Source organism: Agelaius phoeniceus, chromosome Z, assembly GCF_051311805.1.
Source record: "Agelaius phoeniceus isolate bAgePho1 chromosome Z, bAgePho1.hap1, whole genome shotgun sequence".
NCBI lineage: Eukaryota > Metazoa > Chordata > Aves > Passeriformes > Icteridae > Agelaius > Agelaius phoeniceus.
The window spans coordinates 19372500-19660857 of NC_135303.1; the positions used below are offsets into that span (position 1 = coordinate 19372500).

At 37.0% G+C, this 288358-nt stretch overlaps 4 protein-coding genes and 2 long non-coding RNA genes across 46 annotated transcripts; 3 read left to right on the top strand and 3 right to left on the bottom strand.

Annotated features, from left to right (window-relative positions):
* Window positions 1-8067: 8067 nt before the first annotated feature.
* Window positions 8068-19814, bottom strand: MACIR (macrophage immunometabolism regulator). Of its 10 annotated transcripts, none has more exons than XM_054653419.2 (5): window positions 19655-19813; window positions 15342-15434; window positions 14605-14717; window positions 12792-12906; window positions 8068-10424 (listed from the first exon to the last, which is right to left on the bottom strand). In XM_054653419.2, exons 4-5 carry the CDS (start codon window positions 12792-12794, stop codon window positions 9780-9782), a joined length of 648 nt encoding a protein of 215 aa, XP_054509394.1. In that variant the 5' UTR covers window positions 12795-12906; window positions 14605-14717; window positions 15342-15434; window positions 19655-19813; the 3' UTR covers window positions 8068-9779. The 10 variants fall into 10 exon arrangements, with proteins under 10 accessions (XP_054509394.1, XP_077027274.1, XP_054509403.1 ...); XM_077171159.1 differs by having other exon boundaries at window positions 12792-14126; XM_054653428.2 differs by lacking the exon at window positions 12792-12906.
* Window positions 19815-26926: 7112 nt separating this feature from the next.
* PPIP5K2 (diphosphoinositol pentakisphosphate kinase 2) lies at window positions 26927-76926 on the bottom strand. Of its 23 annotated transcripts, none has more exons than XM_077172099.1 (32): window positions 76795-76926; window positions 64583-64948; window positions 62846-63041; window positions 62416-62506; window positions 61374-61459; window positions 59909-60063; window positions 59449-59550; window positions 57484-57645; window positions 56226-56347; window positions 54746-54847; window positions 54104-54190; window positions 53047-53122; window positions 52852-52961; window positions 51709-51794; window positions 50960-51085; window positions 50724-50845; window positions 49110-49292; window positions 47078-47219; window positions 46301-46524; window positions 44632-44759; window positions 44332-44446; window positions 42964-43071; window positions 42765-42881; window positions 42024-42197; window positions 39463-39636; window positions 38542-38565; window positions 38176-38245; window positions 35997-36116; window positions 35069-35131; window positions 31138-31269; window positions 29478-29606; window positions 26927-28862 (listed from the first exon to the last, which is right to left on the bottom strand). In XM_077172099.1, the coding sequence occupies exons 2-32, from the start codon at window positions 64724-64726 to the stop codon at window positions 28759-28761; spliced, it is 3774 nt and encodes a 1257-aa protein (XP_077028214.1). In that variant the 5' UTR covers window positions 64727-64948; window positions 76795-76926; the 3' UTR covers window positions 26927-28758. The 23 variants fall into 23 exon arrangements, 22 of the variants coding, with proteins under 22 accessions (XP_077028214.1, XP_077028215.1, XP_077028212.1 ...); XM_077172100.1 differs by having other exon boundaries at window positions 64583-64943; window positions 76795-76917; XM_077172097.1 differs by lacking the exon at window positions 76795-76926 and adding an exon at window positions 76620-76757 and having other exon boundaries at window positions 64583-64943.
* On the top strand, window positions 76565-87345 carry GIN1 (gypsy retrotransposon integrase 1). 4 transcript variants are annotated; one of them, XM_077172118.1, is made up of 9 exons: window positions 76673-76808; window positions 78864-78908; window positions 80272-80417; window positions 81324-81517; window positions 82594-82899; window positions 83558-83746; window positions 83842-84009; window positions 84451-84739; window positions 86525-87345. In XM_077172118.1, the coding sequence occupies exons 3-9, from the start codon at window positions 80279-80281 to the stop codon at window positions 86821-86823; spliced, it is 1584 nt and encodes a 527-aa protein (XP_077028233.1). In that variant the 5' UTR covers window positions 76673-76808; window positions 78864-78908; window positions 80272-80278; the 3' UTR covers window positions 86824-87345. The 4 variants fall into 4 exon arrangements, with proteins under 4 accessions (XP_077028231.1, XP_077028233.1, XP_077028234.1 ...); XM_077172119.1 differs by lacking the exon at window positions 76673-76808 and adding an exon at window positions 76987-77188; XM_077172116.1 differs by lacking the exons at window positions 78864-78908; window positions 80272-80417 and having other exon boundaries at window positions 76565-76808.
* Window positions 87346-94748: 7403 nt separating this feature from the next.
* On the bottom strand, window positions 94749-204898 carry PAM (peptidylglycine alpha-amidating monooxygenase). Of its 7 annotated transcripts, none has more exons than XM_054653433.2 (27): window positions 204754-204898; window positions 156898-157410; window positions 155648-155768; window positions 153334-153391; window positions 145813-145900; window positions 139242-139327; window positions 137476-137559; window positions 131357-131405; window positions 130856-130923; window positions 129169-129249; window positions 128988-129064; window positions 128603-128706; window positions 125616-125803; window positions 124897-124962; window positions 124588-124659; window positions 117943-118248; window positions 113056-113185; window positions 107963-108079; window positions 107386-107458; window positions 105847-106054; window positions 104998-105198; window positions 102211-102329; window positions 101132-101231; window positions 99719-99772; window positions 97197-97403; window positions 96088-96144; window positions 94749-95558 (listed from the first exon to the last, which is right to left on the bottom strand). In XM_054653433.2, the coding sequence occupies exons 2-27, from the start codon at window positions 156987-156989 to the stop codon at window positions 95377-95379; spliced, it is 2988 nt and encodes a 995-aa protein (XP_054509408.1). In that variant the 5' UTR covers window positions 156990-157410; window positions 204754-204898; the 3' UTR covers window positions 94749-95376. The 7 variants fall into 7 exon arrangements, with proteins under 7 accessions (XP_054509408.1, XP_054509406.1, XP_077028228.1 ...); XM_054653431.2 differs by having other exon boundaries at window positions 97191-97403; XM_077172113.1 differs by lacking the exon at window positions 204754-204898 and adding an exon at window positions 195425-195440 and having other exon boundaries at window positions 97191-97403.
* Window positions 204899-204927: 29 nt separating this feature from the next.
* LOC143692241 (uncharacterized) lies at window positions 204928-220906 on the top strand. Its single transcript, XR_013180147.1, has 2 exons — window positions 204928-205002; window positions 219840-220906. It is a non-coding gene; the product is annotated as an uncharacterized LOC143692241 (long non-coding RNA).
* A 28363-nt stretch (window positions 220907-249269) lies between these two features.
* LOC143692240 (uncharacterized) lies at window positions 249270-268708 on the top strand. The gene is made up of 3 exons (XR_013180146.1): window positions 249270-249364; window positions 253973-254052; window positions 262393-268708. It is a non-coding gene; the product is annotated as an uncharacterized LOC143692240 (long non-coding RNA).
* Window positions 268709-288358: the final 19650 nt, after the last annotated feature.

Sequence of the window (288358 nt, forward strand, 5' to 3'; positions counted from 1 at the left end):
TTGTTCCTCACGTTCAGACATCACTTTGATCTCTTAATTCTGTGTTGGCTCGTTGTTTTTGGGGTCTTTTGGTAAATTTGGTGGGGTGGCTTTCCCGTGGCATGCTGGCTCCAAGGTCATTTGCATGCCCTCCGATGTCATACCCCCTCCTTCATGTCCCCTCCTTTCACTGTCTGAGGGGGGTCATCCACCAAGCAGCAGCCAAGGTGGTACTGACAAAAGGAGGTAGTTAACGAAAATGACCGGTGATTACAATAACAAACAGTTAGAACTCCACCCTGGCACCAACTGGTCCAACCTGTTCACTCTGCAACCTTTAAAAAAAAATTTGCAGCTTTTTATACTTATAGCAGATATAATCGTCACATGCTGCTACACCTTTTAATATTGCAGACTGCACTATCACGTAGCAAATTCTTGGCTACGTCCTGCTTTTCTAGAGAGACACAAGCAAAGTAACTCAAAGAAAAGGTTTTAAGTGAACCAGACCATGTGTAGCCCTGTTCGTCTATGGCTGCAGCTTGGGACTTGAAAAAGATTGGAAGCTTTTAATGCCGACCAATCTTTGTTCTGGGAAGCCTAAACTCTCCGCACTGCTGTCTAGAGAAGCTCTGGCAACTGTGAATTTTAGATTTTTCTATTATAAAAAATAACTAATATTTTAAATAAAAACAGAGTTTTCAATTGGAAATTAAAATAATTTCAAAATGTCTGTTGTAATATGCCTAGTGACAGTGAAGTGAAATAAGAAGGCATAAGGGCCTAATGGCTAAAGGTGCAGTTCAGTTAAACATGCAGTTCCAACCAGAAATTATGGATCTCATGTGGATATACTGAATGTTATATTAAGATCAAGCTGAACACTATAATGTGACACTCCCAGTATTATAGAACAATATAATAAGACACTCCCAGTCTAAACTTTTTCAGCTTTAGGCAAGGACGGAAGGCAGATAGGAAGGAAGGAAGGACAGAAGGAAGGAAAACAATATAGAAATTCAATCTCCAGTAAAAGAGTTTCACCAATCCAAGGTTCAGGCCAATAGGAAATGTATTTCAATCCACAAACATCTCTTAAAATGTAATCAAGAACATTACAAACCATTATGAATTATGGACCAATTTTCAACAGGGGTGGGTGTTGGAATAAAGATGCTTCATGCATTGTGTGTAATAATAATTAAACTGCTCTCTCAAGAATATTTCCTGCATCTTCATCCATTACCAGAGTTCAAGGCAGTAACTGCTGAAGCCTTAGGATGCTGCAAATAATTCAAGCTGTTAAGTCTGACCCAAGACAAAAGATATAGTGTAATTAGTTTAATTTGTCATGTTCCATCATAATCTCCAAAGAATATTACACTTGACATTACTAATATGATAGCAATTTATGAGAAAAATTATTTTTTAAGTTTAAAAAAAATTAAATTTATAAAAAAGACATCCATTCAGGTAACAAGTCTCAGTACGTGAGAACTGCCAAACTATAGCTCCTCTAAGCTACTGATTACTTATAGGCATCTTATAACAAGTCCATTTTTAGTTTTAAGAAACACTTATGAAAAAACGGGGCTTCCTTTTATGATCCACCACACAAAGGAAGAATGTTTCTGTTCTGCATTTTGTCCTGAGAGTACCCACTAAAACCCAACCAGCTTCCAAAACTTTCTTCCCTTTGCAAGATCCACTTCTGCCTCCTGTTGACTGGCCATCTCTCCTCCAACCCTGTGGTAACTTTCATGTTATAATAATCTCAGCTGCACACCCTTATCAAAGGCTTTCTGAGCACTCACTAGACAGTTTTACCTGTACCCTTTCTGACTCACTCAGGGAACACATATCAAGTTTAGTCCACTTGGATTTCCCTTCAGAGAGAAGCTATGCTATCCCACCACCTCACACTTCTCATGTATGCTCAGGTTCCTTGGGTGATGCCATAGCCCAGGTAGTTTATTTGCTCTGCATTTCCATGGGGTTCAACAGTTGTATCTGTATCCTTTAAATCAAGCTGGCTTCTCTTGACTCTGTTTCCTCTGTTAGCAAGAAGATGCTGGATGACTTAGTCAAGAGAGTCAGGATACGGAGCACAGCACAGACTTATCCTACAAGGGTGGTGGCTGCAGATGGGTATTTCTGCGCTGTCCATATGTGCTTTATCAGCTGTTAGTCCATCTGTAGAATTCTTTAATACATTCCTAACCAAAAGGTAAAAAGGGACACTGCATGCCAACCAAGCCTGACATCACCTCAGTTTTATTGGGCCTGATGTACCCCTGATGTACCCTTGCTCCAAGCACAGTAATTCCTGTGTGGTTGGGATACATTTTTTCAGAAACTTTGCCCCGTCTGAAAATATGACAGGTCCCTAAATAATCTGGTTTTGACACCAACTGATTAATTCAATGTTTAAGGAAAAAAAAAGAAAAAAAAAATCAATCCAATATCCTTGGCCTGAGATTTCATGCAGTTTTTCTGGTACAAATAATTTGTTGCGTGCATGAGACTTTGCCCAATATTTTCAGCAACAAAAATGAAACAAGGAATTTGCCAAGTCTGTCAGTCTCATTACTCAAGCACATCTTTGACGTTTCTTCCTCCTGTCATCTCCTCACTTGTTCCCTAAATGACTTCCTGCTTTTGATGTATTTAGAGAACTTTTCATTACCATCTTTTGTTTCTATAGAAAAGTGAATTTTCCAACCATCTTATAGTTCTGTTTCCAGCTAAGCAGTCCATCATACTGTCTGCCTTGTCCTGTGTATTTAAGCATGCTTTTAAATTATTGACATCAGCCTTTCTTAACATCAATGCTGTAATAACTACCCAAAATGTTCTAATGAGTCAGATATGGTTTAATAAAATGCTTTGCTTGGAGGTTTCTTGCTTTTTGGACTGCTTCATTTCTAATTAAATGCCTCATTTCATAATTAAAATGTGTAGGAATTCTGCAAATAAATTCTATGAGTTACCTGACTTCTTCATTCCTATAACAATTATAAATCTAACTATAATGTAAATGTTACTACAGAGGTATACCAGTAATTTGTCCATAGTAAGTGTTCAGCTAGAACAAAGCACAGAAAAGCTTCTTCCAAAAATTCTTTGAGACAGCAGCTGTCTGCTAAATAAATAAAAAAAAAATCTCCCTATATATAACACAGGTTGTAATAAAGATCTTTTTATTCAGCTATAGTGTGTAGTTAGTTAATGCTGATCAAAGAATTAAAAATGGCAGCCTTTTCCAACTTCAGAATTAGGTTTGCATTTTGATAGTGGGCATTTAAACCTTCAACCACTTTATAGCATCCTGATGATGTCATCTAATCTGGATGATTAAAGACAAATTTAGTCTTCCAGTCAGAGAAAATATTCAGTCTAAAAGGGAGCCTTAGTGAGAATGATTACTTCCTGTGTAGAAATTGCCACACCAACCCTCCCTCTGCAAAAAATTTAAACTTCTGCCAATTTACCAGTCAGGATTACTACCTTTTCCCACCACATGAGGATTAAATAAACTTCTGGATCAAAGGTACAAGAAAACCTTTCATGTGTGACTAAAATACTGCCTATTACCTACTGTTATGAGTTTGTTCTTTTAAGTTCTCTTTAAAGGATACCTTGAATGATTCCAATTACTGAATGAAGCCATAGTCATGTCTCCTCTGATTGACACATATACTTTCCCTTTTTTTTTCTTTCGGCAATATTTATATGAATTAGTATTAAGCATTAGGTGCTGTAATAAGGTTTCTGCCTTCTTCCTTCAGCTCAGTGTCAAATAAATACAAAAAATACTGCCCCTGAAATTATTTGTTGTGACATAAGCAAGTCTCAACTGTCTCAATATTTCCCAAGTCTCAATATTTTTCAAACTGACAAAACAAGATTCTTTCCTTGGAAAATTGGCCACCTGAGGCAATCTTTTCATTCCAAAAAGGTCTTACCTTCTGGCTGAAGTTCTAAATTAATCAACAAGAACCCCACAGGAAATAGGAATGCAGGCAGCTGATTGGAGGTTTTACAGCAAAAAAGTGTCACAGCCTAATTTTTCTGAAGTCCAGATCCTCTAATGTTAAAACCAGTGGCAATCTTCCAATTAACTGGAAGCCTAAATCATGTAAGTAGGGAAAATGCCAACATTCATATGCATTTAGAAATATACTTCATTTTGAGGCCAGACAGAAAAGTTACCAATTACTGCAGTAGCAATTTCAATACTGATGAAAATCTTGGATGACTATGCAGTAAATAATTTAAAGCATGTATTATATGACAAGACTATGTAAGAGTAAAAAAGATTTTTTTTCCCACACATTTCTTAGAACCTAGATCTAAGGAGACAGAAGTTATTTCAAATGCATCACTGGCCTACTGAAAATGGAAGGCAAATAAAAATATTCAAAGACAGCTACACCTCAAATCCAGTGTTCAATTCTAGGCCTCCCACAAGAAGAAAGACATTGAGGTGTTGAGTGAGTCCAGAGAAGTGAATGGAGTTGATGAGGAGCAGTTCAGGGGCTGGAGGGGCTCAGCCTGGAGAAAAGGAGGCTTAGGTAGAACCTTGTTGCTCTCTACAATGACCAGAGAGGAGGGTGCAGCCAGGGTGGGGCAGCTCTTGTCCTAAAAAACAAGCAACAGGACAATAGGAAATAGTCTCAAGTTGCACCAGGGGAGGTTTAGTTTGGATATTAGGGGAAATTCCTTCCTGTTAAGGGTTTTCAAGCACTGGAACAGGCTGCCCAGGGCTATGGTGGCATTAATGATTCCTGGAGCTATTTAAAGACCTGTAGATGTGGCACTCAGGGACATGGTTTAGTGTGGATTTGGCAGTGGGTTAATGGTTGGACACACAATGATCTTGGACCTAAATGACTCTGTGTTTCTAGAACTGGGTACTCCAGCCTTCTAAAAGCCTCTCTGAAATATTACTACATCCATGAAGCACTTAGTCATCTCTGAAACATGGCTGTGTCTCAAAATTGGATTAATTGGAGCAAAATTGGATACAGATTGGAGCAGTCTTTAGAGATCATTGTATCCCACCTCTGCACCTGGGGGTGGTGAGTAATTCTTTTTTTTTCTCTAGGTTTGCAGTTCTACTTTAGAAGTTATTAAACTGATAGGATGGCCATTATTTACATGAAGGTTTATCTCCCATTTTTACTGAGACTCCCATCAGTATTTCTTGCTTCAATATTTTTTGCCAACTATCTCTTTCACAAGATTAATTCTGAAAAAAATATCAGCTAAATATTGAAAGTCTCATAAAAATAAAAATATTAAATTCTATAGAAAGCATTGCTATAGATGGGTAGGTAAAAATCTTGCATAGTCAGTCACTTGGAGTTGTAGCTATTCTGGGTATCCTCCAATTTTCATAAAAATTGGAAGATGTTCACCACAATTAACATTAAAAACTTAAAACCACTGAGATAAGGCAGAAACAAATTAATTTGCATTTAATACATTCTTTTTTTCTCCTCTCATCCACTTAGCTTAAAATGTTAGCATTCCACCACTCGATATTCCAGTGCACAATAACATTCTCTCTCCCCTTCTGCTTTTATCCACTTGCAGACTACAGTTCACACCATGAAGCTCTATCCTGCAACATTCCTAGCCTGAAATAAGACTTCTAAAGGCATCCCAGTATCTCATGCTTTTTTTGAACATTTTTTGACTTCCTGAAAAATCAGCTAATGTGAAACACTACAGCAAATTGTGGCTTGCTCCATTTTCTCATAGGGTTCAGGCTGTCAGTGTTCTTCTCAATGTTCTTGCATGTTTTAGCCCTTCTGCCTCATCACAGAAAGAACAGCCCATGAGGAGCTTCAGAAGGGGAGAGTCTAACAAAATGTCAAAACTGAATGCAACAGTAATCCTACCAGAAATCATAGTCGGTACTTACACCATAATATATAACAAAGCTTGAAAGATGCTTAATTTTTTTATACTGAAATTAATAATAAAGGAACTTAACAGACAAAAGTTCTGCTTTTTCAGAGAGCTTCTCAAACTACAAAACTGCACCATCTACTTATTCACGCTGTGTAGGGCTGTTCAGTATCATAAAATACCACTTGAATTCAGGCCATGCTCAATTGGAATAAAGACTATTATTTTATTCTTTCAGCACTCCCATCTGAATTTCATCTAACCTTATGAGCATGAAAGTGTTACACACACAGCCTCAAGCTCCTGCTTCCTACCTTCACTGCAGCCTCGACTGATCACAGCATATTGCTAAGACATCTCATCAGCCTCCTTAGCTGAGCAGAAACACATTCCATTGCTACCTAGAGAGATTTGAGGCCAGCACACCATCTTCTTCCACGTCTTTGCTTTTTCTGACACTGGAACTACACTCCTGCTGTTCTTGTAGCACTGCTCCTCTGAGGTTTTTATTTCTCCAGCCTTTCCCTGATATATTATGGCGAATTCTTTCTGTCCTTCCACTCTCCACAGAACTTAAAGCACTGCGCAAGGCTCTCCTCCTCCTCTTAAAGAGAAACTCCCCCTCTTTTTACTCCAGGCCAATTTCTTGGTAAGTGATACCAAGCATATTCAGGGTGAAACAACTTGTCTCCTAAAAATGGATGCAATGTGGTTAGTTAATTTCCTTACCTTCTCTTTTGTTTTCAACACAAGACAACTGATTCTGGGCTTTTCCCCCAAAAGTGATAGTCTTCTTTCCCCACTTCTTCTAACACACTCTCTGTAGGTTTACATCAATGTCACTCTCTACCGCCAAACTCCCTAAGAGTAAGTTAAGAATGATGTGAGACAAAGTGCGTATTGAAATATTAGGGTAATGTTCCCTTGCTCCTTTCAAATATTAGGGCAACGTTCCCTTGCTCCACATTCCTTTTCAATGTGGAAAGGAAGCATTACACATTCTGTAGACCTGAAGGTAGTTTGATCTTTCCTGAGTGCTTTTGTGATGGAAGAGAAGAAAAAATTACCCAGGCAAAATCACTGGGAAAAAACCCATATAATCTGTCAGAAGGTTTTTGAAGACTTGGAAAGTTGGCATTATCTTCTGGCTAAAACAATGTATTGTGAGACACAGGAAAAAAAAAATCAGTAAATCAAACATTATAGTGTTCTTCTAAGGATCTGTGTATCTGGCACATTTGTGCCACTCTTACAGTGTTCAGTGTAATGACCCATTATGGAAACTGATGTTCCAATTAAGAGATTACCGCAAACCATTCATGCAAAAAGTCATCCTCAGATTCATCAATAAACCACACTTGCCAGCTCCAACAACATACAAAGGTATGTGCATTTTACTGTTGGTTGCCAAGCTTGACTGTCTTTAAAGCTATTAGCATTGTAATAAATCTATATTTTTCAGTTTTAATCAACATTTTTCCTACAACAGTTTAACAACTTATTTATACTTCTCTACTCTACTGTAGCTCCACTATAAAATTATTCTTACTCAAAGTATTTTTTCTAGTGTTTGCTGACTATATTCTCACTAAGGATGATCTTTTCCAACTGTGTCCCTTTAGCATGTAATGCTTTGAAAGTGAAAATAACTAGCTTCAACCAGACCACACTACAGAACTTTTAAAAATTGATTATGTTGGAAAATTTGTTTCTGATTCCTTGTACCATTAAAACTTAGAAAAAACAAATTATCTATTATCAATTCCTTGCTTAGTCTGTATTACATGAAGTGTAAATAGTATTTCGCATTTTATGAGGGCTGCAAGTGTACGTGAGTTAAGCGAATACCATGACCCTGTCTGAGCACACTGACAAACAAATCACCAAAGATAAAATACCAACACATTTGTTATGTCTGAACTCAGCTATATAGCCATCAACCATTCTCTTTGTGTAGCCATACAATTATAGCACTGGACAATATCAGAAAGATGCATATAAGGTAAATGTGTGGCCCTTTTCCCAAAACAAAGGAACAGAGCTAAGCATCTATTTCACAGAAATCTAGGACCATGACTTTCAAGTTGTTTTTAAATGTTCCCTAGTCTACAGTTGTATTTTTTTTAATGTCCTCTTTTTCTCCTACACAGCAAATGAATTCACAACAACAGCTGTTTATAATACCCTTTTTATTTTTCAGCCAGAAATACAAATTAATTTCATATTTCAATAAACAGTAGTGTTTATTCCTTAAATAAACCCACTATCTCTTTGGCATTTGACCGTATTCTGTTTTTCAAACTGAAGACTAATAGAAGACTTTACTTTCAAGATCAATGTTAAGTACATTAAATTTACACCAGTGCAGTTAACTTTGAAAAATACACATTGGTGGTTTTTTGTATTTTCTAAAAAAACTAAAAAAATAACCAAACTACAAAATGCTCAATAGTGGGCTACCTTCATTTAAACTGTAGACTGACTCTGCATAAGAACACTTCATTTCCCAGAGCACATGCACTAACTAGTGCTTTCTAGTAATTCTGAGTGATAAACAAACAAAAAAAATCTTGACTCTATCAGAAACAACTGATCAAATAATTTATGCTTCAAAGCAATATGAAATTATTTTTAACTTCTGCAGAGGTCATCAGGAAAAAATCAAGTTATCTGCTCCTTCAGTATAAGACTGCATCTAAAAAAAATACAGTATGAAAACTTTCATTTTTAAACTAAAGTAAAACAAAAACTAATTAAACAAAAGGTTTTAAACACATCTAGGAATACAGCTGTCAAAACTGCATTTGATGTCATATTTGGATAAAAAATTTATTAACAAAAGTAACCAGTGCATTATTCTGCTGTAAAATTCAAGATCATCTCTTTAACACTGACAAGAAATATTTCACTTTCACTCTTGTCAAGAAATAATCTGCCCTCCAGAGCTCGTGTTCAGTGCTTCAAGTAGACAAAATTTCCAAAACTATGCTGAAGTTGATACCTTCTGCTACTACAGATGAAAAGAAAATCACAAATTAAAATCAAAACCATTACCAACATACCAGTACAGACATTCCATTTTCTGTCTCTAGACAATGTTAAAACAAAATCTAACAAAAAACCCCAAAAACCAAACAAACAAAAAAATCACTTTGCTTCTTGAAAGATTTGCTTTAAATAACTTAAAGATTTATTGTGAACATGTTTTATAGAATAAAAAGGACAAAGCAATTACTTCAATGCAGAAACTAAAAAACCAGTTTTGATAGGATTTAAGTAGCAAACATTTCTTTTACGAATAAATCTCACCCACATCACTAGTACAAGCGCAGTCTCAAAATGTATGAATTGGATTGTTTAAAGAGCAAGTGGTTCATCCAGTCAAGCTCACTTTCTTCTCCATGCTGTAAGAAAACCACAAACATTTTACTCCAGAAACAAAAAGTAAACCAAAAAAACCTCCTTGGGTACTAATCCACGAGCAGTTTCTAATATCATGCCAAAATTAGCAACAACCAAGCAGACACCACATATTTTTCATATTGAAAAAGTGAGTGTTGAATTACTGTAAACACTAGATGTAGCAGTACAGAAAAAAAATTCCAAAAATCAAAAGCTTTTTTTTTTGTTAAAATGTGTCCAAAGAAATATCCACTAGTTGCAGTCAAATCTGCATCAGAAGCTGCTGAATCAGGAAAGATTTCACTCTCCAAGTATTTGCAGAACACTTCATTGCCAAGACTGTATTCAAATAAATTACTTCCTGGTAACACTGAGCTGATAAAACCACCTACAATGTGGACAGTCATGTACACACTTCAACAGTGGATTTCTGCGGCAAGAGACATAAGATCAGAAACCATTTCTAAATTTGAGATGATAGCTCATGTGCTATTCCTTGCAAACATACGATCCCCTCTAAGAGTAAGGTGTTGGAGCTGGTATTGTAGCACTTCTGTGTCAGCAGGTTCCTTAATGCTCATTTTGTCTAAATTGAGGTAGTCTAGGGATTTTGAATGAGCCCTTTTACCTTTCAAAAGGCAGAGAGGCAGGGGACCATGAAGTGCTTTGTAAGGTTCATATGGTAAAGCTTTATTGTATTTATCCCCGGAGCTGGGCATCCGTCTCCTCCTCCTTCCATTTACTGATGGGATCTCATAGGGCTGGTAGTACTTACTTCTAGTTTTGTACAAACGTGAGGAACGTGAAAGTCCCGAATCAAGATGTTTGGAGCCCAAGTTACGACCAGATTCTCCTTTATTCTCTTCACTTCCAATATACTTATGGGCTAATTTTAGCAGTTCCTTTCCAGTTGTGAAGCCAACCAGGTAGTTAGAATCCATGTGAAGGATCTGATATCCTGCAACTGTCCGCCTCAATGGTGAGCAGGGGGTGCTGGAACAGCGTGGCTTTTCTGCTTCCATCCTGGCTGCAGAACTCAACTCTGCAAGAGGCACAGAGAGGGTGGAGAGGGCAGTTCTGGACTCTCCAGTCACATCAACTTCCATTTTAAACACAAAGCTTTGCTCCTAAAAATAAAACAGAGCGATCAGAAAATGCAATACAAGGGGATAAGAGAGGACCACAGGAAAAGAATTTTTATCACCCAGAAGTCATAACCAGTAAATCCCTATTCAGCCTGGTCTTAGCTCTGCATGGTGTCACATAACAGACCTATCACTGACATCTGTCTTTCAAAATTATCTTGGTTGGGTTTTTTCAATAAAAGATACCATAAAGATACTGCTAATTCTAAATAGCTAAAAATATATTAATACTATCATACATAAAAATGGAGCATCTTTCTGGATCATTTTTTCAGCCTTTTGGTGCATTTGATTCTTTGTAGTCCCTCACCTCTTGGAGCATCTACATCCATTAGCAGATCCACGCACCTTCCCCAGTCTTTACTTTGTAATTTGTCTAGTGACAATATTATTAAACAAAGCTTTCAAAAAACACGCCTAAAAAGTATGAGCTCATTCAGTTATGACCATGGATCATACCTGATCTGAGTGTACCTGATCTGATGCTTTCATCTTCCACATGTGCAGACAGCTTGCTCTAAATTCACAGAATGGCATCCTAGCCATTCCACACCTGTCTGATTAGGTCATCAGCAGTCTTCACATACTCCCCAGGAAAACTGACCTATCATCTTATTCACAATTAATCAAACACACACTCTTTTATTCTAATAGGATTCTAATGTATTTCTAACTAAGTATACTGTGTTTAATGAATATAGCATTAGATTCTTATAAGCATCTTAAGAATAAAAAATATTTATTTGTTTTTTTCCTATTTCTCTTGGAAACATTTTACCCTTCCCTCACTACTATTCCAAATACATTATTTGGTGCCTTTACAAACAAAAGCACTCACTGCAAGTTATTATCACCTCTAACATGAAAAGATACGGTCACCATCACAGCAAGTATACACCAGCAGATGCTGGAACACCAGAAAGCCTCCTTTTCATTTCTATTGTCAGCATCATCTGAACCATTTCACTCACACAGCTACTTCACAAAACAGGTCACATTTGTGACCTGCTTTCTTCATTTCCTGCAAATCCATGCTTTCTTCATTGTCAGACTCACCTTTGCTCTAAAGGTCAGCTACTGTAGTCAATATACTTCACCAAAAAAAATCAACATAACTATGTCATGTTTAAAGGCAACAAAGGAAGGAAAGTTAGCATCCAAGTGTTAAGCTGAACGAATACTAAAATTCATTATATGTGATCATAAACTACATCCAAAAGCTCAATAATATTTCACAAATAAGCCTGACTTTAAACACTTCCAGGAGTTTGCAAACTTTTGAAGCTACTACTTGATGCCATTTTCAGGCTTGGAACGTCACAGGCCAAGTAGCAACGACGCAAGAAAAAAGGAAATACTTTATTCCATCTTCTGTAATTAAGACACCCCCCAAAATCCCATTAATTTGTTTTAAATTAGAGAGGGAGCTGTGCACAATTATCACTTGGGCAAAAGAAAATACTAGCCTTATGCAAAATATAAGATAACCTTGTATCTGTGAAGGGACTGGGAAGGAGTAGTTCAAATAATGTTCTGTCAGAGAGTGGAAATCTGTTTCAAGACCTCTTGGGTGCTTGGAATATGTGGTAAGGGGTGGGTGAGGCCTTGCTCTGGTGAGGTGGTGCCCTGCCCCAGCCCCTCAGTGTCTGTCACAAATGGCACAATGGAGGCAGCCCCCCAGTATTGCCTAACACAGCCCCCTAAATGGCTGAGCAACTGAAAGACCCACCTGGTAGGAAGGGTTTTTAAGAAGACTAATCACAACGCAAGCATGTTGCTCTTTAACTCTACCTTCATCTTGGAGCTTTACACCACTGGAACCCTGAAGGCAGTAGTTATGTCTGTTTTTCTACATCTTTCCCCCTTTTGCCTTCTAACTTTCTTCTCACAGAAGATAATGCCAAATGGGTTTAAACATTTTCTATGTTCAGTGGGCTATGTCTGTACTGTGGTGTTTGATGTTGTACTAAATCTTTTGACAAAGATAATCATCCTCGATAATTCACTAGTAAACTTTGTGATTTTTTACCTCTTGAAGACATCTGGTTGGTATTTCTCCTTTGCACCTATCCAGACCAAAAGAATCTTGGTTTTACCCTGGATTTAAGTGACTGGGATCTGACGTTCCTATCTCTCCTTCCCTGCATAGTCTCCAGTTAACCTGCTGGTCCCTATGCTAATAAATTAGGAGTAAACAAAATGCCCACAGTTCTGCTAAAGAGGATTTTATTTGCCATTAACAGACTTATATTATGGAGAGACTATTTTAATGTTCCTTTAGTCTTAAATGGTCTCTTTTCATTCTCAGTTGTGGTATACTGAGAATTCTTCATTACCAGTTTTGCATACCATAACTTTTGCAGATATACTTCATCCAATGAGCTGTTAAGCATTCTGGGGTTGGACTAGATGGTCTGGGATTGGACTAAATGGTCTCCAGAAATCCCTTCCACCCCTAACAATTCTGTGAATCAATCAAAACAAGTAAAACAGTCAAATAAAGAATTAAAATAATGAAGCAAACCAGACACCAAACTGCAGAAAGTCCACACAACTAAATAATGCTTCCCGTGACATTTAATTGAATTCAATATATATTTATGCAGTTAATTACCAGTTTTAGAATAGGAGAAGCAGTTGTTTCCTACTTTAACACCATATCCAGCAGTGAAACAGTAAATTTGATGAGGCTTCAGCTGCTGAGACAAAGATATTAATGACAATTTCTGAAGTTGAAATTATGTACTACCAGGAACCACAATTACTGGAGGCACAGCACATAGAAATTCTGCATTACAGTTTTCAGCTATCCTGTGATTTTAGGCAAGAAACCCAAGTATCTGTTCTTGCTCTTAATTCCCAAGTTTTACCCTGCAGTTTGGAAATCTCTCCTGGAACCTTTCAGAAAGACTCAATTTGTTCTGTTAAAAGAAACTGAAATGATGCTAGAAAATGTATAAATAAAATGGACATACTGCAAGGCTGAAAATGAATCATATTACCTAGTCACATATAAACAGCAAAACCAACAAAACAAAAAAATAAACAAACATGCCCAGAAAAAACAAATCACTTGTCACAGCAGTATGTGCCCTACAGAAGAGGAAGGAGGAAGATTATCTTCATGCACTTTTGGTGTTTAAAATCTGAAAGTAACACAAAGGCTGCTCTTCTCAGAACCCAACTTTTAAAGTTAATTTATTTTGTTTGAAATATGGGCATGTGCTCTGGCAACCAAGAGCAATCAACTTGGAAAAGTAACTATGCAGAAGGGAAGGAGTCAGCAGTTCACTGCACAATAATTACCCTCACTGTAAACCAGTACAAAGGAAAATCAGAGCAGAAAGTCCTCAAGACAGCAAGGTCCAGCCTAAGTACTTAAGGTTCTGAAACTGCAGAACTCCCATTCTGTGCTGCAGTGTGAAGAACAGTATCAAAATCAATAAATCTGTCAAACATTTGAAAGCAACAGCAGCATCAGAAACTGGTGCCACAAACATAAAAAACTAAAGGGACTGAGCTAGAGACTGCTAGCCAGTGACAGGAATGACTGGCCAGCTCCATAAGCAAAGGACCAAAACTCAGCATGTAGGTGTTCAGCTCTTCTTTCCCAAGACTTTTAAGCCAGTTATTCAAGCTGCCATATGGCTTCAAAGTGATTTGTATCCTTATCTGGGAAAAAAGCTAAAAAAAAACCACAAAGACATTATTTAGAAAACTCCTATTAAAAAAATAGAAAATAATTTGAGCTTCACAGTGAGGGTCTGTACCATCACCTATAAACAGATAGTTAAAATTTTGACAATATTTTTAGGACATTTCTATGGTTATAAAGCATTTGATAACTTCTGTTATGTTCACTGCTGTTTACAAGTACAAGCTCATCAGTAATAACACTGGAAAAAACAGTACTTCAGTTTAAAAAGATTACTTCTTCAGATCACTGCTGGCTTGTCTTCTTGCCCCTCAAACAGAATGATGACAGAGTGATGCCAATTCAAGACAATTTATAATTGAAGATTATTATTTAATCTAAGCAAGGAGACTAAGAACAAGATGGCATATCCTTTGCTGCTGGTCCACATATTAAAAACATATGCAAAGTATATGAAAGTAGTAAGCATTAATTCTTACCAACAGAATTAATTTGACAAATACCTACCAGAATGGCCTTCAGAATAAAATTCAATGAGATTTTACAAGATTTTATCAATTCTCTGTATATTTAAAGCAAGCTCTGCATATGAAGCAACCAGACCCAATCCAGAAAATTGTCTAAAACACAGAGCAGAGAAATAATTAAGATAAATACTAGATAAACTATTAAAAATCCCTGTATGACCTCAAAGAATACATTAATATTCTTGAGATATTTCTTTCAGTGTAAAACCATCAAAATTCCCACATTTTGCAAATATATTTTCCAGTTACTGAATCTTCCACAAAGTTGTCAGATATTATTCATATCCTTTTCATAACATGGGACAAATGAAAAACATATATGCATGACACACTAGGGCCTGATATCACAATATACGCACTGTAAATCATTTATTGTTGAAATGACTTCTTGCCATGTGCTTCACTGCACTCAAAATCTTGTGTTAAGTTTTTTTTTCTCTGATAAAGTGTTATTTCTCCTGTTACATGCATTACTTACTGTCTTTCTGAGGAAAGAAATGTGACTTATACAATACAAACTTTAATTATTCAGTATTTGAAAACAAAAAGAAAGATGAAGAGCATTTTTCCTTGGTAACATTTATGCTTTGTAGAAAGTCCACATTATTTTAGAACTACTGTAAGTTACTCCTAACAAAGTATCTGGTTCTCTGTAATTTCGCATTTCTATTGTTACTTATCTCCTCAGCTAGAATCTGAAGTGATTTTACAACATACCTTTTTCTTTTCCTTTTAGATAAGCATTAAATTTCTGTCCATTCAGTAAATGTTTTCTTCTTCAGAACTGATTCTTCCTCCAAGATGCCAAGCCTGTAGGCAATACTTTTTAGTTAAGAATCACTAAGATATGTCACATTGATAAAATTATAGTAATTGCAACAAGAAAAAGCAGAATGGAGATGGCAGTGTTGATATCTGTAGAAGAGTCAAACATACCGAATAGAGATATCAAGCCAGTTTTGACACTTTCCCTTCTCTGTGCTGCCATTAATTGACATATAAAATGCACTTAAAAGACAAAATGTTTATCTGTTAGACATCAGGAGTAAGTGAAATAGCCCAGCACGTGTGAAGCCAGGACACCTTTAATTATTTCAACTGTCTCTTTGTGAAGAGTGAAAGATAAGGTCTACATCATTTCCTTTGCAGTCTGAAGGGAAAAAAAATGTTTGCTGTTCCTTACAAGAAATTCTCCATACTCCTCTAAGCTAAAGAGAATGGGGGCAATATGAAAAAATTGTTACACCATATAAGAAAACATTCAGATGGAGTAACAAACAACTAAGCATAGCACAGATTTACTTCCACAAAATTAAATGCAAAAAACCAAAATTATGCATAAAACATACACTATAATCCTACAGACCTTAAGAAAACATGAATTGATATTACTGAGTTAATAAAGCCAGTGCAGTAATTTCAGAATGTAATGTAAAACAACAGCCTACAAAACAACTAGTAAAACTAGTAAAGTGTGTGTGTATTGGGAGGGTGGGGGGGGGGGGTGGGGGGTTGTTCTTGTCAACAGGTAAAAAATTAAGCCATTCAGCTACCCAATATACCAGGCAATAATTTCCAAAGTCTTCTTTCTGAAAAGATGATTACATCAATTTCTACTAATATGCCCCTACTCCAAGTAGCAGGAACCAGCTTTTTAAAGTCTTGTTATTAACAGGTTTAAAAAGAAAACTATTATGATCCAGAAAACTACCTTGTAAAATTGAAGACTGTCAAAAGTGCACTACCGAGAAACTACAGCTAGCAACACAACTGACTACCTCAGACCAGATCCCAGATGAGCATGACAGAGCACACAATCTACAAAGAAAAGAGACACATAGAACGTAAAGAGTCTGACCAGACTAATGAATTTTGTATGAGCAGACTTAGCAAGCAGGGGAAGTGAAATAAAATGGTGGGAAAGAAGGCCATTTAACATCTCTCTGCCAAGCAACACTACACAAAAGTGTTTAACAGACCATAACTTCTCTAAAATATTTACAGCCTTCCACATGGACAATGAGACTCCCTTGTTGGATTCAATCACAGACAAATGCTTCCCCTTCACTTGGTCAGTAAAATGATGCTCCTGGCCAGCATAAAGGTGGTTGTTTACTATGCTGACTCATCAAAAAATGAAACCATGAGATACATGCAAAGTAGCTGATGCATATTGTAACGCATATAATTTTTATTCTTCATTGGATTAGTATGTAAAATAATGTTTCCCTTATAATTTCATTTTTAGTTCTCTGTATTTTTGATCTTCCATCTTTTCATCAAATAAAATCTAAGTTTAATTTTTGTAGTTCTTACTTAGCCCACTTGGGAAGACACCAAACAACCTGAGTTGTCAACCAAAAACTAAACCACCTTTTAAAAATAAGAGACAGAAACAAACAAACAAAAGGAGAGTGCTTGAAGTATTCTAGTTTTCACTAAATAAATACTGATTTCTTTTCTTTAAGAACCAAAGAGACTATGGGTCTCCAATGTTTCTGTGTTAGAAAAGAAATTCAGGGTTGGGTAGTATTCTGTACTTACAAGTTAGTGCAGCTCTGTTGACATTATTTTGAAATGATCAGCCTAAATCATACAATATTCAGCTTTTGACTAGGAATTCAAGGAAAGAAACTTTAAAAATAGACCTAATCATAAATATTATGAAAAATACATTCAACCAATGCAATTTAGTTTTTTCAGTTTTTTTAATGGAAGCACTTTAAGTCACTTGTTCTCTGTCTTACCTTGCTACAATCTGCAGCAGATATTTAGATATTTGGTAGAAAGGTTTTGATGCCTTGAGAGGCTACCTAGAAACAGAGGCTAGACAGTGTTAAAGGAATAAAGTAGGTATTTATTAAAAAGGCCTTCAAAGGATATACCTTGGGCAGTACAAGGGGCCCAACTCTGGTACACCCAAAATGAGCAACTGGTGACGACGTCTCACACTTTTATACGTTTTGTTCAATTTACATATTGGGGTTAATTGTCCAATTACAGCTTCAGGTAATAAACGACGATCCTCTCAGTTTGCTCTCCTCAATTTGCTGTTGTTAATATTTTTTGGGCCTGAAGCTGCAATGGTGTCCTTGGTTCTCAGTTTGGAAAAGGACTATTTTGTCTAACTAAACTGTGAAGAGAATTTGCTAATACTTTATATGAAGGTCAGAGTTATATACTAATGCAGTACAGAATCTGGATAATATGAAACTCAAACCTTAAGGCATCAGTTTCACGTTCACTTATACAATCCTCATTGATAAAGGTCACTTTCTCAAGCTCACTAGAGTAATGTACATAAAGGCTTTAAAGTTCTGTTTTTTGCCTGCTTCTCAAATGCTCCTTCCCTTACTTAAATGCTGCTTTAAAATGAGAGTAATGGAAGCATAGAGTAACAATTAATAAAAGCCCAACAGTACATCCAGTCACAGTAAATTTCTATTAAACTTAGAACTAGTGTGGACAGAAATCTTCCTCCTGGAACACTCATTTCTGACTCATCTGACTTTGCAATATCATACCTCATTTGCATATGATTATATATTGCTGGTGGCCAAGCCAGCAGCATAAGGCTGATCAAAAACAAGAATGTACAGAAAGCTACACTATAATGTCAGTATTCTTACGCAAGAGCTTAATTTCAGTGATTGCACTGCCACTGCCTCATTTCCCTCTGCTTCAAAGCCACTGTGAGAACCATGCTCCTCTATCTTCATTATCAACAAATGCTCTTCCTCAAGGGAGAAAAGAGACAACTGAAGCAAGCACACCCCATTAGCCGGAATATGGTTCAAAATATACCAACAGCAGGAGGGTGGTGGGAGAAGCAGCTTTCTGCATGCAGCTATACAAGCAAACATGTATAACATCCTGGCCCACTTTAGAAAATACAGTAACAGAGACATGTTTATAAGAAGCATTTGTTAGTGTTCATAATTTCTTTTTTTCTTTGTAATAAAGAATACATTTATGCTAGGCAAAATATATATAAACCAGCATATAAGTAATACATACCGAGACTTAAGATCTGAGATTGTTTTCCTACATTCTGCATACCACTCAAAACAGCACTGGAGATGTTCAAAGACACTTTTCCAGTAAATGTGCAGAGACAGAACTGGAAAAACATGCCTGCTAATGAACCAAAGCACCTTAGCAAGTTTAGTGCTCTGAAGTAACACTTTAATACACCTTTGAGTGCACAAGTGCAGTCTGTGAGCTTCCGAGGCCATACAGTAAATATTAAGACAAAACTCTTGTCTACTCTTTTGCCTCACTTCTGCCCCATTTGCTTCACTAAGCAAAATTTTTTACAAAGTAGTACAAAAGTTACCCACAGAAAACTGTGCCCTAGTGCACATTGTCATTGTCAGATTCAATAGTAAGATCATATTCACGTTTATCATTTGTTTGAGTATGGAGCTGCCAGTGTGCTTTAAACTGAAACTGAGGAGACGGTTATGCATACTAAATGCATACTTACACTAATACTAGATATAGCTGAAAAAGAGTAAGTTCTGGGCTTTTCCACCACTTACACTGTCACCCATCGAGTGACACGGAGAGAGCTCAGGAGCAGCCTCAGCGCAGCCTGCAGGCCCCGCATGGCAACTCCCCGGTTTCCCTATACACATGGGAATTACCACCAAGCATCCTGCTCTCCTAGGGCGCCGGGCTGCCTTGCTCCCCGCTAGCGGCTCAGCCCCGCCGCAGTCGGGGCCGCAGGGCGGGCTCCGGGGCCTGCAAGAGCGCAGTGCCGCTGCTCTCACCACGCGACCTGGCGCTGCCCGGGCACGGCTCACCCGGCCCCTAGTCCGCGTGCCACACTGCCGCCGGGAGCGGGCAAAGGAGCCGGCGCCCTCGGGAGGCGCGATCCGCACGCCTCCCTAGGCCTCCCCGCTGGCGGCACCACCGCCCACCCAAGAAGACTCCCGGCCTACGGCCCCCCCCTGGGCCCACCCAGCTCCAGGAACCGAGGGCAGGGCCAGAGGCCGTGGAGCCTGGCTTCAGATCCCGGTCGCTCTTACCTGCGGCCCAGCGCGGCAGGGTCCGCGCGGCAGCAGCTGCTAGGGGCGGCGCGCGGGCCGCTCCGGTTCCCCGGGCCCGCCCGGCGCCGGGCTGAGGGCGGAGCGTGGCGGTGGCTCCGTGCGGTACATCCAGGCCATTCCGAGCTCCGCCTCCCTCCCCGGCGTGAGCCTCGGTGTTTTTCAGCTGTCCTCAGGGTGGTTTAATAAGCGTTAGTCCCCCATACCATTCTTGCGTTGTATATACCTGTAAGAATGGATCAAGGAACCATCTCTTGGTGACTTTCTCATCACAAGCATACCTCCCACTTCTGTAGTATTTCCAAACAGCCTACAAAGTTTGAACGCCGACTAGATAACAAACCTTTAGTAACGGGTTTTGCCAACAACCAATTAGATAATTTCCCTATAGCATTTTGCTGCACAGGCAAATATGCTATTACTGCAGCAAACCTTGCAAACAATTGCTTAACTTGGCTTTTGCAAGTGAAATAAAAGTGAAGGGGAAGAAAAAGTTTGATGTCATAGTCCTGGTTTTCCCCTTTAATAATAGTTACGAGCTCTACCACACAGCTCTTAAACCCCTAGGGGTGGACTTAAACTAGATTTTGTTTCTGAAAATGAGTGTTTAAAGACTCAAACACACAGCTGAAGTTTGTTAGTCTGTTTGGGAAGGCATGGATGACCCCCATACCAAGGCCACATTCTGTTCTCCCTCTAGTCCCAATAATCCTGCCAAGAAAGTTGCAGGGACTCTGGTCTTGAATTGCACTGAAGAGTGTTGGCATTCCATATGCACCCAGACTAACCACTATGCACCCAAATGCTCCTGGAATTTGTGTTTCTTGGAATTCTCAGCTAGAATAAACAACAGAGAAATAAACCCCAATGTTTTTATAAGGAATTTTAATTACAGGCTCTGTAAGTCCTTAAGAGTCACAGAGTTTGCAAGATCACAAAAGTGCTCTAAAAACGAAAATTGTAAATTTAGCACACAACATGGGGAGTGTATCTGGTCAATCAGCAGTCTAAGAAAAGGAACCTGGAGTGTAGTTCAGGGTGTTATGATGCTCCATGTTGCTCACAGTACACAAACTACTTTGGTTCATGTTGACACCTGCAATACTGGCCTGAGCGGGAATCTTCCTATAATGTCCCAAGGTATAAATGTGGCTGTAAGATCTTGTGAGTTAGTATATGACAACTTTCTTCCAACAAACTTCCTCCCAACAACTTCCTTCTCACTGTCAACTGAGTTTTCAGTCAGACTTTGAAATGGAGTTCCAAGGAGAAGAGGGCAGGCAGCAGTAGGATATTTTAGTATTTAATTAGCTGTAAAATTTATTAACATTTATCACATTGACAGAATTAACATGGTGCAAAACTTTTAAATTCCTAGGCACCAAAAGAAAAAAAGATCTTGAAGACTTAAACGTAGTATTCAAATTCAAAACCAAATATTTGAAAATGAACCTACATTTTTCTAAATCCCCATAATTTTCAAAATTTTGCATTTTCAATGCAATCATGCTGTTAAGATTTTCTTAAGTTAAACTACTATATTTGATTGCTTTTTTGCAATGTTTAACAAGGCATCCAAGATTTTACATGAAAAATGAAGATACTTTAGAAAACTTGGGCTTTGTTTTCCCATGTAAGATCTAATTAACACTATGTAGTCCTATTGCAACACAGAGAGAAAGAGACCATTACAAGCCATTTTCTCTGCATCATCATGGCCAGAACATGAAATACCAACATCTTAGACTGTCTGTGCTCATCAGTAGCTTCCCACATCAATGACTGTCAATTAGAAGGACAATGCAAGACAATTTGTAAGTAAACACAGTATTAAAGGTAAAATACATGGAAAACAGCTAAATTTCTATTTCCTCTTCAAGCTCTTCCTGATTTATTATGCCATGAGTCCTTTTATCAAAAGGCTTATTTTTCTTGCTATTCCTGTATTCCATGTTTGTACATTGGAAACTGCTATGGTGTTTTGAGCATTAGTGAAGTTATTAAATTCAACAGCTGAAAGCTGAGCAATTTATAGAATATTTACTCATTGTGTTTCTTTGGCTCTCTGTACATGGATTTAATCACCAAGCCTGATGAGACAAACATTTTTACTAAATACTCACTTTCCTTTTGCTTTTGAAGGATTGTAGCCACTATTTTGAAAACACAATTTCTGCTGGAAATCCAGAACTACATACAGGATAAAAAACAAGGCACTAATTTGAGAGGGGACAGAGAAGAGAAAAGCACCTCTGAGGAGGATATGGCTGATGTGGCAGAAAAGCGTTATATTAGGGGCGTGGTGGGGGGTGGGTTGCACAGTATATTAAAAGACATAGAAATAAATATTACATGTTGTCATATAACTTGCAACTTTTCCATCCAAATAAAAAAGTTTAGTAATTTCCTAAAAGATTACTTGGCTAAGTTAAAAACTTTGCAGACCAATGAATACAGTGAAAATCAACTTAAAACCTAAAGAAAAATTTTAAAGCACATCATTTATTAAAATACCATCTTAATTTTTATATAACAGTGAAAAAATTAATTTAAAAAAGTTTAATAAGTGTAAAAAGCATCCCTTGATTTACTTATTGGGCCAAATTTAGTTTTTTGCCTAATAAGGCTGATTTCAGCTGGAATAACAGCTATTTAAGCAAGGTGAATTTTGTCCGATGGACACAAACACAGGAAAGAATATGAAAATGTGGTGGGTTTAGAACCTTGTGCATTTCGCAGATCTTCAGTTAGTACCAGCTGTGATTCAGAGCATCTCAAACTATAAACAGAACTATTCAACATGAAAAGACACACTCGGTCCTACACCTTGAGATCTAAAAGTTATTGGGAAAGGGAAGTGAAATTTTGGACCAGTCTTTAGAAAAATTTGCACTTAGTGTGTACATGTATAGGGAGAGGCAACAGAAAATACTTGCCAATGTTGCTGTAGGCTGTTTAAGTTTATCAAAATCAAACTGTGCATTGTTAAAGAGCAAGAGAAGTGACTATAAGTGGACCTGGTTGCTCACAGAGTTGGTGCAGTCTCTATCCTTCAAGGCTCTCAAGTGCAAGCTGGATTAAGTGACATTGTTTGGTCCCACTGATGACCCTGATTTGAGCAACACAGTGGACCACAGCCTTCCTGAAGCCATTTCCATTCTGAGTTACTGTGTGTTCCTATGATTCTTGTTTAACCTTATTGCTTTTGGATTGAATGCATAGCCTATGTTGAGTTTAAAATGTCTGGCAATTAATAACAGAAAGAATAGAATAGAATAGAATAGAATAGAATAGAATAGAATAGAATAGAATAGAGTAGAATAGAATAGAACAGAACAGTTGGGACCTACAGTGATCATTTGGTTTAACTGCCTGACCACTGCAGGGCTGACCAAATTTAAAGCCCATTATGAAGGACTGGGGAATCCTCTGACTGCTTCCCCTCAGGGAAATCCCCAAAGCCTTGCCTTGGAAGACTGTATCATAGAGTTTTCCCTATCTAGGCTGATAGAGAAGACTTAATCCATGATGCTCTGCAGCACTACTGCCAATCTACATTAGATTGCCTCCCTCATTGCCCAGTTGACACTGCACCCCAATTTTGCACCCCAAAATTATTCATCTCTCATTCCCCCTACAGATTCTTGCCCTTTGCCCTGCCCTTTCCCCGCCCCTGTGCCCTCAGGTCATTGGTCACTGACCCCATTCTTAAGTCGTGCAGACCACATAGTTTTGTTTTTTGTCTGTGGTTCCTTTGGCATAGTGGATGTAACAAACCCTCGCTGGAATATATCATACAAAGACCCTTCCTGTTCCTCTGCTGAGCTATCTGTGGTGTGTGTGTGTGTGCATGGGCTTGAAATGGCTGTTCTTGTGGCCTTACTCTGAGCAGCTTCTGAAAGAGACATTTCAAAGAAGGCTGCAGCATTTCTACCACCCTGCCACACTGCAACAAAGGACATTATCCAGATGCCTATTTTTGAGGCACCAAAAAGGCTCAGTGTATTAACCACCTCTCTAGAAAGCCTGTGCCAGGGTTTTACCATCCTCTCAGAAAGAAAATGCTTCCTAATGTCTTGTCAGAGCCTCCCCTGATGCAGCTTTGAACCATTCCCACACACCCTGTTGCTGAATTGCAAGGAGAAGAGCTCAGCACCTACTTCCTCGCTTCCCCTCCTCTGGCAGCTGAACACAGCAGTGATGTTGCCCCTCAGCCTCCTTCTCTCCAAACCCCACCACTCCTTGCAGGACAGGCCTTCCAACCCTTCTACCTGCTTGGGTGTCTTCTTCTGGATGTATTCAGGTGCCTTAGCATTGTTCTTCATTTTTGTGACCTAAAACAGCACATAGTTTTAGTCCATGTTTACTTACTCATAACTATGTGAGAAATGCATGTATTTTATTATTGGTTTTTCACAAATATTAAAATGGATATTATATGTGTTGTCTTAGAAAGTAATGCTGTATTAATTCTCTTAAGTAGTGTGTTAAATATAGTTTTAGGTTATAAAAAGTGTTGAAATAGAAACCATGCTATGTAGGATACTTTTTTTAAAGAAAGGACTTGCAGCAAGATGGCAGTCACAGGATGCCTGAATCTTTCAGAGCAAAAGAATTTATGGCCCTCTTATCAGAAGAAACGAAATTCTTCCCGCCTCAAAGGTGCTGTTCGGAATCAGAGGAAGAAGTTGATGATGACCAGACAGAATCCTGTATTTGAATGGAATTAATGCATCATGTATGAAGTGTATGAATATGCAACAGGCTATTGTTTGTAAGGGTTAATCCTTTGTTAACGGGTGTCCTTTTTCAGCCTCGTGCTGCCCAGAAAAAGGTAGCCAGATGTCCGTAACTCTTTGTCACTATTGTCTCATATTGTTCTAATTCAAATTGTCCAAATTATTACTACTCTAATTGTACTAGTATTTTTATAACAATTTTATTACTATTAAACTTTTAAAAATTTAAAAACAAGTGATTGGCGTTTTTCACAACTAATATCGAAGCTAGAAAAGACAGGAACTTCCAGGTTTTTTTTTCATTCTATTCTGTTTCAAATCCAATGTCACTTTAGTCTTTTGAATTCTCTTGGTTGGATTTTCTAATTTATTTTCATTTCTGCTTTTCAGTATTTGTAACTCTATATGTTCCGTGTGAGTGCCCTTTAAAAACGTCTACAGACGTAGTTTAAATTCATAGAGTTCAAAATGCTTTCCAGAGTAGCCTTTTAAAATAATTTATGGAAGTTTTACATATAAAAGTGTAAGTCTAAGTATATTCCCAGCCTTCATCCAAAAGAAAAATAAAAAAGCTATCTAGAGTCTGAAAACAAATAAGACAGTAAGTCTGAATGGACTTATACTCAGATTTTAAAAGATTCACAAATTTTCAGTACTTATATTAGTAAACAAATAACAATTTTATTAAATAAAGGAACATTTATTCATCTTCTGGAGAGATGAAATAGGAGATCTGGTAAGACAGGTGCACTCAGACCAAACAAGCTTTGTTGGAAGCAAAGATACTGCCATTATATTAGAAGTATTCTGGATCTGTTGCAAAATGTATGTCACCCAATTATCTTGTTTTCTCTTGTCAGTGACTTACCTCTTTGACTGAACAGGATGGAGATCTGTGAATTCAAATTTTCAGAACTTGCGATTAGAAGTCCATTTCTATATACTATATTCATCCATTGTGTGGTACAGCGACAATTATTCAGTCAAGTCTGGTTTTATTTTTTTTAAAGCAAGTCCACTTTAGAACTGGTTTTATATCAATGCAGAATTTAAGCTTCCTTTGTAAAGTCTTTTCTACACTAGCTTCTACCTTTTATGCTGCGGATGTTCTCTGTATTTAGTGCATTCTCCTCCTCCTAGGCCCACATTTGATGCCATTCACACACACATTCTCTTTTTTATAGATAAAATATTTGCCCTATTTGTTATTCAACATCTGTTTTTCACAGTAATACACTCTGGACTGCTTTGGTGTTAATCAGTTTCTGTATTTCAGAGCACAAGACAGTTGTTTTTAAGGCTAAGTGAGGGAATAAAAAATTAGCATTTAAAAATACTCAATGAAATCTGTCCTCACAAAAGAAAGTACAATGAAAACCATTATTTAGAAAGAAAAATAAAAGAAGTCTGAACTACTACTAGAAAGTACACTTCTTTTCTTATACTGCTTCTTGCAGAATTGACTTTCTGGAAAAGTTTTTGCTATTTTTTCTTCAAGTTACATATGGAACTGTCAAAAATACATTTGCTGTAAATTGATTAGGAAAAAATGCAAGAAAAATAAAGGAGCATTATGCTTCTCTCTGTGTTAGATGACAGAAAGTAGTCTTAAATTCCTACATTCTGCCACTTATCTATTACATTGAACTGGCTTTTAAAAATCTTTGTTACATGTCTTCTGCCATTATCCTTTGAACTGTTTTTGATGCTGTTGTTCCAGGTATGATCATTATTTTTGAAATATGATAATATGTATAATTATTTCTTGTATGCATACTTCCCTAGGCTTGTTTATATGGATTTCTCCAAAACTGAACTTTGGAAGCACATCTGCTTTCCCTTAACAGCCTCTGTGTACTTGGATAATTACATAACTGAAATTTATTGATTATAATAAAGAAACATAAAACAGGATTTAAATTAATTTTAGGAGTTTTCACACATATTTTTGTGGTTTGGTCTGTTTTGCAATGATGCTTCATTTTTGAAGAAATGCTAAGCTAAATAATTACTTAAACTACATTGCAGGGTGATAATATTTTAGGAGTCACAGTCATATTTTGACCACTGATCTTCTGTAAACATATTTTTTGACCTCTCCAAATCTGGTTGGAATAGGATGTATAGTTCAAAAAAGTTTAATGTGAGAGAGAGTGATATTGCATAAAAAAAGGGAATTAAAAATAGGTTCAAACCTGTACAGTCCACATTGTGTCCTATTGTCAGTCTCAACAGCAAGTAGAAGAGCACTCACAGTGGTCCTGTATTTGATATTATCATTCTGGAGAATGACAAAGCACTGCAGAATGTGTGACTGCTGCTTACCTTTTTGAGGAGTGATTTCAGTATAAAATGATACCAGCATTTCTTTTATGCCACATCCTTACCACCAAGAGTAATTCTGGCTTATTTGTAAATTATTGGCGTATATGTAGATTGTTTTCCACTGAGATGACTTTGTCAGCTACTCACTATACTTCACGGTGCTTTTAAAAGGAAATACAATAGAGAGAAGTTGCCAGTGACCTTGATTTTATTTAGAAGCACATAAAAAAAGTTATGCCACAGCTTTGGTTGACTGGAATGATACATATACTTAAATTTTTAGGTTTTCCTTTTAAATGGTAAACAAGGGTACATTCAGTTGTATGCAAGACCAACATTGTAAATAACAAAATTACACTATGGAAAATGAAATGTTTGAAGTATATAGCTGTGAAATCCTTAATATTTTTGGTATTGAATCAGCATTATTAGAAATCATCTGCTGAAGCCATTTCATATATGGTAAACACTGAAAAAAGACCCTGTGATGAAGTGAATGTAAATAGTAACTAGTGAATGTAACTAGTGCAGCTTGCACTGGCTCTGGAGACAAGTAAGAGCCCTACTTAAACATTTTACTCATAAGCTGTCTTCTGCAGCTTAAACATGAAAGGAATTACCTAACTTGTAGTTATGAAGTCCATTCTTACTACTCAGCCACTTGAACTTAAAGAAGTGGTCTATACTTTCATACATGTGGGGTACTGATAACCCAGTAATTTTTCATGCCTCAGAAAAAAACTACAAAAATTGTTTAGATTGGATAATTATTCTAAATAACACCATAACTCCATGTTCCACCAATTTAGAAATTGCTTCTTACATCTCATAAAATGTTTGTTTTTTTTCTTATTTTTGTTTTGTGGGTTTTTTCTGGTTTTTTTTTTTTTTTTTTTGTTTGGTTTTTGGTGTTTTTTGTTTGTTTGGTTGGTTTTTTTGTTTGTTTGTTGGTGGTTTTTTGCTTTGTTTGTTTGTTTTTTTTGTTTGTGGGGGTTTTTTTGAGAGTTGCTGTCAACCAGTACCTTAGAAGGAGGGAGGTATGAAAATTCCCAGGCCATGACGAATCCTGAGTATTTTGCAACAGTATGCACTGAGTTCTGGTAGTCCACAGTCTCTCTCTGTGCTGAAAGGATGACAATAAATCATAGGAGGAATATTTACAATTTTCAGAATAAACCTAGTAGCAGACCAGCTGTAACATTTCTCATTCTACAAAACCTGCTTTTCAGTATCACCTTTTTCTAGAAACACATGGCAAGGAAAATAAAACTGTCTTTTTTTAGTAAGCAAAAGAAGATTTTGATAAAAGATAGTTTATAGATATAAAAGACAGTTTTATGTCTGGATGATATACAGATATCTGTATACAAGCATGTGTACTAAACAATAAACAAGAAGGTAGATTTGAATGTTACAGGTCTGATGTAAAAGGAAAAAGAAAAAGAGTAGTCAAAAGTGCTGATACGCAAACTCACTCCATCATGCCTAATTATTGCAGCATATATAATATAATATAATTAAAATGCAGAAAATATCTGCTTATCTCCAAACCAGGGAAAAGACATCTCTTTGGAAATGTAGTTAAATTAAAAAAAAAAAAAGCCAAGATGCGTGTTCTGTTTCAGCACACAGAAGAAATTCACAGGGAGATTATAAACTCCTGAAAATAGAAGTTTATAATGACAACAGACAATGCTTTCATTACAGTGACAACAACAAAGCCACTGTACTATATACCATCTTGTTTTTGTACATGTTTACAGTAGATACTTGAAGACACAGAAAAGGTTCATGTGCAGCTTTTCCATTAAAAGCCGTGACATTCATCAAACTGATAAGTATGTTTAGAAAATGAGAAAAGATGCTTGATGTAAATACTGTGCACATTAGTTAACCATGTATAAAGATTTTTAAGTGCACTATGAATTGGAGATGCAAACATGAATGGCTTTTGACAGCTCCATAACTTGCTTGAATGCACACTAAAGAACCGTTTAAGAAGTTGTTTCCAGTTTTGTCTGATCATTTCTTCTCAGAAGGAGTTTCACCACAAAGTTCTGCATCTACTGAGGCCTCTTCAAGAGATGGTTTAATATTAGATACATTAACAGGACATCCAAGGGTAGCTGTACAGATAGAGAGAAAAGATGTATTAGATTTTACACTTAATATCCATGCTAAAAAGCAGAAAGGCAAGAAAAATGCATGTTATCTAGCACAGAAACAAATAAGCTACACTATCTAATGAAATCAGAAATCCAAGTGAAATTTGGTCTCTAAACAGCACAACCATCCAAGGGCAGACAGTGTAGTGGGCCAACAGTTCAGACTGAACATACTAATGATTGAATGCATCATCATGTTATCGGCAGCTTTAGTCAGAACAGAGTCACAGAGCTCTACATTAGGTGTTCAGAAAACATCTTAGAAATTTAGCCATTTAAATAAATAAATTTGTTTTACTTGGAGATAGCTGTCATACTTCAAAACCAAAGCTCATGAACTTCAGGCCATAGAAAATGAAACAATTCAGAGGATAAGAGAAAGTAACTATTAACACAGTTTTACTGTTAAAGTTATTTGTGCAATGCTACTGAGTTCTCACTGACTGACAAAATAATTCTACTAATGTAGGGAATGTTAAGAAAATCTGTCCTATGAAATTGTGTAATATGTAAGGAAGAATTATACTGCTGGAAATAATCAAGTTAGTCACTCTGCCTTTGACAGAATTTACTTACATAAGGTTAGTTTCTCCACCACTAGCCTTTCAGGCAAAGTTTCAAGTGGAGTTGGTTGAATTTTTGCAGGGGTAAATGTATTTAAAGAAATTTTCCTTCCTGAAAGGGGCATCATGTAAGTTGGAGTAGCTGAAATGATGGGGGGAAAAAGAAATCATTAATAATAAAAATATTCTGACCTAAACCAGATGTCAAAAACTGTAGCCACAGGACTGTGTATCCATCCAGCAAAATAGATACCACATTTATACAACCAGCTACCAATTTTTTATTCAAGTATCAAACCCTTACAATATGAAAGACAAATCTTAAAATCTCTTTTTTACAACAGAAAGCAACACAATAAGTTCATGCTGTTAAGGCAGAATTTCAGTAATAGGTGCCTTGCCAGAAGAAGGCAAAAAGCCTTCATGCTATTTCTCATAAGTTAGGAAGGTTGCACCTGAATAGGTTTAAGTCCAATATGTCTATAAAAAGTGCACACAATGCTTTAATCTCTAGACAACCTCCAAACAGTACAGGAAAGCAGGAGAACTAAACATCTATGACTTTAATTGTCTCAGGTCTATTTTCCAATCACTCCTTGGTAGAAAGGTGACAACCATATGCTAGAAGTATGACACATTTTGTTTTTCAATATTTCTTCATATTGAAGACACACAAAATTTCTAACCAGTATAAAAAGACATTTTAAGTAGCTGAGAATTTTCATATACTTACAAACCTCTCTGAGCTCTTTTTCAGTTACATCAATTTTCTTAAAATTGCTTATACTCCTTCTCAAATATAGGAGGCCTACCCTATCAAATAAGCTGCTGATTAAAATCTAAACTGTATAAAATAATGGGGGAAAATTGAAAAATCCTGTAGTAGAAAAAAGGGTTAAGTCCAAACAGGTAGAATACTGTTGTATCAGTACTTTGATAAGAAACAATACAAGTTTCTTTTTAATCAAAGCGTAAGTCTTTAGACACTTCCTTAGGAAGAATGATTTTCAATCACCTGACACATCCTATTATGTGGTAAATCTGACCTAACTTAAACTATTTCCAAAGACACAGCACTAGAATCACAATGGGAAATCATTTCCCAGACACATGCACGTGGATAGAATTCAGCTGTATTTCCTTTCAAGATCACCTAAACTTTAAACACGCAGCACAAACTGCTAAAAAGCTAAGTAACTGTAAAGCACTCTACAGGTGAAACCCCAAGTAATACTGAAAGAAACAGGAAATAATGAAGTTTTAAGTGTTAATGCAACACTATTCTGCTGAGGTTACTGATAGTGCAACATTACAGTATAAAGCTGGGAATGCTGCATGCTCCCTGAAAAGCATTACCTGTAATCCAGCTGACTGTGGACAGTACAGAGAAGTCAATATAATAATAAAGGAAATAAACTAACTATGATTTCATTAAATCCTTAATTTACTACCTCAGCCAACAGAGATGCTACTTCAATGAATTATATATGTCCATACCCACAAAAGGATACTGCAAAATGTAAAATTATGGTTTATGTACATTTTCATTTTCTTCAAAAGCAGTATCCTTTTTTTTTTTAACAAATTTACTTGCTAGCTGCAAACACTGCAAAGATTAACTAAACAACAGTTAAGAATTTAAAATTAACATAATTACAAATTATAACCAGTACATGTCTCCTGTAGATTTTCCCTTGATGGTGCAGCAACAGAAGCAAGAAATTCATCCACCTGCTTCAGAGACAAGGAATTGTGTAGAGTTTCCAAAGGACAAATAGAAGGCACCATCGAATACAGTTCAAAACCTAAAATAAAAAAATAATAAAAAAAGAGATTTCCAAACATAAGACAGGATTTAACGTACTGCATTAATGCATGATAAAAAATGCTTAGTTTACATGAGCACGTGCAAGCATAAGCTTCTTGAAATCTTGGAAATTAAATATTGCAGGAGTTGGAACAAGATGAGCCAGTTTCCAGCTAAAGATACAATACATGGGATACAAGTCCCGTGTACACATGAAGTACCCATGTACACATAAATTATTCCAACATGAGAACTGTGCCCTACTCCCAAATCAGTTCATGAAAGATAATCTCCCTTTAAGACAAATTTAGCAGATCACTAAAAAAAAAAAAAAAGGCAGGAAAAGATAGTTATTTATCCTAATCATTCTAGTACCTGGCACAAGACTAAATAGGTAATTCATTCATGCAAGAAAGAAGGATAGCTATTTTGTTAGCAGACAAGAGCTAAAAATGCTGTATCTTCCAAGAAATAAATTTGCAGAACTCATGTTCTGTCATCTTCAGTATTCTGTGAAAATAAACTGTTGCCTTTAATATCAAAGGAAAACCACTGTTAGCATTTTTATATCTTGAGGTTACACACTTTCCCTTTCTGAGACAGATGTACACCTACCTTTATGCATTTAAAAGCAGTATTGAAACACTAGAAGTTTCATATATTGGAACAGGTAAGTAAAGCAACCCAAAAATCTAAAAATTTATTGGACTTTGCTTTTCTATGTTAGTCTTGATCATACACTAACCATGCATATCCATATTACTAACAGACTAAAAAGTGTTTAAACACTTTGGCTAAAAAAAATTTGCAGTCCTCTAAAGTGATTCAAGTTTGGTAACTCAATAAACAGCGTTTCATCCAGTTGAATTTCAGAAGAGGAAAACATGTCCATTAGTGTTTTCAACATACAGCTGTGTAACATTACAACTTTGCAATTCAATACTGTAAATTTCTTCGAAGACAATTAAATGAAGAAGCAATAGTGAATGAAATAATGTTTAGAATTTCAGTTCAAGGTACATTTATTAGAGATAACATGACTGGGGAACTGTTCTTTCCCATAAAATAATAAGCAACAATGTTCCTGTGATATCCAGTGTTGTCCATTCACTCTCCATCAGTACTATGCATGAAGAAGAAAGATTTCAACCCCCAAATGTCTATACTTATATTTAGACCCACCTTGGCCATATTCAAATTTTGGGGGCCATTGCTACAGATATTCAACCAACTGAGGTAGACTTATGTCAGCTTCACTTAAATTATAAACAAAATATTCCATTTCATGAAAATAGGAGTTTTGTGTACAAAAGAAACACCACCATACAATTAATTTCAATTCTCTTATAAAGTCATTAGCTAGCCTTCAGTGTAAGCACTAAGATGCTTACCATACATATTAATATCCTAAATAGCTATATGCATGCATGTAAAGCGCAAACCCTTTCGTTGCCTTACAGTAAAATGTAAGATTTCTCTTTTCCCTGACAGAAAAGTTCCTATCACTTGAATGAAAATTATTTCTTTCTAATTTTGCAATTAATGAAGTGCGACAATGTCAGGTTAACTTTTTAATAACTATTATTGTTATACTGCATGTTATAGAGAACCAGAGAGGAATTCCAAAATGCACTTTAAAAGAAAAAAGAAATAAAATTTTCTTGTTTTAGAAATTTCCCCTCCAAATTTTTTGTTAAGTTTTGACAATTCTGCTGTCACCTAGTCATATCCCAGAATGTCACTGTAGTATCTTTATTTCTAAGGGATATGGCTTAAAACATAATCAGGAATTCTACGTGTCGTGTTTTATTTGAATGTTTTCTGACAAATATTATCTGATGGTATAAGAAAAAAGTTTTAAATTTCATGATGAAAAAGCCCAACAGTATCCCTTTAAGAAGGCAATTTCCTGTACACTAACAGCCTTTGATTTTTGCCTGTATTTATTCTTAAAACATCAAAAGGCAAGCCAATGAAAGGGTTAACGCAGCATCTCAAAAAGCCATCCCTGCTGTCTTAAGATTCAAAAACTGTAGAGACATACCACTGGAGCCTAGAAATTCCACAGAGGAAATGGACCAGCACCTAAAGAGGTGTCGGTGTTCTGCAGAGGCCCAGAAAATAAGGTATAGCACTTTCAGAAGATACTTGTTTCACCATGTTCCTTGAACTAAAGATGGGGTGGGGGGAGTGGGGGTAGTCTGAAATGAGTTAAGAGGGTGTGATAACAACATAAAAGTAAGAAAAAAACAAAGTGAAAGGGACAAGGATAATTAAAATGATAGTCCAAAGGACAGACGAAACAACATCAATAGGGCGTTATGTTAGTAGAGAACCCCTGGAAACTGCAATATACTTAGGGTTCATAGGAGCTCATACTGCATGCATTAATCTTGTCAAAGATGTGTAGCAAAACTGCTGCATTACATGAATCAGAACAGTAAGTGTGATCGATAAAAGCTATTTAGATCCTTTTTTTTTAAAGAATAGAATCACAAAAAGTGACTTAATGGAACAAAAGGTAATTCTATTATTAGCCACAGATTCTGAAATGCAGTTCTTACTCTCTGATCTTGTATGTTTTGGGAGTATTGTTTGGTTTGAGTTCTAACATAAAAAATGGACTTCTGACTTTTCTATTTGAGATAAAACATTAGATTTGTCATTTTAGATCAAACACAGTCTTAAAAGGAAATTTAGCCTTACTACAGTTTTCCTTTATAAAGCACTGCAGTGCAAAAAAGCCACTATAGATTTAAAATGAATGTAATAAAATACAAGTCTGCTTCTAAGCAAGGCTAAACAAAAACTCAAGTCTTTTTTTTTTTTAACTTTTTTCCTAAGCAAATATATTTTGAATCTAACATGAAAATACTGATGATTTCCACTGCAATTTCAATATCACTATCACTGAACTTAGCCAGCAGTCATGCACATTTTAAAACTGCAGTGAAGAAATTTGGAAAAGCTACATTCAGGTCCAGTTGGTCCTGAATATATCTGGGGCCTATTCAGTCATGTAGAAAGGGAGGCGCAAAATATTTTGCTGAGGAAGAAAAAGACATACCTCTGTCCTGTGTGTTAAACGAGAAATTTTGCAAACTGAAGACAGTTAACTCTCACTCTTGAAGCTCAAGAGGTCAATGCTGCTCAAGAAGTCACAGCTCTCTTGCTGTGATTTTTAGTGCAATATTTAAGTAATTTGCACATCTGATGAACAGAGAAGTACGATAAGGTAAAATAAATTTTTGTCCCATAAAAAATATAGCAATTTAGCAGGAACAGAACCAAAGCTTCTGCTTTAGTTTTTGTAATTTAGCATCACTTCAAGAAGATAGTCATAAACTCCAGCTGTCAATTCAGTGACTTATTTTAGAATGGGCAGGCTCAGAGAATCAGCTCAGCAGGAGAAAGACAAAGAAGAAACAGCAGCTATCAAGAAGTGTATGTTTAATAAGATCAGATTTCATTGTCTGTATCTTGTACCATACAGTCTGATCACACAAGAACTTCAGGAGAATAATTTATTAGAGAGATCATGATTAACAGTAGTACCTAATTTTTTTTTGCAGATTTTTCTAAGTAATGAATTTTGATGTTGTATTTATACTAATGAATGGTAAAGAAAGTATTTAGGATATCTAATGATTACAAATATATTTGGAATTGTGCTTGAAGTTAGGAACAACAGACGGCTGGATGATACTGTACACCCCGTATTTGAAATAAAAATAAAAGGGATGAAGCAAGAAACCTTTTGTTTTTGATTTTGTTTTTAAAATAAAAGCAAAACGTACCATTGGTTGGGTGTCGAGCAAATGAGATAGAAAACCTTTTAACAGCAGAACCGCGTGTGGTGTCTGAGAAAGAGAAAAACAGGTACCTGAAATTTGTAACAGCTACCAAAAGTGAGAGATTTTAAAATAGAAAAGGAAGAAGAAAGGAAAATAGAAAAGATGAGACGGTATTAGAAGTGAGTGGCATGCAGAAGGGACCCAAGAAAAGGGCTAAAATCTAAGTAGATGTTAAAAAGAAGAAAATTTGGATTGTTGGTAACTACCAGATGTGTAATGATGTATATGAAAACAGGCAGAATGAGCTCGTGATTCTGGCATACAAGGTTATGCAGGTTAGAGTTGAATACTGAGAAGTGAAGTGGGGGGGAAAACAGCATGAATACTGTTTCACCTCAGAGTTATGAAGGTGTGCTTTGGTATCTTTACATTGTGAAATCTAGTGAGTGAGTTTCTTCTCTATGCCAGATTATCCAAAACTGAGAATCTCCTGCTCCTTTGTAATCCAAACCCCACGAAAAAAAAGTCAGGAATCCTAAAATTTTCACCATCAGTATTTAACTTATTAGTTTATAATTTCATTCCTTGTATATGCTCCAAATAATTTAAATTCAAGATCAATTAGCAGTGATAAAAAACAGAGTTTAAAATGATTAAAGAATTTAAAAACAAAACTTTCAGTTTACTTAAAAAATGCACTTCCTGGAATCTCCTGGCGCACATTACAAGTCTATGATCTGGTGTTCAATTCAAGACAAACAAGAATTAACTATGCTATTAAGTTAAACATAAGCAAGCTATGGGCAATAAAGAAGCAATAGAAACTCATAAAATTAATACTAAGGCCAAAGATTCTAGGATTCCATTAAAATCTTTAGAAGTTCAATGTGGCACATGGGTAGTGCGTGCATGTGCTAGAGTGTGCACATACCATCTATGAAGCCAGAAGAAGTCAGCTTTTTACGATGCGTACGAGCATAATCCTGTAGGTTAGGTGCACTTGAAGAACCCCCGAGCACTGAGGTGCTAAACAGGCCCGCACAGTGAGACCCTGATGGGAGTTAGAGAAAATACATACAACAACCAGGTGTTCGTCCATTCACATTGGGGATGCATGCAGCATGCAAGCACATGGCTCTTACCACACAAAAGGCAGCTTTTGGCAGTGCCTTGGACAGGTTCACAATATGCTTGTAATGTCAGAGTGGGACTTGTAGGCTGAAACTATCATAATTTATAGTGCTTCTACTCATGAAACAGCACACTCTGATATATGAGCAAAGAGAGGACTGGCTTTAACAAAATGAGTTCTTGTCCTGTTTTCACTTTTGGTAAAAAAAAGTTACCAGTTAGCATCAATGTAAACATAAACAAAACAACAAAACAAAATGAAGATGATGATGATAATGATTGATGATGATGATGATGTGAAAGTTGTGTATTTGAATACCTGTATTCCTGAAACAAATATAAACTGGAAAAATGCTGCTCATTGCTTTCATCCAAATCAACCTTTGAGATGACAGGCTGCTATGAAGTACTCATGCAGTTCCACAGACTTAGTATGTGGAAATAATTCTAACCTCAACAAAATCCTAAATTGGAAATACTCTATTCATATTTCAGCTACCATTATTAACAATGCTAAAAACTGAAAAAACCTGAAAATTTCATCAAGTTTAACTTGACTTTCTTTCCCGAGAAGACTTTTGCACAGCTCCATGCAAGTGACAGTACTTCGTTACAATCATGCATTCCTGCCACTAGAATGGGAATTTAAACAAATCACTGACAGCCACAGATAAAAATATAAAAATAACTTTTGTAATCATCAACCATTAATGAAACTTACATACAACAATGAACAAAATGGGAAAAAAAGTTGCAAGTTTTTTCCTTTATATTTTACTACTAGTTGAAAGGAGAAACATTTTTTCACTCAGAACTTATCTTTTACATTTTAGATAAGTAATGACAGGTTTTTTTTTTTTTGTTCCTTTCATTACTTTTAACAGTCCAATGAGGGGAAACATTACTAGCACATGTGACCAATCAGCCAAAATACACTGGTGCCTGGTCTGTGGCAAAAGCCTTTCACAACAAATATAATACCTTAATCTACATGGAAATCCATCAACTTCCACAAGCCATATTGTGTCACACAAAAGAATATTCATTTAACTTAAACAAGCACATAATAAAATCCAGGACTTCAATAAACAAAAGCACCTGATTGTATGCATTTTGCTATGGGAAAAATATAATGGGAAGAAAAGTACCACAGAAAGATTAGACATACAAAAACCCCATATCTTTGCAAATAAAGGAAAAGCTACTTCTAAGTTTATGCATCTAGGTGATGCAGTTATTTATACTTATTATTTCCCATGAAAAGACACAGAAAAAAAAGCAATATTGATTTACAGCAGTGCATGATTTCATTTTTTTGGCATGTGGATCATGTGTACACCTATTTTAATAAAGCAATAGAAAAGCACCACTTGAATTAAGAGAATTTTAAAGAAGCCTTTGAATTATAGCATGATTCATACCAATGCTGAAAAGAAGAAATTAATTTTAGGAGAGGAGTATGTGCAAAACCCCTGATATTATCAAGAAACTTTATGTTTGTTCCCTATGACCCTCCCCTCAGAAAAGTATCTCCCTCCCCTCAGAAAAGTATCTTCACTTTCATCAATTGCCAACAATAGGAAACAGAAATTTTAAAGGAAAGTGTTTTAATGGTTTCCAGAGCAGGACGTTTTAATCTATAATATTCTTGCAAAATCCAAAAGCTCAATCAGAAACTACATTATCTTAAAATTCTGCTTTATGTTAAAAACAATCCTGTGTAACTGTTGTGAGCAGTACAAAATCAGTAGTATGAAGGGTGTCAAACAATTTGTTCTTTTCAGTTACAACTTATTTTAAAATTTCATTGCAAAAAATATTGTCCAGTCTGTAGGCCGACACTCAGCATATGTTATTAATAACAAGTACTATTGGGTCCTGTTAACAAAAAAGCTATTCAAAGAATATACAACTATAGAGAACAGCAGGCAGATGAAAAGCTGATAACATCAAACAAAGTTTCAACTGTAGGCACATACCTAAACCACTCTGCTTTTGTTCCAGAATAGTTCTTGGTGTTCGTAAGTTAGTATTGCTTTCTGATAGGACCTGGATGTAAGAAAAAGAAAAATAAGGGAAAGTAGAACAGCAGCATGAAACATCCATTTAACTTGATACAGCAGCCTGTTTCAGACAGACAGGTGTTAATAAGCTGTATGATAAGTGTTAGTAAAAATATGTAAAGGAAACATGAGAGATCATGCAATATCCCCTTCTGAAGGGAGTCCATTTCACATATGAGTTCCTTGCAATGAAGTGGTGCAAAGCAAGCATTCAGAATGAGAAAGGACACAGACCAAGACTAATATGAGAACAAACATTTGTGACATTTTATTTCATTTTACCAAATGCACTTTCCTAAACTGCGCCTGTATTGAAAAAAGGAGGGGAGGGAAGGAAAGACAGACAAGCTATTGAGGACACCATACGATCACTGACCATGCACAGGCTCAATCAGTATAATCTTCAGATGCTCACAGCCTTTGCTGATATAAACTTTTCCAGTGTATATAATTTCAGAATTTTCTACAATAAATCATGAAAATTTTCAAACTAATAGAATATGGTTACAGAACACCATCCATTGTCCTACATGTAAACAATATCTTGACATTCTGAATATCTTTAGATCTTCACTGGTACTTCCAGAACATTTACTGTTTCTTTTTTTCCCTGATTTTCCCTCACCCCCCATTACAATGAGCAATCTTCAAAATATTGTATGAGTCAATGGATGATGTACTGTGTTGGGAGTTTCAGATACCTTCAGATATAGATGGCAAGAATTATTAGTGCTAGAGATTTTTCCCCGCAATAGTTAATACCAGGCCACTGAAAATATGATATATGCAAAACAAGTCTTGAATAGCAACATGAAGTACCAAATAAATTATTTTAAATTGAATCGGTTGCAATTATTATATTTTTTTAATTTACCTACCACCAAATTAAGCAATGCTGGTTTTAAAGTCTTAAAGGACAACTAAACCAAAGCATAATTCTCTTTCATTAGGAAGTACACTAAGTCTTTTTTACTGTGGTAACATTTGCAATTCCTATAAAGAAACCAAATGTTTATGAAAGCGTGTAACACATTCAGTGGAAAAACATGCACTTGGTCTTTTCCCCCCAAACATTCTTGGCACGTAATTTTAAAAAGTGTAAGGTATTGCTTGAAACATAATCCGTAACAAGGGATTAGATGTCCTTAAAGACAGTTGTTGCTTGGAATGCATAAAATGTTTAATGAAGTAAAGTTTAAAAACCTGTTGCCATGAGCCAAAAATACTGGATGTGAAAGCCAGTGATTTAGGGGAGACAGGGGAAGAAGTGATTTGTTCCCCTGATCTGCGTCTTCGACGCCCAGTACCCACACCACTGGTGTAATGCAGCCAGGTACCAATACACTCTGGGCTAGACACACTCAGGGGGCTCTCTTCCTGGAAGTGAGAAAGGGGGCAAAAAACAGCAAAGCATGCAAAGTTAGATTCAACAGAGCCAAATGAACAGAAAAGAAAAAAAACCCAATCTGCTTGCACCCTTTTACATACTACCTTTAAAACTACCAAACAGCGAAGAGCAAAGAGTAATAATCCTATATTAGAAAGTTATCAGTTTCACTCTTGTATCTTCGTAACTATACCCTTTACTACAACACTTCAATCAAATTTCTAGTAGACTAATATTAGATATGAGAGAAAACATTTGTTATCAATAATTGATTCATAATTTTAAGAATTTTTCATATGTTGGAAGCAGAACTTCTGTTACCCTTGACATACTGTTTAATAATTTTTCCCCTCCTAAGTACATTAAACTTTCCTATTTATTACTTAATAGTTTCCATTTCTAGTCTAGAAGCTTATCTGAATGCTTAAATTTAAATTTAAGAATTTCTTTTGAGACTTTACAGCTGACTTACTGATAGTAGCACCAAATTGACTGGTAGTAGTTTTCCAAACTTAAAAATGTCTTAAAAGTTATCTGATGCTGGACACCTTATCAGGACTTCAAGGGAGTGTCAGGCTAAGCACCCCCCCCTCCCCCCCATATCTACATCATTACGTCTCATTAGCAATAACATTCTTTGTAATACAGTTTGCTTCCCAATGTCAATGAGTTTTACATTCCTGTTTTACCACTATAACTCATCTTTTTTTCTTTTCATGACTCAGTCACAGTTGCATTCCTTCTGTAAATATTGCTGACTATAACCCAGATTAAAATTTACATATAATCTCACACCTGACAGTGTCCTTTCAAATTAACGGACATAGGTGAAAACAGAATTGCCTTACAGGAGGAAAAAAAAAGGGGGGAGAGGGGGCAGGGGAAAAGAAAAAAAAGGAAAAAAAAAAGAAAAAAGTTCAAGGCAGTTGCAGTTTAAGTTGCAGTGACTTTTTAAAATAGCTCCAAAATACTGTTTAGTTTAAATATTCCAAATACTAGTTTTGCAGATTTCAGTAGGCCAGATGGAACTTTCTATATTACTTATAAGAAGTATAAGGTCTACACTGTATGTTTTCTCTAAATTGGCTATTTCCTTCCAGGAAATAAGCAAGCTCTGAATGCTGAAACACATCCCATTTTAACATATATTATCTGCACAGTCAAAATTTGGCAGTTTGTGCTTCTGATATCTTGCGAAAGTTAACTTCCATATAGTTTATGAAAATGGTTGAAAGTCTGAAGCTATAGACTTTTAAGCTATAAGTGCATAAGTGAACTCATAGCTAGGAGGGGAGTTTGCATGATCATTGCAAAAAACAGCTTTTAAAAATCAAAAATATTGATGTTGTGAGCATTTGTTTATGAAAAAACTTGGAAATAGAAAATGTAAGACATTAACATTTATTATGTCTGTTAATTTATGGAAGCCACGTGAAGTTATACAGATATCCTTAGAGAAGGGAATCATGCAACTTTTTCTCTCCATACTGTCAATAACCAAGTGATTTCCAAATCTGTAATACTTTTACTGCATACAGACAATTCATTCCCACGACAAACATGAAAGAAAAAGCTTTTGGTATGAATCTTCATTTCTGATGGTTTTAAGCAACTGAAAATGAGGCAATAAGATGCTGTTAGTCTGCTTCTAGCATTAATATCACAGAAGTGCTTCTATGTACCATCTGAATTTCCACTCAACCATCCCAATGGTATCAGTGATACAGCTGTGCATACCCCCCACCTCTGTGACATTAAGCCATATCTGTGAAGCACACCTAGATGTCATGGCTTACAGCACAGCAAACTATATTGTTCAAGATGTTACCTACAGAATTCATGAACAAATGCCAGCCACTTAAAAAGAAAGCTTCCACTTTATCCTTCTTACCTTCAAAAGCTTGACAAGTGGAGTCACTTTCACTCCACATGACAGCAAATACAGCAGAAGAGGTCTCATGTTCTGCACCTCCCCATCCACCCTAATACCTCTGCTGCCTTTCAGCACAATCACCCTGAAAGTTTGCTCAATTCCCAGTAGTAGCTCTCTTGTAAGGATGAATAGAAAAGCAACGTTTGTTAGTTTGTAGATGTAGGTTTAGACTGAAAGACTCTTCATTTCAAATATCAACTTTTCTAAAATAGCTTAAAAAAAAAAAGGAAGTAAGTCTTATCACAATAATAATTAAAAAAAAGCATCCCTTCAGAGGAATTATTGCCATGGAGGATTTCCCACTGAGTAAGGGCAAACCTTCTATGAGATGTATCATGCTGGTTCTGTATAATCAAAAGCAGAATGACATTTGGTTTTGTTTTTTTAAAAAGCAAACAAAAGTTATTATCTTTGACAGAAATTATCTGGAACACAAACACTTACTTCAACAGAACCAATCTTCCTGGATCTTGGAAGGGGTGACTTTCTGTGTATGTGAATTGGGTCTGATACCATTGGCTTGAACATCACTACTGATCGATCCGTTTCATCTCGTTTAGGAGCATGTACTTCCTCATCACTATCATTTCTATGAGATGTTTTCTTTGAGCCTTCATTCTACAGAAAATACATAATTCATTCTTAATTTTTCTGCACACCTTCAAACATGTAGACAGAAGTGGCTCTTAAATAAATGTGTCACATAAAGGTAAAACAGGCTGATTTTAAAAATACAAGATGTAAATCACATATTTTGCTTTGCTCACATTCCTTTCTTGAAAAGCAGTTATAACTTCACTTCCCTGACCATGTATCTTGGAAAATATCAATCCTTCCTCAACAATATGTATTCATAAACATGCCAAACTACTTTCTTAAATATATCTTCCAGTTCCCAGAATATTATTCATGTGACACTCTGATGTTGATATCACTTAGAGTATTTTGTATTTATAGTAAAAATTCTGGCAAAACTTTATAACATTCAAATTGTCTGTGTCCTTCACCTCAGTGCCCATTCAAAATAGAAAATATTGGGACTACTTATCTTTTACTGTATATTTTTCTACCAAAAGAAAAACCCACACTTGTATTTTTTACATAACAGTTTTAAAGTGTTTATTTTAGGTATGTCCATATCCAAAAAAATCTAAGTTTTGCTTTGTAGAAAAGCATAATTATTACCTCTCTGGAGGCAGGTCTGTATCCATATCCAGATGGTAAATTTTTATCTTCCTCACAGCCTTTTGCTCCTGGACTGAAATGCAGCTCTACATGAAAACGTTCTTCCGAAGAAAGTTCCTGAAGTAAAATAATAGGCTTATACTTTAATAAATAGCTCAGCACTACTACTTTCTGAAGATATTTATCCATTTTTAAATACCTTGTTTGGATCCTCATAGAGCATGATAACAATCTGTGTCATGTAATTGAGTTCATTGACCACATTTAAGTAATCCATAGCTCGTTTCCATTGTTCATCTTTTGATTCCTTATTGAGAAAAAAAAATCAAGAAGTAAAACTCAGCTATTTTCTTTAAAAATGATTTTTTTTAAAAGTGATGATTTCACTTTTCCCCCATTTACACAGATTTTCATAGCAGAAGTGCAAAGCTCATCATAGTTAAGGAAAATGCAGAGGTACAACGAAAAAAACTAATTATGAACCTCCATGAGTGACTTAAAATTGCTGATCAAATGACTGAAAAGTGAAGAGCAAACTTTTCATGCTATTTCAGTGTGTTTTTCATGCTTTTTCGCCAATTATGATATGTAGACAGAGGCACTGTTTTCAATTCTTCTGATGAGAACTGCTAATATTGCAATAAATTCATTTCAGCTAATATATTGTGAAAAATGTTTTTAGATATTACACAAACAGAGATATCAGCCAAACAGAGTAAACGAAGCTTTCTAGTATATAGAAGAGGTGCAACCGTCACATCACAAACTACTTAGATGAACAGTCACCTTTCTCATGCTGTAGCAAAGAAACCATTTAGTAACCCCACCTTAAGAGTTCATCCGACTTAAAATTGGAGTGCACCTGTTGTAGCATGTCACAGAGATTTATAAATGCTTTTGCCATCACTGAGTTTAGTCATCTATTACCAGAAGCAAGTATGTCAATATGACAATTTGAAAAGCAGTGTATAAGTCAAAAGATATCTTACAAGCAGATGTGGTGCTGTATGTATCTACTCCAAGAGCTTAGTTTAAGTAATTTCTGAATCTGGAAACCTTGTCTTTTTCAGTGTGAAAGACTATCAGATGGAGATAATGCACCACCTTTGTAGTACTCTATAACAGTACAGGAAAGTAAGAAAATTCACTGTACACGAGAAACTTTGTACTCTATGAGCAGTCTTGAAATTAGGTAGGGATGTTTTGACAATACGTCAATGGACAAAACCAGTAAGCGAGTGCAAAAGTAAATTCAAGAGAACCCTTAATCATAACTTGAGAATAAAAGTTGAAAGAATTATTGGTGACAACAGACGACAAAAAAGAAGTATCTGGCCTTTCCACATCTATTTGTGATTCTAACACCTACAGCCAACGGAACACAGCATTACTTTGATGGAAATTAACATGCTAATTAATGTGCAATTTGCAGTATGTTTCTGCATAAGTAATAGAAAATAAAGTGTTTAAAAACATGATAAATTTCAAAGACACTTAACGTTTCAAAACAATCAGAGGAAGATTCAGGTTCCTCTCAAAATATCAGGGCTTCAACAGAGAAACTTACATCACATAAGGCACCATAACGAAGGGTGGATAACAGAGAGTGGACGTGACTCTCACTGGTGAAATACAGCCGGGTACGAACATGGCGTTCTGGGGACATAACACCCCTGGAGTAGCTTAAAAAGAAGAAAATGTTATTAGACTATGATAAGATGTGCCTTTATTTTTAAAATAGCTGTTAAAAAAAATATATATTTTCTAATTTCTGTGAGCTAAGAAGATTCTTCAAATTTGAAACCTACAGAATAGCTCTAATTTTTATGGTAATTAATGTAACCATGTAAAGAAGTAACTGGCTTACAGAGGGTGAAGCTTATTTACAGTGTCATCATCTTGAGTTCTCTGAAGGTCAGAACGAATTTTCCTGACTAGAGGAGTGCAGTAACCTTTGGCAATCTCCAATTTCTCAGCTTTAGAAATACCATATTCCTGTGTAAAAACAAACTGACTTTTAAAATTCAGTTAAAGATTAATATGACTTCTAATTCAAAGCTTCTATATTAAAGCAAATTAGTCATCTATTAGTTTGCTCTGGCTACAAACCATTTTTTAAACATTTTTACTACTTATGATTAGTGATGTAGCTTCAACTAACAAGCACTTTGCCTTTTTGCTGTTTGACTTGATATAGACAAAAAGTTTTCCTTCATTAGTTAAATCAAAGAAGTGGATTTACCTTCTGGTATGATAAAGCTCTTCTTCTTAACCATAATATCTATGGAAGCATTCTGCCTTCTTGTCACCATCTCCATCTCCTATCCTGTCCCCAAAATGTTGTGTTTTGTAATTTCTTTTTTTTTTCCTTTCTTTTTAACAGTCACTAAAGAGATATATTTCATATGTCTACCTTAGTTTGGAGTAAGCCACCCCAGAGACTTCCATTCATGTCAAATAATCACAGAAATGATATTTATGTACAACTGAGAAATTACTGGTGATATTAAATGTTGTTATATCATCAATATTTAAAAGTATGTTCATCCAGGAGCTTCATACTCTGTGCTGCCCATGGTATGAAAGTTAGAATGGATCTTCTTGTTACACTAGAGAGTAACACAAGCACTGTTCCTTTGCATTATGTAGGCTATAAAGTTTTCTTTGTTTTTCTTCCTTCAGTATGTGTCCTCATTTTTACCTGCTCTTCTCTAATTTTCTATTCAAAATTTCAGCTTAATAGACCACACACAACAATGCATTCTAAGCATCACTACTATTTTTGTCTTTCATGTCAAGGAGTTTGAGAGATGGGGGAGGAAGAACTTCCTTCAAATGCTGCATACAATATGGGTAAGCACCTCTGTTACAACACTGTTCTGTAACTGCAGGGACACTTGGGGAAAGCTTTAGTCTGTTCTGTCCTGTTATCACAAATCAATTTCATGACCTGCCACCTCCAAGATTTTAGAGCTAAACAAAGTTTAACAGCTTACAGAGCATGTAAGTTTAACATGTCTATTTCTGGCCTGAAAGTCTACGAAATTTAATGTGTACATTCACATCATGGACTCTTACAATTATGAAAAAGCAGAAAGATCTTTTTAAATTAAAATTGTTTGAAATTAGTTAAATTGCATAGATTAGGATTAACATCGCCATTTGGAAAGAGCCCAAAAATGAAATGAAATTAAAAGCAATTTAAGAAAACATAGTTATTCACAAAGGCAACTGTTAAATCTATGATGAATGGTGAAGATGAACCCTTTTAATTTAATACACTGCTGTAAGGAAGGAGGCATGTTCACACCCTAAATTTCTAGAAAAATTCACCCTGAACACAGATTAATTATGAATCAAAATTTTCCAAAAAATCCCAGTCAGCTTGCTGCTGAAAAATACAAGATAATGTTAAAGGCTTCTATTATTGCAAAATGTGGGAGTTTCAAAAGAAAATACGAAGTAGACATTTTCACGAAAATTTGAAAAAGCATTTATTCTACACTTTCTTCTAATTAATAACTGAAAATGCTTACCTGAGGAATCACAATGTCAGCTAAAGCCTTTGAAAGTCTATATAATTCCATTGTGTTTTCTAATTTTAAGGATCCATTGTGTTGTACATCATATTTTATACAGTCATAAATATCAGGAATTTTGCTAATATCATATCTTCCATTTTTTGTTTTGAAGTCTTTTTCCAGCTTGGCCCACCTGCGCAGCATCAGTTCTAGAGTTTCACTGTGGTACAGCTGAATATCTGGATAGACGTATATCTTTTATAAGTAATTAAGGCCATCCAAGTAACAAAAGGACATTTTAATTACATAGTAGTAACAACTGAATTACAGAGGGATCAAAATTAAGTTACTATTAAGAAGAAAGGACAGCAGGGCATAAAATCAATTTTAGTGCTGAAAGCATCACAATTACATAGCTCCACTATGATAGTAAAACGCATTGCTGCAGAAATGCACCACTGGCCCTTAAATATAAGATGTACCTATATAAATTAGCTTTAGTACCATCAATTTTTCCTATTACTTTTGTGGAATGTTGAGTTTCAAATAACTAAAATTTCTGCAAACATTGGAATTTCTGAACACCAAAGAGCCCTTACCTGCAATACAACCACATGTTCCTCATGCTTTTTATTTCACAACTAAGCATATGAAATCAGACAGTGAAAAAACTTAATCATTGGTTGACTGATGTTCTGCTAAAAGCAAGTTTAGTGTAGAAATTACATTACAATTCTCCTTCATGTATGTTAACTAGAGAAACTAAATACAAGCACAAAAATGTTTCAGTACCTGCAGACTTTGGGTCTTCCATTCTCTGCCTGATCTGAGAAGTCAAACTCTGTATTAAATAATAGACCTTGTCACATGTCTTTACAGGATTTTTAATAACCTGCATTGATTTTATCAGTGAGATGCTTCCAGATGGAGTGAGCTGCAATTTGAGATAAACACAAAATTAAATGAACAGACTAGATTTGATGGTGAGATAAGATGAAACATGTCAAAGATAGCAAATACTGGAGAAAAAGAACTCAAGCAATGAGTTCATAGCAACTCAATGTTGCTATGAACATTTTTAATAATTTATCAACTATCTATTATCTTTGAGGCATTAAGAAGATTCACCAAAACATGGTACCATTTACTAGAGATTCAAAGGTAATAAGAAATTCATAGAGCAACTAATTCTATGCAGTAAATGTGAGTAACTGCAAGAATTTGTAAAACCATTTCTTTTATTCCACGACAGGAAAATTGGGAAGATGTTTAAAACTTCGTATATACTTAGCAAGCTTCCATATCTTCCTTTCAAGTAACTTCTGTATTCAAAAGCTTACAAAAGTAAATTCTGTAAGAAATGTTGTCATTAAGCTACATGCCTCAAAAAATATTTTTTTGCTCTATAGGAACCAGATTCACAATACTAACTGGTAACTTAAAAAGTTTGGCTGTTCCTGTCATAGGTTTTTGTTTCTACAGGACTGCAGGACCCAAACACAAAAAGAAAGCCTTTAAATGCACATATAGCAACAACATATGAGATATTCTTCAGAACTGAATGAATTATAGAAATGGTAAAAGCTACAAACTATCACCAATGAGGTGTCACTAAAACAATACAATCAATGTACATGTGAGGCTTAGCCTCATTTATTCAGAAAAGTCTGAAGAATTCAAAGTGACCAATGGTATGAAACAGTAATTTATACACAAAACACACACTTATCTGAACTTTCCTCAATTTCCTGAAATGGATAGAGTAATTTGGATGTGGAAAACTTCTGCTCTCTACCTAACACTAAGCAGTTCCTATCTCCCTATTATGAAGCAAATAAAAAAATTGATTACTTATACGTAATAGGGAGGAAGGCACAGGAATAAACCCCATACAACTTTCCCAAATCACAAGTAAATTAAAAAACTTCCCCCAAGTGAATGAACCCCCCCCAAGTTTTTATTGCCTTAAAATCCCAAAAGTTAGTAACTCAGTGACCGAAAAGGCACTCTATTAGTTCTAGCCAATTTTAAACCTTTTATCTATATAACAGACACCAATAAATCCTTGCATTTTCCAATTATTGTTGAATCCACTGCTAGGAGTGGTTTGCATGATACTTCATGTATTTAAATGAATCCACAGGGTATATACATGCAGGGTATATTATTCTTAATTAATTTGCTCTCAATAATTTTTCAAAAATAGCAGTTTAAACTTAAACCTCATTTGAGGACTTGTATTTAGTTGTTATATGAGACAGAGTATAGACATGAGCAATTGAAAGATAAAGAAGTTCTTTACTATAACAAACAATACATTTAAAACCAGAAACAATGACATGGTCTGTACTAAGTCAACATAAACTATATTACTACGTGCTAATTTAGCATGTTAATGAGATATTTCATTTCACTGAAAGTATTCTACTGGTTTTCAGTATCTTAATATTCTAAGTAAAAAAAAAGACCTTGCCATGGATCAATGATTGAAACAACTGCAGCAGTGTTACACCACACGCTGTCAAAGTAAAGATTAGAAAAAACACAAACAATATAATGTCATTCCTTCAATAATTAAAATATTTTAATGGAAAAGTGAAAAAGGTTTACAAGCGAGATCCCTGTTCACTTCTACTTCAAAGTTTGTAGCTATTCTGATTACCAAAATTGCAGGATGAAATATCTACAGCCACCTTTGCACTTCAAACTATTTGCAAGCATGCAAAAAATTTTGCAAAACAGATACATAAAATCACTGCCTAGTACTTTTGCACAGGAATTTTCATAGTTATTTTACTTAATGGGAAACTAATAATACACTAACCTTATCATAGTCATCAGCAGTAAATTCTCTGTCTCTCTGGAGAATTTCATGGAGCCTTGCTTTAACACGATGTTGACAGCTGCTTAAAGAATCACTGTCACTGTCCAACAGACCATTCATATTAGCACTTTTTACCATCTGGACAAGAATAGGAGTCAGCTCTCCTTCTAAGGCCAGTAATCCCTGAAACAAACAATACCATTATTCAGGCAAATAGATGAAGATGAAAAAATAAATATCTTTAAAAGAATGCCCAAAACAAATTTAAATTCAAGATGGTCTCACCTGGCTATAGGTTAGATAAACAAGGGCACAATGCCTATACTTACAGAGAAATGGGTCCCTATATACTGCTAGTCTGCATGATTGATACAGATGGTGCAACAGTGATGGTGACATGCCACAGACAATGTTCCCCAACACCAGCTGTTCAGGTCTTGGATTGTAGGGAGTGCCCTCTCCCTGACACTGGAAACAAGAGCTACCTGACTAGTGGGTGACATCCTTTGCTCAAGGACTTGTGTTACCAGAGAGGAGCTACGGGAAGGGTTTGCAAACCAAATAGCATCTGGCAGGATAAACAGCAGATAGGTAGGGTCTTACAGAGACGCTACAGAGGCAAATCCCCAAGCCATGTGAGTCACAGGACAATCAAAGGCCTTGAACAAGAGGGGAATGGAGAATTCCAAAATGAAGAAGGCTGGAAACTTTTGTGACTTTTCTGGCAATGGAAGGGCTCTGGAATAAAGAAGGGAAGTGGTGTGGTGTCTCTTCAAGCCTGCTGACCAAGGGAAAGCAGGTCAGATGGTTGAAATATTTCTGTACAAACACATGCAGCATAGAAATAAATAGAAGACAAGCTCTACAAGTCTTCAGACTTCCTTTTAAGTTAATTCACATTAGAGAGATACTGTAGAATAGGTGACATGAATGGACTTTTGCTGTAACTCTAGGACCTTTTGGAAGCTTTTAGATATCACAGTATCATGGTAGGCCTCTATTACAGATCCCCCAATTTAAAAGGGGAAATGGATGAAACCTTCTTAACACAAGTGGAGAAAGCCACCTAATTGCAGGCCTTTTTTCCAAGAATACTCTCAGCACTGGTACCTCTATGGCAATATTGCAGGGGACAAGCAAGCAAGATTTCTAGAAAACGCCTAGGACAATTCTTTCACAGAGGTCACTGATGAGCTATTAAGCACAGGCATTGCCCTGGACCTGATACTCACAAGTGTCAGGAAAGTAAAGGTAGATGCTAGTCTTGGTAATTGAAATCTGATGTTATAACAGATCCATGGAGAAATAAAGAAGACAAATACTTGCATTAGAGCCCAGGATTTCAAGTGAGCAGACAGTTCACTTGTGAGAGCAGCTTGTTCACAGAATCTTATGGAGAAGAGGACAAAAGTGCCTCAGACAGGGCTTTTTAATTAAAAACTGTCTTCATCTGCTCAAAGAACTTCAAATGTTTGGCACATTATTTGACACTTTTTCACACTATTTGAAAATACCTTTTTCTAATAAACTGTAAATCTCTCCCAGACTTCAAAAGAAAACACAAACCTGAGAATATCAGAATTTTAGAAAATGAAATACCACTTCACATTGTACCTTTGCAAAAGCTGCTGCAGTCATCTGAACTCGTCCCTCATCAGAAGCATAGATTTTGAGATCATGTCGGTAAGTGCTATGTAATCTAAGTAATCCACATCCAGGAAATCCAGCATAATCTCCTACCAAATAAACATTTTGCTCAAACTCTCATCTTGCACTTGATTATCTTCAAAAGTGATTTACGTCACTCAATTGATTTTTTTTGAAAATTATGATGATAATTTTCTTTTTACCTTGTCCGCCTGGATACATACACCTGAAAGCTCTTCCAAGCTCCTCTGCTTGAACCCTGCCTGCAGGGGTCAACTCTCCTCCCCATTTTAGAACCAGAAGCAGGGATGGCTCATTTCTTCTATTATCTAATTTTACACAGGAAGAAAAGCTTAGTATTTAAGTATATTGTTAATTTTTTTTTCCTAATTAACAAAAAGTTTTTGGTTTAAGAGAAGCGTCATCAAAGGACCTCTTCAACATTATGAATCTTTAGTAGTATTCTAACATTAAGGACATATTGACCTGGTGAACTAAATGGGCACTTCAAATAGAGAAAACTGAAATAATAAAACTATAAAGAGAATATATGTGAAAAATATTTATCATGAATCTGAAGCAAAAAGTAAATCAAGACAGAAAAATTAAAACAAATTGGATGCTAAACACCCTACAATTTGTAAATGCTTTAAAGATAGTAATTGTTGAGTGAGATTTTCTTATACTGGCTCAAAAACCATTTTGGTGAATCACTGAAGTTTCTTTTCATGTTATTCTTCTGCTGCACAAGAGCAGGGTTAGAAGAGAAGTTTACTACAGAGTTTTAGGTGCACAATTCAGCAGATTAAAATACTGTGAATATCTGCTAACTATACATTCTTTCAAAACACAATATTCCCTCTTTTTCACATCAAGACATGTTATACCAGTAGTCCATGACTATTTATATACACATAATATTAAGTGGTTAGGTACAAAAGTAATACAATACCTTCCTCTTCACTGGAAGTCTTAGGGCAGCCATGAGGAAGATATGTTAACTGAACTTTGCGATTTATGCCTGAAAAATGCCCATACCTTAAGCAGGAACAGGGAAAAATGAGAAGGGAAGAGGAAGAGAAACATTTTAATTATCTTCCTCCAAAACTGCTAAAATCCTATAAGAGGATATAATAATTCTCTGTTGGTCAATGATTTGTGCATTTGACCAACATTTATTGAAGCAGTCCTTAGAATAAACATTAATTCAACAAGCCCAGGATTAGCAGAAGTAACAACTATGCTATAATGAAACATCTTAAAATACCATTTAATTCTACCTTTTAAAACTGGAACCCCCCTCCCCCCCCCCCAGCCAACAACAAGCAGTATTGGACATGGCACAAGTAATTTATCTATTCAGATCCAAATCTACAGTGGCTATCAGTATCTAGAAACTGGTCTCACAGTGTAGATGGCTACTGGTTTTATAGTCCCATTAAGTTCTCAAGCAAAATTCTGTATTTAAAACAATTATTATAAATTTCAATAATTATTGTCTGTTCCCTGATATTTTTTAAATTAAAAATTCCTATTACCATTTCACAGTCTAATATGCCAGATCTTTAATAAACCTTGAAGCCTTTTGTTTCTGTTGTTTTCTTTATTTTGTTGGGGTTTTAAAGGTTTTTTGTTGTTGTTGTTACTAAGTATTTCAGACTTAGTATACAAAGACTTATTTATCTTCAATCCTCAGAGTTTGCTGTAAATAGACAAGTAAGCATGGTGACAGTTCTTACTGGCTTTATCAGATGTCATTATGACATACTACAAGACGCAGACCCTGCTTACAAGTATTTTCAGTTTAAAAACAGGCAAGACAAAATCAACATCAACAAAAATAACCTTGTCTTTTTGAATGTACACTGAGACGCTAGATACAGCAATAAGGTAAATAAAGTCAAGAAGAAAAAAGCCAGAGTGATGAAAAAACATGTTTGAAAAACATGACATCCCTTCTCTTCAAAAACATTGTGCTTGAATTATTATATTATTATGTGTTTGATAGCACTGCAATCCACACAGTAACTGGTGGAACAAGTCAAAACAGCAGATATAACTTCATTGCTATGAAGCCTGAAAATTAGATACTTACATTTCTAACACAGTCTTTAGCTGTTCAAGTTTTGCTTTACTTTCTTCAATTTCAGAATCATTGTTTTGCCCAAGTTCTACTAGGAGCTGCCTTGCTATATCAAGTACTTCCTAAAGGAAGGAAACTTAAGATTTAATTAAATAAATAGATTTCTACTTACAAAATATTACAGTAAAAAAAAATAAAGAAACTTGCCTGCAACTGTTTTGGTTTTTTCAGTTTCAGTTTTCCAGATTTATATCCATCACATTTTTCAAAGAGATCAAAAAATCTTTAAGATAAAGAAAAATAACTTAAAAATTCCATTAATAAAATAAATTACTACTACTTGAACAAGAGACTCTTGAAGTGATCTAAAATTAGTACCTTTACAGTATTTGAAAATTAGGTTAAAACCTGTAGTACAGAGGTCTAACCAAGTTTTATTTAAATCCCATCTTCCCAGAAAGTTTTCAATGTATTAGGGAAACAAGAGCACCAGAAGTGACTTAGTCAAAAGCTGACTCACTGACTTGCTAAGTATTAAAAAAAAAAAAAAAAAAAAGATTATATTCTATATATTTGAATGATATATTATTTGAATATGTAGCTATATCAATTCCAATCTTCAAGAATGATCCTGAACAGAAGCAGGGACCAAAACCAGCAAATGAGCAGTCCTACTCTTCTTCAGCATGCTCTGAATGCAAGAATCTAGTCCCAAAAGAAATAATTCCTTTTTACTGAAACTCCACCTAGTTCCAGGTCAATTATGTAAGTTGTCTTATGAATGCCACATAAAGATGGTATCTACCAGAAATTTAGAGTCATTAAACTTTGCCAAAAATGACTAGAAAAAGTAATATCACATTGCATACCAGAATAGTTATGATAAAAAGCAGAAGGCAGAAACCATAGTCTAATGCAGAACCAGAAATATTCTCTGCTGCATTATTTTTAATAAAATAATGCAGCAGAGAATATTTAATGAAGACATTTATAGACACAAATGCATTTTCCATAAAATCAAACAGGACACAAGGCACAGCATGTGTTGAAGGAAATCTGCACAAGTAAGTTGACAGCCCTGTCAGAAAGAGAGGTGCATACTTGCAATTATTTGTAGTATCTAAAACTGTTAGATTTAGAGGATAACAAAAACAAAAAACAACTTGCAATTGTGCAATTCCTGGTCAATTCACTGCTTCCTTAGCCCCAAAATCCTATACTCTAAAATATGGGAAATAACTTTTTTAACCAAGATTCTCTTTACCTCTGATGTTTTACTTCCATTTTCATTTTTTGCTTTGGTGTTCGATCCCCATGGCGTATTACAGCTATAACACATCTAAGCTCCATCCTGAAATTTCAAGGGTTGTATTTCACAAGTCTGTACACAAGGGTCTTTTATTTAATATTAAACCAACTACAATCAAGACAATTGAAAAAGTTGTAGTCATTTGACATTAACTACAGAAGTGATGGAAATATATGCAAAAAATATAAGGTTAACTGAAAATGATGTCAGGTATAAAATATAAAAACTGATTTTAAGACTTTAGTAACTATAGAATATCTATTTGAAGTAGTTTTTAAAACAAAAATTTTGAGGATCATTAAATGAGAGAGCATGTTTATTAGAAGCACATATTAAGTTGGTGCTGGAACAATGATTAGCAGTGGAAGCTATGTATAAAAGACACTAAACTATAAAATCTGCTGTTCTGTACTCAGCTTGACTAAGGGTGAGAAACTCTGACTGCTGATATAGCAATTGTGATTCCTTCCTTGTTTTCAGCACACAAAACAAGCATTCACAGACCAACGTGGGCACACCTTGCAAAGAGAAAAAAAGATTCACACAAAAGTTACATAGGGAGTTTGCACAATTTAGGTGTAGCTACTATTTTCTTACATTGTTCCAGAGGTGGTTGGCACAATAGGAATGTCTTCAGCTTCCAAAGGAATTGACCATGGTATTTGAAATTGGGGAGCAAGTTCTCTCATTATGATATTTCTAAAATAGGAAGTTAAAAATAATAAAAAAAAACCAAGTAAGTTTAAAGCACAGCTTATACAACGCATACAAACTCCAAACAGATTATATATATGCATTTTTATTCATGTAGTTTTAGAATACTAGCAGCCATGAATGTATAACTGTACATATTTTTCTTTTAATTGCATAACAAACACCACTTAATTTTGAGCTATTACAACTGCTACAGGAGCATTAGACTACTGGCCCTGTATTTGTAACAAACTTCAGCTTTTGAGCTCCAGTTCCTAAAAGAGTTCCTCGGATAGGAATTACTCTTGTCTATTTATATATGCAGACAATTGGCTTTGCTGCCTAACTAAAAGTGCCTAATAATCACCAAACCATTCTCATCAAAGAGTTAACTGCTATTTTCTACCAGTAGTTTCTGTGACAAAACTGGAAAAATAGGTACAGTCTCTCATTGTAACTATAAAATGACAATGCAGTCTCCACCTCAAGAAGGATGGTACATATAATGTTCTGTTTCATAAATGTTTCATCAAGCTACACTGAACTTCAGACTAATAGCTACGTAAGAAGCAGTAACACAGACAGGAAAAAAAAGTCTTAAAGTAGAATAAGCCAAAATGTAATTGCTAAAAACCTTGAAAAAATTTGCAAATTCCTTAACATAACAAAATTCCAGACCATTAGATCATGCAAAATTCATGCCATCTCTCATCAGTGCAATCTTACTATAAAGCCAGTCACAATGTGCTTAGCCTACTTTGAAGACAACATTTCCTTGGCATAGAGTTCCATATCCAATTCTATATGATCCCTCATTATACTTTTTTTTGCCTTCAGTGGGAGAGACAAGATGGTATGATAGAAGATGCCATGATTCTATTTTAGTCTGGTTTTACAAGTATGAAATCCACAAACATACAAGTACACACCAGCTTCAGATTAAGGACAATGTACAGCAATTTGGACACATTAAATACCAGCAGTCACAACCATCCAGCAGCACTTCACTACTTGAAAAGATCTCAGCTACCTTTAAGAACTTAATCTTGATTTCAAAATACTTATTCAGTTAGTTGTAAGCACTTTTAAAAACTCAGGTGTTTGGAATAATTTTAGGAATAAGGAATTTAGTTAGTATTTTTTTATTGACTTAGGATTCTCTTTAAGGATTTTTTAATTGTTTAAGTTAGTGACTTTTAATGTGATATTTAATTTTAAATAAATAATTCATAATTAATAGTAATGAGAAATAATATTAATAGTAATAAGAAATAACTCATAGTAATAAGTAAACAAAAATAATAAGAAATTTGACAGTACGTAAACTACAATAATATGCAAGGAGGTTAATAAGCAAATCTGAAACAAATCAGGAAACTCTTACCCCAGTATTTTAGCACAATCATCATAGTATTTCATGGAGTTTTTCACAAAACTGAAGCCATTCACATCACAGACATAGGACTGTCCATTAGCACGTAGCAAATCAAAACCACAAACTGTTTGCTGTTTTAAAGAATAAAAGTTCAAGTGATTTAGGATTGCTTATTCTACACAAATTTTATATTTTAACCAGGTATTCATCTGAAAACATGACCAAAACGTGTCGTCACACTTTACACTTACTACCTTATGTGAGTTCCATGTTAGGTTCACCCACATCATGCAAACATCTTCCTGTTTTTAACTTTTTATCTCCAACTTGATTTTATCCTTCCTGCATATTCCTAGTAGTATTAGTATTGAAGGTCAAGTATACAGGAGCACAAACTTCAAGACTCACAGCAACCATGGGCCCACAAGTCCCCCTTTCTGACAGTGGTTTCCCACTACATATGGTTTTTAAGGATGGCAGGCAAGAAATTACAAAAAAAAATTGAAAAACCATTTTTGTTAAAATTTCACAAGATAGTTTTGACATTAACAACATTAACATACGATTGACATCATTAGTAGAGAATACTAGAAGCTATTTCAACAGATTACTTTTTAAGATCTCAAAGCCCACTTCGCTGATAGAGGTCCACACCCTACAGAATGCCATCACAGGCACATTCAGCTAAAGGAGACAGACTGAAAGCCTTCTTATAAAACAGGTGAAAGGAGGCTAAGACACTAAATGATGTTTTGAATGAAAGAATCCTTGTAACTATACAGCAATCTTAAAGTGATATAAAAATCAAAACTATCAAATTAATACCAATTTATTCAAGTAAGCTTGCTTACTTAACCATGGAAGTACCAAATTAACAATGAATCTGTACCCGATGAAAATACTATGCAACAGAAGTTACAAAAACTTTATTGGAAGTGTGTTTTGCTAACTTAGAAACTAGTATCAAAACATGTGAAAATATTATACACAAACACTGTGGGCTAGCAAAACACAATAGCAACATGTAAATTCAGGGAACTAATGCAACACGAGCAACTTATCCAGAACTTTTCAATACATTCATTAAAGGAAAAATCCTTCTTGATTAAAAAAAAGATGTCATATAGAAGTTTAACTTTCCACCTTCCTAGGAGTTCTGCACTAATTACCACTGCTGGCTCATGCCCTAAACCCCTACAGAAGTTTCATGTAACAAGCAATTAATTAACACTAAATGTTTGATCAGATAGGAAAGCAATCAGCTTACTTTAAAGGCAAGGCATACTTTCCAAGCAATTAACTTCTCTCTTGCATTCAGGATGACTGGGTATCTCACTTCTTTTCCTTCGCTATCTCGTTCTACTTTGCCATCCAGAGCTGGAGACTTCCGGGCCTCAGCATGAGCATAGTCTGGACCTACTGTGTACACCTGTATTGAAAAACAGGAGCTCTTGATCCAGTGTATTGAAATGATGTTGCATAAATTTGCAAAATGTATGCAAATAACTCAAACGTGACAACAACATCAAAAGATACTAGCTGCTTCCATCATTGAAAAGGTCACACTAAAGTATCTTCCTCAGTGGCATTCTCTGCCTTCAGAGAGCACACATCATTTACTGACAGCCTGGGATAAAACAAGAAAAAGAGTAATTATAAAAACTCAATTAATAAAAATTAATTTCTCAGTTATGTTGGTACAAAGATGTAAATGGTTTCTTCTCCAAAACATCTGCAGAACCTGGAGAACAGGTTAATTTGAAAATTATTTCAGTTTACTTTCAGTAATCTGGCCGCAGGATTAAGTTATTATCTTAATTTAAAAAGTATATTTACATTTTAGATAGGACGAAACAAAGCAAGGATCTGCCCAGCTTTAAGATGACAGTCTTAAGATGACAATCTTAAAAGCTGGGCAGATCCTTGCTTTGTTCCATCCTGTCTAAAATGTAAACATACTTTTTAAATTAAGAGAATAACTCCAGCCAAGAGCTTGACAGAAAAATTGTGTTATCTTTCTACTGCAGTTTTGATGCTCACTGAAGGGTTTGGGGCATATGTTGGAAGAGATTTGTCAGCAGCTCTCAAAAATAGGCTACAGTTTTTTTAATTAAAAAACAAACTCCAAGCATTGATTAAAAAAGTATTCAGCTAAAGCAGATGAGTGCCAATACTGCTAATTCAGTGAATTCAGGCAAGAGGGTAAGTTAAGTGAAACTGCCTAATATAATATTGATAGTCTTGTTAAAAAATCCATTACTTATTTGGAGTATTAAAAGAGCACTGCTGCTTGATGACTACACTTCAACTAGCCAAAATAGTCCCTAATCCTCAAGCCATTTGCATCATTTCTTGTTGCAAGAATCTTTGTGGAAAGTTTGTAAAGCTCTTACACAAACATCTGTAAACACATATAAACTTCTGCGCAAAGTGTTGCACAGAATAACCTTCAGAAGAGTACACCAGGGCATTTTTCTGAGAACATGGAAAGAGTATTCCCCTCATGCACCACCAAGTGATACCAAGAAGCTGACTGCAGTTAATAAAAGGACTTTTTGGATTAGACCTCCCACTCTCTACACTTGCAATTTTTTGTTTAAATATGGAGATCTCTTATGTATATTGTAAAACATTGGTTTCACATATTTTGAAATGGGCTTAAAATAGCCAAAATTAACACAAAGGGAAAGGAAGTAATCTTCACAGATGGCTGGTTTAACACCTACTTTGTTATTGCTCGGTTTTAGCATTCTCTCATGGTACCTAATACCTCTGTTAAGAACCTAAATGAAAGAGTGAAAATTATTATAGATAAGATCCACAAAGGTTATTTTCTTTGACTCCATAAAATTTTAGCATGTAACTTTTGCTTATTAATTAGCATTCTAAGATCTACTTCAGTCAGATTTCTTTGTAACCTTAAAACTTCAGATAAATTATCTAGGCAGAACCTGTTAGCATGGGAAAGAAGATGCTGCTCTGGCACTAATACAACACGAAAAAAGAAAGACAATATATCGGGTAGCAAGCCTCCAGCACTTGATTCTAACAATGCAAACATAGCTACTCTACATTACAAGTACCATGTTTAGCTAGAATCAGAATTGCGTTTTTTACTTATGAACTGTAGTAAAACTCAATTAAAATTAATCTTTGACCAAGATTTAAAACTGACAAGCTCTTTGAGCACTTGATTGTTCCTAATATAAATAAGAATGCACCGTTGTCATACCTTCACATCAGTTCCATCTGTAGGCATGAATTCCTCATAAATATAGGAGCCTGTTTTCCTCACACTGCTTTCAGGAGAATAAACACTGCTTCTGCTGCCAATCTGAAAGGTGTATTTTTCCATTAAAAAACTCAAAGAATACTGCTTGAGAAACTTTGAAACCACCTAAAATAACACGCTTGTACTAAGAAAACACTTTATGTACCAAATGAAGCAAACTTTTGACCATTGCCAAAAGATTTTTATAAGAGTCTAGAAGTACATTATTAATGGTGTGTGCTAAAAATCTGCAGTAGCTAACCATCTACTGCAAGAAACATATGTCTTCATTCAATCTATATGTTCTCCTGAAATTTCTCTGATCCGCCACCATTCCTAAGCAAGTAGGACATGACAGAATTACTCTGCAATCCTATTAGACACTTAAAACTTTTCAATAGCTTTAGTACCATAATTTCACCTTTCGAAAGAGCCTCTGGCTTCCACCCCCAGCAGATGTTGGATAATAAATGTAAACATTGTGGTCCTCAGCACTAACTGGCTTTTCTACAAAGGGCTTCTGGAAAATTTCTCCATTCACTTCCACATGATCTTCTCCTTCAATCAAGTTGCATTCTGAAGAACAGTGCAAAGAATAGAGCTGTAACAGTATACTAATGGCATACAATTATTAAGAGATCTACATTAATTTGCAGTTTGAAAAAATAATATTCTATTATATCTTTGTTTCTCTGATTTTTACTGACTGCACAATGACTGATGATCACATGCAGTATATTTTTGCTGTACCATGTCTATATTATGTTATTTAAATACTATGTTCTGGAATTACTGTTGATTTCCTCAGTGTCAGATAGGAACTTGTCTCCTGCAGGTGCATAAGGTGCATAAGATGGTATATTTGAAGTGTTTTGAAGAGAGGGAAGTGCTATTTGTCTTCTTTTTTCCAGTGCCCTTTCCTGAAATATCAGGGAGCTGGCAGGTGAATTATATACACAGCGTGGTGTCAGATGCCACAGCCATCTTCCATAGAGTTAGAACTGTCTCACACTGTGTGATAAATGCACCCTGAACATAAAATTAGGTCCTCTGGTATCAGCAATCAGGAATCTGGTATTCAATATTGGTTCACTGCAAGCAGCAGCTTTAATTTCCCTTTTGAAGCATAAATGCATCCTTTTTTCCATAGATCACATGGAAAAATAACATTTAAATGCAAAATTCTCTTGACCTGTCATTGCAATCTCTTACTGTTGCTTAAAGTTTTCATTTTAGTAGAAAATGTTCAGGTTTTTTTGCAGGTACACAAAAAATAGATTCCAATTTATATTCATAGTACAGCATCTGCAGATATATGTAGAACAGATTTCAAATACATGGCTGCTTATACTCAGAAGGGGAAGAATTCAATAGACTGACTTGTTTCTGTCAATATTACTTTCCAAAGGAAAATTAATAATAATTGTGGTTAATATAATATCCTGAATGCTGCTCTGTTCAGGGACATATTAGAAGCTCAGTTTGAGTAAGGAGGCCCTATATTCTAGTTATTCTATGATGTCTGTAAGATGTATGGTGTCAGAATCATACTTCTCAGTTGCATATTTGTAACGCCTTTGGCTGGGGTGGAGTTAATTTTCTTGACAGCAGTTGGTATGGTGCTATGTCTTGAACTTGTGACAAAAATCTTGATGTTTTTGTTAATGCTGAGCAGTGCTGACACAGCCTCAACCTCTTTTTTTTTTTTTTTCACATACTGCACCCCACAGCCAGTAAGGTCAGTCCACAACAACACTTTAAATGCTGGTGTGGAAATCAAACCACAAAAATGAATTGTCTAGGCAGTAGAGATTTAGCTTTCCACTATGTCCATACTGTTCTTCAGTGGAAACAGTGAGATGCTAATTTTTCTCTGTTCTTTTTACCTTGAGGATTGTTTGGATCACGGTTCAGGACTGCATAGCGAGGAAGTAAAATTCCTTCAGCTTTAAGAATACCATAGACTTCTCTTCTAAAGAAAAGAACATGAAGAAATGAGCCAGCAAATCCTGCAAATATTTGCATTTTACAATCAAGGAGGAGAAAAAAAAACCCACTTTTTTTTTTTTTTCAAATCACACAGGGTAAGGTTACATATATAATACTCTATTTACCAATATAATGCTTTAAAGGTCACTGATACAGCTGTACCTTTGCAGTGATCTCTTCAACATCAATAAAAATGCACTTTGCAATGCCATTCCTTTTCTATCTGGCAGTGCAACAGACATTTGCACAAAACAATTTTCTTGTTAAAGGAAATTTTCAACTGTTCAACTTTATACAGAACAGTAACTGAAGGCATCCAAAATAGCATGTCTGCTCACTGTTCAGAAGGTTTCAGTGTTCATGTATTTTGCTTACTATCTTTTTATTAATGTTTGCTAGGCATGACCTTAGCTCCAAAAGAAAATTTGTTTTCAATAACCACATGACCTTTGAGTACCACCAACTTCTATTAAGTATCATCTTTACAGAAAAAAAAAATACTGTAAATCACATGAATTCTACAATTATCTGAGCTTGTACAGCTGCTATATATATCTATCCCTATATGTATTTTAAGAGTTTAAACTTTTTTTATTTGCTAAGCTTTAGAAAATTGTACCAGCAAATTTCTAACTTGGTAAATCTTCAGATACATCAATGTAAAAACAGCAAAAGAAAGAAACACACCTGAAGACACATTCCAGGAAACTATGCATACGTTAATAAAGTGTAACATTCGCTGTAATTTTATTTAAACTACTATACAATCATGGAATCATGGGATGGTTTGAATTAGAAGAGGTGTTAAAAATCACCTGATTCCAAACCCTCCACCATGGGCAGGGACAATACATTGGAACTGTTGCTATGCAATAACGACAAATTGTTATAGTCTCTGACAAAAATGACTTGCTTTAAAAGGTGATTAGTATTATTTACCTGTCTTGTATGTGATACTGCATATTCAAGTCATTGATTATGAACGGATTCCTGAGTTTTGCATAAGCTACTGCTTTGTCCAGTGGAAACCCTAAAATGTTTATTAAGAAAACAAATTAAAATTACAAGACACAGTAATTTAGTTTACTAGTAAAGAGTTTGAGCCTTTGCATTACATCACTGTTTCCACTGGCTTCAAATATATTTACCAGTGGGACAGCTATTCTTATATTGTGTCAGACAAGCAATGTAAACAGTATCATTTAATAAACTCAGACTTTAGAAGTCAGTTGTATTATAGTAAAGAAGAAAAAATAATCACTTCCTAGGAAATCCAATAAAACTGCCAGACAAAAAACCTAAAAGGACTTTCAAAGAGCTTAAATAATTTAGATGGCACAAGTATTTATGGTATTATTACAAGATTTACCTTTAGAGTGAAAAGAAATGAGACAGTCGCATAAAGGCCAATTTTCTACTGGCTCATTCAAAATAACATCCTCTTCAAATATCACCACAGTTATATACTTAAACATGGAGAGGCGTTCAAGAATTTCTTTCATTGGTTTGGACTTTGATTTCTTAGCCATTGAACAAATCCCAACTGCAATTTGTCTTTCTGGTGGCTGGAAAGGAGGCAGGGGCAAGGGAAAAGTAATTTTTATGGGTTCTAAATTTTAGAAACACAACAGGGTTTTAGTAGCACAATACTAGAGCAGGTATTTTCTCTTAAAATTCATATGCTATCATTAATTTAGTTTTTAATCAGGTAAATTGCTAGCAAATAACAAAATGCAGCGTAACAGCATATCACAGTAAATCCTAAAAAAATGCCTCAAGAGTGAAACTGTTTAACAGCTCTATATTCCTTTTTTTGAGTATTGTTACCAGGAACAAACATGATCAAAGGCTAAGTCAAGAGTGTCGGATCTGAACAAAATCATATTTATGGCTTACTCTGAAATTAACTAGTAATTGATTTTTCAATTTTGTCATTTTTTAATGTCTAATTAACAGTCACAAAGCCTCTCATTACCTAATACTACAAGTGAATTATGAAAAGGAATATTAGAAAACAAGAAACTACTTTTCTAGATTTCTGAACTATTTAGTGTGTAAACAGTTTCACTTTTTTTGCATACTCTATAGTTACTTTCACATTAAACTTTCAATAATTTTTTTCTGTCAGTGATATTTCTAAGGGCAACCTACAGCCAACCTATTCTGCTCTATAAAGGAAACAAACAAAAAAACCCACAGAGCAATCCTTTAAATCAACTTACTGCTTTTTGTAAAACTAGCCAGCTACCTTTCCTTGCAAAAATAGGCTCACTGAATTGAGATACCTGAGCTGCTAATTTTGCATTGCTACTCTGCATTTCCAAGTTACTTTTAATAATGGGAAGTGCTTTAGCAATGCTGTCTTGCATTTAAACCTTTTAGACAAATTCACAATTAGTGAAAATGTCATCTATTCCATAAAATGCAATGTTGCAAAAGGAACAAACAACAAAGAGTTAAAAAATGACATGATGACTAATGCGTAATACCATTAAGAGTTTGTCTTAAGCAAGCTAAAAATCGGTGAGCACAGTGCTCAAAATACAATTCAGAACACTTTATAGATAAAATAAACTAAGTATAATTAAGATGAACTTAGCATGCACTTTCAATATATCAAGACAAGGAAAGAAAAACAAAAACAAAACAAAACTTAACTCTGAAGCAGTTGACAGCACACAGAAAAATTCCCAATAATTCTTTTGCTTCCAGCTATCCAAATAAGTACAACAGAGGCTTATGCCACCATGAAGTTCATTCCCAGAATCCAAATCAAGTTTCCAAATGATGCACATCAACCTCAGTTGCCCTGAAATTCTCTAAAATTAAGCACATCTACTACACAGTTCAAGGTATACATAATTTTCTGATATTCTTCTTTTCCAAACATTATGGACATATCATTATCTGAATATGAACAATTTCTCAATTTAGAACACCATTTTAGTACTAGATTTATGTGAGCTAATGCCATTTTTGAAAAATAATTAAATATTGAAAAATATTTTGAAAAAAAATTTTAGAAACCATTTTTGAAAAAAAATTGGAAATCAAAAATAATGCTTGAGAACAAAGAATAGTGAACAAGTGCTCCGACAGTACTTACAGAGTCATACTCTTCCTCCTCTTCTTCCCCATGGTCATAGAAGTGTTCATAATCTGTAGATCTGGCTGAATCCAATAATCCTTCTCCATCTTCTCCACCCACAAAGAATCTGGGAGGATCATTCTCTGTTGCATTAACAGACATGGTTACAAGACCTATAGAAAAATCTATGTAAAAATTGCAGGCACTCTGGCAGCTGAGATCCTGGGCATGTTTCCTACTGACACGGGGACACCAAAGTCCCCTGCTCTTTGATGTTGCTTGTGCACTGTTGCCACTGTGATTGCGTTGTTTACCAGGCACTGTTTAACTTGTTATCATCTGCTCATTACTGATCAGAGTTGCTGCTCCAAGAAACCTACTGTGCTAGATAAAAAAAAAAAAAAGAAAAAAAAGAAAAAAAAAAAAGACACTTGATAAAGGGATCTAAAACAAAATCTTTTTACTTAGAAAAAATGTTTGGACAATTATGTACCTCTGAGAAAAGCATCAGAAATAAAACAGGTGCACCACACAGTCTACACTTTTAGATGTATGTTTAGAGCATGGGAAACAGTTTCAAAATTACTCTCAAACTACTGATGCATAAATTTTAGAAACAGAAAATATAACTCACAGAAGTAAAAGCTATGCAAATGCATTTTTTTTTCCTAACTTCAGAAGGCTTAAATGGAGAGTATTTTTACACCAAATGTACAACAAAAATATTCTCCAATATTTACAATATTTAACTCACTATCCATGGCATTGGCTGTTTATTCCACAGAAATTTCTGATCAAATGACAATTGCAAACAGACTACTGTCTGTTTGTTACTGTCTCTGCTAGTGAAAAACATAAAGCCACCATTAGGGCTATTAAAAAAACCCTAGTCTTAAAACTCAAGTGAATCTTTTCTATGAAAACAGAATGTGACAGCTTACAACAAAATGTTGCCTTATTTTCACTGAGAAAAAATAAAAATTACAGAGATGGACGCTACCACTGCCTTCTGACAAAAGGACTTCTAACCACTAATGTAGCAGTGAAGTGAACACATATTATACCCTTTTAACCTGTCATGTGAAAATAAAATATTGGCAAAATAACTTGTATACAGAAACAAACCCACAGATTAGGCATCTGTTATTTTAACAAGGTAACTGATGCTGTGAGATGTATATGGCTTTATAAGATTATAAATAACGTATCACTACTACTTACAAAATTAATAAGCAGTTACTTTACAAGCAGTTTAGAAGTTCATCTGATCCAAAGGGTTGGGTTGTTCACTTGTATGTCATTACGCAAGTGCCATTCAACAGTGATGGCTCAGCAGAACTGAATTTGTTTTTAAATATCAGTGAAAATTACTTTGGCTGTCCTATGAACTAAGTGAAGCAATAGTAAATTCCCACTAGTGGTCAACCATGAAGGGGGATGGCAAGAAAAGCAAAAGTTGCCCAGAAAGAATCTGTCCTAATTCAGAGGCTAGGTGTGGGTAAACAATGCTGTCTCTGTTTTGGATAATCAGTTTCAGGAGAAAATGCCCTGGAATGAGCACTTCCTCTAAAGAGAAAAGGCCCTTCAATAACTTCTTTTTCTTCTGCCAATGAGAGAAATTGATACCAGCAAGTGAAAGTGAAAAAACCTCAAAAGATCTGCTTATTAATAACAACAACAACAAACCAAAATAAAAAACAAACAAACAAACAAAAATGCATTGGGGTGCCCTAAGGCATAGAAAAGGATTGAATAAATGCTAGATATGAATTCCCAGAAACCTACCCTCCACACACCCAGACACCCACCAAACAGCTTAGCAAAAAAAGCTCAAAAAAATGCCCAGGGAAAAAAATACAGAGGCTGATGGCATGCCCCAGAGTAAAATGGCAGTTGGTCCCTTTTGTCTCTGGAAAGGAGAAGAGGAGATCACACAGCAGCCCAGAACAGAGCAGATGGGAAAGCTGCTGAATTTCTGGCATGGGTCTCCTCCTTGCAGCGGCCAAAGTTGGTGGATTTTAATGTCCTTTCTCATTTTGGTTCAGTCCCCCAAGCTTTTGGGTTCAGGGTGGTCCTGCTGGCTCCCCAGACAGGCCAAAAGGAAAAATAAGACAAGCCAAAAAGAGTCCAAGGAAACAAAAAACCAAAAAGCCGCTGAGAGGATTCATGGTACAGCCTCCAGGCTATGGGAAGGGAAGTTCCAGGAAGGGAAGGGAAGTTCTGGGAAGTTCCGGGAAGGGAAGGACCTTCTTGCTTCAAGTTAGCAAAAAAACCTGAAAACCTAATCCAACAAAAGAACAATCAGAAAAGCAACATCCCTGTCCACACTGTCCAGAACACACTGGACAGAGAGACTGAACTGAGCCCATGCCCAGTGTTTCCAGGCTCTGGTCCTGCCCACTGCCTCATCTTAAAGATAGTGCAGACATTTCTGGGCATAAAGCAGATGATCAGGGAATAAAGTATTATTGTAAAATCACCCCAAGAGAATTACAAAAACTTCAGACCCAGAAGTTGAAACTGAGCATAAGAAACCTGGGCTCACAGAAGAGGATTAAAAGATTTATTTCTTAAATGCATTTGCTATGTATCTGTTATTCATCAATTCTGCTAACAAAAAAATTTCTTCCCCTTAGAATGTGGAACTGTAGCTGTTTGCCTTTCAAGCAATAAGAACAAGAAGAATTTCAAACCCCTAATTCATCTGACTGTCACAAGAGTTAGAAATTGGGTGTTCAGGTAAATTAATCCTGTTTATGAGATGGTGAAGAAAGAGAGATTTCCAAATCCTAATTCTGGCAAGCTTCAGAAAGGTAGAGGTAAATGCCAACATGTACTGGCAACTAACACAGAATTTTATAAAGGTATTTGTCACAGACATATTTTCTGAAAAATCCCTTCCTTAGGATTTTTTCTCCTGAGAAGCTGAGAGGCCTCAGGAACAAAATGTAAACAATGATTATCTGCTGCTGTGGAATGCAACAGGTGGATCTGTGATTGGTCTCATGTGGTTGTTGCTAATTAATAGCCAATCACAGTCAGCTGGCTCGGACAGAGAGTCCGAGCCACGAGCCTTTGTTATCATTCTTTCTTTTTCTATTCTTAGCTAGCCTTCTGATGAAATCCTTTCTTCTATTCTTTTAGTGTAGTTTTAATATAATATATATAATAATAAATCAGCCTTCTGAAACACGGAGTCAACATTCTCATCTCTTCCCTCATCCTAAGACCCCTGCAAACTTCATCGCAGGTATTAAACCAAAAAAGACACCCCCAAAAAAACACTGATGAAGCCAAAAAATGAAGTTCCTCTTGTATCACCTTCCATCCTACTACCCAAAATCTGTAGATTGGTTATCAGTTTCTTAACAGCTTTCTAAAACATAGGAAAAAGACGAAAGAACAATGACTTGAAACAAATAAGTTGAAAGTCTTAAGATTTTTACACCTTCTTTCCCCTACCTATTCCTATAGTACACTTTGTGAGAGCAGCAGAAGTTAAGAAGTTCGCATACAATTGGTGACTGGTTATTTCACGGGACTATCTGACACTAACCAAGTCTTTCTAGCCCAAAAGGATTACTTTTCAAAGCAAGTAAAACCGACACAAATAGACTGAAGGGAGAGCAACATATTTGTCTACAAAGATACCACCTGACACATTTCCCCAACAGTCCTATCTCAAAACTCATTGTTCTGTTACCTTCCTCATTCAAGAATCTGGAGACTGTCGGTTTTATGGCTGGAAAGTACATTGTAGTAGGGCTTCATGTGCAGAAAACAGACTTTGAACAGCCACTTAGTTCGCTTGGAATTAACAGATTATTTTCTCCAAGATTAACATTGTTCACCCATTTGAAGGCAAATGAATAACTAGATTGCCACTCCATGCTACTGTCACTAGGCCCCAGAGTTTTCATGCTGTTTGTAAAAGTAACACTGAAGGCTACGGATCAGAAAAGGATACTAACATTTTTCAGGCTTATAAACTATTGCATGAACTCACTGAATTGCATATAAACTGGCATTCTGACTGCTGATAGTTGCCAGTTTAGCTCCCTGACAGCAGATGCTGTAAGCTACTGTCATTACCATAAATTTGTGTCAGGATATATTTAATAAATTATCTATTTTTTAAAATTAATGCTTTCAGAGATGGGAATTAAAATTCTTTCCCCTCATATCCTACAATAAAAATTGGACAAGCAAAGAGAACTACTAAGTGACTGCAACTACAGTGAACAACTTATACAAGTCTCCCAAACACCATCTACAGTTATGTGACATCAAAAATGCAGTAAGATTACGCTTGAATGGTTCTCTAGCTGTATGCCAAAAGAAATAATAAATGGCAAAGCAAGAAGATGGAGCTCTCTTCCTGCTTCAGAAATACTATTAGTGCTGACCAAAGAAGCTTCAAGTACATGGTGCCCTATGCAGAATTCCATCTTGCTGCCCCTTGAGCATGTAAGAGTCTCCCCAGCACCATTTTTCTGTATTAAGTGAGCAGCAGCAGAAATATAAGGGGGAGATTTACTTTATGTTAGATTTTCATTAGCCTCATTAGACAGTGAATATTATGTACTTATCTTAGCCATTAACAACTGCACTGTAAGCAAGACAAAACCCAAAGATTTGTGTTGGAACATACACTGATCTATTTCCAAAGAGATAGCATCAATACATCCAGGCAACCATCTCCCACTGTGCTATGATATCTCCAGGTAAAATTAACTACACTGTGTTCTGTTTAAACCTCACCTGTTACACAAGGTTTCTCTTTCACAGCTTATAGATTAAAAAAAGTTCTTTTTTTTGCGAAATGTACTGGTGTTCTTAAAAAGACTTTCAACCAAATGTGTGGCCTGTCTGCAACATGATGTGTCTTGGCCAAAAGCACAAAAAAAACCAAAAAAAAAAAAAATCTCAAAAAGGGATAAAATTCAGAGATAAATAAAATCAGAGATTTTGATAGTCTGTGCCCTACATTCCAAGTTCTGTGTTTACTCCAGTGGTGCTCTACAAATTTTTCTTCTAATGGAACATCTCTCAATTTCCATAAGAATATTATTGTTGAAGGAATTCCACAGAATATTCTGAAGGAATAAGCCAAAACCTAGTCCTCACTGGGTTAAAAGATACATCCACAATTTTCCTGACCCCATTCCACATGTTTCAGGAGCTCAGGAATTGAGGCCTGATGTTTCTCATATTTACTTAGACCATAATAAATATTACTATTGCAATAACTTGCAGCAACAAATCAGCTCAATGCAGCAGCAGTGGTCTGAGCAGTCATGAAAAAGGGGCTCAAAGTTTTAACACTCACATTTTGAATACTAATAAGAACATATAAAAATCCTGTACAAACAGAAGCATTTCACCAGATTGTCTTCTGTGTCTCTGCAGCCATCAGAAGAGCAAACATACACTTTCTATACTTCACACTAATTGAACAGTACTATAGTAAAAGTGCTTCTTATCTGTTATCTCAAGAAAAAAAGACAACACATCATGCAATAGCTACAAAATATCTTTAAATTACCAACCACTTGGGAAGATAACTTTTTAAAATGCCATTATATCAAAACAGTTTACATTGTGGAATTTACAAACAAGTAACAAAGAATCATAAGTAGTGCTCATCTGTTACATGACTCTGCACATATATATTCATAATAACAACAAAACAGACCACTGCCCTGTCTTCTACTGCCATACTGCTCCTTTTTGTCCTGGTTTGGGGCAAATTTGGCAGAAAACCTCCAAAGGGGTTCCTGTAGAAAGCAAACTCAAGTGGCCCTTCGCTGAACTGGTTCAGGAAAAGATTTCTTTGGAGAAAAGTAGAAAAAAATGTTTATTTAACAGGCAAAGCATTCACCAGCACAAAAAAAGAGATAACAATATTAAACAATAAAACCTCTCACCGCTCTGAAGAGATGACAAACTCAGAAAGTTCCCTTGGTGGGCTGTAGCTCAGCTCACTCAGTTTCTTATCAGCCCCTCCAGTGCTGGAAATGCCACAGACCAGGCCCATCCTGTTGGCCACAGGTGGGAGTTCCTGGTGCTCTTCTGGGTTTTCAGTCCAGAGCAGGTTTAAACAGGTCCAAGAAAAGAAAAACCACAGTCCAGGGAACTTCCCCCTAAGCTTCTTTTAGCTAGCTAAAAACTAAAAAGCAAAAGAGAGCTCTGTCCCGCTGTCTGTCCGTCCACAGACAACAACAGCCCAGGAGCAGGAATGTGGAGGAGTGAGTGCAGTGTCTGAAAACAAACTGCACACTTCTACTCTCCCCCACTTCGCTCTTAGAACCAATCTTAAAGGTGCAAAACTTATTTCTGGGCTAAACAGACAAATGGGGATCCAAGCATCATAAAGTCATCCCAGGACACTTTTAAATAAATTTCACTTTTTTCATGCTGTAGGCATATTCCAACTGCATCCCTTTTCAGCTTCCAGCAATTTAAATACATCATTAAAACACAAATAATGTTAACAGCAATTTTTCAGATAGTCTCAAGTTGACAAAAGGTTTTCAATATCTTCCTACTAGAACCACTATAGCTAATATTTTCATTAACAGTACATTTAACAGTGAAAATGTTTGCCTGACTCCTGCCAAGGCATTTTACGATTTATGGTGCAAGAAACCACCGCAGACAAACAGTTTGTTGGGTTGCTGGTGATGCAAGAAAGAAAGCATGAGGAAGAAAAAAGGTGAAAGCAGAGGACAGACAGGAAGAAGACAGGACCAGTGGAGTCTGACAGCTGAAAGCACTGAGCACTGCAAACCCAAGAGCTCTCCATGCATGTGTGATACCTTTCTACAGATGATTCAAAAAAAGCCGATAATACTTCAAACTTAAATGTGAGACTTTAGAGCTACTAACAAGAACCCATACTCAACAACACCATTTTTCAGGTCTAACAAACAACCAGGAAGAGAGAAGAGACAGGAGAGTCAAAAAGCAGAAAAAGAGGGAAAGGATGCCAAACACAGAAGCTGCTGAAGACAATGCTGGCAGTAAATATAAATATAAGGTTTATTGCTGTACCTTACAGAGCAAGAGATACATATTCTCTCCAATTTAAAACTGGACAGAATTCAAACACAAAATTTCTCCTGTGTTATGTAATCAATAATAAAAAAATTAATATTTACATACAGATGTTGCTCTGTTCCCCACACGCATCCTCTGTTCCCCACACGCATCCTCTGAGGTGCTGAGCAGGAGCTGTCAGCACATTACTGAGATGGACTAAATTTGAAAAAGACTTATTGAGCAGCTCTATCCCAGTATCTCTTAAACACAAAGAATGTTATAGTTACTGCCTGATAATTTTTACACAAGAATAAAACCACAAACCTAAACAACCTAAACAAATCAACAACCAAACCCCAACAAAGAAAAAAACCACAAAGAAACAAATCAAACAATAAATGATCAAACAATAATCACGAAAATTCAAGGGGATATAAGGGTTTTAAATGAGTACTGGAATTTATAAGGTCCAAGTATAGTATATGAAGCTGAGAAAAACCTCTGTCTCCCTTCAGCAAATACTAACTTCAATAGCCTTATGAAGTTTATCATCATCTTCAGTAACTCAGCTCTGCATCTCAGTAACATTAGGCAAGAAACTCCATTGATGTGCAAAATAACAGACAAGAAACAAGCTAAAAAGAGGTAACAAAGAAGAGTATTATAAAGACTACATCACACCATCGCACAGCTTTACAAAAACTAAGTCACCTGCTCCAATCTTGAATCAAACAAACATTGAGCTCTAGATTTCACAATATGTTAACATATTCCCTAATCATGACAAGAATCTTGAGAAAAGATGAAAAGTAGCCTTCATGTGTTGCTTTTAGCCAGATGCTGATACTGCCTACAAGCCAAGCACAGCTCTCAGACTGTCACATGAAAAGATCTATGCAATGACAAGATAAAAAGATAGATCTATGCAAATGATGACTGTAAACATGTTAAATTCTTTCTGTCTGTGGGAGCACTGCAGATATTTTTTACAATGTTCCAGAAGCATTATTACCATATAGCAGTTTATGCATTACTCCACCAGAAAAACTACAGCAGTTCCCGTACCAAAAGAGACTACCCACCTTCCAGTTTCACTATACTGAAACCTGAAAAAACCTTCTCAAGAATAAAAGGAGTCTTCCTTGCCAGGTAAGTGCCTGCATTGGGATTTCCTGGTAAGGTTCTGGTGGTGAGTGGGCTGCAGGGGTGAAAGACACCAGAAGCTGTCCCCATGACAGACAGAGCCAGTTCCAGTCAGCTCCAAGATGGACCTGCTGCTGCCCAAAGCTGAGCCCCTTGGCCATGCTGGTGATGCCTCTGCTACAAGGTATTTAGGAAAACACTGCACAACAGCTGAGAGGGGTGACAATAACTGAGAGAAACAACTCTGCAGACCCCAAAGTCATTCAGAAAGGACATGTAGGAAGTACTCCAGGCACTTAGAGATTTCCCGACAGCCCACTGTAAAGCAGGCTGTGCCCCTGTAGGCCCACAGAGGTCCACAGTGAAGCAGAGATCCACCTGCAGCCCATAGGGAACCCCACACTGGAGGTAGTGGATACACCCTGAAAGAAGATGTAGCCCACAGAGAGTCTATGCACCTTGCAGGAGCTGTAGCCCATGGAGCAGATACATGGGCAGGAATGCTATTCCAGGATGGAGCCCTCTTTTACTTTGGAGATCATATTAAGTGCTCAAGTGGTTCTTTATGGATGAATAAATTAATATATTAGAAAATATATGTAAAAAATGCATCATTGTACATTAAAGAATCAGAGAATGGTTTTGGTTCAAAGGGTTCCAAACCCCTACCATGGGCAGGGAACATTCCACTAGACCAAATTGCTCCAAGCTTGATCCAACCTGGCCTTGAAGATATCCAGGGATGGGGCATCCACTTCTCTGGATAACCTGTGCCAGTACCTCACCATTCCCTCAGCAAAGAATTTCTAAATATTTTACCTACATCTCTCATTCCTCATCCTGAAAGTCATTTCCCCTGGTCCTATCACTATAGACCTTTGTAAATAGTCCCTCTCCAGCTTTCTTGTAGTCAGTCTCCTTTTACTTCCTGGAAGGCGCTCATAGAAGGCCACTAAATTTGTCAAATTTGCCTTAGTGAAGTCACATTGGCTGTCATCCATCACCTTCTTATCTTCCAAGTGCACCAGAGGATCTGCTCCATGATTCTGCTTAGTAAGCACCTGGTGGCCAATGAATGTGTCTTCTGGGGGAAAAAAACTATGCACTGTTACTCATACTCCATCTTCAGCAGTAATGTATACATGTAGATGTTTTTACCCACACACTTTTCAGCTTGGTGGTTAGGACACACTTCTGATTAACAGAAAACAGGGAGCTGAAACCTCTGATACAGGAGAGAACAGAGACAGTATTTGTCCTGTTTCATTAAACTGTTCTAACCACTAGGCTATTATAATCCTTTCACTTTCTCTCTTCACCACTAAGTGGGATTTTGTGTTTTGTGCCATTGGTTTTGGTTTTTTTCTTCTTTTTTTTAAGGTGGCCTCCGGATTGCTTTTTACAGGAGACAGGATCAGTATTGCTGATTCAGTAATCCAAGCAGAGGACAGGTCCTTAGTCTGCCAAATCTTACCAATGAAACCCTTCCAAGCACCCACTCTCAAGCATCAGGAATCTAGAAATACCCACCTTACTGACATTTCCTACTGGAACTCTGCTCAGGAGTACCTAACATTTCTCAAAACTCAGTATAGATAGGCTAGCTAATAGGCTTCAGTTGGCTAAGTCTTTTTCTGGGGATCATTATTATTTTCCAAGAGTATTTGTACCAAAAAATACTTGTACCAAAAGTAATATTCAGTCTGATCCTCTGTATTACAGTATCTTAGCAATAGAAAACCGAGAAGAGCCATGTAAGCCCGGAGTCTGTTAAGAGGCCAGCTTTGCAGCAAGGAAATACATGCCTTCTAGGTTGTTCAAAAATAAGATTTCCAATCTTAAAGCACAACTGTTCCAGTTTCCAAACTACTTGGCTGATTTCCCCATGTCTACCTTTTCTTCCAGCAATTATATAGTTAGTTAGGCAAAGTATTTTCAGTAATTTTGAATTACCAAACCTAAAGTGAAATAACTTTTCAATGGGTCTTTTCCTGACCAAGTTCTTTGCTTGCAGAACTTATTTTTCCCTAGCAGTTCACCAGCAGAAGAGCAACTTTTCAGCACAAGTAAAACTGAGTTTTATCTTCAAATATTGCAGTATCACAGGCATATTTCAACTCTCTGGTTGAAACTCCAAAATAAACAATGACTATCCCTTAACAGAAGTGTTAAAACAGCCTTAGAAGTCTAGAAAAACCCATGTAGTAAATATCTCTTATCTTCCACACAGGAAGGTAGTGTTATTTTAAACTGGCAAACTACACAAACTGGTATCTGGCATGTGTTTTAAGCGTCTCATGCATAGCCACAGAACAGATAATCTTCACATTCATTAAACTCCAAGTTCCTTTCTAAATCCTTTCTATGATACTCTGTCAAACATATCACATAAAGCCATTTATATTTGAGACAAGTTTGAATATTTCAGGAAGGCTGGCTTCCAAAATTTTTAAAATCCTACTCACAGACGTCAAAACAGCTTCTCCAGATTCTCACAAAGAACTTTAATTCAGCTTTGTAGAGATGACAGGTAAAATCTGTACCCAAGTTCATTTGCCTCAGCCTTTGGAGGCCTCGATCTGTTTTAATCATAACTGCCAGAAGCAGTGAAACTTTTTTCCATAGAGAGAATTAGACAACCAAGCCAGTAAGTATAAAAATTGTAATTTTCACATATTGAACCACAATAGACAAGAAATAGGCTAAAAAAGGTAACAAAGGCCACCATATACCATAAAAAAGTGTTTCATATCAAGAATAGTTTTGTTACTGATTGAATCAAACCTTGTTCACCAAGACAAAGATGGATTCCACAAGAATTTTGATACTCCAAGGAAAAAAACAGCCTAGGCTTGCTACTTTGAGTACAAAGAAGATTCAGAAGGGATGCAGAAAAGTTGGAAAGATACAGACTAAACAGATCAGACGGAAACACCACTTAAAAAGATCAATACAACAATCCAAAAACACTGTAACAAACAGCTGTAAAGGTACACCAGTACCTTCTCACACAGAAGTTTGTGTGAGAAAGAAAACTACTCATTTCCTTGTGGTTATGATACAGATATCCCCCAATCTTCCCGTTCGTGACTGACTACAGGGAAACAATCGCAGTGCCAACCCCCCAGCATTTTCAAAGCTTACCAATACTCTATAAAGTTCCCACGTTCTGGAAAACACCACGAAAACAAAGATAAATGTAACACAGGACATACAGTCTTTACATCTCTCTCATCTCTGCTCTTGATATGTAATCTATTCTCACCTTCGGGGCTCCTGCTGGTCCTTCCCCCCCCCCCCCCCCCCATTTTGATTACAGATAGCCATCTCCCTTGCTACAACTTATTTTATACTAAATTTATCACCAGTTTTTGGATGTTAACAGAGTGCTCCAAACGCAGAGCTCCAAGAGGTGGTCTCTCACTTCCCTCCCCATCCCCGTTTAGGCACACACCACCTTTCACCCCGTTGTCATCTGTACCAAAACGCTTCACCTGATAATGACAGCACCGCACACTGCAACCCCACAGACCCGGCGCGCGGCACCACCGCGCTGACGAAACCCCGTCCGAGAGCAGAACGACCCAGAGACAAAGCGCTGAGCGCACACATGGGCCGTGCCCGCCGCAGCAGCCTTGGGCGTGCCCGAGGAACAGGCGGAGGAGCCCGCGGGGCTCTGCCCACCGCACGCTCCGGTGCGGGGCCGCCGCCCGCCGCACCGCCTGCGCTGCCCGCCCACTGCGACACCGCTTCTCAGGGGAACTCCCGCTCGCCTCAGCCACTGCGCTGCCTACCTGCGTCCCGGTCGGGCCAGGAATGGGAAGAAAGAAAAGGCGGGAAAGGCAGGAAACGAAGGGAACAGCCGCCTCACCTGTCCGCGGCGGCCCCGCGGTTCCCCCAGGAGGCGGCACCGCCGCTGCCCCGCCCCCTCCTCTCCCTCCCGCCACTTCCGGGGGCGCCACAAAAGTCTCGGGGCGCCGCTGGGGCTGTGGCTGTGGTTGGTCTGGCCAGGAAACTGTGGCCCCCGCAACGGGCCTTGCCGGTACCTCTGCCGGAGCAGGTGCGTGCCCGCGGCAAGGCGGATGTTCACGGGTGTGCCCGCCGGGCGGAGAGGGCGACGGGGGGCGGTGGCGGGAAGCAAAGAGTTCGCGTTGGCGTCGCTCCGTGCATGCGCGGGGTGCGAGGCCCAGGGGATGATCACTCGCTACCGCCGCTCCCGGCATGCCCTGCGCGGGCGCGATGCACACTAGGATGTGTAGTGCTGTGGGCAGGAGGGATGCAGAGGGATGCAGAGGCGCCTTCCCGAGAGGAATCTGTGGAATTCTAGATGGCGGCTGACGCTACCGCGGGCGGCAAGACACGACTTCGCGTGCCTACCCACTTATCCTCATAGGCGCCCTTCCCAGCCCTCTGTCGCACCTTGCAAAACCAGGGAGGAATGTAAGCGAGTCTGTCAGTCTGGTTTACACATTTTTTGAAGCACCTGGGTTAGAAAAGCGGTGTTTTGAAGCTGTGTACTGGTGACAGACTTTAGGGGAACAGGAGGGGGACTTCTTACATGAACATATACTGATACAACTAGCGAGGATGCATTTAAAGAAAGAGAACAAGTTTAGAGCAGATATTAGGAAAAAAATCTTTACTGAGAGGATGGTGAGGCACTAGAACTGGTTGCCCAGAAAAGCTATGCCTGTCCCATTCCTGGAAGTGTTCAAACCCAAGTGGGTTCGGGGCTCTGAGGGATCTCATCTAGTGTAAGGTGTCCCTGAACCTGGCAACAGTTTGGAAGTTGATCTTTAAAGTCCATCTCAACCCAAATCATTCTGTGACTGTGATTCAGTGCTCCACAGGCAATTCCTGTTTCTTATAAGAACAGCAGTCAGAAGTAGGGGAATTGGTCAACATCTGGACTACAAGAGTAGTTTTGCAGTTAGGATTGTGTTTGTCTGTAGGAGAAAATGGGCATTAAAGCATGAAATAGCTTAGTTTTAGCAGGTGTGACTATTTTGGCTAAGCCGCTAAAGCTAAAAGACCACTGGTTATATGGAAGTTTCATTCTCTTTGCTAAAATACTTTCTAGTGTATACTTTTTGAGCTTCTAAGGTACTAAAAATGGATAGCTGATTTTATGTCTTTGATTTTTAGACTACCAGATGCATTATGAGTATTGAAATTTAGCATATTAATTATATGAATAAACAAGAAAACCAGAAGATTTTATAAATTGTTCTTTTCAGGGCTGTTTTATTTGGCATTTTTTTAGGAGCAGCCAAACAAAGTAAATTAGGTAGTGGGGGAAAAGTTTAGCAGGGGCACAAGAAATTAAATATTCAGGAAGGAAGCTCATATTAGGCAGCAGTCCAGCAGACTTAAGTGCTTAACAGTTTGCTGGATCAGGATCCTACTAAATTAATGTATGTGAGTGCTACATAGCACATTCTTCTTTGGCTTACCTAAGTCATTGGCTTACCTAAGCTCTTCAAAATGCTTATAAGAAAAACTGCCATTGCAGAAATGTGGATAGCATGTCTGCTTAGCAGAAGTGTATGCTGTGGTCCTGGTTAGAAGTATGTTGTTCCTGTGCAACTTCATTTTATTAAAATGGGCAATTTTGGGATCCATGGAGAATATTTGCTACTTCAGGCAAGTTTCAAAAGTATTTGAAAAGTAAAGATTGTGCTCTAAGATCTTTTCTTCCCATGTGTGAAAGTCTGTGTCAAGCCAAAAGAATCCATCATCCCTGTGGTTGAGTAACAGGTCATACTGGGCTAGTTTTGACTTCAGGGAACTTAAGTGCAGGACTGGCCTTGAGGAAGCCCCTGAGTAAAACTTGAATGTGTCCCCCTGGCAGGTAGGATATTTTAATTGCCCTTCACCAATATTCTTTTACTGTCAGAAATACTAGTTAATTGACTTCTTTTAAACAACAGAAACATGAATTTACTTCATGGCAGCCTCACCTCATTTGCTGCTGTTAGTTATCCAATTTACCGGTTTGGTGGGTTGGTTTAGCATGTGTTGTCAGATACAAATTTACAGGAAACTGCAGTGTCGGAACAGTCCTGTGTTCTGGCTCCTCTCCTTCCCTGTTCTTAAACACCGTCTTTTTTCACAGGTGAGACCGTGGTGTTGGGAAGTACATCTGTGTTAGTTCTGTCAGGTATGAAAATTTTACTTCAAAGCACTAATGCTGTATGACAAGAGACTTGGCTTGTTTTGATAAACCAGCTCTTGCTTGTATAAAATGAAGTGTTCAGTGAGGCAAAAGCCTTGTCACATTTTGAATGGGAAGTTCCTGTCATGCGTTTCCCATTGCTAACAGCAGTGCTTAGCTCGGGGTGCAGGTTCCAAAAATGACATATAGCATTTTCTTTTCTGGGAGGAAAGGATGAAATGAAAGGTATAATCACTCTTAAGAGGTCTTTACCTCCTTTCCACCACCAGCATAGTAAAGGTAGGTCAGAATCTGTAAATTGAAAAATAGACATCTTGTCCTGCACATTTTGTTTTCAAATACATCACCACATAATGAGATGGTGTTCATTCCAGAGTGACAGGATACTGTCACTTCCCCATAATTATAAGCGACTTATCACATATGGCAGACAAACTAATTACTCTTTTTAGCAGGCTACATAATGTCACAGTCTGGCATTGGAACAGTGGTAGGATAAGAAATGAATTTACTTAATGCTGTGGATAACCAGTATTCACTATGAAATTATGACATGGCTGACCTCAAGTTTGGTCCTGCTCCTGTAGACATTGATGAAAGACAGATTAAACTGCTGCCTTGTCTATGCTGCTGGAAAAGATTTGGGGAAAAAAGCAAACCACAAATGATGTAGAGGCTGCATCAATTATCCTATCTGTGAATATTTCAATTTTCATCATTACATACTTATTTTGATGTTATTCTTGCTAAACCCAAACAGGTTCTGTATCAGTGGCCCAGCTTGCTAATGACATTATTGCTTATTAATGTTATCAGGGAAGTCAGCTTGTGTCAAGGCACAAATTGTTACCTCACATGCAGAGTCTGGTTTGAAATTTCAAAATCTAATTGTCTGATTAATTAGTAAAAAAATAAATTTCCATTCATTTTTCTCTGGGAAGTTGTTTTTTTTCCTATTTGACTATGTACATTTTTCTCAGCTAAGATGAATCTTTGGACTGTCTCAAGCACAACCAAATTTGAGACGTATCCAAGAATGAGAAGAACAGTTTCTTTCTCTCTGATACCATTTCCTTTGCCTGTCCAATGAATGTAGTAGAAGCCTCCATTGTGTAGAAATTTTAAAATATAGTTTGACAAAATCAGCTCTGCTTAGAACAAAATTAGTGTTTCAAGCAGTGCTCCTTGTTGCTAAAGTTAACAGTGGATGTGTATAGTGGATGGTGTAATCTCTTCTTAGAGGCTACATAACCAGGATATGTAGCTCTGACCTACAAAGAAGTAAGTAAAAGCTTGACAATGTCCTTCTCTGACAATTTATCTAATAAATTCTGTCCATTTTGTTCAGATTGGCAATGGTTCGTAGTGGAAAAAGTGGTGGACTTCACTTGAAGCAGATTGCATACTACAAGCGAACAGGGGAATATCATCCCACAACATTATCAAGTGAAAGAAGTGGAATCAGGAGAGCTGCCAAAAAATTTGTTTTCAATGGTAAAACTTTTCTCTCAAATTATGCTAAAAATAGACATTAAGGTGAAGATTTGCTAATATTAAAAAAAAAGTGAGATCTTGCTTTGTGTGATTTTTGTGTGATTCTGTGATTTTAATAAGCATTCTTTATGAGACAAATGCTCTGCAAATCCCTGGTTAATATGTAACAGGATGTTTGTAGAAATGGAAGCTCAATCTGCTTTAGTCCATTCCAGGACAGGTTTATTTATCTATATAAAAGCCAAACCTCATGTTTTATCTTTTTTATACTGTAGAAATATGTAGTCACTGCAATCCATAATGGAAAGGATTACAGAAGAGGAAATAGATCTGCAGCTAGAGACAAGGAATGCTCCATCCAGTGTGGGGGATGACTGGCAGAAGTACAAGGACAATTTTGCCATCAGTCACCTGAGAGCCTGCAGGCCCTTCCCGACTTTATTTCAGCCCTGGGAGATACATGAGCCTCTATGAGCAATTGTAGTCTGCTGTACTGTCTCAATCCCATCAAAACTGCTAGTGTTGTGTAGAGAGAAGGCAGGGAGGAGTTAAATCTTTGACTATCAATGCCAGGTTGCTGGCAGGCACTCAACAGCTTCACAAACAACAGTTTCAACACTCCTACCTCCCCTTTCCAGCCCCAGTGTTAGTTTGTGTTTCAGTCAGATTTCATGTGGGAATGCTGTTTGCATTCTGACTTGCACTTGTAACTCCTTGTGTCCAGATAATAAACATGGCTGAACTAATGGGTGTTTGGAGGACATAATTGAAATGTTTATAAACAAAAAGCTATGTTTACAAAAGTGAACTTATTGTAATAAATGCTATTCTGAGTCATGCTCAGTAGTTTAGTAAACCAAACAGAAGACAAAGCACTTGCTTATAATTTGCTGGTACTTCTTTCAGAAAACAAGTTGTTCTATGTTGGAAAAGACAGAAAACAAATGCGCCTGGTAATTGTTTCAGATGAAGAGAAGAAAAAAGTCCTCGAGAAATGCCACAAAAATGCTGCTGGCACTCATCATGGTATATCAAGAACACTGACTTTAGTGGAGTCTAATTACTACTGGACCTCTGTAACAAATGATGTCAAGCAGTGGGTATGGCTTCATAGCTACAGGATACTTTCAGTAGTCTGTTACAAATATTTGGTAATCCTATGAACTTGGGTACAGCAAGTGCCCAGCCTGTTTCACAAGAAGGAAATGTAAGCTTGCAATCACACTGCAGCTGGTCATCTTGGCAATGCATGGTGTTTCTTTTTGCTCTTTTACTACTGGCTTGCGCACTACTATGGTGTGGTGGGGAGCCATAATCTCTTTTGGCAGGCAGGGCACATCCAGTCCCTGAGAGAGATTTCTTGTGCAAGGACTCTCATGTATTTTTGTTAGGATGAAATGGCCATCACAAGGATGTGTGACCAGGGTAGCTACTAGCAGATAAGAATGTGAAAATGGTGTCTCTGCTTTGCAATAAGTTGTGTTCAGGAAATAGTTAAATGTGTCAAAGCTTGGGAAAGTTTCTTCTCCTCCACCCAAAGATACAGGCACAAGAACCCCTAGCACAATTTGACTGTTCAGGAAACTATGTAAATAGTTTAAGGCCAAATTACTGTTGCTATCGGCTTGCTGCAACACGTGAATACTTTGAGTTCATGTGTAACTGTTACATGACATGAAAATAAGTCTTTCCTTTCAATTTAGATTGGACAAGGGTTCTCTTTCCCATAGATTAAGTTGTTGTGCATGGGAGATAATGTATACTTCCAGTGTTTTTCAGTCACAGCATACATAGATGAGCCAAAATGGGAATGATTGGGACTTCCTTTCACTCCCAGTTGCTTCCTACTGCCTTTACTATTTACAGATAATAATGGATTTTAAAATTTGTAGTGTGGACTTGAAAGAGCACAGTGCTTTCAGAATGGAGAGAATTCAGCTATGAGTTCTTTTACATGTCCCTTTCCTGGACTTCAGTATTGTTTGGTTTTATTTTGGTTTTTTGCTGTTTCTGAAAAATCTAAGGGTAAAAAATTGTAAGAAAAGTGATAAATTTGTTTTGCATTGCCTACTCTGACCTGATTTACAGAGATATAGTGGAGATCTATGATTCTGATGGTTGTCATCACCTCAACATCACTTTTCATTGATAATACCTTCCCTGATGTCTTCTCTAGGTGCATGCTTGCCAGCATTGCCAGGTGGCAAAGAACATAGCCACCAGAGTACCCAAAATACACCCTATCAAAGCAGAGGACCCATGGACAGCAGTCACTATAGAACTAACGGGACCTTTCAGTGTTACCAACAGAAGTAACAAATACATCACAATTATGACAGATTTGTTTACAAGATGGACTGTTATCTTACCACTGCATGACACTTCAGCAGCTGAAATTGCTAAGGCAATCATAAAGGTGTTTTTCTTATATGGGCCACCTCAAAAGATGCCTATTGATCAGGGGAAGGAGCTTGTTTATCAGGTAATTATTTACATGGCTAGTTAATCAGTTTTTTGTTGTTGTTTTTTTCCCCTCAAGAAAAATACATTTTCCCTTATATTAGATTTGAATTTTAGAATTTTTTTCAGAAAGACTTTAGTATAAAAATGTCAAACCAATTATTTGCAATTGTAATGCTATGCAATGTTTCCTAGGACTTTATTCTTTGTAAAAAGACCACAGTAAAATTATCTTCTGGCAGTCATAGTGCAGGTTTTGTCACTTATTTGAATTGGCATAAATTTGTACACTATATTCTGATGTATGTCTTTCATCCATTTTGCCCAGGATAGCAATAGCTAAGGGTATTTTTGAAGTTGGCTTATAGTGATTATGAAGGATTTACCACACTTTGTTCCTCTAAGAGATGAAGTCATCAGATTGTGACATGGAGGTAATGACAGTTCAAGTTAAGTGGCAAAAATGTGGTTAGGAACCATCAATCACTGGCTCCTAAGCCCTACTTAATGCTTTAGCTCTCATTCACAGTCCTGGTGTGTTCTGTGCCAATATGTATGCAAGATTTTTCCCTGTCACCATCATATCAACCAAAAAGGTGGAAATCTGAGGGTTATTTTTACTTGAAATGGGATACAAAACAGGAGAAATGTTCACTAATTGTGTTCTTCTTATTTTGAAGATAAATGAAGAACTGTTTGCACTGTTTGGAATGAAGCAAATTGTATTGTCTTATCCTCAGACACATGATGTAAATGAAAAAATTTCCAAGACAATCAAAACTTTCCTTAACAAGTATTGCATAGACCATCCAAATGATTGGGATGAACATTTATCTGCTATTGCCTATGCTTTCAATTTGACAAATTTGGTATGTGAAGATTCTTCTTCTTTTGACTGAAGTCCTCCAAAATGTCAGCAAAGTTGTATGCTAAATTTCCTTGCTTTTGGTTCCCATACAAATAGGAGCCAGATCAAAACACTCCATATTTCCAAATGTTCAACCGCAATCCACGTGTTGTTGAGCCCATGAATATGTGTGTGGAAGGAGAATACAGTAGTTTTGCCAAAATATTTGAAGCAGCTAAAAAATTCAGTCAAGCACTGGAAGAAGACAAAACCTCAGGTTGCCAGGTAAATGTTATATATTTGAATTTTACTAGTAAGAATATTGAAGATAAAGATGAAAAGTTCTGAGGTATAAAGTATAACTAACCTTTTAAAATAATGTGGGGGGTTGAGTGGTGGTTTTTAGTTTGTTTTCCTTCCCCTGTGATCCTTTAATTTCGGTGTAACACGTATGTATTTGGAGGGAGTAACCTTAAAAGAGACCTGTTGTCAGAAGTTTACTATGTCTGACTTGGAGGGTGGAATAGAGAAGTAGAAAACTGTTGCCTATGGAGTAGTGATTTATGAAGATAAAAGCAATTTCTTCATCACTTGTCAGTCCCACATAATTACAAACTACACACATCTAAAACCACTCAATGTCATACTTAAGTGCTGTTAACCAATGCTACAAAATTGCATTATTACTTTTAGAAAAAAAAGTAACTCACATTTATTTTTCTGTAGGCAGATAAAAAAACTCCAGATGAACAAAAAATCAGAACCAAAATCACAGTCAAAAGGAAGTCAAAACAATTAAATACTCTTCAACTTAAAGTTGGTCATGAAGTCCTCAGGCAAAGAAAAAACTGGTGGAAAGATGGTCGTTTCCAGTCAGAATGGATTGGTCCTTGTATCATAGATTACATCACAGAAAATGGCTGTGCAATATTAAGAGATTCTACAGGATCCAGGCTGAAAAGACCCATCAAGATGTCTCACCTCAAGCCATATGTAAGAGGGTCCAGTGAAAAAGGTGTATATAATAAATTTTAAGTTTGTATTTTTATATATGTAAAAAGGGTTGAGTTTTTTGTTTTGTGTTTTTTAACTGCTCTCTTGTGGTGTTAGGTTATTAGAATGAAAAAGTATCATTCAGTAACCAGTGAGAGTTATATTTGCAGACACAGTTGTGTAATAGGTAAGTAAGCTAGTGAGTGTGTGTGACGTCAAACTACGCAGAGCATGGAACAGAGCTCATGAATAATGTTCAAAGTCTTATTAAAAATAGCCTCTATTAAAGTTGCTTCTACTCATTGGCTTGGATCTATTTGTGCTGGCTGACAAAAGTATAAGGATATGCTAGACGTAGAAGCAGGCTGACCTGTTTTCAAGGAGCATTTTCTTACTCTATTTTGGTGTAGGCAGGAGTCACATTAATTTTGCTTATGCAATGGAAACTTTTTTTTACAACATTGGAGTGTCTTCTAAAGCCTTAAAATAGAAAGACTACATCAGGGAACTGATTTTGGAATAGTTTATTTTAAATTGTCCTATTAAAGAAGTCAGCATTCCTCTTACAAGAGTAAATAGAATTGTCATGCTCTGTGGTAGGATGGCTAGAAATTTCCAAAGATTTCGATAATCAACTTCTGCTCTTGGTCTTAAATTTTCAGCGTGCTGCTTTGCAAATCAAACAGTGGCAGCTGTTTCTTTTCTGCTCATGCTGTCTTTGAGTCACCAGAGGCATTTTCAAAAAAATTAAATACTTGGTATACAGAAGTCTGTCACAGACTTCTGTCACAGAACAAGCTGCTTTGTACTTCAGAGTTCTTGAAGAGCAAAATAATTCCAACACTATTGGCACATGTGGTCAAACTTTGGTTCTAGTAAATAGATAAACTACATTGAGATGGTAATTTCTTCCATCACCTCTTAAAGCTGAGAGATTCGCAGTGCTGAAACTAATTCTGGAATTTCATGTAACAAGCTGAAATATTTTTGTCAGTCATGAGTTATAGATTTAGTAACTAAGATACAGATTTCATCTCATGTCACGAGGTCTCTACTTTTTTTGAATGATCACTCTGTGCCTTCTGGTTCCTCATTAAATTGCTGATGCATGAGGAGGAAGTCACATGCATATCAATCATATAGATAATGAACAGCTATTACAATAATTTTTTGGTAAATTGTGTCACTGTATGAAAAGCTGAAAGTAGTGGTCTTTGTAGTATTAGAGCCTAATATGTTTACTGCTGAGTACTGCAGAAGCAGTGTGTAAACGTAGAATTCCTTTTTTCAGGAAGTGACTATATTGTTCTTGGCTGGGATAGATTTTAGGGTTTTTTGCTTTGTTTTTTTTTTTTTTTTTACTTACCTACTTTATTTACTTTTTAAACTTTTTATGGTTTAAGGAAGCCTGTTGTGTGTTGAACTAAGATTTTCCAGTGAGAGCATGAAGAAACCACATTTATCCATGTGCATGCACAAAATGAAAGAATCTACATGTCCATTTATTCAAGTTAGTAGTTGTATTAAAGCATTAGTTCAGTAGGTGACTAAGATAGACATCAAGCTAATCATTGACTTAGCTAAGAAAAGCTCTAAATGTGGATCATCCCAGGGATTATTTTGTGGATGTAATGAGATGCCAAACATTTGATCCTCAGTGAAATTGGGAAATTCACATAATCAGTTTACTGTCACTCAAACATTCTTGTCCTCTTTTGGAAATTGTTCTGAAAAGTAAGTTAGCACCTCACTAACATTTCAGGTATGGCTTCAGAGATCTGAACTAATGGCTACTTTCCTTTTACAGGCAACCATTACATTCTACAAGGTGCAGTAGTTTTTGACCATGACTATATTGGCTTATCTGAAAGATCTAATAATTCAAGCCAAGCAGACTCTTTTGCTGAAAAAGAAATAAATGCCTTCAAAAGAGATATCGTGTCTGCTGTACAGATTCCACCTGCAGCCTGCAAAGACCAAGAATCAGCAGATGGTAAACTTGAGTCTGAGCTGAGAGAAGATCATTGCATTGAAGCAAACATTACAAAGCCAGAGCAGTGGCCATCACCTTGTTGGACACTTCAGACAAAGACAGAGGATACTTAAGCATAGTCTTCTATCACATTTCATTGCTGAGCAGTTTGGAACTACTGTGGCAAACTGAAAAAAAAAATTAATAGCTCCAACCTCCTTAGCCCAGTCCACTTTACTCCTTTATGAATCTCAGAGTGCTTTAGGTATCTAATTTGTCTGGGTGTTAAGGAAAAGCACTAGTAAAAGCACATATTCTGATCATGCATTTCAATTCCAGATTTTGTTGGTAGAATGGCAATATGGCCATGCCTTACTGTTATCCTCTCAGAACACAATGCATCATTTCACTGTAACGACCTTTTCCATTTAATCCTTGGATGACTTATTCCTAATGTCCACTGTGAGATGAATTAAAACCTAAGCAAGTTGGTGTAAATTTTTCCTCCACTACAGAGAAGCTCATGTCTTCCTTTTCCTGTTATATCACAGTTTTCTATTCATTTTGAGAAGCTGCAGCATCTGACTTGTACAACTTTTAATTTCTAATCTAATCCATTTAAGATCTCCCAAAACAATAAAACTGCCAAAATCAAATACATGTAGTGTTCTATGCATGAAACAATGAGGGCTTCAGCTGTTCCCTGCTCATCAAAAGTCTACTAGTGTAGGCAGTTTTAATATTTCAGGCATGTGAAAAACCCTTAAGAGCATTTAATATTAATATATGGTTTTTCCACAAACATTTGGTTTCTCCATTACAGTTACGTCTTCACTGAGCCTGTGCATGTTGGGAGATTTTCCATGGACAGTGGGCTATGAAACATGAAGCAGTGGTATTAACTTATTCTCTGATTTCCTTGAGTAAGTTGTTGCTGATCTGGACTTCCTGCTGAGATGACTGTTTCTCAAAGTCAGCAGCACAGCAATTTTTTCACATGGAAAACTGATGAGTGGAAGTCAATTTTTGGTGTTGTTTTGGTTTTGATGTTTTTTTTTGGGGGGGTTGTTTGTTTTGTTTTGGTTTTTTTTGGTAGGGAATTGACATGAAGAAAATTAGCAGAAAACTGAATGAAAAATTCAACAACTTATGGATGATGCTGTGGAAGATTTAACTTATCTTGCTCTCTGAATTTTTATGATCCCTCTCATTTCTGCTACGGAATGTCATTTGACTTAACACAAGTGGAGGAAAGTACTATTTATTAGGAGTTTTCAGTTAATTTTTGGGGAATTCGATGTGGTCATCAAGGCTGAGTAGGTACCTACCTCCTACAGAAACTTAAATGTACACTACAGTATGTCTTTAATATGGGCAGCATCTATGTGAGAAAAGAGGTCAGCACCATGTCAGAATCCTATCTTAAACTTCAAATGAAAAATAATTAATACTCTAACTATTTTGTGTCTTCTGAAAATGCAGTCCTACAGATAGTTTTTCTCCACCAAGACTTCAGAAAGAGTTTTTTTGAGTACATTGTGTGTATGCACACATGGAATAAATATTTATTTTTATATATCATCCTTTTGAAGAAAATATTACTGTCAGGGATAAAACTGGAGAGTAAGGCATTGTTTGTAAGATTCATTTCTGCTTTAGTAGCTGCAAAAGAGAACCAGCCTCACTTTTTTTTTTTTCTTAGTCCAAGTGATCAGTTGCTGAACTGTGTGTAGTACAGCAGAGCTGTTTTCTGCAGTAGCCCTGGGCTAACCCAAGTGCTGTAGAATTGTTAGAGCTACACTGAAAAGAAAGAAAATGCTGCAGTGAGAGAGTAATGGGGAAAACACAGAAACAATTAACATACTGTGTACACTCAACATATTGCTGATTGCTCAGCCTTCTTGGTAATTTTGATCTACTGTATTAAGAAGCAGGCATTAGTGACTTACCAGTGCACTGAAATGTGGCCTCCTGTGGATGGGGGAGGTTCATTGAAATAAAATACGGGGTTTTCAAACTATTGACATGAAAAACATCACTGGAAAATGGAAAAGAAACAGTTTGGCCAAAACTGACAAAAGGAAGCAAGATTTAGCAGTGTCTTCAAGAAATGGGTACTATACTCTTCTGCACCTATTAGAAGACTTGCCGGCTTGCTGTCTATATCTTGGTAACAAAACTTTGTAGAAATTTTGAATGAAAAGCAGCACACCAAAAGCTTTAGTTTGAAGGAGAAGGCTCTTCCAGATAAAAGTAACCAGACAGTAAACTGAATCCTAAAGCATTTGATTCTGGAGCAGCTAATCCTGAGAGATGCATTCACTGGTCAGTTCTTGCAGCTTGTGTGTAGATGAAGGGATCTGCAGCAAACTTGCTGCACTGGTAAAACAAGCAGGGGTGCCAGTGAACAATAACTGTTGTAGGAAATACAGCATGTCCCCACTGCCAGGCAGTGCTGCCCTGTTAAAGATTACTAGTGCTGTAATGAGCAGATCACTTGGATACAAGTTTCTATAATTCTGTATTACCACATACTAATTGTTACTCACAAAGGTGAGCCCTTTTTTGGGTGCTTGAGAAGCATTTCAAAACTCATCCACAGAACTGGAGCATTCAGAGATGCAACTGGTGGCAAGAAGTGGTGCCTTGAATATGTAAAGTGATATCTGAGTAAGTGGGTAAAAAGGGAATCAATCAGATTTCATGAATTCAGTACCTAAAATTAGTTAATTATTCTTGGCAATTGATGCCTTTAATTTCCTTATGCCTCACTTCCCCCTTCTGTACAGAATGAGTAACACCATATCAGATTCCTGACAAACTGCAAAAAATACTCATTACTCTTCACAAAGCTGGCAGACATAGTGATAAAAGCCCACAGAAAAGCCCTTAAGCAAATGAATCCTGTTTAGTGCAGCGTTTCAGTGATATGCAGTAAATAATACTTGTGCTTCCCCACCAGATTGATTCTGAGTCTTTAACTAGTCAGAAACATCATCCACTCTCCCATAGAATAAAGACCAAGAAGAAGGAAAGCAGAGCGCATAGTTAGGCTGCATACCGCAAACAATTTGTTTAGAGTCTTAGCTTTCGTGTGTTTGCCTCCAGCGGGAGACGTTCCGGATTTCTGTTGGAGCTCCGGTCGCATGGTGGCAGCCTGGATCCGCGGGAGCCGCAGGCCACGGGGTGCGCCGGGCTCGCAGGAAATGCTGCCCGCCCTGCTCTTCCGAGGACTTCTTTCCGAAACGACGTTCGCAGCAGAATTTTCGGTAATTTTCACATCGAATTGTCGATAATCACGGGAGCATGAATACATTTCTGAGAGCAACATGATCCGCACTGAGTGAAGGCTGCGTGACTGACCTGTAATGTGAACCAGAGTACAAAAATACTCTACTTGTGTTTTAGGTGGTTTTATACCACAGCTACCAACTGTGGTAAACTTTCAGTACAGCTTTACAGCTTCCAAGCACCTTTCAGTACTCATTACACCTTGTTTGCTGTGGGCAGGATCTCCCAGGCAAGTGCCTGGAATAACGCTATGCCTCCACTTCGTTATGTGCGGCACAGCGTGTGTGACCCGAGAGCAGACCTGAGGAAACATGCCAGAATTGTGGAATTCAGTCCTTTTTACTGAAAGTAATTTTCTCTTGAGCAGCTGTTTTAGGATGTGTCATGGTTGAAGGAACAATAACAGAGGGGACAGGGTACTCAGAGTACTGAGTGGCCAGGGCAGGGTTCTGCCCTGAAACCCTAAATAACATGTAGCACCAACTTTAGCCACTTTGGTAGTTGCCTAATCTCCATTCTGAAAAAAATTCTTCAATTCTAATTAAAAAAGAGTAGAAAATATAGGTTTCTCATATGTCTCAGAAGAATGACTATAGTCTTTAATTAATAATTTCCCTAGTTTGCTGAACTGTTACCACTGACTATTTTCTAGGGAAAAAATTCCTGCATCTTTAAACCAGTACTTTGGCACAGTGCCCTACAAGAATACTGCCCATACATCATCTGTATATTTTCTAAAAGCTATACAGTGAAATCAGACAGTGCTTCACTCACAGGATGTCATGCTTCACATTCAACCTATTAATAAGAAATATGAGTGGAATGGAGATGACGAAACAGTAAAATAAAGTGCCTTCATGACCTGTAGTATTTAGAAAAAAATATAGTGCAGCTTCCAGACTGACTACCACACAGTATCTCTCCAAAACATGTGTCTAACAATGCCAGCTGAATATTCTTTTAGGTTTTTTAGCCACCATGTCCAGAAACAGCAAGAAGTTTGCAGGTTTTGCTTGGATAAGCAGCTATCACTATAGCTGCTTAAATTCTCTACACTGTCAGCTCCCCTCTTTTCTTCTGCCAGTAATGCTTAGCTATACAGACAAATCTATTTTTTCCCCCATTACTGGAGAAGAGCCTAAAGAGCAGTTACAGTGTAAATTTTACTATCAAGTTTTGATAATTCACATAAAAATATTTTCACATTTAAGAATTAAAAAATCCCAACAGGTAAAGGCAAATCAGGGTGCTAAAACTGTGGTGTACTAGCATCTGTTTTACACAGAAAATACAGTGGCTTAATTTCAGCTCTTATTTTTAATTTACTTGAATATTTGATTCTGTTTTTGCATTTTTTTTACTGGACAATACAGGAATCCACACAAACTGGAAAGTATACAATGACATAGTCTTTAAAATTTTTAAAGGATGTCCTCATGAGAAATTAAGTAATTAAACTTGCTCTTGAATTGCTCAGCAGTGATAGTCCCCACAACTTTTACTGCTAATACATATGAAGTCTTTCAAACAAGTTTTCACATATGCATTGAATGGCAACCTAAAAATCACCAAGCCCCCTCTCTGTAGCATGACACTTGCTTATTCCTAATCCATTGTAGCGTGACAGCTATTACTGACCTAAAAATTCTAATAAAACTTAAATTTAGTTTTGGCAAGGAAGAAGCTTTTGCAATTCACCACAATGATCTATAAATCCTCATTAACTCTACAGTGCACTGCTTGATTAGAAATCAACTTAATCAAGATGCTTCCCAAGGAATCAATTTATACCTAATGATACTTGGTGGCAAGGATAGCTGTTTAATTGGGATTGTAATTTCAGTTCACTGGGACACCTTCAGGTGACGTGGGTGGCACCCTGTGTGTTACAAGTAAGTGCATCCTCCTCATGGCACCTTGCAGTTGCCTCAGTCTGCCCTCACTTACCTCAGGTTCACAAAAAGGTACCAAAAATTACCTGACGCCACTTGCCAGTGGATCACAACCACCTTCCCATAACTCTGTAAGACTTCCCATAACTCTGTCAGACTATTTAAAACAGGGAGATGCTTAATACAGTACAGAAAGGTGCTGAGCTACTTGGTCAGCCTAATTTTAACGAAAATATTTAGCTCCTACAATAGCCAAGATTCTTCCTTCTTAAAAAGGCTTAAGAAAAGATTAATAAACAATGTATGGAAGGTAGCACCACATCTTTTTAAATCTTAAAATGTGCAATTACATGGTGTTCATTAAAGCATAGTCTTATCTGGAGCAACTACTGAAAACTAATTTAAACATGCTCTCTAAAGTTCAGACTGAATAACCAGAATTCAACATTTAATACAATAAATAATATTAGCACACAGAACCTCTTAGGATGGAGGATGGACTGCTGGCTTACTAAAATAGGAACTGATTCAGAAAGCTTGTAGCTTCTTTTTTACATTAATTTTTCTATTGCAGTATGGAATCTCTGGTACATTGTTTTCAAAAGATGCAGCTTTAATAAGAGACTAAGAACATTCAGTGCCTTCAAGCAGGTTCAGATGTTCCAATTCTGCATTGCACCTGACCAAAATTAGGAGCATGTAACCTGAGGTGCTGAAATTTGATTGGTGCTGGAAAGTAGCTGGTGGCCTGTCCGTGCAGTTATTAAAAATGACAGAATGGCTGGGGTTGAAAGTGACCTTAACCACCTAATCCAACCCCTTTGCTATGGGCATGGACACTTCCTGCTGGACCAGGATCCTGTGAGCCCCATCTAACCTGGCATTGAACACTTCCAGGGATGAGGCATCTACAGCTTCTCTGGGCAATTTGTGCCAATGCCTCACCATGCTCAGAATAAAGAATTTCTTTCTAATATCCAATCTAAATCTCCATCTTTCAGTTTAAAACCACTGCCCCCTTGTCCTATCACTATAGTCCTTGGTAAAACAGTTCTTTCTTATAAACCCACTTTAAACACTCAAAGGCCAAAATGAGATCTACGGGGAGCCTTCTCTTGTCCAGACCGAAAAACTCCAAGAGAGGTACTTCAGCCTTCTGACTATGCTTGTGGCCCTCTCTCAACCCAACTCCAACAGGTCCTCATCCTCCTTATTTTGGGGATCCCAGGGCTGGATGCAGCACTGCAGGTGGGGTCTCACCAGATCAGAGTAGAATCTCCTCCCTCATGCTGCTTCTCTTTAGGCAGCCCAGGATTATTGTGGAGACCAATGTCTGAATTCCAGAGAGCTGAGATTATGATTAAAGCTCAAATCATCTATTTTAGCCTGTACTTGCAATTAACTCTTTGGCTGATTCCTCCTCAACAAAGCATTATCGAGAATTGGAGATACAGCTCAAATAAAGGAAAGGACAAAGAGGGAAGCTGCATATTACTTCCACTGAGCTCTGCTAATGGAAGCAGAGAACACCCAACATCACTTGGACATAAAGTGAGCTAACCAAATGTTAGAAAAATATACCCTTATTGACTGCTTTGGAGAAAATCTGTGATCTTTTACAACTGATAGCTTATATGCCACCTATGACAGCAGTATCACCACAGCTTTCTTAACAGCTGTCACTGGAAACTTCCTATAAACTAGTGACTGAGCATTTTTGCAGACAGCTTCTGATGATTCTTCCCAACTGATTTATTTTTATTCATATATATGAGGATCAAGGCCACTGCCAAAAATACTGCCTTGCTTTCAAAGGTGGGAAGGAAACACGCTGTTTTCTTTGTAACATTAGGAAAACAAAAATTTGCAGGAGAGGAAGCAACTTAAGAGTATGCACTAAATACATTTCACATGAAACTGTGCCTGTACTCCAGCATTTCAGATGGCTATCCTGGAGATTTTGCTGTATGTGAGAAAAGAAACCAGCTTATAATGCATTTTAAGTTTGGGGGTTTTAGTTTTTGTTTTTTTGGGTTTTTTTCCCCAGAAAAAGGGGATTTATAAAATCTTCCTGGGAGAAGAAACCTTACCTTTTTCTCCACTATCATTACTGTTATTCCCCCACAGACCTTGCAAAACCACCACAAGGAACTTAAAGCCTATTTTCCAATCTCAATGCCAGCAGTAGCCTATTACAACACCTGCAATGATGATGATGAAAATTGTTCCATAAGACCCTGTGGCAATTACAGCTGTGTACACTGCTCATAATAGCAGTTTTAAAAGAACATTAATTATGCTCTGATCCTCAAACTGGACTGATTAGTCATAATGATGTTACACAATGATTCACACTCTAGATGACTCATACAGAGAGGGTAATTATCCAGCAGGATTTCTGTGAGTCTGCTGTTAAATGAGAGAGCTCATTACAGGACTGAGGGTTCCTGTTGAATGAATGAAAAAGAAAATGTGGAGGAAAAAAGAAAATCAGTGCTTCTAATGAGGTAGTATTAGATGCCTACCCTGACTAATTTGCATATTTAATTTGAGACACAGGCCTCCTCTTAGCTGTGACCATGTGTTTTATTAAGGAAATACCTTGGAGCTTTATTATATAAGTAAAATCCCTCTTTAGATGTTTAAGTTTGACTTTGTACATGAGATGAAGATTATTAGTCTTAAAAAAAAACAACAAACAAACAACCCTGTGACATAACAAAATATTTTCCAGCTTCCATATAAAATAGCATTTTTTTATCAGCTGGTGGAACACATTAAATTTTTTACTGTGTTAAGTGCCCCCCTGTAACTTTTACAAAAGTTGTATACAAAAAAGTGCAAGCAAAAAATCCAAAGTACACTCTGACAGCCAATGCTCTGCGAATACTTTATTACACAAATTACATTCAGCTTCTGAAAATAGTGTTCTAACAGTGATACCATCTAAAAATAAGACATTCCCGAAACACATCAAGTTAGGAAGAAGAAAAAAATTAAATAGAGACTTTTTTCTTTCCTTCAATGCAATATCATGTTACTGATTTAAAAAAATAGAAGACTTAGCAGCTTCATTTTCTTGTGGCACTGTATATTCTCTCTAATGCAACAGGTTAAGGACATTGAAGAGGAAAGGCACAAAACAGAAATTGGCAACTCAATAATTATGGAAAAAATATTCTGATGAAGCAGATAGTAAGACTTATTTACAAGATCCCCATATTTGATGATAAAATACTACTGCTTTAAATCAGTCCTGCAATTAAAAGACTTTGCTTTATTAAGATGTTCACATAAAAACCAACGGCACCGATATGGAATTTCCATATACTTCTTCACTTAAAAACATAAGTAAAACCAAACAAAAATTAAAGGAACTAGTGTACAGCCCCACACAGACTAGAACAGTTTACAATTAAATATACAAGATCTTAAACGTGCTTAAGGGAAAAGAAATCTGACATTCTGGGTTGAACCATATCATGGAGAACTCAAAGGTTAGTTTCAAGATGATGAAGGTGTTGGTGGCAGGGGAGACGCTGAACACTCTTCCTCGGAATCAGTGCCATCTTCTTCATCTTTTTCTTGGTCACTTCCTTCAGTACTCAGCCGGTCAAACCCTTTTCGGCTGTAGCCTTTGTGACTTGCAAAGAAGTTCCCAAGGTTAATTCCACCACCACCTTTCCCTATGGAAAGGAAAGGATTTTCATAAGGTTTGCTTTAACTGTAAGGGGAGAATAAAAATCTATCTACTAATTAATCAGTACAGTGGTGATTCTTTTAAGTGTCCTTCCAGAAACTGTTTTTAAATGTTCAGCATAGGAGCCACAAAAGCTAGGTGTATATAATAGGAAAGAAGAAGGAAATTAATCTTACAAGTAGAAGTTCCAGACAATGCTTTTTTAGCATCCATTTTTTCATTAATTCTACACAGATTATTGGCATTCCTACCCATTTGCCCTTAGTTTCAAAGTGCTTCATTTCATTCACCAGATCTACAATAACTCATTATAGCTCCTGCTCTCACTGGTAGTGACTCATCCTCTTTAGTGAGCAGATAATGACAAAGTTGTCGTAAAATAAATTTTCAAAAACCCCTGATCATTGACCCCAATCCTTCCTTTAAGAAAGTTCCATCAAATCTGTTAGTCAACATGAATATAGAAAAAAAGCCTCCAGTTACTGCATTTGAAAATATAATCAGTGACTACTTACCTCTAAGTCTGCCTAAAATTCTGCCGGAACTAGAATCAAGTTTGCGTTCCCCATCAGCTGAAAAATAAATTTCAAAAATAAGCTAAACCCTGAGTGCTCTGTGGTCAAATAAGTATCTGTATTTTCTGATAAATATCACAGACATTCAACAAACTAATCAGCAGCTCTAAGAAGCCATTTATGCCAGTACTGCAATAGACTAGAGTGTTAGCATATTTGATATGCTATCTAGCATATTTGGTATGCTAACACATTTGAATACAAAAGTCAGGAAGCTGTAGGCTGAAATCTTCAAATACAATACATCCAATTCAGTCCTGCAGCCATATTAGACTGCTGAATGGCCTACTCTGTCAGAGTAGGTCCTGACCAGTGGCAGAATTATGTTGTGTAGTCCATGTACATTTTCTTCTCTGGATGAAGGTATCTTGATAAAACAATTTTGTGATATAAAATAACAAGTCTAGTGATCAAATGCCTATCGCAGTCTGCCAATTTATGAAAAATAATGTTATTATACAATACAAATTTAGAATTGTTTACATAACTTCTAAGTACCAATTAAAGCTTTCAGAACTATGGATTAAGGTGCACCATGGAAGCATGTCTGACTCACAGAATTGACTACGTGGGAGAGAGCAATAATACAAAATCTCTTGTAATGGTATCTGCTTTCATTTTGCCTGTATCTCTGTAATACCCATATGGAGTCTTTTGTTTTAGCAGCTTAAAGATCCCCTACTTAAAAAATCAAACTAAAAAATCAACCTTCTTTCTTTGCTTGCAGTATTAAATTTTCTGAATTCTAGACAATACAACATGAATTTATTCTAGTAATTTCCGAGATACCAGTTTTTGCCTTGACACCAAATAAAATTTTTGATACATGTTCTGAAGAGGTGCTAGCTTGAGGGTAGTTTAAAGGCTCAGGGGGCTGCAGGTGCTGTGTCCCTGCCAAGCTGTAAGTTTGCGTGCAGCACCACTGCAACTGTTCCAGAGGGCAAAGGCACAGAGAGCTGCTTTCTTCATACCCTCACCCCCCTGTTTTCAGTGATATTTGGAACTGGAATAATAAGAGCCTGTTTTCTAGGGCAGTTACTCACAGTTACCTCCATAGACAGTTGGCTTCTTCCACCGAATAAATACTAAAATTACCAGCAGGATAACAACAGGGATAATAAGAAGAGTTGTAATAAGAACAAAGGAAACTCCAGTGCTGCTGGCCTGTTGGACCAAGTGTTGCTTATCCATATTCTTTAGAGGGTCTCTTGATTCTGGCTTGTTTTTCAATCTGGCTTCAGCAATTGTTTCTGATTCTTTAAAAAGAAAACAATTTCCATATGTAATCCATATACATCAAGCTGTTGCTTGAACAGCTGTGGCAGAACATGGTGTTTCAGGAAACAACAAGCTAGGATACCTTAAGTGCTTTGTAACAAGAAAACAAAGGCAAACTCTTACGGGGACATTTTTGGCTTTTGCTGATGTTATCCCAAATAAAAGGAAGAGCAAGTCTGAATGATACCACTCATTAGCAAAGATTCCCTCCCCTTTTCTCAAATAAGGAAACGAGATGTGTCAAACAATTTTGTCCTAAAAAGTATCAACTATTTAAAATATAGGAAATTACCCCAATGGTAATTACATCACATGGTTCTTTTTGTAAATAACCATGTGGTGTAACATCAATTAAACATCTCCTTTTGACAAAAACATTTCCACAAAAAATACAGAAAGCCAGTATACATCACATTGTCATAAACACAAAGAAAAAGTTTAAAGATCTTTATAACAAAACTGTGGCAAAGGGTTAAATTTTCAGAACTGTTACATTCCATGAAGGAATTTTGGTTCTACAAATCTGGAGAGCTTTTGAAAACTGCATTCAGTCTTGCTGAGTAATTTGTTAACTCTATACCCACAAGGAGAAAAACTATTTCAGAAAAACCTTTATGATGCTGCAAATGCTTTGTGATAACTTTTAGTAAGTAAAACTGTCTAGCTATGTACTTTGAATTCAGGCTGAACAGCATGTCTTTACAAGTAGCTGCATCACAAATACTTTCAACCAGCACTGTTTTGACTCTGTATCAAAATTAAAATGATGTTCTACTCTGACGAAGTAGCAAAAGGTTCAGTTGATAAATGATAAATATTATGATATAAAGATAAATAATATGATAACAATGATAAATAATATCATTGTTATCACAAGCACAAAGATAACAATGACACAATGAAAACATCCTGTCTATTAAGTAGTTACTGCTAAGGAAGATTTTCCTCCCCCGTCTTTCCCACCACCTCTGGGCAAAGTTACAGTTCTCTATATATTTTCCCCCATGTCACAGTAGTACAAGCACTAGTAACAGTCACCAGGAGCATGAGAATGCAAGCTACTCCTCTCCATTTATTAAGCATTATGACACTAAGTCCATTGGCTCTTTTCTCCCAGGGGGGCTGAAAGATGTTAATTTCAGCCTACCTACTCTAAACAGTTTTAGACATTGTTACTTAAAACCTTTTTCTTACCCTGGTGTTACTATTGCATTTTTTTCTCTATGACATTAGAAGTGTCAGCTAAAGAAAGCCAAAAGGCATTTACAATTTACATATCCCTAGATATACAGCATGCTGTAATGTCAACACTTCCCTTTTGAGTGCTTCAGGCAGGCTGGTGTACCAATGAAGATAAAGTAAAATGATAACAGTGATGGCAATAAGCATTTCATTGTTTCATTAGCCTTCCTTATTCTACTTTATTCTATATGCTTTCAATTGGCAGTTGGGATTTTTTTGACTTTTCTCTGTCTGCGTCTATATGGCTAAAGAAAACTACATAAGCTCTGAATTTAAGCAAAAAAAAACCAGTTAAGAACATTTGAACATTTTTAATACCTTTATAAATAGTACCATAATGTGGTACTGGTTTTCTGAAAGGGAAATGAGCTACATAATGGAATACAAATGGTTAAAATTACTTTTCATCTACCTTAATTGGTATTTTACTCCTTTGAATCTCCTCTGTGTACTGTCTCCTTAAATTGTTCCTACATGCTTTCATTTTCTTTTTCCTTTTTTTTTTCATTTTCATGCAGATTAAATAAACAAAAAATCTAGTAAATCTATAGGAGGAAATGTAAATAGAAAAAAATAGTATTTCTTCTCATATGGTGTGACTGACAAGGCTGTGTACTAAAAGACTACACAGGAATATAAACCAACTGTCATTTCAAATAACCCTTTTTTGGTGGTGGACGGATGTAGAGTGGGGGAGGGTGCTGGGGAGTAACTGTTGCTGTTGTATTTTAGAGCTATTTCTGCATCTAAGGGAGCTGCCACAGATACCAATCTGGAACATACGAGATGGTAGAATGGAATTAACCTACTAGTGAATTTTTTATTCTGTGACAGTGAAGCACTTGTCATCACTGGAAATGAAATGTTTAGATTGGCTGTGAAATAGCATCTACCAGGTAACAGTGTTACAAGCTTCCTTCTAGTGCTTCCAATAGGAATGCACAAAAAACAGGTCAAACTAGTCAGCATTTTGTCTCTTCAGCTTGGTAGAAGCAGCCCTAGTCTACGTGAACATACTGATCCCTTCATTTTCATTATGAATCAGACTAACCTTTTGTCTCCTGTACCTCAATACCAGCCTTTTTAACTGACCGATGTTCCATTTCTGTAAAACAAAATCATTCTTCAGGACAACTGATATTTCAGAAAGGCACTCAGTGACATCTTCCTGCTAGCTTTCTCAAATGTACAGTACAATCCTACAGTAAACATTCCCATCAACATCTGAATTTCACCACGGAGAGTCAATATAAACTATTCAGTAGCTCACAAAGCCAGAGGAAAAAAAGGAAGAGCTCAGTTCATGTAAGTTGCTTGCAATAATCACCTTTTATATGAAACAGAAAGATTTTATATGTGTGCCTAAAGGTTCATAGATTCCTGCAAAAATAAAACTGTTTATTTTTTTATTATCAAAATCATAGTGAATTAAAGGCTGGTTGAATCAGGGTTTCTTAGCTACTGCTCTTTTATACTTCAGCAAAAACTAAAAAGAAAATTTTATACAAGGACATCCCTCATCTAACCTGTATAAATTCCATTACTTTTTTATTCTCATATTTCTTTGAATAACAGATGAGAATTGTTTATGTTCAGTTCATTAGATGCAGATAAAAACATATCCAATCAGAATTACAATTTATGTGGTCCAGCCTCCTGTTATTAAGAGCAGCTGATACTAAATGCTCCAAAGGAAAATCCATTAATTATAAACAAGACAAATAAGGAATAACTAGCTTAGTCATTTATAGCAGCGGACTCTTACTGGATGACTAACATCCTGAAGCCTAAGACATCATGTCTGTCATACATTTTTTTATCCCATATAAAGGAGCAGTGAATTATATTTTTATTCCTGTAAAACATGTAACCTCTCTCTGAATCCTACTAAATTGAAGTCTGACTAAGCAGGTTTCTCTCCCTGAACTGAAGCTGCTTGCCTCGGGGCTTACTAGATTAGAACAGGCAAGCGTTTCCTCTGTATGAAAATAGGACTTCAAATTATACTAGATTAATTTTCTAGTGATGAAAGCTCCCAATAAAATGAATATAATTTTTAAGTTGACCAAAGTTTTTATTTTATACCTTGGGAGTTTTCTGCATGATAACCTCACAGGAAGCAGTTGAGTTCTCAGCAAATGATACACTAAAATTACTAAAATACTAGAGTAACACTTTTGTTTAAGCAAGTACTAACAATGGATATGTAAGGCAAATGCATGTTGATTCCTTCTGTGATAAACTCATGTGCCAGGACTCTTCTTTGATAGAGCACACAACAATGCTGAAGAACAGTCTTCTAATGAAAACTGAGCAGCAGCACACAACTGCTGCAGGTGAAGCTTGTAGTGCACTTAAAACCTTCATTATGCCACTAGGCTCTTGGCCAAGGGCACCAGATATGTGATACTGACCTGAAAGTACAAAATATGAAATTAGGACATTAAGAACAAAAAGAACATACTTTCTACAGATGCAAACTTCCACACTGCTTTGGCATGAACATCTCCAACAAATACTGTTCTGTCTTCTGAAGCAACAATATCATGTGGCATCTCAAAGCTCTGTGAAGATAAGCAGTAACATATTACCCCTAAGTGTCTACGCTTTCATAAGGCCTCCTTAACACCTAACTTGAGCCTGGTCATATTCAATCCTGCTTTAGACTGGAAAATGTAGCAGGTGCTGGTGTGAAACCCAAATGTGTGAAAGGAAAGGAATTCCATTTCTCTTAACTTGCCTTCTCCAGGGGTAATGGCATAGAGATTACTGCATATATTAATGCTAAAAAAAGTTATATTAATATTATTTCTATTCATATTATTACATTCCACTTTACCCACTGAAATACGTATTTTCAAAAATAATCTTGGTTTGAAACCCACACATTTAATTTTTGTTAAAGTTCATATGCAAAACAGCTATTTGCTATACTCAGAAAAAATAACTCTCAATATAATTTAAAGTTGGACTGCAAATAAAGAGTGTATGTGTACCAAGAAGTGGGAATATTAACATTCATTCTTTAATCTAAGACAATATATAGAGACTGTTAAAAACTCCACAATTTTAATGTACAATACTGCAAGAAGAACATTTGGCCTTAACTTATCACTAGTATTCTATAAAGAGGGATATAACCATACAGTTATTATATACCATATTATTTCTGCTTAGGAATAAGGTCTATTTTTTGTCAAATTACTAGCATCTAAATATATAAATCTTTCAATTCCTTCATTATTCTCTTAAATGAACTTTTAAGAACTGTAATGGCAGTAGTAAAGTAGGCTTATCCTGCCTGAAGGTATTATCTGTAGGAATCATCTAGAAGTTAGTATAATTTCCAAATGCGTACCACATGTAGAAGCTAATACCCAAAATTCTAGTTTTTTTATTTACTATTATAAATAATTCCTTTTGAATACCTTACATTATAATAAAAAATTTTCCAACTTCTTACGAAGTTGGAAAAGTAGAATGCTAGCAATGTTCTCATATATATATGATTATACGTAACAGGTACTTTGTGCAGTACTCTACCTTTCTAAGTGGAATGAAAGTTTCAATTATTTCTCCAGTAGAGAAGTTCATCACAAATCCTTTCACTGGTTCTGCCTCTCCAGGATAGGGCATTCCATTAACTGCAAAGAGGAGACCACCTGCAACAACATTAGACTTGCCTTAAGAACCCACACATAGCAAACTGCAGTGAAGATTGAACTGTAATAGTTTAGATAAAAAAAGGCTGTCTGAGAAACAGAAAGACAGAAAGATAACTCAACAAGAAGCTAAACTACAAGAGGAAAGTTAAGTGAGGTATAACTCACTGAAACTTTGTCATTTAAGATATTCATACTTAGTTCAAATAAGAAGAACCAGCAAGATTTTACATATAGTTTAAATGTAAAAGGAATGTGAAGGTGTTAAAAAATAACCTCAAGAATGCTGTGCTATGGTGGTTGACCTGACAGCAGAAAGTTCTTTCAATGCATCAAAAGCAGAAAGTCAGCTGCGGAGTAAGTGGGACCACAAAAGGAAAAGATGTGAAGGGGGACTCAGGGATTAGAGGCCTATGGCAAAGAAATGGGTTTTGTCAGTTTTTTCTGTTTAATATGCTGGGAAGTTTCTAACACTCAATTTTTTTTCTTGGTAAAGAGATCAGAGGAGACAACTCAACAGGAAGCACAAGGTATAAGACAAGTCGGAGGTTATTAATTTATGAGGTTTAGATGGCATTCACTCAAATTCAGAAGGAAACCAAATGTGAAATGAGACTTCAGGCCAAATTAAGTAACCCAGCACTGCAAACAGCCACTTGTCCACCAGGATGCTGAAGTAGTGCCCACCTACAAAATGGAGCCTGTGAACACACATTACCAATTCTGGTATCCATCTCCAGTAAGATGGTAGAATCCATAATGAAGACTGAGACATGGGTAAGTGTGAACTCTCAGAACACGTTGGTGTGGCTTCTCTAAGTGTTGTGCCTCAGCTCTGAACAGGGAGAAAAAGCACACAGGCAAGCAGATTCTATAGACAAATTGGTGCTTTCAGAAAACCCTTGACAAGGAAGTGCATCAGAGGTTACTGAATCTGTGTTTTCAAAGGGGTGAACGAAATATCCATTAATGAACAGGAAGCAAAGAGCTTAGCTTATGGGCAGAGCTAAAAATTCTTCAGGACAGAGAAGTCTGAATAGTGTGATATTGAAGTCATCAGAGTCAGCAATTTTATTGAATAGTTTTCATCAATGACTGAAAAATGGGGCAAACAATAACACCTAGCAGTCTGAGGAACGTAACTGAGTTCTGTGGAGAAGTGAAAAGCTTCATGATACTAAGGAAGTCCAGAAAGACTTTTTATACAAGTAAGTTGTTAAACAGATGACAAAACAGCTTCTGCAAAGACAAATGTAAAGTGACATTTCTTCCAAAAAAATAATCTGGATCATGCCTATATGATGTTTGAACTTGGAGCTGGTACCTTCAGCTCAGGAAAGACATCTCTAAGCCATCCCTAAAAGATTCCTGAAATCTCCACTTCCATGTACAGTGTCAAACAAAATTTCAGTATAATGTCTGACATCATGAGAAGGAGAATTAGGAATGAGGAGGGGACGGTTCTATACTATGCAAAAACAGCATGCACACATATTGTGTACTGAGTGCTCTTTTACTCTCTGCATCTCAAAAAGGTTCCAGTGAAACTAAAGATGTTGGAAAAGAAAGGCAAATACACTACTCAAGGGGCTGAAGCAATTAAGTATCTTATGGGGAGAGGCTAAGGTAGCTGGGGTTCTTTGGTTTGAAGAGGATAAGGCAAGATGAAGGGGCACCAGATTGGGGGAGCGTGGAACTGTTATTCAGCTCCCAAAATTCTGAGATTGAGTAGCACTCAATAAAACTACGTCACTTTTTATATTAAAAAAAATAAATAAAGTGGATAATGAACTTCTGGACCCTGCAATGGTGGAAGGCCAATGAACCAGACAACACAAGTCAATTTGAAATGGGATTAGAACTTGTGGGCAACATGTTTGTAAAAAGACACTGTGAAGATCAGACCATAGGTTACCTCCTAAAACTGCTAAATAAAGAGTTTGTGGATGCGTAGTGAATAGGAGAGGAATTACTACAAAATGCATCCAAGCTTATACACACTCTCAGAATGCCTCTTTCCACTGTCAGAGACACATAGATACCAAGCCTCTCATCTAGCACAGCATTTTTTTACATTCTTGCAGATGCAAAAGAGAGAAACAGGATATTAAATTTGGTATTAAGGAGTCAGGAGCCCAACATGCCAAAGATCCTCATCCAGTTCTTAACATTTACCTTATCTTCAGTATCGGTAGTTAAAATCGAATCCCAAAACTTAATATAGTAATTGTTAACCAGACTGTGATATTGAAAACCGCAATGTTTTCTGCTTGTTTTCAGTTCTCTGGTTTCATGAAACCAAAAACTCTTCATTTGGTCTTAATTTTGCTCTCTTCAATGGAGTCCAAAATGCATATTTAGAAACATTATTATTAATAATGTCATTATTTACTGATTAACTTTGCAGTCACCAGGAAGCAGCAGGATTGTCTACTTGTTGATATCACATTTAGGCAGTAATCAGTCATTTTCTAGAAACAGAGATTAGATGCAAGCTTCCTTCAACTGCAAGCAGGAAAACAGGTAGTTCTCAAATTTTCCATTGCATCAGGACTACTCTCGAAGATAAGTAATATTCATCCCAAGATAACACAATAGCACTTCAGGAAATGTGACATCCTGGCACAAAGCAACTACTTGAAATATGAAGAACAAGAAAAAAGATTACCTGGAACGTAGGAAACTGCAAATAACTGTCTTCCAAATGCTTTGTGTTTGATCTCTCTTGTGAACTCCCCAGTCTCCAGCCTAAAGCACTGAATTCGACCATTTTCTCTGTCTGCAACACACAGCTGACTTAAGTCAGGGATCAGGGCTAAGCTGTGAGGGATACAAAACTGTCCAGGCCCGGATCTGCCTAGAGAAGTCTCTGCAATAAAAAAACCCCAAATTTGTGTTAAAGTACACACTGAACTATCAGTTTTACTTAGAAACAGCAGTATACCACATAATGCAATGTAACCCTGGGAAAAGATTAAGGTTAGCTTGCTTTCTTCCTAGCATTTAGGTAGGTAACTCAAAGTAGCTTATTTTGTTTTCTTTATAAATCCCAAATTTAGAATTTGCAATTTCCTGAGAATATTCAGCACAGTTACAGCAACACATAAATCTGAGTCAGCCAGAAATATAATTATTCAGAAAACTTAAAATAGATGAAATCACAGCATAAATCTGGCAAAAAATTATTCTTTTCTTATATGTTTAAGAAAAAAATTTGCTTTATGAAAGTCAGAATATTTTCTTGACAAAATAGGGCATGACAATATTTATTCTGAAAGCAAGATGACAAACCCCCATTTTTTATTTTTAGTAAATATATAACCAGTACAAGTAGCCGTAAAAAAAGCCAAGAGAAAATTTGGATGCAAGGCCAAGGCTGAAATTTATATAGGGACTGGAAGGTATTTCAGTTATAGAAATTAATAAAAAAATTAATAGCAACATCAGTAATTTTGTGGTTCATGATGAGCTCATGGTAACAGCAGTATGAGTAAAGTACCAAGAGCCCTGACTGTACCTTCTCCCCACTGCATCACATATAGTCCATTTGGAGAGAACTGAATAATCCGACTGTTGCAGTAGCCATCAGAGACGTAAATGCTGCCAGTAATTGGGTCCACGGCCACATCAGTTGGTTGACAGAAATGATTTTTGTCACTGCCTGGTTGCAAAGGTACTCCTAAGGTCAGTAATGGCTCTTTGTCTTTGGCTCCTAGTTTGAAAACCTTTTTTTCAGTCAAAATGAAAAGAAAAGAGGTTTTAGTTTTATGGAAGGTGCAACCAAAGACCCAGGTGGCCTAGGGAAGAACTCCTATCACTGTGTATAAAATAAATTTACATACCAAATATAATCTTAATATATTGACCATAATATTTATTATTAGCTTTTCAATATTCCTGATTCTAGGAAACTTCTGCTTAAAATACAAATTCCCTGTCATTACAAAGCAAACAATTTAGTTTCACTTTCCAGACTTAACTTCATCGATAAGCAAAAGACATAGCAGAAAATGACAGAAGTATCTTGAAAGGCTGGAGAGAGGGCTCCATGAGAACCTTGTGAAATTCAACAAGGCCAAGTGCAAGGTCTTGGGATTGCCCCTGGGTTGGGGCAATCCCAAGCACAAACACAGGCTGGGAGGAAAAGGGATTGAGAGCAGCCATGAGAAGAAGGTGTTGGTTAATGAGAAGTTCAACATGAGCTGGTTATGTGTGCTCACAGCCAGAGGTTAACCATGTCCTGGGCTGCATCCAAAGCCCTGTGGGCAGCAGGGCAGGGAGGGGATTCTGCCCCTCTGCCCCACTCTGGTGAGACCCCACTTGCAGAGCTGCCTCCAGCTCTGGGGTCCCAGCACAGGAAGGACATGGAGCTGTTGGAGAGAGTCCAGAGGAGGCACCAAGGTGATCAGAGGGATGAAGCACCTCTGCTGTGAGGAAAGGCTGAGAGAACGGTTCAGCCTGGAGAATAAAAGGCTTCTGGGTGACCTAATTGTGGCCTCCCAGCTCCTGAAGGGAGCCCACAAGAAAGTCAAAAATGAACTTTTTACAGATCTACGTAGTGATAGAATTCCCCATTCAAGTGGGAATGACTTCAAACAGGGAGTAGGTTTAGATTAGATATTAGGAGGAAGTTTTTTACCACAAGGTTGGTGATGCCACTGGTGAGGCTGCCCAGAGAAGCTGTGGCTGTCTCACCTCTGAAAGTGTTCCAGGCCATGTTGGATAGGGCTCTGAGCAACCTGGCCTAGTGGAAGGTGTCCCTGCCCATGGCAGGGCAGCTGGAACGAGATAATCTTTAAGGTCCCTTCCAACTCAGACCGTGATTCTATGGTCTGAGTCTATGATACAATTATTTCTACTTCTATGCTATGTCCTTGTAGCAAATTATTCAACACAGCTATATTCCATGAAGTGCACAGGGTTGAATTTCTGTAGGCACATTCTTAATGTTATTCTAAACAAGCCTATATAAACAATATTTGTCAAATCTCTAGGAAAATAAAAATACTTTTTAGCAAAATGTTATGGTCCTGATACTAAAGCTTCAGAAACGTACCTGATGAAGAGCTACATCAGTGACCCAATAGTTACCATTTTTATCTACACTCAAGCCATGTGGCAAATAAAATCTGCAAGCACAAATGTAGAAGAATGAAGTTAAAATAATTTTCCTGGAAGAATGATATAGATGTGAACATTTCATTTTTTATCTACAGATCAAAAACAAATGTTGTACATACTAACTACATGTAGCATTTAATGAAAAATACAGCTTTACAGCTTAGAATTTTCTTGACAATAGTGTCTCAGGTGTGAAATTCAGTTGATCTCAGATATCTCACTCAGGCTGCCTTAGCATTTTTAAGTACAATGTACAATATTCACTTCTATTAATCTCGCTGGTAGAAGCAATTACATGAAATGTTAGAAAATAGACATAATAGAGATAGCAAATTAATTTTATTATCTGTTGACTTTGTTTATATATTTACCTGAAAATAGGCTACAATTACACAATTGTATATAAATGCACAAACATAATATAAACAAAAAAAAAATAGTTTAGGGACTCTTTGGCATAAAATATATGGAAATATTAGTTCAATTAGTAAGAGAAAAAAACCCCAACTTACAGACTTTTGCCTGTGGAATGAAGCAGTTTTGCATTACTTGGATTCAAGACAATAATTGTGTTCTGTTCAATTGGTCCAAGGCCTCTTTGCTGATAGACAAATTTGCTGTCAAAAGAACTGTACAAAAAGAGTGGAATAGAAAGCCAGTATTAGAAGGTTCTACCGATGAACAATATACACACAACTTAAAGCCAAGTTTTGTAGTTCAGTTCCAGTGTGGGGTTATTGGCTTTTTCTTTCTTTAAATATAAACCTTATAACATCACTGTACAGTTGTAAGAGTTAATAGTGTTGTATGTCTGCATTTCCTACTGAGGTTATGACTTCTAAACTAAAGGAGCACTAAATCAACACAGCAACAATTAAAGATAGTCCTAAAGCAAGTAAGTAAAAACCCCTTTTCAAATTATTTTGTTTAATAATTTCATTGTCATGGCAACACAGAAATTAGAAATTCAACAATATAGCCTAAGAAAAAAATATAGGCAATCACCAGGGCATACCTGCCAGTAAGACCAGGTATACTATGTACCATCTAAGGCAGTTTATGCATGTTTGTGTCTTCTGCTTTTTCTTTTTTCATATGCATTTCAGTATTTTGCTAGAGCTTACTACGATAAGATTCAGTTCTTACGGTTCTTATTCTTTTCACAGTGTGCTTACACAAGACTATAGGATATTATGTGCATTCCTCCTCATCCCACAAAATTGCACTCAATTTTCAAGGTACATGGAATATATTCATAAAAAACATTTGTACATGTCACTATTTCATACATTAAGAATCAGGATAAACTTTCTAGAGGACATTTACTAGGCATGAAATTATCATAAGCTTCCAAAAAATAAAAATATAGTTGTCTAACCTGTTAAAATATATGTTCAGTTTTTAGTGAAGGTAAACAGAGTGTAAAATATTTTGAACAACATTTCAGGCTAAATGTTAGAGCATAGTGTTTGATGTGAATGAAAAATGCTTGAATACAAGACCCATTCCCTGCTGCCACTTTGTATTTTTAAATCCATTTGTTGATCCCAAGAGAAATCCAGCCATGATTGATGCTACTTGGTAAACAAGAATATACTTTGTAGTCACAGAGAAGGCTTTGAATAAAGCCATTAAAACTATGTATCGTACAGCTCCAACAGTCTCACATCTCCATTATATTAAATATTTATATGTCTAGAATTTTTAATGTGGAAAAGCAATATTGGCTTTATACATAACTAGAAAAATCAATACAGAATGTGTCTAGGTTTCTGCATATGCTATGATTAGAAAATAGTATTTAGATACTGTCATTGCATATAGTAACTATCTATAACTATTGAATTTCTGGTAGAAATATTATCTAATGCCAAAATAATAATTTGGCTATGAATGGTTAAACCAAAGGTGAAAGGTACTAAAACTCTCCCCAGAGTTCTGCCATCATGTAGAGGAAGACAATGGATAAATAGTAATGACACACAAAGGCCTATACTGGTGTTGTACCTTCTTGTTTGAGTATTATTCAAGCAGGTGCTGTTATATTCTTTACCATTCATGTCAGTAATCTGCCATGACAAGTTCTCTTAATTTTGAAATTTTAAAAGGAGTCTAACACTCATAAGGGCTTGCTCTAGCTATGGATTACCAAACTGTAGCATCAACAATGGATGGATTGGACTAATAGTATTTTTTTTTATCTACATAGATAATGCAGAAAATCTACACAAATTATCAAAGAAAAGAATCTAAGTGATGGTAGCTATTGTACAAAACAAACCCCATCGAAAACATGATTGTATCTGCAGAACTGACTATCTAGACTACTTAAAATAATTAGTGGTTTCCCTTGTTATGATTTTAGTTCTTAGTAATGGTGCTGTCTAGATGCCTAAGTATTTCCTGCTATGCCCAGCTCTTCTGGGAACTAAGTGATTTCAGTGTAAACAAGAGATTGTATGGTATGCAGAGAAATTCTATTGAACTTGAGTTTATGGGAGTGATCTCCCATTCATCTTCTCCTTGTCAAACTTCTTTTCTAGGAGAATGATAGAATGCTACAAAATCACAGTCACTCTTTTCTTCCCAGTGCTTGAGATTAATTTCCAGGCAATGTTCCTTTGTTTTAACTGACATATAAGAACACAAACAATGCTGACTACTTCCAGGTTAAAAGCAGCAAGACCAAAACCGCACGAAGAGAACAACTAAACACAGTAGTCATGTTGCTCTAAAGCATGGTTTCCTGATAGGTTCTGCACTTTGATACTGAAGGACAGGTAAAATCCACTGCATTTCTACTACTTCTAATTTTAAACTCCAATGTAATTCCACATTTATGTTTTTACTTCTCATCCCTCTCCTGCTGCCCATTAATGCAAAGGCTTTCTTGCTAAATCTAGTATCCTTCTTATGGGCAACATAGTAAATTTAGACAGACCACATGATCTCATAACCTGTGAAAGCACAACCCTGAGGTCTATTTTTGATCAATATCCATTACCATTGTGATATAATGCTCAGCCTGCCTACCTTGATAAGAATGCAGTAACAAGAATATAACTGATACTCTCCAATAAGTTCTTTGTAAATTGGATAAATAGCACACATTTTTCATCACAAAATACAAAATGACTTCCAGCTGATTCACTGCTTAGCCAGCTGAATAGTTTTAATTTTTTATATTCCACACAATACATGCTGCTTACAGCAGAGACTGTTCTGACACTGAAGAGACCATGCTGTAGAAGAACCTTAATTATTTAAGAGGATTATTTTTTTAAAATCATATGCTGAAGGAATGCTACAGCCACTGCAAAACTGCTACTGTATTACAGAGCTTGTCACTGCATAATCTCTAAAGTCACCTTTTGCAACAGCATAGATCATTCAACCAGCTATATTAAACTGAATGAGGATCCAGCTTTTGTGGCATATGTTAATAATGCGTTGGAAACACTTGTGCAAAGCTTAACAGCACAGATTGTTTTTGTTTTATTTGCTTCTATACTAAGCTGGTGAAGCATTGAAACAGAAAATAAATTCTAGGCTTTCAGTCTATTGATTTATGTTTACAATTTGGTAAGGAATATTTGATTAACTGTGTATTTGCAGCTAATGATAAAAGTTAACTTAAAAGTCTGCTAACTTCTTATGCCTTCTCCATACAACTGTCATGATAAACCCCTTCTAAATACTATTTGTTTTCCTTGAAAAATGAGAACACCCATTACTTCTTCTTTTTTCATCATAACGAATGAAAGCAACCTCAAACTTAATGCCCATATATGTACCCGAAAAAAAGTAAAAAGGGAAGGCTGACTGGGTGAGCACATTTCTGTATGCCTCTTCTCCATGCGACAAGATGTGAAACAAGAGCTTAACAACAGGCATGTTTTCAAAATACATTTTAAAATCATCATACTCTATATGAAAGGCCTATAGAGTTCTAGTTCAACTGACTTAAGGGTCCCTATCAACACTAGATTTCCTATACATTGATTAACTATGCTCCACAAAAAGAAGAAGAAAAAAAGTAAGACTTAGGAATAAAACCCCTCAAGAACTAGGATTTAATGATTAGTTATGTTTATGGAAGGCCATGTGTTACTGAGCACTGGTGGTACATACATGGATTTCTAGACTACATATCACAACTCCAATCTTCTTCTGCAGCCACAGCATAATGAAGCTGAAGTTCTATCTGTCTCTCAACATGGTTGATTCATCATGCACACCTGTTGTTTTAGGGAATTTGTTTTGTTTTGTTTAAAACCTGTAGGCTTTCCCAACACTGCTGGATCTCGAATTCAAGTTTTGTGCTCTGGATTGTTGGTATACTTCAATTGCCAGACACCCAAAAATATGTATGTTACAAGGACCAGCCTATTTTCAAATATTTTTATAATTCGTTATTCAACAACACAAAGAACAGCACTTATGTTCCTGAGTAGGAGGATAAAAAACCAGCTTTTACACAATACTTGAAGTCTCAGTAATGCAAGTTGTATAATGCATCATTTAGTCTGTATTTATATACACTTGAGCTGGAGATATCACTGACGCATATGAGAAACAAATGATCGCTTTATCTGCTGCATTATGTTATTTACCTTAAAACCGCAATAACTTATTTTCTTCTATGAAACACTAGTCTAAGCATAATTTTTTATCATAATGTTCAGAATACTGTCCTGTTTTTCAGACATGATGTTATCTTTAAATGAATTATTCAGGATTTGAAAACAGCCATACCCTTTAGTGTTATAGCTATATATATATACACACATATATATATATGGAGAACAGGTGCTTAAAAAGAGGACAAAATAAAAGGAAGACATTTTTTAAAGGATATATTTGAAATGGTACCACACAACATGTTACAGGCTTGTACTACTTTCTCCCAGTATTTCTTGCAATTTCAAAAGTATCCATATAAACACATATACAATTTTAAAAATCAAATACATAAGAACACTGTAAAAATAAAGATAGTACTCTTTATTGGAATGTTCTGTCCTTAAAATAATATACCTCTGACTATATAATTTTACAAACACTAGAAGGACCACCATTCTAGAGTTCAGACATTTTTTTGTTTGAGTGATGCTAAGCAAATTTTATCAGATGAGTAGAATGAAGTTTGTTTTGAGAGAGTACTTTGTAACAATCCCTTTTTTTAGTATATAAACACAAAGAAGAATGGGCATAGCTTTGCATGCCTTAAACCCAAGTACTAATTGTAGAATACCATACTAAAACATTATTCACCCAGGCTAATTATTCCTGCTAAGAGACATGGAAATGTAAGGATAATTAATCTCAGTGAATATCATACTAACGTGGTCATACAGTTTAAGGACCTAATGTACTATGCTCTTTTCCCTGGAGACACATTCTTACTCTCTAAAGACTTAATAACTCATCATCTTGAATTGTCAGTCACCATTTCTATTCTGAGTCTCTGAAAGGCACTTTCAGCCAAAGAACTGAATTTTTAAATGGAAAAAGAACTTCAAGCTGTCTTTTCTTGAGAAGGTATATAAACAGCACACAGGAATTCAACTTTCTAACTCACCATTCGGGAAGGGCCTCTACTTACTTTTCATCCCAAACGTGATCACCTCTGTGGAAGACAACTAGGTTATTTTCAGGGTCCAGTGCCAACCCAGAAACTTGGCCTAGTTTGAGGTCTAACCCAGTCCACTCCACAACCTCTTCTATGTGGAAATCTGACCAAATAAATAAATAAATAAATAAATATGAAAAACCAAAAAATGTAATAATGTAGCAAATTTATTTAAAAAATCCAAATATGGTTAACTGGCATTTGGTGCAGACTATTGGGAATTACATGGACATTTTCTTACATGCAGTATTTCCATTCAATGCATAGCAATTCAATTCCAAGCATAGTTTTAACATAATAAAGCATGCACAAGCACTGGCAACCTGCTATGTATAGATGACAGAAATGTCAAAACTGCTTTTGATTCCATTCTTTTCTCCAACTTATAAGGATACATGGATACATACTCTAGAAGTTTTAGAAGCTCTGTAAATACTTTCTACACTGAAAGATTACAAAAATATACAATTGAAATCAGCAGGAAAATTTAAATATTAACTATCAGTGTTTGATTAAAAAATGCATATATAAATATAAATACCATTAATCATATACATAAATACCATGAATCACTAAATGAAATGTGGAAGGTGAATCATGCCCTTTTTTTTCTATTAAAGCTTTTAACACTAAGAAAAGAAGACTTCTTGTACTTGTCTTAAACTGTAAAACTCAACTAAGGGAGAGAAATTTAGTTTTAGAGATTAACATTAAAAAGATAAAAGTATGGTCTCTTCAATCCCTCTTACATAAAAGCAGACTGAGAAGGATAAAAGGTGCAAACTGATAAATATTTGAAAAGTGGTGGAAAGTTGACTGCAAAGATTAATTTTTCACAGATCACCTACTTAAATACTATTTGCAAGAGATTGCTCTTGTGTGGCTCTGGCAGTGTATTAAGAGACAGATGAACTAGATTATCAAAAAATAAAAAATGTAACAGTGAAAGAGATCTCACTAATTCTGATAAAATAGAAAGAAATAAAAACCAAAAAATTCTAAAATTTTTTCTACATGTTAGGAAATCTACCACTGCTTCCTTTCAGAAATTGATTTGTTGAGCATAATTCAGGTATTTCTACAATGCATAATTAGCATGTAGGCTTATAGAGCCAAACTGATGGCAAATAAGAAGCAATTTCTTTGAAGTTATGTGAAACTGGAGCCACTTCACTAATAGTCAGTGTGTTTGAAGGTAACCACACTTTACTTTGCAATTTTCAGTTCATGTAAAGTTTGTGAGTTCTGCTCTGATCCTAAACACCAGTCACTGGGAGTACCATCTAGGCAGGTAAAAAAGATCTCCAAATTCACAAAGTGTCAGGGCATCCTGCTTTGAAAGAAGGCAGATCACAGACCTTAGAACACAGCAACCAAGGAGTCTGAGAGGGTTCACCTTCACCTGGAAGTGATTTTCCAATGAAAGGCAAAATTAATGGGAAACCATTTATAAAATCTTTAAGCCACCTGTGCAACCCATCTGTCCTGATAATACCCTCCCCTTGCATTTCACTTGGAAGAGCTGTCGTCTGAGGAGGAACAACAGGAATGAAGTGGAGGGAAAATCATTCTCTACAACCTATCCAAGAGAAATATGAAAGCAGTGCTGAAAAGCTATTGCAGACTAGGAGATGTTTTACCTGTTTAGACTGCGATATCATAAGCTAGAGTAGGTTTCCTAAAAGAATCCTACAAGCTATCAGCAACTGCAGTGTATCCAGGACAGTAATCAGAAACTTCCAAAACAAGAAATCCTGCCCTGTAGAAATTTTAGCTGAACAAAAGCTGCAAGCTAAAGAAAAAGCTGTTACAAAAAATTATACATATTCATACTTCTGTAGAGTTGAGTTGATCACAGCAGGTGTAGTGCCAGGTATATTCACAGAAGTTTGGATTTTGGAAGGAGTAAGAGAATGGAAATTGAGTGTTTGCTTCCTCACTTGCTCATCCAACATCCCTTTATGGTAACCTCCAAAAAGCTTTTCATGTTTCATGTTACAGAGGCCTCTGAGCCTTTTTTTAAAAAAGCTATAAAAAATAAAAGGCAAAACATAGGACCTCTATTTTGGCCTCTATTTAGTCTCTCTGAAGACACATACTCTAAAATAGAAAATGTTTCTACTTAAAGGAATAAAAGATTTCTGATAGGTCGAAACAATAAAATGAATGTACAGTGACATACAGTCTAATCACAAGAGCTCTAGCCTCAATACAATCTTTAGATTTTATCACATTTTTCCAAAATTTGTTTATTAGTATTGTATTTTCTTTTTCCTTTCAGTCCATTCTGAAAGTCCTTTATACAAGTTTATCTCAAGGCAACTAGCTTTTTACAAAAACTCACTAAATTTAGACTTCCTTATCTAAGACTTATAACTTATTTCCCTACAAGAATAAATGGTCCATGGAAGAGTTTCATATGAGGCTAATGAAAATTACTTTTCCCATTGAAGTAATTTATGATTACTTAGAAAAAACAAGATCACTAGTTTTCTTGTGAATGAGATCTCTAAACTAGGTACTAGATCTTCTAGTTTTCAACTTGGAGTAGTTCCTTTCTTTAAAAAAAAAAGAAAACAAGGAAGAATTACCTAGATTTAGAACATGCAATTAAGTCTCTAAAGAAGTGAAAGATTAAAGCCGTATTTACTGACATAATTGTAATTTAATATCTAGAATTTCGTGGAAGATCATTCTAGCTTTTAACTTTGCAAACTTTAAGTCATGTAGCACTCCCTGCCATCAGAACACTCATTTAAGTCTGGACAAATTTAATTACGCGATGCACAAAGGAGTTTTGAAAATTGGAGAATTACACTCTTTGACATATTTAGAAGGTATTTAATATCACTGTACTAGTTGCAGTGATATTAAATAACGTGACAGGTTATTGACTGGTCTAGGTTAACAAGCTCATCACAGTGCAGGAAGAGCAGTAGTATAAAGTTTGAACATTTATAACAACTTTACTTACTGTATTAGCCACTTAGTATTTCAGGTACTTGGTACTTCAGGACAATTACACGTTAAAAACTGGAGTATTTGCAAGACTAAAAATATTAAACTATTTTAATACTGGTGATTTTTAAACAGTTAAATGAAATTAATTTAATAGCAGAGTCTTGCCCTAAGACAATTGAGAATTTTTTCAATTCAATTCAATTCAGTCAATGTTTTACAAAGGGGATAAATTTTTCATTAAATCAACACAACTTTACTTCTTCCTCTGAGGAGGAAAATTTTCTTACAGAAGATTTTGTTTTAAGTATGTAAATAGTTATCTAAAGAGAAACAAAATATATGCTTAAATACTTTATTGCTACAAAGTTCTTTTACCAAAAGATGGTATTGACAGCTTCTGCAGGTCAGGAATTCTGTAATTAAAAGTATTACAATCATAAAAAAAACACCCCAAAAATGCTTATTAGGAAAATGTCAGTTTCCTTTTTTCCTATACCTCAAAATTGCATAATTTGAAAGTTCATTTATTAATTAGTCCCCCACCAACAAATTACCCCTAAATGAATATATGGCTACTGACATATCCAAGAAAATACTTTCTGCAGTTAGAATTCATGCTATAAAAGCTATGTCAAACTGAGCCATTTATTCAGCTCACTGACATTCCCTCTTCTGGATCAGTGAAAATAGAAAGGAATTTTCTTCTTTGTTTGTATGCACCACATGTTATTAGTCTAAACTGAACTATCCACATGAAGGAAATGCTATCCAAATTACTTTCCCAAATATTAATTCCAGTCGGGTTTATGGAATTATTTATGATTTATACATATGTCAGGCATAAAGTAACATTCCACCTGTTTTTTTCTTCCTCTGCCAATAGTTTGATAGGCTCTTATTTAACTGGATCGCACAATGTAACATTGACAAGTCCTCATCTTTGGTTTTCTTTTAAATACAAACACAGGACTTATAAGCAGAGACAATACATGTTAACATTATGAACTGAAATAAAAATCACAGGGTTGATGGATGATACATATATGTATACAAAAGTACTTGGAAACATCAATCAAGGTGGTTACAACATAAAAGCTGGAATGTTTGGCTACAGCTTATGGATACAGATGGCTTTCATGCACACATATCAGCTTATTTTATGAGATACTTATCACATGCTGCATTATCTGGCTTTCCACATTAGCAAGTAAGGTTAAGAACAGTCAATATCACAGAGACCAAAATGCAAGTAAAACAAACACAGTAATTCCATGGTTTCTGCTGTCATAGAAACCTGAAGGGAATAAATTATATTTCTAGCACAATAAAACTGCCTGTGCAAGAATATTTGGAGAGTCAAGCCCAATTTGAAATCAATATGCAGAAAATGTTATTTCTGAAGAATTTTTCAGGATTACCTACCACTCTTTCTGAATGAGAGAAAAATATCTAATAGAATTACAGCAATAAATTTTATAAAATTGTGTATCTGACAGATCAAGGTAGTCAGCAAACCCATAAAATGTATTGATTATTCCAGTGACCATTTTACAGTAGTTACTTGTATTAAATTCTTCACTTCCTGCGACTACTATATCCTATGTGTACCTTGTTTTAGCATAAACAATATAAAATCATTAAGTAAAAGTTGTAAGAGTAGAAAATAATACTGTACTGAAGTACTAGTGTTATGCCATCAGCACACATTATTTCTTCACACATGGAGGGGGAAAGGAAGCCAGTGGAATACCTTTAAATTAGAGGGAGAACATTTCAGTAATTAGGAAGAACGTCATGTAAAATACTTCCAAGCCTCCACTGAAATTCCCTTCAGATTTTGCTAATGTGGATCACAGCTCTTGCATTGCATTTTATTGTATAAAATTAACCCAAACCCACCTCCTTTATGTTCTTTTTCCCAGCCTCCCTCACCATGTTTAGACTGTTGTAAAGAGAAATGTCTGTTCTCTGGTGGCCTCAAGGTAGACTCTAGTCTGTGGAATTTCTGAGTTCTGTCTCTCAAAAGAACAGTATTGTCCCTTTCATCATGATTTGTGATCTCTCTGGCAAGATCCTTCTTTTGGACTACATTAGCAATCTCTGCTACAAGATCTGATTCTGCTTTTTCTGTAGGGTTATGCTTATGCACATGTACAACCTCTTTCCTTCCTCCTAGCAGCTTAGAAAGGAGTGAATAGAAATCACCTGTACAGAAAAGAGAAAAGATAAGAGTAAAAGAGAAAATAAACCAATTATAACAGATCGAGTAGTTTTAGAAGGCTTCAGCAAGGTATAATGTAACAAAGTTATTCAAACAGTCGTTGACAAAAGCAGCAAAGAGGAACTGTTTTAGCCTTAGGAACTGAACGAGCCAGGTTTCTAGTATGAAAAGATACAGTCAAATCCTTACTGACTTTAAATTACATGCATATGCTCACTTTTACCTGACACTCTAGCAAGGAATCATCACCTCTGGAGATATGTTCTTGGGAACAAGGAACAAGAGAAAAAGTGGAAGGGAAAATGAAAGCAAAAGGGAAAGGAAAAAGTGTGCACATCTCAGTAAAAGAATACTTATGATGGAATTATGTGGATTTGCCAGGCTACTGCAGAGTTATAAATCAAAGAGGGAAAAATTCTACAGTTTTATCAAAATTTTCACTTACAAAGACAGTAATAGACAATCATGAAACTTTTAAAAACATATTTCTTTGAAGTCTGTCATTGTATAAGAAGCTTAAGCTGTAAGAATACTGAATTTCCCATTTACAAGCAGATTCCGTAACACCCACAGTAAAAAAAAAGACATGATCCATTAAATTTGCTTTTATTTATTCAGTCCGGGTTATACACTCCTTCTTTTTCTCCAAATAGTAACACTCCTTATTAACGATATCATCTGGCAGTGGAGGAAAAACTGTCTTCTCGATGTGCTTGTTAGCAATAAAGTTATGACTGTAACTTAGGTATTCAAGAAACATTTCAGTACATTCCAGACCAATAGCTCACAGCAAAATACCATGAAAACAGAACTTAAAAAAATGTTGGGGAATACTTAATACTTAACCAAGTATCTTGGCTGCCTGAAACTATTATCAGTTCTATTAAATACCACTACATCATTTGAGTGGAAAGAGACATTCAATGTACTTTAAGAATTACTGAAAGTAGATATCCTTTTATTTCAAACACAAATCACTTGTAATTTTAAAATTGTATTATTTTATGACAGGCTATCTAGAACATTTTTAGAAAGGTAAAACTATAAATAATGAAGCTTCCACACAAACCAAAGAAATAAACAAGGAAACAAACACTACCCCACCGCCGCAACAAACAAAAATCAAAACCCAAAAAAGCCCATTCAGAACCAGAAATCATCATTTACAGCCTGGGACAGAGAAAATTAAGTCTTTGAAAATGATCCTTAGAGGATCTGTCATGTTGTTAAATAGTCCCTGTTCAATGATTTTGAGTAGAATTGCCTTCCTTGCCCTTGGAAATTAAATATCCCAGATGACACAGTCCGTCAGAAAATAATTACTGAAGTAACAGGGCCAATTTTAATGATATTAACAAAGCAAATTAGAGAAGAGACAAAATCATTAAGATATACAACAAATAGGAGTTATTTGCTTCCAATGCAATTCTTAAAGCTAGAGCATTCCATTATCTTAATACTGTCATTTAACAAGTCCAAGTACTGATTCAAAACAAATCCAAACATTTCAAAAGTATATCACAGGAATTTTGGATACAAACCATATCTGAGAAAGATTTTTAATTACTAAAGCAACCATCAACTGATGCTGAAGCAGAAACCTAGCTGAAATTTCCTTTACCAAGGAAACATTTAGTATTAAAATACTCTACACTGGCTTTTTCTTCCCCAACATTTTAAAAATTAAATGAATGCCATACAAAACAAATGTTTTGGTTTTGTCTGTGGCTGGAGACCTATAGGTGACCTATAAGCACTCATTTCCAACGAGAGGTCTGAGTGGTAAAAGCACTGCTCTCCCTAATGTAACTATGAGAAGTCTTCTTAAACAAACAAGCCTGATGCTATTTTGAACTGCAGACCTTTTTAAAGCAAGTTTAATGATCCTTGCACAGTCTACCTTCTCCTACTTCAACTGTCTAATCAACTGCCTTGTAATTATTGGCTGCAAAAGGACAACAACATACTACAGTTGTTACAAAGGTTTCAGAACTCTTAACAGTTTATATGTTCACTTTACTTGAGTGAAGAAGTTTGACAGCTTCATGCTCCAGCCAAAAGTGCTGCATTTTATCTCTGGTGTTGTCGAGTGTTGTCACAGAATAATTAACTCAGTTTCTAAAATATATATTGCTTGTTGATTGAAAAAATAAAAAGAAGACAAAACAGTTCTTTTGTTTACCTGTCTGATATTAGCTGCTTCAAAAGAAGCTGTTAAAAGATAGAGCTCAATAGAGGACAAGAAGAAAAGAGAGCAGGAGAATTCAACTTAAAAACACTAAATGCCCAGGGAATAATTTTTTAAGACAGGATGCTTTAATGAAAAGTTAGTGGTCTTTATGGAAGCTATTAATCGGGGATTCAAGTTGGTGATCTGTTTTGGTTTTCTCCAAGAGCTGAGCCATTGACAATAAGATATATGATAAACCTTTGAACACTGGTGTATAGAGTAGGGCAGTTTGAGTACTATAGCCACTATCCATGGGCATACATGAGGGATGAGCTTGTCCTGTTAGAGCTTTCATTAAGCAGGGGTTTTGTAACCACAGCAGTTAAAATATTTAGGAACTATCTGAATGAATGGAAAAGGGTGTGCATCAGACACAGAAGTGGTCAGAAGTGCAGGTGCCCTGAAACTGTGATCCTTTCCTTAAATGAATGTGTTTGAGAAAATCAATATGGAATCTCGACATACACTAAAAGATCAAAAAAACATCCAGGAAGTCTACGTATGTGACCAGTATCTCTAAACTTCTGGCACAAACATTAGGCTGAAATGTCCTGTCCATGTCCTGGCATTTTGACAGAACTCAAGAGTATTCAGAAGGCACAAAATATGAAGAATTTAATTTTGCTGATTACCCAGTGTCTGCAACCCTACCCTAAATTCTACACTCCAAATGCGCATCTAACTTTTTTTTCAGCTTTGCTTGTGATGTCCAGGCACATTCCAATAATTTGTAAGCAGTGTAATTTTAAGAAATAGTTCATAATTTACTAGACATAACTAGGAAAGAGCAGACTTATTGATTCTGAATAAAAGCTCCTCTGTGTAAAGCAATATCCAGCCAACATCAAAGCATGATCTTGTGCTACTACTTTGCAGTGGTCTTGTACCAGCTGGAACAGTTGGAGGTGTTGTTTGCTTACAAAGAAGATACTCAGTAGGAAAGGAACATTGGTCAATGCTTGGTCTTGTTTGTGATGAGACAGCCTGGCCTTTAGAATGCCTGAATATAACTAGACAAAGACATGGGTGAATCAACAATTTGATCTTACTGAAGAAACTGAAATCTAGCAGTGCAGTCTCTGGGAAGCTGCCTGATTAGGTCACTTTCAGAGAAGATACTTGTATTTCTTAGGTGCAAGCTATCAGCAGTTTCCTCGATGGGAAAGATAATTGGCTACAAACACCTGCAGCTTATTCTTTCTGGAAGAAGTGATAGCTGTCAAGACCAACATCTCAAGAGTGAAACAATCCACAAGCATATTCCAGTAAATTTAAACTTCCTGTGGTGGCACTACACTATCAAAACTGTGACAGAACAATGTTTTGGTTTACAGTCAAACAAACAAAATCGTAACACTGGCAGAGAACATAAATCAAGAGTCAGACAGTGAAGACCAAAACATTCAATTTAAAATGGCTTCTTTCCATGCTTGTTGTACACTTTTCCTGCTTAGATATGCAATTTATACCAATTGCCTTTTTTTTTTTTTTTTTGCTTAGATCTGATGGTCCTTTTTTACTACTGTATTGTGCTGAAGATGCTTTTGTAATGATAATGAATAACCTTATCCTAACTAAATCAAATGCTCATCTTTTATTTTTGAAAGGACCATTCAGTGTTGAGAGAGCAAGCAAATCCTCTGCTATTCTCAATCTCCCTAATTATAATTTCCTAGCAGTATATATCTAGTATAGATACTCCTAGTATCTTTTAGTAGTGTTTTCTTCCAAAGTTTGATTCAGTCACTTTTATCTCACTTTTGTACTCTCTTTAAGAGATCTCATACAATCTGAGCCCTCAACATGTTGTCAAAGCCTGAAAACATGTGAAGATTTTGTTGTACGTCTGGCCTTAATCTAAAAATGTCTCAAACACTTCATTCTACGCATCCCACATCAAAACTGGAAAACAAATTTGTCTTTTGTTTCAAGCTTCTCCTAAGGATTTTCAATCACCTACCAAATCAAATTCCTCTCTTTTCTCACAGTCATATACAAACTAGCAAAGGTAGATTATATAAAACATTTATTTTAGAAAGAAATGTTACCCATGCTGAAATAAAAGTGCATCACCTTCTTGGTCGATGCTGCTTCCATGGTTTTGCCATGTAACATTATCACAAAAACACATTATTGAAAAACTAAGGACCTGCCTGCATGCTGATTCTCCTTTCCTCTTCCTTTCAACACCTGCCCCACAAGATATTGCAAGCCTCCTTTCATACTTCCCCTCCCCTTTTTTTTTTTTTCCCCAAACAAAAGAGAGATGGGCAGAGAGCAGAGAAGCTGTATCTCCTTCTTTCACTTAAACCAATCAGAGATTTTTATCCCAGATGCAAAAAGACGTCATTCAATGCATTTTTATTGTAACCAGCTTTTCTAAGAAATGCAGAACTTTACAGAAAATATGCAACTCAACACAGACATTTCAGTTTCCCAACTCACAGATTCAGCTACAACTGAGCAAAATATTCCCAGCTGTCTACCAAATACCATGTGCAAAATACTTCTCTGTATGCATCTGCAGTCATATGCAAGTATACCATACAAAATAAATAAAATTATGAAAAATAATTAAATAATAATTAATATAATTTTAAAATATAAAAATAATTAAAAGATGGGATAGGCATCCAACAGGTAATAAATAGGAGATTTATGTGTAACCTTTATTCAGATCCCATTTTGTACAGACTATGATGTTAAACTTTCTTACAAAGAAAGTTCCTCCTACAGTCAATGGGCCATCAAAATATATGTATATTTAACTTTATTCAAAGATTCTCTTTCCAAAAACTCCTGAAAAAATATTTTAACTGAACAGAAATATTTCTCCTAACATTTTTATTCCATCATGTCTGTTTATGAAACACATGCTTGGATTAAAGTACTTCAGACTGCACTCCAAAATTAAGGTGCATGATTACTGTTACTTTGCTAGACAAACAGAATGGTGATTTATTTTGCATGTCCACCTAGAAACATCTCAGAGTATGAATTTACTTTGTATCATATTTAAAACCTCAGATTCAAGCCACACTTCCAGTCAGTTTCAGCAGCATCTCTGTATATGCAGACTTAGCTTCAGTTCTTTGCTTTGTACATCCTAAAAGACTGGGAAAACAGATCTCAACATCAGACTACCCAGCTACCTAGAACCACTCTGCAACTCTTTTAAGAGTCTAGAGAAAAACACACTGTAATCAGAGAGCATCAAATTGCCTTAGACTACAGAGCCATATTATTTTCTTTCTGTTGTGCACTACTTCTCTCACTATATATCGCCAGCTGGGGGCTATGTACAAATCACAAATGGGACGGGACTACTGTGGAACATGCCTTGAGCTGTTTTATTTCTCAGCATCAGTCTCATTACATGGTTATGACAATGGGAAGATGCCAGCAGCTCACATCTCAGGCAGCAGACCAAGAACTTCATGTTACAACTTACTTTATAAGTTTCTTTACCAATCACACTAAGCAAAAGCATATTGACAGTAGTTCTATCCAACCACTATAAGCACACGTACCTTTGGTTAAAACAATGTTTGCTTATTTCAAATACAATACCTAATTGTAAGCCTTAAAACACAATGCACAAAGCTCCATTATTAAGCTTTAACCTTCCTAATATCTTGCTAGATAAACTTTCCTGTAGCTTAGGGAGTTATTCTAGACAAGTGTTAATACACAGACCATTGTTCTATTTGTCCTTGCTTTTCTACATTCTAAATCATTTTTCTGCTGACCTATCTCAATGCTACTGACTAGCTCTAATCACAGTTCTGCTGTCTCTGAGGCCTGCTTTTTGCAGCTTTCCCAAAACCCTCTGATTTTGTGGATTCCAACAATTCCCCCTCTCTGTTCACCTAAAAAGAAACCTTCATGATCATGTAGTTTATTACTTGCATTTCATAGCCTTACTCTAATATTTCTGCTTATTACCTACTTAAAACATTTTCTTGCTTGCACTAAGCATTGCTATATCACAACACAGCAATTTAATGCTGTCAAAGTCTAGTCAGTTCAAAGTGCATAAGTTATGACTGACAATAGTTACAAGTCACTGGCATAGAAATAAATAAGTACATACCCTGATCCAAAATCTCTGCCTCTTCTTTTTTGGCCTGCTGCAGCAAATAACTTGCATCACTATCCTTGGTTTCTAAAAAATGGATTTAGGATATGATGTTAGCCTTTGAATGTGCATGAAATTGAGTATCCCCCTACTGTGGAAAAACACCCTTTGGAAATGAACATTTGACATTTTTATATATAAACAGTAGTAATATCGAACAACACAGCACTAAAACAATCAGAAAAAAAAAGATTTATATTAGAAGATAGAAGTAGAAATAAATATAGAAATAAAAAATGTACATAGGAATAAGCAAGTGCATACCCTGATCCAAAATCTCTTCTTTTTTGTCCTGCTGCAGCAAAGAACTTGTATCACTACCCTTGGTTTCTGAAAAATGGGTTTAGAGTATGATGTTAACTTCTGCATGTGAAGGGAATTACGATCCTACTGAGTAAAAATCACCCTTCTGAGACAAATACGTGGTATTTTCATCATAGTAGTCATACCACACATTACAACAGTAAAAACATGAAATAAAAAACTACTACTTGTACTTGATACACAGACACATCAGTCAGACTACCTCTGGATAATACTGTTGCTGCAATTTATATGCCTATAACTGTTCAATGTAAAAATTTGATTCCTCCCATAACACGGCAGTGGGATCTAGAAAACTAGGGCAATGTTATGATTCAATTTTGCAGGAAATAGACAGAAGATACGACAAACATTAAGAAACTATTAATATAAAGCTTGGCATAGAAAAAGAAGCCAGTCTTTAGAGCACACAGACCACACAACTGTAAAAATATGTTAGAAACTGGGACAACATAAGAAAGAGACAGACAAAAGACTATAGCAGACATTTCCACCAAAACCAACAGCAGAATCCCATGATGCTTTATTATTTAGCAATTTGAATTTCATGCAGACCTGCATTACCTCTTCATGAAAATTTTGCATACCAACACAACACAGAGAAATACATCGGTGAGCATAAGATGGCATGAATAAAAAGGATTACAAGTGTTTTTCACCTTCATGATGTCCATGCATCATCTTCATCACATCAGACTTGACTGGAAGAGGAATATTTGCCTCCTGTGGAATATTTCTGAACATTTCAGGATTTGTGTTCTGTGTGCACGTCATATATGAGACAGCATGCTTGGCTTCCATGTAGTACATAATGTAGAAGTTGCACATTTCATCATTGGCAGTACCCCTGCACAGTACAGAAAAGATGTGGCACTTAGAAAATAATGAGCTGAATAGCTATTATTAAATTCATCCAACTTGTTTAACAGGATACTAAAATATTGCAATCAAATATTTAGATGTCCCAACTAAAGTATGCAATACCTGCATTGCAGTGAATATCAGAAATTTATATTGGAGAAAAGTAGTGTGGACAAATGCAGCAGGATAATCACAACCACATCTGCTTCAGATAAAAGCTCCACATATCTCAGAACTTCCTAGCAATTTGCTTTTGATTTCACAGAAAATTGCATCGCCTATTTAAACTGCTCTTCCTTCTAATTTGTCCAGCATACTCCACACAGTTCCCATTGTTTTATCAACTGGGCACATGTTCTGATTAAATATGACGCAGCTGTGCCATTACATTACTAATCACTTACTTTTCTACAAATCTTCAATGAATGTAATTTGAAATTGTTGCAAATAACATACATGTTTTGTTTCAGCAACTGTTTGACAAATCTTCCCCCTTTCCTCATCAGGTGCATTCATTTACAGTCCAATCACACTGGTTCTAATACTGAAAAATTTATTTTTGTTTCATATTAAGCTACCATAAGTATCTCCTAAAGAGAAAAGAGCACTGTCACCTTGAGAATAACTTGTTTGTAAGCTTCTGTAACAAAAACATGAGTGCAAGGGCAATGATAAAACATTAGCAAAATTCAGCTCTTTGACAAATGTTGTGAAAGTACTTGAAACAGAAGTGGCCCTTCTCTACTGCTACATAATCCTGTCTTCAATAGAAAAAACAGCTGGCATGAGTAAGGGTTTTTTTTTCTGAAAAATATTACTTTGTGAAGCAGAGTATATATGGCCTCTTTATAACTGTGGTATTATTCTTCCTCTTTCATATAGCTTCATACCTTTTGTTTAGAGCTACAATCCTGAAAATTAGTAAGCTAGGACTTAATAGAAGTTCATATAATATAGGGGTTTACATCAAGATTTTCAATTACCTTTCATAATTAAACAGTGAGCCTACACTCATTAAAAAAATACAGACGTGTTCTATTAGCTGTTTGCAAAAGACATCAGTGCTGACTTTTCCACCAGCATTCTGCAGTGTTCATTTATTCACTATAGCAACAATAATAACACAAGCCAAAGGCGAGAAAAGGAAACATGGGAGAAGAGACTGTTTCAAAAGGAGAACTGGTTATTTTTCCATGCACTGGAAGTTTGGTATCCCTTGGAGACTACAAAACTGGGCAAGCTCTGCTTAAGCTTTTAGAAAGCATTAACTTCACTGTTGGACCTCCAATATCCTTTACTGTGATTGCTTCCTCTTTAAAACTCCAGTAGAAAATGGGATGTGGAATTACACAAACTGTGGCTCACCTGACATGCTACTGTGTCTAAGCATTTGTAGTAGTTTAATTTCAGGTGGCAGTTAAGTATGGCCGCTCACTGCCCCCACTTCTGCCCTCCCCAGAATGGGACAAAGCAAAACTTGTGGTAAAATATAATAATAATAAATATTAATTATTAATAAATAAATAATAGTAATACTAAAAATAATAATGATAATACTAATAAGCAATATGGCATGATTCATACCATATACATTCATATATTATAGTGCAAACAAATAATAGTAAATATAGTAAAATAATAATTATAATAATAACAATTACTGTAATGTAAAGGACAGAGAGAGAGTTTCCCCACTGAAAGCATACTAGTACATTGAAAGAAAATACCATAATTTTCCTAAGACTGTTTCTTAAACTGTAAGGATTATTCAACAAATAAGAACTGCTCTCAGGAAAGTTACAGAAACATGACAGAAACGTTTTGAACTTGTGACAAAAGGTCAGCAGTTAAATTAAGGTTTTATGTTTTTAGTGTCATGATATCTGTAAAAACCTCTTCTCAACTCATTTTTTCCAACTGCTACACATCACTATCTTAACTGCTCACTGGAAGGTGAAAAATCTATGTTGAATCCTTAACCCTCCACTGAGATGCCACCTTAGGGTGCTCAATGCACAAAAATCTCTTTTCCTTGGAACGCTGCAGCGCACACTCCCAGAATGGAGAGATTTCCACAGGTTATTTTTGTTTCTCGACAATTATAGTTCAAAGAACCACAGCCAACCAAGAGAGTATTAATATTATATTACAGCTGGATTTGTCCACTTGATCTTACAGGGCAGTGTCTGTCACCTGCAGCTGAGTCGCATCAGTGACTAACAAGCAGATCAGATTTTCCTATTTTTTATTATAAGTAATTTCTGGTTTGAGTGTTTTTCATAAAAGCCTTTACGTTTTTATACTGAAAAAAGGTAATTTCAGTATTGGTCCAGATTTTTTAAGGCTAGATTTTGCAATAGGTCAAAATATCAAAATTTTACAAGCTTATATACATTTTCATTTTGAAATAGTGTAGCGAATTGTTAAGTTTTATTATTTCACCATAAATTGTTAATATTGTCAGCTGATTAAAAAAAATATTTTCTAGAATTGATATTCTGAATCCTTCTCTAAGAACAGATCAGCCCAACATCTGACTAAGTTGTCTGGCAGTATAGCTTCACTTCAGAAGTGTTCTGAACACTTCAGCAAAGTGAATATTCACATAAGTAACGTCAGTGAACATTGTGTGGAGTTAAATAGATCAAACAGCATAACAAAACATTCTGGCAGAAATTGTTTCTTAGAATTACCTTGGAAGAAGACATGAAACAAATACTTTTCTACATATAACCAACACTCTGGTAAAACAGGTTCTGAAATGAAGCAAATAGATAAAATTTACCCTATATGTGTTTCTGTAGTTCTCCCTTCCCCACTGAACACACATCTGGCTGCTAGGATATCATCATAGCTAATGTCTACCGGATACTTCACAGGGTAGAATGCCTGAAAAAGAGGATGATTCACCCCAATCAGTAAAAGTACTTCATATTCTCTCTGTTAATAGACACTGATGAGAAGGATGGTGCTAATATCTGAAATGACTTTTGCATCATAATCTAATTGTAATAATACTTGGCAATATTCACTTCCAGGAGCAGAACAGCACATAACCACTGGAAACACCATAATGCAAATCTGTGGACACATGATTTCCACTTCAGTTTCTCAGTTTGAAACAAAGATAATTAAAATTTACATTCAGAACTAAAAAGAACCCTACCAACCTGTGGTAGTTGTGGACTCTGCCTACCAATCAATGTCCATTGACCATTTCTCACTCTGTATCCACTCACTACTTTACCTGTAAGATATCAATATACATGAGAAGTGAGATACACTTAAAAAAATATGTTGCAAAGTCAACAATTTTTTGTTCGGCATTTGATATTCCTATGCTACTCTTACCTAGTCTGTGTGTGTGAACTCTGTAGGCAAAAAGGTGCATTGGAGACCTTTTGTAATGGCAGGCAATGTCTGCATCAACCACTGTGAAAATATGACAGCAATAAACAATGACAAACAGATCATTTATCAAACAGAGAAAAGTTGCATTACTGTATTTCATTCAGCATGGTTTACAAAAAGCATGTGTACAATGGACAACAGATAATTTCAAAAGATAATAGATAGTATCTTATATTTCTGCAGTGCCCATCTCAAGATATCTGCAAAGAAAAACTAATAAAATATAGTCCAGGTTACTTGAAAATTACTTAATCTGATGACATATATATAAAATAAAAACTTCTTTCAGTCTACCCTAACCACTATTTTACAAAATTAAGTAATACATTTATTTACAGACTATGTTGAGGGTTGCTTAAAAGAAATATAGCTATGGTAAATAATCTAATCAGGGGAAAATTAAAATAAACTGATGTAATTCTAAACTGACACAATTTACAATGAAGTCTTGATTATAAAGGCCCAGACCTAATTTAGATTTAGACAAGAGATTTTGTCACCAAAGTGGTCTACAATGTTTACAGGGTAGTACTTGTGTTAGGTGCAGTAACGGTAATTAAGGAAGAGCCTACAGAAAAATCGTGATGCCTTTCTGAGAGATAGCACCACACTTCCTGTTTTAACAAATTTCATGCTCCACTTAAGAGCTGTAAATTTGATTGAACATGAGAAGGAAGTTACCAGCAACTACAGAACTGTTTGTTTGTCCTTTTCCCTCACCTTTCCAGTTGAAAAATTAAATTCCTACACTGATCAAATATTCTTGGTGATAGTGGAGGATTAATTTCGTGGGTCTTCATATGGGAGAGCAAAGTATTTTTAATTTCAGTTCAAATGTAAAAATGTTTCAAGTTGCTGAATTCACTAAACAGTTGGAGTCAGCTGAGCATTTGAACACCTCATAGTATTTAGGCAGCTAACTGTGAATGGAACAAATGGCGCTCTTGGTGAGTGCTCTTGCTCTCCCTAAAAATTTGGTAGAGGAGAGTACAGTCAGCATCCAACTTCCTTAAAACAGTACATCCCATGCTAGCCAAAGAAAGGATCTGGGGAGCTTCCAAGCTGAGGTTTAGATAAAATTCAGGATTCTGAACAGAAACAGTTTGGAAACCTTTTATTACAGTTTTGGTTTGGGTTTTTTGTAGCATTTTGAGCTTTTAACCAACCAGGACCTTTACTCCCAACATGGGAACAAAATTCTTAAATAGCAGCTCCTTACTGGTAGAAATTAATTTTTTAAAACTGAATTCTTAGTAGAAACACAAAAGTCATGAATGACACATGAAGAAGAGTACAAAGCAGTTTATGGCTTTTTAGAGGGGAGAGGAGGAATTAAAAAAGAGGTAGGGAATTTTTTATAAAATATAAGATGAAAATAAATTGAAGAAATACTCATTATTACTTGCACACATTGTGTTCATACAGTATTGACTGTCTTTACTGATGTAGTCATAGGCAAACAGAATATAATCTAAAACATAACTATTCTTTTCTTCATTTGTTCAAACAGTCAAATAAATAATTTGTCCACCTACATATCATCAAGCCTCTGTCAAATTTTCTTCCACAATAAGCAACAATAATAGATCAGATGTTGAAATCATCACTTTGTAAAATGATAACTCACCTTTCTTGCCTGGTGGTATGACCGTGTTCACAGACATCATAAGATACATTCCTGCAATCAAGGGTTGTCTGCAATGGAAAATCCAAGCTCTGATTGGATTTATGTTTTACAGAGGACTGATATACAAGTCCTCTATAAAACATAACTGCAAATGACTTGATATCCAATACCATTTGATACCACTAATTTCTAAACATTGGATTACATCTGAAACAGGTCTCTTAAAAATGAAGCTGTTTCAAAGCAGTTTCCCTCTCTTTCTCTTGTTTGCTACCATTTCTAAAGCATTTTCTGCAAAGTATGTGAAATAGGACAAAACTATCATCTGCATAATTTCTGTTCTCATCCCAGATTTCTAAATATGAAACTCTTAAACTGTATTAAGCCAGTACTCACAGCACAGCTGTGTCAAGTTCCTTAGCAGAAATGAATTTTTTTGCCAACGGATGACATGACTTCTACTGCAATAAAAAATAGGTAAGCATTTTTAAAAATACTCACTTTTGATGTGTCAGATGTAAAGTTACACCAGAGCAGTCCTTGTGTTTATCTGTACAAATTGTGAAAGTTTCATCATTAGCAATTGAATCCCTGCAAATTACTACATATTGATAAGATTTTTCTGCTATGTAAAAAAATAACAGAAAACTTAGAAGTTCTAATCTTACTGTGTAAAATTGTTATACTGTGGAAATACTACTGAAATTTGCACAAACCTGATCATCTCACTTGTAGAAATCCTAATACAAGGAAAAACTTCGGTGGATGAAAGTTACTGTACTAGAAAATTTAGATCTTTATGAAGTAGCATCTGGGAAATGAAACAGTATCATGTTTACACTAGTAGAAAAAGTAGTTTTATTTCAAACAAATTATATTTTGATCAAAATTAGAAAAATGAAAGGTTAGTGAAAAGCAGTAATTTCAGACATTAATAATGCAGCTGCCAGAAATCCTTGTAATGAAAGTCAGCTGGTGAACCTGATATACCAATACAGACAGCAATTCTATTTAAATTGGACATCCTGGAAGGTGAGAAAAAATAGCTAATTCATTTGTCAGTGCACTGTATCATCATTAGCTGATATATTTGCAGGCATTTTAATTTATAGACCCAGTCATCTTGACAGTTACTAAATTATAGTTGGCCATCTGGGTGTTCAATCTTTGCTTCTTTTTAAGCAAGTTTCTTTTTCTAATGTTTATACAATACTACCTGTAGTTAAAAGATGGATTTAACCCCAAAGTAAGTAATCAGAGCATTCTGAAAAAATATTATCCAACAGTATATGTTTCAGATAAGAAAGAGATCAGAGTATCTATAGTAACAAGCAGTAATTTCTGAGAGTTTTTCTTCCCATAAATAGTCAGATTACAAACTGAAAAAGTAGTGCATTTCAACAGATAAAAGGATAATGGCCAATGTGGGACAACACATGGAAACTTGACAGAAAATTTGAAACTTGACTTAGAAACTGTCAGTTCAGTTTTTCACACATTAGCTCTTTCAGTCACCCCCCATGTCACTAATAAAGGACAATTAATACTCAGTTTGCTTTTCACCATCACTGATAGTAGAATTTACAAGAATTTGTTTTCACTATGTTCACAAAGTAGATCTGTAAATTAATGTATGTGCTATTCAATTGAAATAGCTCCTAACACAATTTCACCATGTTCTCATAATGCTCATTATCACGGCTTCTACAAATTCTTAGTTACTCCAGCTCTGTGCATCCCAAAAAACACTTTTGGATTTAAAAATCTGAATCACTATACCACAGTTGCACCTTTTCAAATAGCAACAAAAAATCTAAGTCTTCATTGTACAGAGAAAAGAAAAATAAGAACAGTAGCTCTTTCATCAAAATTACTTGCAAGAATCAAGACTACCAAATCAAGAATCCAGAAGTGCCAAAAGGACTAAGTTATTAGGACAAAAGAAGGGGGATGGTAAGAAAACAGTCAAGAGAAAGAGAAACTAAACTCCTTTTCAATGATTTTAGAAAAAGTTCAATATATGTATATACTGTTCATCCTCTTCCGTGCAGGCAGCTTCACTTAGAATCACAATACCTCAGTGTTTGCTACAAAGGTCTTTGTAAAGTCTCTTCTGCCCCACTCTCCTCATTTTATACTAATTTTTTCTTATTTATGTAGCACAGGTGATGCTCCAGAACTCAATTTAATATTGTTAGAACTCTGCACTACATGAATTTCAATGGAAATTGGAAAATGCTTGCTTCCTCTCTGAACATTATTACTTAAAGTAATAATATTTAAAATTTTAAAATGCAGTCATTTTGTGTCTCTCAGTTTTGGAACTTTAATTGAAAACACCACCATTCTATCTTTTGAAAACAGCTCAAAATTATTCCCAACCGACCAAACTAATTTCATATTTGAAAAATTTAGCACTTACTAGGTCATAGTCATAAAAGTAGCACATAGGAGGAGGGGGAAAAACCTTCAAATATTATTTCTGTTTGGCAATATTAAAGTATTTTGATACAATTTTAATTTTCAGAATATGGAAATAATGCTGACTGCATTTTCATCTAAAAAGAGCAATTTCAAAATGAACTGAAGATAGCTGGAAAGTTGCTACTAATAATTACAATTGTTATATATAAGGCAATCATCTAAATCAGTATCAGGAGAAGCACAAATGAACTTCAAGATCATTTGTAAAGTATTTGATCTGCAGTGCTGTGTTAAGAATAAAATAATGGATGGATACATTAGTCTAAAACTTTCAGGAATTCCTACAGTGCTTTATAATTCTGTTTCAGTTATATTTGGCCATAAATGAACTAAACGTCTTTCTAACAAGTACAGAGGGATGCTGGAACTGACGTTTCCCTGCTTCTTCTTCCTTCAGTTCACCTCTTTGAAACACTCAGAGCTTTGAACACTTCACCGAATAATGCTGACAAGTTGTGCTCTGCCTTTTGTGTTCCATGCAAGTATTAACACAATCATATTAAATATTCCCTGCCTTTATTTACCTGTGTCAAACAAAGCCAATGATGCATGTTATTTAAAATTCTATGGGTTTTTCACTCATAAAAACAAACATTCTTCAAAACCTACTTTCTTTGCACTCTGTGTATGGGGACTATAAATTACTGAGCACTCTGATCAAACTATTTATTCAACTTCACTGCTCTGTTTCTAGTATTTCATAGGAATAGTATAGCACTCAATCATGGTGACTAGAATACTTACAAGCTCCCACTGCAACAGAGTGGCACTTTTTATGAAGCTCCAAACCCCTTGTTATTTCAAAGTCAGCCCTTGATTTGTACCAGAATCTCCAAAGCTGTCTCAGAATTAGCTTTGCTTCATTAAAGGTAAGAAGTAGCCTCAAAGGTGAGCACAACTCCTGAGCAAGGCAATTCCAAAGCTAATGCCCATGGGGAAGTAACTTTGTACAAGTTATATTTATTGAGCAAAGACATGCAGCACAAGACATGAACTTGAGGTACTAGTAAAGAATGAAACAAATAATACTGCATTTAATATTGGTATCTAATATTGGATACATAAAACTACCTTAATTTTTTTTATGTAAGTCAAGGTGCTTGTACTTGCCGATCTGTTCACTCATCCAGTATCAATTCAGTAAAATTTATTTTTAAAAGTCTAGTATGAAATCTGGAATGAAACTGTACCTTTACTCAACTTGTGAAAACCAAAATTCAAACACATACTCCCTAGTGACATTTTCACAACTTACTTTCCAGACAGAAAGGAGACAATTGTTGATTCTGGTTCAATATAATTTTTTTAACAGATGAAGACCTCATAAAGGTCACAGATGACTGATTTGCTAAAGGATATTAAAATATACCATAGCCATGAATCTCTGTGAATATGAAAAGCTAATTCTATTCAAGACACTGGCTTATTCAAGAGAATGTCAAAGAGAAGCACACTACATCTAATGTTCAGAATAATATTCAGAGTAATGTTCAAATGACAATATACAACTCACATTCTCATGAGGAAACAGATCTTTTTAAGACATCTACTGGCTTGGTGGCCAAAAGTAATTACTCTCCCAGCCAAAAAAACCAAACCCTAAAACAACACTAAGAACTCTACACCCCACTGAGAAATTATATGTTATTATATGCAATATGGGTAACATAACTCTTGCAGATCGTGATAGCAGGGAGAAATAAGTCTACTCTCAGTGAAAAGCTGGGGGTTAAAAGAAAAAGCTGAGAATGCAAGAATGCATTGTTCATTGTGCAAAAAAAGAGAGAGAACAAGAATGGAAATGAAAAAACAGCCAAAGCTGAACAAAGGTGAAAGACTTCCTCATAAATTTGCTCTAAACATATTGACAAAAACTTATAAATTGCTTCAAACAATGCAACAGACGCACACATACAAAATGACAGAATGTGAAAACCTTCCATTTCAGAATAGCTAAAAGACCTTATCATTGATAACTTCAAAACACTTTGATTCTTGGGGTAACAATTATATTCTTACATGTGCTGGAAAGGACTAAGATAATAATATGGCAGATTAGAAACAACATTAGTCTTTGTTACACAAAGGGAAGGGGAAAAAAAACCCAACATTCTAGGCATTAGAAAAATACAGTATTTTTTAAAATTCAGATTCAAAGGTGCTTACATAGACTAATAAGGATTACAACTGCACTGCATATCCCTACAGCCCAATTTCAAAGCTGACTGGGTCCCTTTACAGACCTAAAAATGGGTAGATTTACTTTAATTTGAATCTGAACTTGAAACACTTATGACTATATAAAAAGGCAGATAAATTTCTGACAATTTTTTACTTGTTTACTTGTATCTACTATAAGGCATAACTCCACAATAATTTTTGCTTTTACAATAGAAAAGGTAAAAAATTGAAATAGACAAATCAATATTTTTCTAAGATGGCTCTTCACACATTTTTTGTAGAATATAATTTTGTTCTCCAGAATAAATTTTAATCTGTTGCCTTTAGACAAGGTATAATACATTTTATTTTGGCATCTGAGAGTAAAGCGCATACCTAAATACGAATTCTTAGCTCAGGATTATAGGTAAGAAGGGATGGAAAGCAGAATTATTCTAATCTAATAAAATGTCCTAAACCTTCATAGTAGTGTTCAAAGATATTTAATGCATAATTTTCAATAGTTTCACAAGTGTTTTTAAATTTCAGGAATAGCCTAAAGGGATTTTTCTTACCTTATTGAATTATCTTTCTAATTTTACCTTACCTTAATTAATTACCTTTCTAATTTTTCTTACCTTATTTAATTACTTTTCTAATTACCCAGAGGGTAATTGGATGTCTGTTGATAATGACAGGCATAAGAATAGAGTCAAGGCATAAGAATACAGTCACTGAAGATTGTATGTAAGCCCATGCAGTTTTTGCAATTCAGAAGAGAGGATAAATGATGAAAGATGCTCAGTTAACTTGTTATGCTTTCAGTAGTATGTCAAGGATTCCAAAGCACTGTTCAGAATTTACTGTTCTGACTTACAAGTAATTACAAATATAAAATATTTGACTTTATGTAGTATTTATTTATGTATTAGCATCCAATTTTACTTCCTATCAGTTTTGGAGGGAAAAAATGCTGTAGATAAAATCATCAACTCCCATGTTCAACTCTTCTAAAAAGAGAATTTTTCATTTCATTAACCAGGTATTAAATTAATTCTGTCCAGCAAAGGGCCACAAAGATTATGAAGGAATTGGAGCATCTCTCCTGTGAGAAAAGGCTGAGAGAGCCTGTTCAGAGAGAGATGGATCTGAAGGGAGGGTGCAAAGAAGAAGGAGCCAGACTCTTCGCAGTGCTCAGCGACAGGACCAGAGGTGATGGGCACACACTGAAACACAGGGTCTTCCGCTGAACATAAGTAAACTCTTTCACTGTATGGGTGACTAAGCACTGGGAGAGGTTGCCCTGGAGTGCTTCTACCCCTCAATGTACCTGGACACAGGCCTGGACAAGAGGCTGTAGGTGGCCCTACTTGAGCAGGGAGGGCATGGGTCAGATGACTTCTAAAGGTTTGTTTCAATCTCAACCATTATGTGATTCTGTGAAACACTCAATGACAAGAATAACCATATTGCTATGCTTGAAATGAGCATTTCATCTTAAAAAAGAAAATCAAAACCCAAACCAAACAAACAAAAAAAAGGACACTGTCTCCACAAGTTACATTTTTTCCAAACACAAATACCGTGACTGATTGGCTAGTGAATATTATCTACTAGCAATCTACTCAAGTGAGATGACAGGTTAACTGTGTTCATACCTGTTACAACTTCATTAAACAAAACACTGAATTATATATGGAAACACCAAGTTTCTCCCTAAACATAAAATTAATAATCTGCTTTTTGATTACTTTAAGTCATTTGCTCCACAGTTTTTGAAGAAAAAAATAGTGTTCACTGTTCATATATTTATACAGATAAATTAAGTTTATGAAGTCAAGTTAATACAAAAACTATATTCCAAATATGCCCATTGATCTTTGCAAATGGCACTAACAGAAAAATTATTTTCTACAGGTAAATATCTTGATGATGTAGATGATACAACTTACAGAGCAAGTTTCCAAAATGCATACCTCGAAATGCACTAACATCTCCATAATGTACCTGGAGAACAAAGTATCTGCTACCCGTTTCTCCTCCAACTCTGAATCCAACACCTAAGAGAAGGAAAATGTATTGTTTTCAGAAAAAATAAAATGTAAGATGATTCACCACCACTAAGAATATAAAAAAAATACAAATCACTTCAGTGGCTAAGAGTGAAAGGGGTAGAAAATTTCAGACACCACTGAAGAAAACTTTGTCCTGAAACCCAGGAAAACCATCACCACACTGATTCCAAACAGACTGTGGAGCTAGGACCACAACTTAATTATGAATAAGTAGCTGCTTTATGCAGAGAACTCTCTGAATCAAAGAACATTAATACAGATCTTTTCAAAATCCAAAATAAAAATGAAGTCTTATTATGAAGTCATATCATTATTATGTAGGATTTGGTGGACCTCCATTTATTTCTCATACAACCTCTGCATGATATAAACTAATTAACACTAACTTACTAAGAAGACATTGAGAATGAGAAGAGAAAAAGGTCTACAGTAAAATATTTTTAGATTTAAATTAATATTATATGCAGAAAAAAATCTTGAGGAAATTATGCACCTATGTTACTTGATGAGAGAAGCAAGTACAGGCACAAAACACAACAGAGAAGCTTGAAATAATCTGAAATAATGAAATTGCAAATCATCACCATCACGAAAAGGGATTTCTCTACATCAATTCTACAATGAACATTTTTCAGGAGAGCAGAAAAACAATTTCTTCATATTTGGTCACAGTAAAATGCAAAGCCACCTTATAAATGGGACTACAGCCTCTCTGTGCAGAAATGAGGAATCTTTATGAATACTCCCCACAAACCTTGTATTTTTGCACAGCTTACCAACAAGAAAAGTATCAATAGCTGGGGTTTAAAAGCAAAACTTCTACATAATCTTTTAAGTACAAAACATCTATAGAATCCTCCATGTGACAATGTTTTTTAAACTTGACATTCTGATAACCAAATCAAGTAACATTCATGTTGGTAAGTGTGTAAATGAATTATTTAAAAAAAGCATTTTCATGATATTGCCCCTGGCTATGAAAATGGGAAGTAAACTATGAAAGAAAAAAATACTTAGAATTCAAGATACTTTCAGATCAAGGCTATACAGATGGTAAGTATTTCTAAGACTCTCAGTGGTTATTACAAAGAAGTACTTCACCCTTTTTCCAGACAGACCCCTCCAAGTAGCTTAAAATTCAGTAGGGTTGTCTATTATAGAAGAAAATGGGTATGCAAGCATGCTGCCCAACTGCATCAAAGCATTAAAAATGAAAAACACATTAAATTGTCAACATATACTTTAAACAGGAAAAATCCAATGTTTCAATTGAATTTGTTTGTGCTTTCCCAAACAAACAAAAATATTTCAATGTACTTTGTGTGCTACTGAAAGATACATAAATGGTAACTTTCTAGTAAGATATAGTAGGAAATGCAAGACTAATGCTATATAAAAATAATCAGTACATTATGATACTTATCTCTGTCTTTTTTACCCCTGTAGAAATCCATAATGGTATAGCAAACAGAATGACAAAAACCCACAAATATATTAGCTAGCGTAACATATTTCATAGTTAATTAGGCTGATATTTATACAGTTTCTATCAATTAGTCACAATAAAAATATTACAGGATGTTCTCAGATATGCCAGGTTCTTACTTCCATGTCCTCCTTCTTCCCCTGCACCTGCACACAAGAACTGCATATTAAACGGCCAATACCTTTGGGCAGCCTGGTGGGTGGAGCATTTCTTGCCCAAGCATACAAAATGTTAGATTTATCTTTGCATGTTCCTTCATCACAGTCCCTAAAAATATGAGGAAAGAAAAGGGAATATAATTTTTAAAGTTTTGAAATCAGAAAACAGCAGGTGAGTTACAGGCAAAATTACTAATTTTAAGATCTATCAGGATGTTTTTTTGAATGTATGCTGATTAAACACAGTTATTGGTATATGTTCCACTTTCTTTTATTTCCCTCCCTGTGCATTAAGGCAGTGTTAGACAGTTCTGATGGGCCCTGTCAGCCTATTCATCAGTGATGGAAAACGTGAAGGAACATTTTATGGTGATGAACTGTATGAAAATCTCTAGCATTATTAACTCAAGTGATGCAAAATGACAATGGCTGCTCCATTTACACAGAGGAATAGGACTCATGCACAAAGCAGAAAAGAACCCCCACAAAACATAAAACTGATTATTTAAAATTAATTTAAAAATCATTGTCAAAAAAAGTGACAGAAAACTGTATATGAACCCAAAGATTGAAGGCACTCATGCCCTGGACTTAATGTGAGCTCATTGCTTTAAGTTAATTCTCATTCCACTGCACAATTTGTTTTTCAAAATAGAAAAATCACACACATACACACACACAAAAGAAACAATCACCAAAAAAATCCCAAACAAACAATCACCAAAAAAATGCAAAACAAAAAGAAAAGGGAAAACAAAAAGAAAAAAGAAGGGTTTGCCAAGTTAACAGGCCACAAACAGGTCACAAATATTTACAGTAACAGAGAGCTTGAGTTGTTCCTAGCCTCTGCAGCTAGCACCATGCAGGTGACACTGAAGGTGAAGAATGAAAGACTCTCAAAACCCAGTAATTCTAGATACCTTAAATCTGCAAGAACTGGTAAACCTGAGGCGGAGACATCACCAAGGCTCAACTGACAGACACAGTCGTACAGACAGCACAATGTACCTGGACCACATCCAAGAAGGCACTAACTGCTATGTGTGGTTGTAGGCTGCACGATGATACACACAGATAATCAAACAAGGGACCCTAAGGAACTTTCCGAACACCCACCTAGAATAGACTTCTCCCTCTTTATCCTGAATTAGGGAAAAGGTTTATTTACAGGGTATATTTGTACCTTATTCAAATGGCAAAGCATCCATGGCCCTGAGCCCAGAGTGTAGAAGGTGTGCAGCACACACAGGTATGACTTTAAGAAAGCTTCACCCTGAAACTATTCAGATTACATCAACAGACTCAAGCCAGATGCAATGAAGGTTGGCATCTATGCCAGTGTTCCATTCCAAACCAAAATGGTACAGGCTCTGCTCTGTTTATCACCGCCTGTAAAATGATACTTGGGAAAACATTTGCATATGCAAGACATGGTTTCAATCACCTGAAATTGTGGGGAAAAAAGAGTGCCACATAGTGTGAGGAAGAGTATAAACACAAAAAAGACCAGGACATCTAGCAGATGCAGCTCATTTATGTTTCTGCTGAGAATGGCTAAGCCATTTGTGCAAATGATGATGATGCTTTCCAAGTATCTCTCAGAGATAACCAGCCCTTCCGGCATGTGTTTTAAACCACATCAGCAGGATATCATGCATTTCTTTCATCCCAGCAAGCTTTATTGCAGCCCAGCTACTGTATTTAATTCTGACTGAAAGCTCTGCCATAATCATGAGAGTCTCAAGAGAAAAGGGAACAGACCACTTCTTTTTTAGTAGTTATACTCACAACATGTATTGCTAGACCTTCCTAACTAACAGTTTGGTCACGTTCCCCTTCAAACATGCCCATGTCCCAAAGGACAATCAAAACTTACTTCAATATAAGTGAAATGTTTTGATGTGTGAATTAAGTTTCAGCTTATTCATAACATTTCATAAGTGAAATGTTTCAGCTGCAACTGAAAATTAGGCAGCTTCCCGCTGCTATAATTTGTTACTATACAAAAAACCCAAAAGACTTCATGGATCTAACCTAGTATTGAGCTGCACAACTTGGGAATGTGTTGAAGAGATTGTTTAGGAGGAATGCCAGAAGGAACTACAAGCACAGTCACAGCTTTAACACCACACTTTGGGCAAAACTGTCTTTAATTTATACCACAGTATTTCTAAGAACACATTAATTAGGAAAAAGCCCCGTGCATGATGCCTCAAACTTTCTTCCAAGAGGCTACTAGAATGGAGGCACAAGACTGCAGGGGATGAAGATAAACTACAGGTACTGGTATTTCATTTCATTTAAAAAATGGTTAACCATCTCATTTTGCCATCAATGACAATCTTGAAACATTAAGTTTTCAGAAAACATGAACCTAGAGGAGATTGCAAAGAAGAGGTAATAAGATAAACAGATTGAAAAAAAGGGAGCTAGTAAAAAGTATAAATTTAACAAACAAAAAAATCACTGAAATTCATAGTAGCTTTGCATAAAATGAGTGACACAGAATACTTTAAAAATGGACTATAGCTGCATTTTATACACTACTGTTCTAAAAACTGATTTTGACTTAAAATTTGGAAATGAGTGGGGTAGGAGAGAGCTTAGTGACTGCTTCTTGGATCTTTATTTTCTTGCAAACTCTCCTGGGCTTCCCAAAGGCATTCTCCCCAGTCTTGGGTAAGCTCAAGAGCTGTTTTCATTAATGGCACTGGGGTTTTGACTGATTACCTAGACTGAAACTAAAATATTTCACTATGTCAGCAAGACCAGTATTTGGCTATCCCTTTAGCACATCTGCATTGGTTATGGTAACAAATAACTTCTTTTATTTCTTTCTTTATTACACTGCACTCCTGAATACTAATCAATACTTGAAAAAAAGGGTAATTGAGGTGATTGAGTAAGACAAATAACCATTTTTAGCTCTTGAATGTTGCAGAACATTCTGGGGCAGTGTCAATGGTAAGAAACTACACCTAAAAATACAATTCTTTCTACTGTTGTAGAAAGAACTCTCCCTCATGCAGTGAAATAAAAGTCCTTCACTGAACTAGTCATGACATCTTTTGCAACCTCTACTGAACACCTCTATTGAACTATTGATGTCAAGGACATTTAAACCCATTCTTTCCTGCCAACAGAAACAACTGTCTGATAGAGGAATCACCAGGTGGCCATCTATGACCCACACTTATACATTTGTTTACATAAGTAATTAAAGCTGCCCTGCCTGATCTCAAAATAATGGCTTTATCTGTGAATCAGCTCATTCACAAGAGATTATTTCAGTGTTAGGTTTGATGCAGCACAAGACTTGTCTTGCCAGGAGACTCACAAGTTCTGAATAATTCAACACTTTCTTTTAAAGTATTCAAGTGCTTTCCTAATTATCTACAGAGAATCTGAACTTTTATCAATCAGTTCAGGCATGTTACATCAATTTCAACACAGTTTGCCAGCTCAGGCAAAACTTATCATTGTGGCTGAACTGTTTTTAGATCAATTATGATCCAGGAACAGATGCAGCTATGCCATTTTTTTAATGCACCGAGCAACACCTGAGGCAATGAGCCCTGGGAAACGATTTTTTTTTTCCTGTGGAAAGGCCTGTGTATTTCAAGAAGGCAGAACAACCTTTAGCATTTGTTCAGATAAAGATTCTACTACACTGCAGTGAATGTTGAAACCAGCACAGGTTCCATGCAACTTGAAAGCCTTTTGAAAGGCCAGGGACATTTGCAAGAATAGTGTCAAATCACCAGAAAAGGCAGCAGGCCCGATGGGCGTCACAAATTTTGGCTTAGTACTGCTATGGGCAGCTAGTACTGCCATAGATGGGTGTCACAAATTTTGGCTTAGTACTGGCCATAGGGCAGCTAATCCCAACAGAGTCATCTGGATGCTTCTCATTCCTCTCCACTCAAAGTTGGCCTGAATGAAACTTCACATCTCAGGAAAACCAATTTGGTCTTCCATTCTGAATGTTTCTAACAGCCTATTTTTCCATAATACAACTAATCCACATCCTTATGGTAGATAAAATTTTGACTTGAAAAACCATATGTAACTAATATTGCCAGAACTTTGAAAAAGAAACTAGAAGAAAAAAATCTATGTGGCATGCTTAATTGAATCAAAGCTGGCTCTGTAAAAATGTTGAGCATGTAACAAGTAAGGAAGATCCCTGCTAAACATGTCTTACAGTGATCTGCTCAGACTATACAATACTCCTTCCCTACTAGATGGAAGAGCAAGGGAAGTCATCATTTACTAGCCTTCCGGTAATTAAAGGAACAGCAAATAACCATACAAAATAAACAACAATGAAGACCAGTAACACACAGTCACCAGAATTACTTTAATAAAATTAGGTTAGAAATTTCTAGCACTCTTTAGTCTATTTTATGTAGAAAACACATGATCATCTTTTTAGCCTAGCAAATAACTGCGGGTAGAGCAAGATAAAAAGCTGCAAAAACAGGGATATGAAATTATGAGAGAGTGAATGAAGGGCTTTCATTTTGAAAATGCAAAGCAAACACCAACCCTCAGAAAATACACATAAAGAATAGAAAAATCTAATCAAAACTTGCATATGAAAAATTGAAAATAGCAGATTTAAACACAACACTAACATATTTGGCCTGGCTACGATGGAGTTAATTTTCCCCACAGCAACCCTCATGGTGCTGCGATTTGAGTGAGTAGCTAGAAAGGTGTTGATAACACATCAGTGTTTGGGAAAGATCTTAGGAGAGGTCACAGCCAGGCTGGCTCACCCAAACTGACCAAAGAAATGTTCCATACCGTATTATACCCATTCAACAATCAAAGCTAATAGAAAGGAAGACAAGGAGGGTAGGGAGACACAGACACTAACACACATTAGTTATTTATGACATTTGTCTTTCAGAGCAACCATTACTTGTGCTTGGAAGTGGCTTGGTGATGAAAAGAAGATAATAAAATATTTTGTTTTCCTCCACTTCTGCACAACATTTGCTTTTGCTTTATTAAACTGCCTTTGCTTTGACTCATGAGTTTTTTTCCATCCTGAGGAGTGGAGGGATAGAGCAGCTTGGTGGGAATCTGATGTCCAGCAAAGCTCAATCCATCCTAACTAAATAAGTATCTTGTCATTTGACAGGTAAATCAATCAAGAACAAAAACATTAGCTGCCACACCACAAAGGCTGTCATTGGTGAGTCTTCTGATGGGAGAGTGAAAGTACAACTAGGGAGCTCAAACTACCTGAACTCTAGACTCAAAACAGGGATTTCAGTCGGATTCAGTTTTGAAAAACTTTGGGTTTTGGCTTTGGATCTCTTCTACAACCTCAGAACATCAGTTAGTTGCAAATAGGCATTGTCTCATAACTTCATCTCAACACAAGCTCCTGATCAATCTGTAACAACATAATTCTATCATTTACAAATTATTCCAAATCTCTATTAAAACTACTTCCAGAAATATGAAAACAGCACTAGCTCCAAGTACAATCTACACAGTTTTAAATAGGATACTTACCTGTTTTTAAAAGGTCAGAATGTAAAAGTTTTATGTTGGCATATTGCTCACATTAAAGTATTCAAGTATATTCTATCATTTGAGATACAATAAAAAAGAGCATAGAAAAGCTGTGGGGTAAAGAAATTTCAAGCATTTTCTGCAGGGAACAGAAAATAATAGAAATTCTATGCTTTAATTTCATTTTGGTCTAAACTTCTTAAGCATCTGGTCTTCTTGCACAACTGTGCAAGATTACATTTTCAATATTACAACTATTGGTTGCTAAGTAAACGGAGATAAGACTTTTGAGGAAAATTTGTTGTGTATGTTTAAAATACTAATCAAATCATCTCCCCAAAAACAGGCATTCAGAATGTTTTGGGGTATATTTCCTGAAATTTTATTATACTATACTGTTAGTTCTAAATTCCGGGTCTAGTTACCTTTTTGGTAAATACTTAAAAGATAAATTATGATTACACAACTCTATCAGAACATCTATATTAAAATTGCTCTACAGTTCAGAATAACCAGCAAAAATCCTCATTTGCTCTCTCATGAAAACTTACAGAAACTTTGCAAAATTACTGGATAGATGATTAATTTCCACCCACCTTCATGTTCTCTTCACATTACCTCCACACACCTATTTTACTGGCATTGGGTGTTTCCCTCTGCTCTCATTCCTTAGGCATTTTGAAGTGCAAGTCAACTACCAAATCACTTGATAATCAATTTCAGTTTATCCTTCACTCAGTTTCATTCTCATCAACCTGCTAAATGACTTCATACAGAGAAAAGCAGCCAATTATAGTTTAGAGATTAGATTTCTTGGTATTCAATGACACTCTCTTTACTATAGCTTCTGCCCTCCTCCTTGAAGACAGTCAATTAGTCATGAAGAATATGGAGGAGTTATTTAAAAAAAACAAACACTTTAAGTGTGGAAAGCGTAGATTGTTATTAATTTCTTCTTAATTTCAAATTTTCTTACTTTCCAAGAGATTCTGACACTGGAAGAGGTTTAAGCAATTAACACTGAAAAAGAATTGGTTAATAACAAAAGCGAGACGCAGCTCTTACCAGTAATTTTCAGTAGAGGAAGGTTCATTACATCCAAAGAGTAACATGTGATGCACTGTGTCCATGCTGGCATGAGGCTTAAAGTCAACTGAAAAAACAATAAAGCAAAACAAGTAAGCTGTCACCATAAGTTACATAACCAAGAGAATCTTGTGCCATTTTCCCCTGTAATAATACATATAAGGCAGGTACACCCCCACCCATTTATTTACCTTCTGCATTCCACTTACACACATCCCTTAAATTTTCATTCAATAGCCTTCCTTCTAAGCTAAAGTACTGTATGTACCTCATTTATTTATTAAGAAAAAGAAACAAAGTTCCTAATGAAAACCACTGTATTTCCCACAGAAGTTAAATATGATATTAAGTTAATATATCACTGTATCTCAAACCACAAAATTTTACTGTCACCAGTCCAATTGCAATCTACCTTTGAAATCTGCACTTGTGACTTAATAATACTCTTCTAATTCTTTTGTACTTCATAAAAAATACAAACAAGCAGTAAGTTACAGTTAAGAGCAACTAAATCTTATGCATTACTAATATCTTCTTCCAGTATTCTACCTTGCTTACATTTTCCCTGCATCTTTCTTGGGACAACAGTTCCAAGAAGGGATTGAGTCTCACTAATATGTCAAATCCTTTGGAATGAAAACCAAAATTTGTTTAAAGTCAGCATGATCTCACTGCCCAAATACTTCTCATTATTAGAAACTTAGATGTGAAAGTTCACCTCTTGTTCACCTCTAAAATGTCTCTTCTTTAAACTATGCCACAGATAAAACACTGGTTTGGTTTCTCAAGTACCTGTGATCCTGTTTAGCAAAGTAAAAATTTTATCAACATCATGGGAGTAATATTGACCATGAATGTATAATGATGGCATTTCTAAAAGCATTCTACATTCTTTTATTACTACAGAAAAAGTATGCCATTGCAGGGAATGCAATGGTTTTTAACCTTGGAGTACAGCAGAAATTCAGAAGACAAGTTACTCCAGCCCCTACATGCACACAGACAGTGAGAAGTCTCTAATTAACTGTCTTTTAGCTATTAACAGGGAACATAGTGAAACTGTAAACCAGTTAAACAATATTCTGCTCCTGAGGTTTCTGGCACTACCTGCACTCAGAAACCAGTATTTTAAGACAGAGCTGTGGCAGAGTTCCTGAAATGAGTGATGATGTGGGTTATCGTCCCAATTTCACAGGGGAAAAATATCAAATAGCTTCTAACCCAATTTCTAGAGCTGAGCTCTGTCCTGGAAAGTAAGGGAAACCAGCCAACAGTTAAAGCACGTAAGTCAAGTTTTAGCTTGAAGAGAGGTGGTCAGACTGTAAGGAAATGAGCATGCCACAGCTGAGGGCTTGGTTTGGGAAATAAGAGAGGAAATATACCCTGAGAAGGTACTTTGAGTGACATATGAATTAAGAACTACTAAAGTAGCCAGCATGAAGAAAGTCCAGAGACAACCCAACATCTTTATTTTTCTACAAGCAAATTCTACTTGTTTCATAGATAAAAATCTAATCTGTGTTATGGAGACAATTCTTGTTTTGACATTTTTATCAGTAATGATTAGTAGTGAAATTATGGTTTATGCTTGCATGACAGAGGCAACGTGTCATTCTGTGGAATTCCTACCTTTTCAGATGTTTTGGATGTTTTAAGCTGCTGTTATCAATCGAGAGATTAAATTTCTGAAGGGGTTTATGAGCAGTTCGCACATGTGAAATTTCATTACTGTATTGTCAAAGTTAATACCTGTAAAAATGTGCTGTAAGAACTACTTATAAAGGCAGTCTTCAATAAAGGTAAAATTGAAGGTTAGGCCTGCTAGCTGCTAAAACCACCACCTGTCCTGCTGCTTAATACTGTCTCTGTTTCTTTTTATTTTTCTGCCACTCTCTTATTGCAAGTATTTATTCTAATGAGTCAGAAGTCTTTTATTCAGGAAGTCTTTTATTTGCTCCACATAGTGCCTATTACAATGATGTCCTAGAGCACAGACAGAACCTTCAAGCCCTTTAGAAAACTTACTACAAATACCTGACTAAATGCTATTCCTACCAAGAGAAAATGATGCACCAGAGCTAACAAAGCAAAATCAGACTTCTGGCTTACACTATTTTAGCTGACATACTGCATCATTGCTTAAGGAAGCATTGAAAAACCTCACAGTCAGTCAATGAGCTTAAGACGGCTTTGTATAGATGGTTACAGTATGGTTCCTGTACAGCTATTTTCTTAGCAGCACACCCAGGAATATAACTTTCCAAAGAGAAGGTTAAAAGAAACAAACAAAAAATCCAACTAAAAAATCCTGTGTTGCAAAAGTCATACAAATTAATGTGTTAACCTGTCACAGAATGAGAAAGTGGCCAGGATTTGAAGGGACCTTAAAGATCATTTCGTTTCAACCACCCTGCCATGAGACGCACACCTTCCACTATGCCAGGTTTCTAAGATCTCCATCCAACGTGGCCTCCATCCCCGTCCCCCCAGTGATGGGGCAACAAAAGCTTCTCTGGGCAACCTCTGTCTGGGTCTCACCACTCTCACAGTAAACAATTTTCTTCTAATAGCTAATTGGAACGTACTTTCTTTGCTTTCCTCTTTGTCTTGTCACTCCATGTTCTTTTAAAAAGTCTCTCCTCATCTTTCTTGTGGGCTGAACGCCACAATTAGGTCACCCCGAAGTCTTCTCCTGAACAACTTCAATTGTCTCAGCCTTTCCCCATTGCAGAGGTGCTCCATCTTTCTGATCATCTTTGTGTCCCTGCTCTGGACTTGCTGCAATGTTCCAGTGCTCCCTGTGCTGGGAACTGTCACTACCAAAGGCTTAAGAAATACTGGCCAGCAGTCCTATTTTCCTAGTTGACAGCCTCCACGTTTTACAGAAATGAACAGAATGTTACTCAATAGTAATTTTTTTAATGCATGGAGAAGTGATATATATGATTACTAAAATAACAGCAGCAGCTTTCATATACATACTAAATTGAAGTCTGACCTAATGTCTTGATCAAGTACTACTTCGAACTACAAACTCAAAGAGAAACAGGAATGAACAGAACATGACATCAGTTTAATCTTAACAGTGTGTACTTAAGCTATGTGTTAAAAAAACTAACTTCTAATAAGTTAATCTTTACAAACAACAATTCCATTAAATAAAGGTGATAGTTTTTTTTTTTAATATTAGTGTCTTCTCTATCATAGAATTAACTTGAAAGCAATTTATCAAGAATTCAGTGTCTGGAGTTTGGCAAATTAGAGAGACATCAGAGGCCTCCAATACAGTGACAACATCATTGCTTGGCAATAGAGAAGTTTATACATCCCATAACAGAGTAACAAACCTAGAGCTTCTCAGAGTCCTTTGTGGATGAAAGTAACAAACCCTCTAATTACTCAATGTGTGTTGCTGAATATAGAAGGCTCAATTTCATTTCTACAGCCCAATTTGATAAGGACCTATCATGAGTCAGTAAGAAAAAGACATTTATTTACTGGTCACTCATGTAAATAAATATAAGCAGGCGAAGGTGACAGTCAAGTTTTTTGGTTGAGAGGTCAGACTAAATTTTTGTGAGTGTCTGTAGAGCATTTAGCTCTCTCTACAGTTTAGTTATGAAAAATTGATTTTTACCAATGTCCACACCAATAAAGATTCACCTGAGTTTCTGGTTTAGCTATTTATTAGTAAACATTATTCAAACAGGATGCAGAAGAAGAAAACAACAATGATATGTTTTAAAAATAAAACTGGAGTAATACTATCTTGGAAAATCACATATTAATCTCACTCACTAATAACAACATATTTATCTCACAGCCATTTCACTTCCCAGGAGCAAAGGGCATGTTCCTAACATAAACCTAAATGTACAGCAACCCACCTCACAAAAAAATATTCTCCTTAATCAAATTTGTCAGTATTTATGGCCATTTGGGACAGAGAAACAACTGGTTCAAACAGAAATTTCAGCCTTGATAGTCCGATCCTTCACTAAAGAACCTAATATAGAAAACAGCATCAGCAAAATTATACAGATGCATGCCTGAAAAAGATCCATAGGGCAAAACGTGCTCTAATTCTCCTTCCAGCTGGCAACATTTCATTAAGTAAGTGCGATCAATTTCTTCCTCTGATAATGTCTGAGAACTGACTCTGAAAAAGTTTCTGAATTCTGGTACAGCATCCCTCCAGTTTTGAAGTACAAAATTATACCCACTGTCCCTGTGCAAGCATGAATGTTTACTGGTTTCCTTTAGGGAAATAGCAAAGTTGAAGTCTGAATTCAAAGTCCTTATATACAAATTTAATAAAAATACTGAAAAAACATGTTACAAAAAATTTTTCAACTTAATAACAAAATTAGTACTGCCCACATACAACAGTAAAAAAGAGGCTCTCTATGCCAAGTGTCTTATATTTCACCAATATGCAACAAAAATATCTTGCCACAGGTTCCATTATAGAACCTTCTCTTCCAAAATGTCTTGGAGGAAGGACAAAACAAGAGTAAAAATAGGAAGGCAAAGGTAAAAAAATAAATGAATTAGCAAGTGTTGATGAAACTGTAAAGACAATTGGTCTTAAAAATGTCACTTTAAACCATAAAATGAAACAAAGCACAAGGCATTTACTCAGCAAATAAATTTAACTGCAGGCAGAATATATAGCTTTGCCATCAAAATGTCTTAGGAATCCAGTTTATTGTTTCAGTTATGTGTATTCACGCATCCTCATGTTGACGCTCTACAGAACGCAATCTTCTCAACATCACTAAACAGCAACGCAGTTACAGCTCATATGCTAGTTTTCCATTGTTTTTGTATGCTTTAAGGAAAGTTAATTACACCATTTATTGGCAATGCAATGAAGGCAGATCCAACTTAAACCATAAAAATATAGATTCTGTCCTTTAAAAAAGATTAAACATTGTCTCTGTGTCAATCTTCTGTGCTTATTTAAGCAACACAAAATACATGTATGCAAGTTAACAGTTTTCTACGTAAATATTTTATAAGGTAGGTCATTCTACATTCTTTCTACTCTCTACAGCATGATATGATTGAGTCTACTCTTTCTAATGATCATGTAACTTCCATGGATTATGAAGACACCAATCTGAGCCTTCTCCATGAGGAACACCTTCCAGTGAAGCAAAATGGAATGATCACATACTTCAGACTGACCATATGTCTATTCATTTCCACCACATGTGAAGTGACAAAAGTGGGAAAAACGAAAAATTTTCTTCTAATTTTAAAGCATACAAAAATCAATCATACATATATATATATATACACATACATACATACATGTATATATATAATTGTTTGTTTGTAAGGAATGCTATCATGGGAATACTTTAAATTCACACAAATTTTTTTTTTACAGATTGCTCATCAAGTTCCTCCTGCTCTTCAAAGCTCTACAAGACAACCAGAATGGTTTCTCTGTCCAGAGACCTTATTCTACTTTGTAATGAAGGGTACTCAGGAACAGTGGTCACTGGAAAGGTGACCAAATCCTGTAAAAATCAGATGAAGAATATATAAAATTTTAGATCTGCAGAAAAAAATAAATTGGGTTGCATTGCATGATTGCACTGAGACTTTGCATAACTTTTAAGCAAATCCTCTCAGTAGGTCCTTTTAAGCATCAAAAGAAGTTTATGTTCCTTTAACACAAGCAAGAGAACTAGATGTGCAGCAACCTAACAATGAATTAAACTATGGAATTTTTCAACTCAGTAACACACTAAATAAAAGCTGCTTAAGGAGGAAGTTAGTAGTATTGCCTTTCTATGGATCAACAAAAGCAGAAGAGTCTATTGCCCACAGCACAGCAAGCATAATTTGAGAGTGAACACTCACTCCCTTCCTTCTATGCTCATTTCTCCTTCTGGGGTCATACTCACAACAAAAATGTGAAGTCAGATTCCTACCTCTTTAGAAAACAGATATATAGAGAAAGCACTGAAAAAATATTAATCATTTTTCTTAGTTACTGTAATACAACATGAAAATCAAAACACAGTATTCTATCTTCTGAGGCATTTCCACAAGAAAATCCACATGGAACAATAATCTCATAATATCGTACATCAAAAACTACATGGGATTCCCACCATGCTTTTATTAAGCACAGGTATCCTAAAATGCAACAGAAGTGTTGTATTGTGTTCGGTTAAAGTTGGATTGTTCTGTTCCCCCTTTGTTCGACAATGGTTCTGTCCCGGTTCTCCCTCCCATTTCTGTAATGTCTGTCACCCTGACTCCACCCCAGTTAGTAATGTATCCCTTTCTCAACCCCTCCCCAGTGCCCTGCCAGTCACTCTCCATCCCCACCTTTATTGCTAGAAGTTTCTAGCTGGAGGGTTGGATGATTGGTCCAGGGATCGGGGGCCCCTCCTCCGTATTGTCCCCATTGGTGTTCTCCCTGTGTCAGTCCTTCAGATCTCACTCCCTACTGTGTTCCTATTGGTCCTAGGTCTGGCACCTCCCTTACATTCTCCACCCTTTAAAAACCGATGTAATCCCCTCCTCCATGTCTTCTCCTGCTGATTCCCCTGGAGTCATTAAACCCTGGATAAAACCGCAGTCGGAGTCTGCCCTCTCATTCCGCTGGCCGCAGCTTCTATCTGATCTCGTCCTGCACAAGGCAATGCTTACAAATGCAAGCTGGGCGTTGGCCTTAGGCGCTGTCCTGAAGCCTGCTATTGGGACAAGTGCCCCCTGTGCTGCTAGCGGTGCTGGTCGGCTAGCTGGATGTCTCACTTTCATCTGCACTGCTGCACAGAAGTGTAAAGAAAGACAAATATTGTTTCCTTTTCAATAGTTTATAGCATGGTCCGAAAGCACAACTATCTTCAGCCAAACCAATAAGCTTTCTCTCTATCTGAACAACTGTATGTTCATGGCAAAGCACAATAAAAGTTTAACTACCGCAAATATTTTCTGAACAGATGGTGTTCATCTGCTGATTTATATGATGACAGCATTTGTAACACATGACAGTATTTCCTTCTACTTGTCAGCCATCTTATTCATGCCATGCCATTAAAAAAAAAAAAAAAAAAAAAAAAGAGGGAGATATTTTACTTTCTCCTCCAAGTAAAATCTTTCCACAGCCAACACTGACTCTAAGTACATAGGATTTACAACCTAAAGGAGGTAAACAAACTGTCTGCTCAGCAGTGCAGAATCAAGTGTCCAGACAGAGACATAAAGCCAATACTTTGCAGATGGACTGTTTGGTCCTGACTGCCAGAGGCATCCGCATGCAGCTCCTTAACTGCTATTACTCCTGAATCTCCTCACGTACAGTTTTATCTTGACTCTAAGTAACTCCCTCTAGTTTGTTTCTGCATTAAAAATGGCAAATGCATTTTGGAAACTCTGACATCCAAAGATTAAGTTAATATGAGTCAAAGAAAAAAAGGAAATATTGAGGTTCTTCAAAATGGCTTGCTTAAGTTCTTTCAGTCAACCAATACTCACCTACATAGGCTTCATCATCCACTGGCAGGGGTACTGACATGCAGAGGTAGGTATCAGACTGTTAAAAGAAAAGAAAACAGAAATTACCTTTAAATTGGGAAAATTTAGAATTTAAAGAATAGAAACAAAGCATTAAAATTCCCTCCACTTTCTGAAAATGAATGTGGGAATACTGAACAAATGAATATATATAATAGGACCATCTAGAAAAAATATCATGTACTTTACTGAGATACTTGGGCAAATACAATGTATGTTATCTGGTTTACGATTGTAAGAAATAAATTCATTGCCACAATTTATTTACATGTAACAGATATCAGTCTATAAGCTTATCAAAGTGGCTATTACATTGGTAGGTACACTATTAGCTATTTTAAACCTCTTTTTTCTAAATTTTTTTTCCAACTTCTAAGGCTGTTTAGGAAAGGAAATGTATAATCTACTGGAATTTCACTACACCCATGAATTCAAAATCTGACAGGCTTTCACTTTTATAAGGACATCTAAACAGATAAAGATAAAATTCCTGCTATGAATAACTTCAAACTTAATTTAAAAGAAGACTGTGTGGACAGGTGTAAACAATTAAATGCAACTGAGAAGGAAGGTAAAATGGTGATAACAGTATGTGATTACACAGAGCAGTGATTTGCATAGATAAGAAATCATTTTTGGTGTTTTTGCTAGAAAATGGGAAGGATGAACAGAGGTTAACTGATACGATTGATATGAATGCCTTTGTGTACCGTGTTACATGCATTTACACTGTTGAAATACTAAAGCCTTCTAGAAATAGTCAAGGAAATATTCTGTGTTTTTTATTTAACTTGGGCTAATAAGATTTTTCTTTAAAAAAAAACACAACCTAATTCAGGACCTTATATTCAAACTTTGAAAGCCAACGGCAGCAATGCTTCACAGTGCAGTAGAAATTAAGCAGTTTTCAATTAATGTTCATGTGCAGTACCCGTGCCAAAAAAATGCACAACTCATATGGTATACACAGAACACTCCTAAGTCATATAAGGGCTTGGTTGACATTCATGCATCTATAGAACAACTGCAGTTATGAACTGTAAGACAAATCCTGGCCCTCCCACCCCTTCAACATGCCTAGTAACTCATTTCAAAAAATGCAGAGTTTTTGGCAACCTTTCCCCTAGACTTGACATTACAACACACAAAGAGAAGTTTTTTTTAATAGGAATCTGAACTCACTGATCTCTTTGTATGTGCTTCCTAGCTGTTCAACTGATGGCTCCTTAGGTAAAATCAGTAACTCATAATTTTAAATGTGCACCTGGATGAACTAAGAGTACTTTTCACTCTTTTTGATGGAGAAGTTTACTTTACTGCAATAATACAGAATATTTTACTGCAAAGAAGATCCAATAGAAACCATATTTTTGTTTTGCACAGCAGAAATAATATCTCTTGCTTTAAATTACATGTTCCAGAGGGGTTTTCCCCAATAACTTGAAAACCTCATTTTCTCTTCACTCCTTTAAAAACCGCTATCTGCAACAATGAGTCATCAACTACTGCACCGCAACATACTTCTCTTTTCAAGCATCTGCAGCCCTTTAAAAGAGATGTAGACCTCCTAATGATATATATATATATATATAAAAAATCCTCTGCGATGGCTTACTGCAAAAAGAAAAAAAAAATCATTCTTTAATGATTTTCGCTTAATGAAATTAGATGTGAACATGACAGTGGAATCTCAATATTTTATGTGTATCTTAATGTTAAGTTTAAAAATCTTAACTGTCTTCACTTTTACTCACTTGGTTCAGCAGAATATAATATACTTCATACTTTAAAGAGTATAAAATTGTAACTTTTTTGTAATAGCTTTCATGCAGTATTTTGAGAGTAAAAAATACTGGGTCAGAAGTACTACCCCTTTTAAAATGCTTTTTGGTTGTTTTCTCTCAGCTTGCTAAACTGCAGCAACATACAGTTTAATGTAATTAGATTCACTAATGCATCATCTGAGATTTGGTGTAAACTGCAACTGCATATCTTACTAGCACAGCTAGAAATATTTCACATTATAAAACTTCAACAATTCAGTTTATGAAACAAAATTTCATTTTACAATTAAAATTAATTCAATGAAGAGATTTTTCTCTCGTTTGAAGCTACTTGTTTGTTGCCTACTTTTCTCTGAGAAGCACATATGGATATGTATTTATAAAAGCTACCCTGATTTTTTTGTTCATTTTACTGAGTGATATTGTGGGGAAGGCTTTGTTGTCCTAGCTTATTAAAGAAGAGAAAGAGGCAAAACCTGCAATTCTCTCACCTGCTTAGGTGTCACTGCAGGCATGCGAATGTCCAGTGCAAAATCTGACAGACCAAAGGAAATCACTGGCTGGTCACTTCCAAGGCATTCATTGGGAAGAGATGTGCTAATATCTTTGTATCTGAAAAAGAAGGAAGAAGGATTTTTTTTTCAAGTACTGATTTCTGTTATGTCTTTCTTAAAAGAAGGGTCTTTACATAACTAGTAAAGAAGTTAGACAATGCTGAGCAGTTCCAGGAGTGATCTGAAAATTTCGCTCCATCACAGACTGAGGAAAACATCTTAGTTATGCAGTACTTACTGAAGTAGTTACTGATCTGAGTAATAAGATAATTAGTTTGGAAAATGTTAGATGAAAACGTAACCTATTATCTCATCCTAAAATTGTCAGAGGCACATGGATGTGCAGAGAATTAGTTCACTACATTATGTTGAGTACTATTCATAATTCACAACAGTTTTGGGGGGTGATTTTTGAGACTATGATTTATAATTCTATACAGATTAAACTTAAATTACATGCAAAGGGGCAACTTTTAATTCAAACACTATGGCATTAATAACAATTTCTGTGCTACTACAAAGAGCAAAGTAAAACAGAAAACTTGGCAACAATCAAGCAAATATCAAATTCTGTACTGAACACAACGTATAAATTAACTGTAAAAAAAATGTAGATCACTATAAAGAACTGAATGGTAAGACAAGAGAAACATTGATGCAACACTGGCGCAAGTTTTGGCTAAGTATATACATCTATACAGTGACATGGTACCCAACCTCAATAACAGTAAAATTTTTTTCAGTAGCTAAGAGGCTACTTCTCTTGTCCACACTACATTAAAGTTTACCTATGCAATTCTGAATTCATACCACCCCTAAATTTCTCAGGACTGTTCAACTCATTTAATGTTTTCTTGTTAAAACATGGTCTTATCCTGCAAGCTAATCCAGCATCTGAAATACATTTATTCTCTGTGTAGCCTCAAATATAGCTGTAGAGTTAACTAAAAAAGTTGTATTAATTGCCATTGTATCCTTCTATCTAATGAGCAACCCTATAGATAAAACATGAATCCTGTTTTCAGTATGACAACAGTGCCATTTCAAATTGCAGAAAGAAAATTCTGTGCAATGATCAACACTGAACAAATACCAGAACACATTTTTAACTAAGACATGCTTTTTCACACTTCTGTAATATTTTGACTGCATGCATTTAACACATAGTATTTTCTTGCATAACCCACCTCTTGAAGACTGAAAGTGGGCTTCTGAAACCCAAACAGATGTTTTGAAACAGAAGAAGCAGTATTAGCAGGTTGCTAACAAAGCCAGCCATGTCTAGCCTATTTCTGGCTTGATTAGGCAAGCAGAAAAAGGGCAGTGCAGTTTTATCAGCTGTGATCTCGACAATCAGGTAGCAGCAGCAGAAGTATCATTTCACTACTTCATTATTATGTTCTCTGCAGGCATCCTCCAGCTTCTGACAGATCATCTGTCTTGGAAGGCAATGCACTGTAAATCAGGAAGGTGGATGCTACTATGTTGTCTGTTTTATTAGCTATAAAATGTTGTTGCAGAATCTTCCCTTGCAGATAGATGACACTGAACTTCTGTCCACTTAAGGAGCTGAAAAGGACTAGCACTCCTGTTGCTTTCTGCTCAGGTTGTGCAGTTAAATCTGCATGTTACTTATCAATCCACAGCACTGGAGACTTCAAGTGGCATCACAGAAACCAGCATCAGTCATCCTTCAGAATCTGTAAAAATAGAAGGAGCTTAAGCATGACTAACACATTAGAGCATTAGTTCTCAGCAAATCACTGTTGAGGCATTTTAATACATTAATAGGTTTTTTTCATGAGCTTTAGCCCAACCCAGTAAAGATTGCATTGGTTCTGTTCAGTCCTTCTTTTCCTACCCTTCCCTGCATAAAGGATCAGAAAGAGACACATTTCATTTTGATATACAAAATGTACTTTCAAACATATTTTACATAATGGGAAGAAATATAAAAACCTCCTCAATATATAAAATGCAAACTGTGGAGTATTTTACATATGCAAACACTAGTATAATGTGTTCTAAAAGCAGGGGGAAAAAAAGCATCAACTTGACATAGCAAGAATCCATGCTGGTAAATTTTATTAACTATCACCAAATGTTTCTCCACATATTGCAGACTGGGAGAATATTTTACTTTTAATTCAACCTGTAAGAAACCATTATGTCATTAATAAGTAAATGTTTCTTATGTACTTCAGCTGCTTTTATACCCACTTCAGGAAAAAGATACTTAAAAATTATTTTTGGAAATACAGTAACCAGAACTGTTGACATCAGACTGCTTTATATTAGTTGAGTAGTTTTCTATCCTTTCATACACTGAGGGTATGTCAGCATAAACCATTAGTCTCCCCCCTGTTTAATTTCAACTGTTCTTATTTCCCCATTTTAATATACATGGTATTTAATTTCAAAATTTTAGTACTCTTTAATAATTATGCTAAAAAATTACACCATGTTTTACTGAAGCCATATATATTAGCATTCTTTTATTTTTTGAGAATTCAAGTTTTGGTAGAAGGAAAGTTTCCAGTCATAATCATATACAACTATGTACTAATTCTTCTAAATTAGTATAAATAGACTATACTATATAGTGTATTCTAGATTAGTATAAATACTAATAAGAAAAAAACCACCCAAATTAAAATACCTTCCAGCCTCTGGAAGACAGTCAAAATACTTTCATAAGGATGAAATAGAAAATAAGGATTCTGACATGAAATCAATGAAAATCCATGTATTAAAAAAAAAAACCCAAACACTCCCATTTCAGGGCACATGTACCAAAAAGGCTTCTTACACATCAAAAGTGCTTAAGTATAAATTAAGAAGCCATACTGGCTAAACAGTTAATGCCTGTTGGTAGACAGCTACACTAGATTTGCATTGGACTATTAGCAAAATTTAAAAATCTGATTATGGTAATCAACATTAAACTTGCTAATTTTATTCACTGACGGATGGCAAAAAAGATTTAGTCACAAACAACTGAAAATAAACACATATTAGTTTTCAGCTTGCTGAAAATATGCCAAGACTGTCCAAAACCATTCATGCAAGTAATGATACAATCTTGATTCCTTTTTTTATGTAAATTTTCATGTCCCACTTCTTTATTTGAAGAAGTTATCTTAATTGTTTTCATTGGTGAACTATACAAATCTGCAACACATTTAAAGGACTGTGCTGTGATGAAGACCAAAAATCATTTAAAAACAAACAAAAAAGACAAGCGTGACATGCTGATATGCTTCACATAAATTAACTCAATAATATAAGGCTTCACTACGTTCACTCTTAAAGGAATAACTACACAACAGTAACTGTTCAGTATCTTTGTAAACTACCTGACCAGAAGGTCTACTACCTTTCTTTAGTTCTATTACCCAAGAAATTCTGTCTTTTTTTTCCCCATACCATTATGGAAATGCACCTGACAATCATGAAGTCTGAAGAACAGGGACAGGAAGCATACAATGAGTTGTAACATACACAGAATTACAATATTCTATTTTTTTTTAATATATGAAAATATATTTTCCAATAACTAGAAATAAGAACAAATGCTTAGCTTATGTCAGCTTCACTAAGTCTGAGATCTATTAAATCAAATCTGTTACAAACATCTACATGGTATAGAATTTAATAAAGTAGATTTATTTAATTTAAAAGAAATAAAAGAAAGGAACAAAGAAACCAGACTCATAGTCCCTCCCCATCTGAAATACAAGAGCTTCTTTATAGCAGTTTTCAATTCTCACTAGAAGTTAACTATAGTAATAGCAAAAATTACCAGAACACATGTTAATGTTAACAGAATATGCAACAATTTGTGGCTGACCACAGGAGGTGGGCATAAACCAATGATTTGGAATAGTCTAAAAAAACCAAAGAAATTAAGCTGTAGTAAGATAAATACACATCTGTATATTCTCCTTAAGAATGGTCCAATTTCATCTCCAAGTGCTTTTTTAGGTTTATCAGCTGGATGAATATGAAATATGAGGTTTAATGTATGCATATGAAATATGAGGTTTAATGTGCCTAATAATTCATATTACATCCCTGCCCAATGAAATTTTACATTTGGAAGGAAATGAGAGGGGAAAATTTAAGAAGGCAGCACTATCCTGAAGTTATTCCAATGTAATTTTAGGTATGATGCAATACAGAAAAATATTAGATGAGGGAAAAAAGCAAGGCTGAGAGATTCAGTAATAAGATTAAAAAATTAAGGTTCATTATGTGGACATCTAGATACCACTGTTATGCTTTCAATTTGGGGTAAGAGATCCCAAGGGAACAGAAGTAATAAAGTAAAAGGCATGATTAATGACAAAGACTACAGTGAAAGCAGAAAAAGGGAGATGAAAATTAGATTGGGCAATGTAAACATGCTATTTTATCCAACATGCTCCACCCAAACAAAGAAAAAAACAAGGGAGTAAAGAAGAAGAAAACAGCCTAAAGCAACTAGCACAAAGACTGAATGGGGGCGGGGAGGGGAGAGGCAGGCAAGAAGCTGGAATTCAAAACAGAATGCAAAGCAGAGTAACAATATATCAACGTGACATTATACAAATTCCTTTTAAAAGAATAGCAATTCATTTCCAAAAATCAGCTACATAAAGAAGTTCTGTATTAACCACAAGTTTATAAAGCATATTATAGTATTTCCTTATTTTCTGTTTAGTCACTGGAACATTTTATATACAGTAGCAATAGAACAAACTAGAAGCAGAAACCACACCCTCCACCACCACCACCTCCACAAAAAAGAGAAATTAGAAGATTATCGTAATTCATGGGGATTAATATCTAAGTCTATCACAGATGGCAATTTATCATAAAGTGAATCTCTGGTTTTGTTTCTTACGCAATGAAGTAATGGAAATGAGCAAGGATTCCTTGTGTTCTGTCTTCAGCTAGAGCCAAGTTCACATTTTGTCTTAGGCAAAATTTTAAGCTTAGACAATAACTGGATATACAAAAATAGCCAGTTCAACAAATGAACTGCAGCTAGGCCTCTAGGTTAGAACACTTTGCTTCTAATTACACTGGATAATATGTTGTGGAATCTGCTTAGGGATTAAGTAATGTACTAAATGCAGCCACCTGGGACACAGATTCATAGGAAAAAACATTTCATAAGAAGCCATCAAATCATACAAACTTTTGATACTCAGCTCAATAAAAAATATCTCACAAAACATATCTAGGGGTTAGGAGATGTATAATGCAGATAACACTGGATTGGGACAAGTGACATCAGAGCTTGGTACATCAGAGCTTTGTGCTGCTATGCAGAAGGATCTTGACAGGCGGGAGAAATATCCTTATCTTGACCCATGAGCCTCTCATTGTATTTTGTCTCCCTTGCCCACTCAGCAAGGGAGTGACTGAGCAGTTTGGGATGGGCACCTGGTGCTTAGCCAAGGCTAACCCACCACTGTGTCCTGTGCTGGGCTCCCTCGTGTGAGAAAGACATGGACATACTGGAGAGAGTCCAATCAAGTACCATGAAGATGCTGAAGACACTGGAGTATCTCTCCTACCATGGCTGAGAGAGCGGGGACTGTTCAACCCCAAGAGAGAAGGCTCAAGGAGATCTCATCAAGATATAGAAATGTATGAAGGAAGGGTACAAAGAGGATGAAGACAGGTGCAAACTTATTCAACATCTTTATCAGTGATCTGGGCCAGGGGATCAAGTGCCACTAAGACAGTTCATACATGACACTAAGCTGGGTGGGAGTGTTGATCTGGAGAGCAGGAAGATTCTGGACAGGTTTAATCAATGGGGTGAAGCCAGGTGTATGAGTTCAACTAGGCCAAGTGCTGGGTCCTGCCCTTGGGTCACAACAACCCTCTGTAGTACAAGATTGCCCCATGGAAAAGCACCTCCAATCACCCATTTTAATTGTTGGTTGCCTTGTATTTTTCTCTTCTTGCTCTGTGTTTATTCAGGAAGAAGATGCCCTCCCTCCCTGCCCACCCCAGCAGTATATTAATTTTCTATCAGATGAATTGGTCAGTGTGCCAGCAGGCAACTGCTGGCCTTAAATCACAACAAAAAAACTGTGAGCATACAGCTGGGACTGCCCCCTGCTTGGGAAGCAACTTATACTGGATTGGATTTGGTGTAGTATTAAACATATTTTTAAAAAATGAAAATGGTAACTTTTCAAATACAGCTTGCCTTTTACTTTAATTTATATTGTGCAAATTCCTATCTTCTGGTACCTTCAGATATGAATACCAAAGGGATAATAAAAAAAGAGAAACATGATTGCTCCTAATGTTTAAATTAACCTTCTCCAAAATCCGTTCTGCTGAGAATAAGTATGATGCCTATTTTTAAAAGAAATATTATATAGAAACATATTGCCTAGTCCATCACAGGAAGAACAATATTAATACATTAAATAAAGGACTGTGATTTGAATTTTCTTTTATGCATTACAGCAGTGAAACTGGATTCATTCTAACAGGATTTATTCTTTGAATGATTTCCAAATACATTGAAATTAGAAAATATGCATTTCTTTCCTGTTTAACTAGAAGAATAAAATGGTAATTAATATTAGGCTCTCCTTAAAAGGATTGCTTATAAGGGCAACACAACATATGAAACAAGTTCAATTAAATATCTGAATCTAAGCTTATTTTGAGATATTCTGATGATACATAAAGCATTTTAATGGGTTTCCTACTGGGAAACTAAGTTCTACTTACTATCTTAAGATAGACTATGTGTACCAAGAAAAATAGAGTAAAATCCTTTAAATACTCTGTCAATTCAGTAAGTATGGTAAGTTTTACCCACTAGACAGATTTTTTTGTTGTTTTTAAAATCAACTGAAGTTTTATACATCAAAGAAATGGAGGATGAAGAACTCTACATACTCTTCCGTTTTGGAGACCAACATGTTCACAACACAACTTGCAGTTTCCTAACTGCTGTAACAAGAGAAAATCATAAACCCTATGGCCCCAAACCCTAAGCAAACCCTATTAATAAAGAAATCATTCAGTTGTATTTAGTAGGCAAGTCATACAGCAATAGTAGTTATGGAAATCACAAACAGAAGGATGCAAAGAAACAGATTATTTTATAGATATATGTTTATTCAAAGAAAAAGCAAGGATATTATTCCATGGGTGACTGGGCAAAAATTTATAGAATATATAGAAACTAAAATGAGCCTCAGATTTTTTTTTTTTTTTGTGAGCATCGGGATATACATGAGAAAACACAGAAAAACCAAGGGAAGCAAACAAACCACAGCTCAAGGTGTCAGAATTGCTGTCACCAACCTCTGCACCCAGCTGTCATTCTCAGCATCTCCCAGATTTGGGACAGAAGGGACAAACTTAAAAGATTAAGAATCTAGTCTAGAATTGTTAATTTTTTAATACTGTGTGATGACTCTGTGGAAACAGAAGAAAATGTGTAAGAAAAAAAAGATGCAGAAAAGATTTAACTACTACTTTATAATGTGATCTTATTGAACAGCCTCTTCTTAGGACTTGGTTATTTGCCAACAAGTAAAGCTGTCCTAGGACTACCTTCCCAGTCACATTTTCCTCCCATTCCTAAAGTAAATACAACAAATGCCTCTCCTCAACACAATGCACATTCAGGTGCGAGACAAAGAAATACCTGAAAAATAATTTTAATATTGTACAATCTAGAGACATTTGCCAGTGTGTTTCAAATCAAAATAAAATTATTGTTCTTGGAAATTATGGAAACTTACATCAATTTCTGAATCCTAAGCTAAGATTTTTCTTAGCTTTTTCTTAAAATTTACATAAAACATGATAGAGAGTTCAAGGTAAGATTTTTTACTCATTCTCTCCATCACCATACTGTAAACTATTTGGCATAAACTTGTTTAAGAACAAGGAATTGTACTTTGGTTGACAGAACAGAAATATATAAGCAAACCAGCAAAATAAATGTCTTCCTCTTTATATAATACAGTTGTGCCTGCATTAGTAAAACAGGAGACTTCAAGCAGAAATTCACTTTTACAGCCTCAAACTGCTTTAAACACTCCTGGTCTTCTCTTGGGAATCACAGATATGTTTCAGAAGTCTGAAGACAAGACAGCACGTGTTGGTTCTCCTACTCTGCATTTTAATAGCATTTGAAAAGCATTTTATTCCCAATAAATCACCTTCTAATGCTTCTACTTTGACCAGGTATCAAAATTCTCTTGTCAAGAAAGATCAACAATTTTTATAGAAAGACAACATAGCAAACTGCTAATTTCATATAATTAAAAAGTGAACAAGCTGGATGATACTAAGTGCTTGCTTAAAAGGGAAAACACATAAGATGCCTCTGCTTTCATTTAATATCCAGATCACTATCAGTAGCACAATGTAAGATTAAAAGTTTACTGAAATGCCCTTTGTTTTCCCTTTGTTACGTAAAAATAGAAAATATTAAAGGGAGAACGTTTTATAGAGTTAGGATTAGCCTCCAAGAATAAAGCAGATGAGAGATCATTTCAAGTGCTTAAGTTCAATTATGCATTACATGTGAAGTATGAATTCAATTCACTGCACGTTCCTTCGCTAAGAAGGACATTGAATTAGGTTGGGCTCACCTGCAGGGATCTTTGAGAGACAACAGAAGCTTGCCCCCATGACAGACAGAGCCAGTTCCAGTCAGCTCCAAGATGGACCTGCTGCTGCCCAAAGCTGAGCCCCTTGGCCATGCTGGTGATGCCTCTGCTATAAGGTAGTTAGGAAAGGGTAAAGAACACTGCACAACAGCTGAGAGGGGTGACAATAACTGAGAGAAACAACTCTGCAGACCCCAAAGTCATTGAAGAAGGAGGAGAAGGAGATGCCAGAAGGAGATGCCAGGAGATGCCAGGCACTAGAGATCCACCTGCAGCCCACAGAGCCCACGCCAGAGAAGGTGGATATACCCTGAAGGAAGCTGAAGTTGCTGAAAAGCCCATGCTGGAGAAGGCTCCTGGCAGGAGCTGCAGGCCATGGGGGATCTACACTAGAGGAGTCTGTTCTCACCAACTGAACCTATGAAGACAAACCATGCTGGAAAAGTTCAAGGAGGACTGTCTCACACAGGAGAGATCCCATTCTGGAGCAGGAAGAAAGCACTATAAACTAACTGCAACTCCCATTCCCTATTCCCCTGCACAGCTCAGGAAATGAGAGGAATAGAGAGTGAAGTTGAGGCTGAGGGAAGCTGGTTATAAATGTGTTCTTATTTCTCAGTATCCCACTCTGTTTAATTGGTAATAAATAAAAAAAATAGAATATCCTGAGCTGGAAAGGGGCCCACAAGGATCACCTAGTCAAATTCCTAGCCCTGCACAGTACAAGAGCCAAGAGTCACACCATGGGCCTGAGAGCATTGTCCAAAGGTTTCTTGAACTTCCCACTGCAGGGACAGTTTTTTGTCAGATTACTTGAGTTGGAGCAGTTGTCAAAGGTACTAGATGAAACTAAGCACTGGAAAAAAAATAAGAAACAGCAGCATGTAGCTAGGAGTCAGGACAGCAGCAGGGACAGGAATACTGCTAATGCTAGCAAGCTTCTTGCTCTCCTTGGACATGCCATTGTAATGCACCTTTATGCCTCTTGTTCGGCAAATGGTGATTCCTAGTTCAGTACAACATTCTTAGAAGAATGCTGGAGTGATTACTTCCACAGATTCTATTTGCTCAGAAGGATGCTAGAATGACCTGTTGATCCAAATACTATTCATGACAACACCCCCCAACTCCAGACACATCCCCTGCAAAAACATGCCTCAATAAGCCTTCTTTAGATTACAAATATATGGCTACTAGAAATAAAATTTAAAAAAAAAAAAAAGAAAAATTAAGAACTTTTTCCTGACCCCTTAAATTGTATGCCTCTTTTAAGTAATTCCAGATAAAAATATGGAACATATTCCTATATATCCAGTCTAGGTCATGTAGTTAAACTGAAGCATTGTAGCTTCATAGAAGTTACGAGCAATTTCATTTAATGAAAATAAATCAACAGAAATTTCTTAGAGTTCATTACAAAAGTAATGTAGTCTTTCCTTGCTTCACATGGCACAGATAACACCACCTCTCAATTAAGGAAAAAGATAATGAGGAGAGTGGAAGATGAAAATCAAGTCAATGAATCCAATTCCATTTAATATTCACTAACATTGAGCAACATAAGATCCACGCTAAGAGCAGATAAATGAATCCTCAACTATTATAGGCCTTTTTATGATACAGTTTTTACTAGTTAAATGCATTGTTTTCAAAACTAGTATCCATAAAAGAAAGAATTCTGTAAACATCAAAATAATGCTAGAAATCTAGCACCTTTAGAGATACAGATTTTTAGTATCACAAAATATAAAAATGCTAATACTAAGGTAACTGAACACAATGAAATAGAACAGTATTTCATTAACATTAACATTATGTGGAGTTTTTTAAAAGTGTAAGGGTAAGTGCAACACAATTGCCTGTGATTATACTAGCACTAGGTTTTCTATGCAGTGCCTAAATATAGGTACAGTAATAGTATATACTAGGACATAAATGGATAATCAAGAAGGAGCCCAAGTTTCTTTGCTAGAAGGCACCATTACACATGGGAAGACAAGAGTTCACAAGAAACTGGAAGAAAAACTAAGCACATCAGAAGGGAAGAGTAAGGGAAAGAAAACCAGAAATGAAAATCAGTGCAAGAAAGAAGTGCTGAGAACATACTATGCTCCATTGCTATGTACAAAACATCCAACACCGTAGCAGAAGTCAGGAAAAGGGACTCCACACTAGTGAATGTGCTCTAAAGGAAGCTTCAGCCTATGGAAACCCCATACCAGAGCCAGCTCTTGGCAGGTGCTGTGGCCTGTGGACAGGTACCCATTGTGACAGATGCACGTGTCCCCTTAGCCAAACAGTACAGGTTCGAGGGAAGATAAAGATCTGAGCCATTAATGGGCCAAGAACTCCAGTCTTATCTGTTCTCTGAAAACCCACAAAGGAGCAGACTGACCCAGTGAGCATCCGTGCTCACGAGCTTGGAACACTGATCATGCGATTAAAAAATGAATAGCAAGTTGCTTTTCCAAGGATCATTTGTCACAGAACAAAGGAAGTTAAGGGCACAAGGAGTCTCATGCATACTTGTCCCAGTGTACACAATTTGACTATGAGAAAACCACACTATTCCATAAATATGACAGCCTAAGTGAGCCTTCTTTGAGTTCTGCTTGCCAGGCAGCCTGGAAGTGATCTCCCTTGGGTGGCCTCTCAAGGTTGCTCCTTGAAGTAAAGAGGCCATTTTCCCAAAGATAGGTCTTTTTTAAGTGATTGATATTGCATATAGCCTTGGAAGAATGGTAACTTTGATTTGTGCCTGGTAATTTTGAATCGTTGTTCAAATGATTGGGCCACACAGTAATAGAGTGAACTCTGGCACCAAGCTGTACTTCACAGTTTTACAACATCTTATTAATAACGCTTTTGCTAAACCCCTTTGACAGTGGTTCATTAAACGATCTAAATCACCAATTCATGACACCCATTAGGAGCAGTGGCCCTGCAGGGGGCTCACACTAGAGAAGTTTCATCTGGAAAGACTGTAGCTAAGGAGAGGACTCACATTTTACCAATTCTTGAAGAATTATATCCCATACCCTACAGGAGGGACCTCACATGGGAGCAGTGGTAAGGGGAGGATGTTAGATTGTATGGCCTGCTCCAAAGGGGCAAGGGTTGGAGACTTAATGGAAAGACCTTTAATTTGTTGTAATCCATGATTTGCATTTTATGTTACAGGAATTCCTATAAAAGGACCTACCTCAACGAGCAGCAGACGTGCCTCACGCAAGGCAGCAGAAGCGCAGCTGTGACCTGACCTGACTTCTGTGCCCAGTAACTCCCCGCAACACACCACCTCTCTGTCCTGAGCAATCACCAAAACAGATGAAGCTCCTAGACATGGACTGAATGAACTCAGTGAACATCTGTGGCATTTTACAAGGGCGGTCCATACATGAAGGATCTGTGCATACATCAAAAGACAGGAAGTGGTGTGTAGGTGGTGAGGATAATAAGGATGTATTGGATAACATGGGACCTGAGCACAATATGAACAGTATGGAATTGGGGATGGAGTGTGGGTTTGTGGGCATAATTTGTACTGATTTTGTCTTGGACTTTTCTTTTTCTTTCAAGGAGCTTATATGGACTTATGCTTTGGATTTGTAAACAAATCAGCACTGAAAACAGATGGATGTTTTGTTGCTGAGCAGTGCTTACACAGAGCCAAGGCCCTCCCTGCTTGTAATACTACTGTATCAGTGAGAAGGTTGGGAAGGGACAGAGTCAGGACAGCTGACCCTAACTGGCCAAAGAGATATTCCAAACCACATAAAGTAGGACTGCAGGCACATTTGGAGTGATGGCATTTGTCTTCCCAAGAAACCACTACAGGTGAAGGAGCCCTACTTCTTGCAGGCGATGAACACCTGCTAATGGCAAGGAGGATATGAGTTCCTTATTCTCCTTTGCTTGTGCATGCAGCTTTTGCTCTTTTCATCTGTCTTCATCCTGCCTTCATCTCAACCCATTGAGCCTTCTCATTTTCTTGCGACTGTCTTACCCAGCTCACTGGGGGCCAGGGAGAGAGGATCTATGTGGTGCTGACATGCTCACCAGCCTTAAATCACAACTGGTTTTGTTTATTTGCTATCTCCATAACACAAAACGAGCCAAAAAAAAATAACCATGAAGGGGAAAACAAATAATCAGCATGAGCGTCTAAACTACCGTGAATATGTTCCCTGCTCTCTACAACCACTTGTTAAAATTTCCTTGTAGTAACGTATTTTAGTCTGGTTCTTGGAGCATGAAGGAGGATTGTCAAGCTTGCTCATCTCCAGAGTAAAGTCAACCAAGTGTCCTTCCCTGGAAAATGCTATTCAGCTATACATCACTAGGACTGAAAAGATGATGCAAGAAAAATAGTAGGATACCCATCCCAACATCTAAATTTTAGACTCAATCACCAAATAAATGGTTTTAGTGCGACAAATACAATACTTGTAGAAAAAAGGTATATGAAATTGAAACTAGGCAAAATTGGGCAGGACAGCTTATTCCTTCTGGACACTGGAATTAAGAAAAAAAGTATTTACAGAAATACTTGTTTTCAAAACATAGGTGATTCAAATTATGTTTCATCCCCTGTTCAACAAATGGCAGGGGCAGAAAAATCTTTAAATCTAAGACCTTCCAGTAACTCTGTCTGCTTTGTCGCATGGAACATCAGGATTTGACTTATGAGGAAGAACATCCTCCCATTTCTTTTACCTCCTTTAATTGTTCAGTCAAAAGTATGTATGAGAGACAAGAAAATGTATGTAAAATTTACAGTACCTTCTCCCTCATAACGAAAACTATTAAAATGATAAAACTATTTATGCAATTAATTTCCACATGTGAGAGCAATGGAAAGTGCAATTTTAAAAGCTTACTGACATACTGGTAATTCCTGTTTCTCAGTAACACTGGACTTAACTCACTCTGAAAATCTTGCCTGTTTAAAAAAACAAAAATTGTCAACAGCCATGAGTCATATATGTATTTTCTCTCTCCCAGGGCGTGTTCAGTAATTTCAGAAATTTCAAGGTATCTTAATTTCAAATTTTAATTTTCCTTAGCTAAAGGAAATACATTACTGCCAGTGTTACTCACAGCACAGTTTAAAAGCAGACCTATCCTTGAATGAAAGGAAATCAGATACCTTTGAACACAAAAGGAAGAAAGGACACTACTGAAGGAAATTTTTCATACTACATGAGGAGGTTCTCACAAGTGCCAAAAATTAAAGATATACTTTACATTTTAAAGATCCAACACCTATTAGACAGAAAAACTGTAGAAGATTTCTGCAAGTAAGTACTCCAAACTTTAAAATAGTACTAGTTTCCTTATAGCAAAAATAAAGAAAAAATTTTTATGACAAATCTGTTGATAGATACACATTCATTCACTTGAACTATGAACCACAAAAAATTATTAATTATTTCAAATCAATGCATAAATGTTAAGAAACAAGATCTTTTTCTGTGACAGACAACTGCACAGAGACAGCTGCACTTTGAGAGTGAAGAACTGCACAGAGAACAAAACCACATCACACACACAGAGGAATGCAATTCTCATTCAACAATGTTAAAAACTAACTAGATTTCACATGCCTACAATTTAGTTTCTATATATACACACACACACAAGTTCAGTCTATCAATAAAAGCAATGAAACAGGAAGAAAGTTTTTAGAAGTTTTGCTGTAGACAAAAGTTCCTCAGAACCAGGTAGAGCTAGATTTCATGTCAGCATGACTTGGTTTTGATGTTTATAATGTAATTTAAAGCTACGTAAAAATCATGCAACTTGTATGAGGCTGCCAGCTCAGATCAGAAAGATTTGCAAGATCATCTGTTCTCATTCTTAGAAGATCAGTACGCTTCACCCACTTTTTCCAATGATTTGTGACCAGTAAGCCTCTTTTTAGTTTTTAAATAGAATCTTGCACAGAACTGGTTAAAATCAGAATACATGAAGCAATGTCTTTGCTTGATACTGATTTATTACTGTTTTCCACAAAGCCCTGAGAGATGTGGGTATAAGATTAATCATCATACTGCCCTTCCTACACCACTCTGCAAAACCCTCAAGCTTCATGTTTTCTGACTCCTGCATAATGACCATGATTTCAGGTTAAAGAAGAATGTTAAGACTTAGCTTGTACTTAGCTAATTTGTTGAAATTAATTCCGATGAAAAGCATTTCTGCAACACACAGTTTGAACAGACCCTAAGAAGACTGGTTTATTGATTTCTGGACTTCAGAAAGCAAAAACCTTAAGCTCTACATTTTACTACAGAGATTGCCTCGCTGATATTGGCAAGAAAAACTGGAACATGCTAGAACCCAATCTGGATTTTTTAGCTTTCATTGCATAACCACTGTTCACTGAAAATTAAAATTAATTTTAAGATGTAGCAGAAACGTCCAATAGCAAACAGGAAAAAAAAAAAAGTTTCTTTTTCCTAACCTGAGTACCTGTGACTGGACTCTTGAATTCTACTGTAGGTAAAGAAATGGAAGATAATTCAACAGCTATAATGAAATTTCTTCATATTGTTATGGTTTAATCCTGACTGGCAAAGGACTCAGTTCTTTGAATCAGTATTTGTCCTACTGCTTATGACCACTATTACAGACTCTATATTGGTGTTGCAAGTGAGTTACCCCTCACATACAACAATGGTAAATATGTAGGGAGATATATTAAGTTTCTTTTTTTTGTTTTTTATTTTAATTTGGAAAATTAAAAAAAAATTAGGTAATTATTTTATGTATTTTGCCTTTTGGTTCAGAATGCAGTCTCTTTCCTGTGCTATTCCATCTGTCAAGTGATTATTTTGATTAGTTGAAAAAACAGCAACTAAAACCACTGTTTTCCTTGGTGATTTGTCTGTCATTAAGCACCTTGTGCATGCCAGCATGGCAGTATACTTCTCTAGGAAGTGTTTGTTAAGTAACACTTCCTATGAAAGAGTGAGCCAGGAAGTATTTGAAAATACAGAATTTATTGGGAATCGATCCGCTATTGGAGGAGGGAATGGGGCAGTTTCATAGACAACAGCAAAAAACTGAACATCACAGGAAGAAATCTTTCAAAGATAATTTTAACCACAGGCCAGGTCAGAACCCCTACCACTTTACTCCTAATACTATTTTTTCTATTTATAGATTATATATTATGGAACAGAGCTAAAAACCACCTAAACAAAGCAGCTTAGAAGGTGCAGTTAACTTTTGTGATGCACCTTCATATGTCTATTTCACCTTCCTCCAGAATAGCCCACTCTTCTAACTGGACATAAATGACTGTCCCTTATCACTAGGAATATAGAATACAAGTAGCAAAGAGAGAAACCTATACTTACAGGATCTTTTACTAATTTTTCTGCTAGCTTGCTTAACAATATTCAACTACTTATTTAACAATAACAATACAGACAAACCATAAACCAACATCCCACAGAGAAAGAGAAAAAGGTGCTTTTTCAAAGATTGGCCTTTGCTGGAACTGGACAAAGGGAAACACTCAGAACACGTGGCACAATGCTCACCCAGCAGGGCGGGGCAGGCAGGGGGCCGGGGAAGTGCAGGACTGTCTGCGGGGATTAAAACAGCCCTGGAAAGCAACCACGAGGACCAGGGCTGGCAAACAGGGATCAGGCTTGTTCAGCCTTGAAAAAAGAATGTTTCCAGGAATTCTTACTACTGGGGCCTACAAAGAAGAAGACTCCCCTTTCACAAGGAAAAGACAATCAGTAGTGGATATAAATTACTCCTGGGAAGATTCTGTTGGACAGCAAAAGAACATTTATCATAATGAGAACATTCAGCCCTTGAAATATCACCCCTCAGACGTGGTGTGTTATGAGTAGAAAAGCTGCCCATTATTTTAAAAGGTTGCAGAGTTAACAGGTTGGGCCAGTTGCTGCCAGGGTGGAGTTCTAACTGTTTGTTATTGTAATCACCTGACGTTTTCATTAACTACCTGTGGTTGATGGTTAAGAATTCCACCTTTTGTCGAGTGACACCCTGCTGCTTCCTCGAGGATGGCACCCGGACAGTGAAGAGGAGACCTCGGAGTTATCATGCAAATGACCTCGGAACCAGCATGCAACGGGAAGGACCCCTCACCAAACCTAGCCAAAAACCGCTAAAAACAACGAGCCAATACAAAATTGACGAATCAAAGTCAATTTTGACTAGACGTGAGGAACAGAATCTGCTAAGACCCTTTTTACCCCTCACCCTAAACAAAAGATGTCGGCTAGACAGAGGACCTCTAATGTTGAACCAAAATGCAGGGCATTTTACGAATCCCTTGTGAGGACGGAACCCCCAGCTCTGGCCACAAACCAGTGGACAAAGCTGCACGCTTCCTCCTCCTCTGAGTCACTCCTGGGAGCAGCGGCGGTGTGAGTGTGGACCCATCGGTTCTCCCGGCCAGAGCTGATCACTTTTAATAAAGGCATTAAAAAAGAGAAAGGTCTCCTGCCCGTGTTTATTTCAGGGTGGATTTTCCATGTTGGGCTCTTATAATATCCCTCTGGAGAAGGTGCTGGTGGTCTTGACTGGACCATGCTTTTGTCAGGAAGGCTGGATCAGATGATCCTTAAGGTCCCCTTCCAACCTGATATTCTGTAACTCTTGCAAGAATAGCAATGATGAAAACTAAAACACAAAATACCCACCTTGAGTCCCAGATTTTAAAATTTAAAAAAAAATTTATTGTACCCTGTGTCACAATATTTTGCTATTCCAACAAATTCTGTAAGTAGTAACATAAAACTTGTTAGTACTCAGCCAGTACATGAATTCCTAGCCAAAACAGGGAACAAAACAAACACTTCTACAGAAGAACAAATGAGATCCACCATGTTTCTGGGCTTGTCAAAAGATGACAGGAACATATCTTATTAAAGACAACAGCATGATTAATGGTTTTAAAACAATGAAAGTAAAATCATTATGACAAACTATGAAAGGATATCATAGTTACTGCAAGCCCATGGCAAATCCCTTTGACATACCAAAAAATATGATGCATGACATAAATATTTCTTATTCATAGATAAAATGAAGTTTTGGAGCAAGATTTTAATTTATCTGAGAAAGGAGATGTGTAAAATCAACAGTCAGCTATCCAAACTAAATAGCATGTGGAAGGAAATCCAAGCCCCCTGCAAAATACCTGCAAGCCACGCTTCAGAAATGGTTACAATTCTTTTATGTCAGATTCACCAAAGCAACCATAACACTGAATAATGAATAGTCTTAAAAATATAGCCTATCAGAAGACATGGGATTTGTTCACATGAGTGCAAGTCAAATCTCATGAACTCAGTTGCAACATATGTGAAAAGACTCATCCATGAACATATGAATTGGAAACCTGGTTGTGAGCCAAATTACATAACCACCAACTCATAAGCACACAGGTATGTTTGTAAGAAAATGTGGCAATGACTTCTATTTGTAGTATAACATACACTTTTTTGCTTGTTTTTATTTTAATAAGCAAGTTCCCATACAGAAAAACTATTGTGACAGTAGTCCAGTTACAAGCTAAGAAAACTACTTGGCTATCAAAAATTTGTACAAAATTGTCATTCTTAATTAATATTAAGAATACATTTTAATATTGCTCCTTAATGCAGTAGCATGAAACATCTTCAAACTAGAGATGAGACTGTCCTTCCAGAATCAGATTTGTGAAGAAACTCTGTTATACACGTTCATATTTTGTCAAGTTCAACTACAAACATCTCACATTAGTGAACTTTATAAACCTGCAGAAAAATGAAGCTTTAGACTAGTACAAGGATATATTTTTAAATTAACACACTAATAGCAACAAATTTTTGATAATGTACAAACAGTAGATTTAAAGATTTCTTATGCATTACAGTGGTTATTAGAAATTTTTCCAAATACAACACCCACTCACCTACTTGCATGCAATAACTTGTCAGAGTAGCATTTTAGCTCCTCCTAGATCACATCATCAGTTTCTTTAGCAAGAAGGCCCAAATCCCCCATTCCCAGTTCCCCATTCAACAGGACTGATTTTTCTGACATAAGGTGAAAGCTATCAGGAGGTGAGAGGTGTGGGTTGAGGAGAGAAAATACAAAAGTCACACTATATAGAAATAGCAGACAATATTTTGAATAGGACTTTTGGATGCAATACTTTGGACACAATTTTTTAATATGTCTATTACTCTGTAAATTATAAATACACTATTTTGTTTTCCTAAATTTTCTTCTTTCTGGATCAAAAATATGCTTTTTTGCAAGAAAAGAAAAAAGATCAGCAGAGAATTCTCCAAAACGCTCAATTTGAAGTGGTATATAAAATATTACATAGACTTAGCTTACATTACTTTTTGTTTCAGACACATTTTTACTCACAAGTAAATTATTCAACTTGAGGCCCAAACACTGAATCTCAACCAATTCCAGAGATGCAGCAGTTAAAGTATTCAGGAAGACATCTGAGACTAAAGTAAAAAAAACTCCAAAGATAAATATTTTTTTCAGGTCAGCACTAAAAATTGTTCACAAAAATGTTTATCACCTTATAAGTCCTCCTTAGCCATTGATGAAATACAGAAAGAAAGCAGACTTTTAAATGCGTTTTGGTGTAAAATACAAGAAGAAATTGGTACAAAAAATTTTCCCAGTTTATGATAATGAAGAAGCAGGTCAGCTATCAGCAGACTAAACACACTATCACAAAGTCAGTACCTACTTCTGTTGTTGAGAACAGTTGGAAGTTTTTAACTCTATTATGATCTCAAGTGGGGAAATGCTTGAGACTGTTTTCCCAATGGATTACATTGACAGTTTAGTATAAGACAGGTTATTTCACTAGCCAACAATACAAATCAATGTAAAATAAAAATAAGGTAGTACTACAATAAAGGGGATCTAAAAAATCCAACCATGATGGAAATGGGAGAAAGAGTTTATAGTGTTACACATCAGTTCCAATTCTGATACTGTTTTAAGTGTGTATGAAAGCATTAGGGTATGATCCCTTGGCAGGAAACAATACTCCAAACTCACCTTGGAGATTACCTGCATTAACTCTCAAATTAAGTGTGTAAGTTCCAAAAACACACCATAAATCCATTGTTTTTACCCAAGCTGCCTTCCAGGAATTCAAGCTTGAAATCAATCTACTAAAGAACATGGCACAGGGAAGTGGAGATCAAGGCTAAAGTCAAAGATGGAAGCCAGGTGACCAAATGATAAAGAATGACAGTAATTCTGCATGAAACAGTATAATTGTCACAGCATTTTTCAGCTACAATCAAGACATTTTAAGTGTTAGTGTAAGTAGTTGATACTACTTACATAACAGAACCTCCACACCAGCAAGAAGAAATTTGTCTTTTTCTCAGGTCCAAATCACAACCCATGCTTCCCTTCCCCTTTTCTATTAAAGGGGTACCCTCAAACCCTTCCACAAGATAGGGCTGCATGTCTGGTGACATGCAGCTCTTTTCCAAACATAGCTGTTTGCTCTTACCAAAGGTGGCAGCCTCACTGACTCAGCTTACTTAGATTTCTTCTTTTATCCTCCAGAAGTAGACATCCAACTTTTGAATCAGACTTTAGCAGCAGGAGGGGATAGTATCAATACGTCTGTTACTCAAGCACACTTTTGGTGGGGTTTGGGTAGCCTCTGTAAAGCTCTTACGTTTTATAAATTGCATCAAGAGCAGAATAATTTCTGCTAGTTTTTAAGCAAAACCCATAAAAACCTACTGTCGTAAAAATCCAGATGAGAAACCTGGCTTTGATATCTCCTTTCAAATTATCTGCTCAGCAAAATTTTTTGTACTGACATCTTTACACAAAGACACAATCTGGTACAGCAATCCATAGACGTGCCAGTGCTTGCTGGCAACATGCCTGCTGAAGAGAGTGGCAGGTACAGCAATATAGGGATTGAGGGTCAGCATTCTTGTCTTCTGAATAAAGGACTCACTAATGCCCCAGCAAATTTAAATTTGGATCTTTTAAGGCAAGAAAAAGAAAGTTGGAATTGCTCTGTGATGATGAAATACAAACGTGTGCCAGAGATACTCAAGGGGTTACTAGAGAGGAAGCTGGAAACTGGGATATGGTGGGGGAAAACTTCAGGGCTGAAACTCCATGGTATAAACTCTACTTTGTATCCAATGATTAGGACACTGCAAAGTGTTAGCCAACAGTTTGCTTATTTTAGAGTATAGATTTTAGGTATATGTGTTCTTCTGAAAATAAGGCTTGAAAACTTATTGCCAATTTTCTCTCCTCAAAGCTGGATTATTCATACAACAGCTACTCATATCAGTCTAGTAAGCACTTCCAGGTTCTTTTGATAACACATTTTTACAATCACCTTTGTGACTATGACTATGTAATGATTTACTTTAAGTCACAGTGTTTGTGAGGAAAACAAAGACCAGGAATACAGTTAATAAATGCCATCTCTAGCTAAAGCCTTCAAGGAAGAAATGGTGTCGTGTATCATGGGTAAAGATTCCACATCTACCACGTGATATAGAAATTAACCACACCTTTCATTAGATCATTTCCTCTTGTCCTATCACTTGTTACTTGGGAGAAAAGCCTGACAGGCACCTGACTATAACCTGTCTTCAGGTAGTCGTAGAGAGCCATCAAAGCACACCTAGCAGTTTAACTCCCACCTTAGGGCTGTATGCACCACTTGCCTCCTCTACATAAGCAACCTGAAGCAACAGGATTGAATTTTTTTGTGTTACTGCAAGGCAGCAGGCACAGAAATTCCCCAAGCACTGCAAGACAAGCTGTGCCAGGATGCCAGGAGCCAGAGCTGCACACTTGCACTGTAGTTGCATGGGATTTCAATCATAAAGGCTCTATCTATTAGCACTGTAACTGTACAAAATACATCAACAAAAACCCCCATGTGTCACATAGCTTTTGTTTCCTATAGGGAGCCTGATGAAGGATAGCAAACTACATGGAACAAGTAGAAAGAAGCAATTTTGAAGCAGCAGGCATCAGTGTCACTATTACGAGATGGCTCAGAAACACCACAGACTCTTTTATTCCTCATTCTGACTCTATGATCCTTTTAAAGGCGCTCAAGTAGAGAGACAGCTCCATACATAGGTCTAGTTTACAGAAGCAAAGGAGAATGGCTGTGCGAGGAAGCATAAAATTAGTAGAGAAAAAAAACCCTAATGCTGTTTAATTGCATGAACTCTTCACATGTTTTTAACATAGATAGATGGAAGGTGATCTTCATTTCCTTGTCACATGCTCACCACACAAGAACTTTACCCAAAACCTCACGGCTAGTTACTGTGCCATCTCAAATTTGTCGCTAAACAAATTTGTCAAAACAAACATTTGTCAAAACAAAGTTTTGACAGATGTTAATACTTTATATGAAATTACCATTAAGGTTTTTAAAGGGGAAGACAGGAACAGAGGATGCAACAAGCATTTTCTAGTAAATTTAGAATTTATTCTACAATCTGTTGCTTTCCCCCATGTTCAAATTTTCCTATTCATCCCTTTCTCAAAACAGACAATTCTATATAATCTCTCATTACTTATACTGTACTTTCACAAGTGTTTTGTATCAGATGACAAAACTCCTCTATCATTTATCAGTCTTGGCACTGTACTTCAGCTAAAGAGAATTAAGTCTGATTTGGCATTAAACTGCAAAGAAAAACTCTTTCACTTTCTTTAAGTTATTTAGAAATCAGAGAGGGCTGATAGAACTTGATGATAATTGTGCTGCTTTTGGAGAATGACAAAAAGTGACGAACACCACCAAAAAATAGATCTGTGTTAAAATAAGCTCTACTTAGCACTACATGACCAAAAACCAGTACTTCTCTCCTTCATCATGACACTGACAAGTATGAAACAGAATGCCTGACAGCTTTCCAGGGGGCTTTAGCAGCTACTGCTGATGCATTGCAGAAAACAGATTTACCAAAAGGCCTATTTGCACTATGCGCTTTCCTACCCACCCAGTTAAAGACATTTAAGCAAACAGACATCAGTCACAACTGCTCTTTTGAGATGCTGTTTGAAAATACATGCAGCATGTATCTGAAGTTTGCTTTCCTGATAAGTTTGCTTTCCTGGTTGACTTTAAACAACAAAGTAATACTAAAGATCCATTTGCAAATACAGTGGGGAACCAAGTATTCGGTGGCAGCCCTATCTTCAGTTTTGTCAGTCAAAATGTTGTACAAACTAATAATTAGAACATAAATAATAGTGCCCATAAAAGAAATCAACAAGTTAAAATCTGACAACTTGCTTTTGAAAAAAAGGTTTTATAATGCAAATCTGCCAGCAGAACACAAACATTTATCTATTTATATATGAGATGCAAAACCAACTTTTAAATACAGAAAGAAAAGGTTGTTTTCTTGTTCAAAACAATCTTACTAGAATATTCCCAAAAATGCATTTCATTGATAGCTATAACTAATCATACTAAAAGTGAGAAATCACTTATTTTTTTCCCATGCACTCTTCTGCATCCCACACAAAAATTGTAATGCTTATCTGTGTATGGTATCTCTAAGATAACAGACATATCTTCATCTTTCTGGCAGCTACCTGACTTCACTGAAGAGTTGGAGTACTTCACAGAGGTTCAGATTTAATCCAGATTTTCTAGGAAAACCTCAAGGAAATTCGTACTGTGACATTCCTTCTGATGGACTGTAAAGACTTCTTTAAACTGCAGAATGTGGCAACACTGCAGTTCTACAGTCCTTTTCTGAAAAACTTGCTCCTTTTTTCCCTTAAAATACACATACCACTTCTTCAAAGATTTCTCTAAGAAAGCACTATGGAATAAACTACAATTTTCAAATTGTGTTAATTTTTTAGTTAAAGAAAAAACAAGCAAACAAACAAACAAAGAAAACACCCTAGAAATAGTACAGTGGTTGTAACAGTTCTGTTTTCTTGTAGGAGTCTTACCTTTCTTCACAAGTGATGGATCCACGTTGCTTCTCACACACTAAAGCTTCTTTCAGTTGTATTGTATGGAGAAAAGTTGGTAAGACTCCTTACACCAAATAACAGGATTCACCAGCCAACTTCTACCACTCGGCTCTAAAGTAAGACAAACACTTCTAGACTGTCTCAGCAAGTAATGGAAGTCATACATTGAAACCTTGCAGGAAGGTCCAAGACTTTCAGTCCTGTAGAAAACCAGATGGACTGGCTTAGTTCTAGACTTAAAGCTCCCTTTTGACTCCTAGCCTCTCCCACCACAAAGAGCTTACAGATCTGTATGCAGAAAACTGAAAATAAGATTCAGGTCCAGTGTAATGTGCAGCTTTCACTGAAGTAGGTATGTTGTTTTCAGCCAAGACTCCAGCAACACCTCCGACTGATGTAATTTACTTCAATACTAATTCTAGTGCATATAAATTAATATAAAAATAGCACTGTTAAAAAAACCCAAACCAACCAGACAAACCCTCACCTACAGCCTGAGGTAAAACATGAAGTAACTTAGGAACAAAACTTAAAAAGTACATATTACATGACAGGCTCTTCGCAGATACTATATGTGCTATGTTGTATTAATTAGTATTACTGTATTTTTAAAGTAGTGTGGTAAATATAGTTTTAGGTTATAACATAATGTTAAAATAGAAACTATGTGATATAAGATACTTTTTTAACTAGCTCAAGAAAGGGATGAGATAATCAAGAAATTCTTCGCACAGAAAGAACAGCAACACACCGAAATCCCCATGAGAAGAATTATTGCATCCTTATCAGAAGAGACCAACTCCTTCCTGCCTTTGAGGAGCCAACAAGGGGGAAAAGTTGACAATAACCAGAGAATACCCTTTGTTTGAAAAGAATTTATGCATCATGTATGAGATATATGAATATGCAACAGGCTATTGCTTTTAAGGGTTAATCTTTTGTTAGCATGTGTGCTTTTCAGGGCATAATTGCCCTAGGAAAGCACCCAGAAATCCGTATTCCTTTGCTTTTTATTGTCCTCTCTTGTCCTAACACTGATTGTCCAAATTCTTATTGCTCTAATTTTTATTACTATTTTTATAACCATTTTATTATTATTAAACTTCGAAAATTTTAAAACAAGTGACTGGCATTTTTCACAAACACTATTTTATTGAACCATAAATTAATGCTCTTCTAGATGCACAACACTGCTCCTATTCTTGAGATAAATACTCTAGAGATTGAAAATAAGAAGGCAAAACAATCATAAAGCTTCAAAATTTTGACATTTAATCAGGGAAAAAACCCAATATAACGTTAAAAAATCCTAAAACTTGGAGGGCATGGAATAAGGGGATTGAAAAATACAACAGAAACTATACATTTCTGCATGTACAAATGAAGATGCTCTAAATTAAATTCTAAGGAAAAAAGTACCAGTGAAACCCCATTTTCCCCACAGGTAGAACACACTAAATACTATCAAGGGATTCTCTTGGTTTTTAAAAAATTCTCCAGAATTAGATGTTGTACAGAGACAGAGGCAGACCAGCCAATTCAGACTAACAAGCTCTAGAGAACGCTAAAAAGTTTTTCTTAGAACGCTATTATTTTTGTTGTATATTTAGCTTTATAGTATTTTTCTCTTAAAGATCATCTAAGCCACTTGTCACTACAAAATATTCATATCACAGCATATGACAATATTCCCACCACCAGAAGGCAATATTTTCAGAACAGGAGAATATATTTTTGGAAATCAATATGCTAGTTACCAGTCAATATGGAATGGAAGTATTTATAAAAGCCTTGAACTTTGGAAATCCATTCAGAAGAATGTCAGCTCTTCCTATCTAACACTTCCACCTGATTTATAATTATTATTATTATTACAAAGATTTAAACAAACATGTGTATTTGGTTCCACACAAAAAAAAAAAGCACTTAGAAAAAAACAGATACAAAATATTATGGAGATTTTTCTTCATTTTCATACAGCTACAGAGGAGGATCCCTGTATCTCTGGGGCACAGCTGAAGCATGATTTTTGGAATAATGTGGAGGGGAAAAAAAGACAAAAAGGACACAGCTGTTACACAGTTACTTATGGATTTTTCTATATTTTTAACACTCCTGATTAAATTATCCAATCTTACAGAAATACATGAATGCTTATCTACCAGTAATTACATTTTATCAGAACAAAAATATTAGGTACTTTTTTGTAAGCAAATTCTAGCAAGATAATGGCACATTTTTTCTCCTATTGACTGAAATACCAGGCTAAACACAGAGCCTTCATTGCCCCATTCCACATGCATGTGTACAAATAATGTCAGAAGAGATAGGATGCAATTGAGTAAATTTTATTGATTCTGAAAGATTATGCATTTCCTCCATTATTATTAACTTCTGTGCAACCAAAGATGAGCTGCATGCTTTAAATATTTAACTATGCAAAAATGATTAAAGCTTTGTGCTGGAAGCAAATCTGGCCAGATCATGCAGACCAAGAAAGGTAAGGTGGTCTCAGTTCCCACCTCCAACCACGGTGAGATTAAGCATAAAGCCCCACCATGCACACAAAACACATGTATCATTGTACACATGACCAGCCATGGGGCAAGGAGGGAGGTAGAGGGAGAGGACGTCCTAATTTAAAACCAGCACATCACTGGTGTCAGGTCTTGAACTCAATTTCCTTGTTCAAACAAGTCAGAAATTTGTCTAGGATGTCTATCTGAATAGTAACTTCCCTAAATATCAGGGAAAATATTCAGAAACCGACCACAAAATCTCATGTGCCAACCAGCTATTTTTTCTCACAGTTGTATTTGAACAGGGAGATTTTAAACTCCATAAAAACCCACCACAATTTTAAGTACAGATTTTCAGCTGTACTTATGGCTAAGTTGATAAAGCAGAATGTGCTCAAGCTAAAGCTCTGCAGAGCAACTAAACCAGTCTTGTCTACTGTGACAGACTTTGTGAGTCCATGGATTCCAGTGGAATGGGCTTATCTTGCCATTGGAAAATCTCTCTGCTTTGCTACAGACTAGGTTTGTGTTGCATCAACCCACTAAACAAATGCATCCCATGCCTGCTGTAGAGAGAAAAGAGCACCAGGAGAGCAAGACTACTCTTTTCAGCATTGAATTAACTTAGCATCCTCAAAAACTGTTAGCTTTACCTTAGACAATGTTCTAATCTGTTCTCTTGTTAAATAATAGAAACTGAAAGAATTCCCAATTAACCCTGTTCAAGTCTTTTTTTTTCCTTCAAGAACTTCTCCTTCAGCCCATGTATAAGGTAACTATCTCTCTCTTCATATTCATCTTTTTAATACTCTTTTTGCTCTAATTCTGTCATATCTTTCTATAGGTCAGTACCACAATATTATTTGAAAAAAACATGTTTCTTTCTTTAAAGTAATTCTTATCCTTTCCTGTCAGTCCTCCTGTAATCCTGCTTGTTTTCTGCTCAGAACAGAGAAAGCAGCAATGATTAATGATACCACTACAATGGAAGATCTTCAGAGTGCACCCAAACATGCACCCCTACAAATGACCTAACAGGATTATAGTGAAAAAACAAACAGAAACCCTGTTTCTGTAATGAACTGTTTGAATGTGAAACCCAAACATGGAGTCAAAAGACTTGGTGGGAGGAAGAAAAAATCAAACCATTATTACACATGAAAAGAAGCACCCAACTCCAAACTACCACCACGTAGTAGTAGACATTTATTGAAGAAATATGGATAACATACTGGTTGATTGTGTCTAACATGCCAAACTGAAAACCAATCAAACAAAAAAACAGTGAACAAAAAAACCAACAAAAGAATGAAAAAACTCCCCTAGTCTAACCTCTTAAGCTAAAACAGAAAAGCACAATTCCTAAAGCCATAAAGGAAGACACTGCGAACAATCAAAAATTGTATTAAATACATAAACAGACTTTATTTTTTTAAGCGTCAAATATTCAAAGTTAATAGGCATCAGAATTGGAAGGGGAGTTACCAGTTTATCTAAAGTATTATTATTTTTCTATTATTATCCAAACTAATAGCTAGACAGTCAAGAGAGAGAAAAAAAGATCACATATATCTCTATACTAGAAAGCAAGAAAAAAAATCCTCAGTCCAGAAGGAATTAAGGCTACTCAAAAGTCACAGTATTGTCACTAGACTGTCTTTCCTATTCTTCTAATGCATCACATCTGTTGCAATTAAGAGCATTAAAACTGTCAAATGAGTCGGTGCATATTAAGCATTTTCCTTAAGAGACGTCAATAGAGGCCCCCTTTCCCCAAAACAGACTTAAGTGTCTAAATAAGCCAAGGAATGTTATGATCAGAAGAGAGAAAACACGTACAGGTTAAGAAAAGTTACTTGCATACTGTATATGCAGGGGAGAAAGAGAGGTACAATGATGGACTTGTGCAATACATACCACCTTAATGTAGAATTTCCTGCAACATCAAAGCCCTTTTTTAATATGAGATGGGTGTTAATTGCTGAGTTCTTGTTATAATAATAAATTTTTTTAAGTGAACATTTTTCTCTAAGGTAATACTCCCCATGACATGATTTCAATCATCCTCTTAAGATTAAAAATAATTCTCTGCAAATTTTAATTTGTAAAAACCTTCTAACTATATAATAAATCAATTTGGTTTACTTCAGGGATTTTTACTTTACCTTTTTTTATATTTATGAAAGTTACCTTGACTTTGTCATTACATTTAAATTACACTAAGCTATGCAATTGGTTCATCTAAAACATACTTATGCATTTAGTGAACAATGGAATAAAGAAAAAAGCAACACAAACTTCAGTGTGAGGACACATAAAAACTATTCAATGTGAAGCAACAGTCACTTACCTTCCAGTCTCATTAATTACTAAAATAACACTGGATAACAGAATGTATGGAGAGATGCTTATGATCTTTAGTGAAGGCCAAATAATCACGTAGATGCTGTGAACAGCCCCTGTATGCATACTGACATCATCAGTAAAGGCTTTGAGGCAAAGGATACTATGGTAACCATGCGATGTGCTGAAAGAGAAGCCTTTAATTGCTTTAACAACTTCCTGAGGCTTGTGATACTAGGTTTCCATTTGCTCAGAAAGAAATGAAGGTTGTCACAGAGGCAGTGAGTGTGCTACTGCGCAGAAAAAAACCCTGCACTGAATCCTGATTCTATTAATTGTGATACAACTTTTTAAATTACAAGTATCATAGCTTGAATTCATTATTGAAATCTAACATCTGGAAGATCTGTCAGGAGTCAGATGTCAAGAAGCAATACTGTCAGGGGCAGCAATTTCATAAGCACTTCTGTTTTCTCTATTTGCATGCATTGACACCATCACATTGAGATATTATCTTCCACAAGTCACGGAAAAGCTTTAAGTGTAGAACGTTCTTTTGCACTAGAGGGTAAAACACTGTTCACAATGAAATCTAAAGTCCAGCTAATACTAAAGCTCAGGCGTAATATAAACTGACATGCTGTGAAAAAAAGTGTTTATCCTGGTATCATGTCTCTTTCAACTTCAATGACTATTAGTCAGTAGATTAGCTAGGAAGGACAAAACTCTGGGAAATATTACTAGCAGTGCCACGATATGGGCCAAAGACAGCTGAATAAGATTATTTTGGCTGTTTTCCAGAAAACTGAACTACCATCTCTTCATTTTGCACACAAATAGCTCAGCAGATATTTGTTTTCTCAAAACTCAAGAATAACCACGTGACTAACAATCAAATCAAAATTACAGAGCTAGCTGGGATTCCTTCAGTTTAGAGTATCTAGAAGGGCCACCATAAACAGATTTTTTTAATCAATGTCATTGTTTCAATTTTCACACTTAGGTTGAAAGCTCTGATCATCAGATGCGTAGGTTAAGAACAGTACTGGGCCAACCACTCTTACAACTAGACATCATTTGGTCTTGTCAACCAAATTTTGCACTCTTATTTTAAAAAAGCACATTTCATGGCTTCCTTTTCAAGCTCAAGTGCAAATTTCCTCAGATCCTTCACACACCTGCTTTTCATAGGAAATTTTCTGTACACACATGGTTTCAGAACCATTGATCTAAGGAGCAATAGTGCATTGCCCTCCACCCCAGTATCTTCTTGTATATAATGCTACATAAACTTCAGAGAAAGAACAGAAGTAAAAAACAGCTGGAGACTTGCCTTTATCACAAAAGCAACTCAAGTTTCTGCTATCTGCAGGAATGCAGAAAGCCATAATAATGTTGATCCTCTGTTGAGACCAGTATTATGTGTCCAATGGACACTAACAGCACTCACCCATGCATAAATACAGAGAAAGAGCAGCTGAAAACCATCTTTCAACAAAAGCAGAAGACTGTACCCTCCAACTCCCCCTTAGAAACTGATGTTACAATCAAGGTAGCTCCTGTTAAGAAACCCAAGTCAAAAGAGTTGACAGCAGTATGAACAGTTGAAACTTCTTCTAAAACCAAGATATACAAGATCTAAAGGTGCTTACCTTACCTCAAATTAATTTCCAAGTTAATAGCTTAAAAAAAAAGGAAAAAAACCCCACATCAGCCTGAAGCTGAATATAAAACTTGCTTTAAATTCAAAGCAATAAACTTCTGACTATTGAGTAGAAAATATAATTACAAAAAATAAAAATGAAAACACACACAATTTTAAATTGCTAGATGACACACTCAGCCTTTTTAAAGTGACATTTTTCCAAAACACAGTTCCTACAATCTCCGTCCTGTTTTGGGAAGGGGAGGATCAGACAGTAGCTGCAGATCCAGTAAATTACATCCAACCTCTCATAGGATGTAATAATAAATAAATCAAATAAATCCAACACCTCAGTTATTTGCATTTAGCAGCTAAATGACTGTCTCAGTTTTTTCCAACTAGAATCTCAGGTAGAAGTATTTCTCTGGGCCAATTCCACTACTTTCTGTTCATCTCTAGTTAACTCACTTGACTGCTTTAAAAACAAAATAAAATGAAAAGTTTCATCGTCCAGTTCTTGAAGAGTAACTTAATTTAGTATGGAATGCTAATACTGTCAGGATCTGGATATATACAACATCCCTCCTGCAACTGCTACAGAAAAAGAACCAATTTAGGTTAGATATCAAGTAGGGAGACAGGTATTGGAGGCAGATTAAACATACCAGATGACAGTTTTTCATTCTTCCTAATATTTCTTTGAGCTGATTAGAGTCTGGTTTTAAGAGCACAAAAAAAAGAAACCACAATGAGCAGTAATTTTATTTTTGTATGTCTGTGAACAGGCACAAGCTTAGGATGTCAGCACAGAATAAGGCTGCAAATAATGATGCAATGGCATGCAGAAGAACCATCCTGACATAATTTTTGAGGCCACATGTAATGCCTTCCTCTTATACCTAAACTTCTAGGACCATTATACTAACACTTCAGAGTCATTCCAGATTCTCATTTCTACAGCAATATAAAGAATCAAAGAGTAGCTCAATCACAGCATATTATGAAGTCCTGCTTTTAGTAAGAGAGATTTCAATCTATTTACTGGCACTCTTCCACAAATTTCTTCCTCTACCCCAGAAGGCAATATAAGGGCTGGAGCATCTGTCCTCTGAAGCCAGGCTGAGAGAGTTTAGTATAAGCTGTTCAGTCTGGAGCAGGGAAGGTTACAGGGAGACTTTATAGCAGCATCCTCCTGTAACTAAAAGGGGTTTACAAAAAAGGTGGAAAGGGACATTTTTAGAAGGACATGTACTGTTAGTAACAAGGGGAAATTGTTTTGAACTGAAACAGAGTATATTCAGATATCATATAGCAGTGTTTAGATATGATATGAGGTTGGTGAGGCACTGGCACAGCTTGTCCAGACAGCGTGGATGCTCAATCCCTGGAAGTGTTTCAGACCAGGATGAGGCTCTCAGCAACCTGGCCTATTGCATGTGTCCCGGTCCACTGCACAGGATTTCAAATAAGATGATCCTTAAGGTCCTTCCAACCCAAACAATCCTATGAGTTTCTATAAAATCTCCCCTCCACATGGAAATCTGGGCATATGCCCTTTAACTTTCTACGTGCTAAACAAGCTGCAGAGGTACCAGCTTACACAATAATGAACATTTACCACATGGTTAAAAAATTGCTGAAAATAATAATAATAATAAAATAATTAGATTATTATTTGTCAAAACAGGAAACACTAAATTGGTATTACACCTAAAAACCCATACTATTAGTATTATGGAATGTAAGGGATAACAAACACCAAGTTAAATTAGAAAATATTTTGAATTAGGAGACTTATTGTGTTTTTTTTCATATATGTACAGCTGCAACTAAATGAGGGAGATTTCTCTAATTTTCTATAGTGACATGTTCCCAAAACAGAGCCACAGTTCTTATCACAACCAACATCAGTGGCAAAAAGGAGGCAAAGGACTCTCCAGCAGCAAGTCCTTACTCTCTATCATTGCTCCCTGAACTTGGTCATATCATGGAGAAAAACACACTCACATAAATAATACAGAATTGTTTATTATAAATATAGAGAAATATACAATATTATACAGAAATTGTATACAGAAAAGTATTTTAATTACTTCATGTATTTCTACTATAAAATCTCTGCAAATCTCTTACTTAGCACCAGTTCCACTTCAAACATTTGGACTGGGCAATCTTAGAAGGCTTTCACAGAAAGAGCATTAATAGCAGAATGCTACCACAATTTTCTTTTTACAGAAACTGTTTATTCCTGCACATATCTTCACAATAAACACATGTTTTCTGATACTGCAATGCTGGAGGAGGAGACCACTGCGCACAAACTTCTGGAACGGCCACCACCATCATCAATATCTTCAAGGAAAGGCAGAAGGGGGGAGCAAAGCAGCAGCACAATTGTGTTCTCAACAAGCCACCTTGTTTGTCTCAGCCACACAAACCTTCTCCCCTTACAGGCCTGGAATATATCCTATTTCTCTAAGTCTATGCATCCCTTTAATTAGCCTTCTTAAAAGAACATCTACTGCCTGGGTAAATTTGCTGTATGTAAAACAGAGGGATAAGCTACAAAAATGAACACCAGAAAGAGACAGGACTATACTCCTGAAATAGATACAATAAAGTAAAGTATTAACAAGTTGTACCTAGGCACTTTTATTGATATGTTCACATTTGGAAAAATCTAATTGCTTGAAGTGAAAAGAAGTAGGTTTTCTTTTCACTTCAAGTACAGCTGTGGAGATTGAGGTCTACAGACAACACTGAACCCTAACACCCACATGCAGTAAGTCCTTGTCACATGGATCCCTGAAATACACAAACAGGTTTTTTGTAGAAAACAAGACTTCTTGCAACTCTGATACATTTCTTCAAAAGGACTCTCAGTGTACACAAGAGGCATTTTTAAGTGCAAATATAAGAGGTCCTCTTAGATTAGTAGGGGTGGAACAGTACACATCACCATTTTTTGAGAGCAAGAAATGAGGCGCTTGCTAAGACTGCAGTCTTTATTGTTCAAACCTCATTTCATTTTACATTTCTGCATTTCAAGCAAAAATTTCAAAGTAAATCCCAACTTTGCATAATCTAAAATTTTATTCATGCTCTGTCCAACTGTTCCTCACAGAGACACTGAAAAATAATCAGATATTAACCTTCTTCCACCACCTTAACTTTATGCATGCTCATTGACCAAATGCCTTCTGCAGCTCTGCCAACAGAATGATAACAGAGGTTTTTATAAAAATCTAACAGGAAAATTTCCCAATTTGCCCTAAAATAGGGTTGGCCCTCAATCATTAAATGCCACCATTTCTTTATTGCTTTGCTGGTTTGAAGGCTGACTAAAAGTGCACCAAAGGTCAGCTAAATGCTTCAGAGAACCAAATAAAATATCCACGCTTCAAAATTCCTCATTCCACTCCACAGTCCTGCAGTAACTTCAACACTTTCATTCCAAGGAGCATGCTCAATTTACACTGCCTCCAAATCTCAAAGACATCTCAGTGACATGTCCATACCAAACTAATTCTGAAATCAGAAACTTATCTGAAGAAGAGCTTTTTCACAATAACCTCCTTTTCAGATGCCTGTAGCTTTTTTTTAAATAGCAAAATGAGTTATGAAAACACCTCAGCCTGCTTGTGGCACAAGAATTACTTCCCACTAATGTTCCCAACCTCAAACTCTACCACTCCAAATTGAAGTTTGGGAGAGTGGACTTTTGTGAGTTACCTTTCCAGACAAACAACCCCTAAATGAAAAGAAAATGAGAGAATTCGACATGTGGCTACAGTCTCTCTCCTGTAACCACAAAATGTCTGACAGAGGGGTAGGTTAAAAGGATTAGAATGTTGGACCTAGTTTTCATTCTGAAGTGATTCACAACTAGGAAATCTCCATGCTAGGTGTTTTACAGATGAAGCATGTTATTTCTGTCTTCCAGCAGCTTCTCTCTAGTCACTACACAGAAATATAAAAGGTCAATTTTAATCAAGGAACTCTTAATATTTAATTAAAACACGTGAATGCCTTGCAGAACAACTGGAAGGCAAGCTCAGTAAGGCAAGACACATTCACTAATTTAGCTCATCTGCGACAGACTTCACAGCAAAATGAGCAACTTACTCTCTTTTTTTGATTCTGGTCCTGTAGGTGAGCAAATACAGTTTATGGTGGAAACTCTATTTTTATTTGAAGATGACTCATAATGGCCAAATTCATTACAAGACAACAGACATGCCTGATTTAGTCAATCAAAACAAAGGATTTGTACTGTGGATTGTGAAATAAAAGTTCTGGTAATGATCTCTGCAAAAAGAGCAATACATAAAGCTGTAGTATTTTCTCAAATCAGGTTTCACATATAAACAAGAAAGCACAGACATAAAAACCAGAACCAATGCCACTGCATCATGTCTTTGTTAATGATTTCTTTGTCCTACGCATAATATACCTATGTAGGTCTAAAGAATGAAAATCAATATATCCTTGATGGAGTAAAAAACATACAGAAAATTGCTTTTGATGGGGATTTATTATTTAAATGGAGCCTGCTTTGTCAGTGTGCACAAAACAAAAAAAGGAAACAGAAGCAGAAAAATATTTTCTTTATAGTATATTGGAAAGAAAGAGATAGATGCTAAGAGAAGCAGAACTTGACCTGATTCAAACAAATCACCTTTGTGCTTATCTGCATGTAAATCTATTAAAAGATCCCTCTAGTATATTAGCTGTCTTTTAAATACAGCAACACAACCTACATACAGTTATAATCCTTGGCTGAAATACCACAATTTCATTAAAAGCATATTCTTTGCTTATATATAAACACTAAACTGACACAGAAAACAGTGCTTCAAGGCAGACAGATGACTGCAGCTGCTCTCTCATATATTAGAAACTAACCAGAGCAGGACATGAAACTGCCAACATCAGCAGCCATGACCACTGAAATAAACCAACTCCATAGAATTACTGCATAAAATACTTTATATGCATGTAAAGGCACACAAGGAACCTTATTTGAACCAATCTCTTGGTCTCCTTATATGCTAGAAAGTTAGAGGAAATGTCATACTAAACATCATGACCTTATCAAATCCCAGGGGAAGTCTACAGCAAGGAAGACGTACCCTTGATCATGGTCAGGGATACTTAAACCAGCTGAACAGATATAAGGTCACGGGTCCTGATGGGATGCACCCATGATTGCTACTCTTCATAATCTTTGATCAAACATGGCAATTAGGAAAGGTGCACAAGGACTGAGGGAATCATCTGTGAGGGTGAGTAGGACCCCAGTGAGGTTGTGGAGAGCATAACTTTGAAGATTTTCAAAATCCATCTGGACATGGTCTTGGGTAACCTGCTTTAGGTGGTCCTGCTTGAGCAAGGTGGGTGTCCACAGTGAGCTCCAGAGGTCCCTGCCAACCTTGACTGTTCTGTGATTCTGTAAGGAAAACTAATAGTTATTTTATCTGTCACTAGGTATTTTGAACTGGAAGAGACGTATGTGCAAACACAATGAGAAAACATTAACTAGTTCTATGTAATTTGTCCCGTATAACTATACATACATAACAAGAGTCCCCAGAATTATTCATATTATCTTAAACATCAAGTTTTGATTTTTCATTGATAGTTTTATTTGTTTTATATGCCCAAGTACTAGCAGTAAGGTGCCTGCAGGGGGGCTTCTGTGAGGAGAGAATGTGCCAAAAAAACGTGGTACCAAATGACCAGAGCAGGGGACTAAGCCCTTCAGGCAGGAGGGTGGTACCTCTGCTGAAGTTACAAAAATGTTGCATAGTAGAGTGTGAAAACCACAAGTGAGGGACAACCCTGCAGACACCAGGGACAGTGAAGACAGGAGGAGGTACTCTGAGCAGCAAGACGTGCAGCCCCTGTAAAGCCTCACACCGAAGCAGATACCAAGCTTGCAACCCATGAAAGACCTCACTGCAAAGCAGCTGGAGATGCCCTGAAGGAAGCTGCAGCCCACTGGGAGTCCATTCTTTTGTATTTTCAATTGGCAATAAATCAAGTTCCTTTTCCTCAAAGTTAACCTCTTTGCTCATGATGGTAACTGATGAGTGATCGCCCAGTCTTTTTAGCTTGGGCTGTTCCACTTATACTTTCTAAGCTCATCCTGTTGAGGAGGGAGAGTGAAAGAGCAGCTGAGTGGGGATCTGGCGAGGCCAGCCAAGGCCAACCCATACCATATCCCATGAAGATTTTAAAATAAACAGGCCATACTCAGTAAGTGATTGACACAGCTGTTCAGGCTCTGATTTCACCAAAGTAGTAACGCAGCTGTGAAACAAGGCAATTCACTTTTATATGTGACTATGCCAATCTAACATCAACTGAAATTTCAACTTGCAGTGCAGAACACAGTCAGCAAGTGATAATTGCAACCCCTGACAACTACTATCCATTCATTAAAAAACAAACACAAAAAAAACCCCAAAAAATCCACAACTTCATATAGAAGTAATAACCAGATATAACACTTGAAAAAGATCTTACCTCAAATAGCACCTGGTCTAAGCATCGGTTCCTTACTAATAAGTGAATATACGCTATTATAAATTGAAAAGAGATCTATTCAAATAATGTATACACACATACAATAACTCAGAAACTCTTCCTAAGCAAACGCCTGCAGGTTGTATGTAGGTCAAGTTGTCTTGACAGGGATGAGAAGATGAAATACGACAAAATGTTGATCTACATGATTTGAATATCAACCAAAGAAAAGATTTAATGCTTGATGACAACTACAATAACTGTAAGACTGAGCCCTGTTGTGAATGTACAGGTACATTGACCAACAGAATGAACATCATGACGATACTATTAGAAAATACTATTAGAAAATAAATTCCATTCTTTGGAAACATTTGCTCCTCAAAAAATCTAGTAACGCAAATACAAAAGTTCAGGTGCAGTTTTCAGCAGTGGCCTTCTGAATTCAATGTAACAATAACTCCATATTAATTTCCCCAATTCACTTCTCAAAAAAAAATACCACATGACAGAAGTAAATAAAATTTAGAGGAAGCAACAAAAGTAATGAACTACAAAAAATTAGAAATACAAACCCCCATAATCTAGAGAAAACCTGACCAATTCAGAAAATCAAAAAATAGATAGAAAAATATTTTTAACACATATTTTGAAGACATAACTGAGGAAGCTGAGAGCTACTTTTAAAATCACCAAAAAATGAAAAGTAGAAATAAAAAAAAAAGAAGGAAAACCAAAACACTCTCAGAAATGTGGGAAACAGATAAAATTACCTTTCAGTAATATTATTTTTTAATAAGCAACTATTATAAATGTGACTGACAGAAAAAATAAAAGGAACCAAGAAGACCACAAGCACCAAAAGGAACAGTGCTAACATTCTGATACATGTGAGGAGTATTGTCAAAATAACACTCCTTCTCCTCACAGACATAAAAGGTTTTGACAAGACAAGATCAGGTGATAGATACAGTTATCTGAAATAAAAGCAATAATGAATAAAGCTATCATTCCTTTAGTTTCTTCCCTCTCCCAGCTTCTTTGATATTCTAGAGAAGAAATGCACAAATTTCAAGTTGGAGACTGCCTGTCTAGAGCAAGGGAGAGAGAAATTAATGAGAACAACTTTGAGAAAAATTTAGTCTGCACTGAAAGTCTTTTTTCTTTTAAAAAGCTGGTTTAAGAAATAAAAAAATTGATACTGATAGTACAATAATAATAGAATAGTACAATAATAATAGAATAAAAGCCCAAGTAAGAACCAACAGAGAGGATGGAGACCTGGACTCCACCTTACTGGTGGAATAAATAACAGTGACAAAGGTGGCTTTAAGCCAAGGCTACTCCATTACTGTCTCATGTATTTGTCAAGATTACCAACAAACCTGAGTAAACTACCACGGTATCCTATACTTCACTGCCAACATAACAAGAAACATGAACCCTGAAAAAATTTCTTAGCATATTTCAGTGAACACAAATTCTTCAAAAAGCACTCACAACTAACAAGATTATAATTTACAGTCTATTTTTAAATTATATTGTGAACAAATATCCACTAAATGGATAGACAAAAGAGAATCTCAGGAGAAGAAATTATAGACAATAGGGTAACTAATACTGAGATTATTTGTAGCAGCAAGACATTCAAATTACCCAAAGAAGACAGGAAACTGTACTTATACAAACAAATACAGCTGGGTTTGACATTAATTAAATCATTAAATCCTTTCTGTTTGCAAGTTAAGGCCTCAGGTGCTATGTCTTCCAAAACTAGTCAAATCAAGGGAACATGCTTGGCCAAGGTCAGCTCCTCTTGATTCACTGTTAGGCTCTAACAGAAGATACTACAGAACACTGGAAGTTCACACTGAGGTGCCATCATCATGCAATCACTCCTCTCTCTGGAGGAGTGATGTGGCAACTGGAAAACCCCCGGTGCAGACTTTCAAAGTTACCTAAGCAACAATATTGTCTTGAGAGCACTTTGTTACTATTGCTATACTAAGCTCAGGTTTTATTTTACTTTATCTAAAGCTCTAAGACCAGTGCTGCTCACACTGGTAATGTATTTTTTTCCAAGTTTCACGTTATGCAATTTAAGTATCAGAGATGGCAATAAAGGAAGTACCTCAATGAAAATTGATTTCTCTAAACAGAGAGAGATACTATTCCACGCCTGTTAGATCCATCTCCTACCTAGCCAGAGTTCTGGATCTACAGCAAGACCATTTGAAAAGCAAATCAAACCAAGTATGAAGGAGACAGGAAAACATGTGACAAAGACAACAGCAAAACTAGTGAGACAACAATTCTGAAATATGAAAAAAGCAGCTAGTGAGACAACAATTCTGAAATATGAAAAAAGCAGCAAAGAAAAACCTAAATCTTTGAGTAGGATATGAAGGTTTAACTACTGTAGTAAAATACATTTTAAACAGAACTCAGAGAATGACTGACACAGTTCTCTCCACCAATGGACTGCAGTGGAACGTTAGAACACTGTGCCAGTGGTCTTCTGTCAGCAGGCAGATCATGGGAGGAGACAGGGGGCATAAAAATAACTGAGGCACAAGCTCTGGGGCTTTTTTGACGCAGGGCTTTCTATGTTGGGGCATTTGCTCTCGTCTTTTTGCCCAGGCTTAAGGTCTGCATATTACTCTGGCCCTAGCCTGTTTTTGTCCTTTTTGCCCTGGCTCCAGCCTGCCTTTTGGCTCTTTCGCCCTTACTGGCCCTTACTCTCCCGCAAGTACTCGCCCTCCCTCTCGCTGGGCATTTGGCTGCACTCTGGCTGACCTCCGAGCCTTGTGTGTAGCCTGTGTCCCGCCCCACCCCTCGCCTGTCCCAGCCGCCGCCTGTCCCGCCTCCCTGTGTTCTGACCGACGCCCTGCTTGCTTCGTTCCTGCGTTCCTGCCTGCCTCTAGCCCTGCTTCGCCGGTCCAGCCCGCCACCACGATCCCCACCGCCATCCTGTCCAGCGTTCCGGACGTCCCGCCCGAGCGCCCCCTCCCTCACTCACCTGGTGTCCGGCTGCCCGTGGCCGGGGGAGCTGTGCCTGTGGAGCCGTGCCTCTCCGAGGGCTGCGCAGGCTCCCCAGCAGCCAGCGGGCACACGCTCCCTGACACTGGACCGTCGGCGGCACTCCCTGACTTCGGGTGGTAATGCCCAATTTTTCTATCTCCCCCCTCTTTCCCCTCATTATTTTTCATCTTCCTTCCTCCTTTTTCTGTCTTTTCTAGTCCTCTTTAGCAAGTCAACTCCCTCTTTTTTTGTTACCAATAAACAGTTCTCAGATACAATACTGTCTCGTTTGACTTATTTTCATCTTAGACCATCTGTTTTTCTAAGAACTCCCCAGTTCCCCACAGTGGAACATGACACACTACCAAGCTGTGAAACTTGTGACTTAAGGAAAATATGAGAGATAATTATTCTTCCTGAGAAAATGATATAGGAAATTCCTTATGGGAATTATAAGGTAATTTCACACAAATTAGTACATTTTACTTTAGCTTATTAACAATTTAAGCCTACTTTAGATTTTGATATCACATCCTAAAGAAACACATTTTCAGGTGTGCAATGCCGTCAGTAAAAACAGACTCAAGCCATTTCCAGAGGTGGACCCTTACCATGTAGCAGCAGGTAGACACAGCACACAGGTGGAGTCCAACTGTGTAAGAGACAGGGACATACAGCACAAGACTGTGGTGGTGTTCACAGGGGTCCCAGGATGAGGGAAGAGATGAGACTCTTGACTCCACATTTCAGAAGGCTGATTTATTATTTCATGGTATGTATTATTTCAAAAGAAAATTATATATTAAAACTTACTAAAAGAATAGAAGAAAGGATTTCATCAGAAGACTTGAAAGGAAAGGAATGGAATGAATAATAAAATCCTGTGATTGACCAGAGAGTCTGAGACAGCTGACTGTGATTGGCCATTAATTAAAAACAACCACATGAGACCAATCAAAGATGCACCTTTTGCATTCCACAGCAGCAAATAATTATTGTTTACATTTCGTTTCTGAGGCCTCTCAGCTTCTCAGGAGAAAAAGTCCTAACAAAAGGATTTTCATAAAATATGTCTATGACACAAGACCAAACACAGGATGCAAAGATGATGGAGGGACTACAGCATCTGCCATACGAGGAGAGGTGGGACTGTTTACAGCCTGAAGAGAAGGCCTGCTTAAGGTGGGCTAAAACCTAATCAATACACATAAACAAAAGATTGTTCAACATGGGATGAAAGCATGTCAGACTTTCCACAGCAGTGTACACTGACTAGAAAAGAGTCAACAGGGATAAACTGAAACAGAAGAAATTCTACATGCAAAAATGAATACACTTGTTCATTGTAAGAGTGGTCAAGCATGGGAAAAGGCTGCCAAGAGGAGTTGTGGAGTCACAGAACTACTCAAAACCTGAGTGAACACAGTCATATGAAACCTGATAGAGCTGGTCCTATTTAACTGAGGATGGAGTTAGACTACATCATCTCCAAAAGCTCCCTGGCACCTCAACCAGTCTGTGATCCTATATTAATCTCACATGCAGAAAGCTGGGTGAGACAGTCAAAGAAAAGACAAAAATACCTTTTTTTGGTTGAAAATAAACAAAACTGGAAATCACTGTTTAATTAACATTCTAGTAACTGTCATGTGTAATAAAAACTATGTTATATATTAACAGCTTTTATAAGAACAGCTAGGTTCTCCAAAGTAGATACTACAGCATATTAACTTATGAAAGGACTACAGTAAATTAACGTTCATAAAATAGTGATTAAAATAAATTGACATTGTCTCAATACAAACAACAGTAAACAAGCAGAAAGCAGTAAGTATTTCAAGTCAGGATAAAATGGATGCTTTCAAATCCAGCATAAATCCTTAATCTCTTCCATAATGAGATTGGAATGCTTATTACCATAAAATCCATCTCCTTAATTTGAGGTCAGGGTACAACATGCTCACAAAAGGAATTAAAACCAACTGAATTTAACCAATCTGAATATAAATAATTAATGGAAAACTAAAGAATATAGCATAGAAGTCTGCAACAGAGCTAAGAATTAAAACAAACATTAGCTTTCCCACCTCCCTTTAAGTGGACTGCTGTAAGCAGGCAAGGCTGACTTGATCTGTTTTCAAATTCCTTTTCTTCACTCCTGCTTTAGGGCACATGAGTGAGGTTCAGGGAGAACTCTACTAAAGCAAGCTGACTTGTAAAGTAAAATAATCACTGACACCCTGGAACAGTCACAAAGCAATAAGCATTGTTGTTATGCTTGATAAAACACTCAACTACAACCACCTAGAGTACCTGAAAAGATGTAAAGGTGCAGTTTCACAAAGTGTTAACTCAGCTGGGAAGCGGTAGAGGGAGGAACCACAAATGACAGATGGGTATGTGCTTCTAAAAGAAAAGGCTATGGCTTCCTGAAAAGATGAGGATTAAGAAGGTAAGCATAATTGCATAGCAGTTATGCTGATGCATGTTAATGAATCTCACAGAACAAAGCATTTGAATATTCTCAATAATTACTAATGTAATCCTTTAAATATGTTAGACATGAGAAGTAATACATTTACTGTGACATGGGCTAGTTGCATGACCCATTCCAGTCTTTGATTTTCTCCTCCACTTCACTTCACATTAGCCTGATTTTCAACCTTAGTCTTTCACTTCAGTTTTTCAGTCACTAGCTCATATAAGCTGATCTTCTATTCCAGTTTTCTTCCCTTGATCCAGATTCTTGTCAGCCCAGCCCAAGAGTTCACAGAGTTTCTCCCTCTCCTACCAGGTCATAGTCCCAATGGTATCTGCAGACATTTCTTTGCAGAGACTGAGCCCCATTTGCTCCCACAAACTGACCTTCAATGAAACTCTTCCCCTCCTTCCCAGTTCACCTACTTCTCTTTACATTCCATTCCAGTCTCTGTTTGCACTCCTCTTGTTGTCTTCATAGCAAAACAACACCTTAACTTTCAACTGGAAGACTTGAAAACCAATATTCAGTAACTTGTCAATGTTACAGTCTGTAGACCACAGAAACTTACTGTGGGAACTATCAGACAGCCTTCTAAGATGTCAAGGCTGACCAGCATCCCATGGTTTAGAAATGTACCATAGACCTACTGTTATTTACAAGTACATTAATTCACCCTAGTTTCAATAAAGGTGCTTTATTTAAACTGAATCAAAGAGAAAAGAAAATTGAATAGATTCTGAGGTAAAAAATAATTAGAAACAGAGAGGAATTAGAGTGGCAGAAAAATATACATACATTATCTTAGCAAATATACATACAATATCTTAGCAAATTACAATATCTTTCTTCAATTAAACAAAAGATCATTCCCCAAGACAAAAGAAAATGCAGTGGAGCTGGTCAGAGGTGGGGAGATTAACTATTTTTTATCCATACTACCACATGGGGGATTATTAAATGTGAGAAAAGTGGATTAGAAGATGTAAAAAAACCACCAAAACAATTCAAAATGAATGGTTAAACAAAGACAATTGAAACAAGGTTTCAAATGCTAATTTCATTAACTGTTTCATAAATATAGCCCTATATTTGTATATCTGAACTTCCTCTGATTCAGCTTCATTCCTCTTCCTTGCATCTTATCACTGTTCCCCAGAGAGAGCAGATCTGTATCATCTGCTTCACTTTCTCCTTTGAGGAAGCTGCAGTCTGCAGTGAGGTCACATTCAGCCTTCTCTTTTCCAAGCTGAACCCAATAAGCTCTTAGTTTTCCCAGTATGTAATGAAACAAAGTCAATCCGGACTTTTCAGCCCAACAACATTAAGTCTAAAAGTAAACATGACTATTCTCTACACAGAAGTATATACAGAGAACAAAGTATGAATTAAGCTACTGAATGATACTAAACAAGAACAATAAATATATACAAAGACTGTGAATAATTTAGATTGAAAATTAGATTGACATTTTTGAAACAAGCCAGAAAGGGTATGCTGTAGGCCCTAATTTTTAAGATGAGTAATTGTATTATCAAATGGGTTGAAGGACATTACTTAGAGGTCTGCAACAGAAAGCAAACACAGCTAACACCCCCCGCCCCACACCCATTTTTATATGTGGGTGGAAGGAATAAGAGCAAAACAAATCTTCTGTAGTTTTGTAGTGGCCCTCTAGTGTTAACCTGGTCCTGTGCTCTGAAAAAAAAAAAAAAAAAAAAAAAGAAAAACACAAACCTTAAGTTCAATATAAATTCATTTCCTCATAATCCCTTTTTGTTGCCAAGTATGAAAGACTAATAATCCCTTTTTTGTTGAAGTATGAAAACCTGAGGCATATACAACACGGAAGACTGAAAGCAAGTCACTTGCAACATATGACCATCAGAAGAAAACTTTTTTTTTTGCTTATTTAAGTCTGGATTAACCCTACACACTAGGGACTCTGACACAGAGATAGACAATTTTACACAGAAAAACCTTTGAGATACCATTATTTTGTAGGGATTTCTACAGAAAAGTACTCGTATTAGTACACTAGGACCACAAATGTATAACAGCACAGACTAAAATACTAGAATAGGACTGAGACAACCAAGTGGAACCATATGATCCAAAAAAGAATACTGATAACTGTGGAGTGGAACTGGGAGGCAGTGATGGAGTATGTGACCATACCACATTCATGGATCAGCAAATAGGATATGATTCAACATCACCCTCAGCATTCTTTGTCCAAAGGGAAGATAAATGCAGCAAAGATCATGCAACATCATTATCAGGCAAGAATAAACCAAAATACACAGGGGGGATTTTGTAAACAGCATCCCTTTCTCCCTTGTAACTGCAAGTAATCATACTGACAAGATAGCCATCTCTCCTCGCCCTCAGAAATGTAGGGCTGCAAAAGCAAGAGTATGAAAGGATGCCAAAAATCTCATAGATTTCAAATACAAGTTGATGAAAATAATTTGTTCAAAAGTAGAAGTCATGTTTCCACCTATGCAGTGATCCATTGAGAGTTGCTGCACTTAAACTCTCTTCTCATATGATGACACACTCTGTTTGGCTATTGCAGAACCTTGGTATCTTAAACCAGAGCACTTGCTAAGTTACATCTGTTGCCTAAAATGCAGGAACTTGATCATTGCAGTATGAACAGCTGAGGTTATTATTTATTGCTTTTCATTGCAAAACACACTTTGTTTTTTGCATAAAATGGTGGGTTCTGCTAAGTATTTTCATTGTCAATAAAACATTGATGGGTGGTGGGAGAGCAAGAAAACCCCTTCCTCTACAATGCATAGAAAGTGCTCAGAGGGCTTGGAGTAGTGCTGCAACAGAGATCTTCCAACTAACTAATGACTGCTAAGTGTCTTCTTTAGAAACAAACTGCCTGATCTTCACCTATTAAACAAATTGGAAAAGCATGCATTCTCCTAGCATCTCTTCATATATAATCTATATGTATCCGTTCAGAGGCTAGTATTCAATTTCATTCACATGGATTTGAAAGAGAATCTCTACCCAGCTTATGTTTCTCAACACTAGTAATAATAAACCCCAACATTTTAGATGTATACCTGAAAAACAGTGCTTCAAAAAACCACACTAATTAATTTTGCTTCCCATATATCCTACATGATTATTGTGAGTACTTGTTCTTTGCTCACATGGTCCCAAGTTATATCTCAAAATCCTACTTCAGTTTACTTTACGCTTCCAGAATATTGTCATAACAAAAGCGCTCCATACTTGCATTCCCACATACCTTTAATACAAATTCACCTTTAAATATTTGTTTCATCTAAGTTATAAAGTAACCCATAAAATTTGAGATCTATTGAATAAAGTTTTTCAGATAAAACTTTTATATCTTTCTGCAGGAAAATGCTTTTAGTTGATTCAACATGCCTGAACAATTTATAAATAACACCCTCTCCTCCTTACCTTGGCCCACTGGAAGACACTGAATTTGAGTACAGGCAAGACTGGGAGAAAATGAAAGAGGGTCCTTCACTTATCACAGAGAAATTAAGGGGGTTATTCAATAAGGATTATGTTGTAAATTCTCACTGTCTTTCTGCTGCCCTATGCATTTCAATTTTTTATGTCCTGACTGCCTTAGAAAGGAGAAAAAACCAAAAAGGAGGAGAAAAAGAAGGGGGGTGAAAGTGTGGAAGGGGGAGAAAAAGGTGAAAAGTGGTGAGGAAAAGCAAAACAGAGGGGGGAAAGTTGAAAAGGGGGGAGGTGACAGAAGAGGGGGAAGGCAATGAAAAAGGTATTGGGGAAAGAAAGAGTAAACGAGAGGTAAAAGAAAAAAGAATACGGTAAAAAGGATAGAGGAAGAAGAGAACAAAAAAAATGAAGGAGAAAAAAGAGGGGAGTGGGACAGGAAAAAAGAGAGAAAAAAGGGAGGAAGAAGAGAGAAAAAAGCAGTAAAACACTTAGTTGTACCTTGAAAAACACCTTGCATTCATTTGATTGGCTCTGAAGCATTTTCTTCCTGCTCTGAAGCACGAAGAAAACGTTTCTCAGTAGTTAGAGAATGTCCAGTGTTTCTTTTGGCAACTTTAACATTAGATTGAACTTGAGGCCTTACACAGAGACGTTTTTTTAATTATTCAGGATATTTTGACTATACAGATTGTCATACTAGACCAGGCTGGTAAACCAGTCTAACAACAATTTGCTCAGATCAGCCATCACTATATCTTGTTCGCAAGATGCAAGACAACTAACATGGTATAGCCTATTAGTACTGAACAGAATACGGTAGATATGGTACAATCTAATCTTTTAGATATTTAATCCTAATAGTTAGCAATTGTTTTAAAAGTATACACTACAATTACTTTCTCTAGCTTGTCTGGCTTCATTTGTGATACATTTCAAAACTCTGTCTGCAGTAGTTCTAACTTTGGATAGTAATACTATAAACATCCCGGGAGATGTATTAATCTTAAATACCACAAGCAATGGTAGATCAAATTAAATAGATTAAATGGAAACCTGGCAAGTTATGAAATTCCTTTAAAGTATAGTCTAAATTGCATTGTGCATTCCATCATTTTTGAGTGGGCAACATGAATACTTCTGTCAGGCTATAAAATGAGAACTTCAGAACAAATCCCAGCCTCTGGGCACCTTTTGAGCCATTACTACATGTAAAACAGAAGCAATGCAATAAGAATTGTCTTCAATAAGTATGCATTTTACAACAGAGTTCCTCTGGATTAACCTCTTGAGGAATCAAGAAAAAACATCCTGACCATTTTGTGGTATCAGCCACATGCAGGGAAATAACCTCCACAACAAGCAGATTCAATCCTATCTTGTATTATTTGACACTTGGGAGCCCTGAGACTCTCTCACTTGACAAGAAAGCAGATAAAGCATCAAAATAGTGAGTTTCTATGTTGGATTGGATCTTTGAGATTACTTTAAGCTTGTTTGCACATACACTTGTGCAGACCTCTGCCTCCATATGTCAAAGGAAGTATCTTCTTTTGTCTACTTGCTAGCCCTTACAGCCTAGATCTCTTCATTTTCACCTGTCCCAACAGTGAGATCACCACATCAAGGAAACTAACTGAGTGCCTAAGGTCTAAATTCAACCCACTTTCCATTTTTTCTGCATGCACAAGTCAGCAAATTAGTCAGCCTCAGTCTTCCAGCAAAGTTATTTCTGAAAACTAGCTCCTGAATTCAGATTTACAGTACAAGACAGACTCATGATTTCAGATCTACAGCACAGAACAGAAATATAAATAAGAATCCAACACATCTGTACTCAAAAAAATAAGTTCAGTAAAAATTCTGGAATTAAACTGCTATTTTCTGAAAGCTATGTATTTCTTTCCGATGTTTTTAATGTGAGAATCCCTGCAAAGACTGAAAAGGAGTGCCCCAAATCAAAAAGGAAACAAAACACCTGATTCCTATTAAGTGACAGATCACAGACATTTGTGATATTAAAAACACCTGTGGTGTTGTAAGAAGACTTTCAATTCCATCCCAAATATTTTTTCTTTAATAAGTAGCTTAAAAATTCTAATCAATGCTAGTGATATATATATTTTTTTTACTCCAATCTATAAGAACACTCATCGCAATCATACAGCAGGCAATGTGACAACAGTCTACAGTAAAACCTACCAACCTGTCAATGACAGCACCTCTGTGTTTGCAATCCATAAGTCAACAGCAGAACTGCCCATGGCTTTACCATTGCTGAAGAACCCTGGGACCCCCCCCTTCACATAGCAGTTCCCACAGCAGAACCATGCTCTGGCAAGTGGCTAGTTATACGGCACATTTAAAAATATGTACGAAGTAATTTGTAAGAGACTGATATACAAAGCATATATATTTTGATAGTAATGCCTGGAATTAATACATGAGTTTTAAAGGAACAGAATGAGGAGTGAAGGCTTACCAAAAAAAAAAACAAAAACAAAAAACAACAAAACAAAAACACCGAAAAAAAAACCCGAACAAAAATACAAACAAAAAAAGCCACTCCCAGGGACTATTGGGAACCATACGCTACTCTAAGCAGCTGGAAGTCGAAACTAACAAAACGGCAGCACTTGAATGCTTCCATGCCTCCCACGGTTGAACACCCAGAGGCGAAGAAATGACAGCGCCAGCGGGCCAGCGCCAAAGTCCGGAGGGGCTCTGCCTCTCCGCATTCAGCCATGTTCCTACCACCGGCATGCCGCCAGGCCCTTTAAGCCAGACCCGGTGACGGGCGGGAGGCACCGGCCCCGGGACGGCCCCGTTCGCTGCCCGCAGGGGCTCGTGCTGACGGCGCCGGGCGTCGCGGGAAACTTTGGCGGCGGGGAGCGCGCCCGTGCCTCAGCCGCCCCGGGGAAGCTCGCACAGGACACGAAGTCCCGGCGGGGAGAGCGGAGGCTCCGCCCCATCAACCCCCTCAGGCGGCGGCAGCACTGCTCAGCAGGGGACAGGGAGGACGGGATGGGGCAGCCCCCGCCTCCTAGCGCCGCAGCTGCTGCAGTCTGCAGCCAACAAGGAAAGAGCTGCTCCTGGCACCCGCACGGCCGCGGCCCTCGGCGGTGCGAAGCGGCCCCCGGGCGTCCGGGAACCCGCCCCGAGGCATCCGCGGGAGGCGCCGCGGCTCTTGCAGCGCGTAGGGGAGCGGCGCCGCCGCCGCATGTGTGCCCAGGCAGAGGGAGCGCCGAGCGCGGCAGGGCGAGCGTCCGGCCAAGGCGCGGCACCGGCACTGCCGCGAGGCTCGGGAGAATCACTGCAACTCAAAGTACCCCCTGCTTCTCCCCTCCCCGCAGCCCTCGTGCCCGAGCGAACGCGGCACAGGTGGAACTCACGGGAGGAAGGCACGCCACACCGCTAACTCCCAGCCGCTGCCAGCAGCGAGACCGACACCGGGGTCGGCCACCGCGATCCCCCTTCCTGCCCCGCCCCGGGACCGCCCTCCTTCGCGCCCCGCCCCGGCGCGGGGGACGCGGCGGCGCTCACGTCGGCCCAGTAGCTGCGCTAGGCTGCGCCGCTAGGAGGCGCTGTCCGAGCCCCGCTGGGCACTGATCCGCGCCAGGTCGGACTGGGAGCGGGTTCCGGTGGGTCTGCGGTCACAGGAGAGAGGCTGGGGTTTGCAGGGGAAGGCCCGAAGTCCTCAGGGGAGGGTTCGGTGTTCCCAGTAATGGGGCTGGGGTCTACAGGGGAGGGTCTGGAGTCCGCACGAAACGGGTTCAGTGTCCGCTTGGAGGGGTCCGAGCCTTGAGAGCCCGCAGGGAGGGAACAAAGCGCCCCGTGCCCTTTTGACTGCCCTCGGGCAGGAACGGGCTGATGTGCGATCAGTCCCGGCGGATGAGGGCTTTTAGTGCTGGGAGAGGAAAGGCTGTGGTTGCGGGGTCGCAAGCGGTGGTCAGCGAATTGAGGGGAAGGCTCTGCAGACTTCTCTGCGGGGTGTAGGGGTGGGTGGCAACACCAGCTCAGGACAGCGGGGAGCCACGGCATGTTATCCTCCGAGGGATGGGTGCTGGGCACGGCACAAGGCAGATCCTGGTAACAAAGGATCCAAGGCGAGAGTGCTGATTGTGGTTGTAAGCTTGTCGAGAGCTTCAGTGTGCTTTAATGAAACCATGTTTTCAGTGAAATTCGTAACATAACGTAGCGAGCTGAAGCTTGGGCATGTGTTACAATGAGCTGTATCTCAACCACACATAGCCACCGCATGAGAGCCCTGTTCAACATCCCTTGCTGAGCAGATTTGTGCAGGAGATCTTCGAGAGGTTTATCTGCATAGGTAAAAGGGAAGAATTAGGGCCCAAATCTGTACTGTTTTTCAGGGGCATGTGATGAAGTATTCGTTTATCAAACAGGACTGTCCTAATGCTCCTTAAAAATATAAAAAATTTTTATGGTAAAACATAATTCTGCCACCCTCAGAATAAAATAATAGCTTTTTTTTCTGAGTAGATCTACCAACTTTGTTATGACAACAAATCTGGGTAACTGGATTTGTGATGGATGTTTCAGTATTTCTAAAAAGGCTAGATCTGTTATTAAGATGGAGCATTTGCCTCATTCATATAAAATGGAAAATGCAACACAAATTAATTCTTTGAAAGCTTATTAATATTTTTAAAGTGCATCTTTTAAAGTTAAAGTGCAAGAGTTCTGGCTTGGTCTTAATTGCCTGGTCCTTTTACTTCAGAAGGTGAAAATCTGCTTTTGTGGGTCTATAGGACATAGCAAGCAATTAGTGATTAATGTGTCCCAAAGATGCTTTCAGTATTTGATGACAAGAAATATTAAGCTCTTTGAACAGAAATGGTGACTTAGTGGCTTCAACTGATTTGCAGAGTCACACCAGCATTTTTTTGTAGAGCTCTTTGTCACATCAAGCCATCATCAAAGTTTGTGCCTTACATTATTGACTGGTTCATGGAAATGCACACTGTAGGTGCAAAGGCCTGGTCTAAGGATTCCAAGACTTGCCCTGAGCAAAGCACATGGTGCTTTGTGAAATAACAAATCAATAAACACCTGTTGCTGAGGCAGGAGCAACCCAAAGGGTTACCCCCACCTTAAGCTCTATATGGCATTAATGAAGGGTGCAGCTTTGCAGTCTCTAACAAGGGGCTACATTCTGTTCTAGAAGTGTTTCCCATGCTAGCTGCTCTTATGTAAATTCTTTAATTGGTGTAGATTAATATATTCTCAAAGTAATCTTTGCAAAGGAAAGCATGGACAAGAATTTGGAGGACCTCAAAATAGTCTTTAGCATGGGAATGTTCCATGAATTCGAAGGTCTTATTTTATGACAAAGCTAGGGGCCTATGTGTGGAATATTTTCTAAGTGTGGAATATTTGGCTTACAGGTAGTAATAAAAGGAATCAAAGTATTTGGGAGGAAAAAAAGAAAAAGAGAAAAGCATTGAAAAGATATTTTAGCAACTCTTTGAAAAGAGACTGTGAAAGAGACCGACCTTGGGGCCTACTAAGAGGCTTTAAAGTTTTCTTTCTGAATTTTAAAAGTTTTTTCTTCAAAATTAGAAAAAAATAATTAAAATTTCAGCTTTTTATGACTACCTTTGTATCAAAGTCGTTAACTTGAATAGAACCTGTCAAATCTACTAGTTTTATTTATGGTTAACATAAGGCAGTCTACCTTAGACTTCATTTTTAATGGCTCTCTATATCATTCTACTGAATTTTCCTCAATCTGCTCATACTGCTTTCATTAGTTCAAGAGCTGTTTTCATATCGCTTCACAAAGGCAATAAAAATGAATACAATAAAGTGTGATGCTTAATTTTTGTCTCTTGATGAAATCTGAGACTTGGCTTACAGTGTCCTGTCCTTTGAATTTGAAAATTTCTAACGTAGAAATACAAAATAACTCTTAAACTTCATTCTGTGACTTATGCTGTTACCTCCTAGTGTGAAGCACTGAAAAATAAACAAAACAAGCCTCACATCCTGTAAAGTAGTAGATTTCCTGTAAGACTGACTTCACTGAATTGAAAAACTATTTCTCATCTTGCATGACAGGATATCTACTTATTATAATAGCTTTGCGTGGGGAATAAAACTGTGGGGTTTTCTTTAGCTTGCCAGTCTTTTCATCTGCATTAGGTACAAATTCAGCAAGGACTTGAATTTTAAGATTAGGTACATGCTAAAGCAATTAATTTTAGACCTTTGACATAAAAGTTACGTAAAAAGATAAGATTGGTCTGTGGTTGTAATCTCATGATAAAGTACTTGGGCTTTCTTGTATACAGGAATAGACTTAATATCCTAAGGTTTTGCATTGTGGCAAACTTATCTTGAAATTTTTCATTATCCATGCCTGAACCATGCTACTGAACCATCACTACTACTGCCATTTATATATCTGGGAGAAAATGTTCTTTCAGTTTGTGCAAAACCCTTTTGAGTCATACAGTCTTCCTGCTTATACTTCCATAACACAATGATATTGTTCCTGGCAAGCAACAATAGTAAATATTAAATTATAAAGGTCACTATCATATATCTTGATGAAGTATTTTAGACAGGTAAATTGATTCCAGGCTCTGAGCTCTTAGCTTTGAGCACAATTTACTCTATTTTTGCCACAGATACTTAATTTTCTTTTACCATGCTTTTTTGGATTTTGTTTTGGTTTGTTTTGGTTTTGTTTTGTTTTTAGGAAAAAGATACAAACTTTCTCTTTATTCTCTTGCATATGTGAAAGTACAGATTGCATCATACACTAGATAGCTGCATGGCGATTTTACTTTGTAAATGGAGCCACATGCTGGCAGCAAAAAGGATGAAAGCCTTTGAACAGCTCCTTTGATGATAGAAATCTGCCCATGATCTCCTTCAGGCTGCAATTTTACTCATCGCTATTTCCTAGGTTTTTTCTAGCACCAAGATAAATTTCAATGTAAAAAAAGAGTCCCAGTGAAAGAGATATATGTTATAAAGATATGTAACACAGTTGTCATTAAAGTACTTTACATACCTTTGTATAAAGCAAAAATACACAAAACAAATACCTTTATATTGGAGGATTATTTTTTTCCAGGTGAATGGAAAAGTGCAATAAATCCAGTTATGCAAGCTTGCATCCTTAGCAAAACTTCAATTCTCATGCAGTAAATGGTGTCTGCAGACTGCAGATGAGATAAGCTTTTGGGTCACTGATGTTTATTTGATGCCTTTCCCATGTGTAAAGGATGTTCATCTCTACCTCTGGTAGGACAGTGCTTAGTTAATAAAACAATAATGAATGTCAGTGTTTCGAAGACAAATTATTCATAACAACATCTTACCTAAAGTGGTGCCATATTTTGCCCACCACTGAAAATGGTTTCTAGTTGTTTCAGAACAGAAAATGTTTATTGTTGTATCTCTGTCTTCTATTTGTATGCTGCTATCCTATGTACACGCTATCCTTTGAATCTCCATACAAGTGATCACTGGTGCCTCAATGCACGTAATCCATTGTCATTAATTTGAATGTGATACCTCAACTGTCCTGGGAAATTGTCTATATTTCTCTTATGGCTTTTTGTGTGTGTTTAAATAATCTTACTCTTGCCCTTTTGCCTCTGGGATATCTGCATAGGTATCACTGAAGGGTTGGGATTTGTCCTCTGCGTACCTTTTATTTGTTTGCTTGTTTGTTGTGAGAAAAAAAATGTCAGATGTCTGTGGTAATAACAAAAGACTTGCAAAAATGTTGAGTTGAACTAGAACTTGCATTCCATCTTTAGATTGTCTCCTAAGAATTTGGAGTAGAAAAACAGTGGATTTGCATTCTTTGTTCATACCTAATTGTATTAAGCAGAGACTGAGAGTAGGGTCCTACTAAATTAGAATGGTGCAAGTTGATCAGTAGAACAAATTGTTTGTGCTTAGGCAGGCCTTTTGGATCTTATGGAAGCAAGTAGTGGGGGGAAAAAACGCATATGGATGAATACTGCTACTATGCTATTTTTCTTACATTCAGAAGCTGATAGTGAAGTAGAGGTTCAGTAAAACACTTACGTAGTATCTGTCTTCTGATCAAAGTATGGTATATCTGAAGTTTCTATCTGCTCAAGTGATGCTATAGTGATTTTATCCAGGTAGGAGGTCACTTGGAAAGTTGTTTAACACAGAATATGGCAACCTATAGCACGTGGTTTTGATACAGACACTTTTGTCATGATCCCTTAATTAAAGAAAAGAAGGAAAGGAAGGAAATAAAAAGAAAAGGAAGGAAAGGAAGAAAAGGGGACAGAAGGAAGGGAAGTTCTGGGAAGGGAAGGGAATGGAAGTTCTGGGATGGGAAGGGAAGGGAAGGGAAGGGAAGGGAAGGGAAGGGAAGGGAAGGGAAGGGAAAAAAGAGCACCATCCTTTTTAGAAGATACCACCTGTCTCTTTTTCACTGCGTGTATGTATCGGTCTTTCACCTTTATTCTAGTACATCAGCCTTGGAAAGGTTCAAGATGCCTGTCTTCCTTTCCTCCTTTCCTTAAGCTCTAGTATTTCCTATGACTCAAATTTAGAGAATTTTGTGTTCAACATGAACATGCTCCAGCTCACTCTTTCACTTAAGGATTTTTAGGACATCCAGCTCTTTTCCCACATGGAGCCCAGGAGGCTAACCCCCCTAAACCTCAGTTTGTAAATCCTCTAAAAGTAGTGCTGCACTTAACTGATAGATATGTGAAAAATAAGTATGTGAAATATTGCCTTTGTACAAGTTATAGTCAGCCAATCTTCCTTTACTTGAACCTTCCTTCACACCTCAAATACAATCACCATTTCAGGAAAGAAGGCATTAGTTCTATTAAACCACAATTTCTAGTAGTAGGCCTTTTGTTTGAGGTATTAGAAGAATAGAACACTAACACAGTCTGTCTCTTCTTGAACTTTATACTATAGATCATAAAACAGAGTAGCTACATTTCCATTAAAATCTATTAACAGTAGGGATGGGGTTGCATAATTCAGACAACCTCCCATTAAATTCTTCATTTAAACCATAGTGGAGAGGTCAGTGGGAAATAACAGTGTAGAAGGTTATTCTGTGCATTAATGTGAATTAGTGTGACTATTTACTGTAGCCTTCATGTAAGAAATAAAAGGGAAATGCTGCAAGAAAATTGCTGCCCTTGGTATACAATTAGCAGGCTTCACTGAATAAGAAGGCAAATACTAATTTTTTGAAGCAGCATTCCTATTGACAAAATTGCTGAATGATTTCTAAAAAACAAACCCAAAAGACACAACAAACCCAAAGAAGCCAAAGCCAGATGAAACCCTAGGGGAACTGAGAAATTCTTTAACATTTCCTCAATTACTCTGAAAATATATTTGAACACTTCTAAATGGTCCCTAATGACTGCTTAGTAATTTTTCCACTAGAATTCTGGAATAGAAATATTCCAGAATAACTTGGGTCTAGGTTTTCTGTTTTATTATAACAGATTTTCCTCAAGGTAAGATGAATACTTCTATTCACACAATACAAGGATTGAAGTAAGCCTGGTCTCACTCCCTGAAAACCCAAAAGCATTTTTCATGCTGTGTGAAATCAGATTTATTTCTACAAGCTTTCCTTGGTAAAGACTCTTAAAATAGAGAAAAAGATTTTGAAAATATAGCTGCTTAGCATTCTATGAATGCAAATGAATAGCAATGATTTTGCAGATAACTGTCCAGTCTTACATATCTTTGTCTCCCAGACTACGCTAAGGCTGAGAGTGCTAGTTTTTATTTATTTTTGAAAAAAATGTTGTATTTGCTTTTGTGAAATTAAAAGTTCTTTTAAATGTCTCATTTCAATGGCATTGCTGCTCCATGGAAGTTACCTCTTTAGCATGATAAGCCTTCTCTTGTTAAGGAGAAGTGGAATATCTCATATTTGCTCATATCCCATAGACATGTCTATTCATAATGTAATCTGAAAACTCTTTTACTTAACTAATTAAATTGTGATGTTGTGGATGCCCCATCCCTAGTAGTAAGCAAACTCAGGCTGAACAAGGCTTTGAGCCACATAATACAGTGAAAGTAGTCCCTACCCTTGGCAGGGGGATTGGAACTAGATGATCTTTAATGTCCTTCCCTGTGGCAGTCCATCCTGGAGAGAAAGGGCTGCGAAACAGCCACACCTCAGGGAACAGTATTGGCCTCTAGACACTAAGATGTGAGGATAGATAACATCCAGTCAGGTTATTGTGGGAGGTGGGTGAGGAGAAAAGAACAATGGGAACATTTATGTAAATTAAGTTATTCCTTATTAGGTTCTGTTCTGAACCTTGACCTCTGATTGGTTCCATATACGGTATTGTTTCTATTTCTCTTTGTTCGCTGGTTCCCTCTCCTGAGCTAATGTATGTATAAGATTGTGTTTCCTTCATTTTGTAGTCTTCTGGAATAGCTCTACATAGTGTACGGTTTATGTTTTATTTGCCCCCTTTTATTTTTCTTTATTTAACTGGTTTTCAGGCACTCCAGTTGTTCCCATCCCTATTTTGTTTTATTGCCATGCCCCTGGCTGATGTGGTCTCAGGGCTGCACACACTGACAGAAGTGAAGGGCTCGTCCGCCACATGATGCAACACTTCCCAGCCCAAACATTCAGTGACTCTATTATTCTATTATAAATGGCATGAATAGACTAATAAACCGGCAAGATTAATGGGCAGGTTTCCCTAAAGTTCAGAAGGAGTGGAATTGTGACTGAGGCTAGCTCTTACTCCCATGAGTATCCACAAGGTTTGCTACACTCAGCTGAAATAAACTGCCCTGAAAACACATATTTCTGAAGCAAGGGGACTCAGTATTACAGGTCTTGGATCCAATTTGTAAGATTAAGAACATACCTAAAATATATGTGTCCAACCTCACTGAGCTTTTGCTACGTCTCCATAAGTATAATCCACAGTGGAAAATTTAATTCCAGGTCCTATTAACAAATCCTGTGTGAATCTATGTGGTTATATTGCTGATCTACATTGATTTTAAATTAAAATTTTCAACTTTTCTGGAAATCAGGTGGGCAGATTTCTTCAAGCATACATCTGATACCATGTGATGATCACAGTCAAAAGAAAGAAAATCCATCAGGTTCCAGATATTTTTTTAAGTTGTTCTTTTCATATTTTTTCCTTTTTAATTGACATATTGAGCAAATAATCCTGATGTTATACAATCTGTACAGACACAAATATTCTGTCCACACAACTGTCACTACAACCCAATATCATTAACAGGAAGAGTAATTTCTCAGTAAAATCTTGATGTCTTAGTTATAAAACCTTCAGTCATGTAGAATCATGAAGTGAAACAGAGCCCAGAAAGCCACCTGTTACATTACACTGCCCTTCCATCATACTGCCACAGAGTGGGGGTCATGAGATTTAAAATGAATACTCTTTCATTTAAATAGTTCTGAACATTATAAACAATACAGCTTCACAAGTAAATAGTGTTCAAATATTATTCTTTAATGCTCCAAAGTTCACCAATCCCTAAAACCAATAAGGAAAACTGGAGTGATTTAGGATAATTCTCACTAGGTAAAAGCTGGTGTAAGTTCACTGATCCTAACAGATATACATCATGATCTATCAGCCAATGATTTGATCAGCCATAGACAAAGAAAGGAGAATGAATATGAAATTTGAATGCTTGCAAGCAGCAGCTGACTGAGGCCAAGACAAATGAAAATATAACTTTGTTTTCATTATATTGGATTCTTTTCACTGAATGGTAAAGAAAAAAATGATAAGCTATTCCTTGAATAAATATTCATATCAAGAATTGTGCAGAACAGCAGTGTCCAGATGACCTGCTCGGAAGCCTTGGAATGCATCCCAAGGCTTCTGTGTGGTCACCTAGCCTGGAGACCTGTCTACAGTGTCACAGTTCCCAGTGGTGGGTAGTCTTAAATCTAAGCAAGGATAATACATGGACAGCTGTGCACACAGCTAAGTTCCTAGATGAAAAATCAAAGAACAATTTCAGACTGTGTGGATTGTAGAAACATACAGCAAAGGAAAGTTAAGATTAGAGAAAAGGTTTAATTATGTGATGAAATCCCTAGAAAAATGTCATAAAAGGTGATAAATCTCAAAATCACATGACTTTTCAAGTCATAAAAGTGTTCTTCCACTGTAGGAATTCAGTCTTGACAACCTGTAAAGAGGAAAAACTGAAATGATTTCTTGGTTGCAAGTGACAGGGACAGAAATGGTCAATAACTTTACTTAGGGAAAAGAAATGAGCTACAGCAGATCTGCATTTCCTTTCTGCCTTAGCCAGAGCTTGTTCTAAAGGCTCTAAAGATTGTCCCTATTAGCTAAAATATGAAAGCAACATTAGTGATAAATACCACTGCACAAAGAAAGACCTCGATTTCCAATTTAGTTTGTATGGCTAGAAATTATTAAATTGTTATCTAGTATCTTTCCTTTTTTGGGGAGGGGGGCAGTGGGGATGGGAGGAAGGGAGGGGAGAGCAAGTTTGCTAGAAAGGAGGAATTCAAAAGAAGACCAAATCATTGAAATGAGCCTGGCCAAATCTTTGATTAGATTCACTAGGCATTTAAGAAAAGGACTCTGCCTGGATTAAAGCAATATATTCAACATGCAAGACTAGAATTCAGACTAGTTAGGAATACGAATTACTTTACTTGAGAACTATGAATGTTTCTGCATTTGGGGCTCTGCCAGTTTCAAAGAAATAGAATAGCTCTCTTAGTCAAGAAGTAACTCCTCCTCTGAAGGGTTTTATTGGATGAGTAACTGTACAAGAGCTTAAGTAGTTTTGTAATGATTTTCATTTCACAGCAGTTGTGCTGGAGTATGTATACCTATTAGGGACCTTGCACAGTAGTTTTTGAAGGGCATATATTTATCTTCTGTTACTACATCTATCAATGATCAGAATATCAGAGTATAATCTTCCTTCAAAGTAAGTGATTTAGGTTAGGAGCAAACAACTTTTGGTAAATTGCCATGGAGACCCTGGGGGGCATCCCCTGGGTTGGGGAGTCAAGAAGCTTCCTGCAAAAACCTGTTAAGATCCCATTGCCACCTTCCCCTGCTCCTATGTCCCCATGTCCCTGAGACACTCCTTCCTTAATCCCCAATTGGCCCTTATCTTTGTACTGCCCCGAGACCAGGGTCAGCCCCTGCCACTTGTGAAGGAGAAACCTTGAATCTCCCCATAAGTATGCCTGGGGACTCGGAACATCTCACCTCACGGCTGAATTAAACATCGGTGGATACCATGCAAAGGCCCTTTTTGCTTCCTTGGACTTTACTAGCAGCTATTCAGGCAGCAACAAATTACCATGGCTGTAATACAAATTAACTCATTATTAATTAACCTTTTTCACTTGAGAGTATATCAACATGCAATACTAAAAAGTGTTCCATTTATTTCAATTTTATTTTTCAAACATCTCAGAGGATAGAAGAATACTGCTCTATTGTATATTGGGGTAGAACTGCAGCATGGGAGCCTAATATTATATATACTAGTAGTTATATACTTTCCTCTTTTTTTCAGTCATAGGAGATAGCAAATGAGGCACTTTAGACAGCCTTTTTACACATTTTTAACCTCTGCTAGGACACAGTGAAAATCAAATTCCATGTTTCTAAAAGCCAGCTGTCTGAATTCAATTACCAGGAAATAGAGACCCTGTGTTTACCTCTGATGTTTGATATAGTAGGTTCCTGCTCCTGATCCAGGTGGGAGGGTTACTATTACATTTGGCCTCTACTTCAGCAAAGGGAGTTTAGCTGAAATTAGTGCTTGCTGATAGTGCAATCAACAGTAGTGATTTTCCCTTAGTGAAAAATCTTCATTGGAAGTACAGTTCTGCTGGAAATACAGTACTCTGTCATGCTCACAAACACGGAATGGTGTTCTTCCTTCATAAATTAAGGCAGAACAGTGAGACGTGTTTGATGTTGTATAAAACAACTTTATGGAACAGGTATCTGACCACTGTACTTGAAATACATTACCTCTCTGTGAGCTTCATAAACTGAATCACAAACACTGTCTTGCAAGGGTCTTATTTGTGTCTGCAGACTAAGAAAACAAAAATACAACCTAAGAAAATAATTGACTTTTCATCACATTTCATGCTAAAATACCTCACAAATTTTTGAAAAATATTTAGACATATCTAGAAAATTCAAGGGTCTTAGTATTTCCAAAGAAACCCTATGCTAACACTGGTACCACTACAGTGCTTGTAAAAATCCTGGTTTTTCTTTCTCAGTTAAAACTGAGGGAAGAAGGTTACCTGATTTACGATGTTTACAAAGTTTCCAAAAAAAGCTGTATTCTGTTTCTACCTCTGTGAGTGTTCATAGCTTGTTTCAAGAGGTGGTTAGGCATGCTGCCTCAAATAAAAAGAAATTTTCCATAGCTACTTATGCCAGTGATGGATTTTATTTCTCAGATATTATAATAATATGCAATCATCAACTCAGAAGACATTAGCAGTGCAGGAGCAACAGTGATGCCATTGGTCTCTGTTGCTGATGTGTGTTCCATGGGCTTCCTGTTGATGCAAGAAGAGAACATGAGGATGAGATTAAAATTGACACTGGCATAGTAATGTGATTATTGATGCTTTGGAAATCTGTAGTGCAACTTAACAAAAAATCTGTTAACAGCAATTTAAAGGGCAACGTATTCTCAAATTTAATGACACAATCACAAAGTTATTTGCCTTGGAGTATATAAATACCTTGTAGTTCTTCTCATGTAGGATTTTGGTTCATTTGAGAGGTTAGGTAGCAATTTAGTAATTAAATTACATAATTTACTATATGGGACTTCCAGTTATGTAAAAATTTAATTCAGTTTTATTTCCTACTTGTCTAAGACACTTTTGTCATGGGAATATGACTATAATAATTTAGAGATGTGTCTTCTGTTGCTAAAATTTCCTAGGTAATTATGTCTCTCTTACACTGATGGCACACTTGTGAAAACCAAACACATCAGACTCTCTTTATCTTTTTGATTGTGAGCTAAATTCAACATTGTCATCAAAATTACCCTGGGAAGGTTGATATTGAAGAGCAAATTAATTGTTCAAATAGATTTTCTCTTGGAGAAGCACAGGCCATGATTGCAACCAAGCCAGAGCTTGTGGCCAAAATGAGAAAGCTTGCCCTCAAGAGCATTGCAAATCTCCCCACTGAATAATCAGGCATCTTTCTTCCTTTTTGGAAACTGTCAAAGAGACTCATACTGGTGCATTCTTCCAGGCATCAGGCTTAACCACATGGTGTTAGGAACAGGTCACTCAAAAGGGAAGAAGGGAAGAGAGGTAAAGGACATGAAACAGAGAATGAAAATTAAGTTTTGATAAAAGGAATGGGAAGTAGGTAGGAGTGCTAACAGAACAGAGATGAAATGTAGAAATCTTTGTCAGCTGGTAGGCATGTCATGAGTTTATTCTCAAGGTTGTGAAGTTGGTGCTGTTTTGTTTTTCTCCACCCCATGCACATAAATGTGTAACACTGTAGTGTGGCTGATGCTGCAGAGCTGTGTCACCCCTGGTGGAGGCTGAGGAAAAGGTGTCACTGACACCCTTGGGAGATGTGGCCAGGGTGGTGAGCCTGCCTAATCATGGGGGACAGGGGAAAACTGGATCATACCCTGAGGATTTGGACTTGCATAACTGCTTCCAGAAGAGAAGAAAAATGTTCTAGGGAGATCACATATATTCTTATCTCTTTCTTTCCCTTTTCCCTCAATCTATTACAAAATAAATTGCCTAAAATAAGAAAGCATTCTAAAACTAATTTTTTTAAAGTGCATTGGATGTATGAAAGCTAGTTTTATATGGTTTAGATGCTGGATGGGATGATGTTGGCATGTTGAGAATCTTCCAGAATAACTGTTATTTCTTCTGTTGGACATAGAAAATCAGGTGGACAAGATTTTCCATGGAGAAGTTTCTGGTGCTCTGCCATCTCATTGTGTATCTGTGTTTGTGTGTTGTGTGTATAAGCTGTACCAAAAGAAAAACTAAAAACTAAAAAAAAAAAAGCTATATAGTTGTCTCAGTCATGCCAGGGTTGAAGCTTTTCTTAACAGCCTTCAACTGTGAGTGCAGATGAGTGTAGCAAGCAAAATATACATTCAGAGAATGAATTGTATTCCTATGTGTAGGTGGAGCATAAACTCTAAAACTAGCTAGCAGGTGAACAAAATATGGCAATAGTAGATTTCACTGTCTCAAAAAAGAGATGCTTTGTTAAAACACTTCGTAAATATCTATCTGCAGGCTTCCTAAATTGACATCAAAAACTTCTTTTTTGGCCAAACAATGTATGTAACTATCCTCCCTAATAATGCCCATGTGCCTAGCCAATAGTGCAATCATGTATTGCTGAGGATTTTTTTTTACATTACCCATCCAAGCTGTTTGGGGCAGAAGAAGTTTATGCCATAACAACAGAGAAAAGGAAGAGGATTTTCTTTGTACAGAGAGTACAAACATTATTTGACATCTTTACTCTTTTTTAGCCTATGGAGTAATCTTTAAGCTTTCTTTTTCTTTTGATTGCAGTTCATGATATGTTAGAAATCTAACTGATAGATATCTAGAAAATTCAAAGGTTTTAGTATTTAGTATTTAGTATTTCATAGACTGTTAGAAATCTATTACTTTAAACAGAAAAAGAGGAACAAAATCTTATGCAGAAAAGACAGAAAACTACGGAAATGAGAGGTCAAATGTCTTTCTAAAGGTAATGCAGCTTCTAGTACTACTGGTAGCATCCATATTTCTTGAATCTTTTAAATCTCACAATAGTAGCTTTGTCCCAGGGCTTCTTACTTGCTGTTTTGCTATTTTTCTAAGATTTGTTATTTGTCTATTGAGTTCCATGCCAGGCAAATCTAGCATCTTCATTTTCTAGCCTTGTATTCCATCCTGTCCTCTCCAAACTGATTCAGCCATCCCTTGAAATTACAACTGTGAAACTGCTAAATTAACCTTACAGTTGCTCCCTCATTTTAATAATCATAATAATAGTAATTGCTATAGTAATAATAACAATAAAAATAATAATAGGAAAATATTGATTTCTTTGAAAAATTGAAGTACATTTAACTATTCTCAGCTAGGAATAGATTAGATCATCAACTACTACTTCTGAAAAATATTCAAGGAGAATATAGTTGGACATGATGCATTATAGATAGAAATGTGTTTTCATTACAAATAATGTGCTCTAACATCAGAAATAAGACTGATTATTGCCTTTTTATGTCCTAGGATATTTCTAGAATATTATAGGACACTATTTGGCTCAGGCTCCAGCTACTTTCTTTCTCTTTCCCTGAGATGATGTAAGCACCATACCTATTCCCATATCCATATTTAAAATGAACAATTTTCTGAGCAAGTAAGATGAACTATTACAGAGGAAGCAGAAAGATGTGCCACCACGGTTGAACAAAAGCATTTTAGCAGGAGGCCAACACTACAAAAGAAAAGTCTCCCCAGAGGTTCTTGCTTTATTCACAGCTAGAATGACCTAAAAATAACATATTGCTATATAGAATCACAGCTATATTATTCCCCTTGCAGTGTTACCAACACTTCAAGCTAAATTAAAGAAGCCATTCTAAATTTAATTTTCAGAAGCGTACCTTTCCTCTTCTCTGACTTCTGCTTTATAATCTACTATTACTTTCTTCTGGTTAATTAAAGAAATACTATTTAATTCCCTACATGTCTGTCTTGATGATGACATATATTTGAAAAGGTACTTTTTGATCCACACTCTCTCCTGTAGTTCTATTTCATAAAGAAATTCACAAGGTTTTTCTAGGATCCAGGTAGAAGCTCAGCAGTTTCCTAGTTTCTGAACAGTCGATAGAGAGAGTAGCATGGAGGTTAATTATAGCATAAACTAGGATTTTCCGGCAGGATATATTTTCTCCTATTTTGATTCATGGGATTCACTTACTTAAAAACACATCATGGTACACCCACTTGTTAAAGGTCAAAATTATTTCACAGTAAATCAATGTCACATAGGTTTTTGTGTTAGGCAATTATTTTTAGCATCTTATTTACTGCTACAATGCTAATGGTAGCTAAAAAGAAGGATATGTATGTTAATTAATGTTCACTAGATTTTTTTTTTCAATGTAGCCTCTTGTTTCTGATTTGCATTGTATAATGCTCATCAGACAGTGCTAAGAACATTATGTGTATCAGCAGCATCTTCTGGAACATCAGTGGCCATATTCAGTTGCTGTACAGTGTATGTCGAATAATCATCCTCTGCTAGGAAATTATAAAACTGTGTCATTTGATTGCAATTACATCCTCACTCATGCTAAGGTGCTGGCTTTAAAGAGTTCTTATCAACACATCTAACCAATAATTTTTGGTTGGGTTTTTTTTCAGGAGACGAGTTGAGAGGCAATAAGTAAGAGCTCAAGTCTCTGCAGGACACACAGCTTTGCAATGGTTTTTGTGTATGTGCATTTACTTCCTCTATAAAAACTTTGTGAGAGATTTAACAAGACCCTGGAGAGGAAGAATATAAAGTTTTCCTCAAGACAGCAAAAAAACCCTCATCATTTCCTGTCAAAAAGTGAACCATACTTCCACAGAAGAAACAGATACACTTTTGGCCAAGACTGGTGGTGAAGGTGTAGAACGTTCTTGTTACATGAAGTCATTGGCTGGAGACAGGGACAACACAAACTCTCAGAGATCCATGCCACAACAGCGATCATTTGTTATGGAAGATTCCTTATATAGGGGGTTTGAAACTCCAGGGTTTAAACAGCTGATTGATTGGGGTCTCTCTCCACCCAGATCTCTGGCCAGTGGTGCTTTTTCATCTAGGCTTGAGCAGGGTTGGCTGAGGGTCCCCGTATAGGTTTAAATCCAACCTATCCAGGGACTTATCTGTTTTCTGGAATGAACCAGGCTAGCTGAATTGGATTTGTGTTACAGCTAGATTTACCTTGTCCAGCTACAGACCAGCTGTGTACAGTACACAGCTGGTCTGTAGTACTGTGTCACTTTCTCAGTACTGTGACACTTTCTCAGTTTCTGTACAGTAATCTCTGAACAGGTTGCCAAAAATAAGAAAATGCTTGGAGGACATAGTGCAGCTATAGCTGTTTGGGTACTATGGACATTGTCAAAGTACTATGGCCTATAGTATATCAGCTCTCTTTTCAGGTATATTATATCAACTCTCTATTCCTTCAAATTATTTTCATTCCTATTTAAAGTGTTCCAAAGTGCATCTGTTTGGATAGGGGGTGGAAACATCATTACACTTCCCCCCAAAGTCAGCTATGCTTCTTGCACCAGAAGAGTGAGGCATCTACTGGAAGAAGAAAACCCCTACACTGCAATAACTACTAATGTCAGTGTTTAAATAATCATCTCTAAGCATGTACATTAATTCCTCATGGACATAAATGAAGTATATAAACCCATTTCATTCTAATGTTTCATATTTGTTCTTTATTTGGTCTTATTTCCAATCCAGACTGCTGCAACTTGGGGAGAGAGAGGGGGAGAAGAGAATGAAGGTGGGAATGGCACACTAATTTCTTATGAAAAGTATGTCTAGCGTGTATTAACTCTATCAAAACTCAGACTATTACAAGGCTGAAATATGAGCTGAGCCCCTGTATGGCTGAGATGCCATTAAGCTTGACATTTCTAGGGCTGCCTGGAGCTGGGATTAATCTCTGAATTGAGACTTTTGTGGGTTAAAGGAGAGGAAGAACAGGTAAAAAGAAATGGAAGTGGTGGTTTGTACTCAGTTACAGCAAATCAAATTGATCAACTTTTTCTTCAAGTGCTAAATTTGCAGAAATTTCCTAGAACAAGCTCATTGCATTGATGTATGTGGAAATGAGGGCAGTATTGAATGCAGTCATGTGAAGTGGCAGTCTTGAAGTCATGTGAAATTATCTCTAACGACTCCACTCTAGTTTACATTTATCCATTACTCTGTGTTACTACTCCAGATAGAGCTGTAGCTTTTCTTTGCTGAAATGAGAATCCACTATCACCTTCATCATACCCCTGCTATTTATTTAACTTACTGCACTTCAAGTGTTTCCATGGCTTTTTGGGCAATGAAAAGGGATGTTAGGGCTTTTGAGGTGATTGGCTGAAGGATCAGGATCACAGATAGTGTTTTCTTCATGCCTTTCAACAACAGTAAAGAATATTGAAAGGAATGAGCAGAGTCAATAGATTAACATGCTGTTCCAAGGCTGGTGTCACTGACAGAATTTGGAGGTTTTTTGATCATAGGATGACCTATATAATGCCAGGTTGGCTGACACCTGATGAGGTGCACCTTTCTCAGAGGGGAAAAAGGGTTTTGCACAGGAGTTAGAAGGGCTTATCAACAGAACTTTAAACTAGTCTGGAATGGAGAAAGGAAAAAGAGCATACTTGCCACTCATGAGTAATGGGGAGGGACATGAAAGTTTGAGGGACTATGTGTTAGTGAGATCCTTCAGTCTTCTCCATGGGGTGTTAGCTGCAATGAGATGCACTTGACCAACACATGCAGCATGAGTCCTTGAGATACTTCAGTGTCATCCCTGGTGGAATGAGTCCTCTGACAGAAGTCTGTTTTTGGATGGCTACAGGCTGTTCAGGAGGGATAAGCAGGGCAGAAGAGGCAGTGGAGGTCATGGTGGCAGGGTGTCATTGCGTGTAATGGAAGGGCTGGAATGTGTGGAGCTCACTTTTGGCAATGGTCCAGTTGAGAGCCTCTGGATAAGTATTAAGGGACAGGCAAGTAGTGCAGATTTCCTCATGGGAGTCTGCTATGGACCACTGAGACAGGTTGAAAGCACTGATGAATTATTTTCTAAGGAACTAAGAGACACCTAATTCAGCCACCCTTGATCATATGGGACAATCCATCTTGCCAGATATTAACCATATTATTAGTATAGGAATTATTGCCATATTATTAGTATGGGAATAACACACAGGTGGTACAAGAAGGTCCAAAACACCCCTAAAATACTTGTGTTATAACTTAACTGGAAGGACACAGACCTGTTAAAACGAGTCCAGAGGAGGGTCATGAGGATGGTTATAGGATAGAGCATCTTCCCTCTGAGAAAATGCTTAGATAATTGGCATTGTTCATCCTAGAGAAGAGAAGACTCCAGAGAGTCCTTATAGCAGCCTTCTAGTGGGGGCCAACTAGAAAGCTGGTAGAGGGACTTATTGCATGGGCATGTAGTGATAAGATGGCTTTGAAGTGAAAGATAATTGGTTTAGATTAGACATTAGGAAGAGAGTCTTTACTTTGAGGGTGGCAAGGCACTGCCACAGGCTGGCCAAAGAAGCAGTGGATGTATCATAGAAAGTCCATATCATAGAAGAGTTCAAGGCCAGGCTGGATGGATCTTTGAGCCACCTGGTGAAGGGGAAGGTGTCCCTGCCCATGGGCAGGGGGATTGGAATGACATGATCTTAAAGGTCTCTTCTAATCCTAAACATTGTATGAGTCTGTGATTCATGGTACAGTACTAAAGGAGGCAACTATGACAGGTGCCCTTCTTGGTTTGTTTCTTTCTAAAAGAGAGATTCTAATGAGTGAAGTACTGACTGGTGGCTATCTTAGCCACAGTAACCATGAAGGAATCAAGTCTGAAATCTCTGACAACAGGAGGAAAAGTGCCAGCAAAATGTCAGCCCTGGACAAGAGGAGAGCAGACTGCTCAGGAAACTAATTAAAGCAGTCCCTGAGAAAGTGCTTTAGAGGGTACTGGGGTACATCAATGCTGGTCACTTTTTAAGCACCGCTTCCCAAGAGCACAGGAATGGGCAATTCCAAAATGTTAGAAGTCAGGTAGGGGAGGCAAAAGGTTGGCTTGGCTAAGCAGGCACCTTCTGGAACTGAGGTAAAAACAAGAAAGTGTATGGCCAATGGAGGAAAGCTCATGTGACATGAAGGGCATACAGAGATACTGGTCACCACTGTAGGGAGAAAATTTGTGTGTCTGAAAGTCTGTTGCAGCTGAAGAAGACCAGAACTGTGGGGGACAGTAAAATGTGGTTTTTTAGATGTGTTAATAACAAAACAGCTATAGGCAGAAATAACATTGTCCCAAAGATCTGGCTGATGTTATCATGAGGCCTTTCTTTTTCATTTTTGGATGATCTTGGGCTTCTGGAAATGTCCTGGTCAACTGGTCAACTGGCAAATTTCCAAATTCCAGCTCAGGTCATTCTATGATTTACAATTCACTTCCAGGACCCTGCACACAGGTTCAGAATTCTCTTGAACTGAGTGTTATGTAAGATGTGGGCAGATATAAAGAATTTTTGTCTTTTCCTACCCTCAAATATTCAAATATCAATCCTAAGTGTGTGATTTTTTGACTGAAGGGAATCTGAATCCTTAAAAGCTGATTATCTTATACTGTTCTCACTGTTGCCGTATTTTAGTATGTTATAACCCTGTAAAGAACCTGGAGTACATTGCAGAAATATGATGCAAGCTGTGAATCATAGGAATCTTATTGTAGATGCTAGTAGAAGTTGTTTCAGTGAAGTCACAGAGGGCTGTAAGACTGTATTAAATACTGCCCACTCTACTAAACTGTAATACAGTTAAATATTTCTGTATTTTGACACATGATTTAGAGAGGAACATGGCATATGGCACAGAAACAAAATATAGAACTCACCTTTACAATATGTGAAAAGCAAATGTGGAATATATTAGAAGTTATATATATCAAAATACAGAAAACAGCAGAAATACAGAACTTACACATTGAATTAGTCGTAATAGTCACATAAAGCTGGTGAGTAGCAAGAAATTTGGCAGGATGTGCTTGATTCTGCCTTAGGAAAAATTATTGTAACAGAAATATTCCAGTATTTGCTTCTCAATGGCAGACAATCCCAGAAACCTCTGAGACACTGAAGCCCCAGTAGGCACAAAAAGGATGATGAAGAGAAAAAAGAACATGTCCTTTTTAAGAACAATCACAAAAGTATTCTATATAGCAACTGGAATTAACAACAAGCAATTTTTGAAATTGATTCATAACTATGTTCAGGGAGAGGACTTAGAGATTTGGAGACTTTGCAGCAGATATTTTTTATTGAAAACTCATACATGCTCACTTTAGTTCAAAAGAAACTTCCAAACAGAGAAGAGAAACATTTGATCCATTTTGCTCCATTTTAAAGGTAGTGAGTGAAGAAAATAAGCCTCTATCACAAGCATATAAATCAGTGAAAATGCAGTGTCTAAAGCAACTTGTTCCTCTTGTTTACTCAGTGTGTCTTGTCCTGTCCATACCATTTATTTGTTAACTTTTTCATATCTTGTTGTTTGGTTTGGCATTTAAACTCAGAGAAAATTCATGTTCTTTTGCTTAAAAAAGCATTAAAAAGTGAGATATTCCAAATTTTATTTCCCAAGATGCATCAATTCTTATCTAGAGTGATTAGATCTGGTAGATCCTTGCTTTGTTCTTTCAAAGCTCTGTTTACAATCACTGTGAATTTCTTTACAAGATAACCAAGACTGTTTTTGTAAGTCAAAACAGTAACCCGTCCTATGAAAAACACAGGCATCAGTCTGAGTCTCTTCTCCCTATCATGTTTGTAATCAAGAGGGATTTAAGAACAAGGTATTTTCCCAAGGTACTAATGTTTTCTTTTTTCTGCCCTGCCTCCTCATGCAATATGTGTACCTGATTATGTGTCAGCAGAGTAGGTGTGAAGCCTCTGTCATTTCTGTAAGACAATTCTGTATGACAAGTACAAAATATTTTACCTTGTTTAAATTTTAACTTTGAATCAATTTCAATTTTAACTTTGAATCTAATATTTCTTTTAAAAGAATTCCTTGATTTATACATACAACAAAAAGAATAGTTTTTAGTAAGCAGAAGTTTTTAGAAAGTGATGTTGCCTATTGTAGCTCTCACATGCTCTCAGAATATTACAAAATGGATGTCTAAGACTTATACAGCAGTAAAATCAATGTGCAGGAGGAGAGCAATCAATTCCTTCAGTGGAACAAAATAATTTGCATGCACCTGCTTGTTCATGAGGCTGCCTGCTTTTCATTTTGGGCTGGAGTGAGAACAGTGAGTGCACAGCCCATGCACCTGTATATTAATGACATGACCTTTGCTACCTTTTGAAATGTTATCTGGAAATACTTAATCACAGGATTGAAGAAACCACTGGGCCACTTCAAATTGATACTGGACAGTTTATAAGGAGGAGATACTCTAACACTGGCAGCATTGTTAAACACTTACTTTGCATCTCTCCTTACAGAGAAACATAGAAAAAATCAGTTCAAACCTGAGATCAGTTTACAAGTTATGACAGAGTGATATAGATATGTATAGATTGGAGAATTGCTTCCTAAGAGCTTAAATCCACTTACTGCATACAAAGAATATTGTCTTGATAAAATGAATCTGTTAGTCTTAGACGTTGCAAGTGAGGAAATATGCAAAGGGGTAGTTGTCTGTTTCTCCTGCTTTGGGATTTGGTTTAAGGGATTTGAAACTAGAGAAACAAATATCCCTATTTTAATTGCTTGAGATAAAAGCAAAACATACCAGTCTGAATTAAATTAAGAGTGATTTGTTTAATTCTGGGGGAGTCCAGGCTACCTTAAGAAAAACAGGAGGTAGCAAGGGGAGAAAAATATCAAAAATAATAGAGAAAAATTTAACTTCAAAACCTTCTACACTACTTTGAATGCAGTAAAATACCTGCCAAGTATCTGGACATCCATGAGTATGATTCACTGCAGATCAAAGTAAATCAAATCTGAATTTTCAAAGTTCCTAGTTGCTCTGTGTAAGTAGTTATCCACCATCTGTATGGCCCATCAAGCATGGGCCCATTGCTTGATGTGCCAGCTCCTGGCCCTTTTATGGGTGATCATCCTGGTATTCATCATATAAGATCAAGTGTTTATAACATTAGGCTGGTAGTAGTGGAGAAGTTTTAGGGGGCAGGATATACACAATGAAAAATTAAGAATTTTACTGTTGACTTTGCATCAGAAATGAGCAGATGTTTAGATTCATGGGTGAAGAGGTCTGCTGCAGGCATAGGCCCCATCTCTCTGCAATCACAACAGATTTGCAGCTGCCCTGACAGTCCCCCTGGAGGTGTGGTACAGAGCAGAGAGCTAACTAGCCCATCCGTTTTAAAGGCATTTGGAGGCATAGGTGAATGAGTCATGAAGGAAACCACATTTCCCACTAAATGGCCAGATTTTTCATGTGTGCATTCATACTTGCTATTATTATCTTCTCATTTTAATGTTATTGTCAATCGCATTATCAGTGTTTTGTTGTGATGCCTTGATGCTCTACCAAAATGGAAGGTGAAATGACTTAGGAATCTAAGTTGGTTTGTTTCTATCCAGTACTTGATTCACTTCTAGGTTGTTCTGTTCATATTCAGAACAGCAGAGGAAAAAGCAATGCTATAATTATTAATTTTTCAAGACCTGCAACTTACTCAACATAGTTTTCTTCTGAAGTTGTAACATTACCAGGAGAAATTATAAGAGAGATGGTAAACTCTTCTGCATACACAAAAAACAAATAGATTTAAAAGCAAATATATTTCATTGAGGTGAAAAAAGTATGCAGGAATATGAAGAATTCAGTAATGGTCTTAAACACGCTCTAGTTAATGTGAGTTTCACTCACCTCCAAAATCTCTTTGGTTTAAACTATCCAGGTAAGTATCAAAGGCTGTATCTTTGGGTTAAAAAATAAATCAAAAGTAAATAAAAGGATAAATCTCTTTCTTTGGCAGGGGGCTTCTTATTTTGTACTTTTTATGTTGTTACTAACATGAGAAGCATTCTCTTCCACTGGTTCTTCATTTTTTTAAGTCCTTATCAAATACATAGGAATTTGTAGTACTTGAAAGCTACATCATGGGAGACAGGTTAATTTTCCCCCTTTTCTGTAAGAACAGGAGAACACACTACTCATGTTAAGACACACTTTAGCTTTGAACAGTAATTGAGTATCACCCGGTCTTACAAACTAGAGATGAATAAAAATTCTCTTGGTAACCTTTGTACAATGTATGATTTTTAAATATGAAATCTAGGTCTTATGCCACAAGTAGAAAACACTAAAGCATAGTAGAAAACACTATAGAAAATATATGAAAATATATTTTCTAGAACACTGGAAAAAAACTTAGAAAATGTGATGTTGATACCTACAGTCCATAATTTATATAGTAATCAGAAAAAAAAAGTCAGATGTACTGTTACACAATTCACTCAACTGCAGTTTTCATCTGAGCGAATAATATGACAGCTGGCTTTGTGCCTTAGTAGAATAAATGGAAGGCTAAAATTGCATACACAGGAGAAAAGGCATAGGGGCCAGTCATATGTGTGTGTGTGTGTACATGGACAGATATATATGCACATGTCTTATTAGATGTAGTACATTATCATCTGAAGGAATGAGACAAAATTGCAAAGCTGTCTTGAAGAGCAGCTTCTAACTGGGTTATTACAGTTTTTATCATGAGGTAACATGGATAAAGACCTGTTAAATCACCAACTCCTGGCTTAATGAGATCTGTGCTCTAGGAGAAAGCCAAAACCCCATCTGGCTGGCTCTCAGCAGTGTAGAAAAAGTCAACTACTCTACCAGAGGAAATGGAGAATTGAATTTAAAGAGTTGAGACAGAGGAAAAAGAAGGAAAAGACAATGAGCATGCAAAAAAAAAAATTGCTGTCAGTGTCCTACTGATATATTCAAGCATTCTACCCAGCGCTTTAAAAGAAATAATGAAAAATTAAATAATAATACCTCCTCAGACAGACACCACAGTTACATTTCTATAAGAGCAAAATGAATATTTTTAAAGAAATCCTTGAAAACAACCCTCACTCAGCAGCTCAGGGTTGCAGCTAGTATGAAAACAACTGGGTATTTTGCTATTCCTGGCAGTTTCTGGCAGGTCAGTGCAGACAGTGCTGAGTTTTGGTTGCCCTCCATGGAACCTTATTTTCCAGCTCACATTCCACTGATAAATGTTTCCATGTTGAAATTAAAGCCATTACATGGAAGTTAAGACCTCAGTGGGGGCTTAAAGCCACAGCTTTTCTTCTGCCCAGGAAAAGTGATTATAGAGTGTCAATAGTCATGTAATAAAAAACAGAACTTCTGTTAATAAAACTAGACAAAATAGAATAAAAAACTATTGCTATACACTGAGGTGGAGATAAGGGAGAAAAAGTGGGGTTCTGTAGAACTACTGCATGGGTTTTTGGTTTTGTGGAGTTTGGAACAAATATTGCTGAAAGACTGTGCTACTCTTCAATGGCGCTCAAACCAGCCACAGCAGCCCAGCTCTCCTAGGAGATGGGAGAGGCCCAGGTTCAAAGGGACTCATATCCCTACACCAGAATGTCCTAACAAACAAACAGCCCAGGCTTGCTCAGACAATGGTATGAGTGGATTTGTGTCTTTTTAGGCAAAAAGCCATAAGAATGAGCCACACTGGAGTGCAGAATTAATGAAAGTGTGGGAAATGATGATGTTTTCACTTCTGTAGAAATTAAACTTCCACAATCCCTTAAATACTTTTTTTCTTGGCGACCAATGCAGCAATTTGTAATGTGGTACACTTAGCCAATATGTTTGAGGAAGGAAATGTGTTGTGGTAAAGGCATTTGACTAACTTCCATTTCTAGCTCTACTAAAAAATGTCTGTGTGACCCTGAGAAAGAATTTAACTCCTCCAGCAAGACTTGTCCTGCATCTTCCAGGTATACAATTAATTTGGAATACCAGAAGCAGAGCTTTGTGAATGTTATGATCACTACACAGATCAGAAATTTTTATTAATTCAGACTTTTAGGGGGTAGATGATTTTATGGAAAACCGCAAAAACCTCTGCCTATCCTAACAAACCTACTCCAGAAAAAAGAAAAAGAAAAGGCAAAGGAAAACAACTTCCCCCTCCTGCCCCCCCCACCAAACCTCCAAAAATAATATCCCAAAACCAAACCAACCAGCTAAAAAAAAACAACAAACCCATAAGTCAAATGGGCATGAGGGGGGAATAAACCCCTATTTTTCTTGTTTGAAATTAGGAAACTTTTGAAAATATCTTCTTTCCAAAGTCACACAATTGTTTCTTTGTCTTCCATTTGCCTTTTTCTTTTTTTATTTTCACCTGTGCCCTAAGAAAAGAGAAGCTGCTTTCTCCCATGGTCTGCACTCAACAAACCTATCTAGTTTAGTTCCTAAAATCACCTTGGTAGCAAGAGGTGGAGAAAAACAGCAATTATTTCTTTCAGTTAAATGTGAAAATATCAAACTGCTGTTACCTGAGTTACTGCTCACGTTACTGTTACATGTTTGAACTCATTAAGCCATATGAAGCAAATTTTTAAAATGTCAAATCTGTTCTACCAGCCTGTCCATGGAGACTGAGGGGGTGATATCTGTGCTGTTGTGCTAGTGTTATCTGCCTAGGAAGAGGAATATAACCAACATCATGTTTAAACTGATAAATATGACAATAACGGGATAAAACACTCCTTAAGCACTGATAGCATGTACTTGCTACTCTAGGCCCATCTTGGCTGTCACATCAAATAAAGGAAGCCAAGACAGAATAGTTACAAGGAATAGACTATGTAAGAGGATTAGACAAAGGAAAGACTGGCATTCAAATATGTCCTTCTGGAATAAAAGTTTTCTCCTTAGATATAGGATGCTTCTCCCCCTGCTAAATAAATTCTGTAACACCTACAGGTTCTGTAAAAGCCCCCTGTATAGAAGGATAAAGCACAGCAGTCTTAGCAGCAGTGGAGCTGCAGTCCGCAGCACAAATCACAGTGGATTTCTTGAGTTAAATCTGCAAATAAAAGAGAGCTGTGCTCCTGTTTCCTCTTCCTAGCATTTACAAAACCCAATAGCACAAATATAAGCATCTAATATTTGAAACAGAAAATCACTCAGCTGACAGAAGGATCAGGAGCTACTGAAGCAGGGAAACTACTAAGTGCAAATGTGTAGCATTTCACTGGTATTTGATAATTTTACCCAACAGAGGTTATTACAAAGATATCTCATAAGAGATCTCTGCTTAGAGGGCTATGCAGTTTCAGGAAGAGATTCAGTTGTGATATTTTCAGTTTGGGGGAGTATTTTTGTTACTCAAAAGTTAAAAATCGTCTTTGCCAACATCTGGCTCAAAAAACCAAACAATCAAACTCAGTTCAAATCCTGTGCCAGTCTTGATAGCATTATGTGCTTTGACAGTAATTTCTTCTTCTCCAAATTATGGATGTATTCCACAAAGATTAAAAACATTTCCCAAAGTTTATCTGATGGTAAATAATAAGGGAGCTGGCCAGATGGGAACACAGAGATTTCAAAGAAGGTGAATTGGTACACTTTTATTGCACATTTTCTTGTGCTTGGGTGTTCAATCTCTTGTTATGTGATGTTGTTGGTTGGAGACAGGGACAACATGAACTCACTGAAAGTCCTGGACAAATAATGTGTTTTATTGTTCAGAACTTCTTTTTATAGGGAGTTTGAATTTCTCTGGCTCAGATAGTTGATTGGCTGGGATCTCTTCCTGCCTACATCTTTGGACAATGGTGCTTCTGCATCGAGGGTTGAACAGGGTTGGCTGAAGGGGCCCTGTATAGGTTTGAAACCAACCTAGCTGGGAACTTGTTTATCTGTTTTCTGGAATGAACTAGGCTAGCCTAATTGGGTTTGTGTTTACCTTGTCTAGCTACAGACTGGCTGTACTGTGACAGTACTGTGATAATTTCTAATTAGGATGAGATTATATATGAAGCATAGAGGCAGATTAATTTTTTCATATCTGTTCACCTAATAGTGATCAAAGGTATGATGCACAAGCTTAGTTAAAACATTTCTTTTTGTTTGGTTGGGGTTTTTTTGTTTGATTTGTTTTGATTTTTGTTTTGGTTTTTTGTTTGCTCCTTGTTTTGTTGGTGGTGGTTTTGGTTTTGATTTTGGTTTGATTTGGTCTTGTTTTGTTTTGTTTTGTTTGTGGGGTTTTTTGTTTTGTTTTTCCTGAATGACAGAGCATTCTGAGTAAAGGAAAGTTGAGGGGGTTGTCTCCTTTTTCCTCTTATAACTGATAATTCACCTGTATGGTGATTTGTATGGTGATTTGTAGAGACAAGTTTATAGTTTTCTCAGTCAGCTCCACTGAGCCCGTTGGAGTCCTGAAGCTGTGGCTGGGCAGTTTACTTCCCTTGTCTTGAGCTGAAATAGGTTTAGCAACAGACAGCTCTCTTTGCCACCCCAGAAGAAATACAACACTTAGTTCGCCTATTGTCTCTTCTCCATTTTTATAACTGCCAAAAGAAAAAAAATGGCTGGGTGTAGGAAAATTTAGTGGAGAGTGCTTTATGTACTGAGTCACAGACACCAGTGAAAGTATTTTACCTGTTTGGAGGCTACACATTCAGGCAGTAACAATGTAGGTCAATCTGAATGAAATGTGTTTTTACCAAAAGAGGAAATCTTAGAAGACATAATTTAAACTGTTTGACATAATTTAAACTGTTTTCTTCCTACAACTAGCATTTCTTTTCAGGAATGATACAAGTTTTGATGGTAGTTATCCAAGGTGAAAACATATAGACTAGTCAACTGTTCAAGAAAAACCTTGTGATGTCAGCTGAAATGCATATACCTCCCCAAATACTCATACTTAACACACCCCTATATGCTCCAGATTTTAAAACTATCAAAATATTATGGGACCTTTTGTGTTTTGAGAAACTCAAGTTTATACTCTATGATTAAGGAGATACCTTTAAAACATGGTTATCAATTATACTTTGCAATAGTTTTCTAATGGTGGAAAAAAATATTATTGCATTATATCTACACCTGACCAAAAAAGGCTGGCTACATTTCTGAGGAGAGCTGTGCTGAGAAGTGTGACACAATGGTAACTGCAACCACAATTGCATTGTTCCCCAGGCCAGCAAATGGAATAAGTGAGCATTTAAATGTAATACCTAATGAATGCTTTTCAGGAGATTAAAACCACTCTGCAGGCTAGCATGGGAAGCATTCCATTCCAAGCCTAGGGAAGCAATGAGCATAAATCATCCATAAGATGCTTTGGCAAACATTTGCTAGACAGCTGAAAGATCATGTGTAATACCAGCTTCAGCTAAACTCATTGCCTTATTTCCTTAATCCAATACAAGTTAACATTTAGAGTATAATCAATTCTTAAAATTTAAATTAGAAATGGAAAAACACTGATTTCAGAATTTGTTTTACAAATTAAAATAATATTCATCCTGTGTTTATAACTCAATGCAGATCTTTTTAGACCTTTATGCAGCAAATTGGTTGTTATGTGGAATTTTAAGGCAAATTCAATGCCTAAAGGTTTTGCAGGGCTAAATACTGATAATTTATTATTTTAATTAAATTTGTAATCTCATTTTTCCAAACACACTTGAATTTGAGTGCTATGTATATATAGTACACTTGATAAATTTTTCACATCTCTGTCTTTTTTTAGCACAGCAGATCTCCTTCATAAACTGTGTATGTTGCATTAGATATCTAATCTGATAGGAGTTTAATTGCTTGGATAAGGACAATTTTGTCCTTGCTTACAACTGTGTAACTCTAAAGTGGTTTTGTGTATTTTTATAGTCTTTAAATGCTAATTTCAAAATCTTTTTCCTCAGCATAATTGTTGACTTGAGAAATACAGTAGCGTGGGTAATCTATGTATAAAATCTCCTAGTTTAATTGAGCTTTTGCTCTATTAAAAATGTTAAAGAGAGCTGAGCAAGATTTTCAAACATCAGTTCTGGACCAAATTTAATGAATTTCCGTGAAATATATAGGCCTAGAAAGCTAGATTATTAATTGGAAACTTTCCCCAAGTGTCATGTTAGGAAAAATACATAAATGAGTCTCCTACACTCTCCTAGTTTCCATCAGAAATACATTACAGGAGCATGCCAAGCTTTTATGACAGGGTGAATTCGTACAAGTACTCATCCAGCTCTGGCTGCTCTGAGTCTTGCCTTGGGTAGAATTTTCTTTTGGTAAATTAAACTTTAAATACTGCAGACCTATATGTAAACCCAATATTTGAAATGTCTTTGTCCCTATGCCTTGCTCAATATCAGCCTCAATCTTGATGAAAAGGTAACTACAGGTAAGATAGGTAAAAGCACATGTTACTTTACACAGAACTAAAAGCTAAATGCTTTTTCTTTAAACTTCCTTCTATCCAATATTTTTATGCTTTAACACAATAGGGTTGTAAGGAGAAAGACCCTATCCATACTAAATAAGAGAAGGCAAATGAATAGCATTCTTCCACACTGAGCAGCAAAGTGCCAACTGACATAACATTTCGCTTGCACAGCTGTGTTACAGTGAGCAAATAAGAAATATATGCATTTTCATGAAGCCCTTGGCTGAAACTTCATCCAGAAGGGCAAGCCTTAAAGTAAATAGACAAAGACAAATAAAACAGAAGGCAAAAAATACATTTCTTTGGCACAAAATCAAATTCATGCAAAAGCCAAGGAGAGCTCAAGAGCCAATTTCATGCTAATAAGCAAATGCAATTGAAGCATGATGTTTTGTAAAAGATTTTCAGAGAGATACTTCCATATATCTCAATGGATTTGGAAGATAAGTATTATTTATCTCCATATCACAGACAATGCAAATGGATGTCATGAAACTGCTTGTCCCAGGACATGTATGACTAAAATAGTGTTGTTTAATCCTTTCTCTTCAATGCTGCCATATACTACCCCTCTGTATGCTCTAGCTTGAAAAATTCTGGTCAAAAAAATATTTTTTTCTCTTTGGCATTTTTGAAAATTTAATAAGTTTCTGTGCTGAAGTCTCTGCTTTTTTATTAAAAGCAATCCATGTCAGGAGACTATCACCATGCCAGCTACTCCAGGCAGCTGTAAACCATCCACGTGGTGTATGAGAATTATGATCCTGATACATATTCAGTGTGTTTCATTGAGTACTCTGGAAATCAGATGCACTTCAGGAGTAAATTAGGAGGCAAGAGCAATCTGGGAACAAATCTATCTGAGGCAGTAACATGCCTTAAGTCTTCCCAGGAGCACTGGAGCTTGAAGGAGATAATGAAAAGTTATCTCATTATCACTAGTAAATTCAGCATGACCTTTCCCTCCTTTGACCAGGTCCACTCCTGAGGAAAAATGCAACTTGGCCTCTCTATTAGCCAAGATAAGTATATTTGAAAGTTTGGTTATTTCATGAAGGAACAGTTGAAAGGTTTCTGGCAGTTGCATCTCTTAAACTCATTCTTCCTTCCCTTTTCCCATCGATTTTAATACAAAAGAGGAAGTATTTTCTAATGTGCTCTTTCATCTTTTCCCCTGGCCTGAACATTGATCTCCTGTTGAGACATAACTGCCACATTCCTCTTTTGCAATGCTAACAGAAGAACAGTTACTCAACTAGAAGCTCTCTGGAAAAATGCTGAAGGTGGTATGAAGTGAGGTCTTACACTCTGAAGCCACAGAATAGATTACATATGAAAAAAATGTGAAAAATAATAATTTCTTCTCATGCAGTTCTTTATTCATAGCAGTCTAGCCTGCTGTTGCCCTAGTGACGTCCTCAAGGGTTCTTGACTTAGAAATACAGCAGATGGCAAGAAGATGCCCACCTGCTCTGTCCAATCAGTTAGAAACATAACATTTTTTCCATAAGGACTCCTTTTCAAACAGAGATAAACAATTTATAGTAATTTGTCAATCCTTTCTGAGCTCCTGCTCTATGTCTTTCAGTAGCTGCAAATTGCTGCCACTCAAATTATTTCCTTCCCTTTTCATACTAGGGTTACAACAGGCAAGGTGATCAAAGAACAGGAATACTTTTCAGCCAATGTCATAACTTTAGAGTGTACCTTTGATTCATAAACCTTGTGTTATGCTATGCAGTTTTTTTGCTGGGAAAGAATTTTGAAGTTGAGAATAAACTTTGCAAGGAATCAAAACTGGTCCTAGGAGCTAGTCAGTACATTTTTAAAATATAAGAACATTTATTGTGCTTTGATCCCAGCTGACAACTAAGCAGGTACTCACTCACTCACTCCTCCACAAGCAGGACTGGGGAAAGAATGAGAAAAATAAAAGTAAAAAACTCATGGGTTGAGATACAGACAGATTAAGAGGTAAAGCAAAAGCTGCACACACAAATAAAGGAAAGCAATTAATTCATTCCCCCCTTCCCAGGGACAAGCAGGTGTTCAGCTATCCCAGAGAAGGGAGGGCCTCATCATGGGTAACAGCGACTTGGGAAAACAAATGCCATCACTCCAAATGGTTCCCTCTTACTTCTTTTTCCTCCAGTTTCATGTACTGAGCATGACTCCACATGACCTGGGATATACCTGTGGTAAGTGTCAGCTTTCCTGGCTGTTTTTCTCCCAATTCCTTGTGCACACCCAGTCCATTCACTTGTGAGGTGGGGTGAGAAGCAGAAATGGTCTTCACACTCTGCAAATGTTGCTCAACAATACCTAAAACATGTCTATATTATCAGCACTGTTTTCAGCACAAATACAAAAGAGACCCCTACACTAGGCACAGTAAAGAAAATTAACTCTACTCCATAAGTATCTAAACCAGCTCAATATTTAAAATGCTAAGACCTGTTGTACTAAATAGCTCTATACTACATCCAGTATAAAAAAAGATGATTCAATTAGCAGGAACGACCTTTTACTAGAATCACTGGAATTGTAGGAAATACTACAATTAGAGTGTTTTTGTATATTCACTGTGATATTGTCTTCATTGGCATGACCAGTTCTACTTATGCACATGGAAAAATGTTGGAAAGCAGCAAAGTTGTTTATTTAGAGAGGTAGGAACATGGGCACTTACATGGATCTTTCTTTTCTTTGAAAAGTAGAAGAGTTCTTAGAATCATAAACAACAGAATAACTTGGGTTGGAAGGGGCTTGTGAGGAGCATGAAACTCCTGACTTCACACAGAGGAAACTAAAGTTTAAACTGTTATCTAAAGTTGTCTTGAATACTTGGCTTGGGGCCAGGACTATTTTCCTGGGAATCTCACTCAATTGCTTGACCAATCCCTCTCTGAAGAACCTTTCCTAATACTCAATCTGAACTTCCCCTGCTACAGTTCTAAGTCATTGCCACGGGTTCTTTCAAGGGACAGCAGAGAAGAGATCAGCATCTCCCTTCCATTCATGTGGAAGGTTATATTGGTTCGGCATGGCCTGGTTTGTGGTAGCAGGGGGACAACAAGATGTCTCCTGTGGGAAGCTGTCAGAAGCTTCCCACCATGTCCAGCAGTGCCAATCCCTAATGGCTCTGAAAATGGACATGCTGCGGGCCAGGGCTAGGCCAATGAGAGAGGCTAGTAACACCTCTGTGATGACATATTTAAGAAGTAAATCAACACAAAGTCACAGGGTTTTTTGCTTGTAGCCAGAGAAGAGGAGGAGGTGAGAACAAGGTGAAAACAACACTGAGACACCAAAGTCAGTGGAGAAGGAAGGGGAGGAAGTGCTCCAGGCATTGGAGCCGAGATTCCTCTGCAGGCTGTAGTGAAGACCATGGTGAAGCAGCTGTGCCCCTGCAGCCCATGGGTACACAGGGAATGCAGAGATCCACCTGCAGCCCATGGGGGAGGTGCCCATGCTGGAGCTGATGGATGCCTGGAGGAGGCTGTGATCTGGTGAGAGACCCAGTGGAGAGAGGGCCCTTGCTTCCAGGCTGGAGCAGCCTGGCCTTGGAGGACTGCACCCCCTGGAGTGATCCATGCCACAGCAGTTTTGGGAGGATTTTCTGCCCATGGCGGGAGTTCATACTGCAGCAGGTGCAGTATGGCTGTTTGTGAGAGTGGACCCACACTGAAGAAGTTCATGGAGAACTGTCTCTTGTGGGACGGACCCTATGGCCTCACAGGGGAAGGACTCCTCTCCCTGAGCAGCGGAAGAAAATCTCGGTGATGAACGGACCAAAAACCCCCACGCCCTGTCTCCCTGCACTTTTGGTGGGAAGGAGGGAGGGGCAGGGGGGGAAGAAGTGTTTTAAGGGCTTATTTTACTTCTCATACTTACTCATTATCCTCTTCTGACTTGGTTAGTAATAAATTTATTTTGCAACTTAAGCTCCCAGTCCTTATCTCACTCATGAAGCATTTGTTAATTTTTTTCCCTCTCTGCTGCTCTGCTGTAGGAGGAGAGGGTGAGCAAGTGACTAATGGGTGCCTTGCACTGGGCCAGTGTCAAACCATGACAAGAGTATAAATAGAAATTAGGCCATCCTTCAGACTCCTCTAAGCAGAAGAAACCTAATATCCTCAGCTGCTCCTCACAAGCCATGCCATGTAGGCCTTTCAGCACCTTTGTTGCTCTCCTTTAGACACATTCTGATATTTTTATCTCCTTCTTACATTGTGGAGAGGAAAACTCTGCGCAATGTTTGAGGCGAGGACACAGTAACAGTGTATGTAGTGGGGCAATGGACTTTGACTGGTCAGCTATGTTGTACTTAATGCACCTCAGGGTACAGCTAACCTTTTTCTGAAAATACTGTTTTTATCTCTTGTCCCCATTCACCTCAGAAATGGTTGCTTCTCTTTGGGGCATAAACCAAAAATTTGACAAGATACCACAGCAGAAAATACCAATGATTGTACTCCACTTCTATTTCTGCAGGCATTGTCCTTCACATATATTCATAAATTAGTCTGAAAATATCTTACAGTATATTTAAAAGTCAGATCTACAGTGCTTCAGGCCAAATTTTTTGTAATGTCCAGAGACAAAATATAAAACCACCAGGAACCTGTTTGAGTGATTCTCTAATCAGTGCCATCCTTTATAATAAGTCCAACTTTTGCAAGAGCTCAGAGGTTGCTGTAAATGTATGAGCAATGTGTTGCTACAAAGAGACCATTTGGTACCTGAGAGGCGGGAAAATGCTGAATTTGAAGATTACATCCTGCTTACATTCTAGTCCATGTGACTTAGCTGAGCACATTAAATTTAGCTAGCTCCAACACTAGCCAAAGAAACTTCTTACTCTTTTCTCTCTCTCTTTCACAAAGAATTAGGAGGAGGGATTTTTGAAGCTAGAAATCTGACTTTGTTTTTGGGGCTTCCTAATACAATTTTCTTGGTTGTTCATGAAGCTTGTTTCCCCTTTACCTCCACATACTATCAGCATCTCCCACCTCCAAACTGTTGATTTCAGACTGCAAGGCAGGAAAATGGATGCTTATAAGCAGGGCCTTTTCCATTACTGGTGAGGGGGAGATGGGGTTTGAGAAGGTTGAACACAATATTTTTTCTCTGACATTACTAATAGCAGGACTGACTGAGACCTACTTGAGGTAGTGGAAATTTTGTCAGATCCTGTTTAAGTTAGAACAGTGTAAGGAAAGCTATAATTTTATGTCTAGTGGTCTAGAAAAATTAGCTAAAATCTCCAGGCAGTGATAAAAATCTCTGAGATACAACTTGTATGAAAAAATTCTCCTCACATGATGACAAATTTTTATCTGACCTATTTGATGACCAGCCTTTCCACTGTTTGGGCCGTATTGAGCTATTTAGTAACAAAAAGGGGGAATTTACAAGAACCTTTCAATAATATAGGATCATAATCTGTATACATAGGGCTCATTTTCTTCTACTGTTTCAGGAATATAATAAATTCTGTGTAACCGTGTGAGCTGATGTGTAAACTGCTGCCATTATAACAGTCTTTTAGGTAATTTTTTTTTATGAAACCCAAAATAATAATTAGTATACTACACCTACAAATTAGTTTAAATTTATGATTTATCATAAGTAATTTCTCACTTTCTTTGTTGAGAATTCATTGTGATTTATATATATGCTTCTATATTTAGTTTAGTTATCGAAATAATGAAATCTGCATGTAAGCAGATTTGGGCCACTTGGGTTTAGTAGGAAAGGTCACTCTATACTGACAAAATGTAATCTGTTCTTATAGATCTTCCTTTAAGTGCTCCAAAAAAGTTACATTATTGTCTGTTGAATATACAGTCCATAACTTCTGACTTTCTTGGTGAATACCACCTGAAACCCCTTTTCCCTAGTGATCAGTATTCTCCAAATATTTCTGAAGCCTTTCCAAAGCCTTCAAAGTGTCTCTGTGGTTCTGTCCAATAAACATGACCTGGTCCTATTGGTTTTCTTCATTCACACCCTAAAATTTGCCCCACTAGGTTAGTGGAGGTTACTCTTACTGAGACGAGCTAATTTTCCTGTTTTTCTTTAGGAGTTCATTCATTCATTAGAAATCCAAGGCATCAACTGAAGAAAGTAGGAGTTCTGGAAAAGTAATGTTGGATTATGGCTTGGATACCTTATTAAAATGTAGCTAAATGATTGACTGGAAATAAAATATTGGAATAATATTGTTTCAAACTTGAAATAGCCCTAGTGATCTTGAAGACTAAAATAATATGCTTATGTATTACATGCAGAATAAGTTTATTTCTACACATGGTGCCATAAAAAAAAATCCCGCTAAAAGTAACAATCAAAGAATGTGAGGTGTGACTCTATACAGTAAACAGTGATTGAGAAAAGAAGAGAAAACAGCAGGAAGCAAATTAATTCATGCTAGATTTTCATTCTTGTAGAGAAATTAAATTATCCACTTCTTAAACAGCACAGCTCCCTGCCATGTAAATTCTTCAATTTGTATTTAATCTTCCATTTTTAGAATAATTTGTTCTATTTGGAAGTCCAAATTTAAAATTCTATGTGTTCTAAATTCTCTTTTTTTCAATTGTTCTACAAAAGCATTTTTCTTTGTTTTACTTTGAGGAAAGCACCATGCAACTATCATAATTCCTTTCTCTTGCTCTTGAGAATATAATTTACTCCTGTCCCCTGCTTTATTTTTTTTTCTGCTTGTTTTCCATAGAAGTGATGCTTGAGACAATGCAACTAGTGCATCTATGAAACATAATAATACTTCATCTCTTTTGTGGGATACACTACTTGAAGAGTAAATCAAAATCACAAGCTTTTAAACAATATATAAAACTAAAATTCAATCAAGGACAAATCTTCAAGACTAAAGACACAAATAGATAATGAACTAATTTAAACATCAGTTCTAACATTCTTTGTTTTTTATTAAGTTTGGAAGTGAAAAATATATTCCATATCTTAAACTAGCACTTCCACAGATCATTAATACATCAAGATTGTGCCTGGAGCAATGGACTGTTATTTTCCCACATCCAGCTGAGTCTTTAAATATAACAGCATGAATTCCATCCATTCTTGTGAAATGATAGCCACAAATGTAGACAAAATATAAGTACCCATTATATGCTCTAAAGGAAGTCTGGGATAAAACAAAGCACTTTGGAAATGGCATCATTATTATAGTACAAGCTAAAATACAAGCTTTCTACTGTACACATTTCTTTAAGTTTTCTTTGTTATAAGATGTTCTTAACATATTATACATGCAGTTAATGTCATAGCATAAATTGTTATGATAATTATTTGTAATTCATAATCTATGACCTCTAAAGGTTATAGATCTAAAGCAACGTAATATTTCAGCTGACTGACAGGTAGAAAGCCAGTGAGGTGATTTTGTCAGAACCTCATTCCCAGAATCAGGTCATGGTTAAGAAGTATGTTCTTGGTATGTTTTGCTGAGTTGGAGCCAAAGTTCTGTCCATGAGCTTTTAATTTTGGCATTGTTATGAGTGTAGGAATACAATGCAGCAGAATGGGCAGATACTATGACATTTTCATTGTTTCAAATGGTTATAATTTTTAATTGATTCCTTCTGAGAAGTACTCATCAGATTTATATCTCTGAATATGAACACTAGCACAATTTGGCCTTGAGCCAGGACATTAAGCTCCTTATTCATATCTAACTCTGAACACCTCAGTTCCTTGTTGATAATACAGCATGGAAAGCGAATTATCTTGCAGCCTGGAGAGATGGTTCATCAATACAAGGATGATATATGTTGTGGGGTATCTTTGGAATGTCTAATATGGAAAAAAGTCTTTGAGACTTCTATGTCTGTATCTATCTTCACCACCACATTTCTTCTGGCATTTTGTATTTCTGTTTTAAGACTCAATATTGTCATTCTGACATGTAACTGAGAAGATGTGAACCTACCAGTAGAATTTGATTCTAATGTCTGGTTGTAGCTGAAGCTTCTAGAGATCGATCCAAATTAGCATTAATACATATAACTTGCTAAAGGCTTCCATAGTGTTTGGAGTTAAGTTTTCACCTTAATCACCTCAAGCCTTCTTTCTGGGTAGGCTATTAAAAAAATTTAGCTTAGCTAAAAGAACTGCCTTCACCATTTTTTACCTCTTCTCTGTGGAGGTGAAATGAAAAATTTGTGTTCTAGATGTTATTTTCTACTTAATTCTTCTTTTGACAAGTTAAGATGTGGACAGCTCAAAATCGCTGCATTCCCATTACTCATGGCTTGCTGAGGGTATGTTCAACTAGTATCTCCTTCCATTATGACAAGTAAAAATCAAAAAAATCCAGATGATAAAGTTGGTATTTAATACAGTCTCAATAAATTAACGGTGATTTTGGAAGATTTCTTGTCTCAGTTCTGTTTTATTCACTCATTCTTGCACATACAAAACTTGCATTTAGTATTTTCTATCTCATGAACAAATTTTTTCACTATGTCTCTAAAACACAGACCCTGTCCACTCTATAAGGATCACTATTATGTTACTATCTCATATTAGCTCAAATGGTAGAAGCCTTAATGCCTTTTAAATATGCTTCTGATGTCCTCTCCATCAAAAAACACTTTGGGCTCTATTAAGTATACTTCTCTAGTATATACTCTAGTATACTTCTCTAGTATATCAGCCCAAACTCTTTCCTCTGGAATGCATTACCTCTGTATAAACTAATAAAATTGACAAACCTTTTATGCTAGTGACATTTATAGTGATAAATCACTGTAGCAGAGAACTTCAAGATCTGTACTTGAAATGCTGCCACTCTCTGATAAAGCAATAGATGTTGGTTTAGTTTGTTTTGTTTGACACTGTTTTTCTGCCTGCTCTGTTGTACATACATGCATGCCTAAGTAGAGAAACAGAGCGGATGAATATTCATTGTCAGGTGCATATTGGACAAGTCAGGAATTTTTTGAGGACTGACTACCACTGCTTACTCATTTAATTTAATGTCTGTTGATTTGTTCATACCATTTATTTCAGTCTTAGCACCCTATCAAAGTTTATAGTAGAACAGAAATACATTTTAGAAAATCAGAAGGGGCCCTAAATTTTCACAAAGAGACAAGCTTCCAAAATGACAAGGACATACTACAAAGATCTTGTAATATGTTCTTGTCATTTTCGAAGCCTAGATCAACAGTATGAGTGTTAAGTTCTGCATGGTTCCCTATAGTAAATGCTCATCACCATTTCAGTAGTGAGATGCATTCTTCATCTTAGTGATCCAAAAATTCAGTTGAACATTTTAATGCCATCAGTCTCTGCACTTAGACATCAGCATCCTGACATTCAACAAAGACTGCTCAGAAGTACTTTGAATTATCCCGTGGCAACAGTCTATGCCACTTGCTGGTTTTAACAATATCCTAGAAAAAAATATGCCACCTGCAGGCATTGGGAGTGCCTCAGATGCTGTGAATAAAGCCTTGGGAAAAGTGGGGAAGGGAGTATCATTCTTGTCTTAATTGCAAGCTTTCAGGCTGATTAAGAAATGCTGTTATCCTAGGCATTTGCTCTTAGTCATAGGTTAAATTGCAGCACTGTATATAGTGTAAAAAAAATTTGAAAAGGAATTTTGGATGCTATTTTCCATGTCTCAATAAAATAATTTCAGAATTCTGTCTCAGATTCTTCTATAGATGGCTGCAGTGTTGCCAGGGTAGCATCAAGCAAAACAGTAAAATAAAGAAATATGATCTTCGATTGTCTGTAAAAATAGAATTGCTTCTCCAAAATCTTCCTTGCTGTAGTTTACATTTGATTTTGAGAAAATACATCACCTTACTCTCAGAAAAACACACCATCTATTAAAAAAATTTCAAAATATTGTGAAAGTATATTTTTGTATTCTAAAGCTATTGCAATCTTTTGTACTATTTGCTTTTCATTCCACTGAAAATGCCTTTACTTCTCAAAATATTGCAAAAGACATAATTACAGGTATGTCCCTGAAGTGGCTGCATTTCTGTAGAGAAGAAGCAATTCATAAATAATGCACATTACTTTCAGTCATAGCAAAGGGGAAAAAATAGGCAGTGCTATTATTATTTGATGCAGGCCTGCCTTGAGTGGTATACTTCTTTTGCTGTTAAGTAGATCTCCAAATCTGTACTGAGTAAATACTTCTTTTATTATGTTTGTACATGCTCATTCTTGAACTAGGATGAATCACCAAAGCTGTTTCATCCCTTAGTCATCCCAAGGACTTGTTTCTTTGTTATATGGCAGAAAATATGAAACTCTCAGGATGTCAGAAGAAAAAAATGCATTCCACTTAAAAGTGATAGAGCTAATTTTATAATGACTTGAATTCATGCGCTTGGGCTGATTTATGCTGAAGAATCTTAAATATATAACACCATTACCACCACCCTATCCACTTCCCAGTTTTATCAATATAAAATTTGTGGTTTACTCAGTAATTCCAGCAGAATTTGAACAGGAAGTATTAAAAAAATTTGGTGATTAAAACAGCCGGAAGGGCCCCAAAATCTCTTAAAGTCTTAAAAGTTAATGAACTTATTATAAGAGAGGACTTATTTGCTTTACTGTTCCTAAATAAGCCTTGAAAACATACAGCAAGAACAGCTGATAGATGTTTGGGTGTTTAATTTCTGAGATGCAATTTTTATTACCACATAACTCACCCCTTTATCTCATTAAAAATTCATTCCTGCTGTTCTCTGTGTGCCATCTAATGTTATTGTGAGATATTTCATGTCATAAGTTACTCTCATGGCAAAAGGCAGTCTTGTTCATAATCTGAAAGTAAAAGAAGAATTTCTATGTTAATTTATTGACTTAGCTAATTTTTTTAAGACATAGAAAGGTGTGAGCTTGTTAGAGAAAATTGAATCCCCTACACTATCTAGAAAGTTATATAGCAATGTTTGTAATGTAATTAAAAAATAGAAAGCATTGGGAGCCTAGATTTTTGGCACAGCAAATCCTGAAAGAAATTTCAGTCATGACCTATATGAAAACAAAACTTCATATTTATCAGCTGTTATACCTCTAGAGAAGGAAAAGCAGGATTTTTTATGGTTTTTTTTTTCTTTCCTGAGGACATTATAACTTGAATTACAAAAATTTTCCTCAAGAATATTTGAAAGGGTAATGAGAAAACAGTTCTATTTAAATATAAGCAAAAAACTGATGTAAAATTAATTGACCAGCCTTGATTTTCCTTGCAAGAAGGCAACAGCAATGATATTGGCTGCACATTTTCTCTGGTATGACAGGCTATGTGAGTCACTTATGCCACTAATGCCTCAGAATGCCTGAGTGCTACCTAGAACAGAGGCTAAACAGAGTTAAAAGAAAAAAGAAGATATTTATTAAAGGCCTTCAATAGATATACCTTGGGCAGTGCAAAAGCCTCACAGAGGATGGATGGCATCCTCTGTCATCCAGATGGATGACTATTGTGAGCTTCTCAGACAGATATAAGTTTGGTCTCTTTGCATATCAGAGGTTAATTGTCCAATTATAGCTTCAGGAAATGAAGTCATATTCTCCCGGTTTGCTGTTCATCCGATAAACTTTGGTTTATACTTTCCAGGGCCTGAGGCAGAAGGTGTCATTGGTTCTCAGGCCTGTATGGATTGTTATGTCTGACTAAAATGAAGAGAGCTTACTAATACTCTAGATGGAGTTCAGAGTTGTACACTAATGCAATACAGGATCTGAAAAAACATAAAAGCTAAAAACTTTAGGCATCACCATGGGTACTGAAAACCCTGGCTGTCCCGGCCTGGCCCCCCTGAGGCTCTTGTCACCTTTCCTCAGCCCAGGCTCCACCTCAGTCTCAGAACTGACAAGCTCTGCCCCAGCAATGCTGCCTCAAGGACCTTGTCTGGCTCCCCACAGCCCTGCCCTGCTGGTCAATGGGCCCCACTGACCTGGGCCTCTCCACAGGTGTCCCCATTCCTGGGGGGGTGCCCAAAGCCCAGGGCTGCCCATGGTGCCCTTTGCTCCTAGTTAGGGCAGTAAGAGCACTCAGCTCCAGCCAAGCCACTCATCCATGACCTGGGCAAAACAGATGCATCAATGGTTTCTAAAGTTAATCTTTCATTTTTGTGAGAAACAAGACAATTGTTTGGTAAAATTAAACTGGAATATTCTGTGCTGTTAATTTTTTCTCTGCAGCATGTTAGAGATGATGAAGATGTGTCCTTATCTGGAGGCTTCTCAGTGGTGCCAAAGATAGCATTTTGTTTCTGGAGATGGGTCATAGCAGACAGAGGTCAACTACAGTGGTCATGGAAGGAAGATAGAAGACAAAGGAGAAGGAACTGGTGAATAGAATGGTAGGAAATGGAGGGTATTTCCTGCTGTTTCTGGTCTATTTCCTAGAACACAATTAGACCATCTATTTCTGTGAAGGGTTGCTCTACTTTGCCTTGACCTCCCCTTCAGCGGGCGCACTGAAGGATGCCAGATGTTTTTCTACTCCAGGCAATTTGCTGCCTTACTTTTGGCATCTGCCCAGAGCTGCCCTGTTTTTCTGGCAAAATGTTCCCATTTTCTCTTCTTTTCAATGCATTCACAAAAGGTCACTGCAAATACACAATGCTTCTCTCTGTGAGAAGCTCTCTTTAAGGGGCTGTCTACTGAAAATCCTGAAAAGAGATAAGCAGTTACTCATTCATCCTGGATGCATAAGTAAGGACTAATCATTGAAAAACTCCCACCATATTGTATCAACAGTAGCATGGTAAAGTAAAAGAAAAGGCCTTGCCTCAAAAATGTTCTCTACATTGTGCAGGGAAGAAGATAAATATTTGACTGATCAGTGAAAGAGGTTGCAAGCTCCAAATCTCTGTTACAGCTGGGAAGGCCGATTATTCTGGGTTTGTAATTTTGGAGGTGTGGGTGTAGCTGTGCTGTTACTGGGCACAGCGCCTGGAGTCCTTCATGGGCATTAGGAAGGCACTTGGGCTAAGAATGTCCTGGCATGTACATGATGCAGCTGGATAACTGAATCTAGTAACTGTGCAAAGGTTTTGTTCATGTTTCATTTCTTCCTTATGCAGCCACAAAATCCTGTGTAAATAAACAATAGTGTTTCCTGCTTTAAACAGGGCAGGAAGCTTCCTCAGTAAGAACTCAGATCAGCAGTTCAGCAAGTGAGACAAGAGGAAGTACCAGGAGGGTGCTGTTGGAGCTGGGGGTGGCAGTGGAGCAGGCAGGAAGACAGGATGCAGCCCCACAGTGTTGGGGGGATAGGGGACAGCAGGGAGCAGTGGCAGCAGCCAGGGGCACCCAGCAGGACCACTACACAAGGATAATGATGCCAGTCCAGGATGGGTCACAGCTGAGTGCAGGGACATGCATGACCAGACACAAGAGCAGAGGGTTACCTGCAGGAGAGCTCAAGCCAGACTTTATTCAGAACATGATGCAGTTCCAGGAGAAGCTGGGACAGTGTCCTGTGGGGCTTCTCACACTTTCTGCTCTGCAGCTGTGCACCCAGCAACTTGGAAGCACAACTGTGCTTTGTCAGAGCAGTCATGAGCGCACATGCACATACCTAGAGAGGGGATGGATGTGTGGAAGGAGGTTGCAGAATCTGGTAGTGCACTGGGGGTCAACAGTGACTGCCAGTGCTCATGCAGACATTGTGCTTTAGCAATGACTAAGGTGGCATGCAAGGGGTCCATTTGTGAACATATTAACAAGCCGATATTGACAAAGATAATATAATTATTTTTGTAAATGTTTGGAATTCTCCAGGATGGATTTTTCAATGGTCTGAACTTCCTGTGCAGTCTCACAGACGGTAGAAGACTGGCAGTGTCAGGAGATAAAAAGAGTAATTTGAGGAATACTAAGAAGGAAATTAAACTTAGAAATAAACCTTGACAATGGTTTTCATGTCGTCAATGTATAAATTAAATACACCATGAAGTAGGAATAGTTAATTAAATCCTCTTAGAATTATTGCCAATTAGTTCTTTTTTAAAAACTGATGACAGCCATTAAAGTATGTTGTTGTGAAAGGAATTCTGCTCAACAGATCTAAAGCAGTGTTTTCTGTTCCATGTAGAGGCAAATTGTGATTTTTCGGAGTATAAATCATAGGGGGGTGGTAGTTTCACTCCTTGTCTACATCTTCTGTATCCTTTTTTGGATAGTTTGGCCAGTTGACAATAAAATGCTTTTCTCACTACTTGATTTATGTCTATGACTTGAAACATTTGTCCTACGTGCAACAAATTCTTCTGCATTTACAATACATGACACTGGTTTATAAAAAATTTGCTGAGTGCCAGCACAACATATTCATTCTCAAATCCAGTAATTCTGTACGTTGTTAAAGAACTTTCTTAGAAATATTTATGCATTATGAGGCTTTCAAATGCTTTCTTGTAAAGAATATGCAAAGAACAACCTACAGGCTTAATTTTGTGTGGAGGGATGATATATTTGCAGAGGCAATTTAATCAAATATATATGATAGATAATGCAATTGCATTCCTAAAAAAAATAAAAAGGAATCTTCTTTCAAGAATCCCTCTTTATTGGCTACTTCGTCTTTTTACTTACTGGTCTTCAGGTTGTTCTTTAAATCTCAGAGATATTTAAACTGAGATAATAAGCTTAGTGCCTGAATAGTTATGTTCTTTAAAAGCTATAATCAAGTTGTCTGCTTAACATAAATAGATTGTATGTAGATCTGTTTAATGTTTTACTAGTATATCATTTTTATGCAGAGTAGCTTCTTTACAGGGAATTCAGCCTGTCACTGGATGTTTAAATTTTCAGTGTCTGTTGTCATGGCAACATGAATTGACTCTGGTACCCACTGTGCTCAACATAAATTAATTTAAAGTCATAGTATCTTTCTTTTCCTTGGATTTATTGTGGTAAAAATAGCTGTATTGGAAAGACAATTAAAAATGCAATAATTCTCAGCTAATTATTAGTCTTACTTGCAGTATTTATTAAATTGATCTTAATAAATAATGTATATATGGAAAAATTTTCCTCCAGTTCTTTCTTCTTTCTTTCCTCCATGAGTGGAACCGTACTTTTCAAATATTAAAATTGACACATTTTAACCATTATTTACATTTGAATTCTCATGTTTTTAGTTATAGCTCGAGTGCTTTCATATTTTTTGAACTGACAAGTAAATTTTTAGAATTTAGGATTTTCTGTAATTTCCAGATTTTGATTATTTCTGCAGTACTGTCATGCTTCACAAAAACTGCTAACTAATGTTTTATGTTTAAATTTATCCTAATATGCTCTATCAGAAAAATCTGTAAAATGGAGCTATGTATATATAAATAAGAATTGGAGAGAGTCATGTCTTGATCCCTTGTGATTCTCATGGTTCTTAAGAGGATTAAGAAAATATATGAAATATATGTGGTATACTGTTCCAGCCAGCATAACAAAATTATTTTTTCCTCTTGATATTTGTAAAGTTAGTCATAGTCTAATCTATCCCTAGACAAAAAAAAAAAAGCTCTTGATGTATAGTATCATGTAGTGTTCCTCAGTGCAGGAGACTCTCTATGACTGTTTTGCATGACATTGACATTTTAAGAAAATTCTGTGGCTTAACCTTCCTGATAGAGGTAAGTGTTACATGTTTCATTCCATATATTTTCTACATATGTCCACTTCTCAGAGGATGCTAAAACCATTCTTTGAAAGAGTAGTGTTTCAATTTTATTTGATGTTGAGAAGATTATTTAATGATTTATAAATTGTGTGAACAAAATGCCATCCTTTCTGAAAATGCAGACATCTCAAAGAAAGTTCAGTTTGAGTAAAGTGAATGTTTTGTGGGCAATCGCAACATATTTTTTTTAATATTCATCCTGGAGTCACTAAAAAATGGACATGGTTCTGTTTGAACAATCATCTTCTGGATATTGAGTTTTACATAATGAAACATTTTACATTGCAATAAAACATGTTTTTCAGTTTCTGTTTAATTTCTGTGTGGAAAATACTGATTAACCTTTAGAGATGTAAAAGTTACTGCTGAAATTCAGATGTTACTGTCTGCTTATGTCTCTATTGCCTAGCAGTTGCAACATTGCCATATTGACACATACTGTAATGAGACATTTAAGAAAAAAGAAATCTACTGCAGCTCGCATGACTCATTTGCACCAGCCTCATACATTTGTTAATAACCCAGCAGAGAGAGCAAATCTCAATATAAGGTTTCTCTGGGGATTCGGGTTGCTGCATTTTCTACAAAAATCGTAATGGCTGCAAACCCTTCTCATTTGGATTAAATCTGCCAAACTCCGCTGTTTCTTAATGAGTATGCTGTCATTCACTGTGTTAAATCTTCTGTAATGAACTTGAAAGGACAAATACTAAGATCGCTACTTTCATCTGTCACTGACAGGACAATTACAGTTTTATAACTGACTTCATTTGTAGTCTGCTTGAATCAAATTGGGAGTGAAATACAATATTCTCATTCCTGAATTACTGAGAGAGGTTTTCTTCCCAGTTCAGTAAGTATCATAGAGTTCACAATAAAGATATAGAATCACATGGGTGTGTTCTTACACAAATGTGGATTTCAGTATCATATCAACAAATGTATTGCATAGCACAGAGCTTTATTTTCAAGTTCACCACTGACACCTGGTTGCTCAGTTAAAGAACTCAGTTTGTCTGGTCTCTCCTTTCCTGGGTGAGAGTTCCAGTTTTTTAGTGTCAGCCAGGTCTGGCAATAGGGATTTACAAGCTCCCTCAAAACACCATATAAACCATATTTCATATTATGTTGCACTACTTTTTAAAGTACCTGTCTGATCAGGGAAGTTTCTGGTGATTAAGGTGATATTTTTCTTTAAAGTGCTTATTAACCTGAAGTAATCTTTCTGTTACAAGTGTATGTAAAGGTAGTATTTCTATAAGATAAGAAATTGTAATACTGAAACACTCTTTTTATTACAGGTCTTATTTTACTAAATTACTATTTTCATACAGCCAAATTTCATTTTCAACTGCAAGGATGATTTATGTAACTCCTGGCAAATAATGTGTAGCTTATCACATACTTAACTTCACCAAGGAGATGATAAAAACAAATTAGAAATAAAATTTGTTGCCTGTTGGAAAAGCATACCATAAGCCTCCAGAAGAATTCTTTCTATAATTTCTTTTCACAAGCAGAGAGCAGAGTCCAAGGCTTTTCCAGAAATACCAAATGCTATTGTTAGGAAGATATTTTACATTTACTTTTTTAAATGGTTTGCATTTTTTCCTAAATAATCCATTCTGAATGTCTGTGCTATGACTCTAGATAAAACTCCCGTCAACCACATGTGCATTTGAATATAAGCAGCTAAATCACATAGCAGAAATCAAACTTCCATTAACAATTTTCACTTATCTGAAAAGCCAAGACTTGCCAAACCATAGTTCAGCAAGGCTTTTCTCTCTGTTTCCAGGGACTTTATAGATGTTGATGTTATATTTTCATGCTCTTAGAAAAAAAAACCAAGCCAAAACAAACCAAGCATGGTAATAAATACTGATTGTTTTGACTTATGTCAAGATTACTGAGTTTTGTAGTATTCCTAGTTTCTCCAACAGTTATTGATAATATTTAATTACTGCCTAATATTACTTCCTTCTAATATTTGAAACATATCAGCTAAAGTGAAAAGGACAATTCAAATTCAGATGTAAGACAGCTGACTTTATTTGCAACAAATAAAGTCATTTGCCTGACTATAATAGTTTCCCAAGAAATTCCTGAAATTTGTGCTTGTTTTCACACGGATCTTTCTTGGACACTTGCTGATTAATCTTTAGTCTCTCGACAAAGTTCATGATACATTCTTCTTAATCCTGAACTGCATTTTTAATCCAAAAGTCAGTAAATACAGAGACAAATAATAACACTTGCTTCTTGCTTTATGTCTGACTTTCCATAGAAAGAAAAAGAAGTCATCTTGAATTTACTATGAGTTTCCTTGGTTAGTTTGTCTGGTATGCTACAGTTACGTGAGCAGCACAGTCAGGAATGCATTCAATGCCTCAATGAGTTGAATACTCTTAGGATGGCAGTTCAAGTTCTTCCAGACTTAATTTAGAAAAAGATTTTGATCTTCTGTGAAATGAAAAATCACTGTATAAAGTATGGAACAAAAAAACCCCAAAAACAACAACAACAAAAAAACACCCCAACCCCCCCCCCCCACAAAACAAACAAACAAACAAACAAAAAACCCACAACAAACAAAAAATAATACAAAAAACAACAACAAAAAAGTCTGCAGCTGTAAAATCAATAGATGTGGGCAGGAACCAGGGAAGTCCTCATCTGTTTTAGAGTTACATGTGCAGCAATAGGTTTCCCGTGTTTGTGTTTGACTCTCTGTGCATTGAGATTCAGGGTCTCATTTGAACTTTCTCTCCACTATGTAATTAGCATTTATTTCAGGAGAATGCATTTTAATTTCTTCACTACAGGGTTAATTTTCCTCAGCGTTCTTTCTACTAACTGAACCCAATTTTCATTTACATCAAGAACTTCTTCAGCCAGTGGGTTATTTAAATTTTAAAGGGTTTTTGTACTGTCAGTATGATGGAAGAGGTCAGAGTCCAAGTGAAAAATCAAGGCTAGTGGATTTCTGGAAATCTTGTTCGTGTCTTTTAAGGTTATCATCAATAAGAACAGAAAATATTACCTCCATTTATTTTGTTTTTTCCCTCCAAATACTGAAATTTTCTAAATTTATAAGACTTCTAAAAGAAGAAGACTGCAAAGTTATTTTGAAAGCTATTAGAAACGGTTTCAGTACTTTCAAATTGAATGACATGCATTAATAAGCATAAGTTTATTTGAAGTAAAAATTTAAAAATGAAGCTTTGCTCATGTTACACATGAATTTCTGGCAGTAGGAACAGTTAATACAATGCAAATGAGTAAAAACCAGGAAAGTCCCATTTTCAGTTTCTATGATTTACTGTTTACCATTAAAATTGTGATAGGTATGTCTTATGTACTAAAGATGTGAACCTAGGCCCACCACAGAATGCAGAACTCACACTGAATTAATAACTAAATGGCAAGCACATTTTCCAAAAAGCTAGTTTCACACAGATATTTTTATCAGAGATCATATGAAGTAAATAATGCAAGATCATTTCCATAGGGAGATTGTTCCACATTCGTGCAAACCCTCTTCTCAGATTTTTCCTAGTGAGGCAGTGTGTGTTTCCCTTACAACCATATTAAAGTCTTTCTGTTTAAGTCCTTTTAAGGATTGTTTAATGCCAAAAAGCTATTGTCACTGACATTTAAAGAAAATATGAAGATTCGGTGATTTTTGTAGAAAGCCTATGAGAGGTAGATACCCATTTTTTTAATTCATATACTTTAGGAGAATAATTTGATTGGTAGGAACAGATCAGCAGACCAAACTGCTTCTGTCTTCTTTATCCCAGTTCTTTGTATGCCTATAAAGAGCTATCTCTTATGGCAGTTATAAAACTTAATAATCCAAACAAGACAATTAGTAATATTATCTATAGCTAATGCCCAGATTCTTTAATACCAGGCTTATCTATGAGTAAAATGAAGATATTGGTTTCAGTAGAGATATTACAATACAAACAGCTATAAATCATATGGAAACACACAAATATTTAGCAAACTGTTAAATTCCGTAGAGAACAGGCTCTGGAATCTTAATAGGATGTATCTGTAACGCAATTGGGTCCATGTTTATGTTGAAGCCTCTTAAGCATTAGTCCTCCATAAATAATAAAGCAGATCCATGTGAATAATTTTAAATAGTTAAAGCAGATGGGAAGAACCTGTGTGCAGCTATGCTGCAAAGCTGTAGATCAGAGCTGATAACACTAGAAAAATTACATCTGTGACACAGAAAGGTAGCATTCAGGCTATCTTCAGGTCAAGTGTCAGAACCTTTTACTGCTATTTTAAGCAGAAAAGCCTCTCTTTGCAGCAAATAGTACATGGAGGTACTTCCTTCCTGTAGGCATAGTTTGGTTAGCAGTAAAAAATTGTCACTGTGATGTAACTATGTTCAATGATTTATTTCATTTTCTAACTACCTTCTCTGACAGAAACAATTGAAATGAAATTGTATCCCAAGGACAAGTGTCCACTCTTTGGAAACATTTGCATCTCAGTGTTTATATTCATTAACTGTTTGTCTTTCTTGGCTTTCATCCAACAGCTCAGAAGACTGTTATCCTGGGACAGGAAAGTATGATAATTACATTATCCCTAAACTAAAATATTGCATGGACTCCAAAGGTAAATGTTGTGTCTGTCCTATTTTCAAGCCCAACTGCATGAGTGATCCTGTAATTCAAAGCAGCAGCCTCTGTACATCAAAATTACTATGTATGTCACACTTCACTATTACTGTGGACCCAATCCTTGTTCTACCAAACACATTGGAAATACTTTTGCCAACTTCAGAAGGACAAGAACAAAATCCAACAAGAATTTTTATCCAACAGAATAGCAAATTCTCAATCTCACTCACCTATACAGAACAAAAGCATTGCATTCTGCCAAGGATATGATTAAAAGTTGTATTATTATCTTTCCTGTTTCCACTGGGACTGAAACTGACTGTTATGTTGTCCTTGTCATGTTAAATAAACCAGCTAACACAATATTCATTGCAGATTTGGTGGTACGGAACACCACATGATCTAAGTAACAATAAATTGTTCTGACCCACTAGTCAAAAATAGTCTTTATTTGTATTATAAATTATCCTACTTATTCTAAATCTTATGCTAGTCATAAAATGCTGTACCATTAAAGATCAAGGAAAAATATTTCTAAACAGAAAAACCAGTTACACAATCTTTAACACTGATTTATTTCAGAACAGATGCACAGCTGAAGGAGGTGTTTTCCATTCAAAAATTAGGTATAAATGTCTGTTGTGGTTTAAGCCCAGCTGGCAGCTAAGCAGCACACAGTGGAATGGGGAGGAAAATTGAGATAACAAGGGTTTAAAAATTGAAATAAAGTGAAATATAAGAGTAATGCTAATTAAAAACCAACCAACCAAACAAAAAACCACCAGAAAAAACAAACACCAAGCAATGCACAATACAATTGCATGTCACCCACTGATGTCCAGCCCATCTCTGAATCTCCATCAGTGTGTTAAAAAAGGATTAGTGAAAGATGCCTCTACATGAATTAAGGAGAAAATGAGACCATGTGCTGAAGTCAATAATGCAGTCTTAATTAACAGTGAATTTGAGTTAGAGAGATTGAGGAAATAAAAAAAAAAAAAACTGGTGCAGGGAAGAGAGAGAGAGATCAGCAAAAGATAATCACCACCCATGGGTCCAGCTGCATGCTGTTGGTTCCTTTTCACCCAGGGTTTTTGGTGTTGGGGGTCTCAGAGCTGTTCTTCTGAGGGTACCACCTTTATACAGTACATGTTATGGGAATCCATGGGGTAGTGGTACATGCTGTTCCCACAATTTGAGCTAATATATATATATATGAGCAGTTGCTTCCTTTCCCACAGCTTGCCAGAGTGGGAATATTTGTCTGGATGCATTAACCCGGATGTGCTAACCAGACCTCACCTCTGCCAGGCCTGGAATTAGCACCTTCCTCTTGCAAATTCCTTATCGTAAATTTCTTCTGGTGGCTTATCTTATGCAAAGTTCTTTCTGTGGACTTTTGAGACAGGGAACTGCCCTCTTCAAGTCCTTACATGGCCTCCCTTCTGGGTAACTCCCCCATTTTGTATACTGGACACGACATTTTATGACTGGAATATCCCTTTGGCCAGTTCAGGTCACCTGTCCTAGCTGTTCTCCCTGGCTCCATGTGCAGCTAGCTCCTCACTGGCAGATAATGAGATACTGACAAGTCCTTAGCACTACTTAAACACAGCCAAAACATCAGTATGTAATTAACATTATTGTCATACTGAATCTAAAACACCAGCTACTAAGAAGAAACTAACTCTCTCCCAGATGAATCCAGGACATCATCAGCCATCAATTTCCATCTCTTGTTCTAGCTCTGATTCTCACTAAGAATCCCTTTTCACTTGCTGAAAGAAACATAAATTCCAGTGGTGAAATGCTGTAGTTATATGTTTGCAAAGATATAAACAATTGTAACAGATACACTTGCTTACTCATGCAGAGATATTTGTAAGTGCCTGAATACTCAGGCACTTACAAATGTTAAAAAATGTAATTCTGTATAGACATTTAGTATATAAGATTGTCTTAATATAGAAGGTATCCATTAGTTCATCTGAAAATTTCAGTTATGTTAGTTACTGGCATCAAAAACCTTCTGAATCTTCTGTCAATCTCCTAGGTTTTGTTCTTTTCTCCTGCTTCTCATGCTGAGCCTTTCTTTCCTCAGTAGATATCCAAAGAATCAGCCATAAATATTCCCCTTTTGCAGCATGAGCTATTTTATCCTCTTATCCAGGATGCTGATTTTGAGGGCTTCTTCTGAGATACTGTGCAGCAGATATATCTATTATTTGAAGTCTTTCCTGTGTTTAATCTGTAATATTCAATGCAAGGGGTGGTGCTGGAGCTCAAAACTACAGGTTTCTTAAACTGGAGCCAGCTTGCAGTCATTAATGCTGTTTTAGGCTTAACCTGAGATTAAACAAAGGCATACAATAATTTTAGCAATAACTGATAACCACAACAATTACAATGATGATGATAATAATGATGAAAAATTATACCTGTAAACAATGAAAACATCTATAAGGAGCATGGCGCAATTCTTGGTAATTCCTAGTTTTGTCTAAGAAGATGTAAGACAATTAAGAGCTCTCCAATATTTGGTAACAGTCCAAGAGAGCCGTTCACTTCTATTCCACCAAAGAAATACTGGCTATTATATGAGATATGCTCAGTCTTCATTAGTGCAGCTGACAGAAAGAAAAAGCCAGAGTCACTGTCCCACACAGATAAGGAGAAGAGAAGCAGAGCATCCCAAAATTATGTCATTGTAAAAGCTCTAGCAATTTTAAAGGATATTCATGAGATGGCATAGACTGTTCTGAAAACAGTCATCGGATGTCTGCTTTCATTATTAGCAATAACAATCCTTCCCGTCCCCCAAAATATGCTCCTTGAAGTTTATAAAGATATTTCTAGAGGATTCCCTTTTAGACTTGGAGTAATGATTCTGCATCTTACTTCTCAGTTACAGATTATAGTTTCTCTGTTATATATTTGTAGGCTGAATAAAGACCTGCCATTGATGGTCAGTTCCTGGCCATGTTTTGCAACAGTTTGGAAAGTACAATTTGGGTGTTATGAGAGTGAAATCCCAAGTCCCAAGGTTTGGATAAACTCTGAAATATCAATACAATTATTTAAATCAATTGAAACAGTTTCTGTTCCTCCAAGACTTCTTTCACTTTTTTTGTTTGCATTTACTTCCTTCTTCTTTAGCTTTTAACAGTTTTCTTGCTATTTCTTACTTACATGCTTACAGCATGATTCCTGCTTATACCTGCATGATTCTTAATATACCCTTTAGAGAAATGGCCTTTGGGACAGATGTTATTTTCAAAAGCTTTCCTTTATATCTATTGCTCCTGGTCTTTGAAAGCCTAAGAAAGACCCATTTAAAGAAATTGTGAAGGAAGAATATGGTAAAGATAAACCAGAGAAACTTTTTTTAATACAAAGTTTAGAGTTCCAAACACACAGCTTTAGAAAATCTGGAACCAAATTCAAACTCCTTAGTTGAAACCACATTTTGAAAACTGTGATGGACTTTCTGTGGAGCAAAATAGTATGTTATGATGATCCTTTCTGCTCCACATTTCCCTTTGAATGTTTAGCCATATCTAGTAACTTATCTGCTAGGGCAGTACATGTTAGTGAATCAGTATAAGTCTGATAAATTTCAACATCAGGTTCCTCTGCTCACACTTTGAGAATCAGTTTACATACAGAGCTCTCCAAATATTTTATTTAACTAAAATTTTTCTTCCCAATAGATTTGTAAATATAGATTGTATTTTGAGAGCTTTTGCATTTTCTTAGGAAAAAACATCCAACTTCTGCCTTTTAGCACTTTTCCCAAACCCATGGACTATAAAAGTAGATCTTTAGCCGACAGTCTCTGTCCATTAAAAATTAAATGTTGCCATCTTGTGGCACATAAAGAAATTGCGAAAACAATCAACCCACATTCTTTGCCACAACTTGTGTAATTTTGCACCACATTTTTGTGCACCTCCTTTTTTTGCCTTTTGTCTACCACGATGTGCATGCCATTTTGTTACAGCTCAAAGTCTAACCCAGTTCTACAGTTGGAAAATGTTACTTTAAAACCATAATTTAAGAAATTTTCTAAAAAAGTTTGTAATTTGTAGTTTGTAATACCTATTATGATCAAATTAAACCAGGAAATATAAAGAAATTGTTAATCTTATGGAACTAAGTTTAGTCTTTGACAATTTTAAGTTAGAAGAAATATTATGGAAAGGCTGTGTTTGGTGTTGGCATGACTGTGATAACACAAACCTTGCAGAGACATAGATTCAATACTCAGTGGAACTAATTGTTTTTGCTATTAACTGGAATTTCTAGTGCTCTTTGATTTCCAGTTTTGCATCAGAATTAACTTGATAATTTTTTTCCTCAGAAAGTTTCATGTCAGATTGGCCATCTCATCTATAGCATGATTTGACCACTGCAATTTGCAGTGCTACCTAATTGCTACCATGAAATTATTTGAAACATTTCTAGTACGTAATGAAATTGACTTTCTAGCTGTAATTTACAGACATCCCAAAATGATATGTATGTCCCACTGTGTCATAAAATTGTCAATATTTCTACCTTATACTTTTATTGTCAATTATTTTAGTCATATTCCTGCAATAATAAGGTACTTAGCAAAAGAGTAGGCAGTCAAATAATTCATGTTTCCTTAAAGGAGTGTCTGGGAACCAATGAGACTCAGACATACCTTATCCTAGACTAGAATATTTTTTTTCAATAGTAAATTTATGGAAGAATATCATGTGGAGGATTACCTATGGAATAGTTGCAAGAGGAGTACAGAAAGCCTGGCCCTTCTGGGGACAGACTTGTGACACTCTTTGTCTATGCATTTCCATCTTTTTAATCTTGTAGAACAGATAAGCTCTGCATAATGTTCAATCTTTCAAAAAATCTTGAGGGAATGTTGAGACATGGGGGTAATAAATAGTCCCTCTGAGCCCTATCAATATTTTGCTATTACCAGGAACTTCCAAAAGAAAATCAGTGGAAACATTAATTCAGCCCCATGTAGGGGGAAAGTGGGGACAACATTTTCATATTTCCTTCAGTCAAATCACACTTCCCTGACAAGATCAATACATTTTATATCTCTTTCACAAGGCTCCATAAGGCTCAAGGACTCCTTTCTGTAATTTCATGGACCACTCCATCTTTGTGAAAGGCAATGGTGTTCTTGGTTTTCCTTCTCTGCAGAAACAAGCAGCAAGTTTGAATTAACCGTTGTGTGTTTCATGATCTGAACATGAAACATACAATGGTTAATTCGAGGATTATTTCAGGTCTTTGTTTTCACAATAACTGAACTGCATAAATGCTTCCTGGTACAATGACATAGATACTTATATGTCATTATACAATGAAGAATGTCAATAGGTGTCACCGTGATATTTTCTGAAAAATCCCTTCACCAGGATTTCTTCTAGGAAGCTTTAGCTTCTCCCTGTTTTGCTGCTTTGGAATGTGATTTAGAGAATTGTTCACCCAGCATGTGAATTGTTTTAATTTAATGACCAATCCCAGCCAGCTGTGTCAGACTCTCTGAGTCTGTCATGAGTTTTTATTATCATTCTTGTTTAGCCTTCTGATGTATCCTATGGGTCTGAACACCCAGTGTTCCTTTTGTTTCTAGAATATGAATACTCTACTCAAAATGTACATGTTAGTCTCAATACCTAAACTGTGCAAATGGAAACTGAATAATGAAAACTTAATAGCTGGAGTATCTGCCTTGTGGTACTACAGTCACCATGGGGAAGGAAAGAATATGTTTGTCAGGATATTTTTCAAATTCAGGGTCCAATATGCAGCCATACTGAATAGTTTTGCCTTCTTTTGTTTATGCTGAAAAGAAAAATCCCATGCCTAAGAGGGTGGAAAATAGTCATGAAATGATAATCAGTGTATCATGTGGTTGAAGGAAAAAATAGGGATAATTTTGAAGATGTGAAGATTATTTGTTCTGAAAGTTTCTTTGTAAAATCCTTCAATTTTTAATTCCAAGCAATGTTTTTCATTACAAATTAGTCATTTTTTCAAAGAACCATAAAGCCGTGTAATCACCTTGAGTAACATGTCATCTGAGCTTATGCTGTGCTTAAAGCCATGTTAATCACATCTTCAATATGTCTAACAAAGGTTCGTTTAACTTAATCCTAAGGACCTTCAGTGAAGGAAACACTACAACAGTACCAGGAAATCTGTTCTGGTTCCTTACTGTCATCATTGTTCACCCATTTATCCCAGTGTTTAACCTAAATCTTTCCTGCAGCAAATGTGCTATTCACAGAACAGCTGTGAATAGTTAGAACAGTTTTTCAATTTCCTGTTAAGAAAAGTGTTTACAAATTTTATCCCCCTTTTTTTTCTTTTCCTGCAGCTGCTCAAGCTTCCCCTGTAGATCACACTGTCTTGACCTTCTAACATCTCTGAATCTTTCATCCTTATTAATCCATATCTAAACTGAAGCACGGTGCAAAAAATAGCCTCTAAATGCCCAAATACCTCACTACTGAAGTATAGAAGGAAAATACCATTTATTGTTCTCAATAAATGGTATTTATATCTAATATTTGTATATAATAAAAGGTATTTCTTTTTGTTGAACCTGTGGGGTTTTAAGTTTGTTTTTTAAATTATATTGCATGGTTTTGTTTTTCTTTTTTTTTTTAATTATCTTGCATGACTCACAGCTTTGCAAACCACTGTGAACTCACATGGTGCTCTAGGAAACTCCTACCCGCATGATTGGCTCACATTCTACATTGCGCAGCTGCCAATTTGAGCCTATACATGGGGTAGTAAATTTGGCACAACAGGATTTATAGCTGCTTTGAAATTTCATCCCTTTTTTCCTCCAAATTTCTTCAAGTATATAAGATTAGTCCATTTTCTGCTATGGTTATGAAGAATCCAGACTTTCTAGTACACCAGAAAGTGTACTAGAAAGTCTAGATTCTAGTTCTGTTACATATAATTAAAAGAAAAGAGAGACCAGAGTGTTGTCAGAAAGTTAGGAGAAACCTGAGATATATTGTCTTTGAGAATGAACAATTTTTCCCAGTATTATTGGTGCTGTAAAGGAATGAAAATTTAGAGGAGCCTCCCTATACTAATTTACAAAGCTTCCTTCCTTCCTTTCCTACTCATAACTAAACCTGCTTTTTAGCAAGAGCAAGTAGAGACTCTAAGCTCTCTTTGGTTCCCACAAATGGAGTTTTCTTTGCACTTCCAGGTTTCACTCTAATGATACTGTGAATCTCTGATTTTGTTCCCTATGAATTGAAAATGTGATACTGTACTGTTAATGGGGTAGAGGGAGCAGGAACTTTGCAGTGTGTTACAAGTATATTTGCAAGAGACCAGTTGCATTATTTCCTCATGTTTGCTACATCACGATTCAGGGTTACAAAACTGGATAACCCCTAAAAAATTTAAGTGTGGGGTACAACTTTCAATTTTGCCAAAGAAAACTGATATGTCAAAATCAATGCATCAGCCTTGTTCTAGTAACCTTTGTATTCAAAGGAGGTTGCACGAGGAAAAATTAGCTTTAAAATAGCAAATATTCTCTAAGTACACAACCAATCTGAGGACACCCTGAAAACTTCTTAGAGGTTTTTCAATAATAACAGATATCTACTGTGATATTTTTATAAATAAAGCATTAGATAACACATATCTAAAGGTATTGTATTAAACAAAACCCAAACAAAATAAAAATTCTGGAATACTGCATTAACTTGCTGAAAATAAGTCAGGAAACAATGAATTTTGGATGATACCAGAACAAGGGTATTGTTCCTGTAAGACAAAGGATCTCTCTCAGCAGAAAAGTGGATACATTTGTTCTGCATCTGCAGGCAATGAGATATCATATGGAAGAGTAAATCACTTCAATCTCCATAATGTGTTAGTATTCAATAGGAAAATATCATTACCTTCCATTTTACAAACATGTTTTTTTCATCATTCTAACTTTGCAAACATAGTCTACACTCAATAAAGACAGTAAATAATGTTCATTAGTGATCCCCTTTTTGTCCTGGTCTTCACAGTACCTTGTGGGACAAAAGCAGGTGATTAGTCGGTGGAATGATGGCTGACACAAACATTCTTGGTAGATTATGTAAAATGTGATTATTATCAAATGTTAAAAGAGTGGTTTTGTGAGTATCAGGAAATCTTATAACTGATAGTGTAAAATAAGCAATAAGACACATGAAATTGGCATGGATTATGTACTGTAGTTGATAGTTTCAGTACGAAATAGAAACATTCAATTTAATAACAACTTTTCCTATTTATGCTATCATCTTTTTGTTTTCTGTTGCAGTGTGTCGCCATTTCCTGTCTCACCTATCCCATCCCCCTCAGGTATGCCAACCTTTCCCCCTCCCCCTTTGCCCTCCTGCCTGGAAGCTGCTCATTAATCTAAACCTTCCAGCAAGGCGTCGTGTGATTGGCAGATGCCCCCCAGGCCTGGGCTCATTGGTTTGTCCTAGTGTCCACATCCCCTGAGCCTTCCCCTGCTCACACCTGGTTGGCCCTCACCTGTCCCTCCCCTCCCCCTGTCCCCGGGGCTTAAAAGGACACGAGACCATGTAGCCAGGTCGTCTGTCGGTCTGGAGCTGTTGCCAGATTCAGAAATCTACCATGCTACAATAAAACTCTGGATCTAAGCTACACGGCAGAACCTGCTCCTTTTCTCTTCACTGCTGTCTGAACCTTTTCCACCAAAGGTAAACTGAGTTCCTATTTTGCCTGGACTTGTTCTGAGCGCCCAGCTGCAGCACCCAGCCAGCCAAAGGCATCTCTGGGGTGAAAAACGCCACAGCTGCTGCCTTTGGTCCAGCAGCGAGGCCAGACGAAGCCAGGCAGGACACACCCCAGAAACATTTGGGGTCAAATATTTAATAGTTGTCTACTTTAAAGCATATGCATACAGACAGAATAAAAAGCAGTTGTGAAGTAAAAATAATCCCCATTGAAGTCAGTAGTGAATTAGACATAGTAGACAACTAGCTATGTTTTTCTACCAAAATTCTTCTAATAGAAATACGAAACTGTGATTTGTTTTGTTTTTTGAAAGAAACACTATTTTTTTGTAAAATATCTTTAAATGCATTTTGTCCTGCAAATTTCTATAAGGTATTTTTCTTTTTTTCTTCCCTAGTATCTGACAGAAATGTAGATTGAAACTAAAGCAAAGAGGAAAGACTAACTTTTAAAAGCAACTCCAGAAATGTAATGTGATCTGTTTTTTTAACTTCACAAAAAACTCCTAAATTTTTTCTTCATGTGGTGGTTTAACCTCAGCCAGAAGATACGCACCTGCACAGCTACTCACTCATTCCTTCTCTTGCCTACTGAAACAGGTAAGGGAATAGGAAGAAAAGCAAGAAAACTTGATGGATCAAGATAAAAATTATTTAACAGGTGAAGGAAAGATAAAGATAAAACAGATGTGACAGAATAGCAATCCCTCACCACCTCCCACAAGCAGACCAATGCTCATTGCCACTCTTTGAGTGATGGACACCCCAGAAACCAAAAGCATCCCCTTCTTTCTTCTGACTCTAGTGTTCTTTGCTGAGCCTGACTGTGGATGTAACAGCCTGGTCAGAGAGTGAGAAAACTAGGTAAGTTTTCCCAGAATTGGCCTGGGAGACTTTAGGGAGTAGAAGACAAACAATGATAGCTTGTTATTATAAACAACCTGGCAGGTGTTGTTTTCCTGGTCTCTGTTTTCTTGTTTTTCTCAAAGAGTATTCATAAAAAGGGTGTCTTGTTAATTAGCCAATCAGGTGAAATGTATTAACTGAATGACCAATCAAGTCCACCTGGATTGGAAACAGTATATAAAAAGGAGCACTCCAAAATAAATGGTGCATTATGCCAGTCAGTCTTCTGGTGAGTCTGTGTATTTTTTTATTCAACAGTGACACCTGATATATTAATGAGGTATTAAATATTCTTTTGGCCAGCTGGCATCAACTATCCTAGCTGTGTCCCCTCCCAGTCTCTTGCCCATTCCCAGCCTGCTCACTGAGTGAGGGGAGTGCAGAATAGAAAAAAGGTAAATCCTTGCCACTCTTCACTGTTTAAAAATGGCCAAAGCATTGGTTGTAATTAACTCTGTTTTAATGACGAGTCCAGAACAACAGATCTGAACAATCATATGCTAAAAGAAGATAATTGTTTTTAATAACATATTCCAGAATTTTGCATGTATCATCTGCAATGTATCATTGGATGTATGATATAATTGCATGTATCGTTTAATTTTTAACTTAGATATTCATGACATTGACAACTTCAGCAATTTTTTCCCTAAAGTAAGGAAAAAAGCATCTTTTCCCACCATATTTTCCTGTCTGTGACAGCTATCTTCAAATAATTTTCCTATGTGACAAGAGCTATAAACAAACACGAAAAATAACTTCTGTGTATTCTTCCTCAGTAAAGACGGTGCCATTTCTGCTATGATTCAACTCACTTACTTTTGGTAATCACATATCCTCTGAACAGAGAGAGACATATATACATAATTCTCTCCCAGGATTTTCCTGGGAAGCTGTGACAAAGCTCAGACAAATTGAGAAACAATTCTTATCTCCACTTGCTGACCCTGTTGTGGTGCACATGTGGAATGTGTTATGGAGATTTTTTACCAAAGGGTGGTTTCTTAACTGGACTCTGGTAATGGTTTTTTGGATTCATTGACCAAGTGTGTATCGGATTATCTGGCAAGGGCGATGGGTTTTTCTTAATAGGAGAGTATAGTAATAAAGCAATTGATCAGCCTTCTGCAATCATGGAGTCAATGCTCGTTATTCCCCATTCAGGGGCTTGCTGCTACAGTACTTACTCACTACCTGTATGTATAAGGTCTTCAAACACTAGTCTTTGCTAGAAAATGCTGAGGGGAAAGAGCTGATACATAATGATGTAGAGTTGAACATTGTCACCCAAGAGTATCAAAATGTCTGCTCAAATGGCCTTTAACAAATTAATGTTATAAAAAGATAAGAATGTTATAATAAGATAAGATGGAGCCTTGTGGAATACTGAAGGTATAACTGCCTACAAATACTCTTTGTTAGTGCTCTTGGAAAACGATCATATTCTTCCAGGATTACATAGGGCACTAAAATCTCATAACTCCTAAATAGCCAACAGATAGCTGTAAATTAGTGTGATACGAGACTTTACCTCTACACACAGATCAAGGCACCCAGGCAAGGAAACTAGAGTAAATGTGTAGATAAAGATCTCTAGCCTGACTTCATCACATTGCCATCAAATGAATAAAGTGGGAGATTTCAAGTAGATAGACAGGTGGGAAAGATGTCTAGGGAAAGAAAGAGGTAGTTCTGCTGCTTGTGATACCACCCTTCCGTATGCTCATCTTGACAAGGCAGACAATCAGTTCCTGAACTCTGCAGAAGGTCAAACTGCAATGTACACAGACCTTGCCAAGATTATATTTGCGTTTTCTAAATGTATTGCTTAGAATTTATTCCTAGCATTAATGTCTGTCTCTTTATAGCATAGTCATGTTCCAAAGGAATGAGTGATTCTTAGTCCTTCAGTTATTGAATTACTCCCTCTAAGAACAGATCATCATAGCTGCTTCAGTAACATGCCATCATTTTGTACTTAATGATTCACTGTTCTCTCTAAGCTTATCTTAAATCTTGAAAATATGTTATTTAACTGTAAAAATTAAAATATTTAATTTTTTGGGAGTTATAAATCTTAGGTTAGCTTCTGTTAAAACACTGCAAGGTGTATATTGTGAAATATTCACCTTATTATTCTTTTCAAAATGACCCTGGTTTTGGGTACTTTCTAGTGGGACCTCTTCTTCTGTTTCTATTTGCAGGAGTTAATTCACATAAAAGGAAGAACAGAATTAACATAAATGTATAAGTAAATATATGGCATCCTGTATTTTGCATTTTAGTTCTAAAATAAAGAAATACAAGTTGACAACAGAGATTCCTTTTTTCAAAAATTAGTATTTTTAGCAACTCAGTATTTGCTGTTTCCAAGAAAGAATATTATAAATATAAACCTGGTACTTACACTGTGTTTTACCTGGTATATTTTTATCAGCTCACAAATATTCAAGGTATATTTGCAATCTTCTGAGATCTCAAATCTAGATGTATGGAACACAAGCAGAATTCTCTGTATCTGTTTAAGCAGACTATTCAAGCCTTTTTTTTTTACTCTGTTACCAAATTCTACCACTTAGTTATGTGAGGACTGAGAAAAATGCATAGGCATTGCTTTAGAACTTTCACATACTGATTGAAAAATTTACTAATGGCCTACTTTCCTTAAGACAGAAAGAATATACACTATTTATCTACTTAAAAATATTAATTACTTTAAAAATGAATAATTTTTTCCATTTGATTGGGAAGAGAAGAAGAATTAAGTGTAGCTGTTCAAATAAAGATGACAATCTGACAGACCACAAAATTATCATCTTAACAACAGTTCCTTTTGACCACAGTCAAGAGACATGAACATAAGGATAGAAGATGAATAAATGAGACTTTCCTCACAGTTTCAGATGAAAGCGAGAGTGATAGCATAACTTGGAATGGGAGCAGAGAGGGGATTTTATAGAAAAGATATGGAATTTGGTTTTGTCCGTGCAATGCAGACGTACAGGAGGTTGATGCTGAAGTAACAAAATGAAGTGCAAGAATATGGTTGCCTAGTTCTGGACTGAAACACTGTTTATAGTGCAAGCAATTTAGCAATACATCATTTACAGTTTCCTTTTATCCAAAAACTAACTTGTCTTCCAGTGACTTAAGTAACTTCTCTTCTAATCCTGCCAGCAACCAGAAGCAATTTACATTGGTAGTAAAGGCTCCTCAATGAGTTATTGCTTAATTAAAACATGAATATCTTATTTTGCTGGAAGATTGGTAAGAAAACATAACAGCTGTGTTATATATGATAGAGATAATTCATGCTGTAGAAATAGATATATGTATGTATAAAATATTAGGAGAAAATCAAACTTATGTTTGTAACCATTCTGGCTGGGAACAGCATTCTATTCACACTATAACCAATTCCTGGAAGGCGTTAAGATAATATCAAACCTGTTACCGTATGAATGGGGAAGCCCTGGGCCATGAGCTAGGTTTGCAGTTGCTCTGACTGGGAACGGGAATTATGCACATTGTAAACGATTCCCGGACAACGAAGAGACAATACCAGATCTGAATAGGACAGACTGGAGCTATCAGAGGGGGTTTCCTCTGGCACCAGCATATGGAAGATATCATCTGGACCTTCCTGGAGATGATTAATGGAATGTCTCGAAGTTCACAAGACCATACACCTGGAGGATTAAATCTACGGTACTCAAGGAGCCAGCATCACCTACTCCATGTGAATATATCTTCTGCCTGGATACTCAGACACTTGTCTGGGTCTTGGACACTGTCTTTGTCTGTTCCTGCACATGTATGCATTCAACTTTACATGCAAGGAGACACAAAGAAATATGTGGTCATCTCTGCCTCAGGCAGAATAAACGGTATATAAGCTGGCTGCAAAGAGCACTCGGGGTGAACCTTAGGGGGAACGCTGTCACTCTGTCAGCAGGAACCCAAGGTCACCCAGTGGCTGTACCCGGGGCTGACGCCGTCTTGGCTGTCGTGGGATTTTGAAATTCTCTATTTTTTTTGTTATTTGATCTAATAAATCTCTGTTAAATTTTTTATAAATTTGGCTACAGATTTGATCATTTATAACAACTGAGTGAAAGACTCCAGATTGTGAAATTTGGAAAACTTTTATAACATCTAGTATTTGTGTTCTCCATTTTCATATTTTTTCCTCAATTTTTACTGAAATGATTGAGTATAGAAATTCTGTTTGTGAATAGACATTATTCTATTGACAAAATTAATTTCCATCAATGAAAATGCCAACATAAGAAAGTAAAGTTTCCCTTGCCACTAGGCCACCTGAAATCAGATGTCTATATGTTTGCAAAATATATGTTAATAGCAAAGTAACACCTGTCAATTGAAACAATAGATGCAAAATATCAAATGAAATAATGCCAATAGAAAATGTAAAATATTTGTTTTGCTGAATATTTTTTATCAAACATCTGATCAAAACTTTCTACAAGTTTAATTTGCCATGGAGTGTGGCGTCGTGTGTTTTAAAAGTATTTATAGAAGTTCAGTTGTAAAGTTAGTTACCCCTTTTTTAAGTTTAAGATATGGTTTTGTCCTCTGTTCCCCCCATTTACTCCCCTCACTATGGTTTCTCCCTAAGTTGTTTACCCCTTGTTTTCCTGCCAATGGCTTGTCCCTCAAGATGACTGATCCCTTGATCCTTCCCTTTATGCCCTTATAAGTTTATTTCCTCCCTCCTGGGGCCCACTTCCCCTGTCTATCATTGTAACCACCCCCCTTTATTTCAAGAATTTTCTGTGTCAATCATCCCTAACTCAATGTATGATTTCCCTCCAGAGCCTCTTCCCTCCCCTATGTGATCCTCTTTGGTCCAGCTGTGTCTCGCACTCCTCCCCTGATCTTCATTTATTGGTTACCTTATGTCCCCTCCTATCACGCCCACTCCCTTTATCAGTGCCTCCCCAAGTCCTTCCCCTCTGACACCCATCGCTGGTTCCGTCTGGGAAATAAAGTTCCTTGGCATCTACACAAGTGTCCACTTTCTCCTTCCTTTGTCTCGGGACTTCATAGCTACGCTCTGGCTTGCGCCACCCACACCGCAGACGGCACCACTACCCAGGGTTTTCTGAGGAGAACCTGGTAGTGGCAGATCTTGTGGTGCCCTCTGGTCACACACTGGGAGCGGCTAGCCAGCATTTGTCCAGCTCCCGTGGCTGCAGAGCAGATTTTCTACAAGCTTAATTTGCCATGGAGCAGCAGAAAAGTCTTTTAATAATTACGTTGCCTGGGTACTGAGGAGAAAATTATTGCTGGTCTCATGGCCTGTCCTGGGAACTATAAAGTTGAATAGGAATCTTCTCCAAAGATAGTATTTCTGTAGGTAATCTTTCAATTCTGTTAGGTAAACATAATGCTTGAAGCACACTGGATTTGACAATGAGTTCTAATTGATCTACTTTAGGATCCAAAAGAGAAATTACTTCAGAAATTTAGCCAAATTCTGACTTCATGTGTGTTTATTTAGAGCCTTATCTTTGCTAATGATGAATTCTTGGTAATACAAACAAAGTTTCACTATGTTTTTTGAACTCAGAGTATAAGTAACTTAAACTCACTAACAAACGACATAGCAACAGTCCAGAAATTCTAGCTTATCCTAAAATAATACATTAAATATGTAAGTTATATGCCTACACTACACTAATTATACACCTATTTTGAACTTCAGTCAGCTTATTATCTGTCTTGAAGATGCCATTGGCCAGAGAGTCAACTGATATAAATTAAGATAGTCATATTGATACACTCCATTGATTTATTTTACTATGGTTTATTGCCTTGAATCTTCAGGATTTTTTTAACTGATCTCAAACATAATAACATACTTCTAAAACAATATTTCAAGCAGTGGTATTGGTCTTTTTATATTTACATTCTCCACTTCTGTTGGTTGCCCAAAGAACTCTTGTGAAATTGCACTGACTTATTTGGAAAAAAACTACTCAGTCTGTTGTGGTGAAGGAAACTTGGACGCTCAATATGAGTGTTTAGCAAGCTTCATTTATTGAAGAGAGTATCAGACTTTTATGCACAACAAGTAATAAGTAATAATACATATTCTGCGAGCTAAGCAATCTTTTGGCTATACTACAATATCAGCTCTTCCTCATACCTGAGGGGTTACATCTTTCTTTCATCACGTATCTCTCTCACTACATGTTATTGTACCACAGCTGTGCTCAAGGACACAGTGTTTTGCAGGTTCGGGGACCCAGATTAGCTGCATCCTCCCGATTCTTGGTCCAGAACGCGGCCCCTGTCACGTAGCCATTCTTCCACAATTCCCCTGTTTTCTTTTTGCACAAGCAATGTTTGATTAAATGCAGCAGATATCATCCTTTGCACCATATTTTGTAAGCATATGCAAAAGCAAGGCAAAACTAGTACTACCAACAAAGCTATAATGCCTACTATTATGCCAGCCTTAACAATAGGGCGTAGCCAAGATCCCAGGCCTAAAGATTTGAGCCATCCATCAATACCAAAGCCCGATTCTACCTGTAGGTTTCCGGTTAACCTCCGCAGCTCAGAGAGCTGGGAGTGGATGGACTGAGAATGGTCAGAAAGGTTCATACAACACATGCCTTCAAATTCTTCACAACCATGGCTTTGTGCAAGCAAAAGAAAATCAATTGCAGCTCTATTTTGAAGTGTTGCATGGCAAATAGAATCAACATCAAGCAAAAGGCTAAAAAGCGCCATAGAAGTGGCATTGGTTTGCTTCACAAGCCAGCATCCCAACTTATTTAAGGTGGCATGGGTGCCTGCTGCTGCCACCCCTGGAGCCAGAAAGCTACCGACTGAGCTATCCGGGCTGCAGGGCTCCCATACTATGCATCTGATCATTGACAGCACGTAGATCATGCAGGAGCTGATATTTGCCAGATTTCTTTTTGATCACAAAAATAGGAGTATTCCAAGGACTAACAGATAGCCAGAGATGTCCTTGGTCAAACTGCTCCTGTACCAGCTTGTGTGCCTGAATGAGACTTTCCTCTTTTAAAGGCCATTGCTCAACCCACACCGGGTCCTCTGTTTTCCATCTGAGTGGGATCGGGAAAGTCCATGCAATGGCCATCCCTATAAAGGGAGATCTGCGGTAAGGACCATTCCCAACTGTGCCAACACATCGCAGCCCAGCAAGGTGTGGACACCCTCAGGGAGTGGTATTACAGAAACCGCACAGGTGACAGTCTTTCCCACTATAATAATTTTCAGCAGAGGGGATTTCCGCGCAAGCATGAGTCCTCCTACTCCTGTGACTGTGGCATTTGCCGCATGGGTGGGCCACTGGGGTGGCCATTTCTGTGTCCCTGTGATGCTGACGTCTGCACCGGTGTCTAGGAGCGCAACCAGGGTGATGGTTTGACCCTGATACTGGACGTCAATATGATTTTTAGGACGATGCTTTAAGTCCACTGTTAACAATGCCATTGTTCCTGTGGAACCAAAACTACCTTCACCATGTCGCTGCTTGCCAAGTGGTACAGTCCCTCCGGTTAATTGAGGCAAGGGGATTAATTGAGCAATTCACAATCCGGCTGGAATAAACAATGGTGGGAGTAGTGTTTGTGCCATTATTTGTATTTCACCTGTATAATCAGCATCAATTAGTCCAACAAGAATAGTAAGTCCCAACCTGCTGGCAGACAAGCGTCCAATCAACAAAGCTCCCACGGTTTGTCTGCCGGCTGTAACAGGGCCCTTAATCCCCGTTGGGATATGCTGCGGTTTGCAGTCTATTAAGGTGCAGTCTATTGAGGTTGCCAGATCCAAACTGAGGCTTCTGCTGGTTGTGGGGCGGAGGGAGGAGGCGCTTGTGCTGGGAAGGCGCTTGGGCTCTGGGCTGCCACTTGTGTCGGAGCGGGACGACCCCTCCTGCTGGGCTTCCCGTTTCCCGAGACGTGCCGGCAGGCTGACTCATTGTGTGTGTCGGACTTGCAGCGCCGGCACCACACAGCTCCCATTGTACAATCCTGTCACATATGGCCAGCAGTTCCCCAGCGGAAGCATTGGAATCGTGATGGTCCTTTTCTTTGAAGCCAATTTACCGATGCTTGCAAGGGGGCAAGGGCAGCCAACACCTGACTCTGCGTCGCCTGCGCCTGCTCCCTGAAACTACTTCCCAAATCTCTTACTGCTTCCACTAACATAGCCTGTGGCCCCACCGGCACCTGAGCCATTCGTTCTAAAGCCTCCTCAACAGTCCAGGTACCAGGGAGTGTGACAAGTATACCCCTAGTGGTGGGATTGCAATTTTGTAGGGCACATTGCTTTGGTAGTGGTCCGTGCATATATTCAGGGACCCCTGCTGTCTGAATAGCATTCACCCCTCTGTCAATAAACAACCCAAATGGCTCTTCTCTTCCTTGTTTAATTCCCGTGTATGAGGGAATACTCCCTGGGGATTTCACCCTATCGGGCCCCACCCGGGCTAATCTCATAGCTTCCCTCAGCTTCTCGGGCCCAATTAGTGCTTGCGCCTCTGTCCTTAGGTATGCCCCTATCCCCATAAGTTCCTCTAAAGTAACTCCATATAGCGGATGTCGTGGCTGTCTCAGGGTAGCCACAGACTCTTGGCACGCAGCCTGCCAGTGAGCATTAAACAACAACTGTTGATGCTGGGTAAGCACTAGCCTCATGAGGCTTTTAATATCCAATGGCAACAGTAGGTTTCCTCCCCACAAATAATTGAGCATCTGACGAGTTGGTTCTCCGTGGATACCACACTCACTTACAGTGGCACGGTGCTGTGCCAGCCATTTCCAATCTAAGGTAGTGATAGTTTCTTGCAAGCCTCCGGCAGGATTTGGTGCATAAACCACCAGACAAGCCACCTCAAGCAAGGCATCAGCAGCCGGCTCAGTCGCCTGCAATTATGCCTCTCCTGCAATCTCTCGCCATGCCTTACACCTTTCATTAGCAATTCACACCGCCTCGGGGTCAAGAATTTCCTTTGTTCTTTCCCCGCCATCCTCTCCAGCCGGAGGTGGGGGGCAATCCCTCGCTGCCAGCGGAGGCACAGAAGGAGCAGCTCGGGCAGTTGCTGCGGAGGCTGTCCCCGCCTGCAGATACACCGTGGTAGTTGCTGGGGGCAGAGGATAAGAGGACGTAGACGCTGAGGCCCCACTATTCTCACTAGGAACAGGCATTCCCAATCGGGCGGAGGCTGCCTGAGCAGCCTTCTGCTCTGCCTGGTACTGTTTTAGTGCATTAGCAACTATCCTCCAAGTTTTAGACAACTTTTTTGCAGTTTTACCCTCATCTAACACAGCTTCCCACAACTTATCCCCAAACCTACGCCACTCTAACTCCTCAAAGACCTGATTGGGATCTGCAAAGCACCCTTTTGCAACTCCATATGCAAGCAATCCCGGGAGTTCTTTTCCTAGGTCGATACCCTGTAATCCCCGCTTTTGTAAAAAGCATTTAAAAAGATCATACGCCGCTTGTCTCTCCATTACTTTCCAATTTAGTCGTCAGCGCTGTTGCAGCCCTTGCAAGACATCGGCCACGCTTAGTTGGCCGAGACCCTTCTCTAAGGTCACTCGGGGCACGGAGCCCGCTCTTTCGCCAGCCGAGACCCTTCTCTAAGGTCACTCGGGGCACGGAGCCCGCTCTTTCGCCAGCCGAGACCCTTCTCTAAGGTCACTCGGGGCACGGAGCCTGCTCGTTCGCTGGCTGAGACCCTTCTCTAAGGTCACTCGGGGCATGGAGCCTGCTCGTTCGCCAGCCGAGACCCTTCTCTAAGGTCACTCGGGGCACGGAGCCCGCTCTTTCGCCAGCCGAGACCCTTCTCTAAGGTCACTCGGGGCACGGAGCCCGCTCTTTTGCCAGCCGAGACCCTTCTCTAAGGTCACTCGGGGCACGGAGCCCGCTCTTTCGCCAGCCGAGACCCTTCTCTAAGGTCACTCGGGGCACAGAGCCCGCTCTTTCGCTGGCCGAGACTCTTCTCTAAGGTCGCTCGGGGCACAGGGCCCGCTCTTTCGCCGGCCGAGACCCTTCTCTAAGATTGCTTGGGGACGTGGAGCCTGCTCTTTCGCCTCCTGTGCTGCGTCGGGACTGACATGGAATACTGCACCGGACCGTGGCTCACAGGTTCAAGCCCTCTGTAGGGTCCCTGTTCAGGGGCCATTTGTTGTGGTGAGGGAAACTTGGACGCTCAATATGAGTGTTTAGCAAGCTTCATTTATTGAAGAGAGTATCAGACTTTTATGCACAACAAGTAATAAGCTCATACATATTCTGCGAGCTAAGCAATCTATTGGCTATACTACAATATCAGCTCTTCCTCATACCTTAGGGGTTACATCTTTCTTTTCTCATGTCTCTCTCACTACTTGTTATTGTACCACAGCTGTGCTCAAGGACACAGTGTTTTGCAGGTTCGGGGACCCAGATTAGCTGCATCCTCCCGATTCTTGGTCCAGAACGCGGCCCCTGTCACGTAGCCATTCTTCCACATCAGTCTCACCTCCAGTTTCAAGCCAAGTGAAAACTGAAGAGATTTCTGAAAGCAGAACATGGAATGTTGAAAGAGGAGAAAATTATTGTGGCTAAATATTTAGCTGACCCAATACTGCTATGAAGGAAGAAAATAAGCTAAATGAAGCTCTATTCATAATTTGGGAAATCCAAAGACAGAGGCAAGAGTACTTTGAAGACTTTGTAAAAACATGTAATGAACTGGTTTTTAGTACTGGTGAAAAAAAATTTCTATTCACGTAAAAACATAAGGTATGTTTTCTACCATATTTTAATGATTTTATTGCTTGTACACAATTAAAAAGAGAATCCAACAAAAGGAATAAAACCAGTATTTCTGTAAGTGTTAGCAAGGGTTGACACGATTGTGCTCAAAACTTTTCTGATGCTAAAATTAGAATAGGACAGAGTTAGGGCGGAGCAGAGATGAGAAACCTTGAAGGGTCAGGGTGGTAGACAGGTGTGGGTCATGATGCCATGTCTGCTGTTGATGAGAGGATTTGGTGCTCATTAAATAGTTGCCATGCTTTACATCGCAGTTTCCTTCTTGGCAGCAAAAACTGCAACCAGCCTGCCATTGAGGACTTTGCTTTGATAAAGTAGTCATGGACAGTGTACTGATTAACACATCTTTTCCTGCATTTTACACTTTTATCAGCTATTAAAGATATTTTCAGAGATAAAGATTCTGCTAAGCTCTGGAAGAAGAAATGAGAGATAGCAGAGACTAGAAGGAAAGAGGTGTTAATGGACTTGCCCAATGAGACCCTGGCTGATGTATCACTGGTTGAAGCTCTTAAAACACCATGCAATGACAGCTAAAGAACTGGTCTCTCCTTTTCCATACCAAAAGCACAAAACTGGCTTTTAAATATTTGTGCAGTGTCAAAAGAGACAGTGCAATAGTTTATTCATGGTAATAGCTCAACCCTGGGCAAACAAATGGGCTAGTTTAATATGTATAAATAATTGTAAAATAAACAGCAGCAGAGGTGACTCAGAGTCTCACAGCTTTGTGTTTGCAGCAGCAAATCAGATCATCCACTTCAAGAAGTATCACCACCAGTGGATGTCTGCTTTTCCTGCAGCATGAATCCTGTCATAGAGGTGTGGAGAGCTTTGTGGACAGTTGGCTAGCTGAGAAAGGTCACGTCGACATAATACTGTTGGTTAAATTAGAAGGAGGCAAGTCTAGGATTCAGCAGTCAGTGTCCAATCACTGACAAGGACATTGTGCCCTTGGTGCAACAACAGGGTAGAGGAGAGGATCTTTTGCCAAAAATATGAGGACAGTTTCAGCAGAATAACCACAAGAATGTAGAAGTAGTAACAAAATAACCATAAGAATATAGAAGTAGGCGTGGTTGACCGATAAGTAATTAACCAGTAATGAGCTCAGCTTTGCAATATGTATAAGCTTCATTAACACCAATGTGTGAACTATCAATAAAGTTTGAGACTTGCTGATCACTCATATTGAGTGCCGCATTTCTTCCGCTGATCCAACATAGAGGCAAATTTAGCCCTCTGAATAAAACATTAACAGAAAGAGATAATGCTAGAAAGACATAGTTCAGAAGAACACTCTTTCTTGTCAAGGAATTCCTTTGTGTTTCTTGTTAAAGAGTTCCTCTGTGCTCTCCCAAAATGCAGCTGAGGGTGAGGACCTACTAGTTTCATTTGAACAAGATGAATATAGCAATTTTGAAGGTATTCTGTTAAGCGAGAGGTTTCACACTACTGATTTCAAACTCCAGAAATAATAAATTTTAAGTCGTATTCTTATAGCCAGTGGAAATATCATTCGGATCTATCACAAAAAAAACTTCAAACCCAAACCCCAAATCAATAATGAATAACGCTGAACTTTTAGCATTAAGGTATTAGGGCAGAAAAATATTATTTCATTGTAGACACCAATTATGAAACATAGTTATAAAAAAATTACCATAAAAGAGATTTTCACTATGTAAAGCAGACCTTGATGTTCCAAAGATGAGTGGCAATGCTTGCTGAAGCAGACTATTATTGGAACTTCTAGCCACTGTGTAGATTGCTTTATATTGAATATTAGACCCCGATGTTTCCGGGTGTGGGGTGGCCTGGCTTCTTCTGGCCCTTGCAACAGCTTTAAAAACTGAGATAGAAAAATTTCATTTCTTTATGTCCTAATAAAAGTATTGGCTACATCTAAAGGCCTGTGGGCAGCAGGGGAGAGAGGGGATTCTGCCCCTCTGCCCCACTCTGGTAAGACCCCACCTGCAGAGCTGCCTCCAGCTCTGGGGTCCCAGCACAGGAAGGACACGGAGCTGTTGGAGAGAGTCCAGAGGAGACCAGCAGGATGATCAGAGGGATGAGTCCCTCTCCTGTGAGGGAAGACTGGGACAAGTGGGATTGTTCAGCCTGGAGGAGAGAGGGCTTCTGGGTGACCTAACTGAAGCCTTCGGTGCCTGAAGGGAGCCCACTAGAAAGATAGAAATGGACTTTTTACAGGTGTTTGTAGTGATAGGACAAGGGGGAATGGCTTACTGAAACAGGTTTAAAATAGAATTAGTTTAGATCAGATACTAGGGAAAATTTTTTTATTGTGAGGGTGATGAGGCCTTGGCACAGGTTGCCCAGAGAAGCTGCGCATGCCCAGTCCCTGGAAGTGTTCAAGGCCAGATTGGATGGAGCTCTGAGCAACCTGGTCTAGTGAAATATGTCCCTGCCCAGAGCAAGGGGGTTGGAACTATATGATCTTTTAAGGTCCCTTCTACTTTTAACGAGTCTTTGATTCTGTGATTTCATGAGAATGCAATATGCAGTTCCCTCTTCAGTTATATGGCCACAGTTAAATTTTCTCACATTTTCTCACATTGTTTGTTACATTACTGTGGTGGTTTGACAGGAAATATGTTTTCTAGGATGGTGTGATTAGGCCAATGGATGTTCAGATTTTAATATTGGCACCTAATGTGGCCATTGGGACATTGGATCCGCCTCTGAGAACACAGGGTTAAAAGCAGGGCTCTCCCCCTGGGAGGTTCTCTTGGGTTTCCGGCAGGAAAGAGTTCAGGTCTCTCCCCCAGCCCAGCGCAGCACGGCTGAGAAGGAGAAGAAGTGGGGGGTGCAGCCGGGCACTTGTAGGAGCTTTTAACCCCTTTTTGGACAATGAAAACTTTACAGAACAATAATCTTTCCTAGAAGAGAGATAGAGTGGAAAATGAAGAAGGAAATGGGCAAGTGTGAGAGAGGTCTGGACAAGTGAGAGATGTTGGAAGAATAGAGAAGAATCTTAGTGGGAAGAGATGATTGGAGTGGCTTTTGCTGGACTCTTTTTGTATAGCCATGGACACTACCATGTTCCTTGTGATACAGGGACGGCATTCTAGGGGGAGGCAATGCCTCAGGACCAAGAGGGTTTGGTGTGGGTACCCCTCGGCCCCAGGGGGTGAAAATATGGGGGGACAGGTGTCCCAAAGTTGAGACTGTGCCTTTTTGGAGTGGGACGAATCATCCTTAAATGTCGACCCTAGAAGCAGCTCTGGTCCGTGTTAAGTGGTGAGAGCGCTGCACATGAAAGGAAGAGGTCACCATTGGCACAAGAAGGACTCCTTCTCCTCTTGATGAACTGATGATTGAGTATTCTGAAGAGTGGTGCTGGACCAAGAGTACAATGGGGGATGTATTGTATTGGGAATTTGGTGGGGAGGAGGAGGAGATGTATTTGTGAAGTTTTCATTTTCCTTGTGTGTTTCTTTTTTTTTTTTTTTTTTCTTTCCCTTGTAGTTTAGTTAATAAACTTTTTTTCCTAAGTGGGAGCCTGCTTTGCTTATCCCTGGTCACATCTCACAGCAGAAACCAGGGAGAGGGTTTTCTCATGGGGGGCACTGGCATTGTGTCACTGTCAAACCATGACAATTACTTTTTCTTTTTTAATTTATGATGAAAGGTATGTTCTAATGCCATTAACAGCAATTTAATTTTTTTTTTTAACAGATTTTGGATTTAATATGTATACTAATATGCAAACAACCAAACTGTCTTCCCACAGTGACATGATACAGCAACATGGTCAAACCTTTCCTCAGTGTGTGCATTAGAACAGATCCTCCCAGACTGCTGTCACTGCCATGTACTAGACAACTTACCCATTGTTGCTATCTCTTCTTGCTGCAGCAAACTTTTTGAAGCTGTAGTGAAATTGTCTTCAGAGACATGCACTAAAAAAAGCTGGTTTCTCCTGTTGATCATATCACTCAGATTTCTGGGTCACAGGTAAGTTCTTAACAAACCACTGCAGATATAACAGGGCAGTTGTTTTCCAGTTCGCTGAAACACAGATATTGACCTAAGCCCTATTGACTCATAGCACAGATGAGACCTGACACCTGTGCTTTCAAATTATGATGAAATCATGGGCTCATAATCACTGCTCTAATGGAATGCACCATTCACCTTTAGCCATTAGGTGTTCTTAGGCCTTTAAAAGCTAGAAATCACATTCTAATAGATAACTGAAAGGCATCTTATTCACTGCACAACTTTCTTTCTTTTATAAGGCAAACACATGTTTCCAGTTTTGTTTTGTTTAAAAAAATGCTCCCAAATAAACAAAATTGGAAAAAGAGAAACATAGGTTCTAAGGTATTTGTTTTATTAAATAAATAAACATTTTCCTAAATACATTATTAAGAAACAGGTTGAGGTCTAACTCTACTTAAACTGGCTAATCAAGTAGTGGCTTCCAAGCAGATGAAGGCCATAGAAGTAGCAGCAAGTTAGATATTTCCAGAGTGCACCAATGTTTGTAAACAACAACGCTAAACAAAATACTACTGAAATCAACAAATTACTTCAAAATGTGCACTTATACTATCACACAGAATACGGAAATGACAATAAACTCTTGTTTTGTTTCTTTCAGTAGTCCGATTTGAAGCCCTCTCCTGGTACTTCTAAGTATAAGGCCAAGTGAAATGTCATTCAACTTTGTACATTTGAAACCTTAAGCAGCCACTTCTACCTCACAGAATAAGTCTGTTTTTTAGATTTTTTTCATTTGATGCGATTAACACTATTTTTATCAGCTCTTCTATCTCAAAAAGTTAGACATACAATGGTTGTATTGCTTTGGCAGGTTAAGACATTCTACTAAGTAATATTTCTTAAAGTATTTTTCTATAAGATTAATATGAATTTATTTTTTGAACAAAACTTTATTTTTTTTTTAACAAAAAGGAGACTATGGAAAACCAGCAGATTGTTTTCGCACACTTACAAATATTTTATAGATGTCACATTGTATTGAGGTATTTATTAATGGAAGATAAAATCTTATTGCTACAACATTTGAATTGAAGTTTATATTTGCAACATGGACTCCAAGTGTATGGATATGTAGATTTGAAATAAAAATTATTTTATAAATTTTATGTAAGAAGTAAAGTAAAAGTGAATTAAAGAGAATTTGAAATATTACACAGAAAAGTGTTATGTGAATTTTGTCAATAACACATATTTTAAGACATTAAAGTATTTAACAGATAAAGGTGGCTGGCCCAGCCTTCAACATAAAAGATGAATTAAGAAAGTTAAGAGTAGTACAAATATATGAGAAGGATATGAATAATCTCTTCCTTTAAAACAGCTGGGTTTTTTTTTCTCCTGCCTGCTTCTTCAACCTCCCCACATATTTACAGCAGAGTGTGTCTCACAGACTCAACAGATCGGATTATTTCTGAAGGTCAAGGCCAGAATTTTGGAATGCTTTATCTGGTTTGAAAGAGAGCCTGAGTCCTTGTAGAATGATTTAGGCATAGGGATAATGCATGGATGACCACTGCCTTTAAATCTTATTCAGACTAGATGTTAGTATTAAACCCATGGGATGACTGAGTGGGTAATTTTTTTTTCCTCAACTGCCAATTATTTAATTCATGTTGCCTCACAAACATTTCAAACATTCACTGTATTGATGGATTTAGTGTTGGAGATTTAGCTTAAAGATTACGGCTTAAACAATTAAATGTGTAAGATTACAATTTACATATTGCCACATAACTTACAAAATGGGCAGACTGTATTTATGAATTGAATTTTAAAATATTTCCTATGTAATACATTTTAATGTAATGCTGCCCCTGAAAATTAAATGCCATAATAAGTTTCAAAAAATATCCAGAATCCATTTTTTGTTTAATCTCATACAAACAGGAATCTATTTAATGTACTTAATTCTATGTTAATCTAAATAATTTTGTATTACTTTCTATTTTTTCATAGTTTATACTTACATTTTTTCTATTATATTACATTATATTTTATTGTATTTTACTTGGCTTAAACTTAAATCCTGAAAACTACCAACTTTTACGTTTCCATTTAAAGAATTCATTCATCATCTACTACAAGAGGCACATGGGTCTTTTATCAGTTTCAGCACGTAGTGACCCTTTACATCTTCTAAAAATATTTCCTTAGCAGTTAAATCTATATTTATGGAAGAATATTGCAGTTATTGAGAGTTCATACAGTCTTGATAGTGAATACACATTGTAGTGTTCCTACTCACACAAATGATTACTTGCTGGTCTTCATTTATTTAGAATGCTATCCAATCTGTTCAATTCCTTCTCAAAGTCTTCCTCAGATGACTAACATTCTTCCAAAGAGAATATATTCTAAGTAGAATAAATTGTACACTTTCTTCTTGGTTGTAATCTAGTAATCTGAAAATTTTCTAAAGCCAGAATGAATTTTAAGAACTACTTAAGCCTTCTGCATCTTCATGGATGTGAGCTGTGGAGCGGTGGCCGGTGGATAGTTGAATGCCCAGGCTAGAGAAAGAGTCCAGCCAGCCTCCAGCCAGTCAGGCACTTCCCAGACACTAAGTCCAGGACCTGTGCCTAAGCGATGATTTGCTTGAGGGCGGGTGGCCGTGTGTAGAAACCCCAAGGCTGCAGGATACAAGAAGAGGCGGCTCTCGGCTTCTTGGGGTAGGAGGTTTTATTGGAGAGAGGATGTAAAGGGATAGGGAGCAGAAGTCCGGAGCCCAGAGGCAGGGAAAACCTCAGGTTATAAAGGGAAAGGGAGGGGTTCGGGACAACAAATCCGAAAAAGGGTAGGGAGAATACATTTGAGACTGACACCAGCGAGGAGCCAACAGGAAACAGTTGCGGGTGGGGCCCCGGCCCCTGAACCAATCACCCAACACCCTAGCCCGAAGCTTCTGGAAAAAGAGGCAGGGGTGCTGAGTGACAGGCAGGTAGCCAGGGGAGGGGAACAAACAAGATACATTAGGGAAACCATAGCAACGTGGGAGGGGTACAGAGATTGACATAAACTGGAACTTTGGGCAGAACCATTAACATAATACCTGGGGGGAGAACTGAACAGATATAAAACAAACCACAACAGAGCTGCATGCTTGGAACAAGAAAAAGACTATCTAAGGTTCAAATAAGACTACTAATACCTTCTTTTTGGAGGTAAAATAATAGGATATTGACACAACAAAAAAATTTTGTGTGTCCCCAGCTGCCATTACCATCTAAACAAGGGCGTGGAACAAAAGAAAAACACATGATAGCAATTAAAGAAAGATGCACAGCTGGTGCTATTTGAAGTGAAGTAGTTCAAGAAAATTAGAACAAATATTCATAATATGAGTTCTTTAACCAGGTCAACCAGGATGTCCAGCGTTCCAGACTCCTTACTTCCATCTATCTCTTCTTCAAGGTGTCTATGGATGTGCTCACACAAGCTTTGATGGTGCAGCTCTGCTACCCTAGTGTCTAGGCTCCTGCCTTCCTTGAAATGGAAGATGCAAACCCCCTCCCTCTGAATTATTATAATTTTGAAATTAAGGGACTCTCAGGCAAAGATATGGGAACTGATACAGGAAAAGATGTAGGAATAACAGTTCTTTATTAGGAAAATTAAAAAGCACAAATGCAATAGTACAAAATAAAAAAAACAAACCCAGAAAACAAACCACTCTCAGAGTCAGAATACGACCTGACACCGGTGTTGGTAACTGTCCAATTACAGGGTGGCTGCAATCTTCCTGGAGTAACAGATGGGGTTCTGTTGAAGCAGTGATCCTATAGAAGAGTGTTGTCTTCCTCTGAAGGCCCGGTGGTAGTGTAGATGGGCCTGGTCTTCCTCTGAACATCCAGTGGAGAAGCAAGCTGCTCCTCCAGGAATCCAGAGGGAAAAGGCTGTGTCTGTTGTTCCAAATCTGAGATTACATCTAGGTAGGAATGCTTGGCTCCTCCTTCTGGGTGGAGCCAAGCACAATGGGATGATATAATTTTATCAGTTACGCAGTGAGACTCAATGGACCATTAACAGAAGATATCTCCCCAGAGGGAGGATTGGTTGTGGAAGAGGTGAAGAAAACTGCCCCAATTAACAGAAGAGAACTGCCCCACCTCTAACAGATGGCAAATAGAATGCACACATATATTACAACCCAGGGGCTGTCTCTGCTTCCCCTGGGAGCTGCATCATGCCCAGGTCTCCTTACCTGTGGTGTTGATGCTCTCAGTGCCTGGCTCCCCAGAAACTGCACAGCAGCAAGTGCTGCTGCTTGACAAAACCAGTCATGAACATACTTTCATCATGCTCACAGGTCTAACAGTGATGGAGCTGTACTGCCTCCAAAACTCAACCACTGCTCACTTGTTTGCCCTCTGTAACAGCTTCTATTACCTTCAATACCCTTTTTCTAACGACAAGTTGCAAATGTCCACCCTGTGTTTCTGATTGCCAAGTGGAAAACACTATGGATTGCTCTCTCACTTCTATATTACCCACAATTATTCCTGAGATTTTGATTTTCCTCTGGTGACACACTCTAAGACACTTTGAGTCTGAGGCCTTGAAGGCCTCACATGGAGTCTGCACCCACACCTTTGCTTTCCTGCCTGCAGCCTGGGGCTTCAAGGGAGAACAGGGGAGAGGCCCCTGCCCTGCCTTCCTGGCTGTGTTTTTGTAGTTTCATTTTAGCTCCTAGTCCCTGGCACACCCACTGGCCCTTTTTGTTCCCTGACCTCAGGTTAGGGGTTATGCTACCTGGTGTCTCAAACAACTGCTACTCCTTACACAGTAATTTGTTGTCATTATAGTGCAAGAGTTTTATTGTCATTACATTGCAAGATTTCTATATTGCTAGAGTTTCATACCTCTTTGATGTTTCTTGTAAGCAGCTCCTCTAAGCATTGACTCTTTCTTGTCCTTGCAGTAGCCAACTGACTCCAGTTCCCCTCAACTAACCAATCTACGCTTTTATAACACTCTTCTTATTCGCTACAGCTACAGCCTGTTAACATCAGTCCTGCTCCTAATCCTTAATAATTGGATCAGGTGCAACTCTTTAGGGAGGTAAGATTACTTTCTGTACTACCTTTATTTACTTACGTTCTATCCCCCTACAGTCATTGATTACTTCTGTGAGCCTGGAGGTGATTTTTGCTCCCTCAGGTCTCCTGAAATTTCACAGTCTCAGTGTGCCAGTGCTGAAATTGCCACTTGGAGAATTCAGGGTGTTTATGGAGAAATTTGACTAAGCCACTCTTCAGCTGATCCTTAGCTATTGAGAGATGATGACTAGTAGCAGAAGATTCATGGGCTGTTTTCCTGCCTACCTTTATAATGTCCTTTTGCAAGTTACATAAGTGAAAAAATGATAGCAGCCTCTCACCCATCGCCCAAACTGAAGCCTCAAGCCATCTTTGGAAACACAAGAAGTTTCTGCATGTCATTTTAGCTATCCACAACTTAGACTCTTAATGTTAAAAGCATGGTCATTGGACTATCAATAATTCCTTGATTAGAGGTCTAAGTGTGTTTCACCTAGAAATATGAGCTTAACAAACTATTCAAAATTCAAGGAAGCTATTCCAACTTGGATCCCATAACCTGGTGATAGTAAGAAGGACCTGTAGATCTGTAAAAATCTTCCCATGCCTTTCTGTTGGTGCCATGTCTCCTGACACTCCTGGTGGGTATGTTATGCCCTCTCCTGTTGCATTTAGTGGGAAATCCTCTAATCCTTTTTCACCCTATACCTCTTTTGTTACTCTTGAGACTGTTAAATAGATTGACTGTAAGGGTTTGGTTATTTAATCTTGTGTTGAATACAGCCCTTTCTTTTTGCAAGGTACTTTAACATCACCTACTTTATTAACTGTACATGATACAAAAATGTGAATATGATTTATTTGATAGAAGGCCATCAGTTTAGCTTATTTCTGTTTTCTCAGAGCTTCAGCTTCCTAATCACATAATCTTCAGCGAATCAGGTAGCTCTGACCCAGATATTTTACTTATACGATCTGAAACAGAAATCTTGTTATTCCATTGCATTAGTCACTATAAAAGTAAAAAAAAAAAATCTAGTACAAAATTAGACTGTATATGAAGCAAATTTTAAATCTGGTATATACAATCTCTCAATCAAAAATAAAAAAAATAGAAATGTATTATTATGTTTTCTTGTGACCAACACCTATCATATGATTTTATGTATAAATTAATTGCAATTTTAATTATTGTGTTATGGACCTCTCAAGTGGTACTTGAAAATAAACCATTGAATGAAGAACAATACTCTTTTCCAGTCAAATAAGTCACTTGAGCATCTTTGCAAAAAATAAAAAAGTCTTCTCATTATTTAACTTCATAATTTGGCTACTGCCTTTGTTAAGAGCTAACATACAAAGGGTTTGAAGTTTTTCTTCACTTACATTTGTTTGATATACTCCATAAATTATATCTACCTGCTGAAAGTGGTATTCAGTGGGCTGCTGAGTCAGTTAATTGCTTAATTTGTAGCTAAAATTATTTGAACTCCAGTGCAGTTTTTCAATTGACTTTGAATTGTCAAGTTCTCTCTTTTTTTCTTTTCATTTAGAGCTTTTAATTTATATATTTGCTTCTTAATGTTATTTTCAGTATTTTGTTGTTTTCTTGTTTAAACGAAATAAAAAAGGTAATTAATATGTGCAAAGCTCAAATTTTCTGTTAAAAAGAGTATTTTTCTGTTCAAGTGTTCTGGTTTAAAAGCAAAACCAGTGAGAGACTCCAAGTAAGAAATACAATTTATTAAGAAAAGGAAAAAAACCTCTAAAATACATGCAATACAAAAGAGAAACCACTGACAGAGTCAGAATACAACCTGACACCCATTTGGTCAGGGTGTTGGTAGCAGTCCAATTGGAATGATGGCTGCAGTCCTCCTGGAGCAGCAGATATGGTTCCATTGGAACAGTGATCCTATAGAAGGGCGTAGTCTTCCTCTGAAGATTCAGTGGAAAAAGGCAGCTGTTCCTCTGGGAATCCAGTGAAAAGGCTGTTCTGGTGTCCCAAAAACTCAGATTATATCCAGGTAGGAAGGCATGGCTCCTCTCTCTGGGCAGAGCATCTCACAATGGGATGATGTAATTTTTATCAGTCATGCAGTGACATTCAACAGCCCAGTAACAGCAGGTATCTCCCTGGAGGGAGGGTTGGTTTGTGGAACAGATAAAGAAAACTGCCCAATTAACAGAAGAGAACTGCCACACCTCTAATAGATGGCAAATAGACTACATATTGCCTTGCAAGCTAGGACATCAAGGAAACTTTTGAAGGCTTAATTTGTTAATAGATTTTTGTGATAGAGATATTTTATGGTGTTCTTCAGATCAATAATTTTCTTGCACAGATTTTTCATTTTGTAATATATATTAATACTGTTCACCTTTTATATTCCACATATACAATTATCATGACTAAGCACATATAAAAATAAACCTGGAAACATTTTTAGCCAGGAGGATAAGTGAATGAAATCATACTAAAAATCTCCTAGAAAAACAGAAGCTTTATAAATTCAGAAAATTGGAAAATCCCTGAAAAACCCAGGCAGGTTTATGCTGCATCAATAAAATCATGGGGCAAAATCATGTAATTTTAGTTTTATTATACTTAATGTTAAAATTTTCTGGTAAAAGGCTAGAACCGTTGGAAATATTTGACATTCTGAAAATCAAAGCAACAAATTCAGAATTTGTATATTTATCTGGATATACTCCTGGCATCTAGACAGAAATATCTGCTAGTAAGATGTTTTCACACAATGTGTGGTTATAATTTGCAAGACTGCTACAACATATAATCTTGATGACTTGAATTACAAAGAATGTCATATCGATTGACCCATCCCTTAAAAAAAATGGGTTTTCCAAAACTGAAACCATAAATTTCTTAGAAAAATGTGAGATTCAGGAAAGAGAAATAGATATGAGACTTTAAGACCAAAGTCTCAAGTCTCTACCAATTCAATTTAGAACTCAAATCTTATAAAAAACTGATTTTATAATCTATTTTTAAAGGTTAACTATATGGGCTGTACTTAGTACTGACTGGACTTCTTTTGTAGCACTGTCTCTAAGATAGTAGCAAGTTTCTTTTTTATACATTTCTTTCAGGGAACTTTTTTAACAGCTGAAATGTAGATATTGATAATTTCTCTTTCTACATGCACATTTACAGCAGTGTTCTCAGTTAATAAAGAGGAAAAGTCAACTAGACTACTTCCTAGATTAATAACTAGAACTCTGACAGAAGAGAATTATTCCATGCCACTCCAAAATATGCACATTTGTTTTCTGCTGTTGAAATATGTGTTTATGCAACAGAGTACAGAATCACAGAGTGATCAAACATGGCAGGGACCTCTGGAACTAGGCTGGTCCAACAGCCTGCTCAAGCATCACCTACAACCAGGTGCCAAAACCATATCCAGTTATCATTTTAACATGTGTAAGCACAGATATTTCCCCAACCTCTCTGAGAAACCTGCAGTAGTGCTTGAGCATCCTCACAATGGACAATTAACTGATGCTCCGATTACATCCTGTGTCTCAGTTAGTGTCCATTGCCTTTGATCCTGTCACAGGGCACCACTGAAGAGTCTGGCCCTGATTTCTCTGCTTCCTCCCTTCAGGTACATTAAGATCCCTATCCAGAGCCTACTCTTCTCCTGGCTGAAGGGTCCTGTCTATTTCAGCCTTTCCACATAAGTGAGATTCGCCAGTTCCTTCAACATTGCAGTGGGTCTTCACTGCAAATTTCTCTCTTGCTGTGGCACAAACTGGACAGCTCCAGGTGTGGTCTACCCAAAGTTCTACCCATGATGAGTAGAACTTACCTGGGAATGAAACCAGTGAAGCAGATTTAATATAGAGGGGCTGTGTATTTTCACCTGCAATATGAACATTATATTTAGAGCAAATTCACTGCTAAAAAAACAAACTGCCATTATTGTAAGCATAGTATGTAAGACAGAAACGTTGTGAATTTTCCTGCTCTGGATATGCAGAATTTACTGTATATCATAAAGCTTTACTAGCTGCCTGCCACTAGAGGCCATCTATTTGCTGATGAAACAAACAATGAAGCAGATCCAATTTAATTTCATTTTGTTCAATCTGTGAACCAGGCAAAAAGAAAAGAGAAGAGAATTCCCAGTTTTAGAAAATACTGAAACTAGTGTTTCTGAAAAGAAATAATTCATTCTTCTCTGTTGCTCTACTCATTAAATTTCAAGGGTAGGAAAATTCCAAGGATGAAACTTACTATCTGAAAAATCAATCACTCTGGTAGTGGTAGTAGTATCGTATTAGGTAGTGGCCCTGAGTATGTTTACAGCTCAAACAACATGAAGGTTACAGAAAGCAGGTGAGGTTTGGCTGAAACAAAAAGATTATGGCATTGAGACAAAAACAGGAGAAGCCTTAAGTTTCCATATTGAGGCATATTAGTTAGGCAGCTTAATAAATTATGGGAATAACTATAGGTATAAATTGTAGGATATCCCTTTAACCCTCCTAGTATCACTAACATAGTAATCAAACAAGCACAGATTTAAATGTGTTTCACTTCAGGATATGTTGGTTGGACTTCCCAAGAATTAAAATGGGATGCCTTAAAAAAGATTCAAGAAAACATCTCATTTGTCATATATTCAAAATAGGAAAGTTGATATTGCTTCCTTTGGCCGATACTAGTGTCAAAATTAGGTACAGTCCAAACTAAAAGCTA

Bases quoted from the DNA above. Each gene is read 5' to 3' on its own strand.
- PPIP5K2 (XM_077172099.1), bottom strand. From the start codon at position 64,726: ATGTCTGTTAATGCAACAGAGAATGATCCTCCCAGATTCTTTGTGGGT. The intron at 50,846-50,959 runs GTAAAAAGAAAA...TTTATTTGGTAG, and splicing joins TATGTATCCAGGCGGACAAG to GAGATTATGCTGGATTTCCT. The intron at 49,293-50,723 runs GTACAATGTGAA...TGTTTGTTTCAG, and splicing joins CTGCAGCAGCTTTTGCAAAG to GGATTACTGGCCTTAGAAGG.
- GIN1 (XM_077172116.1), top strand. From the start codon at position 76,565: ATGGGAAGAAAGAAAAGGCGGGAAAGGCAGGAAACGAAGGGAACAGCC. The intron at 82,900-83,557 runs GTAATTATTTAC...CTTATTTTGAAG, and splicing joins GGAAGGAGCTTGTTTATCAG to ATAAATGAAGAACTGTTTGC. The intron at 84,010-84,450 runs GTAAATGTTATA...ATTTTTCTGTAG, and splicing joins ACAAAACCTCAGGTTGCCAG to GCAGATAAAAAAACTCCAGA.
- PAM (XM_054653431.2), bottom strand. From the start codon at position 156,989: ATGGCTGGCTTTGTTAGCAACCTGCTAATACTGCTTCTTCTGTTTCAA. The intron at 153,392-155,647 runs GTGAGAGAATTG...TTCTTTTAACAG, and splicing joins CTGCAGTGACACCTAAGCAG to TCTGATACCTACCTCTGCAT. The intron at 124,963-125,615 runs GTGAAAAACACT...CCCATTTTTCAG, and splicing joins GATGCATGGACATCATGAAG to AAACCAAGGGTAGTGATACA.